This window comes from Pongo pygmaeus, chromosome 4, assembly GCF_028885625.2.
Source record: "Pongo pygmaeus isolate AG05252 chromosome 4, NHGRI_mPonPyg2-v2.0_pri, whole genome shotgun sequence".
Taxonomy (NCBI): Eukaryota; Metazoa; Chordata; class Mammalia; order Primates; family Hominidae; genus Pongo; species Pongo pygmaeus.
The window spans coordinates 177051076-177336837 of NC_072377.2; the positions used below are offsets into that span (position 1 = coordinate 177051076).

General features: G+C 45.8%; 3 protein-coding genes, 1 non-coding gene and 1 pseudogene across 8 annotated transcripts; 1 reads left to right on the forward strand and 4 right to left on the reverse strand.

Moving 5' to 3' along the window:
• Positions 1-241: 241 nt before the first annotated feature.
• Positions 242-143584, reverse strand: STK10 (serine/threonine kinase 10). The gene is made up of 19 exons (XM_054488687.2): positions 143123-143584; positions 111895-112059; positions 82980-83028; positions 73054-73203; positions 63918-63990; positions 62734-62928; positions 61766-61847; positions 52338-52472; positions 49320-49868; positions 46159-46289; positions 39221-39344; positions 38587-38766; positions 21346-21438; positions 17692-17821; positions 13896-14020; positions 12173-12361; positions 11178-11303; positions 9543-9656; positions 242-1646 (listed from the first exon to the last, which is right to left on the reverse strand). The coding sequence occupies exons 1-19, from the start codon at positions 143276-143278 to the stop codon at positions 1506-1508; spliced, it is 2907 nt and encodes a 968-aa protein (XP_054344662.1). The 5' UTR covers positions 143279-143584; the 3' UTR covers positions 242-1505.
• A 5739-nt stretch (positions 143585-149323) lies between these two features.
• On the forward strand, positions 149324-157131 carry EFCAB9 (EF-hand calcium binding domain 9). Its single transcript, XM_054488688.1, is given in 5 exon segments — positions 149324-149464; positions 153180-153328; positions 154355-154531; positions 156996-157109; positions 157111-157131. Coding segments are annotated over 5 exon segments (597 nt in total). The 5' UTR covers positions 149324-149328.
• Positions 157132-162918: 5787 nt separating this feature from the next.
• On the reverse strand, positions 162919-237423 carry UBTD2 (ubiquitin domain containing 2). 5 transcript variants are annotated; one of them, XM_063665373.1, is made up of 5 exons: positions 196291-196693; positions 195903-196038; positions 195748-195816; positions 187242-187478; positions 162919-165479 (listed from the first exon to the last, which is right to left on the reverse strand). In XM_063665373.1, exons 4-5 carry the CDS (start codon positions 187414-187416, stop codon positions 165082-165084), a joined length of 573 nt encoding a protein of 190 aa, XP_063521443.1. In that variant the 5' UTR covers positions 187417-187478; positions 195748-195816; positions 195903-196038; positions 196291-196693; the 3' UTR covers positions 162919-165081. The 5 variants fall into 5 exon arrangements, with proteins under 5 accessions (XP_063521443.1, XP_063521444.1, XP_054344664.1 ...); XM_063665374.1 differs by lacking the exons at positions 195903-196038; positions 196291-196693 and adding an exon at positions 236938-237042; XM_054488689.2 differs by lacking the exons at positions 195748-195816; positions 195903-196038; positions 196291-196693 and adding an exon at positions 236938-237423.
• On the reverse strand, positions 205332-205476 carry LOC129037706 (small nucleolar RNA SNORA57). The gene has a single exon (XR_008502933.1). It is a non-coding gene; the product is annotated as a small nucleolar RNA SNORA57 (small nucleolar RNA).
• On the reverse strand, positions 207177-208862 carry LOC129036953 (Krueppel-like factor 3; annotated as a pseudogene).
• Positions 237424-285762: the final 48339 nt, after the last annotated feature.

Genomic DNA, 285762 nt, shown 5'->3' on the forward strand with positions numbered 1-285762 from the left:
ATCTATAGGAGTGAAGGCGGAAAAAGTCCTCCCAGGGAGTCTCAACCACTCTACCACCAGTGAAACACTACCCAGACTCAATACGCCTGTATTACTCCAAATCATTACCAGTGTTGTGGTGGTGGTGTTTTTTTTAAAAAAGCAGATATCTTCCTGGAGAAACCATACACTTTAAGTTGTTTCAATGAAACAATTAGAAATCAGGGTGAAAAAAGGTTTTCTTCGTAAGTAAACCCGCATACTGGTTCAAACATTTGCTTTTATTGCGTTATATACACTCTGCAGCCGTAGAATCAGAATCTGGGGGAAGCCAACTGAGACCCTGAAGGCCCAGCAGGAGTCCATCTGAGGTACAGAACCTGTGCTTCCGCCATGTTCCCGGGGCAGGGGCATTCCATTTCCCCCTGATGCTTTTTCTTCCTGAAGAGAAGTCCAAGAGACTGCTAGCCCAGGTCTGAAATGCAAGGTGGAACTCCTGAACACAGTCGGGGGGACAGGGCAGAGGGAAACAGCCCTCCTGTTTCACCTGCAGACAGGGTGGGCCAGAGTGCTATGGAGCAGACTGGGTTGTGGAAGCTTTGTGTGCTGAGGAATCAGTTCCTGAACACAGGAGCCTGTGCGGGGGCCAGCATGGATCGCAGCCTGGCAGTACAGCCTGTGCTTCTCCATGCCTTTGATGCCAACACCCTGCACGCGCCACACCAACTGCTCCACCTAACGTGCTCAGTGGCACAGGCTCAGGCAGCAAACGTGTTCCAACCCACCTGGGCAGAAGAGGCCAGGCCAGCAGACCGAGTCCTGTGTGTATGCGTATGTGTGTGCATTCACACCCACGTGCAGGAAGGGGGACGCGAGATGGCATGAAACACGGGAGAAGCAGAATAAACATTTCAGCCTCCCTCTTTCCCCGGTCCCCGCCCCCCACATAGACATGGCTTTGTCTTAAGTGGTAAGCAAACTGGGAGAACAGGAGGAATGAGGCCATCTCCTGAGCAGCCAGCTGCAGGCCTGGCTCCACTGGGAACAGAAATGGCTGTGAGGGACTTGATGATTCAGTGACTCTGCAGGGAATGGCTGAAAAACCAAGAATTCCAGCCCAAATGAGCCCACGGGGACTTCATCAGCAGTGCTTTGTTCCCACAGAGAGCAAAACTGGTATTTTCGCAAACAGGAGAGGACTCGAGGCCACAGAACACCCATTCCTCCTGGACCCTGACCCCACCAACAGCCCCATCCCTTCCAGCTTGAAGGGATCTGGGGCTCAAGGAGAATATACATTAGGGTCAGGTGACAAATAATTACACCTCACCCTCCACAGGCCAGCGAGAAGTCAGGAATGCTGGGGCAGGTCTATCGGGCACAGTTGGGGTGGCACAGGGCGAGGGGCTGGATTTGAGCTGGCACAGACGCAAGAGGGAAAAGGGGTCCTGAGTTGCATGTTCACAGAGAATGAAGGAGAAGGCCCTGGGGCCCACCAAGCTGCCAGCCACAGCCCCGGGCTGTTGTTAAGAAGCATCCGCAGAACTGTAGGGGAAGAACTTGGCGGCCTTGCTTGGGGTGGAGGGGTGTGGGCACTCCGCCTCCTCGCTCAGCTTGAAGAACATCTCCTGCTCCCGCTTCTTCTGGTTCAGATCCTCTTCCAGAGCCTAGGGAAGAGAGAGGACGGATGGCGCTTGGTGAGATCAGCAGGCCACACACGGGTCTCCCACTCACAGGACCCCCACTGACATGGCCTTCTCTGGAACGTTCCCTTCCAGGCCTCAGTGCTTGAGAAACTACGGCTTCCCTATTTCCTACCCTAGAGCTCCTCCCACAGGAGGTAAGTACCACCTCCTGCCACCGCCACTCAGAAGCTGCCTGTGGACTGAAGGGTACAGTTGGGGGAAATGTCAATCTAGACGGGGCAGGGAGGAAAAAAAGCAGATTCAAATCCCCTGGCAGGAAAACAGCCAAATGACTGGAGAAAAACCCGAGGGAGAAGATGGAGAGAGATTTAGCAGCAAAGGAAGCAGAGATGTCAGAAGTTTTTTTTCAAAATACACATGCCTGAGTTAAGATTGCGCCACTGCACTCCAACTTGGGCGACAATGCGAGACTCCATCTCAAAAAAAAAAAAAAAAAAAAAAAACAAAATACACGTGCTTTTGCCTAAACCCAGAGGTTCTGATTTTGAAGATTTGTGGTGGGACCAAGGCCTTCTGTACTGTACAAACTCTTCAGGTAACTCAGAGGAGAGCTCTAGTTGAAAAGCACTGCGGGAGGTTCCCTTGGGCACAAGCAAGCTTATCTAAGTAAATTGGATCCTACCAGAAATATTTTTCTTTTCTTTTTTTTGACAGAGTTTTGCTCTGTCGCCAGGCTGGAGTGCAGTGGCACTATCTTGGCTCACTGCAAATTCAGCCTCACAGGTTCAAGTGATTCTCCTGCCTCAGCCTCCCCAGTAGCTGGGATTACAGGCACCTGCCACCATAATTGGCTAATTTTTGTATTTTTAGTAGAGAAGGGGTTTCACCATGTTGGACAGACTGGTCTCAAACTCCTGGCTTCATGTGATCCACCCACCTTGGCCTCCCAAAGTGCTTGGATTACAGGCGTGAGCCACCGCACCTGGCCTAGGATTTTCTAAAGAAACTGGAAATCAAGATTTTAATGTAAAACCTCCTTATATACTTAAAAGTGGACATCTTTTAAAAAATTTACAGGCCAGGCGCGGTGGCTCAGCCTTGTAATCCCAGCACTTTGGGAGGCCAAGCCAGGCGGATCACCTGAGGTCAGGAGTTCAAGACCAGCCTGGCCAACATGGCGAAACCCCATCTCTACTAAAAATACAAAAATTAGCCAGGCCTGGTAGTGTGTGCCTATAATCCCAGCTACTTGGGAGGCTGAGGCAGGAGAATCACTTGAGGCGAGGTGGAAGTTGCAGTGAGCCGAGATCGCGCCATTGCACTCTAGCCTGGGTGACAGAGCAAGACTCCGTCCCAAAAAAAAAAAAAAATTTTTTTTTCACATCACTATGTTGGCCAAACATACCATGCCTGTAAGCCAATTCCAGCACATAGGCTATCAGTCTGGGACCTCTGCTCTAGGAATAGCAACAATTTAATAATAATAGCTCCTACTTTTTGAGCACAGAATGGTTTAGTAACTTGCCCAAGGTCTCACAACTAGTAATGGAGGAGTTAGGACTTCATCTCACCTGTGTGACTCCAAAGCCTGGGCTGTTTAAGCATTACTCTCTTCTACCCACCACATACATTTCTCAATACAACCTTCTACGGCCAGAGTCAGTGATCTTTTTTCTGTTATGTGACAGATAGTAAACATTTTTGGCTTTGCAGGACATATTTGGTCTCTATTGTGACTACTCAACTGCCACTGTAGTACAAAATCAGCCACAGACAATCTGTAAATGAACAAGCATGGCTGTGTTCCAATAAAACTTTATTTACAAATATAGGTGGTGGGCCAGATTAGGACATTGGCAGTAGTGTGCTAACACCTACTTTAAGGAAATAAATATTATCTACATTTGACAGCCCGAAAAGCCAGGGTTCCGGAGGGAAGATTTGACTTGTTTGAGGCCACATTCCGTGTGAACACTGGCCGAAGCAACACTTTATTGACTCCACCAGATATTCCGTACTTACTCGAAACACATCTGAATTTTTCTAAAATACTCCACAATGTACAGTCATCTCCCTGCCTCCATACAAGGCAGGGGGTTCACAGGCTGCTGACTGTAATGCAAGAATGTAATCATCACCTCCGGGTCATTGTTCCAGCAGAAACCCAAGTAGCTAATGACAGAAGAATTCTATAAGGAATTCTGCAAAGAGGCAGCCCCCACAGGCAAAGTCCAATGCTGGCTTTCCAACTGCACACTTGTGGTGCCTCTCCTGAGCCCAGGCCCCTCTTTGAAGCAATCTGAGACATAAGGCAATAGCTAGAGGAAACGTGATCATTCATTTTCAAACTCTCTCAGGATATGCCAAGGGTATAGAACCCCCAGGCAAGAGAACCAGGTGAATGTTTATTTCCTGATTGCAGAACCAACGTATGTCAGCAGGAACATTATTGACCTGAGTGTCAAGTATCGAAAGTCCCAGCAGACCATGGTTACAGAAACTGATGAGCGTGGGCCTAACAGGAAGTCTGGGATCTTGGCCAGCTTCCAGCCAGAAAGCTCCATTAGCACACGGAGGGAGGCCTCAATTCAAGGACTCCCAAGGCCATCACACAGCTGAGATGGGCAGTTGCCTCATCTGTCCAGACCACAGTTACACTAAGCAGAACTGATGTATGACGGCAGAACAAACCTCAGCACTTCAGGACCCGTGGGCATGAGATTAAGGGTAACTTGGGCAGTTCTCTCCTCAGAGAGTTTAGGGGAATGAGTATTTCCTTGGCCTGTACTATGTGCTGGCAACTTCTGACATAACACTGCAGTATTAATAGCTTCACTGTACAAATAACCACACTGAGGCCTCATGTTTTTTGTTTTTGTTTTTGTTTTTTTTGAGACGGAGTCTTGCTCTGTCACCCAGGCTGGAGTGCAGTGATGCGATCTTGGCTCACTGCAACCTCTGCCTCCCGGGTTCAAGCAATTCTCCTGCCTCAGCCCCCCATGTAGCTGGGATTACAGGCATGCGCCACTGTGCCCGACTAATTTCTGTGATGGTTAATTTTATGTGTCAACTTGGCAAGGCCATGGTATCCACCTGTTTGGTCAAACACCAGACCAGATGTCACTATGAAGGTATTTTCTAGATGTGATTAGCGTTTCAATCAGTAAACTCTGAGTAAAGCAAATTACCCTTCATCATGTGGGTGGGCCTCAATCAGTTAAAGGCCTTCAGAGAAAAGAAGAGAGAAGGAATTCTGCCTGTAGACAGCAACAACAACTGGGTCTCCAGCCTGCTGACCCGTCCTGCAGATTTCAGACTTACCAGCCTTCACAAGCGTGTGAGCCAATTCCTTAAAATAACGAAATCAATTTCCCTCTCCCTCTCCCTACACACACACACACAAACACACACACACACACACACACACACACACATCCTCTATCTTGGTTCTGTTTCTCTAGAGAATCCAGACTAATACAGGCCCACAGCGGGGAAGATGGCTCGCCCAAGATCTCAAAGCTGGTGACCAGCAAGAACGTCTAGAGTGCCAGCTAGAGAGGAAATAGACGAATTCCCCCAACCTCTGATACCATCCTAGTCCAAGCTGCCATCATTGCTCACCAAGGTTATCACAGTAGTTTTCTCACTGGTCTTTCTGCCTCCACTCTTGACCCCTGAGGGCAGCCAGCGGGATCCTTTTCAAAACATGAGTCAGACCACCTCATCCTCTGCTCAGAACCCTCCAGTGGCTCCTATCTCACACAGAGTAACAGCCAGACTTTACATAGGCCCCCCCATCCCTCTGGCTTTATCTCCTATCACCTCCCACCATCACCACCACGCTCTCCGGCCGCAGGGGTCTCCTTGTTTCACAAGCAAGGTGTCCGGACCTTTGCAGTTGCTCTTCCCTGTGCTGGGAATGTCCCCCTGAAAACCCCCACGGCTGCACGCCTCCCTCCCTCAGGTCCTTCAGCTCTTGGCTCAGATGTCATCTTCTTAGACGACATCTTCCTGCCACACTGTCTGAAGCAGCCTCACTTTGTGATCCCCCCATGCTGTTTCCCTCCCTGCTTCTTGGCCCCTCACTAGAAGGTCGGTTCTTCCAGAGGGCATGGACTTGTCCCTTTTGTTCAATGCAGTGTCTCTAGTGTCTGAAACAGTGTGGGGCACTTAGCAGGTGCTCAAGAAACATGTGTTGCATTAATACACAAACAAATGAACCATCAAGCTAACGAGGACACACAAATGCAATCCCATGTGATAAGCACCATGGCAGGGGCAAGGACGGGGAGCCCAGAAGACACCATACAGTCTCCGTGGGTGAGGTCTGAATAATGAAGACAAACAGAAGTTGGCCAAGCAAAGGCTGGTGGGTAGAGAATTCCTGGCAAGGGGAACAGGCTGGGCAAAAGCCCAGCAGGGAACGAGGGAAGCGCATATGGTATGGAGATCTATTTGGGTACTGAAATCTGTTCAGAGCACAAGTGGGGGATGAGACTCACGGGAGATAAGGCAAGAACAGTAGTTCTCGAAGTGTGGTCCACGAACCCCTAGGGGGCCCAAAACACTTTCTGGGAGTTGGGGAGGGGCAGCAAGCTCTAGTTTCCTACTAAGACACAGTTTGCTTTTTCACTGCTTTGATATTTGTGCTAATGGTACAAAAGCAATGATGGGTAAAACTTCTGGAGCTTCTGGAGGATTAAGACAATGGCCCCTCCAAACTGAATGGGTATTCTTCACCACCGTGCACTCACATGTGTTTATTTTTATTTTTATTTTTTGAAATGGAGTTTCAATCTTTCACCCAGGCTGGAGTGAAGTGGTGAGATCTTGGCTGAGTGCAACCTCTGCCCGCCGGGTTCAAGTGATTCTCCTGCCTCAGCCGGCTGAGTAGCTGAGATTACAGGCATGCACCACCATGTCTGGCTAATTTTTGTATTTTTAGTAGAGACTGGGTTTCGTCATGTTGGCCAGGCTGGTCTCGAACTCCTGACCTCAGGTGATCCACCCGCCTTGGCCTCCCAAAGTGCTGGGATTACAAGGTGTGAGCCACCATGCCAGGCCCACTCATAGTATCTTAGAAAGTTTTTCAATTAAAACAATAAAGCCAATTGCACTTAAGAGCACCTTGATGGTACAACACAAATGGTTCATTTTATTAAATCCTGACCTTCAAGGTCACAGCCCTTTAATGTCCCGTGTGAGGAAATGAGAACTATGCATAAGGCCCGCCCGCTGCCGGTCAAAGCACGATGGCTGTCTAGAGATCCTGTACTTGTGCCTGATATTGTTCTTGTGCAATTGTCTTGAGTTGTGGGCTGAACTAGCCACTTTATTCTGCAGAATATCATTTTTATTAAAAAACAACTCACAACTGGGCATGGTGGCATGTGTCTATAGTTCCAGCTACTTGGGAGGCTGAGAAAGGAGAACTGCTTGAGCCCAGGCGGTCGAAATGAGCCTGGGCAACATAGCAAGACCCCATTTCACAAAAAAAAAAAAAACTGACAAACATGGGTATTCAGCAAACACTCTCTTGAAAATGAACAAACTGAGCTGATCACTTCAAGGGAAACAAACAAAGGATATTTACTGCCAATGACAAAATTTGAGCATTCAAGCAAAAATGAGAACTTTAGAAAACCTGTGTCCACCAGCCTGAACTTGACAGCTTCTCAATTTTTTTTTTTTTCTTTTTCACAGGGTCTCAATCTGTCACCCAGGCTGGAGTGCAGTAGTGCAATCATGGCTCACTGCAGCCTTGACTTCCTGGCCTCAAGTGTCCTCCCACCTCAGGCTCCAGAGCATCTGGGACTACAGGCATGTGCCACTGTGCCCGGCTAATTTTTGTATTTTTTGTAGAGATGAGGTTTCACCATGTTGCCCAGGCTGGTCTCGAACTCCTGGGTTCACACCTGTAATCCCAGCACTTTAGGAGTGGTGGCGGGTGCCTGTAATCCCGGCTGCTCAGGAAGGCTGAGGCAGGAGAATCGCTTGAACCTGGGAGGTGGAGGCTGCAGTGAGCCGAGATAGCGCCACTCCGTCTCAGGAAAAAAAAAAAAAAAAAAAAAAAAAAAAAAATCCGCTGGTCTGTCTCGCACTTGGATGTAACTTTGCTCCAGCCATGATCCTGTAACATCATGCACTGGTCACTTAGAAAATATTAGTTTACTGAGTTATGCAGATCCTCCAAAAGTTGACACATTTCATTATACAATATTTTTAAAAAATTATATCTCCACCAGGCACAGTGGTGCACACCTGTAGTCCCAGCTACTCCAGAAGCTGAGGCAGGAGAATCACTTGAACCCAGGAGGCAGAGGTTGCAGAGAGCCAAGTTCCCGCGCCTGTAATCCCAGCACTTTGGGAGGCCGAGGGGGGCGGATCACTTGAGGTCAGGAGTTCAAGACCAGCCTGGACAACATGGTGAAACCCTGTCTCTACTAAAAATAGAAAAACTAGCCAGGCATAGTGGCACGTGCCTGTAATCCCAGCTACTCAGGAGGTTGAGGCAGGAAAATCATTTGAACCCGGGAGGCAGAGGTTGCAGTGAGCCGAGATTGCGCCACTTCACTCCAGCCTTGGGCGAAAGAGTGAAACTCTGTCTCTAAAATAAAAAATAAAATAAAGAAATCAACAGATGGGTCAGGAGGGACGTTGCAGAAGGGCTAGTGACAGAGAAGAAACCCAACAGAAGGTGGGCCTAGGAGGACAAGGCAGGCGAGGAAGAGAGTGACTGGCAGCACTGGCTGCCACCAGGAGGTCAAGTCCAGCAAGCCGTATCCATGGGAGTCCGCCACCAGGATGTTGTTATTGAGCTTGCCAGGAGCGGCTGCAGTGGGCTGAGAAAGGAATTTCTCAGTGGGTGGAGGAAGAAATTGTGACAGGGCTTCGCAGAGAAGGAGAGAGACAGGGCAGTAAAGAAAGATGCAGGACTGAGCGAGGACATGGGGTTTGAAGGTGAAAGTATGGCAGACACCATTCAAAAATGACCCCCGTGACTCTCTCTCATATAACTCTCCCCGCTCCTCTGCGTGTGGGTGGAACCTCTGAATGTGGTATCATTTCTGCAAGCAGGGAAGCTATCCCGTGACCCTGATTTAATCACGAGAGCAAAAAAGGGTTTTCTCCAGCTGGTGGCAGAAGGGGATATCAGAGACATTCAAAGCACGAGGAGGTCTGAATGCATGCTTGCTATTTGGAGGTGGAGAAGGCCACATGATAAGGAATGCCGGTGGCCTCTAGAAAATAAAGTAACCCCTGTCTGAGGTCAGCAAGGAAACAGGGACCTCAGACCTACAGCCACAAGGAACTGGATTCTGTCGAAAGCTGAATGGGTTTGGAAGCGATTCTTCCCCAGAAACTTCAGCTAAGAGCCCAGCCACACTGACAACGTTGATTGCAGCCTGGTGAGAGCCTGAGCAGAGAACCCAGGTGAGCCCACCCAGACTCTTGAACTCCATCACTAGGAGAGAGTAAACGGGTGTTGGTTTAACCTGCTAAGTGTGTGGCAGTTCATCACACAGCAACAGAAAACTAAATTGGCAAGTAGTTTATCTGGTGCCGGGTTCTGACTTCTCAGAATAACTTCCTCTAAGAGGAAATCCCCACAGGCTGGGCTTCTGGCCCAGCAGCGTGGCTAGTTTGACTCACTGCAGTGTCCTCTGTGGACACATGGCAGGAGTCCTTCGGTCCGTGAGAGGGAGCTAAACAAGAGGCTGCCCTTCCAGAGGTGGAAGCTGCAGGGCGTTCAGCCGTAAAGGGTTAGAAAGTTCCTCTCTCTCTCAGGCTGGAGATCCATGGTGCCACAAAGCAAGAGTCTACCAAAATAAGGAGACCTAACATGTCCTGGCCAGAGGCCTGTGCATGGCACAGAGCAGAGCCCGAGACTGAGCCCACCAGCTCGGACAAGGTTACCTTCTTGCGCGGCCGAAGCTTGTCCCGCCATTCCTTCAGGTTCTGGTTATGGCTCTCATCCAGGGCCTTCAGCTTCTGGGTTTCGTGCTCTACCAGGAGGTGGCACTTTTCATTCTGGAACAAATTCCAGGCAGAACAGGTGAGAAATCAGAAGATGCAGGCCCTGAAGACTGAGACACACCTCACGCTGTGGCTACGAGGGCACCAGCATCGTTCATTTATTATTTCTTCTTCTTGACTATAAATCCCATTTATTCAAACTCTATACGTAAATCACATGCACCAAGAAGTGCCTGGAGGAATAGTCCAGAATATGTTAATAGTTTGTATTAACTCTGTGGTGGGGATGTGTGGTAAATTTTCAACTTTCTGTGAGAATACAGCAAGTAGGCAGCTGTCCGCAAGCCAGGAAGGGAGCCCTCACCAGAACCCCACCCTGCTGGCGCCCTGATCTCAGACTTCCAGCCTCCAGAACTGTGAGAAAGAAGTTTCTGTTAATTAAAGCATCGTGGTATTTTGTTACGGCAGCCTGAGCTAAGATACTCTGTATGTATCACATATAACTTCCTCAGGGAGATCTGTGGCAAGGCATGAGGGTCACTGACATGACTGAGACTCTTCCAACCTCACTGTTCTTTCTCTGAGGTAAGTTATCTGCTTTACAAAATGTAAATCTCCCTCATAGGCAGCAGTGACAAGTCCCTGTTGATTTCTTGCAGGGAATCAGTCTTGTCATGAGGAGCTTATAAAGCAGGGGGAAAGTGCCTTTATCCAGATACCACGACCCTACTGGGTTGGAAAAGTAGAATACTTTGGGAGATTTTCATTTTGGATTTCATGCTAGAGGCTTCTGGGAGTTTAGAACTCGGCTGAGTGAGAAGTAATACTCGCAGCAGCGCTGCGTGCCTGTGGCCTGCCAGGAGCTGTGCTCGGCACTTCATACCGGCTCTCTCAGTGCTCACAGAAACCCGAGGCAGGGATAGGAAAACAGATGCGGAAGGTGAATGGCTTGGCCAAAAGTCACACAGTTGCAATCAGCAGAGCCCTGCCGGGCAGGCCTCAACACCTGGAATGTTTCCTCCACGCCTCCCCACCTCTCCAGAAATTGCCCGATGGGTCCAACAGCCTGAGCAGTTCCTGAGGTTCGAATCGGCCCCGTCCCCACAGCGGGGCTTCAAGTACCAGCTCCTGGGGCCAGGACCCTCAGGTGTGGGGCAAACCCAGGGGCCAGGAAGCTTGAAGAGGTCAGGAATTGCCACAGGAAAAGCAGCCCACAAGGGGCTCGGCCACACCCTCACCACCTTTGCCCAAAACACAGCGATGACTCAGAAACCCTGCAGCAGCCCACTGCCAGCTCCATCACTTTATTCACAAGTCCTTGCCCCAATCCTGCACAGCAGGAATGGTAATCCCCACGCCCATTTTAGGGGTGTGAGAGCTATGGCTTAGGAGGGTGATATGATTTGCCCAACCTCACAGAGCCCCAGAGCAGCATGGCAGGGATGGAAACCATCCATCCCGGGCGTGTCTGACAAAGATCTTTCCCTGCTGTGGAGTTTCTGGCCCCCGAGAGCTGATGGCCTTGGGGAAACTGAGGCAGCCTGGGGGCAAGGGCAGGGTCAGGCAGAGCGGTACCTGCAGCTGCTGCAGCTCGCTCATGTTGCTCTCGCACTGCGCCAGCATGTCCCGCATCTGGTTCTCGTGTTTCTGCTGTTGCTGCAGCCGCTCCGACTTCTGCCTCTTCTCCTCCTGCTGGGAGAACTGCACCAGAGAGAGGGTGGGTGCCTCAGGGGCCCAGGGCCTGGCTGGTTGGGTAGGGAGCCCACTCAGCCCTGGCCCAGGGAGACCCCTCAGGGGGACTGGTCTGTGCACAGCCCCAGTACCCAGCACCACCTCAGGCTGTGCCCGTGTTAAGTCCTCACCCTGAGCTGAGACCCAGCCCCTGCCCTCGAGGAGCCCCCAGGCTGGTGGGGACAAGACACTGTAATGTGACACATGCCAGTTAAGTGTGTGTACCAGGCAGGAATCACAAGGGCAACACAGGATGTGGGGAAGCTGGCCAAATAAAAGCGTGGGAGTGCGGAAGGGAAGGGCGCAGGAGAACTGGCAACATAGCACCAAGCTCCACCTCTGTCCACACACAGAGGTGAATTCACCATGAGGCTGATGAAGCTTCCAGGGCACACCTGGTGACTCGCACACCCCCTCCCAAGACCTTATGGCGGGCGGGTCGGGGTGCATCTTACTTTTTTTTTTTTTTAAGACGGAGTCTCGCTCTGTTGCCCAGGCTGGAGTGCAGCGGTTCAATCTTGGCTCACTGCAACCTCTGCCTCCTGGACTCAAGCGATCCTCCCACCTTGGCCTTCCCAGTAGCCACCACACCTGGCTAATTTTTTTAAACAATTATTTTTTTGTAGAGATGGGGTTTTGCTATGTTGCCCAGGCTGGTCTCAAACTCCTGGGCTCAAGTGACCCACCTGCCTCGGCCTCTCAAAGTGTTGGGATTACAGACGTGAGCCAGCCTGCATCTTGTTTCATATTCTCCAAAACTGTATAAGGCCCAGGCCAGGCCAAACCTGGCCCTGCCTACACCCCAGCACACTTGCAGACCCTGCAGGCCCGGCCCCCACCTGCTTGATCTTCTCACGCTGCTCGGCTGCGCTGCCCCCACCGTTGATGTGGAGGCTCTTCTTGTACATGGCCATGCGCGTCTTGCCCTCACTCCTCTGGATCTTGGGCAGCCGCGCCTTTTCCTGTTGCTGCCGCACCTTCAGCTGCTCTATCATGCGCTGGTTGTAGCGCTGCATCTGCTCCCGCTCCTGGAGAGGAATATCCAGGGGGGCTGAGGTCAGCTGCACTCTGGACTCAGAGCGTGGTCACGGGCTAAAGGTTCCCACACTCCACTCAGGGGCCCAGGACCAACGCAGCCCACAATGTTCAGCAGAGCAAGGTTTGTATTATTTTGCTTCTACACTAATAACATTATTTGTTCTCACTTTAAAAATTCTTGTTAATAATATCTTGGATTCTTACCTTCTAAATGCCTTTTCATCTAATCAATGATGGCATGCCAACATTAGCTAATATCTCAAAGCAAAATGTACACAAAAGGGGATGGTTTACCATTAGTGATGGCAGATATGAATTTATATTTTAAAAAACCCTGATACATTTGAATTTTTTCCTTCCCCTAACACCTATTTGTATTTCAAAGCTCAGCATGGGTATCACCTCCTCCAAGAAGCCTTCCCCGATTTCTTCACTTGGTTGGGTAGCCTTATTCTCAACTCCCATGGCCCTATACTGACTTCCATCACTGCATTTAGATAAGAAACTGGAATTATAAACAGCTGCTGTGCATCCAGACCTTGGTCTGTCTGTCACTGTCCCACTAAAGAGGCTGAACTGAGACAGACAATTCCCGCAGGAGAGGGTGCTTTGGCCACACAGAGTAGGGGCCCTCACCAGCTCTGGGGAGTTCAGGGAAGGCTTCCCAGCAGAGGTGGTGTTTAAGTGGAGACCTAAAAGTATTGAGGGAATGCACAAGAAAGAGAAATAAAGAGAAAATGGAAAGGGAGGACAAAAAGAGGGAAAAGAGAAAAAAGGGCAAAAGAAAGACACACACCGGGCAGGCCCAGTGGCTCATGCCTGTAATCCCGGCACTTTGGGAGGCTGAGGCAGGCAGATCACTTGAGGTCAGGGGTTTGAGACCAGCCTGGCCAACAAGGTGAAAGCCCAACTCTACTAAAAAAAAATACAAAAATTAGCCGGGCATGGTGGCAAGCACCTGTAATCCCAGCTACTCGGGAGGCTGAGGCAGGAGAATCGCTTGAACCCAGGAGGTGGAGGTTGCAGTGAGCCTAGATGGCACCACTGCACTCCAGCCTGAGCGACAGAGCAAGACTCCATCAAAAAAAAAAGAAAAGACAGAAAGAAAGAAAAGGAAACAAAGAAGGAAAGAAGGAAGGAAGGAAGGAGAAAGGAAAAGAAAGAAAGAAAGAAAGAAAGAAAGAAAGAAAGAAAGAAAGAAAGAAAGAAAGAAAGAAAGAAAGAAAGAAAAGAAAGAAAGAAAGAAAGAAAGGAAAGACATACATAGCAAGTAACAGAGTCAGCGAGGAAGCTGCTTGGGCCATCGGCTTCTCTGCATGGTTTCCCCTATTCCTAGTCCCTTGAGCTGGAGCAGGACACCCCTGGAGAAGCTCTTGGGGCCTCACTGCAGCCAGCCCTGGCTCCTCTTGGGGGCGCTTGTCATCCAAAATGTGCACCCAAGAAGTGCCCCATCACATACAGCCTCATGGCTCTCCCAGGTTGGCCCGGCAGCAGATCCGAGCCCCGCGCCGCCGGCAGCCTCACCTTCTCATGCTTGCGCAGCAGCTCGTGCCGCTGGAGGAAGTACTGGTCTTTGAGCTGCTGCTTCACCAGCTGGTGCCTCTCCTGCAGCTGGTGCTCCTCCATCTCCCACAGGGCTGCTTCCCGGTCTGCAGAGGACATGCCACCGAGCTGGTGAGGTGCTGACAACCAGAGGACAGGCCCTCTGCCCCCCACCTCTGCCTGGCCTCCTCATGCTGGAGATGATAACCAACCTACTGGGCTCAGGAATCGCCACATGTGCTACCTCATTAGACCATGTTGGCTTATCTGAGCTGAGGCCTAGAAACTTCCTTTAAGTCTAAGGAATGATAGCTCCCAGGAGCATGGTATAGCAAGAAGCGTTCGAAGTCAGGAGCCACAGAAACTGCAGATATAGGCTGGAACCCAGCTCCATCAGTGGGATTAGGAATGGAGAGGTTCTCTAGGCATCAGCTGCCATATCTGCCAGATGGACACAGCTATACCATGGAGGGAGGGGACGTCCTTGGGAGACACTTTGAAGTGCAATCCACACTGCATCTCTACCTTCCTGATGGGCACCTGGGAAGGGCTCAGATGGAGACCCCACAAAGAAGACAGAATGGCCTCATCACTATTTCCTCCTTTGAAAAATGGGTGAGATCCTCCTTGTCTCCTGCACATCCCATGCATGCGTTATGAAGACAATGAAGATACTGGCGTCTTAACACTGGAGGTCTATTAATCCACCCTTGTGCACAGCACCCGGGTGGGGACCTGGGGTCAAAGGGAGAATCTCACGCCCTTCGAGACAGGAGATTATGCTTGGCTCAGTGCGAATATTGTTTATTTCACTGCATTCCTGTTCCGTGCAAAATGGTAACTGCTTTTGGTATATCAGAATAGTAATTTTGGCTTCCACCCCAAAATCAGAACCACAGTTCCGTAAATAGGGCGGTTCTTACCAACATCATGGGATAGGAAAAGGAAGTGAGGGCTTTTCTCAAAACAACTGTGCTCTATTCAGAATATTGAAAACTCAAGAACCCCGTTTTGCTGATCCACATCAAATAATAACAAGAAGTTTATGTTGCTTAACTGCACTGGTCATCAAAGGCCTGGATGAGGCCTGTTCTATAAATGAGCCAAAAATGGCCCTGGGATATTGGCCTCGTGTTGTTTACTTCCTCACAGCAGGCCTGGACCGTCAAAAGTCCACAGGCACCAAACTCAAATTTGTACCCATCCTCTTGTTATTTTTAAAACATAATATGTACGGCCAGGCACAGTGGCTCACACCGTAGTCCCAGCATTTTGGGAGGCTGAGGTGGGCAGATTGCTTGAGCCCAGGAACTTGAGACCAGCCTGGGCAAAATGGTGAAACCCAGTCTCTACTAAAAACATATAAATTAGCTGGGTATGGTGGCGTGCACCTGTAATCACAGCTGCTCAGGAGCCTAAGGCACGAGAATTGCTTGAACAGGGGAGGCAGAGGCTGCAGTGAGCCAATATAGTGCCACTGCACTCCAGCCTGGGTGACAGAGTGAGATTTGGTCTCAAGAAACAAAAACAAAAACAAAAAAAGTGTATATAGTTACATAAAAAAGCTCAAACAGGGCCAGGCGCGGTGGCTCATGCCTGTAATCTTAGCACTTTGGGAGGCCGAGGCAGGCAGATCACGAGGTCAGGAGATTGAGACCATCCTGGCTAACACGGTGAAAACCCGTCTCTACTAAAAACACACACACAAAAAATTAGCTGGGCGTGGTGGCAGGCGCCTGTAGTCCCAGCTACTCAGGAGGCTGAGGCAGGAGAATGGCGCAGTAGCTCACACCTGTAATCCCAGCACTTTGGGAGGCCAAGGCAGGTGGATTGCTTAAGGTCAGGAGTTCAAGACCAGCCTGGCCAACATGGTGAAACCCCATCTCTCCTAAAAATATAAAAAATTAGCTAGACGTGGTGGCGCAAACCTGTAATCATCCCAGCTATGAAGGAGGCTAAGGCAGAAGAACTGCTTGAACCTGGGAGGTGGAGGTTGCAGTGAGCTAAGATTGTGCCGCTGCACTCCAGCCTGGATGACACAGTGAGACAGTGAGACTCTCCATCTCACAAAAAAAAAAAAAAAAAAAAAAAACTCAAACCAAGCAGATATTTAGCCATTTGGAGCCTGCCTACTTTGCATACCCCATGAAACTGCACCTAACATCTGCCAGCCATAGAGAAGATAGACCCAAGGGCTCCATAAAGACCCCAAGCCACCGCTGCCCTTTGCAGTTCTCTGACCCAGAGACGCCCCGTCCGAGCTCCCCACGCTGGACGACAACATCTAGACATGTGAGCCCCCTCTCAGTCCCCTTCTTGCCCAAGAGTTCCTTTGCCCTCTTCCCCTGCTGGATGGTGGCCTGCACCATCATCTGTAGAAAGCCTCATTCTGTAAGGGACCCCCTCAGCGTGTCAACCTGTCAAAATGCCCCCCAAGCAAAGCCGCTTGTATGCTACTGCCATCTTGTGGTCATTTATTTTTCCTCAATCAGCCCTGAAATCCCTTGAACTCACAACAGCACCAAGGTAGGCCCGGCTTCCTGATATCGTCATCCAAGGCCCAGCTCTATCACACATTAACTGTGCAACCTCAGTGCTATGATCTAAACGTTTGTGTCCCCTCCCCAAATGTGTATGTTGGAATCTTAACCCCTGAGGTGAGGGTATTAGGAGGTGGGGCCTTTTGGGAGGTGATTAGGTCATGAGGGTGGAGCCCTCGTGAATGGAATTACTGCCTTTTTATTAATAAAAGAGACCCCAGACTGGGCACGTTGGCTTATGCCTCTAATCCCAGCACTTTGGGAGGCTGAGACAGGCAGACCACTTGAACCCAGGACTTTGAGACCAGCCTGGACAACAAAGAAGACCCCGCTTATACAAAAAACACAAAAATTAGCCGAGCGTGGTAGCACGTGCCTGTAGTCCCAGCTACTTGGGAGGCTGAAATCGGAGGACTGCTTGAGCCTTAGAGGCAGAGGTCACAGTTAGCCATGACTGTGCCACTGCACTCCAGCCTTGGCTACAGAGCAAGACCCTGTCTCAAAAAATAAATAAATAAATAAACAAAACCCCCCAAAACCCAAAAAACCACAAAACCCCAAAAACCCAGAGACCCCAGAGCTAGTCTCCCTTCCGCTATGTGAGGATACAGTGAGAAGGTGCCATTTATGAAGCAGAGAGTAAGCCCTCTCCAGACCACAAATGTGCTGGCACCTTGACTGTGGATTTCCCAGCCTCCATAAGTGTGAGAAATGAATGTCTGTTGTTGATAAGCCACCCAGTCAGTGGTATTTTGTTATAGCAGCCCAAATGAACTAAGATACTTGGCCAAAGAATAGTAACTCTCTAAGCCTCAGTTTCCTCATCTACAGAAATGGGGATAACCTAGGCCCTGCCTCACAGTGTTAGGTGAGGATTTGATGAGATAAAGGTAGAAAAATGGACTGGCACATGGCCTGCCAGAGTGGTTGCTCCGTCAATGCCAAGCTGTCTCCACCTCCCGTAAACCCAGCTCACTTATTAACCTACTCTATGCCTGTTCCTTTCTTTTCTTCTCTTGACTTCTGGAATAAAGTCAAATAGTCTTGGTGACAACTGGTGTCCTTGCCTCGTTCCTTACTTCAGTGGGGGTTTTCCCCAGGTTTCACCATGAAGAATGATGTTTAGTTTTGGGGATGGAGAAGGCCTGGGAGGTTCTTGTTGCCCACCCCACTTCCCAGGGCTGGGATGTCCACAGCGACTCTGGGCCAAGACAGCGCTGCCACTTGCACACCCCCACCTCGAAGGAGCTCCTGCTTCTTCATGAGGCACTCGCGCTCCTTGTCACAGATCTCCCGCCTGTTGTCGGTGGTGAGCCTCTTCATGGCCAGCTCCAGGTCCTCCTTCTGCTTGGCTACAAAGTCCCGGTCCTGTGGGGAGAGAGGAGGACAGGCCTTTATCCAGAGCTGGCTTGGGCACCTCAATGTCTCTTCCTATTATGGAAGAAAAGCCCGCGTGATCAGAGAAGAAAATTCAGGAACAGAAAAGAAATTGGTGGAGGAGAAATTGAAGAGAGACTTACAGACACATCAACCAATTTCAACATGTGGACTTCACCTGGATCCTGGATCAAAGAACAGTCTTGGTCTGTCACCAGGGCTGGAGTGCAGTGGCATGATCTTGGCTTACTGCAACCTCCGCCTCCCGGGTTCAAGCGATTCTCCTGCCTCAGCCTCCTGAGTAGCTGGGATTATAGGTGAGCGCCACCACTCCTGACTAATCTTTGTATTTTTAGTAGAGACGGGGTTTCACCATGTTGGTCAGGCTGATCTCAAGCTCCTGAGTGCGTGATCTGCCTGCCTCAGCCTCCCAAAGTGCTGGGATTACAGGCGTGAGCCACTGTGCCCGGCCAGTTTTTTTTTTTTTTTTAAAGTATGACATTCATGAGATAATTGGAAACTGGAATACTGACAATATGATGTTGTTCAGCAATTATTGTTGAATTTGCTAGGTGTGTTTATGGTATGGTAGTTATTTCTGTGATGTTTGACAGGTAAAATAATATGATGTCTGGGATTTGATTAAAAACAATACCTCGGGGTCAGGGAGTGAACGAGTGGACATTAGGTGATATTACTGAGATTACGTGATAGGTATATGGTGGTTCATTATACGATTATACCTATTCCTATGTTTCTTTTTTTTTTTTTTTTTTTTGAGAGACAGTCTCGCTCTGTCACCCAGGCTGGAGTACAATGGCGTGATCTCGGCTCACTGCAACCTCGGCCTCCGAGGTTCAAATGATTCTGCCATCTCAGCTTCCTGAGTAGCTGGGACTACAGGTGCGCACCACCATGCCCGGCTAACTTTTGTATTTTTAGTAGAGACGGGGTTTCACCATGTTGGCCAGGCTGGTCTTGAACTCCTGGCCTCAAGTGATCCGCCCACCTCGGCCTCCCTATTCCTATGTTTTTAATTTTCCATAGTAAAGAGTGAAAAAAATTAAAATAAAAAAATTCAGAAACACGGAATTAGTAAAACTCTCCAATCATCCTATCACCCAGAGTTGGCAACTGTGGTATGTCTATACAAGTGTATCTATAGCTATTGTTATTGTTGTATTACAAAAATTATTAAAAAGGGCTCAAAGAGATATATGTGCACCCAAGTTCACAGCAGCATTATTCACAATAGTCAAGGGATGAAAACAGCCCACGTGTCCGTCGATAGATAAATGGATAAACATCATGTGTTATATCCACACAATGGAATATTATTCAGTCTTAAAAAGGAAGGAAATTCTGACACATGCAACAACATGGATGAACCTTGAGGACATTACGCTAAGTGAAATAAGCCAGTCACAAAAGGACAAATATTCTATGATTCCACTTACATAAGGTCCTAGAGTAGTCAAATTCATAGGGAAAGCAGAATAAAGTTACCAAGGGTTGGAGGAGAAGAAATGGAGAATTACGGTTTGATGGGTGCAGAGTTTCAGTTTTACAAGATGAGAGAGTTCTGGAGATAGATGGCGGAGATGGCCGCACAATGTGAATATGCTTAACGCCACTACACTGTACACTTAATAATGGTAAAGATGGTAAATTTTATGACTATCTTACCACAATTTTAAAAAATTATTTTAAAAAATCTTTCCACGTTATAATGGGATCTTCTGGCCAGGCACAGTGGCTCACGCCTGTAATCCTAGCACGTTGGGAGGCTGAGGCAGGCAGATCACCTGAGGTCAGGAGTTCGAGACCAGCCTGGCCAACATGGTGAAACCCTGACTCTACAAAAAATACAAAAATTAGCTAGGTGTGGTGGCAGGCACCTGTAGTCCCAGCTACTTGGGAGGCTGAGGCAGGAGAATTGCTTGAACCCGGGAGGCAGAGGTTGCAGTGAGCTGAGATCACACCACCGCACTCCAGCCTGGGCAACAGAGTGAGACTCCATCTCGAAAAAAACAAAAACAAAACAAAAAAACAAAAAAAAAAAACTGGAATGAAACTCCCAGTTTTGAAACTCTGTCTCAAATAAATAAATAACGTGATCTTCTATCACATGTGTTTGAATAGCTGAAAACATTTCATGCTATGGATGTTATTTATCCAATAAACAACAGGGTGTTTCCAGGTTTTATCTATTTTAAATAGTGCTACTTCATATTCTGGTAGCTAAGTGTTTGTGAACCTCTGTGATAACTCCTTCAGGATTTTCAGATTCCCTCAGGATTTCTAGAACCAGAAAATCCAAGCCAAAGGATGTGTACATCTTCAAAGCTCTCCATGCAACTGCCTCCTCCAGGCCACACAGTCTGCTGTCCCTCTGCGTGGATGAGGGCCTGTGTGCCCCGCCCTTACCACCCTGTGTTCTCTTCCTAATCGTGCTGTAATGGGACAGGTCATAGGGTGTCTCGGAGAGAACACAAGCTTGAGGCCTCGACCCCCTCCCTGAATGTGAACTCAGCAATGTCACCTCTCTCAGCCTTTGTTTCCTCTTCTGTGAATGGGAAAATGAATAGCTCCTACCATAGTAAGCTATGAATGCTGAAGCAGGTAATATACAAAGCATTTCTAAACGTGGACTCAAAAATTTTCTGCTTTGGGGGCTGAGGAAGCAGAACACACAAAGACCCCCTCATGGGGGAAAATGGGAGCATTCCGGCAAAGGATAAAAAGAAGGCTGGGGAGGCCGGCCAGGGCACAGCAAAGAGGCAGTGCTTATCTTAGGGACAATGCGAGAGCAACTGAAGGGTTTTAAGGCACAGGGCTGTGGGGGGAAGGGTGCTATTATCAGACTTGGAATTCACATTGATCACACCTGCAGGCAGGAGAGAAGAAACTGCAGGGGAAAAACAGCAACAGGAAGCCTCGCTGGGAGGCCACTGGACAGTGGCTGGGGGATCATGGAGCTGGTGACGAGTTGATAGATCCAGAGACAGGAGATAAGAAATATACATACCATGCTTCAGGAGGTGACGAAGGACTGGAGGGAAAGGAGGGGTCAGGAATGACAGGCCAGAAAGGAAGGAAAATGGTACCCCTCAGAGCATAACAGGACCAGGTCTGGGACATCACGAGTTTGATGTCCTTTACACTTAAAAGATGCCAAGTGGGCAGGGGAATATACTGGGTTGCTCAAGGAGATGTGACTTACAAATAAATAACCCCAAAACAAGGTAGGAGGTGCTAAGGGTTTGGGAGGGTGGTCAGTGTAAAGTGTTGGGGTATCCAGAGATGGAAGAGCTTACTTCCAGATGGAGGCAGGGCAATCGAGGAAGGCTGCATGGAGGAGGGGATAATGGGGCCACGAAGGATGAGGCCAGATTTAGGTATTCAGAACAGGGTATTTGAGGGGCAGGAATTGGGCAAAGGCAGAGAGGGGGCCTGGTCATCATTCCAGGTCTCGCACCAGCCCCTGCACTCCCCAGCTGAGGCCAGGGACTCACAAGAAGCTGCTTTTTCTGCGTGTGCTCCTCCATCTTCTGCTTCATGCTTTCCTTCCGCTGCTGTCGGGGGAGCTTCTCCACCTCGTTCTTCACCTGCAGCAGAGACAGCAGAGTGGCTGGGTCAGGGTCCTCTCCGTGCTTCCTACAGTATAATCTTCAATGCAGAACTCCCAGGCCACAGAAACCAAAGAAGAGGCTCAGCTTTGCAGCGGCCAGCACCCTACGTGGCTCCCCACCAAGCCCCTCTGAGCAGGTGCCTCACACTGGCCTACTCCTGCCTGCCGCTGGTTTCAGCTTCCAACTCCCCCAGAGTGGGCAGGTGCTGTTTTCAGCTGCTTGGTATCCACCCCCCTCTTCTGGTAACAGCACCTCAGTTTCCTGCAGGGAAGTGTTTCTCAACTTTTTAAAAAATTACAGTCCCTACAGAAGTTCTTTTAGACATTTTTCCCTAATCCCTCTCCCCCCATGAAATATTAATCCAACAGACAATACCATCAATCTGACAAACCATTGTCATATCTCAGTTATTTTGCTTCCTTTAGGGTAATATTAGCCAGGCTGAGAATGCACACTTTTTTTTTTTTTTGAGATGGAATCAAGCAATTCTCCTGCCTTAGCCTCCCAAGTAGCTGGGATTACAAGTGTGCACCACCACACCTGGCTAATTTTTGTATTTTTAGTAGAGATGGGGTTTCACCATGTTGGCCAGGCTGGTCTCAAACTCCTGACCTCAAGTGATCTGCCTGCCTCGGCCTCCCAAAGTTCAGGGATTACAGGCATGTGCCACCGCGCCTGGCCGAGAATGCATACTTTAGTATCCCCCTTGTCAGCCCCTGAGGTCCAGATGAACTGACATTCCTACCCCCGCCGGCCCTGGGCTGAGCATCTGATCCAGGCTGGCCAAGCAGCACATTCCATGCCCTTAGCCTCAGGAACTGATTCAGAGATAAGCACGTGACCCCCACTGGTCCAGTGCGAGCTTTGGGACGTTTGCTGGAACTACTGAAGAAAAGCTACCTGCTGTCCTCTGGGGTTGTTAAACCAGGGGGATGAAGGCCAAGGTGAGTCACCTTGTCAGCCCCTGGAGGGGACTGCCTGAGAAGAACTCAGTGCAGGGAAGCAATGCCCAGAGATGAGAAGAAGAATTCCTGGCAACACTCCTGCCCTGCTGGTCAGACGCCAGCAAGTGTTCTTTCCTTCTTAAGCCAGCTGGGATTGGGTTTCTATCTTTTATAACAGGAGGGAGAAGAGATCCATGACACTTCTCTCTAGAGTTCCTCAGACAGTTCCTTCCCGAGAAACCCACACCTTCACAGGTGCCTAATAACCTAAAACCTGCACTGACAGAGGGCTCTTAAGAGCATCTGATGGGGGGAAAGCCCTGCCCGTGATCAAAAAAAGAGCATTCCGGGGAGTTCTGGCATGGTGAGGTAAGCCAAGACAGGCTGTGTCTCCTAATAATTACAGTGAAAACTCTGCATCAAATATGAAGGCAGCTACTTGAGGACTCTGAAAACCAAACAAAAGCAGGTGACATGAAGGGGAATCAAAACTTACAGACAAGACTGGTACAGGGAATAAGTTTCCTATTTTTTTTTTTTCACCCTTTTGCTCTCCTGGCTTTGCACCAATTCCAGACCTGCCCAGTAGTGCAGCAGAAAAGCTGGCTAAAACTCCGTAAGAAACCTTGTGTTTCTGGCCAGAGAACCAGGAAAAGAGGCCTGTGCAGTCCAGTGAGTATGGGATGAATCCCAAAGAGAAGGGCACAGAAGGCCAGGCGGAGTGGCTCACGCCTGTACTCCCAGCACTTTGGGAGGCCGAGGAAGGTGGATCACTTGCGGTCAGGAGTTCAAGACCAGTTTGGGCAACATGGTGAAACCCTGTCTCTACTAAAAATACAAAAATTAGCCGGGCGTGGTGGCACATGCCGGCAATCCTAGCTCCTCGGCAAGGAGGCACGAGAATCACTTGAACTCAGGAGGCAGAGGTTGCAGTGAGCCGAGATCGCACCACTGAACTCCAGCCTGAGGGACAGAGTAAGATCCTGTCTAAAAAAAAAAAAGAGAAGAGTGCAGGAAAAGAGAAATTCCTAATTGTGTGTGTGAACACAGAGATTCACCCCTGAGCTGAGCATGAGTGAGACAGGTGCCAAGCAGTATAGCAAAAAACAAAAAAAGCAAAGACCCAACTAAACTAAGACTGAAACCACTACCCACAGAAGATCAGACAGAACCTGTGGTCTGCAGAGTTTCCTGTTGAACAAAAAACATCTACATTCTTCAAAAGATTATGATATGGACCCACCATCTACAGAACACTGAAATGTCAAGGATAGCCAGGCACGGTGGCTCACACCTGTAATCCCAGCACTTTGAGAGGCTGGGTGGATCACCTGAGCTCAGGAGTTCGAGACCAACCTGGGCAACACGGCAAAACCCCGTCTCTACAGAAAATATTAATAAAAAAACTAGCTGGGTGTGGTGCCAGTGCACCTATAGCCTCAGCTACTCAGGAGGCTGAAGTGGGAGGATCACTTTAGCCCAGGAGGTTGAGGCTGCAGTGAGCTGTGACTGCACCACTGCACTCCAGCCTGGGCAAGGGAGCAAGACCCTGTCTCTAAATAAATAAATAAATAAATAAATAAATAAATAGAACAAAATGTCAAGGAAACAATAAAAAATTACTCTACATACAAAGAATCAGGAAATAGAACCAATTTTCAAAGAAAAAGGCAATCAATAGATGTCAGCTTCCGGATGACACAGATGTTGGAACTGGAAGAAAGAAACTTTAAAGCAGCTATTATAACTATACTCCATTAGGTAAAGCCCTTTAATATTTCAAGTATGGAAAGACGAAAGTTCACAGCCCAGAAAAACTATTTTTTAAAAAATTAGAAAATTTGAAACTAAACAATACAATGTCTGAAATTAAAATAAAACAATAGCAGAATGGTGATCACAGAGGAGGGTCATTCATTTGAAGACTGATTAATAAAGATTATATAACCTGAATGAGAGAGAGGAAAAAAGATGAAAAAGATGAACGTTTCAGGGACTTATGGGAAAATTATCAAAAGCTCAATGAAACCCAAACAGGTTAAATTAAAAGAAAACCACCCTCATATATATCATAATAAAACTTGAAAACCAAAGACTAAAAAAATTCAGGAGAGTAGTTAAGAGAAATGTGACATATTAACACAGGAAAATAACGACTCCAGTGACCATGGATTTCCCAACAGACACTAGGGAGGCCAAAAGCCACTGGAGTATCATCCTTAAAGTGCTGAAAGAAGGGCTGGGCGCGGTGGCTCACGCCTGTAATCCCAGCACTTTGGGAGGCTAAGGCGGGTGGATCACGAGGTCAGGAATTCAAGACAAGCCTGGCCAAGATGGTGAAACCCCATCTCTACTAAAAATACAAAAGAAATTAGCCAGGTGTGGTGACAGGCGCCTGTAATCCCAGCTACTCAGGAGGCTGAGGCAGAAAACTGCTTGAACCCGGGAGGCACAGGTTGCAGTGAGCCGAGATCACACCACTGCACTCCAGCCTGGGCAACAGAGCGAGACTCCGTCTCAAAAAAAAAAAAGTGCTGAAATAGGTATGTCTAGTGAAACTATCCTTCAGAAATGAAAGTAAAATAAAGACATTTTCAGATGAAGGGAAGTAGGAAAATTCGTGGTTAGGAAGAAAGGCTACATTGGAAGTTCTTCAGGTTGAAAAGAAGTGAGCTGAGGAGAAAACTTGTATCTTCAGTAAAAAAGAAAGAGTGACAGAAATGGTAAATATCTGGATAAACATAATCAACAATTTTTCCCTTAAGATCTTTAAAATCTCAATGACCATTTAAAGCAAAAGTTGTCACATTGCCTGTAATATATGTAGATACAATACACGTGATAGGCCAGGCGTGGTGGCTCATGCCTGTAATGCCAGCACTTTGGGAGGCTGAGGTGGGCAGATTGCTTGAGGCCAGGCAAGACCAGCCTGGCCAACATGGTGAAACCCTGTCTCTAGGCTTGAGAACTGCTTGAACCCAGGAGGCAGAGGCTGCAGTGAGCCAAGATCATACCACTGCACTTCAGCCTGGGCGACAGAGCAAGACTCTGCCTCAAAAAAAAAAAAACCAAAAACGTGACAATTATAACATAATTGAGAAAGTATCAAGAAATTTACATGGTTGTAAAGATACATTTTACTTAAAGAATTACAACATCAACTCTAAATAGATGCTGAGATAGGTATGTATATTATAATGCCCCAGAGCAACCATTAAACACACACACACACACACACACACACACGATAAACTAATTCATGAACTAAAAAATAATACTAAAAATATTCAAATACTTCAAAAGGAGGTAGAAAAACGGGGAAGAGAGGAACAAAAACCAAATGAGACAAAACTGGTAATAATTTAATTAAATATAAATGCCATAAACACCTCTATTAAAAAACAAAGATTTTCAGATGGGATTAAAAAAAAATGAAAGCACAACTATATGCTGTCAACAAGAAACCCATGTTAAATATAAACATTTAGACAGGTTAAATTGAAAGGATGGGAAAAGATACTGTATGCAAACATTGATCAAAAGAAAGTAGGATTGGCTATTTATTAGACAAGGTAGACTTCAGAACAAGGAATATTATCAGGAATAATGATGGGCATTATATAATTATAAAAGGAAGAGTCAGTTCACTAAGAAAATATGACCATTTTAGTCTTAGCTAAAGTCTAGGAGGCTGAGGAGGATCACTTGAGCCCAGGAGTTTGAGGGCAGTCTGGGCAACATAGTTAGACTTCCACTGCAAAGAAAATAAACAAATAAATAAACAAAAGAAAATGTGACTATTTAAAATAACAAAGTAATTTCAAAAATGTGAAACAAAAGCTGACAGAACTGAATGAGAAATAGATAAATCCACAATTACAGTTGGAGATGTTAACATTCCTTTCTCAGGAGCCAGTAGAACAAGTGGTCAGAAAATCAGTAAGAATACAGAAGACCTGAACAATACTATCAATTAACTTGACCTACTTGACATTTATAGAATACTCCACTCAACAACAGCAGAATACACATCCTTTTCAAGTGCACACAGAACACTCAGCAACACAGACCACATTCCGGACCATAAAACAAAGCCATAATACATTTTTAAAAATTGAAATCTTAAAAAATATATGGGCCGGGTGTGGTGGCTCATGCCTGTAATCCCAGCAATTTGGGAGGCTGAGGCACATGGATCACCTGAGGTCAAGAGTTCAAGACCAGCCTGGCCAATATGGTGAAACCCTGTCTCTACTAAAAATACAAAAATTAGCTGGGTGTGGTGGCATGTGCCTGTAATCCCAGCTACTTGGGGGGCTGAGGCAGGAGAATCACTCGAACCCGGGAGGCAGAGGTTGCAGTGAGCCGAGATCATGCCATTGCACTCCAGCCTGGGCGACAAGAGCAAAATTCCACCTCAAAAAAAATTCCACCTCAAAAAAAAAAAAATATATATATATATATGTTATTTGATTTGATCATAATGAAATCAAACTAAAAAACAATAAGAGAAAGATATGAGAGCCCCAACACATTTTAAAATTAAACAACAAGCTTTTAAATAACCTAGGTCAAAGAGGAAGTTGCAAAGGAAATTAAAAACTAATTGGTATTGAATCAAAATGAAAATACAACATATAAAGATTTGTGGAATGAAGCTAAAACAGTGCTCCATTTATAGCATTAAGTGAAATTTATACCATTAAGTGCTTAAAGAATAGTCTCAAATCAATGTTCTAAATGAGCTTCTACATTAAGAAACCATGAAAAGAAGAGCAATTTAAACCCAAGACTAATATAACAGCAGCAATCAATAACGTTGAAAAGAGAAAAATCAATGAAACCAAAAGCTGGTTCTTTGATAAGGTCAATAAAATTAATAATTAGTCAGACTGACAGGGAAGGAGGAGGAGAGGAGGAGAAGGAGGATGAGAAGATGACAATACAAAATACCAGTATGAGGGATGAAAGAAAGAACATCACTACAGATGCTACAGGCATCAAAAGGATAGTCAGGAAATATTTAATGCCAATAAATTTGAGTATTAAAATGAAACCTACAAATTCCTTCAAAGACAGAAGATACTAAAGCTTACTTAAGAAGAAACAGGCCAGGCGCGGTGGCTCATGCCTGTATCCCAGCACTTTGGGAGGCTGAGGAGGGCAGATCACCTGAAATCAGGAGTTTAAGACCAGCCTGGCTAACATGGTGAGAGCCCATGTCTACTAAAAATACAAAAAAATTAGCCGGGTGTGGTGGCATGCACCTGTAATCCCAGCTACTCAGGAGGCTGAGGCAGGAGAATCCCTTGAACCTGGGAGGCAGAGGTTGCAGTGAGCCGAGATTGCACCACTGCTCTCCAGCCTGGGCGACAGAGTGAGACACTCTCTCTCTCTCAAAAAAAAAAAAAAAAAAGAAAGAAATAGGTATTTCATTGGAAGGCCATGTAACAATGAAAAGTTAAAAAAAAAAAAAAAGAAGAAATAGATAACTAAAACTGAGGCAGGATAGGTAGTAAAAAAAAAAAATGACCAGGTTCTCTGGACACAGCAACTATGGTGACCACACAGTCAACACCATAAGCCTCAGCATTCTCATTGTAATTGAGCTCAGCTATCTTCAGTAGGGAATTTTCCCTGTAGAGAGCAAGCATATCTTGATTTTGCCTGTCCTCAGACTGACTCTTCGTTCATTATAATAGTAAAAAACACACCCCTGGGTCGAGATTTAAGATGCTAATGAGACAGTGACGAATGAACAAGCATGTACAGCTACTGCACATGCGCACCCAGAGGACCACCCAGAATATGCCTCCTGGCAACACCTCTTCCCACCTACTTAGGAATCATCATGTAAGGCTCCCTTTAAAAGAGTCTCCCTAGTGCCAGTCTTTGCTGTCTCATCCTTATAAGCAGCCCACTCTGAATTCTCTCTCTCTCAGGGCGTACTGTCTATTCTATACCTAACTTTCAAAATATTATTTTCCTTTTGCAATAAATTACTCTATGCTGCCTCTCCTTTGCTGTGGGTCTCATGTTTAAATTCTTTAAAGACAAGAACCGAGGTGTCACGACAGCTGTCAACAAAACCAGATAGACATCACAAGAAAACCACAGATCGACATCCTTCATGAACACAGACCCCAAAATCCTCACCAAAATATCAGCAAATTGAGTCCAGTAATAAATAAAAAGGAAAATATACAATAACCTAGTGGTTCTTACCCCAAAAAGGCAAAGCTGATGCAATATTTTAAAATCAAGCAATATAATTTATATCAACAGACTAACAGAAGAAAAACCATATGATCATATCAATTGATACATGAAACCCATCTGATAAAATTCAACACCTATTCATAATAAAATCGATTAGCATACTAGGAATAGGAGACTTAAAAAAATTTTTTTCTTTTCTTTTCTTTTTTTTTTTTTTTTGAGACGGAGTCTCGTTCTGTTGCCCAGGCTGGAGTGCAGTGGCGCAATCTCTGCTCACTGCAAGATCCGCCTACCGGGTTCATGCCATTCTCCTGCCTCAGCCTCCCAAGTAGCTGGGACTACAGGCACACACCGCCACACCTGGCTAATTTTTTGTATTTTTAGTAGAGATGGGGTTTCACCCTGTGTTAGCCAGGATGGTCTCCATCTTCTGACCTTGTGATCTGCCCGCCTCGGCCTCCCAAAGTGCTGGGATTACTACAGGTGTGAGCCACTGCACCCGGCCTCTTTTCTTTCTTTTTAACCTCAGCTTCTGCGTCTGTAGAAAGAGACTTTCTTAATCCAATGAGGGCAGCTATAAAAAGCCCTATTGCTAACATCATACTTAATGATGAGATATTGAATGCCTTCCCCTTAAAATGGGGAAGAAGGCAAAGATGTCCTCTCTACTATTCCTATTCAACATCCTACTGGAGGCCTTGGCTAGCACAATAAAGCAATAAAAAAAATAAAAAGCATACAGATTGAAAAGGAAGCAATAAGACAATTTCTACTTGTAGATATGATTGTCTATGTAGAAAATCTCAAGGAATCTGCAAAGAAAGATACTAGTACTAATAAGTGAGTTTAGCAAGGTTGCAGGGTACAAGATTAATATATAAATATCAATGTATTTTTACAATCTAGCAATGAACAATTAGAATTTTTTTCAGAGTTGGGTTTTACTTTGTTCCCAGGCTAAAGCACAGTGGTGCAATTATGGCTTACTTGCAGCCTCAAACTCCTGGGCTCAAGTGATCCTCTCTCACCTCAGCTTCCCAAGCAGTTGGGATTACAAGTGCATGCCACCACACCTGGCTAATTTTTTATTTTATTTATTTATTTTTTTTGAGATGAAGTCTTGCTCTGTCACCCAGGCTGGAGTGCAGTGGTGGTGCGATCTTGGCTCACTGTAGCCTCTGCCTCCCGGGTTCAAGCAATTCTCATGCTTCAGCCTCCCAAGTAGCTGGGATCACAGGCGCACGCCACCACACCTGGCTAATTTTTGTATTTTTAGTAGAGATGAGGTTTCACCATGTTGACCGGGCTGGTCTTGAACTCCCAACCTCAAGTGGTCTGCCTGCCTCAGCCTTCCAAAGTGCTGGGATTAAAGGTATGAGTCACCACACCCAATCTAATTTTTAATTTTTTTTTTTTTTTTTTTAGAGACAGGGTTTCAGTATGTTGCCCAGGCTGGTCTCAAACTCCTGGCCTCAAGTGATCCTCCCATCTCAGTCTCTTTAGTTGCTAGGATTACAGGCATAAGCCACTGCATCTGGCAGAAATTGATTTTTTTAAAAAAGTATGTTGTATAACAGCACCAAAAAACATGAAATAAATATAATTCAAGGCTGGGAGCGGTGGCTCATGCCTATAATCCTAGCACTTTGGGAGGCTGAGTTGGGTGGATAATTTGAGGTCAGAAGTTCCAGACCAGCTTGGCCAACATGGTGAAACCCCATCTCTACTAAAAATACCAAAAAAAAAAAAAAAAAAAAAATTAGCCGGGCATGGTGGCACACACCTGTAATCCCAGCTACCTGAGAGGGTGAGGCAGGAGAAACGCTTGAACCCGGGAGGCAGAGGTTGCAGTGAGCCAAGATCATGCCACTGCACTCCAGTCTAGGTGACAGAGCAAGACTCTGTCTCAAAAAATAATAATAATAATTTGAATATAAATATAAAATATATGGTGAATCTGTATGCTCAAATTAAAAACACTAAGGAAATGTATCAAAGAAGACCTAAGTAAATGGAGAGATACGTTATGCTCAATATTGTTCAGATGTCCTATCTCTCCACACTGATCTATGAATTCAACTCAATCCCAACCAAAATCTCAGCAGGTATTTCATAGAAATCAGTAGGATGATTCTAAGATTTATACGGAAAGGCAAAGAACTAGAATGGCCAAACAACTTTAAAAAACAAAGACAAAGTTGCAAGACTCACACTATCTGATTTCACGACTTTTATAAAGCTACAGTTGTCAAGACACTGTAGTACTGGTGAAGGACAGACAAATAGATCAGTGAAACAGCAGAGAATCCAGAAATACCACATACGAGTATATGTGATCAACTAACTTTTCACAAAGGTACAAAAGCAATTCAGTGGAAAAGGGATAGCCTTTTCAACAAACGGTGCTGGAATAGCCAGACATCCATAGGCAATAATTATTATTATAGCAATAATAATAATAATAATAGTGAACCTAACCCACACCTTATATCTTATATAACAATGAACTCAAAATGGATTATGTATCAAAATATAAAACCTAAAATTGTAAAACTTCTAAAGCATGTGACGTTGGGTTAGGCAAAGATTTCTTGGATATACCGCTAATAGCATAATCCCTAAAAGAAAAAAATGATAAAACAGACTTCATCAAAAACGAAGTACTAATTAAAAAACTAGCAGCCAGGTGCATTGGCTCACAACAGTAATCATGGCACTTTCGGAGACCGAGGCAGGCGGATCACTTGAGGTCAGGAGTTTGAGGCCAGCCTGGCCAACATGGTGAAACCCTGTCTCTAATAAAAATACAAAAATGAGCCAAGTGTGGTGGCGCATGTCTGTAATCCCAGTTACTTGGGAGGCTGAGGCAGGAGGATCGCTGGAACCCAGGAGGTGGAGGGTGCAAGTGAGCTGAGATTGCACCACTGCACTCCAGCCTGGGGGACAGAGTGAGACTCCATTAAAAAAAAAAAAAATTAGCTGAGTGTGGTGGTGTGTGCCTGTTGTCCCAGCTACTCAGGAGGCTGAGGTGGGAGCCCAGGAATTCAAGGCTATATTGAGCCATGATTGTGCCACTGCATTCCATCCTGGAAGGCAGACCAAGACCCTGTCAAAAAAAAAAAAAAAAAAAAAAAAGGTACTTCTGCTCTATACAAGACACTGTTAGGAGAATTAAAAGACAAGCCACAGGCTGGAAGTAAATGTGGGCAAAATACAACATATTTGAGAAAATACTTGCATACAGAATATAAAAGGAACTGTTGATATTCAGTAGTAAGAAAAATCACCCAGTTCAATAAATGCGCAAAAGATCTGACCCAATACTTCACTAAAAAATACATATGGGTGCCAGGCGTGGTGGCTCACGCCTGTAATCCCAGCACTTTGGGAGGCCGAGGTGGGCGGATCATCTGAGGTCAGGAGTTCAAGACCATCCTGGCCAACATGGTGAAACCCTATCCCTACTAAAAATACAAAAATTAGCTGGGCGTGGTGACAGGTGCCTGTAGTCCCAGCTACTTGGGAGGCTGAGGCAGGAGAATCGCTTGAACCTGGAAGGTGGTGGAGGTTGCAGTGAGCCGAGATAGTGCCATTGCACTCCAGCCTGGGCGACAAGAGCAAAACTCCATCTCAAAATAAATAAATAAATAAAAGAAAAGAAATACATATGGCTAGCAAGTGAGCACACGAAAAGATACTCAAATCATTAGTTGTTAGTGAAATGTGAATTAGAAACCACAATGAAACACCACTTTACACCTATCAGAATGGCTAAAAAACCTGACAATTGCAAGTGCTGATGAGGACATGGAGCAACTGGAACTCTTGCACCTCGTTGTGATGTAAAATAATCCAGCCCTTTTTGGAACAGTCTGGCAGTCTCTCATAAAGTCAAACATGCACTTACCATCTGACCCCAAAATCCCAGCAGCTATTCTTCATTGTCTCTTCTTTCAATTCTTGGATTTTTTTTTTTTTCATGGTCTTAGATTTGTAATCTGAATCCTTCTCCTATGTTCTTTGGCCTTAATGGTCTTAGATCAGGGTTTTGCAACTTCAGCACTACTGACCTTGAGGGTGGAGAGTTCTTTGTTGTGGGGGCTGTCCTGTGCATTTGTTGTGGGGGCTGTCCTGTGCATTCATTGTGGGGGCGTCCTGTGCATTATAGGAAGTCAGCAGCATCCCTGGCTTCTACCTGCTCAATGCCAGTAGCACCACTCCCTTATTTCCCCAGTGGTGACACCAAAATGTTTCCAGATATTGCCAATTGGCCCCCACGGAACAAAATAGTCCCTGGTTGAGGATCACTGTCTTAGAAGTCCTAGTAAAACATCTAAAATCTTATTTGTGCCACTTCTGCTTCCATATCAAAGAGTCGCCTTGGAGATGCTATATAACCCTAGTTCAGCATCTGGCTGTGGTGTCTGCCAAAATGCCTTTCGACAGCACCGTCTCAAGCATCATACAATTTTTAGGCCTCATGAGCTTAAAACTGTGCTGTTTCAAGCATAATTTCTTGATTTTCCAGGACAGACAATTAGAAGCAGCAATTTAGTAAAGGATTTCTGCCAAAGGCACCAAAAACACGAAGAAACGTCGCACCACTGACCATGGAGGGTGAAGGCAAAGGAACAGTAAAAGTAGAGTCACATGGGGCCACTTGACAAAGAGGCACAGGACTTCCATCCATCAGTATCCCCGACGACATTCACGTACCAGCACTGCTCTCCCGCTGAGATCTACTGAGAGCGAGGGGCAGGGGAACTGCATTCTGCTGGATGTCAGAAAACCTGCATTCTAGTCCAGCTACGTGTCTTCAGAAAAGTTACTGAACTCGTTCGAGTTCCTCATTTTCTCATCAGGAAAAACAATCTGGCTTTCAACTAAAATTTCTTTAGGGATCCTTTGAGGGTTACAATTCTGTGGTGTTACAGAGATCCAAACTATTTAATAGCTAAATTCTGTTTATTGAACTTTGTCTGGGAAGGCAGGAAAACAGAATTCTGGAAAGATTTCCTTCAAGATTGGTTAGGTTTGTTTTCAGATTTCAGTGATCTAAGAAGTTACAACTGTCAAGCCAGTTTTTCATGAATGCTAAAGATTACTCAGTATATAGGAACTGAGTAGCAGACCATCAAGTCCCTTCTTACAGAGTTGTGAGAATGTATCCACATTAATTGCATATATACACATATACAGGAAGATGTAGTAAATTACTTGAAATTGACATGAAGACTAAATAGGTCCCTGTTCAACTACCTTGCTAATAATTATTTTTCCTATATGCATATTTCCTTATTGAAAAGTGATTAGCATGATAAATATCCCACACCAACTGCTGTAATACTGAAGAGGGTCCCAGGAGGCTTCTCAAATCTTATTGGTTTCTTTTTTGGTGTGTGTTTCCCACGCCTGAATTTAAATTATGACATGCTCTCTCACACTGAATGGATCGTAGGGAAATGGACAGGGTACACACTTCCTTGCTCTGGGCTGGTTAAAGGAAAGTGCCTGTTGCATTTGTGTATGGTCTCCCTCTCCAGCATCCACATGTGAATTACTCTGTTGCAGCACTGGAATGGCTGATGCAACTGTAGGTAGTTCAGAGGATGCTCACCTGGGGGGGTCTCATCGCTTCTAATTCTGTCCTTCACCCCTGCTGCTGCATCCTGACCACTATGTCAAGGGCAACAGGCCAGACCTCCCATTCCTACTTGGAATTCCTACTTCCTCACCCAGCACCTTGCAGCCTTCACAGAGGTGACCTTTGGAATCAGAGAAGGAGTTCTTAGTAGTGTGGAGTAGGCAATGGCAAGACAGTGCCATCTGGGATATCTGGGGTTGCCATGGAGCAAAGCCTCTCACTGGCCTTCTGCCATCGCTGTGTTACATAAGTAAGCTGCAGAATCAAAGCAAGCAAGTTTGCCTACATAAAAGACCCGTAACTGGGACACCATCTTACTAAATGGTGTGAGCCCTGTCCTCCTCAAAAAGCCAAGAGTCTGGGTGCAATGGCTCACGCCTATAATCCCAACACTTTGGAAGGCCAAGGCAGGAGGATCACTTGAGGCCAGGAATTCAAGACCAGCCTGGGCAAATAAGTGAGACCCCCATTCCTACAAAAATTTTTTAAAAAAATTAGCAGGGTCCCAAATACTCAGAAGGCTGGGGCAGGAGGATCACTTGAGCCCAGGAGTTCAAGGCTGCAGTGACCCGTGATTGCGCCACTGCACTCCAGCCTCATCATTAAAAAAAAAAAAAAAAAAAGCCAAAAGAGCAAAGAAGTTAAGCTCTTTCTTTCCATGAAAACTTCTTGAAGAAAAACACCCATAGAAAAAGATATTCGAAAAAACTGAATGTGAGCAGAACCCCAGGTGCCAGATCCCACGCTCTGCCTCAGCGTTCAGCGGCAGGCTCGAGAGCCTTCCTGGAACCCTGCTGGTGAGGAAGTCCAACTTTGTTAAGAGCAAGTTCTGGGAAAGGGTGAGGAGATCTGCGGCTTCCCCCATCCCCTCCTAAACTGGGCAACTTCCTCTGTCGCCTCCTCTCTCTTCCACTCTTGTAAGTCCACACACACACACACACACACACACACACACACACACACACAGGGTGTGCACATGTGACAGGGCGCAGAGCCAAGGAGGGAATAGGCATCTACCCAGCTCTTATTCCAAGCAGATACTGGGTCTAACCCTGAATGTACTTCTCATTTAATGCTAAAACATCTATGTAAGGACAGGATGTTAACAGGATTATTAAAATAGCACACTCCTGCCTGTAGCCCACTGCCCTACGTGAGCTGGTCTCTGCTTACCTGTCTGATTCCATCTTGTGCCAATCTCCCCTTTGCTTCCTAAGCTCCTGCTACATGGATGGTTTTCCAGCTCTTTGAACATTCCAAGCTCTTTCCCATACCTCAGGACCTCTGCAGGTGCTGTCCCACCCTCCTGGAAGGTTCGTAAGCCTGCCAGCATCCTTCTGTACTCAGCTTACATGTCATACACTGAGAGGCTTTCCCAGACCCATCTAAAGCAGATCTCTCCAGATCTCTAGTCAGCCAGTCTATATGCTTCCCTAGCATGTTGTCAACTGTTTTATTTATTCAATATTGGACTTTTTGTTTGTTTGTCTAGCTTCTCTGGAAATTAACAGATCTGGAAATTAACAGTATATATATATATATATATATATATGGTTTTTTTTTTTTGAGATGGAGTTTTGCTCTTGTTGCCCAGGCTGGATTGCAATGGTGTGATCTCGGCTCACTGCAACCTCCACCTCCTGGGTTCGAGCAATTCTCCTGCTCAGACTCCCGAGTAGCTGGGATTAACCTGTGACCATGCCCGACTAATTTTTTTGTATTTTTAGTAGATATGGGGTTTCACCATGTTGGCCAGGCTGGTTTCGAACTCCTGACCTCAAGTGATCCGCCCGCCTGGGCCTCCCAAAGTGCTGGGATTACAAGTGTGAGCCACGGCACCCGGCTGCATTAAAATTTTTTTTATCTTGATGACTGAGTTTTTGGGTCCTCTGAAATGTGCAGATATACCTCATTTTTTCATGCTTCACTTTATTACACTTTGCAGATACTGTCATTTTTACAAATTGAAGGTTTGTGGCAACTCTGTGTCAAGCAAGTCTATCAGCGTCATTTTTCCAAAAGCATGTGCTCACTTCCTGTCTGTTCACATTTTGGTAATTCTCCCAATATTTCACATTTTTTCATTATTATTATCTCTATTATGATGATCTGTGATGAGTGAGCTCTGATGTTACTCCTGTAATTGTTATAGGGTGCCACGAGCCCATATAAGACAGCAAACTTAATCAATAAGTGTTAAATGTGATCTGACTGCTCCACAGACTGGCCTTTCCCCTGTCTCTTCCCCTCTCCTCAGGCCTCCCTATTCTCTGAGACACAACGATATTGATATTAGGCCAATTAATATCCCTACAATGGCCTCTAAGTGTTCATGTGAAAGCAGGAGTTGCATGTCTCTCACTTTAAATCAAAAACTAGAAATGATGAAGCTTAGTGAGGAAGGCATGGAGAAAACCTACTGGGTCAAAAGCTAGGCCTGCTACACCAGACGGTTAGCCAAGTTGTGAATGCAAAGAAAAAGTTCTTGAAAGATAAAAGTGCTACTCCAATGAACACAAATGATGAGAAAGCAAAACAGCCTATGCTGAGATAAACTTTGAGTGGTCTGGGTAGAAGATCAAACCAGCTACAACATTCCCTTATGTCAAAGCCCAATCCAGGGCAAGGCCCTAACTCTCTTCAATTCTGTGAAGGCTGAGAGAGGTGAGGAAGCTGAAGAAGAAAGGCTGGAAGCTAGCAGAGGTTGGTTCATGATGTTCAAGAAAAGATGCCATCTCCATAACGTGAAAGTGCAAGGTGAAGCAGCAAGTGCTGATGGAGAAGCTGCAGTGAGTGATCCTGAAGACCTAGCTAAGATCATTAATGAAAGTGGCTGCACTAAACAATGGATTTTCAATGTAGAAGAAACAGCTTTCTGTTGGTAGAAAATGCCATCTAGGACTCTCATAGCTACAGAGGAGAAGTCAATGCCTGGCTTCAAAGCTTCAAAGGACAGGCTGACTCTCTTGTTAGGGGTTCATGCTGATGGTGACTTGAAGTTGAAGCCAATGCTCATTTGCCATTTTGAAAATCCTAGGGCCCTTAAGAATCATGCTAAGCTGGGCACGGTGGCTCATGCCTGTAATCTCAGTACTTTGAGAGGCCGAGGCGGGCAGATCATGAGGTCAGGAGTTTGAGACCAGCCTGGCCAATATGGTGAAACCCCATCTCTACCAAAAATACAAAAATTAGCCAAGTGTGGTGGTGCACACCTGTAGTCCCAGCTACTCAGGAGGCTGAGGCAGAAGAATCGCTTGAACTCAGGAGGCAGAGGTTGCAGTGAGCCGAGATTGCGCCACTGCACTCCAGCCTGGGTGACAGAGTGAGACTCCATCTCCAAAAACAAAACAAAAAAGAAAAAATCAGGCTAAATATACTCTGCTTGTGCTCTAAAAATGAAGCCACAAAGCCCAGGTGACAGCACATCTGTGTACAGCATGGTTTACTGAATATTGACTGGCTTTATTGCAGTATTCGCTTTATTGCGGTGGTATGGAACCAAACCCACAGTATCTCCGAGGTATATCTGTGCCTAAGTTGACTGCCTCAACTGCTCAGCTGGCCAGGAGCCCTGGCTCCCAGAGGCAGCTGCCCAAGGCCTCTGGGATGCCCCCGAATGTCATGCCCACCATGGTAAAGTCTGGAATCTGGGCTCTGAGGTCCTCTGAGGACCACCCTCAGAGGCTGCTCATCCACTGCTCCCAGTTGGGAGACTGGGAACAGCCTGGACTGGCGTTCCTGCCCTGGGGGCTTCCAGCCTGCTTGTCTCCTTCCTCCACAGAGGGAGGCATGGGCTGTTCTTTGACACTCAGATGCCTCTCTCCAGAGCAGCCCAAGAGATCTGCCTCAGGACCACCCACCTCCTTCCATCCTCCCCTTCCCCTTCCAACATGGGGAGGAGGAGGCAGAGAGGGTGGAGCGTAGAGGGCATGTTGTATGTGCCTATCCACCCAGCACCCACTCGCCCTTCTGGGAACAGCATCTCAAATTCCCCTGGGCCACCAGCCCTTCCTTCTTCCCTGCTCTTTCTTGGCAGGGGTTGCTAAGCTGGGAGGATATAAAGGAAGCTGCCTGAGGCCACAGGGTGAGGGCCTGCTCTGAGCCATAGCAACACAGAGGAAAGCAGAGTTCAGAAGATGGAGAAGTGGCTCCTCGTGGCGCAGCTTAGGCACACAGATCCAGGCTCACCTGCTCCCGAGCTCTTCAGCCGTACCCCTCTGTTGCCAAGGTGAGGTTGAGTTGAGGCCACGATCACTTGCAACCCAGAAGGCCCCTAATACTCCGAGATGCCCCTGCCCCCACTGAGCACATACTCACCTCTTTCTTCATCAGTTTGAGCTGCTCTTGGAACCTGGTGTAGTCCCGATCCTGCTCCAGGCGGATTCGCTTGGCCTCCTCCCGGCGGCGCACGGCATGGTCTTGCTCCATCTTCTCCACTTGCTGCTTTTGCTGACGCTCCAGGTTCTCTAATTCCGTGTCAAAGAACTTCTTCTTGGCCTGAAAGGAGCAGAAATTCTGAGAAACTCAGCGAAGTCACTTTATACCTAGGAGGGACATAGGAAGTGGAATGGGGAGAACTCAGAGCTTGTGATTAGATGTAAGCTTGAATCCCAGCTCTACCACCCCATTGCTGTGTGACCTGGGGCAAGTTACTTAGCCTGAGTCTCCATTTCCTCATCTGAAAAGGGAGACCAGACCATGTGTTGTTGCATGGTGCTCAATAAAGGTTATTTCCCCTCTGGAGATCCTCCTGTGGGACTCAGGATCACTGTGACCTTCACGGGATTCTCTGTTAACATGTCACTGCCTAACAAGATCGGGAAGCCCCCAGGAATTGGGCAATTGTTGTGAATTACTCTCCACTACCCAATCATTCCCACTATGTAGCGTCCACTGAGAGAACACCTGGAGGCAAGAAGCCCTCCAGGGTCCCATCTTCTCTCGCACTCACGTTGATTTCCTGTTCAAAACGTTTATGCATTTGCTCCAGCTGCAGCTCATGCTTGTTACTCAGCTGGGTCTGGTTCCGATGCTCTTCTTTCTGGAGCAGCCGAAGCTCTCGGAGTTCCTGGCGCCTGAAAGGTTAAAGGATACAGGTATTTCACAGTAAGAAACTGGCCTCAGAGGTCACAATATTTGCAACTTGGAACACTGAGGGTTGGATCATGGAGAAAATCACACAAGTCTTGGGCACAGGCATGACTAGAACTCAGGCTTCATTTCATATTTATTGACAGACAAAACCTTAATAATCTTAATAAATAAAGAGTGCTTACAAATCAATAAAAAGGAAGATTATCCTAACCAAAAAAAGTGGCAAAGAACTGAACAGACATGAAGCAAAAGATAAAAAGAAATTTTAGAATCACCTATATAGATATAAAATACAAATGAAAAAGAAACTACAATTTCTTGATGTAGAAAACATGATGCAGAAAATTTGATGTAGAAACTACATTTTCATGATGTAGAAAATTTGATGGTAGAAACTGGTGCATTTCTGGAGGACAATTTGGTAATAAGTTTATGTTTTTTGACATAGTAGTTTCCACTTCTGGATGCTGATTTTAAAGAAATATTTACAGATGCACAAAACCACTGAATAAGAATATTCGGCTGGGTGTGGTGGCTCACACCTGTAATCCCAGCACTTTGGGAGGCCAAAGCAGAAGAATCACCTGAGGTCAGGAGTTTGAGACCAGCCTGGCCAACATGGCAAAACCCCATCTCTACTAAAAATACAAAAATTAGCTGGACATGGTGGCACACGCCTGTACTCCCAGCTACTCAGGAGGCTGAGGCAGGAGAATCGCTTGAACCCGGGAGGTGGAGGTTCCAGTGGGCCAAGATCACGCCATTGCACTCCAGCCTGGGCTACAAGAGCGAAACTCCGTCTCAACAACAACACACACACACACACACACAAAAGAATATTCAGTTATTTAAAATCAATGTTGTTTAGTAAAAAATTGGAAGCAAATGTCCATCAATATAGGTCTATGTAAATAAAGTATATTGATATGATGGAATTCTATACAACCTTAAAAAAATCAAGTTTTAGAAAATGTTTAATTACATAAGGAAACACATATTAAAAATAATAATTCGGCTGGGCACAGTGGCTCATACCTGTAATCCCAGCACTTTGGGAGGCCGAGGAGGGCGGATCACCTGAGGTCGGGAGTTCAAGACCAGCCTGACCAACATGGAGAACCCCGTCTCTACTAAAAATACAAAATTAGCTGGGTGTGGTGGTGCATGCCTGTAATCCCAGCTACTTAGGAGGCTGAGGCAAGAGAATCGCTTGAACCCGGGAGGCAGAGGTTGCAGTGAGCTGAGATAGTGCCACTGCACTCCACCCTGGGCAACAAGGGCAAAACTCTCTCAAAATAATAATAATAATAATATTTATGAACAGATATGGAATAATCTCTAGGTAAAAAAAAAGCAAGACATTAAAGAATAGGTCTGTTATGCCACCTTATCTGGGAGAAAAAAGGATAACAATATGTCTCTGTACACACATATATGTATTGTTTACTTTTCTAGTATCTCTGAAGAATTAAACCATAAAACACTAACACAGGAAAGGGAACTGGATTTCTGATAGGAAAATGAAGAGGGAAATTTTTCACTGTTTATCTTCTTTCTTTTTTTTTTTAATTTCGAACCATGACCTTATACAGGTCGAGTATCCTTTACTGAAAAAGCTTGGGACCAGAAGTGTTTTGGGTTTCAGATTTTTTTAGATTGTAGAATATTATACTTACTGAACGAGCATCCCTAATCTGAAAATCTGAAGTCCGAAATGTTCCAGTGAGAATTTGATGTCAGTGCTCAAAAAGTTGGAGATTTTGGAGCATTTTGGATTTTGGATTTTTTGATTTGGGATGTTCAACCTTTATTACCTGCTAAAAATATATATAATAAAAATTTGACCTAGGCCATGTGTGGTGGCCCACGCCTATAATCCCAGTACTTTGGGAGGCCGAGTTGGGAGGATCACTTGAGCTCAGGAGTTCAAGACCAGCCTGGGCCACATAGCAAGACCTCATCTCTGCCAAAAATACAAAAATTAGCTGGGCATGGTGGTGCATGTGTGTGGTCCCAGCTACTTAAAAGGCTGAGGCCGGAAGATTGCTTGAGCCCAGGAGGTCCAGGCTGCAGTGAGCCATGACTATGCCGCTTGCACTCCAGCCTGGGCAACAGAGCAAGATCCTGTGTTAAAAAAAGAAAAAAAAATTGACCTAAGCCACATGCCCTAATTTTATATATATATATATATATATAGTCAGTGTATGTGTGTACTCACAGAAAAAATATCGGAGGGATAAGCCCCAAGTGTTAACCATGTTTCTTAATGAGCAAATCCATTAAAAATTGCTATGTAGGCCGGGCGCAGTGGCTCACACCTGTAATCCCAGCACTTCGGAGGGCTGAGGCTGGCGGATCACTTGAGGTCAGGAGTTCAAAACCAGCCTGGCCAACATGGTGAAACCCCATCTCTACTAAAAATACAAAAATTAGCCAGGTATGGTGGTGCACGCCTGTAATCCCAGCTACTTGGAAGGCTGAGGCAGGAGAATGGCGTGAACCTGGGAGGCGGAGGTTGCAGTGAGCTGAGATCACGCCACTGCACTCCAGCCTGGGCGACAGAGTGAGACTCCATTTCAAAAAAAAAAAAAAGAGAAAAAATTGCTACATATCATTTATATAATCAGAAAAGAAGAAAAAAATCAAACTACTACAGAAAGAACCTGGGCCTCCTGACTGAACTGGGGGCTCCTGGCGGCCTCTCGGGGTCGGGGTCCGTGAGGCCTGTGTCCTAGTCCAGTGCGGCACCATGCTGATTCCCATGAGGCCACGCTCTGACCCCAGTGGCCTTCCTCATGGCTGGGAGGGGCCATAACTGCTCACAGAACTGCCCCCCAAGAGCAGCACAAGGAGGGGTTGGGCAGTGCAGCGAGGCCAAGCGCATTCTCTGGGGTCACAGCGCCCCTGTGTGAATCTAGGCTCAGTCAGCTTTCCAGCTGGGTGCCCTCTCAGGCAGTCACTCATCCTTGTGGGACTCACTCCCTCCTCTGCAAAATGAGGCTAACAATCTTTACCTCTTGGGTCCTTTGAGGGATAAATGAGATGACACCGGTAAAGTGCCCACGTGGCACATGACCAGCACTCTGTAAGTGGCAACTGCTCGAATTCTACCAAGGAAGAAGAGGCAATGGCTGCCCTGCCTCTGGGAAAAGCCAGAGGCGCTTTCTACAGCCACAGAGGGAAGACTGTCTGAGCCTCTGCTTTTCTGGAAAGCGAGAAGAGAGGAGGCAGTTTTTGAGTTTTTGAGAGTGTTAACGAGGAAATGGAAATCCTGACTCAAGAGAAACTAAGGTTTAGAGAAGAACTGACAAAAAGCATAAAAAGGAGTACAGAAAGAAGGCAGGCAGCCAGCTCTAGCACTCCCTGGCCCACCTGTGCTCTCAGAAGGAAAGGCAAGCAAAGAGAAGGCCGAGGCTCAAGAGCGAGGGAACGGCAGAAGCAGTTTTAGGGAAGGACAGGAGGAACTCTGCCCAGAAGCCTCATCTGTCTGAGAATGTGATAAATGCTCAGCCACATGGTTCAAAAGCCTAGGTGTGACCCAATTCTCCAAAAATGCCAGGGGTCAGGTATGACCAGGGGCCTGGGCCAGCAGGGGATGATCAGGGCCTTCCACACCCCTGTGGTCTGGTGGCCTGGCCTAGTTTACAGGCGCTCAGACCTCCAGACTATGGCAGGCAAACGAGAAAATCCTGGTTCCTGACCAGCACTTCTTCACCTCCTCGAGGTCTCACCTTTTGACCCTGAGTAGCACACAGCTGCTCTGCTCAGCAGGAGGGTGGGGACCCACAGCCAGGGCCAGAGAGCACTGCTTCTCCATGGGGTGTGGCCAATCTAGAATTTATCCCTGAGAACTTCAATTGCCCAGAGGGGAGGTGATGGAAACTCAGTTCTTGAGGTTGAAGCTCAGAGTCCAGGGTGCCTCTCTCAGGTGATCATTAGAACAGAAGGTGGTGTCATCTGTCAAAGCAACCTGTGCCCTAGCCTCCCGACCCACACAGATGACACCAGTGAGTGCGTGTGTGTGTGTGTGTGTATGTGTGGTGTATGCAGATGCACTAGTGAAAAATCTGTTTTTCCTCCCCCTGTCTCCTAGAGGGAGGAGTGATCCAGAACATCTAAAACTTATTTGGTTTTGGCTTACTTATTTATTTATTTATTTTTATTTTTTTTGGAGACAGAATCTCACTCTGTCGCCCAGGCTGGAGTGTAGTGGCACAATCTCGGCTCACTGCAACCTTTGCCTCCTGGGTTCAAGTGATTCTCCTGTCTCAGCCTCCCGAGTAGCTGGGATTACAGACGCCCGCCACCACGGCTGGCTAATTTTTGTAGTTTTAGCAGAGACCAGGTTTTGCCATGTTGGCCAGGCTTGTCTCGAACTCCTGACCTCAGGTGTTCCACTTGCCTTGGCCTCCCAAAGTGCTGGGATTACAGGTGTGAGCCACTGCACCCGGCCTATGCTTTTATTTTTACAATTTGTTTTTTAAATTTATTTTTGAGAGACAGGGTCTTGCTCTGTTGCCCAGGCTGGAGTGTGGTGGCATGAACGCAGCTCACTGTAGCCTTGATCTCCTAGGCTCAAGTGATCCTCCCACTTCAGCCTCCCGAGTAGCTGGGACTACAGGTATGTGCCCAGCTAATTTTAAAATTTTTTGTAGAGACACTATGTTGCCCAGATGGTCTTGAACTCCTGGGCTCAAGTGATCCTCTCACTTCAGCCTCCCAAAGTGCTGAAATTACAGGTGTGTGCTGCTGTGCCCGGCTGCATGCTTATGCTTTTAAAAAAATACGAATATTAGGCCAGGCGCGGTGGCTCACACCTGTAATTCCAGCACTTTGGGAGGCCAAGGCAGGTGGATCACAAGGTCAGGAGTTTGAGACCAGCTTGGCCAATATGGTGAAACCCTGTCTCTACTAAAAATACAAAAATTAGCCGGGCACGGTGGCGGGCACCTGCAGTCCCAGCTACTCAGGAGGCTGAGGCAGGAGAATTGCTTGAACCCAGGAGGCAGAGGTTGCACTGAACTGAGATTACACCACTGCACTCTAGCCTGAGCGACGGAGCGAGACTCCATCTCAAAAAATAAAAATAAATAAATAAATAAATAAAGTTAAAAAAATTTAATTCACCTGTGTAAAAATATGTGATTAATGTTCTAGAAATTTTCTCTACACTAATCATGAATTTACCCTGCAAAGGCCTGGCCCCCAGGGGACTCCGTGGCTCCATGGCCTCCCTAAGTGTTAAGCTCCCCCAACCCCTGCCAGCTACATGGTCCAGTGAAACCTGAAGGAATTCTCACACACACAGACCCAGTTAGAATCTCAGCTTTACCCCTGCCTAACTGGAAGACCCAGGGAAAGTGACTTACTTGCCCAGAAACAGTGTTTCCTCATTTGTTTACAAAATGTGGAAATAGGGTCTCCCGAAGGAGCACTGTAAGTGGGGGATGAACAACTGAAAAGTATAAAGCTGATCCTAGCAAACAGCTTTGCCTCACACCTTCCTCCCTGTTCCAATCCTTCACCAGCTCACTGGTTTTGCCTCCAAAATGTAGGTCAAATCTGACCATGTTTTTCCCTCTTCCCAGCCACTGCCCAGCCTGAGCCCAGAGCCTGCCCATCCTAGTCAAGATCTCCCTGTCTCCCTCCACCAGTCCCTTAAACAAACTGAGTAGTTATTCCTCAGGGCCTCAGCAACTGCAATTTCCCCTGGGCTCCCCCAGCTCTCCTCCCCTTATCCTTTAGGCCTGGCTCAGGGGCTTCCCTTGGAGCAGCCTCCCCGACTCCAAGCACTCACCATCATGTCACCTGTTACTTCTTTCACGGTGTGTACCACAATCAGGGATTATCTTGTGTACCGTATGTTGGCCCATTAGGTGTAAGTTCTACAAGGGCAATGGCCTTATCTATTTGGGTCACCACCTTGTCTCCAACCTGGTGGGTTAGTGGATACATGGATGGATGGATGGATGGATGGATGGATGGATGGATGGTTAGGTAGATAGGTGGAGGGCTGAATGGGTAGATGGGTGGGTGGGTGGATGGATGACTGGGTGGATAATTGGGTGGACAGATGGAAAGGTAGATAGGGAGTAGGTAAATAGATGGGTAGATAAATGGATGGAAGGATAAAATGGACGGATGGGTGATTGGGTGGATGGATAGATAAACAGATGGATAATTGGGCAGATGGAGGGAAGGATGGAATGGTGAGTGAGTAGAAGGATGGGTGGATTGTTAGGTGGAAAGATGGAAGGTGAGTGAGTGGGTAGATGAATGAGTGGATGAGTGGATGGATGGATGGATGGATGAATGGAGTCAGAGATGCAGAACGGATGGGTGAATGACTGGGTGGATAGATGGATAGGCAGACAGGTGAGTAGGTGGATTGATGGGTGGATAAATGAATGGAAGGATGGATGATTAAGTGGATGGGTAGATGAATGGGTGGACAGTTGGATGGATGGATGGATAGGTGAGTGGGTAGATAGGTGGATGGGTGGAAGGGTGAGTGGGTGGAAGGGTGGGTAGACGGATGGGTGGATAGATGAATAGGTAGATAGGTGAGTAGGTGGATAGATGGGTGAATAAATGAATGGATGAGTGGATAGATAGATGAATGGTTGGGTAGATGGGGAAGTGCAGGATCTCAGGCAAAATGAGTTTCCTTTTGTCTCCTTGATTCCCCCACTTCATGCTGTAGACAGACAGTCCTCTCACCGAAAAGACAAATGCCCACTCCTCTTACCATAGCCCCACCCTGTTACCACCATTGGTGGCCCTTCCCAGGCTTGCCTGAGAAATCTCATCTCCTCATCCTTCTTCTCATCTTCGCTGATGATCTTGGAGGTGGTGATGCTCACCTCCACACCATCCACCACAAATTTGCGTGTCCGCTTGAGGGTTTTTTTGTACAGTTTCGGGTCCTGGCCAGGGAAAACCATTAGACAAGTCTCAGCATTTCAGCTAAGGACCTGTGGCTGTTGCAGCAGGTGAGGCCACAGCTCTGCTGGGCCCACAGCTTCAGCACCACCCCCAGAGAGATGTGGCCATCCATCTTCCCTCTTGCCTCAACTTAACCTAGGAGCCGGGGGTTCTGAGCTTATCCCCTTGCCTTTCCCTGATCTCAGTCTTCAGAAACTGTGCTGAGGCCTCCCCTACCTTGCTGCCAGCACCTCTCATGCATCCAGGACATGGTGTCAGAAAGAGCTGCGTTCTTGCTGGGCACGGTGGCTTACGCTTGTAATCCCAGCACTTTGGGAGGCCGAGGCAGGCGGATCACGAGGTCAGGAGTTCGAGACCAGCCTGGCCAACACAGTGAAACCCCGTCTCTACTAAAAATACAAAAAGTAGCCAGGCGTGGTTGCGGGTGCCTGTAATCCCAGCTACTTGGGAGGCTGAGGCAGGAGAATCACTTGAACCCAGGAAGCAGAGTTTGCAGTGAGCTGAGATCACACCACTGCACTCCAGCCTGGGCCATACAGCTAGACTCCGTCTCAAAAAAAAAAAAAAAAAAAAAAAAAAAAGAGCTGCTTTCTAACCCTCACTGCACCACTTACTTGCTCTGTGTCTCTGGGCCAGCCTCTTGTCCTGCCTGAGCCTCAGCTTCCTCACCTGTTCAGGGAGGATAGTCACACTACTTGCCTCCCAGGGTGGTTGTGAAGATTCAATGAGAGAACACATGGCAGGCACACAGAGCAGTGCCCGCTCCCAGTGCGTGTTCCATGCTTGGCATTTCTTTCTGACAGTTATTACTGCAGACCACACACAACCCTTGCGCATGGTGCCAAAATCCAAAGGAGCCCGAAAACCAAAGGCTGTTTTCATAACTGGTTTGGTAGCCAAAGCTGACCTAGCCTGAACTCCCCACCTGCTGGGAGTCACCGTGAGATTATGCATAATCGTCATCTTTTCCTGTGAGTAATCGCACACACACCACAAGTGATTGTGCAGGTGCCACCTGGGATCCTGGAGGTGTTAGTGTGTCATAATACGTGGTACCCTCTGCAAGTTCTCAGCTCTGATTCTGAAGGTGTAACCCTCCTGCTCTGCCCACTGCCTCTGGCCTCTTGGCTGGTTTCAAAGGCTCTTTTTTTTTTGAGATGGAGTCTCGCTCTGTCACCCAGGCTGGAGTGCAGTGGCACAATCTCAGCTCACTGCAACCTCCACCTCCCAGGTTCAAGTGATTCTCCTGCCTTAGCCTCCTGAGTGGCTGGGATTACAGGCACGTGCCACCACGCCCGGCTAATTTTTTAATTTTTTTTTAGTAGAGACAGGGTTTCACCATGTTGGTAAGGCTGGTCTCAAATTCCTGACCTCGTGATCCACCCGCCTCAGCCTCCCAAAGTGCTGGGATTACAGGCATGAGCCACGGCGCCCAGCCCGAAGACACTTTTTGGTATAGCCCAGCCCTGCCTTCCTAACGCAGGGCCTCCCAGCCCTTGAAAGAGGAGTGAGGAGCCAGCGTGGCAGGTCTTTTGACCCCTTTGAGCTCCACTCCTGCTGAGTCAAGAGGGGCAGACTGTTTTTGCTCCCTGAGGTCTGAGCCCCCGTCTCCTGCCCATGGCACCTTGCCCAGGGGCTCTGGACAGCATCAGCATGGACCCAGCATGCCCGACTCTCATCTCTCTACGGTGACCAGCTCACATGTGCCAGGACCCAGTCAGGATGGGTCAGACCAGCAGTGAGAAGTAGAGGCTGGCAGGAGCGAGAGTGGAGGGGAAGAAATGGCACCCACAGCCACAGCCCTCTGCTGAGAACCGCTCCTGGCCAGGGGGGCCTCCATCCCGGAAGGAACAGGCTCCTAGTCACGCCAGGGGGTGCTGGCGCAGCAGGGGACTCTCATCACAACAGCCTGAGGTCCCTGACACAATGCAGTCAACCAGGAACATTCTCCACAGCCTTGAGAAGAACAGGAGAGCCCCTGCTCTAGGTGGGCCTGTCTCATTAAAAAAACAAATAAAAACACCTTTTTTTCACTTAGTGTCTTCAGGAAGAGAAGTGGCAGGATGCCTGTCCTGAGAAAGACGCTGCTCACAGGTAACAGCTGCTGTGCATGCTTGTCACGGTGGCCTGTTGGAACTGTGCTTCCCTTCCCTGCCTAAAGCTGATGGGCCGTTGCGGCTCCTGTCACTCCCCTTTGCTTAGCAAATATGTTCGAGTCTCTACTGCATGTTTTTCACCAAGTACATTTGGGAAGGAAAAACAAAATCATAACAGTATTTCCTCTAAAATGAGCTTTGGGTAGAGGGTCAGGTGACCCATGGTGAGTTTAGTAATACCCTGGGATTTATCGGGAAGGCCAGGAAAGGAGTCAGCCCCCTCCAGCTGCCTAAGAAGAGGGAGGCCATGGCTCCCACTGGGAAGGTTTAGAGTTTGGAGCCTGGGGTCTGTCCATCTTCCCACTCCGACCTGGCCCTGGGCTGGCTCCTCACTTCTCTGAGCCTCAATCTGATTACCTGTACAGTGAGAGGATGAAGGAGCCTGTCTGTTCTTTTTAAAGCACTTGCACAGGCTTCGCCTCCAGCCCAGGCCTCTAGTGCGGTGGCAATTGTCATTCACAACACTGCCCACCTCCAGAAAGGCCCCGGAGGCAGGCAAGATGGCTTTGAGCTGTTTCCTTTAGTTGGATTTACCAGTTATCAGCTGGGTCTCGTGGCTGACCTCCGGATGACAGAAGTTCATTTGTAGCTAAGGCCTAAGAGTTCTCTCTCCCAAATTTTACCAGGGCCTTTCACCAAGCTTTGAAATTTAAACCCAAACCAACTGCTTTACGTTCCTAAATCCCATACTGAACCCAGATGTTCTGGAGATTAAACTATGAGTCAAACCCAAAACTCCCTAATGAACCGCTTAAAATACAAGGAAGCCCCTAAATGCTTTTGAAACCAAAATGGAGCCGCAGAACATCCTGCAATGGTCTTGCTGCAAGCCCATGGTGGGAGAGGCGGTGTTACCTTGATGGACAGAGAGCCCATCTCTTTGTTCAGCGACAGGTCAGCGGAGAGATTGGTACCGTAGTCCATGCTCTCAGAGGTGCAGAGGCTGCTGCAGTCCGAGTCCCTCTTGGAAGGGCCTGGAGCTGCCTGGGCAGGTGGCTCCAGGCTGCCATTGGCCAGCTTCTCCCCACCCAAGGTCTCCAGGGCGCTGCTGTTGGGCCGGCTCTGGCTGGCCTTTTGAGATCTGTTGGCTGCTGGGCTGAGGTCCCCACCCTGCTCAGCGACTTGCTTCTCCTGGGCTACCTGAATTCTGGCATCCATTGACACGGGTCGGGACTTCCGCAGGGGCACAGGCACTGCCAGGCCGTTCTCATTTCCAGGGGCCACGACTGGGGGACTGGTGGTTTGGAGGGATCCGTCCCCAGAGGACTGGCTGCAGGGCTCATTCACACTGTCCTGAGACTGGCTGGGTGCCAGGGGTGTGGAAGGTGACTCCTTGAGAGGCTTGTCAGCGTTGAGGCTCGGCGGACTCACCTCAGAGGAGTTCTGAGTATGGTTTTCCAGGGTCTAGAAAAAAAAAAAAAAAAAAGATATTCAAGGCCATGCTGCTGTATGTTCAAGGCAAGAGTCAGAGATGCAGTGGAGAAAGTCAGACACCCTCGAGATGAAGTGGGCCAGGGCCAAGAAAGGAGAGCAGGTATCTCCCTAGCCAGTCTTCACCACTCCCTATTGCCTAACTGTAATAAAATTACTACTTATTTTGAGGCATAGCAATCTCCTCACTATCTCTAATCTTAGCTGAATGTAATAGCTGTTATTACTCCTAGGAGGCAGCTGTGGCCAGCTGGCCAGCTCATGGCCCATAAGGAGGGGTCAGTGGCTGCTCCATTCCAACCAATTGTGACAATGTGGGAAAATGGCTCCCCTGTGGCCAAACCTTCCCAGTTTTTTAATTTTAATTTTTTATTTTATTTATTTATCTATTTTTTTGAGACAGGGTCTTGCTCTGTCACCCAGGCTGGAGTGTAGTGGTGCCATCTTGGCTCAATGCAACCTTTACCTCCTGGGCTCCCACCTGGGAGTGGTCCTCCCACCTCAGCCTCCCGAGGAGCCTCCCGAGTAGCTGGGACTACAGGTGCATGCCACCACACCCAGCTAATTTTTTGCACTTTTTAGTAGGGACAGGGTTTCGGTATGTCACCCAGGCTGGTCTCAAACTCCTGGACTCAAGTGATCTGCCCGCCTCGGCCTCCCAAAGTGCTGGGATTAGAGGTGTGTGCCACCACACCCAGCCAAACCTTCCAATTTTTTAAGACAAGTTTGAAATCTAGGTTTTTAATGGACATCTCTTAATTTTTAGGTGGCAACTAACTCATATTTAAAAAAAAAATCATATAAAGGCCAAGCCAAGCCTGTCTGGGGACTGGATTCAGCCCTTGTGGCCACTAAGTTTTCAGCTTCATTTTTGTTTTTTAGAGTCTTTGTTGGGTGGAAAGTACTGGAAATGTTGCTATGCCAAGGTGAAACAGAACATCCTTCCTGTGTATAAAACATAAACGTCCAACTTGGTGAATACAGTGGGTATCCATGTAGCCAATTTCCAGGTCAGGAGGGGACATTGCTTTGCCCCAGAGGGCCATCCCCTGCCGCCCCATCTTTCTCAGTGGCAATGCTCTCCCACCTCTTAGTCACTGTCCTATGGTCTCTTAAGTGCTACAGGTGAGCTGTGCCTGCTTATAAACGTAGTATGAATGGATTTATACTGTAAGTATTCCTTTGGGTCTTGCCAGCCACTGGTTTTTAACCTCAGCTATGGCAGCTGGTGGAAGCAACTCCAATCTACCTTCTAGTCAACACCCAGAGTGACGGCTCAAAAACACGGATCTGATTCTGTCACCTCCACCCCAATACCCAGTCCCTGCCTGAAACCCTTCGGGGCTCCCAATACCCACAGGACAAAGATCAGCCTCCTGCCTGTAGACAATGAGGCCGGGTGTGAGCGCTTTCTACCTCCTCCTGGAGCCAGGCCCCACTGAGGTTCTCCTACTCCACATCCACCCCTGGCTCTGCCATCTATCGGCTCAGCCAGCCACTTCACTGTATCGATCTCAGTTTTCCTGTCTGTAAACTGGAGCTTGGTTACCCTGTGTCAGAGCTGTAGAGGGCCCGGCAGCCACCAGGGGCTCCATGCATGGCTGGGGTGGTTGTGATGATTCCGCTTGCCCTGCCCTTCAGGGCTTTCCTTCTTCACCCTGGTGAGGGTCTGCGCCAGCCTCAGGCTCCACCCAGGACTGAATTTAATTTGAGAAAGCCGCAGTGCCGTCCACAGCACAAGGATGTGGGCCAGCTCCATCCCCGATGGGTAAGTCCAGCCCCTGCTTCTCTAGGCACAGGGAGCCATCTGGATGGCCACCCTATCCCTGAGAAGAGGCCTCCCCCAGCAGCAAGGCCAGGGATTACAGAGCAACAGCTCGGGCCAGAATCCAGCCCACAGACATGTTTTCCTTGGCTCAGAGGGTTTTTACAAATTTAAATTAGCTTTAATTTCAATCTAAATCCAGCAAGCACTGAAGCTGCAAAAGGGTTCCAAATGTGCCCAGACATAGGTCCCCTTGGCACTGAGGGCAGCTAGAGGGGTGCCAGGGTGTTGCCTGTGGCCATATGCAGCCTCACGTATTTATCCCAAAATGAACTAAAAATAGTCTCATTTGGTATGTGAGCCGTGACAGGAACAAAGGATGGGAAGCCATGAATCAGTTACCAACTTTTAAAAATTGGAAGATTTCATGTGAAAATCTAGATCCTTGGTATCTCCTGAAAACTCACAGGATCAGAATCCGGCCAACACCCCCTGCTGCCTCACCCCAGCCCACGTGCCATCTTACGTTACCTGCAGCGTGGGCGTCTGCAACCTCTGAGCTGGGAAGAAATTGCCTGAGCCAGAGCCCGGGCCTTCCCCGCCCCTCCCACACCAGCAGGGCCAGCTGAGATCCCGTCCTCCCAGCCCCCGCTAAGCCCCACTCTCCCTGGCCTTACGGAGGCAGCATCCACGGCGTCCTCCTCTTCCCCCTCATCCCGGCCGTCTTCGATCTCTTCCATCACCTCGGCCTTGGCCTCAGCCACCAGCTCCCGCAGAGCCTTGTTACTGGTGATGCCGCTGACAAAGGGATGCTGAGGGGGCAAGAGGCACCTAGATTAGAACCACTCTGGGGTCACGGTGGGGTGGAAGAGGCTGGGGGAGCTCACCCCCCAGGGCAGAAAAGGCCAGCCTCATTCCTGAGCAAAACGTACACATGAACTTGGAGACCCAGAGACAGCCTGGAAAGTCCCAAGTGTGTTGGAAAGAGGGCAGATCCCAGCTGTGTCTCTCAGAGGCTGTGTGACCTTGAGCATGTCACTTAACCTCTCTGAGCCACAGGCTCCTCATCTCTCAAGTGCACACATTAACAATGAACCCACAGGGAGGTCATGCGGATTAAATGAGATCATGCACTTGAAAATGCTTAGCCCAAAGTAGGAGCTCAAGCCATGTTTGCAAGGGAGGGTGTCTATTTTCTTTTTAAAAGGTTTTAATATATAGTTTTACAAAATATGCTACATATATTTTGTTGAGGAATAACATTCCTACAGCAAAGTTCACAGGTTGTAAAGCTCAATGACTTTGAGACAGAGTTTCACTCTTGTTGCCCAGGCTGGAAGGCAGTGGTGCAATCTTGGCTCACCGCAACCTCCACCTACCAGGTTCAAGGGATTCTCCTGCCTCAGCCTCCCAAGTAGCTGGGATTACAGGCATGCACCACCACACCAGGCTAATTTTTGTATTTTTAGTAGAGATAGGGTTTTACCACGTTGGCCAGGCTGGTCTCAAACTCCTGACCTTAAGTGATCCACCTGCCTCAGCCTCCCAAAGTGCTGGGATTACAGGCGTGAGCCACTGTGCCCAGCCTCAATGACTTTTTACATATATATACACCCAGCGTAACTGCCACCCAGCTCAAGATACAGAACATTTCCATCACCGGGGAAGGCTCCCGTCTCCCTTGGCAGGCAACCCCACTCCCACGCCGCCAGCCTCGGGAGCCTGCTCCTCAGCTTCCTAGAAACAGAGCATCGTGTGTGCAGTCTTTCGCGTTGGCTTCCTTTACTCGGCGTCATGACTGTGAGATTCACCTACATTGTCGCCTATTTCGGTAAACTGTTCCTGTTTTATTTCTGTGCAGGGTCTCGGTGTAAGACTATGGCACAGTTTGTTTATTCATTCTGCTGCTGCCGGACATCTGGGCTGTTTCCCTTTTTTGGCAACTATGAATAAAGCTGCTAGAGACATTCTCGTATATGTCTTGGGTGGACATATGTGTTTGGTTTTAAGAAAGGAAATACAAGATCTTGAGGCAGAGTGGTGTATGTTCTATTCTAGATTTTTATACAAATGTCAGAGTCTTATTTAAAAGTGAATGTTCTTTTACGGACCTTGCAAAACGCCGAAGCAAAAGGTCTTAGCGATATTAAGTCAGTGTGAGGTATCCTGGGTGAAGGCACCCGGGTGCAGCCAGGGATGTGGGATTCCTCAACCCACCACGCTCACCGAGGACCACTGGGAAAGGAATGATGGGGTGGGGTGGGGGAATCATGAAGCTAGAATTTGCTCATTTATAATTTACAGGAAGGCTCTGATGAAATTCACTGTTTTTATTCTCAGACAATTTATCTGGGGAGGAAGTGTCAACAGGATGGCTGGGGAAGTATTTAAATGACTAAAAAACAAATTTCTAGCACCTGGAAAACACATTCAGAACGTATATGTTCATCACAAATCATTCTTATCTGTTTGTTCATTTAAAACAGTTCATTTGGCCGGGCGCGGTGGCTCAAATGATAAACTAGAGAATTCCAGATCTTGTATAGCTGAGGGTGGTGGAGACTAAAGTCTGCAGGCAGAGGGGCCTCATTCAAGGTCAAATTCAAGCTGAGACCCAAGGGAAAGATCTGGGCACAGAGAATTCCAGGCAGAGGGAGCAGCTGGTACAAAGAAGGCCCTGAGACTGGACTGAGCTTGTTGGGCGGCAGGAGCCATGAGACGGGCGGGATGGTGGGACACGGGATGCAGAGGAAGGACGGGCCGTGTGTGCAGGCGAGCCACAGAGACTGTCCTCACAAGCCACCAACAGGCTGCAGCGCAGCAGTGATATCCACTACTACCCTTTAAAGATGTCATTCTGGCTGCTCTGTACTTTTAAGAGGTCTTGAGTGGGGCGTTAAGGGTTTACTAATCATGGGAGGCAAAGTAGCATAGCAGTTAAGAGTGCTGGCTGTAGACTCTAGAACCAAGGCACCTGGTAAAATCCAGCTTCCACCAACTTGGGCAAGTCACTTAACCTTGAGTCTCAGTTTGCTCATCTATATACTAGAAGCAGCTGTTATAAGCATTATGGTAAATGCTCAGATATGGCAGCCATCATCATCATCATCACCACCACCACCACCATCATCACCTTCACCACCATCACCACCATCATTACCATTACCATCATCATCATCATCACCACGACCATTACCATCACCATCATTACCACCATCATCCCCATCACCATTACCCCCATCACCACCATCACCATCATCCCCATCACCATTACCCCCATCACCACCATCATTATCACCATCATCCCCATCACCATTACCCCCATCACCCCCATCACCATCACCCTTACCCCCATCACCACTATCATCACCATCACCACGACCATTACCATCACCACCATCACTATCACCATCATCCCCATCACCATTACCCCCATCACCACCATCACCATCACCATCATCCCCATCACCATTACCCCCATCACCACCATCACTATCACCATCATCCCCATCACCATTACCCCCATCACCCCCATCACCATCACTCTTACCCCCATCACCACTATCATCACCATCACCACGACCATTACCATCACCACCATCACTATCACCATCATCCCCATCACCATTACCTCCATCACCACCATCACATCACCCTTACCCCCATCACCACTATCATCACCATCACCACGACCATTACCATCACCACCATCACCCCCGTCAGCAGCAGAAGCAGCAGCACAATCAGAAAAGCCTGTTATGGCCGGGCACAGTGGCTCACATCTATAATCCCAGCACTTTGGGAGGCCAAGGCGGTGGATCACCTGAGGTCAGGAGTTCAAGATCAGCCTGGCCAACATGGTGAAACCCCGTCTCTACTAAAAATAACAAAAATTAGCTGGGCATGGTGGCACATGCCTGTAATCCCAGCTACTCGGGAGGCTGAGGCAGGAGAATCACTTGAACCCGGGAGGCAGAGGTTACAGTAAACCAAGATCATGCCAATGCACTTCAGCCTGGGTGACAAAGGGAGACTCTGTCTCAAAAACAATAACAAAAAAAGAAAAGCCTGTTTTGCATTCCTAGCCACTCCTATTCCCTCCCACATGCCCCCAGAGCACAGCTTTTTGGAACCAAAGATGAGAACCAAGATCCCAAAGGTTCCTAAGCTCCACATTGCACAATCTAACACAAGTGAACTTGAGCAAAACCTCACAGGACGCTTCACTGCAGTGGCTGAAGCAGACGCGGCAGAAATAAACAAACACAGGCAGGGGCTTCTGGAAACACCAGGTTTTCATCGGGGCACCCCATGTATTGATCAAATCAGTGGCTTTTCAGCATGGCCAGGAACTCTGCTTTCTTGAGGCAGAACCATCTGCTCCACCGCCTCCCCGACCACCCCAGCATCCTTAGGAGGAGGAAGGTGGGAAAAGGGGAAGAAAGCCTGTGATGGGTGGGTGAGCAGGACAGCTCTGCCGGGCACCAGAGCAAGCAAGGCTGGCACACAGGGCCACCCGTCCTGTGGCTGATTAGGCCCAAACACTGTTTTACAGACTGCTCTAGGACACAAAACACATACCACCTCTGCCACGGCATCAGCTCCGCTGCCGCCAGAGATGTGTTGAGGCCCATTAGAGAGAGAGAACGCCCTGGCTGTGATGCAAGGGAGACTCCTAGCCTGCACCAGGTAGGCTGGTCTGGGCACACGTGTCCCCAGTGGAAGGCTAGATTACAGAGGAACTTGACCGCCCAGTCCTCCCCTCCAGTAAGAGGCACCGGCTCGCTGTTCAGTGCCATCTTTGCTGAAAAAGGCAACCGGCACCTGCCCTCTAGCCAGGGCCTCCCCTGCCATCTAAACAGATGTCCTTTCCAAGAACTCAAGCCTACTTTTCCTCTATGTGCTTAGAAACCGTCAGCCAGAGGGGTCCTATACTCCAAGATGGGCTTTAAAAAACGCCAAAAAGGCCGGGCATGGTGGCTCACACCTGTAATCCCAGCACTTTGGGAGCCCGAGGCAGGTGGATCACTTGAGGTCAGGAGTTCGAGACCACCCTGGCCAACATGGTGACATCCCATGTCTACTGAAAATACAAGAATTAGCCGGGTGTGGTGGCGGGCATCTGTAATCCCAGCTACTCGGAAGGCTGAAGCAGGAGAATCACTTGAACCCAGGAGGCGGAGATTGCAGTGAACCGAGATCAGGCCACTGTACTCCAGCCTAGGCAACACAACGAGACTCCATTTCAAAAAATAAAAAATAAATATAAAAACAAAGACACCTAATAATTCTCGCAGTTTTCAGGCGCTGGCATCTCTCTTTCAATCCTCTCTCCCTCCCTTCTGGTCTCCTTCCCTCCCTCTCTCTTTCATTCATTCGGAGAGGCAGCTTACCAGAGAGGTCAAGAACACAGACTCTTGAACCTGAGGACCAGGATCAGAACCCAGCTCTGTGGCTTACAGGCTGTGTGACCTTGTGCCGGCTACTTCACTGCTGTGTGCCTCCGTTTTACCATCTGCTCAAGGGAGAGCTGAACAGCACCTACTTCAGAGCGTTGGTATGAGGATTAAATTAGGTGACATTTGCTAAGTATTTATAATAGTACCTGGCATGAAGAAAGGGTTATGTAACAGTTTCTTAGCTAAAAATAAGTCAATTTTGGCCAGGCATGGTGGCTCAAGCCTGTAATCCCAGCACTTTGGGAGGCTGAGGCAGGCAGATCTCCCCAGGTCAGGAGTTCAAGACCAGCCTGGCCAACATGGCGAAGCCCCATCTCTACTAAAAACACAAAAATTACCCAGGCGTGGTGGCACGTGCCTGTAATCCCAACTACTTGGGAGGCTGAGACAGGAGAATCACTTGAACCCAGGGGGTGGAGGCTGCAGTGAGCCGAGATAGCTCCACTGCACTTCAGCCTGGCAACAGAGGGAGACTTCGTCTCCAAAAAAAAAAAAAGAAAAAGTCAATTTATTTAGCAAATATTTGCTGAGGGCTCTCTATATACCAGGCACTGTTCCTGGGGCCTATCAGTGAACAAAACAAAGATGCTGTCCTCAGGGCACTGACATGCCGGGCGGGGAGCTTGACAACAAACCTAATAAGCAGGCGAGTTAGATCCTGAGTGCCATGCGTCACGGAAGAAGGAAGAAGCAGGGCAGGGAAAGGGGACTGGGCATGTGGGGAGTGTAGTGGGTTTGCAATTTCATGTGGGTGGTTGGGGGAGGCCTCATCACAAGGCTGACATTAGAGCAATGACTTGAAGAGGGACAGTCAGTCAGAGGGATCCGGAGGAAGGCCATTCCGGGCAGCATGGACAGCCAGTGCCAAGGCCCTGAGGCAGGAACATGCCATGTTCAGAGCACAGCAAGGCGACTGGGCAGGCTGGAGCAGTGAGGCTGGAGTGTGGGAGCGAGAGGGGCGAGGGGGTCAGAAGGGTTGGGGGGGCGGATCACACAGCACTCTAAGGGGCCCTGAGACTCTGGGTTTTCCCTAGAGTGAAATGGGAGCCACTGGGGAGCTTTGGCCGGGGGAGGACATGAGCTGGCCCCTGTTGAGAAGGTTCACTCTGGCTGCTGTGCTCAGCCCAGACCCAATGGAGAGAGCAGAGGACCAGCGAGGAGGCAGCAGCCCGAGTGAGAGGTGGTGGCGGCCCAGGTGGTGGCTGCAACGGAGAGGCGGGAAATGGCTGAAGTCTAGGCATCTGCTGAGGGCAGGGACAACGGGATTTCCTGATAGGTGGGCTAGGGAGTGTGGAAGAAAGAAGAGCAAGAGTGCCTGCATGGTCTGGGGCCTGAGCCACTGGAAGGGTGCAGCTGCCATGAGCTGAGATGGGAAAGCCAGTGGTGGAGCACGTCGGCGAAAAGATCCAAGTGCTCAGAGTTCAGTGAGATGCCCACTGGACCTCCAGAGAGGAAACAGCTGGACGCAGGCTGAGACAGTGAGCTGAGAGTGCTGCACGCTGGGTGCGTGGAGATGGAGGGAGGGCCCTGTGCACTCTCACACTAACGAGCTGGGCCAAAGTGGGGCCAGCAAAGGCAACAGAGAAGGAGAGGCTGATGACGAAGGGTGTGTGGAGGCCTGAGGTCGAGCGCCGACAGGAGGAGGAGGAGATTGACTGGGCTGGTGCTGTTGATGTGTTCAGTGAGACAAACACCGAGGCTGACCCATGGCACCGAAATCGCTGATGACCTTGACAAGAGCAGCTGTGGTAGAGTGGACGGGTTTAAGAGCAAATTCAGCCAGTATCTACTCAGCACCTCAAATGTGACAGCTGTAGTGTTAAAAATGTTACATACAAAATCTCATTCATTCACACAATTTTGTGCAGCCAGCACTCTCTACATCTTACAGATGAGGAAACTGAGGCACAGAGTGAGAACCATGCAGATTCTGGGTTGGGGGGAGGGGGGCATGGCGTGTCTGATTTCAGAGCCTGGTTACTAACCACAACTTGGTCCAGGCCCAGAGAATGTCTGCAGGAGTCAATGAATGAATCACAAACCAATGGGGGCGTGAATCACTCCGCCCAGGGCAGGACACAGGGAGACGTGAGAGCCAGGCACTTCTTGGAAGCAGGTAGACACCCTGAAGGCTGACAGCACTGGAGTGGAGGGCTGGGAAGCCAAGATCTGGGCCCACCTCTGTCACTCAAAGCCAAGCAGCCTTGGGCCGGTCACCTCCCTGCTCTGATCCTGGTGTCCTCCCCTGAGGGGGTGATGCCATGCCCACTCTCTCTCGCTGGAGAAGAAAAGGCGCGTGGGCAAAGCCAGCAGCAGCACAGGCGTGAAAGGTGCTTTATTCATCTCCAGAGATCGCTCCTTTGTTCTGCAACCCTTTCTGTTGGACGGTAAGAATCCTCTGGCAGGACATTTTTTCCAAGTACGGAGCGGAAATTCCTGGCTGAGGCTGCAGCTCCGGAGCTGCCATGTGGAGATGGGGGACAGCTGGTCTCTCCGTGGAATGTCCTGGAGGCCGGATGTATCAGGGCAGGAGGTGCCTCTTACAGGAAACAATTGGCCCCAAGCGGCTTGGACAGTGACAGCAGCCCCACTCAACCCCACCCACTTCAGGGGGCCCCAGCCCCCTCCCCACAATACCCAGAAAATGAGGCCTTTGGGCACTCCAGAAATTTGCTTTCAAATACATTATAGAAATGTAAAAGGAACAACTGTGACCCCCCCACCTCTGGCAGTAGATAGACCCCATTTTGCATTCTCGTCCTTTTCATTTTAAACATCAGTCCTATGCATCAAGCATTCCTGGAACACTGTGCTTAAGAGTTAAGCTAAGTGCTTCATAGTACCTCCTCATTTAATCCTCACAACCACACAGTAAGGGAACTGCTGCTATTCACTCTCATTTCAGAGTGACAAGCAAGTCACAGAGAGGTTAAGCCATTTGCCCAGGGGCAGTAAATGGCAGAGCTGTCGATCCCTGGACCTTCCCACCCCAGCTCACACTCATAATAACTAAGCTGCTACCCCAGAAGGACGCACAGTGGCTCAGAATGCCGACCACAGGCCCAGTGCATGGCACACAGTAGGAAGCTGGGAAAAGCTGGGTGAATACAAAGACTCAAGTGCCTGGTGTGGCGCCTTCCTCCTCTTCCTGCCACCGCACCTCTAAGGCTGTCACGCCGAGGGCAGGACCGGAGCCGACACAGCAGTGAAAGGGCAGCCCGGCTGCATCACCCAGGCCCATTCCTCCCCCTCTTCCATCAGTGGCAGTGACATGGGGACGCTGGTCAGCAGATTTGCAAATGACTGGGCAAGTGCTGTGCACAGCCCTCAGAACACTGCTGTGAACACACCAACCTCACCCAGCCTCCAGCCATGACACCCTAACTCGAGGCATGGGCCCAGGCAAAGGATGGCTCACAGCTCCCTCCAACAGTTCAAAAAGCTTCAAGGAAACCATTATCCACCTGCCCATTCTAAGGCAGTACAGCCAGCTAATGAGATGCTCAGAGTCTCCTGATCCCGCACACAGCAGCCAGAAGGCAGAAGGACCCTTGTAAATGGATGTCGGATGCTGTGTCTCCCCTAATGCACAGATAAAGCCCAGGACGTGGCTCTGGCTTGCAAGGCCCTGCAGGACCCTGTGTGCAGAAAATAGCACAGCAAGCTTCAGAAAGGGCCACTAACAGGTCGGATCCTCAGCTGGTCTCTGCAAACTAGGAGAGGGCTCCCACCATTAACTAATAAGAGTGGCCCGCTCTGCCTAAACTGTTCTGCAAACAATATGGCTTAGGTGGAATACCTCCTTTCCTTCTAGAGTCTGGAACTTTGGTCTGTGCCAGGCAGGGGGTGCTTATGTGACCACTACCCGCTAAAAACCCTAAGGGGCTTCCCTGGTGGACAGCACAGAGAATTAAGCTGTCCTGGTGACTGTACTGGGAGACGGCCCTGGAAGCTTGCACCTGGCTCCCAAGATCTTTTCCCACACGCCTCCTCCTTGGGCTGAGTTCTCTGTGCTTTTGCTGTCCTAAGTCTCCTGTGGGGAGAGAATATGCTGAGGCCAGGTGTTCTCCTAGGGAACCATCGAGCCTTGGGAGGCCGCCCTAGTGCCTCTCCGCTCTCGTCTCCCCTTCCCTGGCCCCTGTTCTCCTGCTCCCCCACCTCCCACCCCCACCCCCGGCTCTTCCCAGCATGTGTGGAACATGCTGCTGTCCCAGACCTTTGCCTCCTCTCTCTCTGGGCCACTGGCCTGGCTCCTTCCCTTCCTGTGGACATCTGCTCACCCAGAGAGCCCTTCCTTATCCTCCTTTACAAGACAACAGCTGATCCCAGGTGCCCCACCCCTGCACTGTGGATCTCCTTCTGTGGTACTGGCCACCCCCTGCCATGCGCACACACTTGCTTATTTGTCACCTGTATCCCCACTGGAACATACGCTCCATGAGGACAAGGTCTGGGTGGCTTCGTTCCCCAAGGCACTCCCAACACAGAGCTGGCATTCAGGAGGTGCCTGGGGAATACCGGCTGATGGATGAACAGCTGTCCATGCTGTTCCCTGGGCAGGGTGAGAACTCGCCCAGCGTCCGGGTCACTGGTGAGTTCATTAGGCTCCACCCTTCAGGGAGCAGAGTGGGAGGGAATCCACTCACCTCCAGCAGCTGCGCGGCGCTGGGTCGGGTTTCTGGGTTCTTATCCAGGGCTATCTTCAGGAAGTCACGGAACTCTACAGACCTGGGAGGACAGGCGTCAGAGGTAAGCATGGAGGAGGCAAGAGCAGAGAGAAGCCCCCCACGTCACAGACTCCACTGTCCCAATCATGCCCCTCAAAGGACAGAGGGAACTTTCACAAGCTAAAACAGTGACAGGGCCTACACGACGCCCTTTTCATCATGGACATCACTGTCCAGATGGGGACCCAGACATCGGAGAGGAGCAGGGATGTGCCCAGGCCACACAGTGAGGAGACTCAGCAGTGTCAGGATTTGAACCCAGGCCCCCGATGTCCCGCCCAGGGTGTGCCATGTGGCTCCTGCGGCTCAGCTGGGGCTCCTGTTCCCCAGTGGGAGCCAGCTTATTTGGGTGACTTGGTTTGCTCTGGTGAAGATCTCATGTCAAGTGCACAGAGGGGCACGGTGGCTCACGCCTGTAATTCCAGCACTTTGGGAGGCCGAGGCAGACGGATCCCTTGAGGCCAGGAGTTCAAGACCAGCCTGGGCAACATAGGAGACCTTGTCTCTACAGAAAATTAGCCAGGCATGGTGGTGGGTGTCTGTACTCTCGGCTACAAGGGAGGCTGCGGCGTGAGGATCTCTTGAGCCTAGGAGGTCGAGGTTGCAGTGAGCTATGACTGCACCACTGTACTCCAGCCTGGGCAAAACAGTGAGACCCTATCTCAAAAAAAAAAAAAAAAAAAAAGGAACACAAAGGGAAAAAGAGGCACAAAGGGCCCGGGGGGGCTCAGAAACGCCTGAAGACCCCCAGGCCCCAACCTCTCTTCTTGGGGCTAGCAGCACCGGGAGAACCCTACCACTGCACCTCCCCAGCCCCGTCCACCACATATCCCAGCCCTAACCCCGGCGCAGGCACCCGGGCAGGTGGCCCTGCCCCTGCCCCTCACCACTTAGAGGGCGTGAGCAGCGTGGGAGGGTCCGACTTGGCGATCTTTAGCAGGACCCGCATGGGGTTGAGCTCGTGGTGTGGCGGCTCGATCTGGGCCATCTCAATCAGCGTGATGCCCAGGGACCAGATGTCGGCTTTGTAGTCGTAGGGCGTGTCCTTCATGGTCTCACACAGGACCACCTCGGGGGCCATCCTGAACCAACCAAGGGACAACATAGGGCTAAGAATCTGGCCTTTACAGGTGCTTCTTGGACATTCAGGGTCAAGGGCCACTACGAGTCACTGTCGGGGTTGGCAGCACTCCCGAATCATGATCTGCGTGACTTTGCATCCCACTGTCTTCCTTAGGACGCTCTTCCACAGAAAAACGCTTCCACGCGGCTCCCCGCCACGTCCTGCTGCAGTTCCGATGCCTACCGCGAGATGGCAGCAGCAACCCGGAACACAGAGTCCTGGGGAGGGGGCGGGTGGGAGCGGAGGGGAAGGTGCGGAGCAAAAAAAAAAAGGGGCGCGGAGGTGGGTGGGCGAGAAGACAACAGCACAGAAAGGAGGAGAAACAGGTATAAAAGGGGGGAGAGAGAGAGCAAGGGTGAGTAACAAGCAAGCAAGAAAGGAGCCCAAACTCCACAATGGCAAGTAATGCACATGAAAAAATTGGAAACAAGGCAAACAGAGAGTAGTCAGGCGTGAAATTGAGTGACAGTGTTTTGCTTTTAAAGTAATAGTTCTGGAAAAGAAGGAAACACGACAGACTAGAGAAGTCCAGGGAGACTTCACATGACGGTAGGAATTGAACTTGTACTGTTCACCTTCACGGCCCCCATCCCCGGCCCTCAATACATACGTGGCGAATAAATCACGAACTGAATCCTGTTTCAGGGATTCTAGTTCAGTTATTAATGGAGTGCCTTCCATGTGCACCATTTCATTTCATTCTCACAGCAGCCTTATTAAGTAGGGGCCATTATATCCCTAATTTTATGGATGAAGAAACTGAGGCACGGGAAAGCTAAGCAGCTTGTCCAAGGTCACACAACTAGTAAGCCACGAGGCTGGGCGTGCGCCCACAGGCTGACCCGGCAGCCTTTGTCTTCCGGCCGCTCTCTGTCTAAAGCGCCTGGTGGTCACCTTGGAGAGTTTTAACATCCAGTCCATTCCATTTCCACAAGCTACACGACTCACCAGTAAGGCGTGCCGATGAAGGAATCTCGTTTCTGTAGAGTCTTCAGATTCTTGGCAGACACACCAAAGTCAGCTGCAAGACAAAATCTCAGATAGCGTTTCCCATGGACATTCCTCCACCCATAGCCCTGGGATAAAAGCCGGGGACGTGGACTCAGGGGTACACATTCCAAGTCAACTAACAGATGCCATTTTCTATCTAGCAAATTAGAAAGCATTAAAAATATAAGAATATCTGCTGCTGTGAGGAAGTACTGAGATGAACACTTTCCTCTCTACTAACGAGAGCCTGCACTGGCAAGAGCCTTCAGGAAAGCAATTTGGCAATAAATAGCAAGAACCTTTAAAATATCCATGCCATTTTAATCCAATAATTCCAAATCTAGGACTCTGCCCTAATGAAACAGTCTTAAATTTAAAAAAATGCATAATGATGTTAATCAAAATCCCATTATAATAACAGTGCCATTATAAAATTATAATAATAGTGACACACTAAAAACCACCATAATTGCTTGGCTATCAGGGAGTGATTTTAAAACTTTTTATATAGATTAAGAAAAATGGAGGCCAGGCAGGGTGGCTCACGCCTGTAATCCCAGCACTTTGGGAGGCTGAAACAGGCAGATCTCTTGAGGCTAGGAGTTTCAGATCAACCTAGCCAACGTGGCAAAACCCAGTCTCTACTAAAAATACAAAAATTAGCCAGGCGTGGTGGTGGACGCCTGTAATCCCAGATACTTGGGAGGCTGAGGCACAAGAATCGCTTGAACCCGGGAGGTGAAGGCTGCAGGGAGCTGCAATCACACCACTGCGCTCCAGCCCAGGCAATAGAGTGAGACTGTCTCAAAAAAAAAAAAAAAAAATTAGCCAGGTGTGGTGGCATGTCCCTATAGTCCCAATTACTTGGGAGGCTGAGGTGGGAGAATCGCTTGAACCCAGGAGGCAGAGGCTGCAGTGAGCCAGGATTGTGCCACTGCACTCCAACCTGGGCGGTATTTATTACTATTAATTTATTATTATTTTTTGAGATGGAGTCTTGCTCTGTCACCCAGGCTGGAGTGCAAGGGCGCAATCTTGGCTCACTGCAACCTCCACCTCCTGGGTTCAAGCAATTCTTATGCCTCAGCCTCCCAAGTAGCTGAGATTACAGGCATGTGCTACCATGCCCAGCTAATTTTTGTATTTTTAGTAGAGATGGGGTTTCATCACGTTGCCCAGGCTGGTCTTGAACTCCTAACCTCAGGTGGTCCACCAGCCTTGGCCTTCCAAAGTGCTGGGATTATAGGCGTGAGCCACCGCACCCGGCCTGATTGATTACTATTTATATTACTGTAAAAGGTTAAGTGGGGAGAAGGGTGATACACAGTTGAATATATTGTCTGGTCAGAATTATGCCCCTCACCCCAAAAAGGGGAAAAATACACACTGAACTGACTTGGAGGAAATATACCACACTACTTAAATGGCTGTGTGTGGGCAGTGAGGCTTCCACAACTTTGCTATGATAAACGTGTATTATTTGCAGGACTAGCAAAAATAAATGAACACTTTTTTTTTTTTTTCATGACAGAGTCCACTCTGTCACCCAAGCTGGAGTACAGTGGCGCAATCATGGCTCACTGCAGCCTCAACCTCCCAGGCTCAAGCAATCCTCCCAAGTAGCTGGGACTACAGGTGCATGCCACCACACCCAGCTAATTTTTGTATTTTTTGTAGAGATGGAGTCTCTATGTTGCCCAGGCTGGTCTCGAACCCTGGGCTCAAGCAATCCTCCTGCCTTGGCCTCCCAAAGTGCTAGGATTACAGGCGTGAGGCACCAGGACCGGCCAATAAGATGTATCTTTACATGCATTCCAACACTATCAGTCTTTCCTCACATACCCACTGCTAAGAGAAGAATTCAGGGCTACCGAGAGAAATTTTCTCCAGGGCTCCTGCCTTCTGTGGTGAAGTTTCATCTTGACTGAGGAACAGATTCAGGATGAAACAACACTTTGAGAGAACCCGGGATGCTCCATTTGAAACTCCCTGAATGGAATTTATGAGGGGTGTCCCCTGCTAGCTGATGGCTGCCTTTGGACGATTCATCCCAAGAAGCTGCAGCATTATGACAACTTCTGGCCACCCCGGGCACCTGTGCCTGGTCTTGAAATGAGCTGTATCCAGGAGCTCCTTTCAGACTCGCAATTTGAAACAAGGCAGCACAATGCCAAGAGGCTGCGCCTGAATACGGGAGAACTTGGTTCCAGCCTCTGCTCTTCTGCTTCACTGTCCACTCACCCATTCATTCCCGTGCTCACCAAGCTCCATCAGGAGTGAGACACTAGCTGGGATCAGAGAATACAATGAGGATCCTCAGGGAATCCACAGTTTAGTTGGGGGAGCAGAGAGTAAGCAAATAAACAAACATCTACTAACATTGGAAGGTGTTGGGAAGACAGGACCGGGGCTACTCAAGAGTGCACAGTAGGGGGTGTGACCTCGGGGGAACAGTCATGGAGGGAGGGCTGGGGACTTTGGAGGAAAGGACAGTTTTATTCAGCATACACTAACTGCACATCTATTATGTGCCCGACACTGTTCTAGGCACAGAGATGAAAGCGACTAAGTCCTGCCTGACATGCCACATGTTATTCTCGTGGTGGTGACAGGCACCTGGCAAAACCCCCGGAATGCCTGGCAGCGAGAAGGGCCCAGAGCTGAGAAGGCAGGGCGAAGAACACAGTGCTGGGGTGCGGGGTGGGGAGCTACTTTAGACACAAACTCAGGATCTGGGGGAGGTATTTCCAGGCAGAGAAAACTGCAAACAGACTGAGAGGCAGGAAACAGCAGGCTGGAGGGACCAGCGGGGACAGGACACAGCCTGGCCGGAAGGAGGGGGCTGGGGGTGGAAGCAGATAAGGCAGGAGACGGGCAGGGCAGTCACAAAGCCTCTGACCCTCAGTTTCCCCATCTGTGACACGGGGGTGATAGCACAGAACCATTGCGTAGGTTTTCCTGAGGATTAAATGACAAACGCAAGGCACCGCGCTGCAAGGCCCACTTGTGGCAAAAGTGAGAAGACGGTGATTATTTCACCGGCCCATGAGCCAGTCCAGCCTTTTTCAGGCTGGGGCAAGGCTGAGGCTAAACTAAGACCCCCCGCCACCTCCTGGGAGTAGTCAGAAAAGCTGGCTTCTGAGCCCCGGTTAGTGCTAACTGGACAGCAGTTGCTAAATCAGGGGACAGCCTGGCCAGCAAGAGGGGACAGGGGGCCCTCAGCCTCCTGAAGTGGGACCAACAGGTGCTGCAAGTGAGGTGGAGAAGCAGAAAACCCAGGTAGAACCTGGCTCTGCTGATGACTCTGGCAGGCGGCTCCCCTGGGCCTCCAGGGTAAGAATGCAAAGCTGGCCCCACCTTCCTGCTGGGTCAGCCAGGCCCCACTGTGGGCCTGGCTCCCTCGCAAACACCACTAAGGGCTGGCACATCATCCCATCCCACGAAACCTTTTGGGAACAGTGACTGCCTCTCAGGCCCAGGGTGAGGATCCCAGAAGGTGGCCACTCCCCCACCATAGGCCCTGCTGATCCCTTCCTGAGAAGAGAGTCGAAAAACAGAAAAACAGAAACCACCAACATGCAATGACACATCTTAGGTCCCCAGGGCCTCCCTCAGGCACGCACCAGCCAGCTCCTTGGGTAGCTGCTACTTCCCCTTCTGCCCCACATGATGGGGCTCTGATGGAAGAGTGGGGCAGCCCCGAGAACTGAGCCTGTTTGCTCCCTGCACAGAGTTTATGGGGGAGTGTCCCTTGATAGCTGATGGCTGCCCTTGAGCAATTCCAAAGGGATTTTCACCATGCAGTCTCTTCTGATGAAAACACTCCCTCTTCTCCTCCCATTTTAAAATGTATTAGAGACAAGGGTAGCGGAGATAAGGGAAATCTCCCTTTCTCGGCTGTAATTTCCATAAAGAAAGAGATCATTTCTGCTGTGGCCACAGTTGTATCCCTGGCACGTTATCTAGAGCAGGAAGCACTCAACAGGTTTATCGAATGAGCATGCTCATGAATAAATAAAGAGAATTTGCTAAAATGCCTTTACTCATATAGGTAAAAAATAAAACTGGGTTTTAAAAACTGGTTTGCCAGCAATTCTATTTGTAGAAATCCATCTCCAAAACCAGATCTATAATATATATGGATGCTTATAAAAGCAACAGCCAAAAAGAATGAAAAATTGGAAATCATCCAAAGTGTTGCTGGAGCTTCGTTGCTGAATGGTTAGATAAATTGTGGTTCACCCCAGCTATGAAATAACATGTAGCGCTTAAAAAGAATGAGGCTGTATTTGTATGGACTAACTTGGAAGTTTATCTCTAATACATTAATACATGTCCCAAACATGTTGCTGACTGACTGATGAGTCTTATAAAATGTGTAGCATGATTCCAGAAATGATCCAAGTACAGGTACTCCAGTAGAAGATTATCTTTAAAAGAATGACATATGCATATTGTGTGTACATGTCTGCATGCATGTGTATACACACACACACACACACACACCACACACACACACACACACACACACCGGTCTGGAAGTCTGCACATCAAACTTAGTGTTCATCTCCCTGGAAGTGGGATTTTGGTGGGGGCAGTGCACAGAAGGGACCTCACTTTTTTTTTTTTTTTTTTTTTGAGACAGAGTCTCGCATGTCACCCAGGCTGGAGTGCAGTGGTGCGATCTCCGCTCACTGCAAGCTCCACCTGCCAGGTTCACGCCATTCTCCTGCCTCAGCCTCCCAAGTAGCTGGGACTACAGGCACCCGCCACCACGCTCGGCTAATTTTTTTTTTTTTTTTTTTTTTTTTTTGTATTTTTAGTAGAGACGGGGTTTCACCATGTTAGCCAGGATGGTCTCAATCTCCTGACCTCATGATCCGCCCGCCTTGGCCTCCCAAAGTGCTGGGATTACAGGTGTGAGCCAATGCACCCGGCCAGGACCTTACATTTTTCACTTTACACACTTTTATTCTTTTTTTTTGAGATGGAGTTTCATTCTTGTTGCCCAGGCTGGAGTGCAATGGCACGATCTTGGCTCACTGCAACCTCCGCCCTCTGGGTTCAAACAATTCTCCTGCCTCAGCCTCCCGAGCAGCTGGGATTACAGGCATGCGCAACCATGCCCGGCTAATTTTGTATTTTTAGTAGAGACGGGGTTTCATCATGTTGGTCAGGCTGGTCTCAAAATCCTGACCTCAGGTGATCCACCTGCCTCGGCCTCCCAAAGTGCTAGGATTACAGGCATGAGCCAACGCGCCCGGCCCACTTTTATTCTTTAAAATGTTTTTGATAGAGTGTATTGTTTCTATGGTTTAAAAAACTGAAATGCATATGTAGCAAAGTTTTTTGGTTTTGTGGGTTTTTTGTTTTTTCTCTATTAAGTAAAACCCAGTAGGGGCCAGGATGTGGTGAAAAGAGAATTGCACACTGCACTGCGGGGTGTGTCAACTGGTACGACCAGCACGGAGGGCATGCCGGCTGCAGGATGAACAAAACCCCGACTCACTGCACACACCCAGCACTCTGCTTCTGAGAATTCCTCTTCAAGGTATATTACAGAAAGAGACTCAAAGATCCATGAACAAGCACAATCATCACTGCATGATTTTGTGAAGAAGACGATAAACCTCATGAGAAACCCAAGTATCCAATTCAGGGCTTTCCTCAGGGCTCTGACAGGTAAATTACATTTTGTGCCTGTGATGGGTACAAGAAAAACACGAAAATAATCATGTTTCTGAAGAATCTTTAAGAATATGGAGGAATACGCTGATATTCAATGTTAAAAACCAGACTAGGAAACTGTATATATATATATATAATGATCCCAGTTTATCTTATAAAAACTAATATTGTCACTGGACACGGTGGCTCACACCTGTAATCCCAGCACTTTGGGAGGCTGAGGCAGGCGGATCACCTGAGGTCAGGAGTTCGAGACAAAAACCAACATGGAAAAACACCCTCTCTACTAAAAATACAAAATTAGCCAGGCGTGGTGGCACATGCCTGTAATCCCAGCTGCTCAGGAGGCTGATGCAAGAGAATCACTTAAACCCAGGAGGAGGAGGTTGCGAAGAGCTGAGATCGTGCCATTGCACTCCAGCCTGGGCAACAAGAGCGAAACTCCATGTCAAAAAAAAAAAAAGAAAAACTAATATTTACTGAGAACTTACCACATGCATAGCACTGTGCAAAGAAACTTATGCATATCATCTGCATATCTATTCCTACACACATCATTTATATCTATGACCCTTTAAGGCAGGGAAAATTATGACTCCCATTTTACAGATAAGGAAGCTTAACTTAAGAGAGACTAAGTAATGCACAGAAGGTCACCCATCTGTGCTCTTTCCCACTATCTGATCCGACTTTTCTGCAGACAAAAAAAGACTTGGAGGGAAGCCCACAGAGAGTGGTGGTTTATTCCGGCAGGATTAGGAGGGACTTTAATTCTCCTTTTTATGGGTCTTATTCCAAATTGTGTACAGGACTCTAGCTACTCTCGTGTGTGTGTGTGTGTGTGTGTGTGTGTGTGTGTGTGTTTTCTGATTACCAAAGTCATGTTGCTTATTAGAAACTCATTATTTTTCAGATTAAAAACTACAATACTGACAGCTAAACATTTAGGGGTTTGCTGTGTATAGCTCCAGATTTATTTATTTATATTAAAATTATATATATATATATATTTTTTTTTTTTTTTTTTTTTTTGAGACGGAGTCTCGCTCTGTCGCCCAGGCTGGAGTGCAGTGGCGCCATCTCGGCTCACTGCAAGCTCCGCTTCCTGGGTTCACGCCATTCTTCTGCCTCAGCTTCCCGAGTAGCTGGGACTACAGGTGCCCGCCACCATGCCTGGCTAATTTTTTTGTATTTTTAGTAGAGATGGGATTTCACCGTGTTAGCCAGGATGGTCTAGATCTCCTGACTTCGTGATCCGCCCGCCTCGGCTTCCCAAAGTGCTGGGATTACAGGCGTGAGCCACCGCACCCAGCCGGTTATTTTTATTTTCTTTCGTTTTTTAGGAACCTAGAGATGCGTGCCCATTCGATAAGGGCTTCGTCTTCCGGTTTGACCCCCCACCTTCGGCCTTCACTGACTCGCCTCCTCGCCAACACACTGCACCGTCTTCCTGACACCCTCCCCGCACTCACGGCCAACCCAGCCCTTTGTTCTTGCTTCCCCATCCCTCAAGCTTCTGCCTCACTTACTTGCCCTCTGCTGGGCCTGTGTGATTCTCATACGCTGGGCAGAGTAGGTGGACAGCAAATTTTTTCTGGCCAGTCCAAATCCTCCCTTCCTCTGAAAAACCATCACCCCACCCACCACACTGCCTCATTGCGGGGGCGAGGGCTTCTTCCGTGTTATCACGTGACCCCACCCTCCGTGCCAGAGACTGAAGACAAGCCGGGCCTGTGGGAGACCCCCTCCTGCCTGGGCCTCACTGATTGGTCCAAGGATTACTATCTGGGCGAAGTGGGGCCAGTCAGAGCCCTCCCCTGGGATTATTGATGCCAAAGCCTCCAATGGTGAGTTCGGGTTCAGGCAGCAGCAGATGATGCTGGGAAAGGTGAAACTAGATGGTATTCTGAGCTTGGTGGAGAGAGTTGGTCTGGGAGCCTAACCTACATGCACAGAAAGCCAAGGGCCAGGGATACGATCCTGGCAGCGTTTATGTTCCAGGTTTCTACTAACTTTAAGGCCCACCCAGCTGTATTTCTTCTCCAATTTGGCTCCATGATGTACACATTTTCCTGTCTGCCTTAACTCTTAGGAAGTGGGTTTTTATCATTTGCCACTAAGAGAGGCGACAAGAGGGTAGTGGTTAAGCACGTAGGCTCTGGAGCCAGCTGCCTTGGTTTGAACCCCAGTTGTTCCTCTTATCAGCAATGTGACCTTGGATAAGTCAGTCTTGCTAGGTCCCAAATCCGTCCTGCAAGATGTTATCAGTGGCTTTTGAGAATGGAATGAGTTAACACATATCAGATGCTGGCTCAGTGCATGGTAGCTCTAGTGAAAGAACCAGGCCCCCAGCCTGCCGGTAGCAGGAAATAGCAATGCTGGGCTGGGTGAAGGCAGGAGTGAGAGATGGGCAGTTGGCTTCCTGACTGGTCCACCTGCCAGGTCTCCAGCACATCGGGCGGGGCGTTGGGGTTGGGAGTTGGGGATGCTGAAGTAACTAACCATAGGCTAAAGTGGTGGTAATGCTGGAAGTGACTGTTTATTGAGCACCAACTATGTGTTTTTTTGTTTGTTTTTGTTTTTGTTTTTCGTGAAACAGAGTCTTACTCTGTTGTCCAGGCCAGAGTGCAGTGGTGCAATCTCGGCTCACTGCAAACTCTGCCTCCTGGGTTCAAGCGATTCTCCTGTCTCAGCCTCCCGAGTAGCTGGGAATAGAGGCATGTACCATCACCCGGCTAGTTTTTGTATTTTTAGTAGAGATTGGGGTTTCGCCATGTTGGCCAGGCTGGTCTTGAACTCCTGACCTCAGGTGATCCACCCACCTCGGCCTCCCAAAGTACTGGGATTACAGGCGTGAGCCACCATGCCAGGCCGAAAATCATTGCTTTAAAAAATGCATTGTAGCCATATCATTTGGCAATGCAGAAGTACCCATGAGAAGAGCTCAAAGCGCTTGTCTCTGCAGGTGGATGGCAAAAGGAGACACGTGAGGAGATGACACACATATGTGTTATTTTGGTTAAAAAAATAAAAACATTAAAAATGCAAAGAGGAGACATAACACATACGTGAAGGCATGGCGGCAGGCGCCTGTGATCCCAGCTACTTGGGAGGCTGAAACACAAGAATCACTTGAACCTCGGAGGTGGAGGTTGCAGTGAGCCAAGAACGCACCACTGCACTCCAGCCTGGGTGACACAGCAAGACTGTCTCAAAAAAAAAAATAATTAAAAAAAAAGAAAGAATCAAGAGTAGGAAGGGGAGAACTGCTGACATGCCAAGAGGGTGTAGGCGTGAGGACCCCACACCCCCATGAGGTCCACACTCCCACTGGCCTGCAGAGGCCAGGCCGACACCCCCAGGCAGGCACCCTGTGGCTCCACCTTTCCCACCCTGAGCCCCTTACCCAGCCTGATGTCTCCCTCGAGGGTCATCAGCACGTTGCCAGCTTTCAGATCTCGGTGGATGATCCTCTTGCTGTGCAGGAAGTTGAGGGCTTCTAGCATCTGGCGGCAAACTACCTGTATCTGGGGCTCCGTGAGGCCTCTGTCCAGCTCTGGAAATGGAGGAGAACGGCTGTCAATTCAGTAAGCACTCACCACAGGAAACTGAAATGTCAGGCCCACGCCAGGGAGAAATATAAAAGCCACCAATATTAGGCCAGGCGTGGTGGCTCACGCCTGTAATCCCAGCACTTTGAGAGGCCGAGGCAGGTGGATTACGAGGTCAGGAGTTCAAGGCCAGCCTGGCCAAGATGTTGAAATCCCGCCTCTACTAAAAATACAAAAATTAGCTGGGCATGGTGGCAGGCACCTGTAATCCCAGCTACTCAGGAGGTTGAGGCAGGAGAATTGCTTGAACCTGGGCAGCAGAGGTTGCAGTGAGCTGAGATTGTACCACTGCACTCCAGCCTGTGCGACAGAGTGATACTCCATCTCAAAAAAAAAGCCACCAATATTAAGGAGTGCTCACCGTGTACTGGATTCATTTCTAAGCACGTCATGTGCACGGACCCATTTTGTCTTCAGAACAGTCCTATGAAGCAGGCACAATTATTGTCCCCAGTTTACAGATGAGGAAATTGAGGCTTGGAAAGGTTAAGCCACTCACTCAAGGTCATGCAGGTGGGAAGTCACAGATCTGAGATTCAAACCAGGCTCCGGCTTTAGAGTTCAGGTTTGTAAACATAAGCCCGACTGAGACATAGAGATCTGTTGTGTCTGCAGACACTGAGAGTGCACTTACTACGTGTCTGGCTCTGTGCTTGGAGCAGGAAGGCAGACGGGACATGGAAACGGTAAGTGATACTTGGAACAGAGTGAGATGCAGGCATGTGGGATGTTAGAATGGGCAGGAACCCCTTATAGCTGGAGGAACTGGAAGGCTGCCCAGAGGAAATGACATTTGGGCTATGTCTCAAAGGAAGAGAATAGGTGGGGCGAGGGAACTCTAGGTCAAGGAGCCAGCAGAGGCAATAGCTGACATGAGCTGGTGTCTACAAAATGTCCACTGGGGCCGGACGCAGTGGCTCATGCCTGTAATCCCAGCACTTTGGGAAGCAGAGGTGGGGGGATCACAAGGTCAGGAGTTCAAGACCATCCCGGCCAACATGATGAAACCTCGTCTCTACTAAAAATACAAAAACTAGCTGAGCGTGGTGGTACGCGCATGTGATCACAGCTACTCAGGAGGCTGAGGCAGGAGAATCGCTTGACCCCAGGAGGCAGAGGTTGCAGTGAGCCAAGATCGCGCCACTGCTCTCCAGCCTGGGTGACAGAGCGAGACTCAGTCTCAAAAAAAAAAAAAAGTGTCCACTGGGAAGACCCTCTCTTGGGTGACCCATTTTCTCAGCATGAGGAAGCTTTTTCTCTCTTTCTTCTTTTTTGCCTATTAAACTTTCCACTGGCTGTTGGTGGTGGCACCAGGGGATGCGGATGGGGAAGGGCCAGAGACGCCAGAGGGTTGGTTGCCAAGAGCCTTTTGTTCTTTGTGGGGAGATACAAGCGCCCACATGCACACGCTGCAGACCGCTCAATGTCTGCCTAGAGACAGCCAGGCCCTTCTTCCCTGAGGTTCGCAGGTTGAGTAGGTCTGAGCAGGCAGGGAGCGGGAAGGTGGGGAGCAGGAAGAATATTCCTGGAAAGGGGAACAGACTCGTGTGGTGGGAGGGGGCAGATGAAGGGAAAGTGACTCGAGGTCAGAGGTCAGCAGGCCTTGACTCTGCAGGACCTTTGGGCCACTACATTTTATTTGAAATGCAGTGGGCAGTCCATAAAAAGTTCTGAGTGGGCCAGACACAGTCTGATTTTTGCGTTTAAAAAAATACCCATGGCTGAGAGCAGTGGCTCAATGCCTGTAGTGCCAGCTACTCAGGATGCAAAGGTTGGAGAATCACTTGAGGCCCGGAGTTCAAGGCCAGCCTGGGCAACATAGCGAGACCCAGCTATGCTTGTAACATTTATTATATTATAAACAAAATAGGCCAGGCGCGGTGGCTCACGCCTGTAATCCCAGCACTTTGGGAGGCCAAGGCGGGCGGATCATGAGGTCAGGAGATTGAGACCATCCTGGCTAACAGGGTGAAACCCCATCTCTACTAAAAATACAAAAAATTAGCCGGGCGTGGTGGCGGGCGCCTGTAGTCCCAGCTACTTGGGAGGCTGAGGCAGGAGAATGGCGTGAACCCAGGAGGCAGAGCTTGCAGTGAGCCGAGATCGCACCACTGCACTCCAGCCTGGGGGACAGAGCGAGACTCCATCTCAAAAATAAATAAATAAATAAATAAATAAATAAACAAAATAAAATAAACAAACAATTCCCTCTAGCGCAGCACAGAGCTTGCTGGGCAGCAGGGGCAGGGGCTCAGCTGGAGGTCATCACAGTGGTCCAGATACGCACCAAAGCAGAGAGGACGAAAGCTGCTCAATGGACGGATTAGGGAGGTGGAGCTGGTAGAATGTGGAGGCGGTGGGAGGAAGGGAGTGAGAAGATTCCAGGGTGACAGCCTTGTGCTCCGCATCCCACAGGACTGTCCTGATTGAGTCAATGTTGCTACCCAAGACCCCTGTGACCAGGGGAGCCACCTCCCTAGGCCTGCCAGGTTCCCAAGCTGTCGGCTTCTAAGCCTGGTCACCAAAGGGCACTGCTCCGAGTCCTCCCTCTGCCTACAACAGCACTGCTGTGTCCGGCTTGCCCAGTGGTGCCTGGACAGGAATCCACAGGGCTCAGCTCTCCCAGCCAGGCCCTCAGGGGTGGTATAATAGACATGCCCGCCAGGAATGCAGGTACCAACTGCCCTGCTCTGGGAAGCCAGGCCCCAGACCAGGGCTCCTGGACCAGGGACCCTTCTCTCTGGAGTCCGCAAGCTGCCTGCCCCCTGTCCCTGTGGCCTCATCCTGAACCTCTGTGTCTCCAGCCAGGGGCCAGGATCACAGCCTGCATAGGCTTCAGGACCACACAGACCGAGGCTGTACCCAGGTGCTGCCTCTTACTAGCTGTGTGGTTACTGGCAAGTTGCCCAAGCTCTCTGGCCCTTCATTTCCTGGTCTATGAAATGGGATGATTATAATCGACATAGGCAGGGCTCCAGCCATCAGCCATGTTCAGTTCTCAGTGTGGAAAATAGGCAATAAAGGGGGATTATTGCTATGTTGGTTTTAAGATGAGTCCGGGGCTAGAATATGTGCCGCAATTTTTTTAATGGCAAAAATGTGTCTTGCTCATGTCTAATTTACTGATATAAATGAAATAGGAATGACGAAAATACTAATGATGATGATGAAGATGATTATGATCTAATCACCACCATTTTTGGAGCCCTTATAATAATGTGCCAGGAATAAGGATAAGGACACGGTGCATACTGTCATTTAATCCTCACAGTAACCCAGTCAGGTGGGTAGGATACACTCTTTAATTTTGTTTTTTGTTGTTGTTGTTGTGTTTCTTTCTTTTTTTTTTTGAGATGGAGTCTTGCTCTCTTGCCCAGGCTGAAGTGCAGTGGCATGATCTTGGCTCACTGCAACCTCCACCTCCTGGGTTCAAGCAATTCTCCTGCCTTAGCCTCCCGAATAGCTGGGATGACAGGCACGTGCCACGACGCCCGGCTAATTTTTTTGTACTATTATAGTAGAGACAGGGTTTCACCACGTTGGCCAGGCTGATCTTGAACTCCTGACCTCAGGTGATCCACCTGCCTCGGCCTCCCAAAGTGCCGGGATTACATGCATGAGCCACTGTGCCCAGCCTAATTTTGTTTTGTTTGTTTGTTGTTTGTTTGAGACAGGGTCCCACTCTGTTGCCCAGGCTGGAGTGTAGTGTGTCATGGCCCACTGCAGCCTCGACCTCCTGGGCTCACGCAATCTTCCCACCTCAGCCTCCTGAGTAGCTGGAACCACAGGTGTGTGCTACCACACTCATCTAGTTCATAAAAAAATTTTTTTGGCCGGGTGCGGTGGCTCACACCTGTAATCCCAGCACTTTGGGAGGCGGAGGTGGGCGGAGCACCTGAGGTTGGGAGTTCAAGACCAGCCTGATCAACATGGAGAAACCCCGTCTCTACTAAAAATACAAAATTAGCCGGGCGTGGTTGCGCGTGGTTGCACTCCAGCCTGGGCAACAAGAGCAAAACTCTGTCTCAAAATAAATAAATAAATAAATAAATAAATAATTTTTTGTTTTGTGGAGACAGAGTCTTACCACGTTGTCCAAGCTGGTAGTCTTGGACTGCTAGCCGCAAGCAATCTCTTACCTTGGTTTCCTAAAGTGTTGGGATTACAGGCATGGGCCACTATGCCTAGCTAATATACTTTTTTTTTTTTTTTTGAGATGGAGTCTCTGTCGCCCAGGCTGGAATGCAGTGGCGTGATCTTGGCTCACTGCAACCTCTGCCACCTGGGTTCAAGCGATTCTCCTGCCTCAGCCTCCCGAGTAGCTGGGATTACAGGCACCTGCCACTGTACCCGGCTAATTTTTGTATTTTAATAGAGATGGGCTTTCACCATCTTGGCCCAGCTGGTCTTCAACTCCTGACCTCGTGATCCACCCGCCGCAGCCTTCCTAAGTGCTGGGATTACAGGCGTGACCCACCATGCCCGGCCTGATACACTTTTTAAAGTCAGGATTATTGAGGTATAATTTACATATAGAAAAAATTCACTTTTTTAAGGTATACAGTTTTATAAATTTTGACAAACATATTCAGTCATGGAACCCCCATCACAATTCAGATACAAAATCCATCCACCATCCTCCAAGATTCCCCTGTGACCTTTGCAGTAAACTCTTCCCATTTCCAGTCCCTGTGTAATCACTAATTTGTTTTCTGTGCCTATAGTCTTGCCTTTTTCTAAAGTGTCATATAATTGGAATCATACAATATGCAGCCTTTTGAGTCCAATACATTTTTAGAAATAGTTTTCAATTACACAGCAATGCATGAATAACTTCTCCTTATTAAAAAAACTACAACATTGCAAAGTCCCCTTTGACACCACATCTAATCCTAGCCTCTCATCCTTTCCACGATAAGAGGGTGGAGACCCAAGATGTTTGTTTGTTTGTTTTATTTTGTTTTGTTTTGTTTTGAGATGGAGTCTCGCTCTGTCGCCCAGGCTGGAGTGCAATGGCACGATCTAGGCTCACTGCAAGCTCCGCCTCCTGGGTTCACGCCATTCTCCTGCCTCAGCCTCCCAAGTAGCTGGGACTACAGGCGCCCGCCACCATGCTCGGCTAATTTTTTGTATTTTTAGTAGAGATGAGGTTTCACCATGTTAGCCAGGATGGTCTTGATCTCCTGACCTCATGATCCACCCTCCTTGGCCTCCCAAAGTGCTGGGATTACAGGCTTGAGCCACCATGCCCGGCCAAGACCCAAGATGTTTAATAGCCAGCAAGGCATAGCCAACCATATCTATTCCAATCAGAACAGGCCCTGGGTGTTACATAGAATGGCCCCACAGTGACATACCACATGGGTATTCTCTCCATCTCACAAAAGAGCCAGTCCTGTGCCCCAAAGCCTCCAAAAAGAGAAACCTGGAATGGACCTCAGGGAATGGACCCCTGGGCCCCAAGCTCAGGCCAGTAATGCTTCCCAGTCACGTGAGGCAAAGGGGAGATGGATGGAGGGGCAGAAAGCCCCTCTAAGCAGGGCAGGCATCTTCAGGAAAGTCAACCCTAAACAGAGAGCTGCAACGAGGACCTGGCTCTGAACTTGTCAGCTGTTCCCATTTCAGCTTCTCTTCGCACATCATCATTCCCAAAATGTTCCTTTAACTGCTGCCACCAACAGGGGGAAAGCTGCCTAGGGCTGGAGCAGTCAGGACCAAGAGAAGAATTGGGACGGGAGCCAGAGTAGGGTTTGTCTGCTGGCTGAGCTGTAGTCTAGGTCACGCCCCAGCTGTGAATGAGGTCGAGGACACAGTACACTTCAATGCCTTTTCCATCTCTGATACTCCCCTCCAGCTAAGCTCATTCAGTTAAGCTGCATACCAGGGGACACAGAGGGTGCTAGCTGGCTTCCATTTTCCCCTTCTTTTTTTAGTATCAGAACATATGGCTACCCAGCTAGAAAACCACATTCCCCAGCCTCCATTCCAGCTGTGTGTGATATGCTACAGCCAATGAGACATAAATCAAGGTGCCATGTGGAGCTTTTCTGAAGTCTCTTTAAAAGAGTCTTCAGTGTGGGGTAGGGATGGGTCTACCCTCTCGTCCACCCTGCTGCTTGGAATTCAGATGTGATGGCTGGAGCTCCCACACCATCTTGTCGTCAAGGGCAGAAAACCAGCATGAGAATGGGGCTAACACAGAGGACAGTGGGGCCAAGAGTTAGATAAAGAAATCAAGTCCATATCATAACTCTTTATTATTTTATTTTTTTCATACAGGGTCTCACTCTGTCACCTGGGCTGGGCATGATCTTAGCTCAATGCAACCTCTGCTTCCTGGGCTCAAGCGATCCTCCAGCCTCAGCCTCCCAAGTAGCTGGGATTACAGGTGCAAACCACTAACGCCCAGCTAACTTTTGTACTTTTTGTAGAGACGGGGTTTTGCCCTGTTGCCCAGGCGAGTCTCAAACTCCTGAGCTCAAAGTGATCCACCTGCCTCAGCCTCCCAAAGTGCTGGGATTACAGGCGTGAGCCACTGCGCTCCATCTCTTATCATAACTCTTTAAAACTCCTGGAACAAGCTGTGCCAGAAGCTAGCTATCCTTGAAGTCTTCAGTTATTTGTGCAAATAATTCCACCTCCCACATCCCCCCCCTTTCCCCCACCTAAAAAAGTTTGAGTATTTTGGCTCCTTATAACCGAAAGTCTCAATTCATACCAGACTACACTTTTATAATATTAGATTCTATCCCCCCAAATGATAATCTTCAAAGGCAGTGCCTGCTGAGAGAAGGCACACCCAAGAGCCACATAACATGTGCCATGTATCCTCCCCCCTACTGTCATCCACCTGGGAACTCGGTGGGGCAGTAAGTGGCTCTGTAACGAAGGCTTGTGGGTCCTACATTTCTACAGCCCAGGATGGGGATGGACTACTGTAAATTTCACACATTCCTGAGATGGGTTTGGAACATAATCCTAAAAGACACAATCTCAAATACCATACTCACAAATATTGAAATCCCCAAAGATCAAAATCCCTAAAGTCTAAAATGCTAAAAATCTCAATCACAGGATAGTTGTATCCTGTAAGGCCAACTCTTATGAATGGTCTCTGTGCAACTGCCCATAATCTCTCTCTGTAATACACTTGGTCATATGCTAAATTTGAAAAAACTAAATGGTCTTTAGTGTATATATATATATATACACACATATATATATATGTACATATTTTTTCCCCACTATTTTAAATAGCATTACTTTTTGTAATTCACTATGCTATGTATTTCATCTTCACATCATTTTCAACACTGGAGGTATAAATGGTGTAGAGACTTTGAGAGAGTTCTAATTGCTTTTACGCGTTTGTTGCAAATTTGACTCCCTGAAAGTGTATTATCTCAGCATTGCTGGTGTGTAAGCATTGTGCATGTATGTAAAAATGCTGAAAGTTCCTCAGTAAACATAGGGATGTCCTTTTGGTACATCCACATTTGTGAAAGATAAACTTTCTCCAGATCCTGGCCCTTTCGGCATCTGCATATGCCCTAGTGACCCATTGAGGGTTTTGATCAATCTCGTCAACAGGCTTTGGTTGTTCATTACAGTATTTCAGACAACAGCTATAAAGCTGTGTGTACACAATCACCAATCCTGGTGATATGCACTTATACATCTCCCTTTTTGACCTATCTCTTTATGGGTACAAGTCATCTGCTCATAATTTTTTTTCTTTTTTTTTTTTTTTGAGATGGAGTCTCACTCTGTTGCCCAGGCTGGAGTGCAGTGGCATCACCTTGGCTCACTGCAACCTCTACCTCCTGGGTTCAAGTGATTCTCCTACCTCAGCCTCCCAAGTAGCTGGGATTACAGGCTCCTGCCATCACACCCAGCTAATTTTCATATATTTAGTAGAGATTGGGTTTTGCCATGTTGGCCAGGCTGGTTTCAAACTCGTGGCCTCAGGTGATCAGCCCACCTCGGCCTCCCAAAGTTCTGGGACTACAGGCACGAGCCACCACGCCCAGCCAATCTGCTCATAATTGTTACACCTGTGCAAACATCCTTGTTATAGCTGTTTATGCTTGCAACATATGTATGTTATTATTGCCTATTTGATGGTGTAAAGTGGCCTATGAAGTGCCTTCTTATTTTTATATTTCTCAAGTTCCCCTTTAAAATATAAATAAATACCAAGAATTTAAAAAAAAATTTAGAATTATATTTTTGGGATTTTGATCTTTCAGGATTTTATTTGACAGGATTTGAGACTTTAGGCATTTTGCTCTTTTGGGATTTCAACATTCAGGTTTATGGCATTGAAGACTATGTCAGGACTACGATTGGCTCCCTCCTGAGGTAAAATCAGGGAAAATACCTTGAATGGTGTGACATTATCCTAAGTGCCTCTCCTTTTCTGGGCCATCCCAGAATCCTGGACATGTCACTCAACCTTCCAGGCCTCTCCTCGGCCTCTCTGCACTCACTGCCCTGAAGGGTGGCATGAGCCGGGGATGCTGCAGGACGGGTCATGGTCCATGGTTAGGAGCGGGTCACCCAGACCTGGGTTCACAGCTCTCCTGTGTGATCCGGGTGAGTCCCTTAACCTTTCAAGTGTCAGCCCAATAAAAAATAAAAGTGATACTTGCCTGTAATCCCAGCACTTTGGGAGGCTGAGGCAGGTGGATCACCCAAGATCAGGAGTTCGAGACCAGCCTGGCCAACATGGTGAAACCCCATCACTACTAACATACAAAAATTAGCTGGGCGTGGTGGTGGGCACCTGTAGTCCCAGCTACTCGGGAGGCTGGGGCAGAAGAATCACCTGAACCCGGGAGGTGGAGGTTACAGTAAGCTGAGATTGCACCACTGCACTCCAGCCTGGGCAACAGAGTGAGACTCCATCTCAAAAAAATAAATAAATAAAATACTCTTCCTGATTTTATACCTGAGGATTAGAGGAGGACCACATATGGGAACGTGGCTACCACACTCTCTGGCATATAGTGACAATTCACAAAGGAATGGCCACTACTAACATTTCACTGTGATCATCGTCGTCATTATTGCTCAAGCTTGCCCAGGACATTGAGACCTGACACCGTCCCCATGGAGCATTTACTGAATGTGTGGGTATCCCCACTTTTCAAAGACCTTCCTCGGGTATCTCGGTTTCACCTCCTGAGAGTGTGTGGGGTCCCACAAAGAAGGCATAACACCCATCTTAGGTCAAGAGGCCTCGAGAGGGAGAGTGGCCAGTTCAAGGACACACGGCTTCTGGAACAAGGAGTGACGGTCTTCCAGCGAATGTCCTGCATTCTCTTCAAGAACCCAACCCCCCCGTCTCTACTAAAAATACAAAAACAAGCCGTGCGTGGTGGCATGGACCTGTAATCCCAGGCTACTCGGGAAGCTGAGGCAGGAGAGTCATTTGAACCCGGGAGGCGGAGGCTGCAGTGAGTGAGCTGAGATCGCACCACTGCATTCCAGCCTGGGCAACAGAGCAAGACTCTGTCTCAAAAAGAGAAAGAAAGAAAAAAAGAACCCAAACCCTGCTCCCAAAAGCAGACAAAGTAGAGAAGTGCTCAAAGAGGCCATGGGAACTGATGGAATGGGAGAGTGGAGGTCCCAGTCCTAGACAGAGCCGTCCAGCAGTCAGGCTTAGGACTCCAAACGAGTGGTCTGGTCCCGGCAATGCACCGAATCAAGTAAGACTCACCCAGCATGATGGCGTCCACGGCTCCCCCTGGACAGAACTCAATCATGATCTGCAGAAAACACAGGGCAAAGTGACAATGAGTGGGGCTGCCCAGCCGTCAAGACGGGAACCCCACAGGCCCATTGGGCAGGGTCCACCCGTGCCCAATGCCTGGGTGCCCCTGCTCCCCAGCCCTTGCTCCTCCTGCCTTGGGAGCCCGTCCCCCTCCCCCAGTGGGCCTCAAACCTCACTGGAGGCTCTGACACCCAGAGGAGCCGCTTGGGTGCTTCATTTTCTGAAGAAGGAAAACTAAGTTGCTACGAAGACCTGAAGCTTCAGCAAACAGCCTCTTCAGCCAAGCCCACACCCTCCCTCCTCACTCCCGCCTATGCGCCTGGTGCCCACCTGCCGGCTGCCCTGTTTCCGATGCTCCACAGCCAAGAACCTCAGGACCCTTTCCCCCCCGCCAAGCTGGCCAAGTCTTCTCAGAATCCCAGCACCTGTCTCAGGCTCCCTCCGTCTTCCAGAGCCCTGGACCTTGCTGGCTGAGAACATCAGGGCCTCGAAGATCAGCTCAGATGCAGAAACGGAGGCCAAAAAAGGGGATGAACTGACCAAGGCCAGAGAGATTGTTCCTGGACTGGAAGCAGAGCTCCAAACCCTCAGGTCATTCATTCATTCATCATACACCTACTTCACACTGACAGGCTGCAGGCCCCGGGAGAACAACCAGGTCTAGGCCCTCAAGGGGCTCCCAGCCTAGTGGAGGGGCAGAAAGGACAATTACAGTAGAAAGGTTCTTCCTGACCTCGTGATCCACCCGCTGCACTCCAGCCTGGGCAACAGAGCAATAGAGGGAGACTCCATCTCAAAAAAAAAAAGAAAGGCTCTTCCAGCCCTGGTTCACTCCCATTCTCACTCTTTCTGGCCCACTCTGGGCTCTTTGCATAGATGCTTTTTCTTTTCTTGTTTCTTTCTTTTCTTTTTTTTTTTTTTTTAAGACAGAATCTCGCTCTTGTCGCCCAGGCTAGCGTGCAATGGCGCAATCTTGGCTCCACCTCTGGGGTTCAAGTGATTCTCCTGCCTCAGCCTCCTGAGTAGCTGGGATTAAAGGCAGCTGCTACCACGCCTGGCTAATGTTTGTGTTTTTAGTAGAGATGGGGTTTCACCACGTTGGCCAGGCTGGTCTCGAACATCTGACCTCAGGTGATCCACCCGCCCTGGTCTCCCAAAGTGCTGGGATTACAGGCGTGAGCCACCCTGCCTGACCTCTTTTTTCTTAAAGCAGGGCTACAGGTGGTTGAGGAAGAGGGATGGCGTCACAAACTTCAGGACAGGAAGAATCACCTCTTAGCTTCCAGTTCCTGGCCCCCGCTTGTTGTGAAGTTCCTTCAACGCAGCTCAGCAGAGGCCCTGGAGAGTGGGGCACGCTTTCTCTAAACAGGAAAGAAACCCTCAGCCATGGTCTAGCTGGACCAGAGACAGCTCTCCAGCCAGAGGAGGGTGGAGCAGCCTCAGGAATTTGATGATGGCCTCCAGTTTGTGGCTTACCTTCCAGGGGCCTCCTGGCAATGTAAATATGACCCTGAGGTCATGTGGGTCCTATGAGGATGTGGTGATACGTGGCTTTGGAGCCAGTCACAGCTGGGCCCATGGCCCAGGTCCACTGCTCACTAGTGTGTCCTTGGACAGGTCACTTCAATCCTCTGAGACTGTGTCCTCAGCTGTAAAATGGGGCTGCTGATGCCGTTGCTCTGAACTGGGACCCCACCGCTGGCCTACACTAGGGGTATAAGCCAGGCTGGGATGCAAGAAACCACAGCAGATAAAACAGGGGACTTTAACGTGGGCCAGGGATACTGGAGATACTAGGTTCCAGGGGTAGCAACCATTCCAGGCCCTGCCAGGCTTGCCACGTGCTGTGGAGGGCTGCGTGCCATGGCAGAGAGCTGTGGAAGGCAGCACGGCCCACTTCCACACCACTCCCTGCTGAGGAGGAAGGAGGCCTCTGGGTCACTCTGGTCCTGCCTGGTCATCAACAACGGGCCTGACCTGAGCTTCCCCAAGACTTCTCTCTAACACTACAGTGACCTGTCACCCTTGAATAAAAGTCATCAGAAATGGATCCATGCATGCTGATCCCAAATGCCAAGGAAGAGGTACTTCCTCCATCCACTTGTTCATCATTCAATCATCCATTCATTTGTTCCCTCTTACCCAACCACCACCCAACCATCTTGTTCCCAGCGGCAAGGGAACAGACCGAGGTGACTTAGAAACAGGCAATGACCTTTTGAAGCACAGCATATCGTTCTGCCTTGTAGTAATTTTCAGCTCCACGAAAGAGGAAGAAAAATTCTACTAACTGCTAGAAAAAAACAAGCCACAAGAGGTGATGATGGAAAAGAAGCAAAGCTCAGTGACCACACAAGGCCACTTACTAGCTGGGCGACCTGTAAGATGGGGATGATATACCTTAACCCTCATGGGAATGATAAGCTCATCCAGGCCTTCACACGTGCCTGGCCCCAGGTTGGGACTCAGTTATGTGAGCTGTCACTATGATTCTTTCCTTGAGTTCATGGGTCTGTTTTTCTCATTTATTTTTGTTTGGGTTTTTTGAGGCTCTGTGAAAGCTATCCTCTCCCCTCTCACCCAGAAATGTTCCTGTGCCATTCTATTGAATCCTTGCACATCCTGAAGTTCCATCACCAAACCCTGGTTGGGAACCCCTGGTTAGCCTCCCTAACGCCTGCTATCTGTATGGCCTTGGACAACCGCCAATCCTCTCTGTAAAATGGGCTAATATTACGTGGCTCTAGGATTTACTGTTAGGAACAGACGAGGTGGTACTTATAAAGACCTAGTCCTAGGCTGGGGGCAGTGGCTCACTCCTGTAATCCCAGCATATTGGGAAGCCGAGGCAGGCAGATCACCTGAGGTCAGGAGTTCGACACTAGCCTGGCCAAAATGGCAAAACCCCGTCTCCACTAAAAATACAAAAAGTAGCCAGGCGTGGTGGCGGGCACCTGTAATCCCAGCTACTCGGGAGACTGAGGCAGGAGAATCACTTGAACCCAGGAGGCGGAGGCTGCAGTGAGCCAAGAGCGTACCACTGCACTCCAGTCTGGGTGACAGAGCAAGACTCTGTCTCAAAGAAAAAAAAAGACCCAGTCCTAATACACCGTGGATATGTAACAAGGTCAGACACTTCCCTCCTTCTCCAACAAGGTGCCAACACAAAGGAAAAGGTTGTAAACTTGGGGTCCAGTCCTGGTGTGTCACTTAACTGACTATGTGACCCTGGATAAGTCAGTCTCCCTGAGCCTCCATTTCCCCATCTGTAAAATGGCTTAATAATCCCTTGCCTCCAACTTCATTGAGAACGTTAAACGAGATTCCTTACATGAAAGAACAGCATGAAAGCCACACAGTTAATATGTGTTTGTTAAATCTCTACCAAATGAATCACCAGAAAGTTTCATGCTTAGATCACGTCACTTAGGATTCCTACAAAAATATGCCTTCCTCTCAGTCTGATTCCTAGGGAAAACAAAACAAAACAAAGAAATGCCTTCCCAGAACTACAATTTCTTTATGTATTTATTTATTTTTGAGAACTATTTGAGAACAATTTATGGACATGTCATCAGCTATTTTTTGAGACGGAGTCTCGCTCTTTCGCCCAGGCCGGACTGCAGTGGCGCGATCTCGGCTCACTGCAAGCTCCGCCTCCTGGGTTCATGCCATTCTCCTGCCTCAGCCTCCCGAATGGCTGGGACTACAAGCGCCCGCCACCGCGCCCAGCTAATTTTTTGTATTTTTAGTAGAGATGGGGTTTCACCATGTTAGCCAGGATGGTCTCGATCTCCTGACCTCGTGATCCACCTGCCTTGGCCTCCCAAAGTGCTGGGATTACAGGTGTGAGCCACCACGCCCAGCCTGTCATCAGCTATTCTTAAGAGTCAGTATGAGAAGTGACCAAACCCAGGCAGTTCCTGCATCTTTCAGTGAAACTGTCCCTTACACAACACTCTTACACAAGGTCCCTGTGCCCTCTCCAGAGGTCAGCACTAGGAAAGCTCGTGCATTCTGACAACCTGGCTTGCTTCCTCTTCTGCAGTTCAAGAGCTCCACAACCCCTTGAGCTTCCCTTTTATTTATTTATTTATTTATTTATTTATTTTTGCCTTGGCTGCTGGGAAGCTCTGGGTTAAGTTCCTTGGCTTTGGTTTGACTCCCAGGCCTTACTTGCTTTTTTTAGTATCTGGGTCTTAACATTTTTACCTTCAGCTTATCAGTGGCAGGAGGGCTACAGGGGACTGGTATTATAAACTTGTCAGGGTTTTTTGCAGAAATACATGGGGTTTAATTAATAAAACAATAGTCTCAACAGTAACAGATAAAATAATAGTTGAATGTATCTCCCAAAAGGCATGTGTTGGAAACTTAATCCCCAATGTAACAGTGTTGGGAGGTGGGGCCAACAGTAATGGGAGGTGTTTAGACCATGAGGGCTCCACCCTTATGATGAATTAGTGCTGATTATAAAAGGGCTAGAGGCTGTGAGTTCAGCTGCTGGCTCTCTCCTGCATGCCCTCTTGCCCTTTCCACCTTCCGCAACGGCCAAGAAGGCCCTCGCCAGATGCAGGGCCCTCAACCTTGGACTTCCCGGCCTCCAGAGCCATGAGCTAGATAAATTTCTATTGTTTACAAATTACCCAGTCTCAGGTATTCTGTTATAGCAGTATAAAATGCACTAGGACAATGGTAATAAATGTGAATAAAATAATAATCTCAATGCTTTAGGAAATTACTAAATATGCATGCTTAGAAAAAAGACTGGAAGCACAAAACCCATAGGAGGATTACAGGTAGTTTGCATTTTTATGTATTATATTCAATAAATATGTATTATCAAATTGTATATTAGAAATAAACATGATTTTTAAATTTTTAATTTTTTTAATTCAACCCAGAGGATTTAGTTTTTTTTTAATGGAAAGAACTGGCCTAGAATAACCTATTGCTACAGATACAGCTATTCTTCTGATTGGGATGGGGAATCCATGCCCACCCATGATGAAGGTCCCAGTGGTCCAGTCCCCTGCTTCCTGGATAAAGGCAGGCTCCTCAGGATCGAAAACTAAAGGCCTCTAAGCCCTCATCAAGTCCAAAGTGAAACTGCTCCAGTGCTAAAAGGACGGATTCCCTGAACCTGTCAAGGGCATAAGTAGCCTATATTTGCAGGTGGCTCACGGTTTTCCCAGGACCTGAAGAATTGAGATTTGTGGTCAGTTTAATGCATTGATAATTATCAACTGAGTGTCTACCAGGGGCCCTACTTTGCTAGGCAACAGTAGGGGCCACAAAAGTAGTATGTGATCAACAAACACTATCTGAGCTCCTAGTGCGTGCCAAGCCTGGGGACTGAGGACCCAGGGAGAATCAAACAGGTCCCTGCCCCAAGATCACCAGCTGAGGGAGATGTAGAGATGAGTGGTGCAGGCACACGGTGACTGTGTAACCCAGAAGCCTGTGGACACAGTCATTAACCTGCCTTAGAGCTATCCCAGAGGAAGCAGATATCCAGGCTGAGTTTTGAAGGATGAATTTACCACATGGGGAAGGGTAAAGGCATTCCTGGCAGAACACAGAAGCAGAGGTGGGGCAGCAGGGAAAAGCGTGGAAGCGGGCAATGGTGGAACATTCCATGGGGTCCCAAAGATGGGAATCCAGCAGGCTAGAGGTCAATTAGAACTAGAACTTGAACATCTCAAAGTATGAACCTAATCTGGAGAGCTGTGTGTGTGTGTGTGTGTGTGTGTGTGTCTGGGGAGATACACCAAAGGGTTTAAGCAAGGGGTGTTGTAGACAGGCTTTTGCTTTGGAAAGATCCCTCTAGATGCATTATTAAAGAAGGAAAAAACAGTGGGTTTGGGACAAACAGCAAAGAGGCCATTTCATAAGTCCTGGTGTCCTGGGCACCATGGCTACCTCGCCCTCCACATACAGCAGTTCTTCCTTCCCCTTCGTGACTTACCCATCCCCTGCAAGGGAGGGGTAGAAGCAGGGTGCTAAGCCAATCAGGAAAATTTTCTGCCTCTTGCCCTGACTCAGGGCTGGTGTCATCAGAGCTAAGCTGGTGAGCTGTGCTTGATGGTGTGGAATGCCATGTCGTCTCACTCTGGAGCTAATTAGGAAGCACACAGCTCTGATGGTTGCAGGAAACCATGTTGCAACTACGAGAGAAGTGGGTGTGAAGACAAAGCTAATACACAGAGGAAGACAGAATCACAGGAAAACGGAGAACAAGCCTGCTCCCTGCTGACTTTTTAGGCAGAATATGCAAACGAATTAATTTCTGCAGCTGTTTAGTAGGTTAGTTTAAGGTTTGCTGTCACTTGTTACCAAAAGTACCTGATCCCACACTTGGCAGGAGATGATGAGTAATCACATTCTCCAGGTGGCAGGCTCCAGGTTGTACCAGCTGAAAATGCTACACCAATGGCTCTCCAACTTGAACGTTCAGCAGAGTGCTTGTTAAAACAGAACACTGGGTCCCACTCCAGAGCTTCTGATTCAGTGGGTCTGAAGCAAGGTCCAAGAATCTGGTTTCCAACAAGTGCTCAGAGGCTGCTGCTGTTGCTGGACCCCTGGTCACACTTTGAGAACTACTGCTCAATGGGAATTTATAAGAGCAAGAGGCCTGGACCCTGGGACCACATCTCTCCTCCCCTTAACAAAAGGCACTGTAAGATGTTGATAGAGAAACTTGGGGGCAAATTGGCAGAAGTACTGCCTCTTTTATGCTCCTTGTTATCCTAAATTTCATCACCAGTGTTCCTTTTTCTCTTGCCTCAAACCAAAGAGTGAGGGGCTTTGGTAGGATGTATGATCATCCTCATCAGCCTTTACCAAGAGATGGTTTGAGAAGCCCTGAGTATTCACACAGAAGCTTTGGGGATCTTCATTATTAAAGACAGTACTGCAGTCTGTTTCAATGAGTGTTTTTTAAAAAAATATTTCCATATCCTCCCATCTTTAAATAAAAATTTTGAGAACCTCTAAATATGTGTCAAAGGGTATATGGGGGTTAGTAAAAGACCAGATGGATAAAAATGACACCAAAAGCACAAGCAACCAAAGAAAAAATAGATACACTGGACTTCATAAACATGAAACATATTTGTGCATCAAAGGACAGTATCAAGAAAGTAAAGGCTAGGTGCAATGGCTCATGCCTGTAATCTCAGCATTCTGGGAGGCTGAGGTGGGAGGATCACTTGAGTCCAGGAGTTTGAGACCAGCCTGGGCAACATAGGGAGACCTCATCTTTACAAAAAAAAAAAAAAAAGGAAAAAAATTTTAATTAGTGGGGCATGGTGGCACACACCTGTGGTCCCAGATACTTGGGGGGCTGAGGTGGAAGGATCATTTGAGCTTGGGAGGTCGAGAATGCAGTGTGCAATGATTGTGACACTGCACGCCAGCCTGGGAGAAAGAACAAGACTCTATCTCAAATAAAAAGAAAAAGAAAAAGTAACCCACAAATGGAAAATATTTGCAAATCATATATCTGATAAAGGACTAGTATCCAGAATACATAAAGAACTCATAGCACTCAACAATAAAAGAGCAAATAACCCAATCTGAAAATAGGCAAAAGATTTGAATAGATGTTTTTCCAAAGAAGATGTACAAATGGCCACTAGGCATATGAAAAGATGCTCAACATTACTAGTCATTAGGGAAACACTAATCAAAACCAAAATGAGATACCACTTCACACATGCTAGAATGCTCAGAATTAAAAACATGAACAAGGCCGGGCACAGTGGCTCACGTCTGTAATCCCAGCACTTTGGGAGGCTGAGGTGGGTGGATCACCTGAGGTCAGGAGTTCAAGACAGCCTGGCCAACATAGTGAAACCCTGTCTCTAATAAAAATACAAAAATTAGCCAGGTGTGGTGGCGCACGCCTGTAGTCCCAGTTACTTAGGAGGCTGAGACAAAAGAATCATTTGAACCCGGGAGGCGGAGGTTGCAGTGAGCCAAGATCACGTCACTGCACTCCAGCCTGGGAGACAGAGTGAGACTCCATCTCAAAAAACAAAAGATAAACAACAGTAAGTGTTGGCAGGAATATGGAGAAATCAGAACCTTCATACACTGATGGTGGTAATGTAAAATGTGCAGTCCAGGCACTTTGGGAAGGAGTCCGGCAGTTCCTCAATATGTTAAACGTAGCATTACCATTGATCCAAATGGCAATTCCCTCCTACATATAGATCCAAAAGAATTTTTAAAATATGTTCATTAGATAAACAGACTAAAATAAAAACTCAAATTATGGCCAGGCACAGTGGCTCACGCCTGTAATCCCAGTGCTTTGGGAGGCCGAGGAGAGTGGATCACCTGAGGTCAGGCATTCAAGACCAGCCTGGCCAACACAGAGAAACCCTGTCTCTACTAAAAATACAAAAATTTGCCAGTATTGGTGGCGCATGCCTGTAATCCCAGCTACTTGGGTGGCTGAGGTATGAGAATCGCTTGAACCCAGGAGGCGGAGGTTGCAGTGAGCCGAGATCACACCACTGCACTCCAGCCTAGGCAACAGAGTGAGACTCTGTCTCAAAATAAATAAATAAATAAACAAAAGAAAGAAAAAGAAAAGAAAAAAAGAAAAAAAAACCTCAAATTACTACAATCAGAAATGAAAGGGGACACATTACTACTGATTTGACAGAAAGGACTATCAGAGAGTACTATGAACAACCGTATGACAACAAACTGGATAAACTAGATGAAACAGAAAAATTCCTAGCAACACAGCCTGGCAAGCCTGAATCATGAAGAAATAGAAGACCTGAATAGATGTAACTTCTAAGGAGACTGAACAGTAATTTAAAACCTCCAAACAGGCTGGGCGCGGTGGCTCATCCCTGTCATCCCAGCACTTTGGAAGGCTGAGGCGGTGGATCACGTGAGGTCAGGAGTTCGAGACCAGCCCGGCCAACATGGTGAAACCCCATCTCTATTAAAAATACAAAAACTTAGCTGGGCGTGGTGGCAGGCACCTGTACTCCCAGCTAGTCGGGAGGCTGAGGCAGGAGAATGGCATGAACCCAGGAGGCGGAGCTTGCAGCAAGCCGAGATCACGCCACTGCACTCCAGCCTGGGTGACAAAGTGAGACTCTGTCTCAAAAATAAATAAATAAATAAATAAAGTAAAGAAGTGAAATAGCTATTCCATATGCAGAGCATGGCATTCCAAAAAATAACAGGAGGAATGTGCCCACCTAGGTACAATGCTTGCCTATATATAACAAAAATCATGAAGGGGAGATGTGCTCTACTACAAGGGTTTGTGATAAAGGATTGCTAATCTTTGTGTAACTACTGTCTTTCACAAGAGCCTTTATTATTATCTTTTTTTATTATTATTATACTTTAAGTTCTGGGATACACGTGCAGAACATGTAGGTTTGTTACATAGGTATACACGTGCCATGATGGTTTGCTGCACCCATCAACCCATCATCTACATTAGATATTTCTCCTAATGCTATCCCTCCCCTAGCCCGCAACAGGCCCCGGTGTGTGATGTTCCCCTCCCAGTGTCCATGTGTTCTCACTGTTCATATATTATTATCTTTAAAGTGAGGCTTATTTTAAAACTAGGAATGTTTTTGTTCTTAAGATATCAGGACATCAGGACACTTCCTGGGTCTGTTATATCCTGGGTCTGTTTCTGTTCCCTTAACTATAATCGTCTTAGGGCTAAGAATACCTAACCTCCTGAGAATGTGGCCCAGCAGGTCTTAGCCTCATTTTACCCAGCCCCTATTCAAGACGAAGTCACTCTGGTTTGAATGCCTCTGACATACTGATGCAAAGATACTCAATAAAATACTTGCAAATCATATTCAAATATTAAAAGAGAGATTACACCATGACCAAGTGGGATTTATTCCTGGAATGTAAGGATGGTTCAACATACAAAAATCTATCAATGTAATATACCACATTAACACGATGAAAGGAGATAAAAAACCACATGATCATCTCAATTAAAGCACAAAAAGCATTTGGCACAGTTAAACACCACTTCATGAGAAATACTCAACAAACAAAACAGAAGAAAACAACCTCAACATATATAAAGGTCATATATTAAAAGGCCATATATTGGGCCAGGCACAGTGGCTCACGTCTGTAATCTCAGCACTTTGGGAGGCTGAGGTGGGCGGATCACAAGGTCAGCAGATCGAGACCATCCTGGCTAACACGGTGAAACCCCATCTCTACTAAAAATACAAAAAAAAAAAAAAAAAAAATTAGCCAGGCGTGGTGGCGGGCACCTGTAGTCCTAGCTACTCGGGAGGCTGAGGCAGGAGAATGGCATGAACCTGGAGGCAGAGCTTGCAGTGAGCCGAGATCGTGCCACTGCACTCCAGCCTGGGTGACACAGCGAGACTCTGTCTCAAAAAAAAAAAAAAAAAAAAGCCATATATTAAAGGCCATATATTAAAAATGCACAGTTAACATCACACTTAATGGTGAAAGACTGAAAGCTTTTCCTCCAAGATCACGAACAAGGTAAAAATGCCCATGCTCACCACGCCTATACAACATAGCACTGGGAGTCCTAACCAGTGCACTTAGGCAACAAAATGGAATAAAAGACATCTAAATTGGAAAGCAGAAATAAAATTATTATTTTTTTTTTATTGAGATGGAGTCTCACTCTGTCACCCAGGCTGGATGCAGTGGCACAATCTTGGCTCACTGCAACTTCCGCCTCCCGGGTTCAAGCAATTCTCCTGCTTCAGCCTCCCAAGTAGCTGGAATTACAGGTATGTGCCACCACGCCTGGCTAATTTTTTTGTATTTTTAGTAGAGAGGCGGTTTCACCATATTGGCCAGGCTGGTCTCGAATTCCTGACTTTGTGATCCGCCCACCTTGGCCTCCCAAAGTGCTGGGATTACAGGCGTGAGCCACCGCGCCCAGCCAATAAAATTATTTCTGTTGGTATACAACATAATCTTATATGTAGAAAATGCTAAAGATTATGCAAGAAAGTTAGAATTAATAAACACATTTAGTTGCAGGTATAAGATAAGCACACAAAAATCAACTGTGTTTCTACATACTAACAATGAATAAACAAAAAATTCAATTTACAACAGCATCAAAAAAATGAATATACTTAGGAATGTTTATATAGTATTCCTAGAAACTTAAGAAGAAATAAACTTTGAAAAGGAGGCAAAAGTCCTGTGCACTGAAAATTATAAATTGTTGCAAAAAAAAATTAAAGATTGGCCGGGCGCAGTGGCTCACACCTGTAATCCCAGCACTTTGGGAGGCCGAGGCGGGCGGATCACGAGGTCAGGAGATCGAGACCATCCTGGCTAACACAGTGAAACCCTGTCTTTACTAAAAAAATACAAAAAATCAGCCGGACGTGGTGGCGGGTGCCTGTAGTCCCAGCTACTTGGGAGGCTGAGGCAGGAGAATGGCGTGAACCCAGGAGGCAGAGCTTGCAGTGAGCTGAGATCACGCCACCGCACTCCAGCCTGGGCGACAGAGCGAGACTCCGTCTCAAAATAAAATAAAAAATAAAAATTAAAGATGACACATATAAATGGAAGACATCCCAGGTTTATGGATCGGAAGACTTAATATTGTTAAGGTGTCAATACTACCCAACATGATCTACAGATTCAGTGTAATCCCTGTCAAATCCTGATGGCATCTTTTACAGAAATAGAAAAATCTATCCTAAAATATTATGGACTCTCAAGGGACCCTAAATAGCCAAAACAATTTTGAAAAAGAAAAACAAAGGTGAAGGTCGCACACTTCCAGATTTCAAAATGTACTACAATGCTACAGTAACCAATACAGTGTGGTACTGGCATAAAGACAGACATATGGATCAAGAGAACAGAATAGAGAGTCCAGAAATAAGGCTGGGCATGATGGCTCACACTTGTAATCTCAGCACCTTGGGAGGTGAGAGGACTGCTTGAGCCCAGGAATTCAAGACCAGCCTGGGCAATATAGTGAGACCCCATCTCTGGAAAAAAAAAAAAAAACAGAGAGAGGGAGTCCAGAAATAAACCTTGACATATATAGTCAAGATTGACTTGCCTTGACTATGTATGTCAAGTCAATTATATGGCAAGGATGCCAACAAGACCAATCAGTAAGGAAGGAACAGTCTTTTTGATAAATGGAGCTGGGAAAACTAGATATACATGAAAGAGAGAGAAGCTGGAGCCCTACCTTATACCATATACAAAAATCAACTCAAAATGAATTAAAAAGTGAAGTGTTAAACTTAAAAACTTAAACTTAAGTTAAACTTAAAAAAGGAGGCAAAAGACCTGTGCACTGAAAACTACAAATTGTTGCCAAAAGAAATTAAAGATGACACATATAAATGTGTCATAAAACTCCTAGAAGAAATCATAGGGGAAAGGCTTCCTAACATCGATCTTGGCAATGATTTCAGGGACATTACACCAAAAGCACAGGCCAAAAAAAAAAAAAAAAAAAAAAACCCAAAAATAAACAAGTGGGATACATCAAACTCAAAAGTTCTGCACAGCAAAGGAGACAATCAGTAGAATGAAAAGGCAGCCTACAAAATGGGGAGAAATATTTGCAAACCATACATTTAACATGGGATTAATCTCCAAAATATATAAGGAACTCCTACAACTCGATTGCAAAAAAACCCTAATATCCCAATTAAAAAAATGAATGAAGGACTTGAATGGACACTTCTTCAAAGACAACATATAAATGTCCAACAGGTAAATAAAAAGATGCTCAACATCACTAATCATCACGGAAAGGTAAATCAAAACCACAGTGAGATATGTATCATCTTACACCTGTAAAAATGGCTATCATCAAGAAGACAAAAGATGACACGTGTTGATGAGGATGTGGAGAAAAGGGAGCACTTGCACACTGTTGGTGGGTATACAAAACAGTGCAGCTGCTATAGAAAACAGTATGGAAGTTCCTCAAAAATTAAAAACAGAACTACTTGGCCAGGTGTGGTGGTGCATGCCTGTAATCCCGTCACTTTGGGAGGCCAAGGCAGGTGGATCACCTGGGGTTAGGAGTTCCAGACCAGCCTGGCCAACATGGCAAAACCTTGTCTGTACTAAAAATACAAAAATTAGCCTGGCATGGTGGCACATGCCTGTAATCCCAGCTACTCAGGAAGCTGAGGCAGGAGAATCGCTTGAATCCGGGAGGCGGAGGTTGCAGTGAGCCAAGATTGTGCCACTGCACTCCAGCCTGGGCAACTGAGCAAGACTCTGTCTCAAAAATAAATAAATAAATAAATAATAAAAACAAAAATAGAACTACTATATGATCCAGCAATCCCACTTCTGGGTATTTATCCCAAAGCATTAAAAGCAGGATCCCGAAGAGATACCTGTACCCCCATGTTCATCGCGGCACTATTCATAAAAGCCAAGATGTAGAAACAACCTAAATGTCCACCGACAGATGAATGGATAAAGAAAATGTGGTATGTACACATAATGGATCCCTATTCTGCCTTAAGAAGGAAATTCCGCAAAGTGAGACAATATGGATGAACCCTGAGGACATCATGCTACATGGAATAAGCCAGTCACGGAAAGACAAGTACTGCAGATTCCACTTAAATGAGGAATCTGGTAAAACAGTCAAACTCCTAGAATCAAGAGTGGAATGGTGGCTGCCAGGGGCTGATGGTGGAGGAAATGGGGAGTTACTCATTACTGGGCATAAAGTTTCAGTTAAGCCAGATGAATAAGCTCCGGAGATCTGTTGGACAACGCTATACCTCTGGTCTGTAACAATGTGCTGTACATGTTAAAATGTGATTAAAGAGTAGTCTCACATTAAGTGTTCTTATCACAAGAAAATACAATTTAGGGCCAGGAGCAGTGGCTCATGCCTGTAATCCCAGCACTTTGGGAGGCCGAGGCGGGAAGATTGCTTAAGCTCAGGAGTTCGAGACCAGCCTGGGCAACAAAGTGAGACCCCGTATCTACAAAAAATACAAAAAAAAATTAGCCAGGCATAGTGGTGCGTGCCTATGGTCCCAGCTACTCAGGAGGCTGAGGTGGGAGGATGGCTTGCGCCCAGGAATCAGAGGTTGCAGTGAGCCGATTGTGCCACTACATACACTCCAGCCTATGTGTCAGAGCCAGACCCTGTCTCAAAAAAAAAAAAACAAAAAATTTAAAAGAGAGAAAAATAAGGTGGTCCTGCATGGGCTTAGATACAGGTAATACACTCTGGTAAGGGAGGTGCCTGCTCTATCTGGGCCCTCTTGTCAGAGGTATGGTCTCTGCACCCAGGAACTCCTTGTTTCCCTGGCGACCTCAGCCTATATGCGCTCTCAGAGGGTGTCTGATGGGGGATGTCACAGCAGCCTGTAATCGCTGCTTTCTTCTCTGGCTGAGGGCCAAAGGAAACTGGACACCTGTGTTCCATGACCCCCATCAGTTTAGATTGAGCAGCTGTCGTGGTGCCGTGTAAGGGTTGGGGCCTTGCTACGTGATCCTGGCAGGCCGCAACACCTCTAAGGTAACTCGTCCATTCATTCATAAATTTATCAGGCACCTGCCCTGTACCAGGCATTGTTTTAGCCACTGGGAATACAGCAGTGAAAAAACAGTTTCCATCTCCTGGGAGTTCACATTCAGGAGGCCAATCTATGGTTCTGGGTGGTTATCTCCACCTGCCAGGCGGGGATAAATGAGACAGCACACGTCACGCACCCAGCATTAGACCTGCACACCTCAATTTAAGTAATTATTTGCCTTCTTGGCCCAGTGTCCACTTAGAGTTGCTGTGGGACTGATTACTACACAAACGTCTTTAGAGCTGTGCAAATTAGGAATCAGCTCAATATTGCTTAGGACTGACAGAGCTAGGATTTTAAAATCTCTCTTCTCCACCAAACCAACCCTCTAGGAATAAATATTGACACCAAAGTGCTGTGCCAAGTTGATTTCCACCCTTCTAAGTAATGCGCACAAAGAAAATCTGACGTGTGCAGGTGTTCTATGGTTTTACATCATGTCCCCAAAATCCCCACAAGGCAGGCAGTTAGCAGTTTAACCTGGGCCAGCCTCGGTATCCCCATCTACGACACCTAATGCAATTTGAGAGCTTACTCTGTGCCAGGCCGTATGCTAAGTGCTTTCCATGAATTATCTCACACTCACTATTTGAGGTAGGTATCCTAAAAAATGCCTGGGCCTCATAAGATTTATTGTGAGGATTAAGTAGGATAATGTATGTCAGAACAAAAGACATTGCCTGGTACACAGTAAGTCAATGCCTGATAAATGTTATCGAGTACTAGGTATTATTTTATTCCCATTTTACATATGGGCAAACTGAGGCTCAGGAAGATTAAGGTCACAGATAAGTGGCAGAGATCTAAGCACCCCATCCCTCCTCATGCCTCAAGGAGGAAGCCACAAACAGGCTGGGTCACAGCCCCTGGGTGGGTGGGGGAAAAGGCCCCTCTGTTTCTTTGCTCCAGCCCTCTCTGGGCCCTACTGGTCAGCACACACACATACCAAGTGAGCTTGCTCACCAGAGATAAGGAAGCCAGGATGTCCCAGCCCAGATAAGGGTGAGCCTGGACCACCCACAGGGTTTAGACATTAACTTTTACAGCGCATAGGCAGTAGGGCCAGCAGGAATTGGGTTAGCACTGTCACAGCCCCAGCTGTCCTTAAGAAAAAACCGAGTGCTAGGCACAGTGGTTCACGAGCTCAGGAATTCGAGACCAGCCTGGGCAACAAGGCCAAACCCTGTCTCTAGTAAAAATACAAGTCAGCCAGGTGTGGTGGCACATGTCTATAATCCCAGCTACTCGGGAGGCTGAGGCAGGAGAATAGCTTGAACCGGGAGGCAGAGGCTGCAGTGAGCCAAGATCGTGCCACTGCACTCCAGGCTAAGCAACACAGCCAGATACTGTCTCAAAAAAAAAAAAAGAAAAAGAAAAGAAAAGAAAAAAGAAAGAAAGAAAATTGAGGCACTTTGACTCCAGAGGTGAGGCATCAACACGCAGTGACCACACGGTGCTTTGGGCCTGGGTCCCCTCACCTCCCTGGGCTTTCCTGAGGCCAAGAGCATGTCCTGGGTTGCTCAATAAATAAATGTTAGCAAAACTCCTAGAACTCAAATTAAATAAGCCACAGCCAGGAGATGTGGACATGGTCCTGGGTCTGCCACCGTCCTTCTGTGGGGCTGTCCTGACCTCTTTCCTGCTCTGAGCCTCTGCTGTTTTCCCATCTGGAAAATGAAGCTCTCAACAGCGATAAGGTCATTTGCAACATGGACTGTGTAGGTTCAAAGTGACCGAAGTCACTTTATCCTTGAAGAAGCAGTTTACATCTGAAAAAATTCCCTTCATACGATCCAATATCAAAGCCCGGGACCTAGTACATCATCATAAGTGTTTGTTGAATAAATGAATGAATAAACATGAATGAAAAAATTCAGTAGCCTTAAGATGCCCAGAAATCAGGGGCAGAACAGCCAAAAGATGGCTAACAGAGACGACAGCCAGATTGTGCAAATGAAGTAGGACAAAGGCAAGCCAGTCCCTCCCTCTACTGCCAACCAAGGGAGAAGAGATGATGGCTGCCATTACTGAGCCACTAGTGCATACGTGGCATGGGGCTCAGTGTTTGATAAGCATTCCTTCACTTAATCTCATGAGCAATACACATATTCCTGTTTTACAGATGGGGAAACTGAGGTTTGGTGGGGAAGGGGCTTCCCCGAAGCCACTCAGCTAATAAGTGACAGAACCAGAGTATAAACCAAGGTCAGTCTGACTCCAAGACACATGGATAGCCTAGCTGTGTAGCCACGGGCAAGCCGCTTTCCCTCTCTGGGCTTGTTTCTTCCTGCGCAAGCAGAGGTAGGCATGACCATCAGCCCCCCAGGCCTCCCTGCACTGAGAGATGCTGTCAGTGGGGCGGTGCTGGGAACCTCCTTAGCCTCTCCAATACAGCACAGAAGACAAAAGTTATCCAACCAAGGCCTGCGCCTGAGAAGCAAGTCCCTGGAGGCAGACACCAAAAAACACAACAGTCAACAGAGAAATGTCCTCAGCATATCAGCAGCCAGCTGCTGTGGGTGGAGTCCCAGAATCTCCCCATCTCTGAGCTCCAGGCCAAACAATGCTGCCATTGACAAGGCAGCCTACACCCCCAGGCCTCCCAGGAACGCTGGGCCGGCCGTGTTCCTCCACCCCCGGCCTCACCCACCACATTCGAAGGAAGCCTGGGGAAGGAATTAGGACTGCCCTTGAGCGGGGTGAACTGAGTTCACCCATGGGCAAGGGCATCTGGAACAGAGGGAGTGACCTTGAGGTTCCTAAACGTGTACATGCCACGGGGCTGGGTGAAGGGAGTCCTGCCGAGGCAAAGGGGAGGGAACATCTAAGGGATGACTTAGATACCCCCCACCCCCTTTTACAGATGAGGAGACTCAGGTGGCTGCACACCTAACTACACGTGCCCAAGTCCCAAGGCACCTCAGGATGAAACCGAGGCGACTCAATTTCAGGGGCCCTAACTCCCTCAGGTACTATCAGGCCCACAGGTCGCAAGCACTGGCTCTGGGGTCAAAGTCCCCTGAGCTTGAGTCCATCTCATCTTCCAGAAATGCCAAGATCGGCGCTAAGATCAGACTCTGTGCAGATGCTAACCGGACTTCAGCCCTAGCAGAGAGACAAAGGCAGTTCTGTGTCTGCAGGGACATTTTTCATCCATTTGACCGTCTGCCTCTCTGGCCACTGTTCTCTAAAGCCAGCTCTGCTAAGGACAGTGCTGGACACAAAGGGGAAGGAGCCAGGCCCACGCCCCTGCCCTGAGGGAAGTGACCCCCAGGGAGGAGGTCAGGAGATGGACTCACAAATCCCAGGACAAGCGTAAGAAGGGACAGGGAAAAGCACACCAGCTGCTGGAAGGCAGCACATTCAACTCAAATTGCTAAAGGTTTTGTGACCTTCAAGTTGGTCCTTGAGGGACAGATAGGACTCAAACCAAGAGAGGGGGTGGCAGTGCGGGGCGGTGGCCCCTGCAGGCAGAGCATGCGCTGGCCCGCTCAGAGCCCGCTCAGAAAGCCAGGGAAGAACCACTTCCCTAAGGGCAACCCCCAGCCTTCCCGGATTCATTATTCAAGGGACATATGTCTCCAAAGAACCAAAGCTCCCACGTGAACCAAGGTGAGCAATGGGTTTCCACTCTGGAGCCAGACACACCTGGGTCCCAATTATGGCCGGACACTAACAGAATGACCTTGGGACAAGTAACTTCGGAGATCCAAGCCTCAGTATGCTCATCTGTAAAGTGGGGGTGATGGTAGAGGCTGCCTCCCTGGTTTGATCACATGGGATCATACAGGGAAAGCCTGTAGCTCAGAACCTGGCGTCCAGTGAGTACAGCACAGCCATGAGTAGCATGTCCATGCTGTGTCCATGCCGTGTCCGTGCTGGAAACCGAAATCACCACGCATAGAGACAACCCTGCACCAGCGCCTGCCCCGTGAAAGGCTGGAGAAACAACAGGTGTCCTGGGCAAGCTCACACCTCCCACAGGACAGTAAAACACTGCGCGCACACACACACTGTGTGGCGCCCATCTGTCGTCCACAGCACACGTCACCAACTCACGTCACCAACTCACATACTATACGCCTTACTTTTATTGTCTGTTGTCTGCCTCCCCCTCCTCCCTGCCCCCTTTAGAATGTAAATTTCCAGAGGGCAGGCCTTTGTGTCTGTGCCCCAGCACCTAAACTGCCTGGCCCACAGCCGGTGCTCCCCGGGGAAACATGTGATGGTGAATGAATGAATGACTGAGTGAATCACTGCTACCCTGTCTACCCGAGGGAGGTGGGAGGCCAACCACATGAGATCATGCATGTGGAATGCCAGACACAGGTAGGTGTTATCACGACGGGGACAGAGGCCACGACAGCTGCAACTGCTAAAGGTTCCACCAGAGACAACGCACTCCCAAGGCCAGGAAGAAGAAAGCAGCTCAAGAAACACAAGGAAAACAGAACACAGCCCCACAGCCCCCCGCACGTCCCTTGTCTCCACACTCCTTCCCACAGCACTGGAATCATCTGCTCCTGTCTCATACCAGGAAGGAGCATGAATCCAGAGTGGTCACCTGGCCGGGGCAGGACAAACCAGGGAGCGTGTACCTATGTAGAGGGGCAGCCACACCCAACCTGGCGCACAGAGCCTGTGAGGGAATAGGACCCGTGGGGCCGGAGCCGCTGATCCTTCAGGCCAAGTCAGATGTCTGGACTCTTATATGAAAGGTGTGGATATATAAAGGGCCACACCAATTCAAATAGTACAAAAAGCTTGCTGTTGAGGAATAACTTTCAAACCTTGTTTTTCCTCTGTTCTCATACCACAATCATCAACACAGAAGACATCTGTGTCCAAATGTGGGGCTTTTCCCCACACACATGCAGTGGACACCAGCTGCGTGTTCTCCGATTCAATTCCAACACTATCTACCGGCAGACAGCGTCAGATCTCACAGGCTGAGGGTTCAGGCTCCAAGACTGCGCCCCTCCACCCCACATACCAGTTGCACGTCGAGGCCTCTGGACCTTCTGAGATACTGGCTTCCAGTTGGGGCTCCCACAACCCCTGCTTTGGGTTTGGTTCATTTGCTGGAACTGGCTCATGGAACTCATGGAAACATTTACTTATGTTTACTGATTCATTATAGAAGATATTACAAAGGATACAGATGAAGGGATGTGTATGGTGAGGCTGGGGGAAGGGGCACAGGGCTTCCATGCCCTTCCCGGGTACACCACCCTCCAGGAAGCTCCACCTGGTCAGCTGTCCAGAGGTTCCCTGAACCCTATCCTCTTGGGATTTTATGGAGACTTCATTACACAGGCGTGACTGACAACCGTGTACAGAGACGTGATTGGAAAAAAAAAGTGCACGATTCAAACCCAGCAAGGCCTGCTGCTCAGACTTTTCTTTCTTTCTTCTTTTTTTTTTTTTTTTGAGACAGAGTCTTGCTCTGTCGTCCAGGCTGGAGGGCAGTGGCACAACCTCCACCTCCCAGGTTCACGCCATTCTCCTGCCTCAGCCTCCTGAATAGCTGGGACCACAGGCACATGTCACCATGCCCAGCTAATTTTTTTGTATTTTTAGTAGAGATGGGGTTTCACCATATTGGCCAGGGTGGTCTCAAACTTCTGACCTCGTGATCTGCCCGCCTCGGCCCCCCAAAGTGCTGGGATTACAGGCGTGAGCCACTGTGCCCAGCCTCAGACTTTTCTTGGCCTCTCTGTGTGGCATTCCTTCCTATAAGACCCCTCTGGAATCAGTCTCTTGAACCACAATAAGATTAGAGTCCTGCCTTAGGCAGGTGACAGCAGGACAGGAGAAGGTCAGAGAGAGAGACTCTGTTTCCTGAGGCCTGCTCCTGAGGCCTAACTCACCCAACATGATAACAAAACATTGTAATAAGGGCTATGGGAGTTATGAGCCAGGAATTGTGGATGAAAACCAATATACATGTGATCATATCACACCTGCCATCCGTAGCCTGTGGGCGTGGTTCACACATCTGTTGGCTGATGTGGACTGTGAGCAACACGCCTGTCCTGCTAGTTAAGATGCCTGGCTTGGAGTCCCACCATGAAAGCCACAAGCAGGTCTGGGACCCTCCTACACTGCTACTGTCTGCCAGCTGGGTTTCCAACCCTGGACACACTGTGGTGGTCAGCACTACCATCCCCGACGTCCAGATGAAGAGCCTGGAGCTCAGAGGCACGAAGAGGCATGTCCAGGGTCACACAGCAGGACAGGGTGCAGGCAGATTCCAATCCCACTCTGTGCATGATCAACTGAAGGAATGAGGGTGTGAGTGACAGGGTGGGGGGCGGAGGGAAGCAGGGCTGGGAGGTGCCCGGAGAGTACTAATGCAGGGGAAGGACAAGGTCAGTTGGTGCACTGACCTGACAGGAAGGGCTACATGGAGATGCTTGGTGACATGGTGGGCGAATCCTGGAATGACAATCACCCTTGCTCCTGTGCACGTGAGACAGACAGCCCAGGCCGGCTATTCCAACAGCGGATCCCAGCAAAGCCCTCAGTTATGCACCTGCTGCTTCACAACTCCATCTGCTCTGGGCCACCAACCGCACCCGGAAGGTCATTGCCTGAGGGAGCAGCTGGACAGGTCCTCCGGCACAGGCCTCCTTACCACCAAGCCCTGCCAAAAAACATTCTGCTGGACGATGGCTCCTCAAGTGGAAGGGTGGGGGTCACAGATTGCATCCTTTGAACTGTTCCCAGTGATGCCCAGAGCCTGGCACCTAGAGAGGGGCATTCCAGGGGGCAGGAGAGAAGGCTTTGGAGCTAGGCAGACCTGGGCTGGAGCCTGGCTCTGACATGTGGGACGAGCCTCTCCACTCCACCTTTCTAACCCTTGGTCTTCACATCTGTAAAATGGGGGTGACAACATCTCAATCTCGGGCCAGGCGCGGTGGCTCACGCCTATAATCCCAGCACTTTGGGAGGCAGAGGCAGGCAAATCGCTTGAGTCCAGTAGTTGGAGACCAGCCCTGTCTCTACAAAAAATACAAAAATTGTCTGGGTGTGGTGGCACATGCTTGTAATCCCAGCTACTTGGGAGGCTAAGGAGGGAGGATTGCTTGAGCCTGGGAGGCAGAGGTTGCAGTGAGCCGAGATCATGCCACTCCACTCCTGCCTGGATGACAGAGCAATACAAAAGCAAACAAACAAAACTCAATCCCACAGAACTGTGAGGATTTGGTGAGATAGTCAGGAAACAGCCCACCCGGCACAGGCCTAGCACAGAAAACATTCCTGACGAGGCCAACTATCCACATCATCATGTTGCTGCCTCCTTCCTTTTGTCACCACCCCCTGCCTCCTGATTCACCCTCTAGGCCAAGGAGCTGCCAGCCTCCTCCCCCACTTTCCCTCCCTGAGCCTTAGGGTGTCCCCTCTGTAAAATGGGCATGTCAATACAGTAATAATACACCCATCTCCAGGGCTGCAGAGCCTGTGCAGACTTTAAAGTGCTTTACAAAGTGCTCGTGTGTGTGTGTGTGTGTGTGTGTGTGTGTGTGTCCCAACAACCGGGTGCCCCAAAGGCCCAATCCAGAGAGAGGGCAGGGTTGGTGAGTGCCAGGGAGCCCGAGGAAGAGCAGGTCCCACAGCCCATGGAAAGGGTCCTGGCACCCAAAACTGCCAAAAACGGTTGCCCCGGGCCAGGTGATCACAGTTCCAGACTTCAGAACTGCAGATACAAGGGCCAGGACAAAATGGGCAGACTCCATTGAAAGACCTCCTTGGGATCCTCCCTTCCAAGCCCCTAGAGTTATGGATTAGGAAACAGAGGCCCAGGAAAGGACGCTTATCTCAGGTCACACAGCTAGTTGGTCCCAGGCAGAACTCAGGTCTCCTGGGCTGGGCATGGTGGCTCACGCCTGTAATGCCAGCACTTTGGGAGGCTGAGGAGGGTGGATCACCTGAGGTCAGGAGTTCAAGAACAGCCTGGCCAACATGGCAAAACCCATCTCTACTAAAAATACAAAAATTAGCCGGGTGTGGTGGTGCATGCCTGTAATCCAGCTAGCCAGGAGGCTGAGGCAGGATAATCGCTTGAACCCGGGAGGCAGAGGTTGCAGTGAGCCGAGATCACACCACTGCACTCCAGCCTGGGCAACAAGAGCGAAACGACACCTCAAAAAAAAAAAAGAAAGAAAGAAAGAAAGAAGAACTCAGGTCTCCTGACTCCAGCCCCAGATCCCTTCTACCACACTGAGCAACTTTCTAAAGTACACAGCACTGTCAGCTACTTCCGGGTGTCACATTCTCTTTACAGTTTTGGCTGTTTTGAGGTCAGATATGCAATCTCTGTCAATGACCAAGGGCTGGCCTCTGAGCCCAGGACGACAAGCCACAGAAACCCTGGCCAGCAACGTGTGGTCATATGGGGACACATGTGGACAGCAGGCTCATCCCATCCATGCCCTGCTCTTGATCCTGGGACCAGTACTTCCTCTTTACAGAATGCTCAGTTTGAGGCAAGAAGCCACACTGAGAAAGGCCCACAGTCACTCCTTCAGGGAGGGTAACCACGGCGCCAGCCAACTTCCTCATCAGGAAGTCTTAGGGAGCGTTCTTGGGCTGGGCCACCCCAAAGGGACTTTGGCTGCTCTCGACAGACCCCTGCCCCACGAAGGGCAGGCACATCCTGTCTCCTTTCATCTCCCCAATGCACATCTACTGTGGACAGATTTCACACCAGGCCCCATGCCGGGGACCAAAGAGAAGGAGAGGCACGATGAAGGTAACAGCTGATACTTACCGAAGTTTCTGTGTGCCCAGCCCTGTTATAGACCTTTTCTATTTGTAAACAACTATTAGCTCAATTATTCCTACAGGCACTACTGTGAAGACCCCCATTTTACAGTTGAGAAAACTGAGGCACAAGGACAGAAGGAATTGGCTCTGGTCTCACAGTAAGTGGCAGGCAGGAGAGGGATCGCGAACTTGCAGGCTCCAGAGGTCGACCTTTGCGTTTTTCTTTATCATTTTCTTTTTTTTTTTTAATTGAGTCAGAGTCTCACTCTTGTCACCCAGGCTGGAGTGCAATGGCACAATCTTTGGCTCATTGCAACCTCCACCTCCCGGCTTCAAGTAATTCTCCTGCCTCACCCTCCTGAGTAGCTGGGATTACAGGCACACGCCACCATGCCCGGCTAACTTTTGTATTTTTAGTAGAGACGGGGTTTCACCATATTGGCCAGGCTGGTCTCAAACGCCTGATTCGTGATCCACCCACCTCAGCCTCCCAAAGTGCTGAGATTACAGGTGTGAGCCACCGCGCCAGGCCCACTTCCCAATTTTATATCCATCCTGATCACTGCTGGAGTTATGTGTTCATGCGCTGTTAGTTGTCTCCCACATGTAGACTGGAGGCTCCATGAGGATGAGGACCGTTTCCCTCTTGCTCACTGATGAATCCCCAGCCCCTACAATGGGGCCTTCCACTTAGTAGCTGCTCAGCAGCATGTGCCGCGGACAGTCTAGCCTCGGTTCATGTTACTCTGCTGCTCTCCCTCCACCACGCGCCAGCCGCAACACCTTCTATAGGGTCCTCTGCAGACTCCTGCCTCAGGGCCTGTGCACTTCTGATTCCCTCTACCTGGCACTTTCTGCCCCCACACATTTGGAGGTCTGCCTCCATCTGGTCTTTTGACTCTCAGCTAAAATGTCACCTCATGAGAGAGGCTTTCTCTGTCCATCGTGTTTACAGCACCTGCTACTGACCCTACCCAGGAATACCTACTGCATTTCCCCACTGGTTTTTCTTCCACTCACTTGTCACTTGCCCAAGTCCTCTCATCTACTTCTTCACTGGCTTTCATACTGTCTGTTTCTGCCACTAGACTTTGAGCTCCGTGAGGCCAGAGGCCTTCCCAACTCTGTTAGCGACATCGAGTTGGTAGCTTGAAACTGATCATAGTGGAGATATGTGCATTCAGAAATGGGCCAAATGCCAGACACCAGAGCTTTTCTTCCCAAAGAATTCACTCTTGCTCCTGTAATACATATTGGAAAAGAGACCCCCCCGGCCCTTGAAAGATTTGCCCAGAGACCAAAATCTGGCTCAGGGCTGGGGGTGGAGGATGGGGGTAGCTATGAGCAGAGGACATTCACGAGGTCAGCCCAGGCCTTCTTGCAGTCACTCATTTTGGGCCCTGGGAGTCATCTAGAGCTTCACTGTCTACGCCGTCCAATACAGGAGACACTAACACACGTGCTACTGAGTGTTCGAAATGTGGCGAGGGTAGAGACCTAAATGTATTATTCCATTCTCTTCTAATTCCTTTAAATTTGAAAACTGAGACTTGGTTCAGTTACTAGGAAATGTTTAAGAATGTTGGAAAAACTTGGGTGTGTGAATCTACCTTTCTCAACTGTAAATTTTATGATATCTAAACACAGATCAAGGATTTCTGATGAAAATTTAGTTCCCAAATTGAGATGTGCTAAAAGTATAAAATACACACTGGACTTGAAGACTTAGAATGAAAAAAAGTGAAATAGCTCAATAACTCTTTAAATGGATCACATGTCAAAATGGTCATACTTTTATATACTGGGTTAAATAAATTGTATTATTGAAACTAATTTCATCTGTTTCTTTTTGCTCTTTTGGATGTGGCTGTTAGAAATGTAAAATTATACATACAGGCCAGGTGCAGTGACTCACTCCTGTAATCCCAGCACTTTGGGAGGCCGAGGCAGGCAGATCACCTGAGGTCGGGAGTTCAAGACCAGCCCCACCAACATGGAGAAACCCCATCTCTACTAAAAATACAAAATTAGCCAGGCGTAGTGGTGCATGCCTGTAACCCCAGCTACTCAGGAGGCTGAGGCAAGAGAATCTCTTGAACACAGGAGATGGAGGTTGTGGTGAACTGAGATCGCGCCATTGCACTCCAGCCTGGGCAACAGGAGCAAAACTCCATCTCAAAAAAAAAAAAAAAGAAATGTAAACTGATGCATGTAGCTCACATTACAGTTCTACTGGTCTAGAGCATTTTGGCTTGTTTTTCTCCAACTTGCACCATTTGATATTCAAAAGCAGAAGTAGTGATAAGGAAGCACAGACGGATTTTGCCATGATTACAAATTCTGAACAAAAATGAGCTAATCTTGTCAAATTGCACATGGGGTGGTGTGACGAATGACCTCCACCCCACTCGGGGGGAAAATCTGTCCCTGCCTGCCATGGCTACAGAAGGGACCTCAGACACTTGGGGAACAGCCAGTTTCTCATCCCAAAGTCCCTGAGAGCAGACCCCAGGTCCAGAACTGGTTTTGTCAAAGATATCCACATGGAAAAGTTGGCTCCTAAAGCCACAGAAGCCCAGGCCTGGTCACAAGATGGGCCTGGGAACCATCACACAGAAGGAAATATCAAAGGGTTGGTGCATCCTTCAACTTGTATCTCTGGACTTCTCCCTTCTACACTTTTGCCCATTTGCTGGTCCCTCTACTTTGACTGCTCTTTCTTCTCTTATCTCCCCGGAGGACTCCTATGCATCCTGCAAGACCCCGTTCAAATGTCCCTTCCTCTGAAGCCTCCCCTGACCAGATGATGTTCCACATCACATCCTTGGGCTCCTGGCCTAGTCTATTCTTACCACTTCTCAAACTGCCTCAATGTTTTTCTCTTGTCCTCTCAAACCTGACTTCTTTCTGTAACACAGAATATGCCTCTCCCCTGCAAAAAAGTACCACTGGGTCTCCATTACCTAAAACAGTGATTCTCAAGCTTAAACGAGCATCAGAGTCACTTAGATTGCTGGGCCCTACCTTAAAACGCCAATTGCTGGGCCTCACCTCAAAGTTACTGACTCAATGGGCCTCAGGAGGGGCCGGATAACCTGCATGTCTAACAAAGATCCAGGGTGTGCTGATCCCAGGGTTGTACTTTGAGAACCCCTGCAGTAAAAGATTGAGGGAAAAGTCTTCATCTTGGCATGCAGGGCCTTCTACAACATGGCCCCCATTACTTTACCCCCCTCATCTTGCACCACATGCTGCCCTGGCCCTAGACCAGCCATCTCCCAAACAGGCTGTACCTTTCATGCCTCCACACCGCTGCCCATGCTGTCTCTCCTGCCTGCCATCCTTTCCCCCTCTTTATCTACCCAGCTCCAGGGCCACCTTCCTTGATCTCATAGTGTCTAAAAGGCAAATCGGAGGAGCTGGTGCCTTCTACAAAGTCACAAATGTAGGCTGTCAGGGCAGCTACAATAGAGGAGGGAAAGAAATGGTCTTGGCCACAGCAGTGGGCCTGGAAGAGAAGGCACCAGCCTCAAGTGACAACTTAGGGACAGCAAAGTCTAGTGTATTTATTTAAACAACAGCATGACAGTCGCAATCTAGTTACAAACTGTATTTGGCTCTATCTGGTTTTCCAGCTCTGCCACTTGCTAGCTATGTGGCCTGGGAAGCAGCTCACATAGCTTTTTTGTTTCTCATTTTCTTTTGTAAGATGGGATAAAGCAACAACCTCACAGAATGAAGATTAAACGACATAATGCAAGTGAAACTCATAGCAAAAGGCCGAGCACACAGTAAACTCTCAATAAATGCTAGCTACTATGAGTAGTATCTTTGGACCTGGGAAAGTTAAGAACTTGGTGCCCAGCCACAATCAATAACGGGAATAGAAACATAATAGCTATTTTTCTTAATGGGTATAGTCAGCAGGCCAACAAATGCTGTATGCACAGAGAGGAAGATGAATGGACAGGAAAGTGGGTGGCTGGGTGGGTGGCTGGGTCAATGGGAGATCTCCTTTGGTTAATATCAAAAGTGGCTCTGTGAGGCCAGTTTGGCAATAGACATTTAAGAATCTTAAAAATTCTTGCTGGGCACAGTGCCTCACGCCTGTAATCCCAGCATTTGGGGCAGCCGAGGCAGGTGGATCTCCTGAGGTCAGGAGTTCAAGAAGAGCCTGACCAAGACGGTGAAACCCCGTCTCTACTAAAAATATAAAAATCAGCCAGGCGTGGTGGTATGCACCTGTAATCCCAGCTGCTTAGGAGGCTGAGGCAGGAGAACTGCTTGAACCCAGGAGGCGGAGGTTGCAGTCAGCCGAGATCGCGCCACTGCACTCCAGCCTGGAAAACAGAGTGAGACTTCATCTCAAAAAAAAAAAAAAAATTCTCATAAAAAAGCTCTCAAACAAGCACACATAAAAAATCCAAAGATGCCCATCACAGAGTTGTTTATAACAGCAAAATAAAAATAAAAATAAAAAAAGAAAGAAAGAAAAGGAAATAGCCTAAATGCCCAACAGTAGACAAGGGCACAGTCAGAAGATGGATTTCTTTGGAAGAATAAAAAAAAAAAAATGAAGAGGACTGGGCGTGGTGGCTAACACCAGTAATCCCAGCACTTTGGGAGGCCGAGGCTGGCGGATCACCTGAGGTCAGGAGTTCGAGACCAGCCTGGCCAACGTGGCAAAACCCCTTCTCTACTAAAAATACAAAAATTAGCTAGGCATGGTGGCACATGCCTATAATCCCAGCTACTCAGGAGGCTGAGGCAGGAGAATTGCTTGAAGCCGGGAGGCGGAGGGTGCAGTGAGCCAAGATCACACCACTGCATTCCAGCCTGGGCAACAGAGCGAGGCTCCATCTCAAAAAAAAAAAAAAAAAAAAGAAGTTGACGGGTGTTGCTGAGTTTGGAAGATGGGGCTTGAAGCTACAACTACACTGTGAGGATGCTGATGGAGAATAGCGGGCTGGCGAAGAGCCCCCTTCTTTAGTGCAGCCATCGAGAAGGATCTCCATGTAACAGCTGTAGCAGTGGCAGAAGAGGTGCTACTATGACAAATAATAAAACAGCCAACACTTACCGGGCTCTTACATGTGCCCAGCACTCTTCTAAGCACCTATCATGAATTAATTCACTTAATCCCAGTAATCACTCTATGAGCTAGATACTATTATTAGCCCCACCTTACAGATGGAGAAACTAAGGCATGGAGAGGTTAGGAACTTGGTTAGGATTATTCAGCTTGTAAACAGCAGGGCTGGGACTCCAGGCCAGGCAGTAGAGCTTTCTGTTCCAAATCGCTAGTTCTACTCCCAAGGGGGAGGCATCACAGGAAAGGGTGGGTAAGTGGCCAGGAGCTCCCTACTTCACCATCTCCTTGCCCTAGCCCTCGTCCTCAAAGCAGATGCTGAGAAAGAGCTGAAGACTTCAGGACAAGGCTAGCTCCAGAGCACCAGGCCATGGGGGCTGAGCTGGGGCAGGCAGGGTGGCAGCCTTACCCACAGCTTCCCGTCGTGATAGTAGGCTCCCAGGAGCTTCACAATGTAGGGGTGGTCGCAGGTGGCCAGGATCTCAATTTCCACGATGTAGTCCTCCAGCTCCTCCTCACTCTTGGTTTCAATGACTTTGGCTGCAGCCAAAGTACCCGTCTCCTTATTCTTGGCCTGCAAAGAGGAGATACAGGAGGTCAACAAGGCATGCTCTGCAGGAAACTGACCTCTGGATGTGAGCCCGCAGTCCTGCATGAGTGTGAAAACAGAGGCCGGATGTCCAGATGCTGAACCGGGACGTACATTGTTCTTAACAATAGCCACACATCATGTCTGTACTTAAGAGTAAGTACCATACACCCCTACAACACTAAGGAATAAACAAAAATACAAGAATGACACAGCTCTACAAATACCAACATGGAAAGACTGTTGATTTGTTCAGTAAAACACAAAAACAAAAAAACCCCAAGTCATTGAACAATAAAAATGGCACAGTACTTTTTGCATAAAAAATGGAAAACTACACCTTCATACATGCTCACAAGCGTCTGTGAATGTGTGGAAAACTCAGGAAAGATACTGCCTGACAGTAGGCTGGGGAGGGGCCAGAAACAGGGAGGCATTCAAAGGGTACTTTCACTCTGTTTAAAATTTAAAATCTAGGCCGGGTGCGGTGGCTCACACCTGTAATCCCAGCACTTTGGGAGGCCAAGGCAGGGAGATCACAAGGTCAGGAGTTCGAGACAAGCCTGGCCAACATAGTGAAACCCCATCTCTACCAAAAATACAAAAATTAGCGAGTGTGGTGGCATGCGCCTGTAGTCCCAGCTACTGGGGAGGCTGAAGCAGGAGAATCGCTTGAACCCGGGAGGCAGAGGTTGCAGTGAGCAGAGACCACGCCATTGCACTCCAGCCTGGGTGACAGAGTGAGACTCCATCCCAAAAGAAAAAAAAACATTTTTTTAAATATTTAAAAAAATTTTTTGTTGTTTTTTGAGATGGAGTCTCGCTCTGTCGCCCAGGCTGAAGTGCAGTGGTGTGATCACTGTTTACTGCAGCCTCCGCCTTCCAAGTTCAAGCTAATTCTCCTGCCTCAGCCTCCCGAGAACAGGGACTACAGCTGTGCACCACCATGGCTGGCTAAATTTTGTGTTTTTAGTAGAGACGGGGTTTCACCATATTGGCTGGGCTGGTCTCAAACTCCTGGCCTCAAGTGATCCATCCACCTCGGCCTTCCAAAGTGTTGGGATTACAGGTGTGAGCCACTGTGTCTGGCCTAAAATTTGTTTACAATTTTTGATAGGAATGTTTGATGCGTTTATTTGCAACATTTCACATGCACTAACAGTAGAATGAAAAGGCAGCCTGCGTAAGTGCCCACCAGTTATAGCGGAACTGTTTCGTAGATGCATGTCACCTAGGCAAAACAAGTCTTCCTTACTTGAGGAATAAAAGGGTAAGAAAACTCCACACACACTAAGATGGCTATAATTTTAAAAAATGGAAAATAACAAGTGCTGGTGAGGACTGGAGAAGTTAGAACCCTTGTGCATTGTTGGTAGGAATGTAAAATGGTGCAGCCAGTGTGGAAAACAGTTTGCCAGTTTCTTGAAAGGTTAAACATAGACCTATCCTAGGACCTAGCAATTCTGCTCATAGGTATATACCCAAAAAAAAGCTCAAAGCAAGGACTCAAGGAGATATTTATATACTCATAGCAGCCAAAGTGTGGAAACAATCCAAGTGTCCATCAGTAGATGAAGAATATTTGGGAGGCCGAGGCAGGCAGATCACTGGAGGTCAGGAGTTCGAGACCAGCCTGGCCAACATGGTGAAACCCCATCTCACTAAAAACACAAAAATTAGCCGGGCGTGGTGGTGGGCGCCTGTAATCCCAGCTACTCAGGAGGCTGAGGCAGGAGAATCATTTGAACCCAGGAGGCAGGGGTTGCAGTGAGCCAAGATCATGCCACTGCACTCCAGCCTGGATGACAGCGTAAGACTCCATATCAAAAAAAAAAAAAAGAATGAATAAACAAAATGTGGTATATCCACACACTAAACAATTCTGCCATAAAAAGGAACAAAAAGGAAGGCAATTCTGACACAAACTACATGGATGAATCCTGAAAACATTATGTAAAGTGAAATAAGCCAGACACAGGATACATATTGTATAATTCCATCTACCTGAAGTACCCAGAGTAGCTGAAATCATAGAAGTGGAAAGTAGAATAGAGGTTTCCAGGGGTTAGAAAGGGGAAATGGGGAGTTATTGTTTAGCGGGTACAGAGTTTTTGTAGAGGATGATGAAAATTTTGAGGTGTACACAGCGATGACGGCTACATACTTGTGAACTGATTTAATGCCACTAAATTTACACTTACAATTGGCCAAAATGATAAATATGATGTTCTGTATATTTTACCACAATTCAAAAGAGACAGAAATAATCATGTAAATGGAGCAAGCAATCCCACCCCATTGCACACAAGGAGCTGGTGTCTGGGAAACGGGAGGTGAGGACCCACAGCTCCCCAAGGATCCTGCAAGGACGTCAGTGGGGAATGCTGCAGCAAGCATCTCACCCACCCTGCTGCATGGGGTTCCAGTGTTGAAAAAGTACACATGGCCGGGCGCGGTGGCTCATGACTACAATCCCAGCATTTGGAAATCCGAGGCGGGTGGCTTGCTTGAGTCCATGAGTTTAAGAATAGCCCAGGCAACAGAGCAAAATCCCGCCTCTACAAAAAAAAAAATGCCAAAACTAGCCAGGCATGATGGCATGCACCTGTAGTCCCAGCTGCTTGAGAGGCTGAGGCGGGAAGATCGCTTGAGCCCAGGAGACGGAGGCTGCAGTGAGCTAAGATCTTACCACTGCACTCCAGCCTGGGTGACAGGAAAAAAAAAAAACCAGCCGGGCACAGTGGCTCATGCCTGTAATCCTAGCACTTTGGGAGGCCGAGACAGGCGGACTGCCTGAGCTCAGAAGTTCGAGACCAGCCTAGGCAAGATGGTGAAACCTCATTTCTACTAAAATACAAAAAAATCAGCTGGGCGTGGTGGTGAGCGTCTGTAATCCCAGCTACTGAGGAGGCTGAGGCACAAGAATTGCTTGAACCCAGGAGGCAGAGGTTGCAGTGAGCCAAGATGGCACCACTGCACCCCAGACTGGACAACAAAGCAAAACTCTGTCTCAAAAAAAAAATAAATAAATAAAAAAGAAAGAAAAAGGCCCGGCGCAGTGGCTCATGACTGTAATCCCAGCACTTTGGGAGGCCAAGGCAGGCGGATCACAAGGTCAGGAGTTTGAGACCATCCTGACCAACATGGTGAAACCCCATCTCTACTAAAAATACAAAAATTAGCTGGGCGTGGTGGCGGATGCCTGTAATCCCAGCTACTTAGGAGGCTGAGGCAGGAGAACTGCTTGAACTCGGGAGACAGAGATTGCAGTGAGCCGAGATTGCACCATAGCACTCCAGCCTGGTCGACACAGCGAGAATCTGTCTCAAAAAAAAAGAAAGAAAAAAAAAAAAACACAAACACATTTCCCTACAAAATGGCCCCTAGCCAGATGCGGTGGTTCATGCCTGTAATCCCAGCATTTTGGGAGGTCAAGGTAGGTGGATCACCTGAAGTCAGGAGTTTGAGACCAGCCTGGCCAACATGGTGAAACCCTGTCTCTACTAAAAAGTACAAAAATTAGCCAAGTGTGGTGGCGCATGCCTGTAATTTCAGCTACTCAGGAGGCTGAGGCAGGAGAACTGCTTGAACTTGGGAGGTGGAGGTTGCAGTGAGGCAAGATCACACCACTGCACTCCAGCCTGGATGACAGAGTGAGATGCCATCTCAAAAAAAAAAAAAAAAAAAAAAAGGCCCCTAAAAGCACACTGCTCATCTGGAGACCTTAAACAGCAATCTATTGCAAAGCACAGGGAAAACGAGCTCCTCTGGACTGAATGAACATATTATAGCTTAGCCTCCACCGTGGCACCTTCCTAAGGATAATATTGATCACGCTCCACCCTTGCCTTCCATAACAACTCTGGAACCTGACTGCACCGGAAATTCTGGCTGGCCAAGTTATTCCTGCACATCTAGTGCCCCATGGATGACAGTGAGCATTCATTCCTATCATCACGGGGACCTGAGGCTTGGAGTTTCCCCCATTCCACAGACAGACGTGAAAGTCCAGGTTTAGAGGGGAAATGTGATTGGAACTAGGGGAGTGGCACCAGAATTTGCATCAGGATCCTCTAACGTCAAAATTTTCTGCACTTTCCACCACTGTACAAGGTCTCCCTATAATCTCCACCACTTAGAAGTCTCTAAGACCAGATGCCAACAGACACTTAACAGAGTACTACTAGGCCAGCCCTGCACAGGGCGCCCACAATACAGACACAGAGCGACCCTCTCCCTGGCCAGCTCAAAGTCTAGCTAGAGAGACACAGCCCTCTACTGAAAGTGACAAGACAGCATGCTTATGATGGGGTGTGGGAGAGGGCACCTAACCCACCAAGGAGCCTTCTGGAAGGAAGCAGTACTGAGGGGTGGGCCAGGCGCGGTGGCTCACGCCTGTAATCCTAGCACTTTGGGAAGCCGAGGTGGGTGGATTGCTTGAGGTCAGGAGTTTGAAACCAGCCTGGCCAACATGGTGAAACCTCGTCTCTACCAAAAATACAAAAAATTAGCCGGGCATGGTGGTGTAGTCCTAACTACTCGGGAGGCTGAGGCAGGAGAATCGCTTGAACCCAGGAGGCGGAGATTGCAGTTAGCCGAGATCATGCCACTGCACTCCAGCCTGGGTGACAGAGTGAGACTCCATCTCAAAAAATAATAATGAAAAACATACTGAGGAGTGGTGCAACCAGGCAATTTCTCTGCACATTTGCTTTCTGTACACTCATTCTCAGTTTAGATAAATATTTCTTTCATTAACTGAGCTGCAAAGTCCTCAGGATCCCATGCAGTGATAATAATATGCCATTTGTCATATTACGTCATTGATAATAATATGTCAGAGTGGACCCTTGGTCTACTCTGCATGCAGCACTAGTCTGTGCTGCTTCTATGTGTTAGTGCATTTATCTCCTGGATCACCCTACAATGTGGTGCTGTCAATATCTCATAGACAGATGAAGAGACCGATCCGAGGCAGAGTACCCTAGGAATGAGGCGGCAGAGTGGGCTTGGAACTAAGGCAGTCCCATGCCCAGGTCTGCACACTCTTGGTGGCCACATTCTTCCTCCATCCAAGTCCCTTGCAGGCCAGAGCGTGGGATGCCTCCACACGGGGCCCAGGAGCCCAGTTCAGGGAAGGACATTTCATGATAGGCCATTTTCCAGAGCCAGTCCTTGTCCTAGAATTTACCAGCTCACGTGGCTCTTACTCTGTGGGGACTTCTCCCCTAAACTCAATTTTGAAAGCTTGTTTGGGCTGGGTGCAGTGGCTCACGATTGTAATCCCAGCACTTTGGGAGGTCAGGGCAGGTGGCTCACCTGAAGTCAAGAGTTGGGGACCAGCCTGACCAACATGGTAAAACCCCATCTCTACTAAAAATACAAAAATTAGCCAGGCAGGGTGGTGGGTGCCTGGAATCCCAGCTATTCGGGAGGCTGGGGCAGGAGAATTGCTTGAACCCGGAAGGTGGAGGTGCAGTGAGCCGACTGCGCCACTCCACTCCAGCCTGGACAACAGAGCGAGACTCCGTCTCAAAAAATAAATAAATAAAAATAAAAATAAAAAAGCTTGTTTAGAATGCCTTAGCAACCCATTAATTAAGTTATCCGGTGCGCTCTCTCTCTCTCTCTCTCACACACACACACACACACACACACACACACAGTCTTAACTGATCGTGTCCCTGCCTTTTCGTTCCTTGTAAAGCTGATTTTTGTACATCCCCACCAGAGGGCTGGCAAAGAATCCTTTCCTTCTGCACACATTCCTCTTTCTCTTCCTACTCCTCCCCTTTCTCCTCTCCAAACCCAGAAGAGAGGTTACGCCAGCTCTGCTCCTTTCCTGAGAGGAAGGTCGAGGGCTTAGTGGAGTGGCTAGAGCCAGGGCCAGTGACCAAGGCAACCACCTTGACTATGCTGAGCTGGCCAAGGGCCCCCCTTCAATCACTCATCTTTCAGTCCTGAAAGCTGGCAAAGAAGGCCACATGTCACCTTTACCTGGGTCTCCTGATGGTGGAGGAGGCCCAGGTGGGGACCATTTTCCAGGAGTGCACAGACCTTGCCTTACCCACCATCCTGAAAGGCAGCATTGACCAGAGAGCCAGGCCCCAGCCAGTGCCAGTGTCAACACAAGGCACACCCGCTACCCAGCACCTCACTCAGATTCCATGGAGACCACAGAACCTGCCAGACAGAGGTTAGTAGGAACCACGGACCAAAAAGTGACTTGGCCAAAATTAAATTCTTTCAAAGCCTCGTTGAGGCAGCAATCCATCACCTTGAGACCACAGGGGATTTAATACGGCTGATGATAAAAACAGCTAACACTGACTGAGCACTCTCTGTGTTCCAGGACAGGACTTAAACAGAATTTCTCACTTCATCCTCCATCCAGCCCTTAAAGACAAATATTATTGCCAGTTTACAGATGAGGAAAAAGATTCAGAGAGGTGGGGTGATGTGCCTCAGGTCACACAGCGAGTGGGGGTGTAGGGTGAAGGCTGGATCCAATTCAAGCCTTCCTTACCTCCAAAACATTTCTCCCAAAGACCTTTCCTGATGACCGTCCAGAGCTCCCTGTTGTATCTCCCTTTGCTAAAGATTAATGACAATCACAGCCAATAGCAACCACTCACAGCAAGGGAGTGCCTGGCAGCTGAGGAGTGCTCAGGCAGCCAGAATGTCATCTGTCAACAAACCGTTAAGGCCAGCGTTAGCCTTGGTGCCCATTTCCCAAGCGAGCAGACTGAGGCTTGGGAATCCAGCAGGACTGTGAGCTGTCACAGTGGCCTCCTGACTCCCGGCCTAGTGTTCACTACACCACACTGCCAGGAAGCAGCTTATTCCCTAGTCATTCATTCAACCGTTATTTACTTGGCAAATTCTAGTGAAAAAGACAAGCAATTTTCTGCCTAGGAAAATTTGCATGAGGGAATCACTGCCCTCCCATATCATAATTCACCCTTCCCTGATTTTTCTTCAGCAGAGGCCAACCTGCCCTCATTTCCAGTCCCTAAAATACAGTATCTAGAAGTGGGCAGGGACTCATCTTGGCCAATCAGAATACTGCGCTCCCTCTGGCCACAGTGATTGGCTCAAGAATAGGCACGTGGCCAGGTGCGGTGGCTCACACCTGTGATCCCAGCACTCTGGGAAGCCGAGGCAGGTGGATCACCTGAGGTCAGGAGTTTGAGACCAGCCTGGCCAACATGGTGAAACCCCACCTCTACTAAAAATACAAAAATTAGCTGGGCGTGATGGTGCATGCCTGTAATCCCAGCTACTCGGGAGGCTGAGGCAGGAGAATCACTTGAACCTGGGAGGCGGAGATTGCAGTGAGCCAAGATAGCGCCATTGCACTCCAGCCTGGGCAACAAGAGCAGAACTCCATCTAAAAAAAAAAAAAAAAAAAAAAAATTGGCATGTGATCAAGTCAGCCAATGAAATGCATTCTCAGAACAACTGCTGAGCCAGCTGAGACTGCTGCAAGCTCTCCTTGACTCCTAGCCTTCAGCCTAAAGCCATCCTGCCCCTAAGGGGGCCTGAAAATCAAACTAGGTCTGAGGCATTAAAGCTGAGAGAGGGCATGAGAAGACCGTTTGATCCCTTCAATGAACTTTTACAACTCTCTATTAAGGGCTTTATTTTATATATAAGAAAACCGATGCTTAGAGAGATGAAGTCACCGGCCCAAGGTCACACAGCAAGTTCAAAGGATTAGGAATTGAATTCTGGCCAATGTGGGTTCAAATTCCATGTATCTGACAGCTTTGCCAGAGATGCCTGTATATTCTGCAAAAGTCCCATCTGGGCCTCAGTCTCCCCCCATACGGGGGAGGATGGATGGTGAAATGATGTCCAACTCTCTCCACGCTCTGATGAGAGCCGTCTTAGGGAGTGGGTGAGTCTTGGAAAGCTAAGGGTGGTCCAAGTAGATGAGGCTCACATGGGAGTTGGCAGGCAAGGAATAGCATAAAGAACAAGTGGCTGTCTGTGGCCTCCGACGTCCGTCTCTCCCACCGGCTGAAGCAAGGCCGGATTCCAGCACAGGATGAGGGGAGCCTCGGCCCAGCTTTCCACTGCTGGCCGGCAGTGACTAACGCCTCAGCCCACACCCTTGAGAGCAGATACACAGTGGCCACTTGTGTTTTCTGGCCCAAGCACCTCTGTGGGAACAATCCTCCTCCTTGTGCCCGCAAGGGGCCCAGCCTGGAGGAGGTGGGGACAACCCTCCCAGCCGGGGGCACTGCTTCACCCAAGGGGCCCAGCCAGCCCAGTCAGGGGCTGGGGGCTTCCTGAGAGTCAGCTGCACAAAGGCCAGCAGGGGACCCACCCCCAGGCCCTCCCCTTCCCTCCCGGCTGCCCACTGATCAGTGTGTTGCTCCCGCCACCTCCCGGGAAATAGCTGATATCACAGACCTCAGGAAGGTGAGAAAACATTAGCCACCCCTCCTTAACTCCAGCTCCCCAACCCCGCTCTGCAGATGAGGAAACTGAGTCCACCAAGGCGAATGCAGAGACCAGGGTCCCATCTGTGACACTTGTCTCATCTGTGACACAGGTGTGCCTCAAGAAGAGTAAATGAGAACACAAGAGCAAAGAGCCTAGGGGGCCTGTTCCTGGGGGCACCCCTAACCTCAGGCCTGGGAGCCACCGGAGCTGCTGGGAAATTGACCCTGGAGCTGGGGAGCAGTGGGGGACTTGGCCAGCATCCATTCCCCCTTGTGGATTCAAAACTCTAGTTGCCTTTGGATGCTGCCTCTCCCTCGCTCTGAGTCCAAGGGATTCATAGTGGGTTGACCTCACCCTGGGCCAGGGGCATACCCCAGGCCCAGCTAAAAAGAGGACTGAACCAAGGGCACCTGAAAATGAAACTTGTCACAGTCATTGGTTCAGAGATGCCTGGGCATGGTCCCAAGGCAGGCCAACAGGGTCGTGCCTGGGTGGCTCTTTAAATTTGTTTTTGGTTGTTTGCTTTTTTTTTTTTTTTTTTTGAGATGGAGTTTCGCTCTTTGTTGCCCAGGCTGGAGTGCAATGGTGCGATCTCGGCTCACTGCAACCTCCACCTCCTGGATTCAAGTGATTCTCCTGCCTCAGCCTCCCGAGTAGCTGGGATTACAGGCATGCGCCACCACGCCCAGCTGTTTTTATATTTTTAGTGGCGACGGGGTTTCTCCATGTTGGTCAGGCTGGTCTCAAACTCCCGACCTCAAGTGATCCGCCCGCCTCGGCCTCCCAAAGCACTGGGATTACAGGCGTGAGCCATCGCGCTTGGCCAGTTGTTTGCATTTTTGCTGAAGTTATCAGGAAAGCAGCTTTTTCTTTCTCTGGCACTGCTAAATCGGTAGAATGAAAGGCTGAAAGGCTGGAGGGTCTTGTAGCCCATCTTGCCACTCCTTCAGAGTGGCTGCTGGAGGGTGAGGCCAAGATGGCAGAAGCAGGGCTCACAAATGGAGTGCTACTGGCTCTGTGGAACACCTGGAGACAGCTGTACCTGAAGGTGGACTCTACCCATAGACTTCTCAGTTACATGAGCCAATAAACTCCCTTTTGGATTCCTGCCATTTGCCACCAAGAAGGAGATGAGTTCCCTCTCTCTGGGGGTGTTCCAGCAAGGAACAGATATCTAGAGGAGTGCCTCACCACACGACATGTGTGTATCAAGGGCCACCTTCATTCCCAAGCCCATCATAATCTATAAGGTGACATTCACTGAGACCTCGCCAACGGGCTGACTGATAATCTAGGATTTGGAGACCTACATGGAAAACGTGTAAGACACAGGCCAACAGAAACTATGGAATTCTTCTGCCAAAAGAATCTTCCTCCAAAAAAGTGGAAAGGATCATTTTACACTTAATAAATTAACAAAAACATGCAATTGTGACAACCCAGGCTGGAGACAATGTAGTAAAATGGGTGAACCCATTACTGACAAGAATAGAAACTGATTCAATCTTTCAAAGACAACAATTGACAATAGGTTTTAAAAGCCATGAAAATACCTTTTCAGCCTATTATCCCTCATTCCTGAGAATTTAAGGCCAGAAAATACTTTTAAAAAGACAACAGGCCAGGCACGGTGGCTCATGCCTGTAATCCCAGCACTTTGAGGGGCTGAGGCGGGTGGATCACAAGGTCAGAAGTTTGAGGCCAGGCTGACCAATATAGTGAAACCCCATCTCTACTAAAAATACAAAAATTGGCTGGGCATGATGGCGTGCACCTGTAGTCCCAGCTACTCGGGAGGCTGGCAGGGGAATCGCTTGAACCTGGGCGGCAGAGGTTGTGGTGAGCTGAGATCGTGCCACTGCACTCCAGCCTGGGCACAGAGCGAGACTCTATCTCAAAAAAAAAAAAAAAGGCAACAAAAGAAATGTACTAGGATCATGGTCAGTTTATATTAGTCCATAATAATGGAAAAAAGGTGAAATCACCTAAAGACAATGGTTAAATTAACTTAATGGGATACTAAGCAACCCTTAAATGATAAACAAGAAGATAATACAGTAATGAGAAAAAATCCTTAAGCCATAATAGTAAATAACAAAATAGGATAATGAAATTATAACTAGGCTACAATTTTCCTTTGGGAAAACTGCATGTGCCTACGGACAGGGACAAGCTAAAACACAGCATAATGAAGTCAAGCGCTTTATAAAGACAATTTTCACCCAGTGACATGTGGCAATTATCCACAGGGGTCCCAGCAAGGGCAGACTGGGGCTGGTGCAAAGAAGCCTCCCACATAGAAAGAGACCACTTCATCTGACCTTGCCTTAAACGTTCCAGAGACAGACACCCTCGTCCTTTCGGAACCCACATGAGCTGCATTGTTTGATACAGTAGCTACTAGCCACACGTGGCTATTTAAATTAATAGATATGAAACAAAAATTTAGTTCCTCAGTTGCATTAGCCACATTTCACGTGCTACCACACTGTGGCTACTGTACTGAACAGAGCAGGTACATACAGAACACTTCCTTCACTGTAGAAAGTTCAGCCCCAGCCCTCTCTGGCAGAAAATGCCTCTTTGGAGGTAAAGGAGCATCTAAAACTCACTCCACTGTCCCAGACCCAGCCTCAGAAACATGGGTTTCTTTTTCTAGGAAGCAAAAGGGGACATGTGCAAGGAATCAGCAGAGGAACCCCACCCAATGATCATTTGCTACGGAAGTCTCCTAGCAACCTGGCTGAGTGGCAGGTGTGAGGGAAGGCTCCCAGCTGACCTGTCAGATGAAAAGCCTGGGTGTGGGTCAGAGCCAAAGAACGGGGCAGTCAGGGCTCAGGGTTCCTATTTCCCTGTCTTTATTCTGGACGGCCATGCCAGGCATGTATCAAATATGGTTCAGGCCACCGGAACCAAAGCAGGGCTTGGTCCGGGTGTCACACAATGTACAGCTGTGCTGTGCCTGCCTGAACACAGTTAATCTTTGCATGGTGATGAAGGCGGTCAATCGCAGGAAGGGCTGCGACTCTATTAAGGAGAGAGAAAATCTGGCCCCAGAGAAAACCACGGTCACAGCAGAACTGACTATGTGCAGGAAAAGGGCCCAACATAAAGCCAAAGGGGGTGATCTGAGGACAGCAGACACAGAGCCGGGGTGGCCAGCTGATGTGGGCTTGAGTTTAGAGCCCACTAAGGCCCCTGGCTGGCAGGCGTGAGTCAGCAGAGGACGTGAGCCTTATGCACCACGGGCCTGGGCCTTGGGAGGCCCAGGTTCTTGCGGGCTCAGGATGAAAAGGGCCTGCCAAACCCTCTTATGGTCTCTTGCTGCAGGGCAATGAGCAGCCCGCCTTCCTCCAGCACAGGCCCATGAAGTACACAGAGGTACCACCATCTCCTCTTATTGAAGAGAAAAGGGAGGCCCAGGCAGTGAAACTGACTTGTCCCAGGTCACATAGCTAGGAGGCACTGGCAGGCCTGGAGCTCAGCTCTGGCTCTCCGCCCAGTGCTCTGTGCCTTCAGCAGCCCACCAAAGTTGTCATGCCAGGGGTCTCCCGCCCAGCTGCTCAGTGTGCCAGCCCTCCTTCCCATCTTTCCCTCCGTGGCCTTCAACCAGAAACACTCAGGGTGAACCCTCAAGGGCTCCTTGCTGCTGACAAGCTAATGCTGGAGCTCCCTAGTCCAGCACTCACACCCGCATGACCTGCCCCTGCCCACTTCCCCAGGGTCCCGCCACTCCCTCTCATTCAGCCCCGTGCCTGCTCCCTACCTCCCGGCCCTCTTCATGCTCCCTCCTCCACAGAGAACACCTCCTCCCTACCTGCGTTTAATCAGCCAGCAAAATCTAACTCAACCCCAGCCTAGCCCATGGCATCTTCCCCAGAACCCCAGCCTACCTCCCCGCCTAGAATCTCTTTGCACCTTATTAAGGCTTTCATCGCAGACTGCCCTGTCCCCTGGGCATTCGCATCACAGATTCTCTGACCTGGCTGTGATCTCTGAAAGGCTCAGCCCACGTGACTCCTCTCAGTCTACCCTAGAGAGCCTGGCACAGAAGAGCCAGTGGGTAGATGGAACAGTAGGAGTGGGAGTGAACGGGAAGATGGGTGGGCAGACAAGCAGATGGAGGACTGAATGGATGGGAGGTAGGGGCTGGAGGAACGGATGGGAAAGTGAGTTAAGTGGGATGGCGAATGGATGAGAGGCTGGGTGAATGGATGGATGGGCAGAAGAATGGGAGGGTGGGTGGATGGACAGATGGATGGGAGAGTGAGTTGACAGGGGCATGAATGGGTGTGCATGAGACTAGGTGGGTATGAGAGGGATAAAGGAATGACAAGTATGTCCAGGGAGTAGACAATTATCATCTTCCCTTCTTTCCAAAAGGCACTTGAGCCCACCCTTGCTGGGTTCTATGAACATCAGCCTCTCTCCTTCCTTCAATCCTGTAGCCAATAAAGTTATTGTTACAGGAATCGACCCCGCTCCCTCCGATGTCCCCATCTTGGCAAACTTAGAAATGAGCAAATTTCTATCGAGCAATTTGTGGAAACAGCACAGGACCTAGGCTCAAGTCCCAACTCTACTACTTACTAGCTAAGTGTGCTTGCGGAAGCCAGGACACCAGGCCTTTGTTTCCTGATGAAGACATAGACAATTTCAGTGACGCATGGGAAAATTAATAAATCCCTATGAGTTAGCCAGCTGACTATTGGTTGTTACTGTTCTCTCTTGGAACTGTGTATTTTTTGTTTTTGAAAGCCTAAAAACATCTTTAGTTTGTTCACCAATGTATCTATTAGTCTATCTGGTTATGGCAGACACTCAGTATGTATTCTTAAATGACTAATGAATGAATGAACAGAATCGGTGTTTGTGCCTCCCTGCAAACAGGGAGAAATGAGGTCCTCCACATAAGAGATGAAAGGAAAGTGATAAGAAGTCGACTTTCTCCATAACGTATTTCTATTCCTGAATCTCTGGCTGTTCTCCAGTTTTGAAAGATGGCACCTCTTTACCTTGCAGGAGCCAAAGCCTTCGACTGGGCCAGGATGTACACAGCTGAGTCCTGCCAAGCAGAGAGAAACCACTTCCCAATCAATCATCACCATGCCAAGTTTCAGCTCAACGACAAATGAGATGGCCAAGTTTCAGAACAAGTAACACTTAAGGATGGCAAAGATCATGACACCCAAAAGCAGAGTGACACGGCTTCCAAAGACGTGCCTTGAACACTGTCTCCCTCAGGGAGGAGAAGCCTGGCCAGCCACCCTGGCACAGCTCAGGGAAATGTTGAGCTGCAAAAGTTCTTGTGAACCAGCAAATAAAAAACGGAAACCCAAACGGGATTGGCCCAAAGATACCAAGTCTTGGCCTTGGCTGAAAACTGGAGCAACCTGTCCAACTTGGCTGGGGATGTGGGAGCCCTCAGATCTCAGCTCTCCAAAAACAAAGGGGAATCCAACCCACATATCACTGATAAAGGAGGCGTGAAAGGTGCCCATGGGCTCTGCCTCCTTGCAGGGGACCGCTCCCACCTTTCCCAGGCTCCTCTCTACCCAGAGGAGGACAGTGAGACTCAATGTGGAGTTGCAGAGGGGAGAGGACTCCAGGGTCCACAGAAGAGGAGGAGGTGAGGAAGGAAGCACTTTATGGAGGGCCACCTATGCCCCCTGCCTGCATGTGTTTAAGACACTCATTTAATCTTCACCAACACCTTGGGGGTGGTGTCCATTCATGAACTCTGTTTTAGAGACAGTATCAAACCTCAGAGAGGTTAAGGTCGGCCTGTTTATTCCATCAACAGTCCTTGTGGTGCTAAAGTAACATCTGTGCATTAAAGACAATCTTAAAAATATAATGGTACAAAGAAGAAAATCAAAACCTTTCATAATCCAAGGGACTCGCCTTTGGTATTCTGCGGTGGGATGTTCTTGAACTGTTTCCCAATCCCAGCTCTAACACTTCCCAGCTGTGTGCCCCTGAGGGGACTTCTTTGTCCTCACTTCCCAGCCTTTTATACCTTTACATAATGAAGATGTAACAGCTCCTCCTCCAGAAGCTGTCGTGAGCATTTAATGAGTTCATATGTGAAAGGCGCTTAGAAGAGGCTGGGTCCTTGGCTGGGCGTAGTGGCTCAAACGTGTAATCCTAGCACTTTGGGAGGCCGAGACAGGTGGATCACCTGAGGTCAGAAATTCAAAACCAGTCTGGCCAACAGAGTGAAACTCCGTCTCTACTAAAAATATAAAAATTAGCCTGGCGTGGTGGTGCACCCCTGTAGTCCCAGCTACCTGAGGAAGCTGAGGCAGGAGAATCACTTGGATCCGTGAGGCAGAGGTTGCAGTAAGCCAAGATCGCATCACTGCACTCCAACCTGAGCGACAGACTGAGACTCTTGTCTTAAAATAAAATGAATAGAATAGAATAGAATAGAATAGAATAGAACAGAATAGAACAGAACAGAACAGAATAGGCTAGGCCGGGTCCAGAGTGAAAGTCTATAAATACTCACACATGACAGTCTCTCTGGCCACAAATAGATTCTTCCATACTTTACAAAATTGGGATTCAACTGTATACACTGGTCCTTCTTACTTTCACTTAACAGTATGGCATGGCTGGGCACAGTGGCTCACACCTGTAATCCCCCTGTAATCCCAGCACTTTGGGAGGAGGGGCGGGTGGATCACCTGAGGTCAGGAGTTTGAGACCAGCCTGACCAACATGGTGAAACCCTGTCTCTACAAAAATACAAAATTAGCCGGGCGTGGTGGCACGCACCTATAGTCCCAGCTACTCAGGAGGCTGAGGCAGGAGAATCGCTTGAACCCGGGCGGTGGAGGTTGCAGTGAGCTGAGATGGCACCACTGCACTCTAGCCTGGGCGACAAGAGTGAAACTCCAACTCAAAAAAAAAAAACAAATGGTATGGCAAGCACAGCCCTTCAGAGCACAAAACATTCTTCCCCAACGTCATCTCCAAGGGTGGCAGAATGTTCCACTGAGTGACGGGACCCTCGTCTATTTGAGCAGCTCCCTATCATGGAGCCACGCCACAGTGGTCACGTGGTGCTGCATCCAAAAGTGTAGGCCTTGATTTACATGTTCTCAAATGCTCTCCAAATGGCAGGACCAAGCTATACCCCTGTATTCCACCAACACTAGATATAATTCAGATGTGACGCTGGGCTTGGGTCAGTTCTGCCACATCTGGCTGTGTGTCCTTGGCACTGGCCTCATGACGGTGCAGGTGTAAAGATGTCTATGTCCCACTGTGAGAGGCACTATTGTCCCTATTTTGCAGAAAAGAAAACCAAGGTTCAGAGGGGTGACATCACCTGCCCAGGGTTACACAGCAAGGCCAACTGCTGAGCTGCGACTTGTAAGATGAACGGCATCCCCAGGTCAAAAGCCTCTGAGGCGGCCGGATGCAGTGGCTCATGCCTGTAATCCTAGCACTTTGGGAGGCTGAGGCGGGTGGATCATTTGAGGTCAGGAGTTCAAGACCAGCCTGGGCAATATGGTGAAACCCCATCTCTACTAAAAATATAAAAATTAGCTGGGTGTGGTAGCACCTGCCTGTAATTCCAGCTACTCGGGAGCCTGAGGCAGGAGAATCGCTTGAACCCAGGAAGCAGAGGTTGCAGTGAGTCAAGATCGCATCACTGCACCTCAGCCTGGGCGACAGAGCAAGACTCTGCCACAAAAAAAAAAAAAAAAAGAAGCCTCTGCGGCGAGGAGACCCGCGTGGGGGTGGGCTAGGGTCTTCAGGGGTCCTCTACTAGCCACCGTAGATGGTCCTGCAGCCAGACCACAGGCCGGCACCAGTGTCTGGAGCTCCAGTTTCCTCATTAACAGAGGCGCCCCAGTCACCTCTCCCCCGCTCAAAGATGGGTTTCCGTCACCTCAAAGTGGCGGTTGTGGGGAGGGCAGTGAGGGCCCCCAAAAAGAAGGGGTCTTGAGAGGGAGCTCAGGCATCCCCAATCCAGTATCAGGGCCCTCTAAGACACAAAGCAAGGGTAGAAAGAATCTCAGGGCTGACCAGGGAGGCTCGCCAGCTCTGACAAGGGTCATTGCCTCAGGATGAGAATGCTGGCTCTGACAGTGGCAACCGCCTCACAGGGCCAAGCATTGGGCCTGGGTTCCCAGACAAGACTGTGTGGAGCTTTCCAGGAAGGAGAGTGAAGGGAAGCCAGGCATCAGCATTAGCTTCTTTCTCCAGGGCACGAATGCTCCACTTCTGGTGCCCTCAGCTACAACTCACCCTGGGGCAGGCACAGAGCTGAGACCTTACACTCATCCCACCAGACCCCCCAGTGGCCCTGTGCTGTCTCCAGGCTGGGATGCAGGCTTATTTTATCTTCATAACAGAGAGAGCAACAAACTTAGGCTGATCCCAGAACTCTTCACATCCCTCCAGCCAGAAGCACATTGCAGTTTAACAGGCAAGGGAGGAGTTCAGGGCCTCAAGGCAATCTGCCTCTGTCAAGCCCCAGGAAGGGGCAGATCAGCTTAAGTCACCCCACAGAAATGATAACAATCACAGTAACAACAGCCACATTTACATCTTCTGTGTGAGGCAGGACAGTAAGGGCTGGCCACAAGCATCAATCTTCACAAACTCGGGCAGGGCAAAGTGCTATTTTGATTTAGATGTCACAGCTCAAGATGCTGAGGATCAGAGGGGTGAGGTGACTTGCCCAAAGTCACACAGCAAACAGGCAGGGAAGCTAGGAGGAAGCTCAGAACTGATTCAAGCGCCACATCATAACCACAATGCGGCCTCCTGAGTATAGCCACATCATAACCACAACGAGGGGCCTGTCCAGGGAGAGGGAATAAGCGAGGCCCGGCATTCACTCACTCATCCTTTCAATGCTCAGCAGGTATTTTTTGTAGTTGTTGTTTAATTTTTTTTGAGACGGAGTTTCACTCTTGTTGACCAGGCTGGAGTGCAGTGGCGCAATCTCAGCTCACTGCAACCCCCGCCTTTCGAGTTCAAGCTATTCTCCTGCCTCAGCCTCCTGAGTAGCTGGGATTACAGGCGTGCACCATCGCGCCCAGCCAATTTTTGTATTTTTAGTACAGATGGGGTTTCACCATGTTGGCCAGGCTGGTCTCGAACTCTTGACCTCAGGTGATCCACCCGCCTTGGCCTCCCAAAGTGCTGGGATTACAGGTATGAGCGAGCCACCGCACGCCTGCGGCTCAGCAGGTACGAACTGAACATCTACCCTCCGCGGGCCCTGTTCCAAATGCTGGAGACACAAAGATCACTCCTTGTCCTCAGGGACTTCACATCTGCTGGAGGGGACAGAAAATAAAGAAGGAGGAACACAAGAGAATCCCAACTTGTAACAACAGCCCTGAAGGAAATCTACAGGCAGCTGTCACCACGGTCACGGAGGGGTGGTTGGGACAGGCCTCTCTGAGGCGGGAATCTGAGTTGAGACCCGGAGAATGAGGAGGAGCCAGCTGTAGAGAGTCACAGGTAGAGTGGCAGGCAGGGGACCCGCCAGCACAATGGTCCGGAAGCAGAAAGGAGCTGCGCTTCCCTCAGCTCCTCCCAGAGGCCCACTGGCCTCCACCACCCTGCACCACCTAACCCAGGCTGGCTGGAGTTAACTCTTCAGTCACCAGTGCATCGGTGAAGTCCCTCCTCGTCCCCATCCCTCTCCCCAAGTCTTAGGTGTCTAATTCGGGCTCTGGTATAGCCTGTTTTTCCTTGTTATTGTTGTTTTCAGACAACCTGTTTTTCAGTCAGGGTCTTGCTCTGTCACCCAGACTGGAGTGCAGTGGTGTGATCACAGCTCGCTGCAGCCTTGAACTCCCGGCCTCAAGTGATCCTCCTGCCTCAGCCTCTAGAGCAGCTAGGACTACAGTTGGTGCCACCACGCCTGGCTAATTTTTTAAATTTTTTGGAAGAGATGGAGTCTTCCTATGTTTCCTAGGCTGGTCGTGAACTCCTAGCCACCCAAAGTGCTAGGATTACAGATGTGACCCACTGTGCCAGCCCTGGTATAGTCTGTTAGTATGAAAACGTCGGTAAGCTATGGGAGAAGGGAAAAAATGCATCACAGGGGAAGCAGAGAGAAAGGGGAAGAGAAAGAGTGAAGTGGAAGGTGAGTGTGGTGGAGAGAGGGAGAAGGGACAAGGAAGCCTTTCAGCACCCGCCCTCCCTGCTCTGCTGACAAGACCCAGTGACACCCTGCACTGCAGGCTGCTGCGGTCCCAGCAGCCCCACCCACCACGGTGCCAGGAGGGGCCCCAGGAGCACTCAGCTTCCCCGCCCTGACACCCGCCCTTTTCCCCGGCCACTTCCTGTGCTAGTCCTGCCTGCACCCCTCACCACTTCCTCTGCATGAGAAGCCACCATCCATCGCCATCCAGCTGAGGCAGGCTTGCAAAGAAGGGTGACGTTCCTGGGCACAGAAACCACAAGGCCAAGAGTAGACACCGCACTGAAGCGACCGTGGACTGCCCAACAAGCCCGTTTGTCTTTCTCTCTGTGCTATGGAAGAGAAAAGAGACAGGCTCCTGGCCAGAAAGATCTGGATGCAAGTCCCAGCCCTGCCATAAAAAAGCTATGTGACCCTGAGTAAGTCACTGTACCTCTCTGGGCCTCTGCTTCATCAGGTGTGGAGTGAGGATATCCCCCTACCTTTCATGGGGATAAGAGAAGAATAAATGATGGACATGTAGGAACCGAGCAAAAGTCAACTCCCTACTCATCTATCTTGTTCACTTTGGAACCCACAGGGCCTGGCACCAGTAGGTGCTCAATAAACAATCTAGAGCTAACACGTGACTTCCTCCAGTGTCCTCGACTAAGTGGTTTCTGTGGGTTGTCGCATTTCATCTTCCAACAGCCCTATGTGATTGTACCATTACCATCACCATTCACAGCTTAAGAAACTGAGGCAGAGATAAGTAAATTCCTCAGCATCACACAACCTGCAAGAGGTAGAGCCAGGCTTGAACTGCAGGAATTCCTCCAGGTTCCCAGATAACCTCTGATCCCCAGCAGACACAAGCTTGCCTTCCTGTCTCATCCTCTCTGCTCTCTTTCCATCTCCTAAGATGCCCTGACTCTTCCATGCCTCCCGTCTCACAAGCATCTCCTTCTCAGGCTGGTCACCTCTCACCTGTCACCTCACTCCCTCAGCTCTGATTTGGGTTCCAACTACAGCTCTGGCCTTCCCTCCCACACCCACCTGGTTTGGTCACCAGGGTCGGCCACTCTGGCTCAGCCTCCATGCAGCATGGACCACCTTAGTCTTGGGCAGCCAGGAATCCTGGCTCTGGCACCCTGCAATTGTGTCGCCTCTCTGGTCATGGCAAAAGAGAGTCCCTCTCTAATGTTACATGGGCTGACCCGGTCAGGCCCTGGGGGACTTAAGGCAGCCAGGACATTTTTTGAGATCAAAACTGCCAAGTCTAAATTCATCGGCTTAGCATTCAAAGCTCTCTTGACTTGGTCCCTGCTATAGTCCGAGTATCTGTGTCCCTACAAAATTCTTATGTTGAAATCCCAACCTCCAAGGTGATAGCATGAGAAGGAGGGAAATGAGCCTTTTGGGAAATGACTAGGTCTTAATGAGATTAGTGTTCTTGTAAAACAGACCCCAGAGGCCGGTGCAGTGGCTCACGCCTGTAATCCCAGCACTTTGGGAGGCCGAGGCTGGTGGATCACTTGAAGCCAGGAGTTTGAGACCAGACTGGCCAACATGGTAAAACATCATCTCTACTAAAAATATAAAAATTAGCCAGATGTGGTGGTGCACGCCTGTGATCCCAGCTACTCTGGAGGCTGAGGCACAAGAATCACTTGAACCCAGGAGGCGGAGGTTGCAGTGAGCCGAGATCATGCCACTGCACTCCAGCCTGGATGAAGGAGTAAGACTCTGTCTTAAAAAAAAAAAAGACCCTAGAAGGCTAGCTGTCCTTCTGTCCCTCCCACTATGTGAGGTCACAGCGAGAAGGCACCATCTATGAAGCAGAGCAGGCCCGCGTTAGACACCAACTCTGTGGGGGCCTTGATCTTGGACTTCCCAGCCTCCAAACTATGAGAAATACAATGTTTATTGTTTGCAAGCCACCCAGCCTATGGTATTTTGTTATGGCAGCCCGAATGAGCCACGCCCCCAAATGCTATTGCAGATCTGGCCCGGCCCTGGCCCATGCCCGCTTCCCAAATCCAATGACCATTGGGTTTGAGGAGGCAACAGTAGAGGCCAGATCTGTCGTGCCCAACATGGCAGTCACTAGCCACATGTCACTATCGAGCACCTGACATGTGGCCGGTGCAGATGGAGATGTGCCATAAGTGCAACACCCACCGATTTCAAAGACTTCGCATGAAAAAGAATATAACACATTGCTTTAATTCTGCATGTATTATATGCTGAAGTGATAAATATACCATTAAAATTCATTTCCCTATTTTTCCTCTGGTTTGAACGAGGTGACTAGGAAACCTGCCATTGCCCATATAGCCTGTGTAACACTCCCTTGGACAGCATCATTAGCCCAGACGCAGAAGGGACCAACTTATCTGTTTTTGTTTTGTTTTGTTTTGTTGAGACAGAGTCTTGCTCTGTTGCCCAGGCTGGAGTGCAATGCCACTTTCTCGGCTCACTGCAACCCCTGCCTCCCAGGTTTCAGGTGATTCTCCTGCCTCAGCCTCCCAAGTAGCTGGGACTACAGGCATGAGCCACCACACCCAGCTAATTTTTGTATTTTTAGTAGAGACGAAGTTTCATCACGTTGGCCAGGCTGGTCTCGAACTCCTGACCTCAGGTGATTCACCCGCCTTGGCCTCCCAAAGTGCTAGGATTACAGGTGTGAGCCACCGCGCCCAGCCCAGGATCAAATTATCTGATACTTACAGAGAAGACAGAAATCTGGGATTTTCTGTGAAATCTCTTCATTTAAAAATACTGGCAATCAAGTCAAATTTGGTTCAAGCCCCGTGGGGGCCACACCGTGTGGCCCCATCCTCAGGCCACATCAGGCCCCCACATCAAGCCCAACGGCCAGCAGTCAGCCACCTCGGGCCTCTCATGGGCCGGCCTCTCTCTGGCCTGGACTTCCTTCCCTCCACCTTATCACCATCCTGCCTGCCGTACCAGGTGGAAGCTTCCCCGCTCTCGGCTGGCTGCCTGTTTGTCCCTGTACAACTCTCATCTCAGGCAGCACCTGCCAGTCTCCTCCCCCACGACACACTGGAAGCAGCAGGGGAGGCGGCCTTCTTATCCTGAGCACCTACTGTGGCTAACTGGATACCCGCTGTGTGAGCTACTCAGGCAATTCTCACAATAGCTCCCGCAGGTATAGTCAGCCCCACTGTACTCATGGGGAAGCTGAGGGAGGCTGAGACAAGCCACTTGCCTGAAAGGACACAGTGGCTAAATGGCACAGCCAGGATGCAAACCCTGGCTTCTCTGACTGAAAGGCCCAACTCTTTCATTGCACACCCAGAGACCTGACAGAGGAGGTCAACAAATACAGTCTGCTGGGCTGAATAAAGGAACGCTCATCTGCACAAGACAGTGGTTCTCAGCTGGAGCCATTATGCCTCCCTCCCCCATGGAGCATGTGGCAACGTCTGGGGACACTTTTGGTTGCCACAACTGCAAGGAGGCGTTCTGGCATCCAGTGGGTTGAAGCCAGGGATCCTGTGGAACACCCTATAATGCACAGGACAGCTCCATAACAAAGAACGACCCCGCCCGAAATGCCAGTAGTGCCAGGTGAGGAAGCGCTGGTATGAGGGCTATGCTATAAACACTGAGGTGTTCCTGCCTTGTATCTAAAGTCATAGTGATGGGTCAGGAGCTTCTCCATCTGACACCAAGAGCATCAATCATAACACCTCATCGTCATTTTCTGAGCCCTTCCTGGGTGAGAATCAGATGCTAAACACATCACTTCCTCAACTCCTCTCAGCCCTGTGGCCAACTCCATTTTGCAGACACAAGACTCAGGTTCAGAGGAGGAGGTGGTCACCTATTTGGGGTTCAGATAGGGCCAGGACTAGGACCGAGATCCTACTGAGCCCCAAATCTCTTCCCTTCACCACCACCCTGTTCCACTACCCTCAGCAGCAGAGGGCCTGAGAGTGACCACCCAAGGCTGTTCTGGGGGCTATGGGGTAACAGCCTCTGGAGAATCCCCCCTAATCTAGGTAACCTCGGGAGGCCAGGCCACGGGAGAGTCCTAGGTGGAGGGCGGGTCCATCTGTTTGTTTCGATCCCTTCCCCCGCAGCTTGCTTTCGCATCAGCCAAAAAAAATTCCCAGAACGGCCAGTGCGCAATCAGACCCACAGGGCTGTGGGCAGGGCCCCACGCAGAAGCCGGGCCCCCTTGAAGGGCGTCATCCACGGGAAGTTCAGACCCCCTTGGATGAGGGCTGAGTCACGAGTCAGAAACCCACTCACAATAGCATGGACTTGGGTTTAAAAATACTTGGCTGAGCGGAAACAAGGTTACTGCCTGGGGCCAGATCTCTTTCCGGAGGAGGAGGGGAGGACTGAGACCTTCCCCATCCCCAGAGGAAGTGGAAACCCAAGCTTTCAAACTAGTAGGCAGGAGAGGAGGTGAAAGAAGACTCTGGCTCAGGGACAGGCAAGACGGCCTGGGAGGGCTCCTACTTCACTTAATCTGAGCTTCCTCTCAACCAGGCAGGGAGGGCAGAATGTCACATCACTCCTAAAGCCAGCACACAGCAGAGGCACCTAAGCTGTGAGCAGCAGCTGCCAAGGCCCCCTGTGCACTTGAGGGGTCTAAGAGGACTTGGGAATTGGCTCTCAGCAATAGCAAGAGACAAAGGGGACCTGTATTAATTTATCTCATTTTATGCCCTCAAATAGGCATATGCTTTGACCTAGTAATTCCCTTTGAAAGTCCAGCCTAGGCCGGGCTTGGTGGCTCACGCCTGTAATCCCAGCAGTTTGGGAGGCCGAGGCGGGCAGATCACCAGAAGTCAGGAGTTCAAGACCAGCCTGGCCAACATGGCAAAATCTCGTCTCTACTAAAAAATACAAAAATTAGCTGGGCGTGGTGGCGGGCGCCTGTAATCCCAGCTACTTGGGAGGCCAAGGCAGGAGAATCACTTGAACCTGGGAGGCGGAGGTTGCAGTGAGCCGAGTTCATGCCACTGCACTCCAGCCTGGGCGACAGAGCAAGACTTCGTCTCAAAAAAGAAAGTCTAGCCTAAAAAGTAAATTAAAATACAGCAATGGCCGGGTACAGTGGCTCACGCCTGTAATCCCAGCACTTTGGGAGGCCGAGGCAGGCGGATCACTTGAGATCAGGAGTTCAAGACCAGCCTGGCCAACATGGTGAAACCCCGTCTCTACTAAAAATACAACAACAACAACAAAAAACATTAGCCTGGCGTGGTGGCGCACACCTGTAATCCCAGCTACTCGGGAGGCTGAGGCAGGAGAATCACTTGAACCCAGGAAGCAGAGGTTTCAGTGAGCTGAGATTGCACCACTGCACTCCAGCCTGGGCGACAGAGTGAGACTCTGCCTAAAATAAAATAAAATAAAATAAAATATAGCAAGAACTCTACAAAGCTGTTCATCAAGATACAGTCGGCTCTGTGAGAACCGTTATTTTGAACCTGCCAACTTTGCTCCAACACCATCAACATACCAGAGAGTGATTCTGCTATCATGCTAAGGTCGTGTTTGGTTACATATAGAAACAGCAAGTGAACACCGCAGATGAATACAGAAAACTGCACTCAGCTGACTCAGGTGTTGAAGGAATGCACAAAACACACAGGCACACACCTCTGACATCCATCAACCACCTCTGAGCCACACCCATGTGCATCTGCCATCAGATTGCACACACACCTCCTTCCACAGCGCCCTACGCTGCTGCCTTCACAGCACCCACATCCACCCATGTGGTGCATCTTTTTTCAGGTAAAATGCCTACTTACCGCAGCATGTGTGTATTTCTTCTCCATGTAATTTGCGTAAAACTGTACCACTGGTTTCTAGATTCTGAACTTTTTTTAAAAGATGCCACTGATGAAGTTTTTAAGTGCTGTGCCCTCAACCCCATTCCTCCCATAAGGCCTCTAGTTTTTACTGCATGATTTTGCATAGCTCTGTGATTTTTACGAAGGCATAATTGTCTTCTATTACGTATTAAGTAAAGCGTCTAGCATGGTGCCTGGCATAAGATTACTTAATCTATTTTAAATTTTTTTTTTTTTTTTGAGACAGAGTCTCGCTCTGTCACTCAGGCTGGAGAACAGTGATACAATCTCGGCTCACTGCAACCTCCACCTCCCAGGTTCAAGCGATTCTCCTGCCTCACCCTCCCTGAGTAGCTGGGATTACAGGCGCCCACCACCATGCCAGGCTAATTTTTATATTTTTAGTAGAGAGGAGGTTTTGCCATGTTGGCCAGGCTGGTCTCGAACTCCTGACCTCAGGTGATCCTCCCACCTCGGGAGGTGGAGGTTGCAGTGAGCCAAGATCGCGCCATTGCACTCCAGCCTGGGTGACAGAACAAGACTCTGTCTAAAAGAAAAAAAAGAAATAAAACACTACAGATACATATGATTGGAACCAAGCAGGAAAAAAAAATTCACCACAACATCAAAAGTCTAGAAGGAAATACATCAAAATGTCAACAGACATTGATGGAACCTAGGGTAATTTTATTCTTTTTAATTGTTGCTATTTGTTTGGTAAACTCCCAATTTTGCAAAATAATAAATCTTTTAAAAGTTTAAAAAGGCCGGGCTCGGTGGCTCACGCCTGTAATCCCAGCACTTTGGGAGGCTGAGGCGGGTGGATCACAAGGTCAGGAGTTCGAGACTAGCCTGGCCAGCATGGTAAAACCCCGCCTCTACTAAAAATACAAAAATTCGTCGGGTGTGGTGGTGCGCACCTGTAATCCCAGCTACTTGAGAGGCTGAGGCAGGAGAATTGCTTGAACCTGGAAAGCGGAGGTTGCAGTGAGCTGAGATCGTACCACTGCACTCCAGCCTGGGTGACAGAGCTAGACTCTGTCTCGAAAAAAAAAAAAAAAAAAAGCTTAAAAACAACAAAAAATCAAAACCAAAGCAATTTTCTACTTTTTGTTTTGTTTTGTTTTGAGACAGGGTCTCAGGGTCTCATTCTGTTGCCCAAGCTGGAGTGCAGAGGCGAGTGCAGTGGCTTACCACAACCTTTGCCTCCCAGGCTCAAGCGATCCTCCCACCTCAGCCTCCTGAGTAGCTGGGACCACAGGCGCATGTCACCACGCCCAGCTAATTTTTTTTTTTTTTTTGGGACGGAGTTTCCCTCTTTCACCCAGGCTGGTTTGCAGTGGCATGACCTCGGCTCATTGCAACCTCCACCTTCCAATTTCAAGCAATTCTCCTGCCTCAGCCTCCGAGTAGCTGGGATTACAGGCGCCCACCACCATGCCTGGCTAATTTTTGTATTTTCAGTAGAGATTTGGTTTCACCATGTTGTCCAGGCTGGTCTTGAACTCCTGACCTCAGGTGATCCACCCAACTCAGCCTCCCAAAGTGCTGAGATTACAGGTGTGAGCCACTGCGCCCGGCCAATTTTTTGTATTTTTGGTGGAGATGGGGTTTTGTCATGTTGCTCAGGCTGGCGAAGCAATGTTTAAGAAGGATACCAGGCTCAGTGGCTCATACCTATAATCCCAGCACTTTGGATGGCTGAGGCAGGAGGATCACTTGAGTCTAGGAGTTCCAAATCAACCTGGACAATATAGCGAGACCCCATGTCTACAAAAAACTTAAAAATTAGCCAGGTGTGGTGGTGTGTGCCTGTAGTCCCAGCTACTCTGGAGGCTGAGACAGTAGGATCCCTTGAGCCCAGGAGTTCGAGGCTGAAGTGAGCAATGATGGTGCCACTGCATTCCAGTCCTTGCGACAGAGTAAGACACTATCTCTAAAAACAAACAAAAAGAAGCAGAAAAATCATCTCAGCCTGCAACCCAACTCCTTTCATTTCTCCATGTTCCCTGTCCACATTGTGTGCATGAGTACCTGTGTTGCCTGCTGCTATGACAGCAAGCACACCCAGCTAAAGTCAGCTTTTCCCACTCAGCCTATCACCTTTTCCCCTTTCTCCCTCCTCTTCAAAATTAAGATTATTTTCAGTGATAAGAATTTTGAAAGCATATAGCTTATAAACTTTACTTTTTTTTTTTTTTTTTTTTGAGACAGAGTGTTACTCTGTTGTCCAGGCTGGAGTGCACAATCTCTGCTCTCTGCAACCTCTGCCTCCCAGGTTCAAGCAATTCTCCTGCCTGGGCCTCCTGAGTAGCTGGGATTACAGGCTTACAGGCATGCGCCACCATGCCCAGCTAATTTTTTGTATTTTTAGTGGAAATGGGGTTTTACCATGTTGGCCAGGCTGGTCTTGAACTCCTGACGTCAAGTGATCCACCAGCCTCGGCCTCCCAAAGTGCTGGGATTACAGTCTACTTTGTATTCTAGTAATTAACTAGGACTGGTTTTCTTTTGAAACCAATTTGCATTCACACAGGCACTCAGTGAGAATGAGCTTGACTTTGCACAAAATCAATCCTATCCTCCTCTTTTTCCCCTGAGGCAGACAGATTAAGGCTTATCAGGGAGAGGAGGAAAAAAAGAGGTTTGATATCTCGGAGACTGCTAATGTGAAGACTCATCAGGAAATCTGGAGTCAGAGTCCTCTCCTGACACTGTTGACAAATTCAGACTTCCAAGGCCCAGAAAGACCTCAGGAAGCCTTCAACACTTAGGCTGTCAGAAGAAAAACAGTGCTACTGGCAGTCCCTCCTCAGCTCCCTGCCAATTGCTTTCTCAGGTGCCGTGTCAAAATGGAATCTCTGGTTCCAGCCATAACATCAAGATGGAATTTTTGGTTTGGGTTACTTCAGTGACCAGGCCAGGGAACAATCAAGTGGGCAGGAGTTGTGGTCCTTGATTAGAGGGGTCTTTAGTAAAAGCAATACCTGCTTTGACTTCAAGCAGGAGGGGTGAGTAAACAGCACCTCTCAAGTAGGCAGCCTGGGTGATCGGGATCTCTGATCCAGGATGGGTCTTCCTTAGCTGGTGACTAAGGAAAAAGGGTTCAACTGAAGCCCAGAGCCCTGGGTTCTATTCCCTTCTCTTCTCTGGGCACCGGGGCATATGGGGTTGGCTTAGGTCAGAGAGGTAGATGCTAAGGCCAAATAAATAATAGAATAGATTGTTCAGGTCTATCAGCAATCACACAGCTCTCTTGGTCTGGCTCACCCTTAATTAAGAGAAAATGGTGGATTCAGAGGTAGGCGGAGAGGGCTGTGGTGGAGCCAGCTCACAACTCTGAGAATTAAAGTCACTTTTTGTTTTTGCTGTTGTTGTTGTTTTTGAGACACAGTCTCCTTCTGTCCCCCAGGCTCGAGTGCAGTGGCACGATCTCAGCTCACTGCAACCTCCGCCTCACGGGTTCAAGCAATTCTCCTGCCTCAGCCTCCCGAGTAGCTGGGATTATAGGGCATGTGCCACCACACCCGGCTAATGTTTTATTTTTTTATTTTTAGCAGAGGTGGGGTTTCACCATGTTGCCCCAGCTGGTCTCAAACTCCTAACCTCAAGTGATCCGCCCACCTCGGCCTCCTGAAGTGCTAGGATTACAGGCGTGAGCCACAGCGCCTGACCCTGGAGTCACTTTTTTAAAAACTGACTTTCTACATGCTTGGAGAACCAAGAGGACACAGTATAGAGTGTGAATCGGATGAGCTCCTTTGTATGAAACTTTCAGAGCAGCAGGGGAGTCTTAAGGGACTAAAGCAGGAGGAAACACAACTGAAAATGACAAGGGGAAATCTTACCAGCATAAAAGCAAAGTTCTGCATTTAAGTTTAAAGGAAGATGAACCCTATGAAGCCAGGATACATTGCGGGGAAGGGGACAAGAATGCAACTGAAAGCCCCTAACGGAGAAAAAAAACCCCCATACATTTGTTTTGTTTTGTTTTTGAGACGGAGTCTCGCTCTATCGCCAGGCAGTGCAGTGGCGCTATCTCAGCTCACTGCACCCTCTGCCTCCCTGGTTCAAACGTTTCTCTTCCCTCAACCTCCTGAGAAGCTGGGATTACAGGCACGCATCACCATGCCCGGCTAATTTCTGTATTTTTAGTAGAGACGGGGTTTCACCATGTTGGCCAGTATGCTCACAATTTCCTGACCTCATGATCTGCCTGCTTCAGCCTCCCAAAGTGTTAGGATTACAGGCGTGAGCGACCATGCCCAGCCCAAAAAACCCATATGTTTAGCATACGCTAAAAACACCAACTGAACCTTCTGGAGAAAGTGGGTCCTGTGGTGAGCTGACCACAGGGGTCCAGCTGCCCTCACAGTAGTCAGAGCACAGCTGCAGGAGCAGGCTGTGTCTAAGGCAGTCAAGGACACTGGCAGTGTCCAGAGAGAGCTGCAAGGCTGAGGATCATTCTCTGGTGCCACTAGGAAGAAGATGCAGCTCTGAGGAGAGTAAAGAAAAGATGTACTGAGGAGAGGGTGAGCTAGCTGCCCTCAAATATGGGCAAGGCCCTCAGGCAAAGGAGGACAGCAAGTCGGGGCAGTCCAAAAGCACTGCCTCTCGGATCACAAGACCTCTCCCCACCCCATAACAGGAAGTGTGGGCTCAGAGGGGAGGTGGCAAGGAAACAAAAGAGGCACCAGGCCAGGCACAGTGGCTCACGCCTATAATCCCAACACTTTGGGAGGCTGAGGTGGGTGGATCAACTGAGGTCAGGAGTTCGAGACCAGCTTAGACAACATGGTGAAACCCCGTCTCTACTAAAAATACAAAAATTAGCCAGGCGTGGTGGTGGGTGCCTGCAATCCCAGCTACTTGGGAGGCTGAGGTAGGGAATTGCTTGAACCCAGGAAGTGGAGGTTGCAGTGAGGGCCGAGATCAAACCACCGCACTCCAGCTTGGGCAACAGAGTGAGACTCCGTCTCCCAAAAAATAAAAATAAAAAAAGGCACTGAGTGGGCCTGGTTGGTCTCAAAATTGCCACCGCTCCAGGTCAGGCAGGGTGGCTCACCCCTGTAATCTCAACACTTTGGGAGGCTGAAACGAGCTGACTTCATGAGCTCAGGAGTTCATGACAAGCCTGGGCAACATGGTGAAACCCCAACTCTACAAAAAATACAAAAATTAGCCGGGCTGTGGTGTGCACCTGTAGACCTAGCTACTCCGAAGGCTGAGGCAGGAGAATTGCTTGAGCCCAGGAGGCAGAGGTTGCAGTGAGCCGAGATCGCGCCACTGCACTCCAAACTGAGCAACAGAGGGAAACCCTGTCTCAAAAAAAAAGAAAAGAAAAAAGAAAAACTGCCACCACTCCAAGCCTCTAGGGCAGTACTTCTCAAACCTATTTGCTTAGGAATCACCTGGGATCTTATTAAAACGTAGACTCTAATTCAGCAGGTCGGGGCTGGGCCTGAGATTGTTCACTTCTAACAAGCTCCCAAATGATGCTATTATAACACCGGTCATCTAGGAACTACTTCGGTAACTAAGGCGATAGACCACTTTCAAGTCAGAGAAGGCTGGAGAAGGCTTCTCTGTGGTCCAGCCTCATAGAACGGCAATCCTAGGGTCAGAGTGGCCTACAGGCTACAGGAGCCCCAAGGAGGAGGATAGTGGCTTAGAAGAGAGGTGCTCTCCTGGAGATATACACCAATTTAACAAGTGGGAGTCTCCCAGTAAAAATTTTCTTAGGGGAAAGGCGGGAGTCAAGCTGTAGGTGCTGGCTCCCTAAAACAACTAGTTCACCACCTCAGAATTAGCTCCCAAGAGCAGAAACCAACGCCCTGCTGCCACACTTCTCTAGACTCAATCGGCTCTGCCCCACCCACTCCACAAAAGCTCTCTGCCGCGTCTTCCTCTAGGGGAGAGGTGACTGCAGGCTGGGAGACTCCCCAGCTGTGACTCAGACTGACGGAATCAAATCTGTTCCCCCAGGCTCAGCATTCACCAGATCCTGACCTCCCCCTCTGCCCAGCCCCAACCCACCTTTCCAAGCCCCACCTCTCAGTCCATGGGCCACCCCTCCCTCGCTCACCCCACTTCCCTATCTCTGGCTCATCTTCAGATGTGTCCCTAGCTCCCAACCCGTCCAAGCGCAGCCGAGTTTCTCGGTCCACATCGCCTCGATATTCCCACAGCATCTGTGTGGTCTCTTTAAAAAAAAAAAAAAGTGTGCCCGTATCGCCGTTTTACGGAACGTCCCTGGAGGGTCCCTCGAGTGGCCCTCTCGGATGCTGAGGTCCTGTCAACGCCCCTTTGTCTCCCCGTGCGGCGCCGAGCGCAGTGCGGGACACACAGGAAGTGCTCTGAAACAGGGCTAGGGTAGGGGCGGTAACCGTGCCCGGAGGGGGCGCCCAGAGCGCAGGGACTCGGCCGGGCCGAGTGATGTTCCCCCCAAAAAACAAGAGTCATCGGGATGAGGGCCAGGGACCCCGAATTCAGGGCCGGGCAGCCCTCGGAGCCGGAGCCAGGCTGGCCGGGTCAGGGGCAGGCATCCCTTCCTTCCGGAGCCCCTCGACGCGCGTCCGGCCACCCACCTCAGCGCCCTCACCTTGTAAACCTTGCCGAAGGCGCCGTCGCCCAGCTCGCCCACGATCTCCCACACCTCGTTGGGGTCCAGGTCGCGGCGGACATGCTCATATTCGCGGGACTTTCTCTTCTCGAAGGTAGACAGGCGCAGGATGCGGCGGAAATTGGCAAAAGCCATGGCCGGGGGCGCGGTGGCGCCGGCTCGGGCTCGGGCTCGGGATGTGGCTTCGGCGGCAGCGAGGAGAAGGAGGAGGAGTTGGAGGACGCCGCGTCTCTCGGGGTTCTCCCCAGACCCGCCCTTCCCCGCAGCCCGACCTCGGTCAAGTGTGCCCTGGGCAGCGCCGCGCCGGGAGCACCCGGAACCGCGCAGGCGGCGGCGTCCCCGCCCCCGCCCTGTCCGGTCCCCGGGGCCGCCTCCCTTGTGCCGGCCTCGCAGCCCCTGCCTGGCCCAGCCCTGCCTGCGAGAGCCTCGGACCCGTTCCGGGGGACTGTCCCCGCTCCCGCCCACCGGCCCGGCTCCACCTGCGGCTCCCCGGCAGAGCCCCGGGACCCCCTAATTGGCTGCGGGCGCTCCCCGGCTCCGCCCGTCGCCGCAGGGCACTCTGGAAACTGTAGTCCCCGCACACCACGCTCCACGAGCCGCGGGCTGGGCTTTGGGGAAGCTTCGGGGACCGCTCGGTGGGACCGCTCATGGACTCAGGAGCCCGCCTGCCTCGCCGCGTGGCTCCCAAAACTTTTGTGGGAGCAAGCGGGACGGCGACTTGGCATTTCGCGAGAGCCCACAGATCGTTGTCAGCGCCCAGAAGGTGAACCTGCACTCGTTCATTTAATCCTCCCGCAGCTATCGCGCTAGGCTGCCCTCGCCCCCACTTTTCCGACGGGGACGCCGACAGGCGAGGGCACTCGCCCGGGGCACACACGCTGGCTGCCCGTCTGCTGCGGGTTCCTCGGCGCGGTGCTGCCTCCTAGTGTGCGACGGGCAACGCCGGTGCAGCCGCGGCCAGTCCCTGCAGGGCCCGGCTTCCTGGCGCGGTCCTTTCCAGGGGCTCCCCGTCCGCGATCCACAAACCTGCCAGGATTAGAGGGCTGGGAGAAAGAGCTCCTTTGGCACTGATTTATCTTATGTTTCATGATGGGTTTGCAGATGTATTTGCATATTAAATAAAAACTTTATTCTAATTTTTAATTTCCTAGTTTCAAAAAAGATAAGCGCACTACATACAGATCAAACTAAAGTCTTCTTTGAGCACCTTCATTCTCGATCCCGGCTGCTTGAGTCACTTCACTGCTACTGTTGCCTGTTTGTCCTATAGACGGTTATAACATGCTTTTACCTGAATCTAAGGAGAGTGCTGGGGGGCGGGCAGTCTGCAAGGCTTATTATTTGGACCCTGTGTCATAAACAAGTTGAGTCTTCGCGAATGTCACACTTCAATAGCTCCAACCCCAGAGAACGGCTGTGTTGAGGTGTTTTCGCCCCTTCCTCGGTGCTTTGTTCGAAAATATCCCTTGAACAGTGTGCAAACACCAAGCATGGTTTTCCACTGGGAAAGCCAGCTAAAGAAGCCTGCGATGCTGGTAGTGGTCGGCGCAGAGGGTGTCCTAACTAAAGGTTGCTAAGCTGTTCAGAATGTTTCCACAGCTGCAAGAGTGCCTGGAATTGTAGAGGGTCTTTAAAAGAAGGAAATGCCGCTCATCGCTGACCGTTCTCATTGAGTTAGGCGCTGTCTGAACCTCCCAAAACATGCTGAAAGGCAGGTCTTTCATTTGTTTCAGACCATTTGGCCAAATGTACAAAGCGGGTGGGGAGACCAAGAGGGTTGCTTCCATACTAGGAGATGAAGGCTCTGACTCCCCGAAAGCTGTAGGCCTGAAGGGCTCTGACCAGCTCTGAGAGCTCCAGAAAAGCAAGCAAGCGAGAGAAAGAGAGAGAGAGAAAGAAAGAAGAAAGAAAGAGAGAAAGAGAAAGGGAAAGGAAAGGAAGAAAGAAAGGAAAGGAAAGGAAGAGAAGGAGAGAGAGGGAGGGAGGGAGGGAAGGAAAAAAGGAAGGGAGGGAGGGAGGAAGGGAAAGAAAAATGGAGAGGTTCATTCATTCAATAACACTAAGTGAAAGAAGCCAGACACAAAAGGCCCTGTGTTCTATAAACTTCCATTTATATGAAATGTCTAGAAAAGGCAAATCCATACAGTCAGAAAGTAGATTAATGGTTGCCTGGAGCTGGGTGTGAAATGGGAATTAACTGTACATGAACAATAAACAGTCCAACTGGGGTGATGAAAATGTCCTAAAACTGCACAATGGTGACAGTTTCATAATTTGGTAAATTTGCCAAAAATAACTGAATTTTAAACTTTCATTTTTGTAAATGGATGAATTTTATGTGTAAATTATACCTCAATAGCATTGTAAGAAATACATTGAGGTTCAGTAGCATCAAAGCTACTTCTTTGAAATAACTAATAGACAAGACTAGTCAAAGAAAAAGAAAAAAAGGGTCGGGCACGGTGGCTCACACCTGTAATCCCAGCACTTTGGGAGGCCAAGCTGGGTGGATCACCTGAGGTTAGGAGTTCAAGACCAGCCTGGCCAACATGGCAAAACCCCAGCTCTACGAAAAATACAAAACTTAGCCAGGCGGGATGGTGCACGCCTGTAATCCAAGCTACTTGGGAGGCTGAGGCAGAAGAATCACTTGAACCCAGAAGATGGAGGTTGCAGTGAGCCAAGATGGTACCACTGCACTCCAGCCTGAGCAACAGAGCAAGACTCTGTCTCAAAAAAAAAAAGAAAAGAAAAAAAAATAATTGGTGAAAGAAAGAAATATTCACTGGAAGAAATAAAAATGAAAAGAGAACATAATATTAGATACTGTAGATATTTTGATAGTAATAAAGTGATATTTTAGACAAATTTATGTGAATAAATGTTTTAATTTACATAAAATGGGTAATTATTGAGAAGAAAATATAAATTATAGGTAAAAGATAAATAATTTCAATAAGAAATAAAAACCTAAATAAACTAGTAACCAATAAAGAAATCAAATCAAGAATCAGGCCGGGCACAGTGGCTCATGCCTGTAATCCCAGCGCTTTGGGAGGCTGAGGCGGGTGAATCACCTGAGGTCAGGAGTTCGAGACCAGCCTGGGCAATATGGTGAAACCCCGTCTCTACTAAAAATACAAAAATTAGTCGGGTGTGGTGGTGCATGCCTGTGGTCCCAGCTACTCATGAGGCTCAGGCACAAGAGTCCCTTCAACCTAGGAGATGGAGGTTGCAGTGAGCCGAGATCACACCACTACACTCGAGCCTGGGCAACAGAGTGAGACTCTGTCTCAAAACAAAAACAAACAAACAAAAACCCAAAAAACAACAACAACAAAAATCAAGAATCAAAAGCTTGTTCTTGCTGAAAGACATTAGTCTGTGTGGTTTTACAAATAATTTCTGTCTTTATATAAATTATTTTAAAAGATAGAAAATGAAGGAAATCTGCCAATTTATTTTATAAGATGAGTTTTACTATTACTAGATAAGGACAGTAAAAGAAAATTGTAAGCCAGGCACAGTGGCTTACACCTGTAATTCCAGCACTTTGGGAGGCTGAGGTGGGAGGATCACTTGAGCCCAGGAGTTCGATACCAGCCAGGGCTATAAAGTGAGACCCTGTTTCTACAAAAAGTCAAAAAATTAGCCAGGCATGGTGGTGCACACCGGTGGTCCCAGCTACTCAGCAGGTTGAGGCAGGAGGATTCCTTGAGCCCAGGAGGCTGAGGCTGCAGTGAACAGTGATCTCACCACTGCACTCCAGCCTGGTCTCCAGTGAGACCCTGTCTTAAAAAGGAAGGGAAGGAGAGGAAAGAGAGAGAGAGAAAGAAAATTGTAGACTAATTTCTTTTTTTTTTTTTTTGACAGAGAGAGTCTTGCTGTGTCACCGGGCTGGAGGGCAATGGTGTGATCTCACCTCACTGCAACCTCTGCCTTCCAGATTCAAGCGATTCTCCCGCTTCAGCCTCCCAAGTAGCTGGGACTACAGGAACGCGCCACCACGCCCAGCTATTTTTTGTATTTTTAGTGGAGATGAGGTTTCACCATGTTGGCCAGGATGGTCTCAATCTCTTGACCTCGTGATCCGCCCGCCTCAGCCTCCCAAAGTACTGGGATTACACGTGTGCATCGCGCCCGGCCTAATTTCAGTTCTTAAAAAGACAGGGAAAATATAAATGCTAGCAAGATCAAACCAGAGGTGAATAAAAATATAACCACGAAAGGTTTGTCCAGGAATAAAAGAATGGTTCTACATAAGAGAGTCTACTGTAATAGCACTGCATTGGCAGAGTAAAGGAGAAAAATCACATAGTCTTAATAGTCACAGAAAAAGCATTTTATAGTATTCTTAGGTTTATGGATTCCCTTAGAGACTGACCCTGAGGCAAGGATTTGAGTGTAAGTGGTTTATTTGCGAGTGAGTACGGAGTAGAAAATTAAGACAGAGGAGGCGCTGGGCACCATGGCTCACACCTGTAATCCCAACACTTTGGAAGGCTGTGGTGGGAGGATAGCTTGAGGCCAGGAGTTCATGACCAGCCTTGGCAATGTAGCAAGATCCTATCTCTACAAAAAATACAAAAGTTAGCGAGGGGCGTGGTGGCACATGGGCATAGTCCCAGCTATCAGGAGGTGGAGGTGGGAGGATCGCTTGAGCCTGGGATTCAAGGCTGCAGTGAGGTATGATCATACCACTGCACTCCAGCCTAGGAGACAGAGTGAGCTCCTGTCTCAGAAAAAAAAAAAAAAAGAAAAAAAATTAATGGCGGGGCACAGTGGGTCATACCCATACTCCCAGCACTTTGTGTGGCCAAGGTGGGTGGATCACTTGAGGGCAGGCGTCAAGACCAGCCTGACCAACATGGTTAAACCTCATCTCTACTAAAAATACAAAAATTGGGCTGGGTGCGGTGGCTCACGCCTGTAATCTCAGCACTTTGGGAGGCCAAGGCGGGCGGATCACAAGGTCAGGAGATGGAGACCATCCTGGCTAACACAGTGAAACCCCGTGTCTACTAAAAATACAAAAATTAGCCGGGAGTGGCGGAGTGTGCCTGTAGTCCCAGCTGCTGGGGAGGCTGAGGCAGGAGAATGGCATGAACCCGGGAGGCGGAGCTTGCAGTGAGCCGAGATCGCGCCACTGCACTCCAGCCTGGGAGACAGAGCGAGACTCCGTCTCAAAAAAAAAAATAATAAAAATAAAATAAAATAAAAAATAAAAAAATAAAAATAAAAATTTAGCTGGGCATGGTGGCGCATGCCTGTAATCCCAGCTACTCGGGAGGCTGAGGCAGGAGATTCGCCTGAACCCAGAAGACAGAGGTTGCGGTGAGTCAAGACTGTGCCATTATAGTCCAGCCTGGGTGATAAGAGTGAAACTCTGTTTCAAAAACAGAAAAAAAAGAGGCAGGGCTCAATGGCTCACACTTGTAATCCCAGCACTTTGGGAGGCCAAAACGGGCGGATCACAAGGTCATGAGATCGAGACCATCCTGGCTAACATGGTGAAACCCCATCGCTACTAAAAATACACAAAATTAGCCAGGCGTGTTGGCGGGCGCCTGTCGCTTGTAGTCCCAGATACTCGGGAGGCTGCGGCAGGAGGATGGCGTGAACCTGGGAGGCGGAGCTTGCAGTGAGTGGAGATTGCGCCACTGCACTCCAGCCTGGGTGACAGAGCAAGACTGTCTCAAAAAAAAAAAAAAAGAAAGAAAAGAAAAAGAAAAGGAAAAAGAAAAACTTCCTCTCTTTGGCATGATTATACTGTAGTTATTCTAGATTCTTTTAGTACTTTTCCATGTGCTTTTCAATTTTTCTTGTTTCTAATAAATGATTTAGGCTATAAATGCTCTGAAAACCACTTGGGCTGTGTAGCAGTTTTCCTATGTAGCACATTCTCTCATTCATTTCTGAACAGCCTGTGGATCTCCTTTAGAACTGATTGTATTTTAGTGACATAAGGATAATCACGTTACCAAGAGGTTTCGGACAACAGATATCTATCTATAGCATAGCTGGAAAAATTAAGAAGCAGCAATTTTAATTTTTGACTGTTTCCTCTGATGTGTTTACCTTCACTGCTGCCAGATCTCAGACACTATATCCAACATTCTACTTCTGAGGCAGGATTCTGTATTCTATTTCTGGTTGCCAGAGCCTTCAGTTTACACAGTACTAAGATGAGACTGAAGCAAGGATCGTTTCTGTGGTACCTGTATCTGGACAAAATATACTGCTTATTATCCGTGAGAAACGTGAAGGCTTTGGCCGAATATTTTCATATTCTGGATGTGCACCGCAAGAACACCTTGAATGGTCAGTACTTTCAGACATGTCTCCTCTGGGTCCTTACCTGGGTTTTAGCTAATGTGTAAGAAAACTTGCAGAGCCAGAAACTATTTTGTTAGTACATTTTTTTTTTTTTTTTTTGAGACGGAGTCTCACTCTGTTGCCAGGCTGGAGTGCAGTGGCGCGATCTCGGCTCACTGTAATCTCCACCTCCAGGGTTCAAGCAATTCTCCTGCCTCAGCCTCCTGAGTAGCTGGGACTACAGCTGTGCACCACCACACCAGCTACTTTCTGTATTTTTAGTAAAGACGGGCGGGGTTTCACTATGTTGGCCAAGCTAGTCTCGAACTCCTGACCTCAAGTGATCCGCCCACCTCAGCCTCCCAAAGTGCTGGGATTACAGGCCTGAGCTATCATACCTGGCCTCAAAACAGTCTTTGTTAAGTAGCTACTAAGTTGCACATGGAAACATTTCTCAAGGAGCAACTACACAAACATCACTGTGCATGTATATGGTGTGTTGTTTCCAGGTGCTCATATCCAGGGAGGCGTGGAGAAGGAACATCAAGAGGCGGTCAGCAGCCCCCAAATCATGACATTGTGACTACTGATTTGCTGTGATTTTAGCTGGCTTCAGCTGGGACTCCACATTACACAGATATGTTTTATGTATTCAGTGGAGACATTTCTTTTTTTTTTTTTTGAGACAGAGTTTCACTCTTGTTGCTCAGGCTGGAGTGCAATGGCGCCATCTTGGCTCACTGCAACCTCCGCCTCCTGGGTTCAAGCGATTCTCCTCCCGAGTAGCTGGGATTACAGGCATGTGCCACCACGTCCGGCTAATTTTGTATTTTTAGTAGAGATGGGCTTTCTCCATGTTGGTCAGGCTGGTCTCGAACTCCTGACCTCAGGTCATCCTCCTGCCTCGGCCTCCCAAAGTGTTGGGATTACAGGTGTGACCCACCGCACCTGCCCAGTGGAGCCATTTCTTATGCAGGAGATAGTTTCTGTCATCAGTGAGTAAGGGGAAACACATAGATAAACATAAAAATCCCTTGTTAATGTGATTTGTACATACAACTGTAGACAGCCAAACACCACTGTGTAAGTGTATTGCCATGTTTGTTTTCTTCATATTTTATTCATGATTAATGAGTGGAATGGCAGGCAAATATCTTCTCTGTACTTGGTTTGCAACAAGATCATGAAAATGAAAACAACAAGAAAGAAAACAACAAAAAACTTCCCAGTTCTTTAAAGAGTTTTTCAGTATTTTTTCTTCTGAATGTATATGATTAAATATGCATTAACTAATGCACAAAAGATAGAGTTTCACCATGGAAAAAAACACCACGGTGAGGCAAATCCACACTCGAACCCCAGCTCTGCCACTTGCTATGTGAGGCACAACTTTTTTTTTTTTTTTTTAAACAGAGTTTCACTTTTGTTGCCCAGGCTGGAGTGCAATGGCACAATCTTGGCTCACCACAACCTCCGCCTCCCGGGTTCAAACAATTCTCCTGCCTCAGCCTCCGGAGTAGCTGGGATTACAGGCATGCACCACCATGCCCAGCTAATTTTGTATTTTTAGTAGAGATGGGTTTTCTCCATGTTGGTCAGGCTGATCTCGAACTCCTGACCTCAGGTAATCCGCCTGCCTCAGCCTCCCAAAGTGCTAGGATTACAGGCCTGAGCCACCGTGCCCAACGTGAGGCACACTTTTGCTGCTCAATGTGTGGTCCTCAGATTAGCTGCAGCCACATCACCTAGGAGCTTGGAGAAATGGGCAGTCTCAAGTTCCATGCCAGATTTCTTGAATCAGAATCTGTAGTTTTACAATATCCCCCAAGTGACTGGCATCCCCGTTACAGTTTGAGAAATGCTAATATAGACTAACTGATATCTGAGACTTACTATAAAGGGTATTGTGTCTGGTGTTGGTTCCTTCTGGTGCGTTCGTGGTCTCCCTGACTTCAAGATGAAGCCGCAGACCCTCGCGGTGAGTGTTACAGCTCTTAAAGATGGCACAGACCCAAAGAGTAAGCAGCAGCAAGATTCATTGTGAAGAGTAAAAGAACAAAGCTTCTACAGCATGAAAGGGGACCCAAGCGGGTTGCCGCTGCCGCCTGGGGTGGCCAGCTTTTATTCCCTTATTTGTCCCTGCCCACGTCCTGCTGACTGGTCCATTTTACAGAGCGCCGATTGCTCCACTTTACAGAGTGCTGATTGGTCCATTTTACAGAGTGCTGATTGCTGCATTTACAATCCTTTAGTTAGACACAGAGTGCTGATTGGTGCATTTTTACAGAGTGCTGATTGGTGCATTTACAATCCTTTAGCTAGACATAGAGCGCTCATTGGTGTGTTTTTACAGAGTGCTGATTGGTGCATTTCCAATTCTTTAGCTAGACGCAGAGTGCTGACTGGTGTGTTTTTAGAATCCTCTTGTAAGACAGAAAAGTTCTCCAAGTCCCCACTCGACCCAGGAAGTCCAGCTGACTTCACCTCTCAGCATGATGCCACTTTCTCTGTAGGGTTGTCAGGATTTAGCGAAATGTGGCATTTAAAGTGCCTAACATGGCTGGGTGCACTGGCTCACACCTATAATCTCAGCAGTTTGGGAGGCAGAGGCAGGTGGATTGCTTGAGCCCAGGAGTTCGAGACCAGTCTAGGCAACATAAGGAGACCCCATCTCTACAAAAAATTTAAAAATTACCTGGACATGGTGGCATGCACCTGTGGTCCCAGCTACTTGGGAGGCTGGGGTGGGAGGATCATTTGAACCTGGGAGGTTGAGGCTGCAGTGAGTTGTGAATGTGCCATTGCACTCCAGCCAAAAAATAAATAAAAAATAAAGTGCCTAACACATAAGGTGGTAAATAAGGTTTGTTCCCTTCCCCCTACAGCCAAATGCATTTGCTTTATACAAGCATGAGGCACATCAAGGCGTTTATAGACGGGGAATTACTTTTGTTGTTGTTGTTGTTGTTTTTGAGACGGAATCTTGGTCTGTCACCCAGGCTGGAGTGCAGTAGCACGATCTTGGCTCACTGCAACCTCCGCCTCCCGGGTTCAAGCAATTCTCTGCCTCAGCCTTCCAAGTAGCTGGGACTACAGGTGCGTGCCACCACGCCTGGCTAATTTTTGTGTTTTTAGTAGAGACAGGGTTTCACCGTATTGGCTAGGCTGGTCTCGAACTCCTGACCTCGTGATCTGCCCACCTTGGCCTCCCAAACTGCTGGGATTACAGGCATGAGCTACCGCGCCTGGCCGAGGGGGAATGATTTTTTATTCGTCATTTTAATTATCTCAAAGGAAAGGCACAGGAAAAATGTCAGCATCTCCAAGAAAGTGTTCTCAGTCCCCAGTGAGAATTAAGCTCTCCTTTCATACATGAGGAGCACTTTGTGCCTGTTTCATATGTTAGCACCTTGCCTTTTATCAGTGCTGTGTGCATATCTGTCTGCTCCATGGAGTGTGTGAGCTGGGGGGCAGGAGCCAAGCCCTGTCCACGATCTCATTCTCCACAACTCCAGGTCCAGTGCTTTTCCACAAGCTCAAGGGCGATGAAGGTTTCAGGAACTGTAGAAAGTACAGTGGCAAAGCCAGAAACAAAATATTATCATCATTGTTCCTAGATCAACAAGCTTCCAACATCACTACCGTTTACAAGGCTTCTAGCTGTTTAGCATTTTGGAACTATATCCAAATAACACGTCTCCTCACCTGCCCACCTTGACAGATGTGCTGTTCTATCACTTCCTTCATCATGTGACTGACTTGAAAAAGGCACAGATCAGCGTTGTGTTTGACATGCTGGACTGGAACGCCGTGGGCGAGATTGGCTTTGAGGAGTTCTACATGCTGGTGTGCATGCTGCTGGCCCGCCAGGCAAGTAGCCGCGCGGCTGCTGCCATCCTCTTGCTAATGGGAGCCCTGAATTAGGAATGCATCAGAAGTTTTTTTCCTTTCACTAAAAAGAGGAAGAAAAGATGAGTGGTGGGGAAAATGAGTTTTGGTTCCCGAATGGTTCAGGCTTTTCAACAGCTTCTCCCTGCGGCAGCCCCAGCCTCTTGGCCGCCCTCCTACTCTGCCCCGCCTCGTAAAGGACAGATGTGACCTATCGCGTCCCTTCTTGGCCTTCCTTTCCTCACTCGCTCTAGCTGGTGATTTTCAGAGAATCACCAGTTAGCTCAAGTGCCTCACTCCTTCCAATGATCGTTTTTCTCAGAGAACCTTCTGAGGTATTTTCTTACCATATATACATTTCCAGTATGTATTTACCCAGTTCCCTTTTTTTTTTTTTGAGACTGAGTCTCAACGTGTGGCCCAGGCTGGAGTGCAATGGCGCGATCTCAGCTCACTGCAACCTCCACCATCTGGGTTCAATAGATCAAGTAGCTGGGACTACAGGTGCACACCCCCACACCTGGCTAATTTTTGTATTTTTAGTAGAGATGGGGTTTCACCACGTTGGCCAGGCTGGTCTCAAACTCCTGACCTCAAGTGATCCACCTGCCTCAAGCCTCCCAAAGTGCTGGGATTACAGGTGTGAGCCACCACACCCGGCCTCAGTTCCCATTTTTTTGAGGGAAGGAGGTCATCATTTTATCACCCATGCCATGATGTTTCACAAGACTTTCACTGAATGTAAGGAAATGCATTATAGTAACTAGGGTTCCGTCTAGCAGAATTGATTATTACAAGTGGCAGAATTCAAGTTCTTTTTGAATGCAGATGCTGAAGTGGGACTTGCTGCATTTCATGATAGAACCCTTTCAGCCCTGAGCTTCTGGTTTTTTCTTTTGCTTTTAGCTCTCTAGGGAAGGGGCTGGTGAAGATATGTCTTGAGGAAATAAGTTTAGAAAGCAGCATCGACAACACTGTTGCTCATCTCACCTATTTCTCTCGCGATAGAACCATTTGGAAGGACAGTTTATGTATCGTCATTCCCGGCCTGTCTTTGACCTGCTTGACCTGAAAGGGGATCTGAGAATTGGTGCCAAAAACTTCGAAATGTACAGATTTCTCTTCAATATTAAAAAACAGGAACTCAAAGATCTCTTCCATGACTTTGACATTACAGGTGACAATGTAAGTACAGATCCAAAATGTGGCATCTGTGTGGCAGTCTCTTCCCATAAGCAGAGAAAAATGTCCTACTACATATAGGAGAGATGGGAGAGGAGGAGGGAGGGAAAAACCTACTCAAATAAGCATATTGCATGGCACTAGGATCAGAAAAAAACTTAAGAGACTTATGGGCTCTTGAAGAGAAAGGGTGGACTAACTGTTATATCACGGCCCGGGGGCTCATGCCTGTAATCCCAGGACTTTGGGAGGTCAAGATGGGAAGATCACCTGAGGACAGGAGTTTGAGACTAGCCTGGCTAACACTGTGAAACCCTGTCTCTACTAAAAATACAAAAATACAAAAATTGGCCAGGCGTGGTGGCTCACGCCTATAATCCCAGAACTTTGGGAGGCCAAGGTGGGCGGATCACCTGAGGCCGGGAGTTTGAGACCAGCCTGACCAATATGGAGAAACCCTGTCCCTACTAAAAATACAAAATCAGCTGGGCGCAGTGGCACATGCCTGTAATCCCAGATACTTGGGAGGCTGAGGCAGGAGAATCGCTTGAACCTGGGGGGTGGAGGTTGCAGTGAGCTAAATCATGCTATTGTACTCCAGCCTGGGCAACAAGAGGGAAACTCCGACTTAAAAACAACAACAATTAGCCAGGCATGGTGGCAGGTGCCTGTAATCCCAGCTAATCGGGAGCCTGAGGCAGAAGAATCACTTGAATCCAGGAGGTGGAGGTTGCAGTGAGTCGTGATCACACCATTGCACTCCAGCCTGGGTGACACAAGGAGACTCCATCTTAAAAAACAAACAAACAAACAAACAAAACATGCTACTTCATATAATATGGATACAAAATTATACTTTGGAGGAAATATAATAATATGACAGTAGTTTGGTGTTGGGGGAAGAGTTTGTAGATTTGAATTAAACAGGAAGAGATTATATGATGAATGGGAGCATGTGAGCATAATCCTAAGGGCTGGGCACTGTGGTACGCACCTGTAGTCCCAGCTCCCTGGGAGGCTGAGAAGGGAGGACCGCTTGAGCCCAGGAGTTCCAGGCCAGCCCGGGCAACATAGTGAGATCCTGTCTCAAAAAAAAATTCCTAAGAGAAAGCTATGGTGAAGACAGTGAATTCTGCCTATTTAAAGAGGAAATCCACATTGGGGAAACAAGTGGCAGCTAAGGTTGAAAACAATGATCACACTGTGAACAACCTTAGATGCCAGCCTGAAGCCTCTGGACTTCACATGGTAATGGTCGGTGAAAAAAGTAATTGCGGTTTTTGCCATTGAAAGTTGGCAGGCTGGGGTTGGGCGCAGTGGCTCATACTTGGAATCCCAGCACTTTAGAAGGCCAAGGTGGGCGGATCACGAGGACAGGAGATCCAGACCATCCTGGCTAACACCGTGAAACCCCGTCTCTACTAAAAATACAAAAAAACTAGCCGGGCACGATGGCGGGTGCCTGTGGTCCCAGCTACTCGGGAGGCTGACACAGGAGAATGGCGTGAACCTGGGATGCGGAGCTTGCAGTGAGCCGAGATCGCACCACTGCACTCCAGTCTGGGCAACAGAGTGAGACTTCATCTCAAAAAAAAAAAAAAGAAAGAAAGTAAGTAATGGCAAAAGCCGCAATTACTTTTGCCTTTTGTACCAACCTAATGGAAGAAAGTGACCTTTGTGCTGGGCACCATGGCTCATGACTGTAATCCCAACACTTTGGGAGGCTGGGGTGGGTGGATAACTTGAGGCCAGGAGTTCAAGATCAGCCTGGCCAACATGGTGAAACCCTGTCTCTACTAAAAATCAAGAATTAGCCGGGCGTGGTGGCACACGCTTGTAAGCCCCGTTACTCGGGAGGCTGAGATGGGAGAATCCCTTGAACCCGGGAGGCGGAAGTTGCAGTGAGCTGAGATCACGCCACTGCACTCCAGCCTGGGTGACCAAGTGAGACCCTGTCTCAAAAAAACAGGCCGGGCACAGTGGCTCACACCTGTAATCCCGGCACTTTGGGAGGCCGAGGCAGGCGGGTCACGAGGTCAGAGTTTGAGACCAGCCTGACCAACATGGTGAAACCCCATCTCTACTAAAAATACAAAAATTAGCTGGGCGTAGTGGTGTGCATCTGTAATCCCAGCTACTCAGGAGGCTGAGGCAGGGGAATCACTTGAACCCGGGAGGTGGAGTTGCAGTGAGCCGAGATAGCGCCACTGCACTCTGGCCTGGGCGACAGAGAGAGACTCTGTCTCAAAAAAAAAAAAAAAAAAAAAAGTGACCCTTGTTCCTTTAGCATCTACAATAGACTCTATTCCTGGGTGCTCGACTACAATCGGACTATAATGTCTCAATTACTGAGTGTCTTTAATTTTCCAAGTTTTTAAAATAGAAATGAATATAATCCTGCTGTCATCTGAAACAAAGTATGAAGTTTTTCCTGAAATAATTTTTCTTTTTTCCCCCCCAACCAAAGCGTCTTAATTATCAGGAATTTAAGCTGTATACAATCATCTACATTGACAAATTACAGAAGAGGCAGAAAACAGAGGAAAAAGAAAAAGGAGAGAGAAAGAGAAGTCTCTACTCAAAGAAAATGTCACATCAAGTAGATACAAGCCGAGAGTCTCTTGGAAAAAAATGGGATCTGAAAGTACAGAACATGAACATTGATGAAGACTGTTAACATGTCTAAAAATAAATTCAGAGCATCCAAGTAGATATCTTTATAATGACTTCTTTTTTTTTTTTTTGAGACTGACTCTTGCTCTATCGCCCAGGCTATAGTGCAGTGGCATGATCTGGGCTCACTGCAACCTCTGCCTCCTGGGTTCAAGTGATTCTCATGTCTCAGCCTCCCGCGTAGCTGGGATTACCACCATGCCCAGCTAATTTTTCGTATTTTTAGTAGAGATGGGGTTTCACTATGTTGCTCAGGCTGGTCTCGGACTCCTGACCTCAAGTTATCCACCCACCTTAGCCTCCCAAAGTGCTGGGATTACAGGTGTGAGTACTGTGCTCAGCCAGGTTTTGAATTTTAATAACCTCTTGACCTCACACAGAACTCACGACAATAATGTGGAATAACCACTTTCGTTTTGTTGACATGTCCCAATTATGCTGCTGCTTTTCAGATCAACCCTGATCAATAGCTTCCTCTGTATCCAACTAATTGCTAACACAACATACTGGAGCCAGGTAGGTGAAAGAAGGTGCAGCTTTCCTGATATTGGTCATAGTGGTCCAACAGCCTCCTGCTTCTTAGGGTAAGGCCACCTAGGTGCCAGAGATTTCAAATTAGCCAATGGTGACGTGCTCCAACCACACAGTAGCTGACATTTAAGAATATGGAGGCTATGTTCTTCCTAGAATCTTAATTACTCTGAGTTAGGTACTTAAACTTAAGTGTACCAAATTTACTAGGGTAAAATAATAATTATCATTTTTTGAGACCGAGTCTTGCTCTGTCACCCAGGCTGGATTGCAGTGGCGCAATCTCGGCTCACTGCAACCTCTGCCTCCCCAGTTCAAGCGATTCTCCCTGCCTCAGCCTCCCGAGTAGCTGGGACTACAGGCGTACCCCACCAGGCTCGGCTAATTTTTGTATTTTTAGTAGAGACAGGGTTTTGCCATATTGGCCAGGCTGGTCTCAAACTCCTGACCTCGTGACTCACCTGCCTCGGCCTCCCAAAGTGCTGGGATTACAGGCATGAGCCATCGTGCCTGGCTCGGTAAAATAATTATTACATGCCATTGCATAATTTTAATTTTTTTATGCCTTGAATAATTTAAAAATTTTTTTGGGATGGAACTTATGAATCCTCTCTACCCAATTGTACTGTAATGTTACTGATTACAGTAACATGATTACAGCTGCCATATTATCATGTGTTTGCTATGGGTTAGGTAGTTCTTTAGATGCATGATTTATCCTTATAGCCCTATGAATTAGGTGTTATCCTCGATGTGCAGATGAGAAAATTGAGACCTAGAAAGATTAAGAACCTTACTCAAGAACATATAGCTTGCAAGAGGGAGGACCAGCATTCAAATTCAAGGTCAATTAGATGCCTGTGCTTAGAGCCAGTATCTGAGCAGCTCATTTTAGTTTCAGCAGATCCAAGTTTTAAGCTGAGATTTCATTGGCTTGGAAATCTATTTTGCATAATGTTATTAATCACATCTCCTGCTACCATAAATTTCTCAGGAAAGAAGTTAAATGCAGCTCAAAAAAAAAAAAAAAAAAGAAATACAGCTCATTTACTATAAACCAAGGATTTCTTAAGGATACATTACATAATATAACTGGCCTTAAGGAATTCCATGAGTTCCAGAGTACTTAATATCAAAAATAAAATTTAATTACTTTGTCAATGTGCAACAGACAAGAGTACTGCTTAAGATTGTCATTCATAAGTTAAACTTGTAAATAACAGCAAATAATTACTATCTCTCTATATTTAATAGACATAAGATTTTGATTTCATGCTTTCAAGTGTGACAAATGTAATTAGCAGCCAAAACTTCTCTTCCCCACAATGGTACCAGAAAAAACAAACCAAACTCAAGATACTTGACCTCTGATCTAGGGATAATGGTATCTACCTCATGGAATTGTGAAAAACAAAAAGATGCAACGCATCTCACAACAGCGCTCTTCCCTTCCTTTGATTTGGTGAAGAGTTTGCAATTATTCTCCAAGGAGACTCTCTGGCAAGCAAGTATGGACACTACTACACCTACCCACTGTACTGAAAGATGAGCACTATCTGGTCAGAAAATGGCAGCTAGAGATTAGCCATAGTTCCAAAGTGCCCCACTAAGCTCATCTTGGCATAAACCGTTTCTGCCTCTTGTGGCAGCCTTGATGGCTTTTGCCACCAGACAGCCTTGGGATCTAGGCATGGTTTTGGAAGAAGAAATTAGTGAGGTCTCAGGAAGGCTTCTCTGTCCTACCTTCCAGAGGGGTCCTGAGATATATAAAAGGGTAACTATGGCCAGGCATAGTGGCTCAAGCCTGTAACCCCACCACTTTGGGAGGCCGAGGTGGGTGGATCATTTGCACTCAGGAGTTCGAGACTAGCCTGGGCAACATGGTGAGGCCCTGTTTCTATTAAAACCAAACCAAAACAAAAGGGTAACCATGGATATGTATTTTTTCAGACATGGTCTCTAAAGCAATGAAAATACTATACTCTTTATTGTTTCAGAATGGGGGCAGGGAGAAAAGATGGCCAAAGATAATAGGTACATATAGGTACTGATTTAGGCTAATTTAAAACCACATCAAATGACTGAAGTTTCAGGAATGAGCAATTTTATAAGTTTTCCCCTCCACTCTGGAAACCATTAGGGTGGCTATAAAAGGTATAATTAACCAACTATCAAAAAAAATTTTTTTTTTTTTGAGATGGAGTTTTGTTCTTGCTGGAGCACAATGACGCAATCCCGGCTCACTGCAACCTTCACCTCCCAGTTCGTGATTCTCCTGCCTCAGCCTCCTGAGTAGCTGGGATTACATACACCCGCCACCATGCCCGGCTAATGTTTGTATTTTTAGTACAGATGGGGTTTCGCCATGTTGGCCAGGCTAGTCTTGAACTCCTGACCTAAGGTGATCTGCCTGCCTTAGCCTCCCAAAGTGCTGGGATTACAGGCGTGAGCCACTGTGCCCGGCCCAACTATCAGATTTTTAAAATGTTCTTCCTTTTAAGAGCATTTTCCTAAACTGGATGCTTCTAGAGTGGTATCAGGAAACTGAGCATCTCTCTGAATAGCTCACACTGAAACTTAGTGTCAAAACGAAAATTCAAATGCACCACTTCAGTGATATTCTTTTGGGACTTAATAGTACAATTTATAAAATAATCTACTAATGTACACTTTAGGACTTTTTCACAATTACATTTTATGACAAAAAATTTTAAATGTGTTTGTAGGTATGTGTGTAGATGCTTCAACTTAAGTTTCACTATTTCCACAGTGAATTCACCCATCAGATTGTGCTTTTAAGGATAGAGTTTATTAGACAATGTACATTTAGGTATGTTTTTGGATGGTACCAACCCTCTGTATTACTGTCATAGTTGCATTAAAATGTTTTGGTCAACCAAGTGTGTTCAGGTGGCCTGAGGCTGGGAAGAGAGCAGCACCTGCAGACGTAGGGGAATGCAGGCCTGATGGGAGAGAGGGCTTACCCAGCTACAGTTTCAGCCCAGGCCCAGACTGGTTCCTCCATAATCTATATTCGCTACAAAGAGGGAAGACATGTGGAGGAAGCTAACTATAAATCAAGTGAGAGCATTTATTAGGTTGGTGCAAAGGGAACTGCAGTTTTTGCCACTGGCATTAAAAGCATTAAACGCAATGGCAAAACTGCAATCCCCTTTGCACCAACTCAACATCTTCCACCAGTTCTTAGAGTTCATGTCTTATCATCTTAAGCCTCATACCAAAGACAATGATTAGAAAGAGCCAGATGAACTGTGCTGACATCTGCTGAGTGGGACAGTTATCCGATAAGAGACTGACAGATCTGACCATGAAAAACTTAAAATTTGCACATGGTTAATTCCACAGAAACAAAAGAAATGACAACACATGATAGAAAAGAACTAATTTCCTGAATATAGAACAGGTACTCACAAGTCTTGAGAGTAAAGACCAAAATGCAATAGGAATATGGGCAAATAGAACATTCACAGAAAAAAAAAATGGCCTTAAAATATAGTAAAATGTTAAACTTTGCTCATAAGGAAAATACAAAGCAAAACCACAGGACAAAGTTTTTACTTTTCAGATTGTCAAAGATCAGAAAGGTGGTCAGGGTGCAGGAAAATTAGAGCAGTCATATTGCTGTAGTATAAGGATTAATTGGTAAAATCGCTTTGGAGGACAAGTCACATAAATCTATAGAATGCAATTCCTACATCTATGTATACAAAGATCTTACCTATATAAAAGGAAACTCATTGCAGCATGGTTCGCAGTAGCAAAAAACTAGGAACAGCAAAGCCGACCAGAATAGAGACTGATGTAACTGTGGTATGCCCAGACCATGGAGTACCACTGCACCCATGAAGAGGAAGGATGCAGATCTAGATCTATGTATGCGGAATGATCTCTGAGGTTTACCATTTTAGAAAAAAACAAAGGCGCAGAATAGTATATGTATTTATGGAAAAAAATGAGGTGGAGTGAATAAGCCATATACACTAAAAGAGTGGCTCTTGAGTGTGTCTCCCAGATCAGCAGAAGCAGCACAACCAGGGACCTTTTAAGCATGCAAGTTATAGGGCAACACTCAGATCTACTGACTCAGAACGTCTGAGGAAAGGGTCAATCTGTTTTAATAACCTTCCAGGTGATTCTGATGCATGCTCAAGTTTAAAGATATCCAGAAAATGGTCAAAGTTGTTGCCTCTGGGGAGGAGAAACAGAAGAGCGACAGGAGTGAAAGACTCTTTTCGCTTTGATATATCTGGATTCTTTTACCATGGGTGTGTATTGCCTACTTCATAAAGTTATGAAGTATCACCTGCTTTACATGAAATTTACCCAGGCTGGAGTAAAACAGCATGATCACGGGTCATTGCAGCCTTGACATCCCAGCTCAAGCGATTCTCCCAACTCAGCCTCCCATGTAGCTGGGACTACAGGCATGCTCTATCACGCCTGGCCAATTTTTAAATTTTTAGTAGAGATGCGGTCTCCTCTACGTTGCCCAGGCTGGGTCTTGAACTCCTGAGCCCAAGCAGTCCTCCCGCCTTGGCCACCCAAAATGCTGGGATTACAGGCATGAGCCACGGCACCTGGCCAACATGATTCTTAAAAAACAAAAAGAAAAACAAAAACACAGCCGGGCGCGGTGGCTCACGCCTGTAATCCCAGCACTTTGGGAGGCCGAGGTGGGCGGATCACGAGATCAGGAGATTGAGACCATCCTGGTTAACACAGTGAAACCCCGTCTCTACTAAAAATACAAAAAAATTAGCCGGGCATGGTGGCGGGCGCCTGTAGTCCCAGCTACTCGGGAGGCTGAGGCAGGAGAATGGTGTGAACCCGGGAGGCGGAGCTTGCAGTGAGCTGAGATCAGGCCACAGCACTCCAGCCTGGGCGACAGAGCGAGACTCCGTCTCAAAACAACAACAACAACAAAAAAACCCACAACAACCTATTTTAGACCAAGATTTCAGTGCAGAAGATGAAGCACATTTATAAATGACCATGTATGACTTGGCATAGCAGAGCCAAAGTTTGGTGATAATGAACCTGTTATTTATTGAGCAGAGGTTTTAAAAAGGAGGAAAACCTTCACAATTCTCACTTAGAATGAGGCAATTACCCTTATAGAGAGTAAAAACAATTAGAAACCAATAATAAAGGCAAAGACAAAGAGAAAAATTGAATCTTTTTTTTTTTTTTTAAAAAAAGCACATAAACCCTACATACTAAAATTATACACATCAAGTACTGGTCCAATCTTATATCAATCTATTTACAATTAAACAGCACCATGGTTTTCCCACCTAGGTTAGTTAAACATGCCCAGAGAATTGTTATTCAAAGTATGTGTTCCTTTAAAATAAAATAAACTCTTAAAAAGAGAGCTCAAATCCTCAACAAAGAAAGACCTTTTACCAATCGATATCATAGATATGGATGACATCACCAAATTTGCTTAAGAAAAAACAGTTTTAAACACTTTTTCTTTTCCAGTTGACAAACTTTGAGAAGTGCTGCTATTCGATGTGGCACACAAATGAACAAAAACTTTGATGACAGGAGCAATATACTGAATTACCCTAATATCTCCACCTCTAAACATAAAAAAATTCTCCTTTGGGATTAATGCTGTGGTCTTCACTTGAATTTAGATTCAATCATCAGCAAATTTAAATTAGATATAACCACAATCTTTAAAATGATTGCATAAAAATAAGGAAGTCGTTAAAGCTCTCAGAAACATGATGTTACAATTACAGATATATTTAATCAGGCAATAGGAAATTCAATACCATTTAAACATTATATTTAAACTAATTAGCAGTTTCATTTTGTCATTAAAATTAATAATGCACCTCACATCCAAACAGGTGTGGAGGGCTGACATTTTCCAACTGAGAACAGCGTTAAGTGCCTTCTTGCCTGTACTTTTCCATCTCATGGATTCTCAGGGGCACAGTGGTCACATGTTAGCCCCTCCTTCTCACTTATGGAACCAACTTTTAAAGGGCTCCAAATTCAACCTAACTCTTTACTCCAGTCATAGTATAGAAGAATCAGGTTATCTCCCTGGATTTTTCAGTCCCCTAATCTAACTTGCAAAAGGCTCTTAATTTGCTTCTTTGCTACAGAAGATGAGGGAGGAAAATTGTCATCTACCATGACTAGAGGTAACAGTGAACTGGAAAGCACTAAGGTATAAAGCAATGTTTCATTATTTGGTCTCACTGCTAATGTTTATGTGACACCAGTAAACCTTCCACACTTATAAATTTTGAGTTGAAATTTCCTCTAAAAGACTGAAAATAGGCACAGTTCTCCCAGGCACAGATAGAATAGGCTTTCCTTACACCCCTCCATGCAAAGTGGAGGAGATCATTTACTTATTAACTTGAGTGGGAACAGCTATACTTGATTTTGGTGTCTCCTGACCCAGGAACCATGCATTTGGGGGGTTATACTTAGCTATGAAAAGTTCCAAGCAGAATAGATAGATCAATGAAGGTACTATATAGTAGTGACCTTCTAAGCCTGGATATAAAAACGGCTTCGTTATACAGACCTTTCAAAATACTTATGCAGCAAGATGACAGCGACTTTTCAAATGAGTATCTGTTGAAACTCAGAGACCTGACTGTATTGATGAAATTATTGCCTAGTGTTCCAGAAGGGTGCCTGCCACTAATGTGCTGGAAGGCACCAAAATTTAGTGTGAATGTAAATAAGGAGCTCAAGATGTGGGGATGAGGAAAGCAACACTACAGCACAACTTGCCAGTCTCTACTCATTTATGGCTAAATATTAATTGAGCTAAGAATAAAAAACCAGAATAGAAGCAACCTCAAATACTGCTCTTTTCAATTTCCATTAACCAAAAAAACAAAAACAAAAACAAAAAAAAGCTTAAGTTTTATATCCATTATTTATGGTTTCTGGAAATTATATAATTTGATACATTTTTCTAAAAAAATTCTGTATTCAAAAAGGTGCTTGGTGCTGTCCTTCATGGATGCAATGTTTCATTTACAGTCCAAGTCACTGAAATACAGCCATTACATAGTTGTTGAGTGTTCTAAAATAAATGGTTATCTATTTCTTAACTGCCTTTCAAATTAGAAATTGTAATTACATGAGTCTCAAAGCCTGGCTCTTTGTGTTTTATTATTTTTGTTGGTCTCCATCACAGATGGAATTTTTCACTGGTAATTCCTCAGAACTAAATCCATTCATAGGGAATTTAGAGCAGTGAAACAGATTTCACGCCATAGATTAGGAAATGACAATAACAACCATAAAAAGGAGCAGAGGGATGTGGTTGCTGGCCAGCAGGACTCAGTTCAGTTCTCCACTGGTGTTGGGTTCTGCACAGGTTGGCTCACTATAACCTGTACAACATAGTCCTTTGGGATCTTCAGCTCTTCGAACTTCATTTTGTCAGTGAGAGGTCTGCCAGAAAAAAACCACCGCTGACTACCTGGTTCCACTCCCTCTGCTGCATGCAACCGTCTCTTCATGTGGAATACTGTGTCTGTGCTGCGAACCACAAGCTTGAGGTCTTTGCCTGTGGAAAGGCGCAAACGAAGCTGACATTCATATCCAGAATTGGGTGGTGGCTCAGGAATATCCAGAGTCTCTATGTCGCTCTTTTCCTCTATCATGTTGATTGGCGGTGCCAAGCAATACACTGGAAGCTGATATCTGTTCCCCAGTTCATCGTAGCACTCTGTAAGTGCACCTTCAGAAAGAGAAGATATGAATAAGAACTTAATCCTTAATGAATGCATTTTTGTTTATACCTCACAAAATGCTTAAGCTTCTCTTGCTAGCATGGCACTGTAGAGAAAAAAATATCACTGTCAGCTGATCATCAATGATTATCAAATCCCATGCCCAATTATTTGAGTATTTAATTTTATATTAACCAGAATGCTAGATCCTTACGCTTATGCTAAGTTATTTCATATCCATTTCACAATTTCATTAAAACGGCATACAACTCAAATGTACTACTAATATTATTAATGCTTACACAAGACTTAGAGAACATTTAAATTACATTAGGATATCTTTTACAGAAATGAATCCGCTACCTTAAACAAGCAAGCAAACAAAAAAAAAATTGATTTCTAAGCTCAATTCACCACAAGTGTTCCAGAGCAGTTTTCTTTTATTCTTTTTCTTTTTATTGAGACGGAGTCTTGCTGTGTTGCCCAGGCGGGAGTGCAGTGGCGCCATCTCGGCTCACTGCAACCTCCACCTCCTGGGTTCCAGCGATTCTCCTGCCTCAGCCTTCCGAGTAGCTGGGATTACAGGCGCCCGCTACCACACCCGGCTAATTTTTTGTACTTTTAGTATAGACAGAGTTTCACCATGTTGGCCAGGCTGGTCTCAAACTCCTGACCTCAGGTGATCCACCCACCTCAGCCTCCCGAAGAGCTAGGATTACAGGCATGAGCCACCGTGCCCAGCCCTAGAGCAGTTTTCTTAGTACCTGGACTTCTTTCTTTCTTTTTGAGACAGAGTCTCACTCTGTTGCCCAGGCTGGAGTGCAGGGATGTGATCTCGGTTTACTGCAACCTCCATTTCCTGGGTTCAAGCAATTCTCCTGCCTCAGCCTCCTGAGCAGCTGGGATTACAGGTGCACACCACCATGCCTGGGTAATTTTTGTATTTTTGGGAGGGACAGGGTCTCACCATGTTGGCCAGGCTGGTCTCAAACTTGTGACCTCAAATGATCCACCTGCCTCGGCCTTCCAAAGTGCTGAGATTACAGGCGTGAGCCACCATGCCCAGCCCAGTGCCTGGACTTTCTAAATTGAAGCACTTGGCAAGTCCTTAGTCCAGAGATCACAAATTAGAGACGACAGCCTTAGCAGCTGCCACAGATTCATTGCTTATCTATGAATCTCATTAGTAAAATTACGACAGAAATGATTGAGGTGTTTTATTTAACCCCAATTAATCTATCTAGTATAGAGAAGCTAAGGATTAAAAAGGAAAAACAAAAGGGCTATGACATAACGAGCTAGCTCAGGGAAGGGAAAAAGCACTCAAGGTTTTTAAAAAAATGCATTAATGGTTAATTTCCTTACAAATCATATATTATAATTTCAAAATCAAAAACAAAATTTTAGAGACAAGGTCTTCCTATGTTGCCCAGGCTGGACTCAAAACTCCTGGGCTCAAGCAATCCTCCTGCCTCCACCTCCTAAGTAGCTGAGACTAGGTGTGTAAACTACATTACAGTTACCAGGACTTCTTGGGGGAACTTGAAAGCATAACTTTTTTTTTTTCTTTTTCTTTTTTGAGACGGAGTTTCACTCTTGTTGCCTAGGCTGGAGTGCAATGGCGTGATCTCGGCTCACCACAACCTCTGCCTCCCGGGTTCAAGTAATTCTCCTGCCTCAGCCTCAAGAGTAGCAGGGATTACAGGCATGCGCCACCACGCCCAGCTAATTTTGTATTTTTAGTAGAGATGGGGTTTCTCCATGTTGGTCAGGCTGTTCTCGAACTCCCGACCTAGGTGATCTGCTCGCCTTGGCCTCCCAAAGTGTTGGGATTACAGGCGTGAGCCACCGTGCCTGGCTGAAAGCATAACTTAATGAACGTTTTAAGGTTATATGTAACATATCCTTTCCCCAAACTAGAATATGGTATCAGCTTATTATAAATTTGGATAAAAAACCAAAATGTCTACCACATCCAGAACACTGAGAAATGGTTATCAGTGAACAAATGAGTTAATGAACAGGTATTTGTGTTTAATGTCAATAGGATGAAAATATAAAGCATCTGAAATGAGTCTGGAATGGTCACCAACCCACCACAGGTCCAATCTGGTCTGCCTTCTAAGTTACGTAAGATGGGCTGGGGTGATAGCTTAGTTGGAAAGCAGAACACACATGAATCTTCCCTCTTCTCTGTTTAGCCTCTGTGTATCACTAATACTATTGTAGAAATGGATCTACTTCAAGCACAGCTGTGATCACTTAGCAGTCCCTATACCAGTAACTTCACACTGCCCTTTCCCTTCTGCCCTTCATCCCAGTGAGTCAGGGTTTAGTTTTCAAATCTCTAAAAGGTGAGAGAGAAAAACTCCATGAAGAGTTACAGCTGGATGATGTATCTTCTTACTCATGCTCTGCCAGTGCTCAATCCATAATGCTGGAAGTAAGCTATTTAGACGGTTACAGAAGCTCCCGTATTTCAGTATTTTTAGAAACAGTAATTTGTTTTTTATTTAATATGGAATTTTCTAGTTTATTTATTCTTTCCGGCACTTCTTTCTACAAAATTATAATCTGAGTTGTAAATATGCTCTAGTTTTACATTAAACTAAAAATCAGACTTCCTGTTTCTAGTCTGGCATGCAAAAAACTTAAAGTCACCACTCCATCCTAACAAGTAAAAGGCTGAGCAAACTGAAAAATCAACAGATATGCTTAATCTGTGGGAGAAGTAAGGTCACAGGGCAAACCACTGCCCCCGAAATAGGAGAGACAGCCCGGGTAATACAGAGAACCACCATTTACCATAGCAGACACCCAGGAGCTGAAATCTCTGTGGAACCAGTGCAGGGTAGGGAAACCTCAAACGTAACTAAGTGAATTGCTAAAGGCTCAGTGTGGACAAGTCTTACAGAGAAAACTCCATGGGAACTTGGTGAAGGGTGTCTGGGAAGAGTGATACCTTCCTGAGTTTTACCTTCTGGACCTCTACAACTTCCTTGTAGTGACAGTCAGAATAATTCCCTGGGTTGGAGGAGGGTGCAAAAGGAACCATTTTTAAATATGCCAGAGAATTCTGCCCTCAGAAGAAACTAACTAGAGTCTATCCTGCTGGGGTTTTATCAGAGCCTAACTAATTTGGGAGAAGAGAAATACTCAGCTCTAGCCCCTTCTAGCCATCTTGTCCCACCTAAGGCAGGGACTATGACTGAGAAGCACTGGTCCAGTTCATGATCCAGAGGCAGAGGCTCACAAAAAGACTAAAACCTCCATATTACTGAAGGCCCATTTCACATAGCTCCTGTATATTATGTCCATCTTTCCCAAAAAATTACAAGATGTACCAAAAGGCAAAAAAACAGTTTTTTAGAGCAAGCACAAAACTAGACTCAAGATATGGCAGAGGTGTTAGAATGATCAAACTGGGAATTTAAAACATGATTAATACGTTAATGGCTCTAATGGATGAAGCAGACAGCATATAAGAACAAATGGGAATGTAATAAGAGAGATGGAAATTCTAAAAAGAACCAAAAAGAAATGCTAGAGAACAAAATCACTGTAACAGAAATAAAGAACGCCTTTGATGGGCTTACTGGTAACTGAACACGAACGAGGAAGGAATATCTGAGTTTGATGATATCTCAGTAAAAATCTCTAAAACTGAAAAGCAAAGACAAAAAAGACCAAAAAACCTTGGGAGGTTGAGGTGGGGGGGGGGTGGGTATCACCTCAGGTCAGGAGTTCGGGACCAGCCTGGACAACATGGCGAAACCCCGTCTCTACTAAGAGCACAAAAATTAGCCGAGCGTGGTGGCAGGCGCCTGTAATAATCCCAGCTACTCAGGAGGCTGAGTCAGGAGAATCGCTTGAACCCGGGAGGCAGAGGTCGCAGTGAGCTGAGATTGCGCCACTGCACTCCAGCCTGGCAACAAGAGCGAGACTGTCTCAAAAAAAATAAAAATAAAAAAAATAAACAACAACAATGACAACAAAAAAACCCAAAAAACCCCACGAAATCTAAAAACAAAAAACCCCACCACAAAACAGAGTATCCAGAAACTGTGGGACAAACCAAACTGTAACATACACATGATGGGAACAGCAGAGAAGAACAAGAGAAAGAAACAGGAAAAATATTTGAAACAATTATGACTGAGAATTTTCCAAAGTTAATGTCAGAAAAACTACACACATCTAAGCATATCACTTTCAAACTTCAGGAAATCAAAGATTAAAAAAAAAAAAAACAAAACTCCTGGCCAGACACAGTGATTCACGCCTATAACTCCAGCACTTTGTGAGGCCAAGATAGGAGGATTGCTTGAGCCCAGGAGTTTGAGGCCAGCTTGGGCAACATAGGGAAACCCCATCTCTACCCCCCAAAAAAAAAAAAAAAAAGCCAGAGGGGAAAAAACCAGCTTACCCACAGAAGAGCAAAGAAAAGAATTAAACGGCTGGGCGCAGTGGCTCATGCCTGTAATCCAGCACTTTGGGAGGCTTTGATGGGCAGATAGCTTGAGATAGCCTGAGCTCAGGAGTTCAAAATCACCCTGAGCAACATAGTGAAACCTGTCTCTACAAAAAATACAAAAATTAGTTGGGTGTGGTGGTGTGTGCCTGTACTTCCAGCTACTCAGGAGGCTGAGGTGAGGGGATCACTTGAGCCCGGGAGGTCAAGGGTGCAGCGAGCCAAGATTGTGTCACTGTACTCCAGCCTGGGCAACAGAGACAGACCTTGCCTAAAAAAAAAACCACACACACACAAAACAAAAATGGAATTACATATCCAACTCCAACTTCTCAGAAATCATGCAAGTATACAGTGAAGTGAAATATCTAAAGCATAGAAAAAACCACCAACCTATAATTCTGTATGCTGTGAAATTATCCTTCAAAACTGAAGGACAGGCAGGGAGTGGTGGCTTATGCCTATAATCCCAGCACTTTGGGAGGCCAAGGTGGGTTGATCACCTGAGGTCAGGAGTTCAAGATCAGCCTGGCTAACACAGTGAAACCCCGTCTGTAGTAAAAATACAAAAAAAAATTAGCCAGGTGTGGTGGCGGGTGCTTATCCCAGCTACTCCGGAGGCTGAGGCAGGAGAATGGCGTGAACCCTGGAGGCGGAGCTTGCAGTGAGTCGAGATCGCGCCATTGCACTCCAGCCTGGGCGAGAGTACGAGACTCCGTCTCATAAAAAAAAAAAAGAAAGAAATAAGTGAAGGTGAAATAAGAACCTTTAAAAAATTTTTTTTAATTTACTTTTAGAGACAGGGTCTTGCTGTCACCTAGACTATAATACACTGGTGTGATCATAGCTCACTGCAGCCTTGAACTCCTTGGCTCAAGGCTATCCCTCCTGCCTTAGTCTCATGAGTAGCTGGAACTACAGGTATACCCCACCATGCCCAGGTAATTTTTGTATTTTTTTGTAGAGGCAGGGTTTTGCCATGTTCATGTTGTCCAGGCTGGTCTCAAACTCCTGGGGGCAAACGATCCGCCTACCTCGCTTGCTGTGATTACAGGCAGGAACCACCATGCCTGGACCAAGAAGAAATAATAATGTTTAATGTGTATGCACCTAACTGCACAGCAAAGTATGTGAGGCAGAAACTGACAGAACTACAGGGAGAAAGAGATGAATCCACTATTATAGTTGAAGCCTTCAACACCCCTCGATCAGAAATGGACAGATCTAACAAGCACAAAATCAGAAATGACATACTTGAATGCAACAATACCATCTATTGATTTAATGTAATGAACATGTTTAAACTACTTCATCCAACAATAGCAAACTACACATTTTTCTCTCAAGTTCACACAGAACATTTACCAAGAGAGACCACATTCTGAAACATAAAACGCACCATAACAAAATGAAATCATACAATGTCTGCTTATACCATAATGGAAATAACTGGAAATGAATATCAGAAAGGTAGCTGGAAAATCCATAATACATGGATATTAAACAATACATTTCTAAATAACACATGGGGTCAAAGAAGAAATCAAGAGAAATCATATTTTAATTAAAGGAAAACAACTTATAATTTCAGGATGCAGCAAAAGCAGTGATCACTGGGAAATTTATAATGCCTATATTAGAGAAGAAGAAATATCTAAAATCAATCAGTAAGCTTCCACCTTGGGAAACTAAAAAAAGAAAACCAATTTAAATCCGAAGTAGGCAGAAAAAAAATTAAAATAGAAATCAATGAAATGGAAAAAAATCAATGAAAAAATAAAATCAACAAGGCTGGGCATTGTGGCTCATGCCTATAATCCCAGCACTTTGGAAGGCCAAGACAGATAGATCGCTTGAGTCCAGGAGTTTGCGAACAGCCTGGGTAACAGTGCACAAAAAAATTTTTGCACAAAAAAATGCAAAAATTAACAGGGTGTGGTGGTACATGCCTGTAGTCCCAGCTACCCAGGAGGCTGAGGTGGGAGGATGCCTGTTCCTGTGAGTTGGAGGCTGCAGTGAGCTGTGATCTCACTCCAGCCTGGGCAACAGAGTGAGACTCTGTCACAAAAAAAAAAAAAAAAAAAAAATTCAACAAAACCAAAAGCTGATTACAAGGTTTTACTGACCAAAAGGTCAATAAAATTGGTAAGCCTCTACCCAGGCTAATCAAGAAAAAAAGAGGACACAAATGACTGAAATGAAAGAGAAGACATCACTACAGATCCCACAGATGTTGAAAGGATAATAAAAGAATATTATGAACAACTCTATGCCTACACATTTGATAAACCCAGATAAAATGGACCCATTCCTTGAACGACACAATCTGCCAAAACTCACACAAAACAATCTGAATAGGCCTACATCTGTTAAAGAAATTGAATCAATAATTAATAACTTTCCAAAACAGAAAAGAACCAATTCCAGATGGATTCACTGGTAAATTCTATCAAACATTTAAGAAACAAATTATAACAATTCTCTACAATCTTTTTCATTAGACAGAAAAGGGAATACAGCATTCCTCCCTTTACTCACAGTTTTGCTTTCTGCAGTTTCAACTTCTCTTGGTCAACTGCGGTCCAAAAATATTAAATGGAAAAATCCAGAATCACACAACTCACAAGTTTTAAATTATTTAACTTTCTGAGTAGCATGATAAAATCTCTTGCCATCCTGCTCCATCTGGCCTGGGACATCAATCAACCTTTTGTCTGGAGTATCCATGCTGTATACACCACTTGCCCATTAATCACTTAGTAGCCATCTTGGTTATCAGATCAACAGTTGCATTATCGCAGTGCTTCATTAGCCCTAAAACACAAGAGTAGTGGTGCTGGCAATTTAGATATGCCAAAAGAAGCCATAAAGTACTTTTTAAAAATGAAAATGTGGAGGTTCTCAAATAAATAAAGAAAAACATCTGTATGTTGATGTTGCTAAGATCTAAGATAAGAACAAATTTATTTGTGAAGTTGTAAAGAAGGAAAAAAAATTCATGCTAGTTTTGCTGTGGCACTTCAAACCACAATAGTTAAAACACTGCGTGACAAGCGATTAGTTCAGACGAAAAAGGCATTACATTTGTGGGTGGAAGACAAGAAAAGAATTGTGTTCCAATTGACAGCATTTAGGTTCAGTACTATCCACAGTTTCAAGCATCCACTGGGGGTTCTGGAACATTCCAAGACCATATTCCCCCATGGATAAGGGGGTACCACTGTACTTCCTAACTCATTCTATGAGGCCAACATTACCCTAATACCAAAACCAAACATTACAAGCAAAGAAAACTACAGACCAATATCTCTCATGAACATAGATTGAAAAATCCTCAACAAAATATTAATGAATCAAATTCAACACTGTATAAATAATTATACACCATGACCAAGTAGGCTTTAGTCTCAAGTATTCAAGACTGGTTCAACATTTGAAAATCAATTAATATAATCCATAATATCAATAGGCTAAAGAAGAAAAATCACATGATCATATCAATAGATGCTGAAAAAGCATATAACAAAACCCAACACTCATTATCAGTACTAGGAATAGAAGGGAACTTCCTCAACTTGATAAAGAATATCTACAAAAAAGCTATAGCTGGCCGGGCATGGTAGCTCACGCCTGTAATCCCAGCACTTTGGGAGGCTGAGGCGGGTGGATCACCTGAGGTCGGGAGTTCAAGACCAGACTGACCAACATGGAGAAACCCCATCTCTACTAAAAATACAAAATTAGCTGAGCGTGGTAGCACATGCCTATAATCCCAGCTATTCGGGAGGCTGAGGCAGGAGAATCACTTGAACCCGGGAGGTGGAGGTTGTGGTGAGCCAAGATTGGAGTGAGCCTGGGCAACAAGAGCAAAATTCCATTAAAAAAAAAAAAACAAAAAAAAAACCTTATAGCTAAGACATACTTAATGAGAAACTCAAAGCTTTCCTACTAAGTTGGGAACAAGACAAGGATGTCCCCTCTCATCACCACTTTTAAACACTGTACTGGAAGTCCTAGCTAATGCAATAAAACAAGGCAAGACAAGAAAAGGTATACAGATTGGAAAGGAGAAAATAAAACTGCCTTTGTTTGCAGATGACATACTGTCTATGTAAAAAATATGAAGAATCAACATAAAAGCTACTAGACCTAATAAGCAATTATAGCAAGGTTGCAGGATACAAAGTTAATATACAAAAGTCAACTGCTCTCCTATATATCAGCAATGAGCAAGTAGAATATGAAATTGAAAACATAATTTACATTAGCACCTCAAAAAGAAAATAGTTAGGTATAAGTCTAACGAAGTATGTATAAGATATGAAACAACAACAACAAAAAACCTTGATAAAATAATTACTAAATAGAGAATCCATGTTCATGGATAGGAAAACTTAATACTGTCAAGATGTCAGTTCTTCCCAGCTTAGTCTATAGATTTGATGCAAATCCCAATCAAAATCCCAGAAGGAGGCTGGGCACAGTGGTTCATGCCTCCAATCCCAGTGCTTGGGGAGGCTATGGCGGGAGGATGGCTTGAGGTTAAGAGTTCAAAACCAGCCTGGGTAACATAGCAAGGCCCCATCTCTACCAAAGAAATAAAAAATTAGCCAGGCATGGTGGTGCCTGCCCATAGTCCCAGCTACTTGGAAGACTGAGGAAGGATTGCTTGAGCCCAGCAGTTTGAGGCTGCAGTGAGATACGTCTGGGCCACCATACTCCAGCCTGGGTGACAGAGTAAGACCCTATCTATAAATACATAATAAAATAAATAAGTGAGCCAGTAAGTCATGAAAACACATGGCAAAAACTTAAATGCATATTAGTTAAGTGAAAGAAGCCAGTATGATAAAGCTATATATAATATGATTTCAACTATTTCACACTTTGGAAAAGGCAAAACTATGAAGACAATAAAAAAGGTCAATGGTTGCCATGGGGTTAGGAGGGAGGGAGGGATGAATAGGTAGAACACAGAGGATATTTTAGGATAGTGAAACTACTCTGTATGATACTATTAATGATGGATACATGTCAATATAAAGTTGTCCAAACCCACAGAATGTACAACACCAAGAGTGAACCCTGAACTATGGACTTCTGAGTGATAACGATGTTTCAATGTAGGTTCATTTATTTTTAACAAATGAACTACTCTAACGGTGAATGTTGATACTGGGGGAGGCTATGCATGTGTGGGAGTAGGGGGTATATGGGAAATCTCTGTTTCTTCCACTTAATTTTGCTGTGAACTTAAAACCACTCTAAAATAAATAAGGGAAAAATCCATATCATTTACTCAAATATTATTTGATTTCATTTTAAGTCTATAGGTTTATGGGTTACCCTGTTCCCGAATTAAATATCTGGGATCACAAAATATCAATAAAAGTAATATTTTACATTGTAGTCCATAACTATTACCGCAGAATTACCTATTCAGAGCAGACTGGCTCCTTTGTGGCCTAGACTCTTGAACAACATAATCCCAATCCTCCACTATTTAATGGCCCCAAATCTCTACTAAAGACAAAGCTGCACTGATAGTAGTGGTTTCTACCACACAACCTCTTTAGGACCTAACAAGGATCAATAGGAAACAATTCTTACATTCTAGAGTCACTGCATAGACATTTACTGATCATCTTGAAGTGTGTAGGGCATGTCACTGGAACTGAGGAAAGAAGGTTATAAGAGAACCAAGACTGTCCCTGATCTCCAGGAGCATATACTCATGAGCAGATACAGCATACCCATCACAGATTTTAGTACAAACGGATACAATGAAAATCAAACACACGTGCTGAGACATCGCAGAACAGAAAAGTGACTAGAGTTGGTAGAGCCAACATGGAGGAATTCTGTAGAACTGGTGTGCTCTGGGCATGACTTTAAAGACACAGAATAGCAGTGAAGGGCATCCCAAGAAATAGAAATGATACGGAAATAAGAATAATTACAAGGTAAATAGAGAATACCATGGGACCTTGCTGAAGTAGAATACAGATTAAATGATGTAAAATTAATAAATAGGCAATAATAATGAAACCTGATAGTAAGATTCAGGAGTTTAGGCTTAATACTACAAGAAATTACCAGAGGTGGCTAAAACAGGTAAATCAGACATTCAACTTTCACTGCCTTTTATATGCTACTGGATATTCTAGGTGCTAAGGTTGTGTTGGTGAACAAGACAAAGCCTGCTGCTGACTGTTTTATCATCTACGTGAAGAGAGAAAGACTGGAATGATGACTGCCTGACTACAGAAATGGAAAAAAATCGAACTGAGAAATTCAAAGATAACTGGCAGAACCAAATGATGGGCTAGATTTGATGGAAAATCAAAGGGAAAGAATCATGTAACTGGAAACCAGAATGACAGAAAAAAATAGATAATTTAGGGTTACAAGATTCTTTGCTTAGCTTTTAATTGTTCCAGGTTCCATGAGATGCTTCAGCTGAATTATCTACAAGTAACTAAAGCAGATTGGGAAAAGTCAGGGTAAAAGAAGTTTGGAGAGCAATCATTTCCAACATATAAGATTTAACATAAAAAAGCAAACGTTTGGCTGGGCACGGTGGCTCATGCCTGTAATCCCAGCACTTTGGGAGGCTGAGGTGGGCCGATCACGAGGTCAGGAGTTCGAGACCAGCCTAACTAACATGGTGAAATCCTGTCTCTACTAAAAATACAAAAATTAGCCAGGTGTGGTGGCACGCTCCTGTAATCCCAGCTACTCAGGAGGCTGAGGGAGGAGAATTGCTTAAACCCGGGAGGCAGAGGTTGCAGTGAGCCAAGATCACGCCACTGCACTCCAGCCTGGGCAACGGAGTCAAAAAAAAAAAAAAAAAAAAAAAGCAAACACTTAGGAGTGTTTAACACTGCTAACCCTGTCTAAGCACTTTACATACATCAACATTTAATCCTTACAAAAGCACTATAAGCTAAGTCTATTATACCCATTTTACAGATGGAAACATTGAAGTAGAATAAAGTAACTTTTGTCCAGGGTCACAGAACTAGTAAGTGACCAAGTGTATAATGTATAAGAGGTACAGGGATTGGTTCTCAGATTAGTTAATGAGAAGGAGAAAATGTACTTGGAAGAGAACAAAAGACAGAGAACAAATACAAGGGATAAAAAGTTGAGAAATGAATCACAAGGAGCAAGAAATCAACAGTGCCCAGTGGAGCCCAACAACGTATTTGCTAATGATGCCTACGACAGCTTAAAGAAGGAAATGGTGGTGACTGAGAGAAGTTTCAGTGGTATGAGGCTGTCTCATCTACAGTATTTGAGAGGAGTGTGTGAAAAAAATGAGGCAGCAGAAGATAGTGATATGGTTTGGCTGTTCCCACCCAAATCTCGTCTTGAATTGTAATCCCCATAAACCCCACGTGCCTAGGGAGAGGCCTGATGGGAGGTGAATGGATCATGGGGGCGGCTTCCCCCAAGCTGTTCTCATAATAATGAGTGAGTTCTCATGAGATCTGATGTTTTTCTTTTTTTTTTTGAGACAGAATCTCACTCTGTCGCCCAGGCTGGAGTGAGGTGGCACAATCTCAGCTCACTGAAACCTCCACCTCCCATGTTCAAGCAATTCTCAGCCTCAGCCTCCTGAGATTACAGGTATGCATGACCATGCCTGGCTAATTTTTGTACTTTTAGTAGAGATGGGATTTCCCCATGTTGGCCAGGCTAGTCTCAAACTCCTGACTTCAAGTGATCTGCCTGTCTCTGCCTCTCAAAGTGCTGGGATTACAGGCATGAGCCACTGTGCCCGGCCAAGATCTGATGGTTTTATAAGGGACTCTTCCCCCTCTGCTCCTCACTCTTCTCTCTCCTGCTGCCATGTGGAGGCCTTGCCTCCCCTTTGCCTTCCATCATGATTTAAGTTTCCTAAGGCCTCCCCAGCCCTGTGGAACTGTGAGTCAATTAAACCTCTTTTCTTTGTAAATTACCTAGTCTCTGGCAGTTCTTTACAGCACTGTGAAAACAGACTAATACAGAGAGGTTTGCTTAAAGAAACCCAGTATGTTTAAACACAAAAGGGAAGGAACACTCTAAAAGTTGATAACACAGGGATTTTTCTATTTTTCCAAAATCACTTTTAGCTACATTTACAAAATTTACAAAAAATTTTACAAAACGTTTTAATTATCACCCACTGGCCACCAAGGGTGCAGTTCATTTAGCAATTACTAGTTTTAACATAGTTCTAGCCAGGATTGCTCAGATTGCTCACCTAACATCCTCTGTGGAAGGACAGGTGTTTTTTTTTTTTTCTTTTCACAAACCTATTGTAGGCTTCATGTCCTAGCAGAGACAGATGGCCACCAGGCTAAATAAGTGCCAGGGCATCATTTCCCCAGGCCAGGAAGCCCTGAAAGCTCCCCATGGTAGGAAGAAAGCTGCCAAGTCTCCACCTTCTGTTCTGATTTCATACATAATTTTCTGAAGTTGTTTCTATTTATCTTTTATCTAGACGATTGGCTCAGATGTTTCTGTTTTCCTTGGTCAACTGTTTTCTTCTATGATTATTTTAAATTATGCCTCAAAATATTCCACTAGAAAATTAGAAAGATAAAACTAAATTAGATGACAAATAATACCTTTACTAAATGTCATTAGGACTAATGCTTTATACTGTTTCTCAAGCAATCTTTCAGGTTAGAAAGAAAGATGTATTTTTCAGCATTTAAAGGCCTCACTGTTTATCCCTCTGTGCTCTCACTCCCTTATGACTGCAGCTCAGTGTTAAAAATTTTTACCACGTGAGACTTGCATCACTACGTGAATAGGTTTGTAAAAGTTAAAAATGAATGTTGGCAAGGGTGTGGAAACGTTTGTTATCTTGACTGTGGGGAGTTTTACATACATGTCAAAGCTGATCAAATTGTCCACTTTAAACATGCTGTTTAGCGTACTTCAATGTACCTTAATAAAGTTGACAAATTTAATATTTAGATCACATTGGCAATCTGGTATAGAAAACCATCCTCCCAAAATGAAAGAAGGGGACAATGTTCTAGAACTCCAAGGTTTTTGTAGCACTATGGGTCTCTTCCAAAGCCTGTAGGAATAAATGTCTTTGCTCCTGACTTCTCTTTTCTGATTCAGAAGGCTTAAACTCTCTTTTTTTTTTTTGAGATGGAATCTTGCTCTGTCGCCCATGCTGGAGGACAGTGGCACAATCTCGGCTCACTGCAACCTCTGCCTCCTGGGCTCAAGCAATTTTCCTGCCTTAGCCTCCCAAAGTAGCTGGGTCCACAGGCGCCTGCCACCAACCCTGGCTAATTTTTGTATTATGAACTCTTCTACTTCTTGACAACCATGCCCTGCTATGGCAAAGGAAAGCCTTAACATTTGAGTTGGAAATTGCTAGAAAGAATGAGAACACTTAAATGACAGAATGAATGTAAAGGAATGAAACAGTGGGGGGAACGTTCAGGCAGTATACTCAAGCCTGATAGAGGGACATAAGATTCCAGGAGAAACAGTGAGATGTGACAGAAGGAAACATGGCTTTGGAGTCAGTCATATCCCATTTGAATTTAGACCCTGATTTTGGATATGGTGAGTCTATTTCCTCAAGAATTATAGTACCTCCCTTATGAGGCTGTTGTAAAGATTAAATAATAAGCACGTGAAAAACTGCCTAGTACATATAACAAATCCATAGAAAACACACAATAATGTTGGTTGTCTTCTCTCAAGTTTTAAATCTCACAATCAGACTTACAGGGCAGCACTCACCAACAGCAATGTCACAAAGGATCAAGGTTTCATAAAATTTGAGTCCATGGCTTCATATTTCATGGTGATTTCCACAAACCTGAATCACACTAATGTCCAAAGGGCCATCAAAATTATCTTCCATCCAGACATTAGGTGCAGTTTTTCAGGATTGTAGAGATGCTAACAAATTACAGGTTCTCTCATGCAAACACTTTGCTAGGAATTATATATATCAAGTTTATATTTGGCAATCAGGCTTTAGAAGCAGAAGGTCTAGCTATCTCAAACTACCAAATCAGCCATCAAGACTGTGGCATTCAGAAAAACTAAGTCTATCATCTCTTGTAGTAAACATAAGTGAAAAGTGGCTTAACCTGTAAACGTATTGTTGATGTCATATGATAGTCAAATCATGATTAAGAGCTTGTGTAACACTTCACCGAAGTTTTAAGGGAGACACTGATCTTTAATTTTCAGTGCTCTAAAAGGGACAACGGAGCAGACTAGAAGCACCTGAACACAGTGGTCTGTGTAAAGCTGATCTGGCTTTACAGAAGTAGAAGTTGGTATAACATACTCCCTGGGACCATGTTAGAAACCCTGTGTTCCTCTACCTCCACTACTCAGAATGGCATAAAAAGGAGGTCTTTTTTAGAGACAAGCCTACTGACTCAGGGACAACCTCCCATCTCAGCTGTTTGCAGGCCTTTATTGCTCTAATTGAAGGAAAAGGTTGACAACAGCAGAGGAATAGATAAACTGGAATAAATTTACAATTTATAATCCTGAACTATTTTTGTTTGAGGATAGAGAGAAAAATGATATAACATTTATTTTATGGTTAATCAGTCATCAGATCCTTCATTAAGGCCCTGTTTCATTTCTAAACCCTACAACAGTCCAGCAAAATCCCATCTCCTGTGTAAATATATCTTCATGCCTTCATTCCTAAGCTTTATGTTTATGAATTAACTTATCAACTAACTTTGTTAAATGACACATTTTTTTTTTTTGTATTTTTATTAGAGATGGGGTTTTACCACGTTAGCCAGGATGGTCTCTATCTCCTGACCTCATGATCTGCCTGCCTTGGCCTCCCAAAGTGCTGGGATTATAGGTGTGAGCCACCATGCCTGGCCAAATGAAAAATTTTTTTTTTTTTTTTTTTTGAGACAGTCTTGCTCTTGTCGTCCAGGATGGAGTACAACCTATGCCTCCTGGGTTCAAGCAATTCTCCTGCCTCAGCCTCCCGAGTAGCTGGGATTACAGGCGCCCGCCACCACGCCCGGCTAATTTTTGTATTTTTAGTAGAGACGGGGTTTCGCCATGTTGGCTAGGCTGGTCTCTAACTCCTGACCTCGTGATCCACCCACCTCGGCCTCCCAAAGTGCTGTGATTACAGGCATGAGCCAGTGTGCCCGCATGAAAAATTCTTATAGGAACCTTTAAAGTCCACACCAAAATTCATGGCCTGTTTCTTAGTGGGCCTCTGAAACACCTAAGGAAAACAGAAACAAGACTTACACACATGCATTTCCTGTCTATGTCTTAAGAGAATCTGCTTTTGTCTCTTTAATATTAACAGTTTACCATTTTAAAGTATTCTATATAGTGTGCAAGGGAACTAAAACATTAGACATAAACACTGAAGATTACTTGTGCAATCACTTTACACAACAGGGAGATGAAATGACTTGTCCAGGGCATTGAGTTGCATTAGTTACTGTTAGATCCAAGACTTGAGTTCAAATCCCAATTTCATGACTTATACTTTGGAAGAATGATGCAACCTCTCTGTGCTTCAGTTTTCTGAACTGTGCAAAGTGGGGATTGTTGCAGGTGATTATTACAGGCATAAGAATTAAATGTTAATTCAAAACATGAGGCTGGGCACAGTGGCTCATGCTTGTAATCCCAGCACTTTGGGAGGCCGAGGCGGGTGGATCACTTGAGGTCAGGAGATTGAGACCACCCTGGCCAACATGGTGAAACCTGGTCTCTACTAAAAATACAAAAATTAGATGGGCGTGGTGCTGCACGCCTGTAATCTCAGCTACTCGGGAGGCTGAGGCACAAGAATTGCTTGAACCCAGGAGGTGGAGGTTGCAGTGAGCTAAGATCGCGCCACTGCACTCCAGCCTGGGTGACAGAGCTAGACTCCGTCTCCAAAAAAATAAAAATAAAATAAAATAAAATAAATAAATAAATAAAAACAACATGAGTTTTGAGTATTTTATTGCTGATTCTCAGTCCAGTGTTCTTTTCATACGTTGTTTCCTTACACATAACATGCTCTTTATACTATTTGTAAGTGCCTTTGTTTTTTAAAAAATTAAATTTTATTATACATAATGCACATTTAATATATTTTGAGATAAAGAAAAAAACATTCTGGGGAACTCCTTTCCCACCCATATAACAAACTCTGTGAAAAGAGAAATAAAAAAAGTTAAGCCTTTTAAGAATTAACTTTTTCTACCTCCCATACCCCTTAAGGGTTAAGGACAAAAGAAACAGGTCATCAAAAGCTGAATTGAAGAACTGGCAACATTTAGCTACAAGAAGTATGAATAAAATCGGGGTTAAATTTCTGTTTCCCAGTAGAAAAGCATGTTTGAGTAACAGGGAGTAGCTACCTACTCCATCTAGTCAAGGAGGTTAAGAAGAGAGCTTTTGGCTGGGCGCGGTGGCTCATGCCTGTAATCCCAGCACTTTGGGAGGCCGAGGCGGGTGGATCACAAGGTCAGGAGATCGAGACCATCCTGGCTAACAAGGTGAAACCCTGTCTCTACTAAAGAATACAAAAAATTAGCCAGGCGTGGTGGCGGGCGCCTGTAGTCCCAGCTACTTGGGAGGCTGAGGCAGGAGAATGGCGTGAACTCGGGAGGCGGAGCTTGCAGTGAGCCGAGATCGTGCCACTGCACTCCAGCCTGGGCGACAGAGCGAGACTCCGTCTCAAAAAAAAAAAAAAAAAAAAAAGAGGAGAGCTTTTACATTTGAATTGCCGGGATATGGAAAACATGTTAGAAAAAAATATTCTCACTAAGAATTATGAGATAATTGTAGATGCTAAACAAATCAACAATTACCTTTCTAGAAAATCAGGAGGTAGAGGAAGGGACTAGGCAATTCCTAAAATCCTTTTAAATCTTCTATATCATAATTACAAAAAGCATTAAGTGTTCATCTTTACAAGATACAGTTTCTGAATAAGCTTTCACTGAAAAGTACTGAATAGTATACTATTCACTACGCAGAAACTGTGTGAAAAGTGTAAATACTACTTGTTTTTTCTTACCCTGTTTATGCTAATTTGGCAAATCGCTAATCTATAACCTGGTTTCACTGGTAAACTACTATATAAAGAATATTTTTAGGATTTGTAGGTAATGGCAAAATAGTAATCAATGAGAAAAAGGAAATAAGCTCTTTAAGAAATGTAAGACAATGAGTAATAACATGCTGTGCAAATCATGAAAAATAAAGCTCATATAGGGCAGGAAAACTGTGAAAGGGGACCAGGTATCAAAATCACATGGGGAGCTTTTTCCACAATATATGTTCATACCATTCTCAATATGAGTCAATTTCCAGAATGAAAATATACCATATGTGTATATATAAAATTAACAGGTAGTTATGACAAGTTCCCTCTTACTCTCCCCATTGCCACTTGAGAATAAACTGAAGACTTATTGTTGTTATTAACAGACGAAGATAATTAAAAAGTGTAATGTTATTTTGTTCTCCAGCCTGGGTGACAAAAGTGAAACTCCGTCTCAAAGAAAAAAAAAGATAATTTAGAAAATGATCAAAATCTATAATTCAGAATTTTGGTGCAGGGAACAGGGAATTTACTTGTTAATTTCAGAGTTCAGGAAAAAAGATCATCAGCACTACTATTTATTAAGTGCTTTTTGGATATCGAGCACTCTGATCAGCAACTTACATGTATTATTATTACACTTAATCAACATAACCATCCAAAGAGGTAGATAGTTATTATCCATATTTTACAGATGACAGAATTGAAGCTTACAGAAGATGTGATTTGCCCAAAGTCACGTAGCTGCAAGTAATACAGCAGGGACAGAAGTAAGACCAGAACTGATATCAAAGGCTGAACTAAATAATAGTCAAGTCTATGTAATAATTTAAACTTAAAATATATTTGGGATATTTAAGGGGTAGCACAACACAATGTGCCCAACGTAAAATTTATTTTTTTCCTTTTTTTTTTTTTTTTTTTTGAGACGGAGTCTTGCTCTGTCGCCCAGGCTAGAGTGCAGTGACGCGATCTTGGCTCACTGCAAGCTCCACCTCCCAGGTTCATGCCATTCTCCTGCCTCAGCCTCCCGAGTAGCTGGGACTATAGGCGCCTGCCACAAGGCCTGGCTAATCCTTTGTATTTTTAGTAGAGACGGGGTTTCACCGTGTTAGCCGGGATGATCTCGATCTCCTGACCTTGTGATCCACCCGCCTCGGCCTCCCAAAGTGCTGGGATTACAGGCGTGAGCCACCGCGCCCGTCCCAAAGTAAAATTTCAAACATGTAATTACACAAAAAAGATGGAAAGAATTTCAGCAATACCACTAAGCCAGTCTAGGTAAAAGCATACAATAGCCTAGTTATAAACTGATGGTGAGTTAGAGTACATGACAAAACAAAATTATAAGGTCCAAGAAATACTGACAAGATTCAGATATGAACAAAAGTCAATCAAGGGTACCAATGACAATATTAACACCCAGAAAGTTATCACAGAGTTTTGAAAGAGAAAAGCTCAAATATTGGCTTGATTATTCCATGCTTAAGCAGAAAATATTCCTTAAACATAGAAGGCGAATAGAGGGTCATCTAATAATTCTTGAATTTCTGAGAGTAATTCTCCCTGATCTGTTAGTAGGTAGGGCTGCTGGGAACATTTTCCACAGAGAAGCAGAAATGAGGGACTTCAGTCTTTAGTGATCCGAGCCCACATCCAATAGGATATGCATGAGCCCCAGCCTTACATGCAACAGAGTTATTTTGCCTCCATGAAGTTTTAAACAAGGCTACAATATACAGAATGCAACCAGGTATTCCAGTAGGTAATTATAAGTACAAAATAAGAAATTCAAAGTTCCAACATTCTGGATCTCACACAATCACACAAACATGACTCTTCTTCCACCCACGTGCAGGTCTATACAACATATATTCTCCTTGAAAAATAGAGGATATAGACATCAAAAAGAGAAGGATGATAAAACTATTTGTAAAGGAAGACCCCTTCACTTTATATTATATAAAGGTGGTATGTGAAGATGATAATTACAAAACTGAAAAAGGTAAATGGACTAATATGATGCCCACCACCTCCCAACCCACAATCACATAAAGGTAAAGAATTTAGAGACTATTCATGAAAACTGAGACTAAAGACTCATACTGAGGCCAGGTGCAGTGGTTCACGCCTGTAATCCCAGCACTTTGGAAGGCCAAGGCAGGCAGATAGCTTGAGGCCAGGAGTTTGAGACCAGCTTGGCCAACATGGCGAAACCCTGTCTCTACCAAAAAAATACAAAAATTAGCTGGGCATGGTGGTGCATGCCTGTAACCCCAGCTACTTGGGAGGCTGAGGCATGAAAATTGCTTGAACCTGGGAGGTGGAGGTTACAGTAAGCCAAGATCATGCCACTGAACTCCAGCCTGGGCAACAGAGTGAGACCCTGTCTCAAAAAAATAAAACAACTTACCAAAAAAAAAAAGACTCTGTCATTAAAAAAAAAAAAAAAAAAAAAGAGTCACACTGAAAATGGCATTCTATTATAAATTCTTCAAATGTAGGAGGGATCACTTTTATACATGTATAGAAAAAGTGATCAGTGGGTGCTCATAACATTAGTAACACAAGACTATGCTAATAAACTTTCATAATAAACAACAGGCAGCTATAAAAGAAAGAATGTTTCTTGGAAGCACAATTAATCAGAAAACTAATGGTGATCTGGAATCTGGCAAGGATACAGTAAGTTAAGTATCTTTTGGCCAGGCACAGCAGCTCATGCTTATAACCTCAGCACTTTGGGGGGCTAAGGGAGGAGGATTGCTTGAACCCAGGAGTTCAAGACCATCTGGGCAACATAGTGAGACCATGCCTCTCCAAAAACAAAACAAAACAAAACAAAAAAAACGTAGCCAGGCATGGTGATGCGTGCCTGTAGTCCCAGGTACTTGGGAGGCTGAGGTGGGAGGATCTCTTGAGCCTGGGAGGTCAAGGCTGCAATAAGCTGTGAACATGCCACCACATTCTGGTCTGGATGACAGAGTGAGACCTGTCTCTTAAAAAAGGGGACTTTGGGAGGCGGAGGCGGGCAGATCACCTGAGGTCAGGAGCTGAGACCAGCCTAGCCAACATGGTGAAACCCTGTCTCTACTAAAAATACAAAAATTAGCCAGGCATGGTGGGGAAGCTGAGGCACGAGAATCACTTGAACCTAGGAGGCGGAGGTTGCAGTGAGCTGAGTGCACCACTGCACTCCAGCCTGCTGGGCGACAGAGCAAGACTCTGTCTCAAAAAAGAGAGAGAGAAAGAATAGAATAAAATAAAAACCTTTCATTTGACATAGAGTGAAAGGACATAAAGCAGATGGTTAAACAATGAAAGTCCCTGTTCCTCTAAGAATGTAGATAAAGGGAGATACTAGGGATTAAAACAATGAAGGTATAATAATGAATAGAAATCAATGCAAGGTGGTTATTACATAAATCTGAAGACAACCTTGAAAAATATTAACTTGAAAAACTAAAGAGAATAGTGAGAATATTAATACAGAAATAAAAAATGTAAATACAAAATTAACACCTAAATCTCAATGTAGCATGAAAAATTTTCCTATGTTTCTCATCAAGGAGACCAAACAAGAGTATGTACATGAACCAGCATATGTGCATCCCCAGAAACATTCAAAGCTTACGGTTATCCTTAAAAGAGTCACATTGCTACGCAAAAGAGAGAAGTTCCTAAGAATGCTCAGGGCTACAATCATGGAAAACTGTCCTTAAAAACATGCGGGACTCTCTTCTAAGTTTGGGTTTGCTTATTATGCCAAAAATAGGCTTGATGAGAAAGTATAATGACTAAAAGGAGCATCCTCTGAGTCTCTACAGCTTACAAAATCTAAACTGAGACTCTATCTCTAGCGCTGCTAGGAGGAAATCAGTGAAGTGGAAGCTCCAATAGATTGGCAGGGTGATGAGGCTGGTGAGGTGGGGGTGGGAGGGTGGAGGGAAGAGGTCTTCATGGAGAACTAGGTTACATGGAAACTTTTTAGATGATCAAGAGCTCTTTTCTGAAATTAAGATATATTAAAAATATATATATATATAAACACGAAGTAAAACCTGTCTCCAGCTGAAAGATGTACAAGAAAAAAAGAGGAATGCTATTCCTTGCTACATTAAAAAAAAAGTTAGAATAATTCATAGCAAGGAAAAAAACTCTCCCATTTGGTTTCTTGCTATCAGAAACAAAGCTGATTATGTTTCCTCTGTCCTTGAGGAACACCAAACCTACCATGTGGTAATGTTATGTTTGCACCATCAATGATTGCTTGTGCCAGTTCATGATCATTGCTCTCAAAAGCATGTGCAGCAGCCTTCAAGGCATCCCAAATCTCTTTCCGGCCTTCAAAAGCTGGTGCGGTATCCCAAAATTCATCCCTCTTGCTGCGTAGTTGTCCGTCTGTCATAGGATAATCGCTTTTCCATTTTGGTTTCTCCTTTTTCAAAGGCTGGTTACGACCTAGAGCAACTGAAAAGAAAAATAAAAGACTGAGATCAAAACCAAAATTTATAAAATATGTATCCAAAGTTATCTGGTCATTCCTCTCTTGGATTATTTCATCAAAATTACAGCCAGAAATTTACCTGCTAGCTAATTTGTGCATTCTGAAATTCCTCTAACACATTTTGGAACTACAAAAGTGAATAGAGACATTAGATTGCTCTATGCAAAACAGATTGGTAGCTCTTTTCCACTCAGTACACCCTCTCCACAGGATCATTAAAAAGAATTACAGGCTGAGTGCAGTAGCTCACACCTGTAATCCCAGCACTTTGGGAGGCTGAGGTGGAAGGAATGCTTGAATCCAGGAGTTCGAGACTAGCCTGGGCAACATGGTAAGACCCCATCTCTACAAAATACACAAAAATTAGCCTGGCATGTTGGCATGTGCCTGTGGTCCCAGCTACTCGGGAGGCTGAGGTGGGAGGATCACTTGAGCCTGGGAGGTTGTGTTTGCAGTGAGCCATGATCACGCCACTGCACTTCAGCCTGGGCGAGAGTGAAACCTCATCTCAAACAAAACAAAACAAAACAAAAAAAACCCCAGAGAATTATAGTTGTAATGAATGTACCACTCTGGTGGAGAATGTTGATAATCAGGGAAAGGAGGCTATGTATGTGTAGGCACTGGGAGTACATAGGAAATCTCTGTACCTTCCTCTCAATTCTGTTATCAATCTAAAACTGCTCTAAAAAAAATTTTTTTTAATACAATGAAAGTTTTGTTTTGTTCATTTTAAAAGAACTGCCTAGAAGATAAGTGTTTCATCAGACTGTAAGAGCAGGATATGAGAGTCAAGAGACACCATAAAAGAGAGGCAAGATACTTGGGGAAGCCAAACGGCAATAGTAGCTTGGACACATGAAACCAGGAAGTAGGAACTAAGAAAATCCAAAGAGGTAAAAGACTGCTTTTCAGTGTCCAGAGAAAGAAGAGCCAAACCACCAGAATCATGAACAAACTGATTAGAGGAATGCTTCCTCTAGCATTGTACTCTCTGGACTTTAGTCAAGGAACTGTAAATACCTTTCTCTGGAACTCAAACAGGAACTAATTTACAAAGGGTAGAATCAGTACTTTAGTTTTTTTGAGGAACTGGGAATAAAAGAGATAATCTTTGATGCTAGGCCAAGGGATTAGCTCTGAACCACAAGGAGCAGAAGAACTACAATACCCTACCCTAGTTTCAACCCAAGAGAGAAGAAGAAAACAGAGGGCAAGTGGCAGCATCTCCCCTTAGAGAATGTTATGTAGTAGTAGCATTGGAACAAGTCTGATGCAGCATCCTTGCACCCAGATAACTATCTGGTGTATTATCTGTGATCTATTTCCATGGGTCATACTGACCTACAGAGCCATTCTTATTTATGGCTATCTAAGATTATACAGTGCTATAGATAGGAAATAGTTTGATAGATGGAATAGAAGATAGAAAGAAAATTGAAGCTGGATGAAAAGATAAGAAGAGTGTTGGAAAAGAGTGGGTGGGAAATAAATGACACAGCGGGTGGGAAGGAGAGAGGGTGTGTGTCAAAATTCAATGTTCTATATTTAATTGCAGAAAGAATACCAATTTTAAAGAAATTACTCTCAAACTGGTTCTAAAGCATCCATGAAATTGACTACTCCCTCATTGGCCCAGGGCCAGATGAAATTTGGACTACGCAAAACAGAAAATAAAATGACTCCAGACCCTGGGCTATCTCTACTCTCCAGGCTATATTCTCAACAAAGACTGCCAGGTCAGGTCTCTTCTGTCCTCTCCCCTCAGGGTAGCACACCAAAGGACTAGCTGTTTTCCACTTAAAACACTCAGCATTAACTCAAATACTTTTTGCCCTCTAACTTGTCCTAGTGAAATGCAGAACAGGTGAGTTCTGAAAGGGTGAGGAAGCAGAATAGGAAATCCATCCATTTAAGTAGCAGAGCTGGAAACAGAATCCAAGTCTCTTTATTTAATCAACAAATATGTACTGAGTGTCTACTGGGAGTAACACTACAGATGTGCCTATTATATTTAATTCAAATGTGAGAAACACAGTCTATACTAATGATTTTTCCCTACCTCTTCCAAATAATACAGACAATGCAGCTAGAGCATAATTCTCTAGAAGATGTTCAGAATCTGGTCTGATAACCACAACCCACTGATTGCACCAACACGATGGAATGCAAGGTAGATTTTATTTTCTGCTACATTATCATTTAGATGAGTTAGAGACAGTTTACAGACAACACTCAGCTTACTGACCAGGAAGTGCAAGATGGCACAGTAAGTAGGTAGACTCAGTAAGATATTTATCTGAATAAAGTTTTGGGTCTGAGTATTTCTACAGGATTATCTGGCCTCATATGTATTAAATGCATGAGAGATAACTCAGTATAATTTTTCCTGTCATTCTGAGAGAATTACAAAGAATGGACAAAAACAACAAAACCTCTACAGAAGAATCTCAGGACCTAAAACTAAAGCAAATGAAAGGAAGAGGACTTTGAAAAGAGGAAGCCAACAGAAAAACAATCATAATAAGGGTACAAAGTACCTTAGAAAAATTGTAAAACACCTTCCTTACAAATGTGAGGTAGGTTCATTTCACCTCTCTCCATTTGTACTAAGCATAGATGAACAAAGTCCCACAAAAAGAACAAATGATGCATTTATGTTGCTTAAGGAAAATCATTCCAAATGCATTTTCTTTAATTTTTAAATTTTATTCATTTATTTGAGACAGAGTCTTGCTCTGTCGCCAAGGCTGGAGTGCACTGGTGCAACCCGACTGACTGCAACCTCCGCCTCCTGGGTTCAAGCGATTCTCCTGCCTCAGCCTCTTGAGTAGCTGGGACTACAGGCCCGTGCCACCACGCCCAGCTAATTTTTGTATTTTTAGTAGAGACGGGGTTTCACCATATTGGCCAGGATAGTTTCAATTTCTTGACTTCATGATCCGCCCGCCTCAGCCTCCCAAAGTGCTGGAATTACAGGCATGAGCCACTGCGCCAGGCCCCAAATGCATTTTCAAATCTACATGCTGTCCAAAGTTTCATAGTAATTATCCTGCAAAAGACAAAATAAATGCTTGTGACATGAAGGAAGATTACTTTTATTTGCCTACTTCTGCCTGTATTATAAACATAATATAGAATATCTGTCTATAGAATGTCCACTGTTAAAAAATGATTAAATCTTTGTAACATAATTACTTTAGTGAAACCACAGAGCAGTGCAGAATTTTCACTACAAAATCTGAGGTTTCAAGCTTCATGTTAAACTAAATGACTAACCTTTGTTAAATAAACAACTGGGAAAAAAATTAGCATTTAGCAAAAGCATTTGAATTATCCTCTCGTGAAAACATGAAAATATTTAGGGTTGTTTAGAGGACTTAAGTTCATATTCATAAACCACTCATAATAATGCATGATATACAATAAAACTGCAAATAAATGTTTGCTAAATAAATAAAAATGAACTTAGAGATACTATATGAAATAACATCTTTAAGTCCTTTGGCAAAAATATACAGGCTGTCTTTCCTCTTTTTATAACTTCCCAATCCCTTCCTTAAATTTTAAAGAAATGTCCTCTAATTGCCATGCACTTCCTGTGCCTTATCAGAGTACACTTGCTAGGCATTTGTTCACCAGATCTTATCCTTTGAGTTCAGGTGGTGCCACAAACCTGTATTTCTGAAAATGCAGTACTTGGATATAGATTATCAGCCTGGCAGCTACGTATCTCATGTTTGTACCAAGCCAAACATTTTTGTAAAATGTGGAATATATACATACTCAACTAGATTTCATTTTATGCTCTTAAACTTTCAGTTTTCTCTGCTTCACATATCTTCTGACTGCTGATACCAAAAGAGAGATACTTGGTATCATACATAGCATATAGGACTAGGTACCATGCTCTAACAGTGAATAATTTAAAGACAGAAAACATCTTTTATTCCCCAAATTTCTGCTTCTCTATCCTTAAACTCCAGGTAAAGCAATCTAATGTTAAAAAATCAATCTATTTCAGAAAATATCCTTTCCCCCATCAATCCACATTTACCACTTCTTTCAAAACGTGTCCAAAAGTCATCTTTTTCTCAGAAGCCTCTTAATCATATTCACCCACTCTTTATCTTTCCTTGTAATCTTTAAACACTTCTTCCCACTCTGTAACAAATAAATAGATCTAACACACAGAAAACCCAAGTAAGGCTTGTTTCTCAGATCTAAATAACACATAATTTTAAATATTTTTACTACATAATTTAAAGCATTCTACCAAAAACTCATTTTGACATTGGCAAAAAACAATCAGTTTTGAAGTTAAGTATGATTATAATTGTTTTCCTGTTTTGGGTTCCTCTTTGAAAACCCTGATTTAATGCTGGAACGCTTCAGATGAAGAAAGAAGAGGCCATAATGCATGGATAAGGTGAAAATATCAAGATATGACTCAAGCAACAGCTTTAACAGGTTGAAAACTGGAAGCATCAGTTTCCATAAGACAATAGCGTGAGGGAAAAAATGAAGTATTAGAACTCTTCCGTAACAGACGGTGCTAAACTAAAAGGACACTTGCAAATATTTTCACGTAAATTTAGAATGCACTATATATACACATATATACATACATGCATAATACATATATTCCCTTTACCTAAAGCAACTAACTGCCAAAAAAAATAGGGATATGGGAATTAAAATGCCTAAAATGCCAACAATCAATACAATATGCAAATTTTCTCTACTGTTTGAGAATTTAAAGGTAGAAGAGACCTTAGATTGTACAATCCAACCTTACTGACAGATAGGAAACTAAGATGTAACAAGGATGGCTTAAAATAATGAGCCTGTACTAGAATGCACATGCCCAAATTCAAAGTCCAGATCTCACTGGGCGCGGTAGCTCACATCTGTAATCCCAGCACTTTGGGAGGCCAAGGCAGGGGGATCACTTGAAGCCAGGAGTTTGAGACCAGCCTGGCCAACATGGTGAAACCCCGTCTCTCTTTTTTTCTTTAAGATGGAGTTTCACTCTTGTTGCCCAGGCTGGAGTGCAATGGCATGATCTCGGCTCACTGCCACCTCTGCCTCCTGGGTTCATGTGATTCTCTTGCCTCAGCCTGCCGAGTTGCTGGGATTACAGGCGCCTGCTACCACGCCTGTGGTATTTTTAGTAGAGACAAGGTTTTGCCATGTTGGTCAGGCTGGTCTCGAACTCCTGACTTCAGGTGATCCACCAGCCTTGGCCTCCCAAAGTGCTGGGATTACAGGCATGAGCCACCGTGCCCAGCCTGGTGAAACCCCATCTCTACCCAAAATACAAAAATTAGCCAGGCGTGGTGGCAGGCACCTGGAATCCCAGCTACTCGGCAGGCTGAGGCAGGAGAATCACTTGAACCTGGGAGGCAGAGGCTGCAGTGAGCCGAGATCACACCATTGCACTCCAGCCTGGGCGACAGAGTGAGACTCCGTCTCAAAACAAAACAAAACAGAACACAGCAACAACAAAGCCCAGATCTCTCTTTCCATTATAGCACTCCATGTCTTACTGGGCTGCTTGTTTTTACATAGCAAACCAATAACAAAGATTCACTCTAAATAAAGCATATGCTGAATTGTTTTTCTACAGAAATGATCCATCCATAGGCTTCACTATGGCCAATGGAATGGTTATGACCAGACAAAGGAAAAGCTAACAAAGGAGAAGCAGCAGCTCCCTAGCCCTATCTCATCTACTACTCAATCTATGTTGTGGAGATACCAACCATGATCACTGAAGAGGAATCCTGCAGTAAAGAAGGGGTGACGTGGCTTTACGCTCTATCACTTTCACCTTATAAGTACTTAGCATCTATAACAAATTAGAGACTAAGGATCATATGTAGCAATATCTGCCTAGACAAGTTAGATACATCATTTTCCGTACTATAATTTTATTAAAAATGAAATAAAAATGAACTTCTGCCATGCTTATATCCTAAAGCTTACCAATTGAAGCCTAATAATTTTAAAGGCATTTATATAATTTCAATGTTTTTGAGGTAGCTTTATAGGGGAAAAAAAAAAAAAATCAACATAACTTCATAATGACTTCCTAGCCCTGATTCTCAGAGTGTAAGTCCCCTTACCAATGATCTGAGCATACAAACAGGCAACATTTTGTAACACCTACTGCAACATAGTATGTTCAAAGACTTTTCCCCCCACTTTTTTTTTAACTATAGCTCTCAGATCCTACAAAACTTTTCTTAATGGGTGAGTCTTATTAAAAGTATTATGAAATCACACAATTAAGTCCTCCCCACTCCACAAAACAACTTTATTGAGAAAGATAATATTATATGAAACTGGGACTAAGAATATGGTCACCTAGGCAGTTGGGTGTGGTAGCTCACACCTGTAATCCCAGCACGTTGGAAGGCCAAGGCAGACAGATCACTGTAGCCAAGGAGTTCAAGATCAGCCTGGGCAGCATATTGAGACCCTGTCTCTATCATAAATACATATATATAAATAAAAGAATATGATCACCTAACATGAGACCACTGCAACTTTTAAGTAGTATATAAACTCTAAGATGGTTTATTTTACTGGTTGAGAGCAATGGCTTTACCATGAGTTAACACTTTTTTTTTTTTGATTGTAGAGACCTTTTCTTCTCTCATTTCATGAGAAAGAAGGCACACACATAAATCAAGGATGCTGGCCAGGCACGGTGGCTCACACCTGTGATCTCAGCACTTTGGGAGGCCGACGTGAGTGGATCACCTGAGGTCAGGAGTTTGAGACAAGTCTGGCCAACGTGGCAAAACCCTGTCTCTACTAAAAATACAAAATTAGCCAGGCATGGTGGTGCCTGTAATCCCAGCTACTCAGGAGGCTGAGGCAGGAAAATTGCTTGAACCCTGGAGGTGGAGGTTGCAGTAAGCTGAGATCACGCCATTGCACTCCAGCTTGGGTGACAAGAACGAAACTCTGTCTCAAAAAAAAAAAAAAAAAGATGCCCACTATCTCCACTTTTAACACTATTTAGAAACAGTGTTAGATGCAAAATGAGACAGAATAAAACAACTAGAAATTTAAGGACCAGAAATAAAACTAGTTCTAGTTGCAGATAATATATCAAACCTGTAATTAGATATAATTAGATTATATATATATATAATTGCAGATGATATAATATAGTTTGATATCTGGTAGGGCCAGGTATTACAAAACCTCTATAATTGAAAGTATAAGGCTTTTCTGACACTTGTTCTCACTATGGAAAATAAGTTTTTTTAAAAAGAAGTATAAGGCTGGTTGGGTGTGCTGGCTCATACCTCTAATCCCAGCACTTTAGGAGGCCAAGATGCAAGATCACCTGAGCCCAGGAGTTTGAAACCAGCCAGCCTGGCCAACACGGCGAAACCTCGTCTCTACAAAAAATACAAAAATTAGCTGGGTGTAGTTGTGTATACCTGTAGTCCCAGCTACTTGGGGACTGAGGTGGGAGGATCACTAGAGCCTGGGAGGTGTAGGCTGCAGTGAGCTGTGATCGTGCAACTGCACTCTAGCCTGGGCAACAGAGGAAGCAGAGGAACACCCTCATGAATGGCTTGGTGCCCTTCCCCATGAGATCTGGTTGTTTAAAACTTTTTTCTTTATAAATTACCCAGTCTCTATATACCCAAAGGACTATAAATCATGCTGCTATAAAGACACATGCACGCGTATGTTTATTGCAGCACTATTCACAATAGCAAAGACTTGGAACCAACCCAAATGTCCAACAATGATAGACTAGATTAAGAAAATGTGGCACATATACACCATGGAATACTATGCAGCCATAAAAAATGATGAGTTCATGTCCTTTGTAGGGACATGGATGAAACTGGAAATCATCATTCTCAGTAAACTATCGCAAGAACAAAAAACCAAACACCGCATATTCTCACTCATAGGTGGGAATTGAACAATGAGAACACATGGACACAGGAAGGGGAACATCATCACACTCTGGGGACTGTTGTGAGGTGGGGGGAGGGGGGAGGGATAGCATTAGGAGATATATCTAATGCTAAATGACGAGTTAATGGGTGCAGCACACCAGCATGGCACATGTATACATATGTAACTAACCTGCACATTGTGCACATGTACCCTAAAACTTAAAGTATAATAATAATAAATAAAATAAAATAAAATAAAACCTGAAAAAATAAAAAATAAAAAAATAAAATAAATTACCCAGTCTCAGGTGTTCCTTTATGGCAAGGCAAACAGTCAGATTAACACACTATAATATCGTTGTCTTACCTAAGAAAAATTTAAAAAAAAATTTATATCATCTATTATGAAGTCTTATTTAGATTTATCCAACTGTCCCAAAATGTTTTTCATACCAAGTTCCAATCAAGGCTTATGTGTTGTCATTTGATGTAGGCCAGTGTTTCTCAGCTAGAGACAGTTTTGTCCTCCAGGGGATATTTGGCAATGTGTGAAGACATTTTAACTTGTTCCTTTACCCTTTGTATTAACCTATAAATAGGAAGTTAGGTTTAGAAGCTTTATTAAAGTAAAACATTTTGTGTAAGAATTCCTCATATATGTCTTATATTCTTTATATTGTGACACATGAGAAGGCTAAGTTTGGCTACTTGGTTAAGGCAACTGAATGTCACGTCTATGGTATAATTTGTCCTTGGTAATTACCAGTACAGGGGGTGATCTCTGACATCTTGAATATCCTGTTACCCATGATGCTTTAGTGTATGTACTGATGATCCTTACCTGAATCAGCTATAGGGTTGTAAAAGGGTGATTCTTCTAAGTATGTCATTCTTCTCATCCTTTAATACTGGCATTCTTTGGTAAGAAAAAGGTCTTCCCTCATTCCCTTTTTAGTAGTAGTAAGGATTCATGAACTTTTATTTAGTTGATATATTAAAATAAATTTCAGTCACTATGTATGCTCCAAAATTGACCCACATTGTCTCCTTCAAATTGCTTTTTTGTAGAGACAGGGTCTCACTATGTTACCGAATCTGGTCTCAAACTCCCGGGCTCAAGTGAGCCTCCTGCCTCAGCCTCCCAAAGTGCTGGGATTACAGGTGTCAGCCACCATGACTGGCCTTTTTTTTTTTTAAATATTTGAATACTTTGCCAATAAAACTTTTTTTGGGGAAAAATCCTCAAACCCTGTAAAGAATAAGACATAAAATACAATAAGGTACTCCAGTTCTGACCCTGATATCACTTACCAATAGTTTATACAATTGAAGTTCCACAGCATGGCTATAGACTGCATGTGTGTCCTCACAAAATTTGTGTGGTGAAGATCTAATACCCAGTGTGATAGTATTTGGAGGTGGGGCACTGAATGGGACTAGTGACCTTGTAAGACTAGAGAAGAGAGATGATTTTTCCTTGCCACATGAGGACACAGCAAGAAGATAACTGTATGTAAAACAGGAAGATGGACGCCCTCACCAGTACCAAATCAGCTGGCACCTTGACTCAAACTTTCCAGCCTCCAGAATTGTGAGAAACCATTTTTTTTTTTAAGAGAGGGAGTTTTTCTCGTCGCCTAGGCTGGAGTACAATGGCGCGATCTCAGCTCACTGCAACCTCCGCCTCCAGGGTTCAAGTGATTCTCCTGCCTCAGCCTCCTGAGTAGCTGGTATTACAGATGCCTGCCACCACGCCCGGCTAATTTTTGTATTTTTAGTAGAGACAGGGTTTCACCATGTTGGCCAGGCTGGTCTCGAACTCCAGATCTCAGGTGATCCACCTGCCTCGGCCTCCCAAAGAACTTTTTTTGGCATTGTTTAAGCCACCCAGATAATGGAATTCTTTTTTTACAGGATACGACCACAGAGTTATATGGCTGAGACCGTGCACTATTTTTCAAGACATGGGAAGAATGACTCTGAAGGCAAGTCAGAGATCAACAGGGTTGCCTCCTTGGTTTCAAAAAGGGAGACCATCATCTTGGGTTTCAGCATGAAGGAAACATTGATCTAGTTGCAACGTTCTATTTGGGCCCATGCCTAATCTTCCTAATTCTTGTGCTCCTTGAACATTAAAGCTGATTGGGGGCATTCTACAGTCAGAATCCAACAACTGAATGGATATATGGAAAAAATATCCTCATCTATGGGGTAGTGCTTATTTGGAACAAAAACCTATTAAGTCAGCAACAGTATTTTAAAAGAATGCTAAATTTTATTTGATGAATCAATTTATCGCAAGACTGTTTCCCCTTTCCTCCCAGTTTTGTTTTTGTTTTTTGTTTTTTTTTTGAGACAGAGTTTTGCTCTTTTTGCCCAGGCTGGAGTGCAGTGGCACAATCTTGTCTCACTACAACCTCTGCCTCCCGGGTTCAAGCAATTCTCCTTCCTCAGCCTCCGGGGTAGCTGGGATTACAGGCATGCGCCACCACGCCCGGCTAATTTTTTGTATTTTTAGTAGCGACGGGGTTTCTCCATGCTGGTCAGGTTGGTCTCGAACTCCCAACCTTCGATGATCCGCCCACCTTAGCCTCCCAAAGTGCAGGGATTACAGATGTGAGCCACCGTGCCCGGCCCCTCCCAGTTTTTGGTGTTAAAATGTCCTGGACATTTGGTGCAGGTCAAGATGTTATAAGCCCACTAGAGCCTATCTCCCTACTGATTATGCCCAAAAACCTGGGAAGTGAGGGAAGAAAATCTGTTTTGTATTCTTTTTTTTTCTTTTTTGAGATGAAGTCTTGCTCTAGTCCCCCAGGATGGAGTGCAATGGTGCGATCTCGGCTCATTGCAACCTCCAACTCCCGGGTTCAAGCGATTCTCATGCCTCAGCCTCCCGCGTAGCTGGGATTACAGGCACCTGCCACCACGCCCGGCTAATTTTCGTATTTTTAGTAGAGACGGGGTTTCACCATGTTGGCCAGGCTGGTCTATGAACTCCTGACCTCAGGTGATCCGCCTGCCTCGGCCTCCCAAAGTGTTGGGATTACAGGCATGAGCCACCGGGCCCAGCCTGTTTTGCAGTCTTTTAAAAGTTCCTAGCAACAGTGGTGGTAGAGTGGACACATAAAACTCAATAAGAAAATCTATTCTAGACAAACCAAGAAAAAGGGTACTGTGGAATATGAGGAAAATATTTTTTTCTCCCTTTGCATTTTACCACTTTATTATTGCCTCTTTACCCCAAAGGCAGTTCCAGTTACATGGAACCACCCGGCAGTGCTGGCAGTAACAACTCTGAGAGAAGCTTGTCTTTCTAGCCATAAGGCAGATAAAAGATCTCCTTGGTAATGGAGATCATGGGGGAAACTGCAGAGCAGAAACAGCTAAAGAAGAGAATACCCTAAAATTCTGTGTTTGAACTGACCCAAGTTCCACGTTCACCTCTAACCTGTGCATGCACGGAACAGTCCCAGAACAATACAGCCATGGCTCTCTGAGAAATAAATTCTGTTTGGGAGGCCAAGACAGGCGACTGCTTGAGCTCAGGAGTTCGAGACCAGCCTGGGCAACATGGTGAAACCTCACCTCTACTAAAAATACAAAAATTAGCCCCACGTGGTGGTGCATGCCTGTAATCCCAGCTACTTGGGTAGCTGAGGCAGGAGAATCGTTTGAACCCTGGAGACAGAGGCGGCAGTGAGCAGAGATCACACCATTGCACTCTAGCCTGGGTGACACAGTAAGACACTGACTTAAAAAAAAAAGACAGAAATGAATTCTGATATAAACCACCACTTTAGCCCCACAGTAACCTAAGTGGTGCATGTGCTGTGCACAAAGCAAAGGCTTTGAAAAGTGAACTGACATCAGAACCATTAGCAACAAAAGGAGAGGCAGAACATGCAGGCTGAACCTAGCAGGGTTGATTGCCTGCTAAAACAAAACAAAATCAAAGTTCTCCAGATTTTTATGAGGAAACAGATTCTCACATAATATTCAAAATGTCCAGGATGTAATCCAAAATTACTCAACACATAAAGAGCCAGAAATATGTGACCAATTTTCAAAGGAAAAGACAATCAGCAAATGGAAAATCTGAGATGATCCAGATGTTGAAATTACCAGACAAAGACTTCAAAGCAGTTATTATAACCATGTTCCATGGTGGGGTGGGAGAAGAAAGGGAACTCTCTTGAAACAAATGAAGGTTTTTAGCAGAGAAACTGAAATGCTAATCAAGAGCCAAATTCAAATTTTATAAATGAAAAATAGAAAATCTATTTTCTATTTCTCAATAAATAAAATAAAAAATAGAAACATTTAAACAATCCAAATGAAGGCAGAAAACAGAAAGCAAAGGAAAAGAAACCAGAGGGAACAAACAGAAAACACATAATACAATGTCAGACCTAAATCCAATCATATCAGTCACTATATGGTCTAAACAAACCAATTTAAAAAAGAAACACATTGTGAGATTGCTTTTTTTTTTTTTTTTTTTTTGAGATGGAGTTCACTCCGTCGCCCAGGCTGCAGTGCAGTGGTGCAATCTTGGCTCACTGCAACCTCCGCCTCCCAGGTCCAAGCAGTTCTCCTGCCTCAGCCTCCCAAAAGCAGGGACTACAGGCGAGTGCCACCACGCCTGGCTAATTTTTGTATTTTTGGTAGAGACAGGGTTTCCCCATGTTGGCCAGGCTGGTCTCGAACTCCTGTCCTTAAGTGATTCGCCCGCCTTGGCCTCCTAAAGTGCTGGGATTACAGGTGTGAGCCATCACGCCCGGCCGAGATTGGTTTTTTGTTTTTTTTTTTTTTGAGACAGAGTCGTGCTCTGTCGCCCAGGCTGGAGTGTAATGGCTTGATCTTGGCTCACTGCAACCTCTGCCTTCCAGATTCAAGCCATTCTCCTGTCTCAGCCTCCCAAGTAGCTGGGATTGCAAGTAGCTGCTAATTTTTGTATTTTCAGTAGAGACGGGGTTTCACCATGTTGGTCAGGCTGGTCTCAAACTCCTGACCCCATGATCCGCCTGCCTCGGCCTCCCAGAGTGCTGGGATTACAAGCATGAGCCACAGCATCCGGCCCAAGATTGCAGTTCTAAAGATTCGACTACAAGCTATCTACAAGAAATCCCTGTAAGTATGTTAACATAGAGAAGGTAGAAGTAAAAGGATGATAACTAGCATTACAGGATGATAAACAGAATCATGCAAATACTAATCAAAAGAAAGTTTAAGTGGCTATAGTAGCATCAGACAAAGTAGACTTCAGAACCTAGGAACAGCTCCAGAGATAAATGATAACAGTAAAAAAGTCAATTCACCAAGAAGACATGGCAATATTAAGTATGTACCTAATAACAGACATCGAGCAAAAACTGAGAGAATTACAGAAGAAACAGGCCGGGTGCAGTGGCTCACACCTGTAATCCCAGCACTCTGGGAGGCCGAGGTGGGAAGATCTCTTGAGCTTGGGGGGTCAAAGTAAAACTATGATCACACCACTGCACTCCAACCTGAGCAACACTTTCTCAAATAAACAAACAAAAAACCACCACCACCACCAAAAACAAGAGGACTACAGTGGCTGTATTTGTAAACAATAAAATAGACTTTAAGACAAACATTTTTACTAAAGATAAAAAGAGATGTTTTATAATTAAAGTGTCAATTCATCAGAAAGACATAATGAGTATATACAACAGAACCCCAGAATATATGAAGCAAGCACAGAATTGAAGGGAGATACAGTTCTACAAACAATACTTGGAAACCTCAATATCCTATTTTCAATAATGTATGAAACATACAGACAGAATAGTGATAAGGAAACAGGAGACTTGAACACTATAAACCAACTAGACTTAACTGACATAAAGAACATTCTACCCAAAAGCAGCAGAATACACATTCTTCTTAAAAACACATAGAAATTCTCTAGGATAGACTATATGTTAGACCACAAAACAAGTCTCAATAAACTTTAAAAGACTGAAATCATACAAAGTTATCTCCTATGATTACATGGAATAAAGCTAGAAATAAGGAAAACTGGAAAATTCACAAATATAAAAAAACTAATACACTCATACAATGAATGGATCAAATAAGAAATTACAAGGAAAATGAGAAAATACAATGAGATGAATAGAAGTGAACACAAAACATACAAAAATTTATGAGATGCAGTGAAAGCAATGCTCAGAGGAAAATTTACAAATGTAAACAGTCACATTAAAAGGGAAGAAAGATCTCAATGAATAACCTAACTTCATGCCTCAAGGAACCAAAAAAGAACAGACAAAACCCAAAGGTAAAAGAACATAAAGACTACAGCAGAGGCTGGATGGGGTGGCTCATGCCTATAATCTTAGCACTTTGGGAGGCCAACGCGGGCAGATCACGGGGTCAGGAATTCGAGACCAGCCTGGGCAATACAGTGAAACCCCATCTCTACTAAAAATACAAAAATTAGCTGGGTGTGGTGGCACACCCCCGTAGTCCCAGCTACTCGGGAGGCTGAGGCAGAAGAATTGCTTGAACCCAGGAGGCGAAGGTTGCAGTTAGCCAAGATCGCACCACTGCATTCCAGCCTGGGCGACAGAGCAAGACTCCGTCTAAAAAAAAAAAAACCCACAAAAATTAGCCAGGCCTGATGACGCTTGCCTGTAATCCCAGACACTCAGATGGCCGAGGCATGAGAATCACTTAAATCTGGGAGGTGGAGGCTGCAGTGAGCTGAGAATGCAACACTGTATTCCAGCCTAGGTGACAGAGCAAGATCCTGGTGAAACCCCATCTCTATTAAAAATACAAAAAATTAGCTGAGCATGGTGGCGTGCGCCTATAATCCCAGCTACTCGGGAGGCTGAGGCAGGATAATCGCTTGAACCCAGGAGGAGGAGGTTGCAGTGAGCCAAGATTGCACCACTGCACCCCAGCCTAGGTGACAGAGCGAGACTCCGTCTCAGGAAAAAAAAAAAAAAAAGAATAGCAATCCTTCTCAATCTCTTCCAAAAAATAGAAAGAATACTTCCTAACTCATTCTATGAGGCCAAAATTACCCTAATACTAAAGCCAGACAAAGACACCGCAAGAAAACTACAGAGCAATATCCCTTAAGATACATGCAAAACCCATGCACAGTGGTGCACACCCACATAGCTCCAGATACTTGGGAGGCTGAGATGGGAAGATCACTAGTTTCAGCCCAGCCTGGTCAAAATAGCATATGCAAAAATCCTCAGCAAATTATTAATACCAGCAAATTAAATCTAAATGCATAAAGATTATATATCACAATTGAGATTTTTCTCAAAACTGCAAGGCCATATGAAGATATGTAATATGTCACATTAATAGAATTAAGGGGGAACCCACGTGATCATCTCAATTAATGCAGAAAAACATCAGACAAAATGCTTTTTCATAAAACTGGAATAGAAGAAAACTTCCTCAACATAATAAATAGTCTTTATTGAAAACCTACATGTAATGTCATACTCAATGAAGAGACACTGAAAGGTTTCCCTTCTAAGATTAGGAGGCCAAGGTGGGTTGATCACTTGAGGTCAGGAGTTCGAGACCAGCCTGGCGAACGTGGTGAAACCTCGTCTCTACTAAAAATACAAACATTAGCCGGGCGTGGTGGTGGGTGCCTGTAATCCCAGCTACTTGGGAGGCTGAGGCAGGAGAATCGCTTGAACCTGGTAGGCGTAGGTCGCAGTGAGCCGAGATTGCGCCACTGCACTCCATGCACTCCAGCCTGGGCAATAAGAGCGAAACTCCATCTCAAAAAAAAAAAAAAAACCAAAAAAAACTACATAGGCTCAAATCTTCCCATAAAATACTTATCATTTGCATTAGGAAAAATAGTTAACTTTACAGTGAAGAAAGTTGGCAGTCACCCTATGTGATCAAAGTTAACATTACCAATAATGGGAAAACAGACATTTTGTGACTCCTGATATGCTGCACTGAGGACACAATTTACTTCTGTAATATTCCTGTGTAATGAGGAATCTAAGCATTCAAATTTATAGACATGTATAAAATAACTGGCCTGTCCTCAAAATGCCAACATCATGAGAAGACAAAAAAGTGTTAGGAACTGTTTCAGAGCAAAGCAAACTAAGGGGATATAACTAAACAATGCATGATCCTGGATAACTTCGACTATTAATGGAGATAATAGTGAATTGTGAATAAGGCCTATACAGTAGATATTAGCATTATGTCAATATCCACCTTCCTGATTTTGATAATTATATTGTGCTCATGAAAGACAACGTCCTTCCAGCCTGGACAACATGGTAAAACCCTGTCTCTACAAAAAATAAAAAATTAGCCAGGCATGGTGGCATGCACCTGTAGTACCAGCTACTCAGGAGGCTGAGGTGGGTGGATCACCTGAGCTCAGGGAGGTCGAGGCTGCAGTGAGCTGTGATCGTACCACTGCACTCCAGCCTGGGTGACAGAGCGACACCCTGTCTCGAAAAAAAAAAAAAAAAAAAAGAAAGTAAAAGGAAGAAAAAAGAAGAAAAGAAAGATAAAGTCCTTGTTCTTAGAAAATAGCCACTAAAAGCCGGGCAAGGTGGCTCACGCCTGTAACCCCAGCACTTTGGGAGGCCGAGGCGGATGGATCACGAGGTCAGGAAATCGAGCTCATCCTGGCTAACACGGTGAAACCCCATCTCTACTAAAAATACAAAAAAAAAATTGGCCGGGCGTGGTTGCAGGTGCCTGTAGTCCCAGCTACTCGGGAGGCTGAGGCAGGAGAATGGCCTGAACCTGGGAGGCGGAGCTTGCAGTGAGCCGAGATCGTGCCACTGCACTGCAGCCTGGGCGACAGAGTGAGCCTGTCTCAAAAAAAAAAAAAGAAAAAAAAAAGAAAATAGCCACTATAGTATTTAGAGATAAGATGGGTTCCTGCCAGAAATATAATCAAACAGTTCCACATACAGAAAAATCTACAGTGTCCAATCATATTCAATCCAAACAACACTGCCCCAAGACATTATAATCAAACTGTCCAAAAAAAAAAAAATTCAGAGACAAAGAGAAGATCCTGAAAGCAGCATGAGAAAAGCAGCAAATAACATATAAGGGACTTCCAATACGGCTAGCAGCAGATTTCTCAGCAGAAACCTTCATGCCCAGAGACAGTGGGTATGTTCAAAATGCAATGAAAAAAAAAAATGGCAACCAAGAATACCATAACCAGAAAAGCTGTTCTTCAGAATGAAGATAAAAGGGTTTCCTATACAAAAGCTGAGTGAGTTCTTCATTACCAGACGTGTCTTACAAGAAATGCTAAAGTAATTCTTGAAGCTGAAAGAAAGGATGTCAATGAGAAACACAAAACATCTCAAAGTATAAAACTGGTGAAAGTAAAATTCAGAATACAGATGGTTCCTGAAGTATAGGGTATAACTGACTTTGCAAATAACGATGTCGATTACCTGGGGTAAAGCTGGGATGGAAAGGAAGATGAGGGAGATGACAATAATATCTGTTTCACAGGATGTTATAAAGATTTAATGAGGTAATATTTCTCAAACAATTAGAACAGTGCCTGTCACAAAGAAAACACACAAATGTACACTGAATTAGAAGAAGTAACTATTTCTCAAAGATCACAGAACTAAATAGTGTAACAGGGATTCAAACCAACACTGACTCCAAAGTTCATGTTCTTAACCAGGACTATCCTGCCTCCTGGCTTTAGGAGTTACTTGAATAAATGTTTAACATGGATCTAGATTTTCACCTACCCTCCCAAAGTGAAACTGTATCATCAACCCATTTGAGAGGTTTTAAGGCTCCATAAGATTTCAAAGATGTGAACCCATACTTAGGATGGCACAGAAGTTGGCTTTTTTTTTCCCCCTGTGTCCCAGTGCGTGAGGATAGAATTGGCAGACAGGAAGCCACCAGCACCAAAGTCATGATGCCCAGGGGACTGAAGCCCTTTCCCTCTGCCTCCAGACATAATAGGGAACATACATACCTGCTGCTTGCAAAGAAAGAGAGGGTGGCATTGACCTTTAGTGACCAAACAACAAAATAATTCCTAGGCAGCATATATCAATTATCAAAAGCATATTGCTGCCTGTCCTGAGACCACGATCAAGGGAAGGGCTAATTGTTTCCTAAGAAATACACTAGGAGTACAAAGGACTCTTTCTTCAAGGTGGTCTCCCTCTTCTATCTGAAGTTTCCTCCGCTTAAGAAATTCTAATGTTAACAGCCTGGCAAAAATGTGTATAAACATACTTTACTTGAAGTTGTACTCATTTGTCAAGTCCTTCTCCTTTAATGGGTTTTTGCAGTCAAAGCCCTCTTGCTTTCAAGAACGGACAAGAATCAAAAAGTAGGTTCAACAGAACCATAAAACATATTGGTATTTGGGCTTGTGCAAGATTTTGCTACGAAATCAATAAAGCAGAACTGGGACTAACATGTTAAATTCTATCCAGTTATAAAGAAAAAGATATTTTGACGCAAACAGAAAAAAACTACTAGAAACTGTATTCTCTTGGGGTTGGATTCATGGGTAAAGACAGAAATATCTTAGATGTCACTTAATCCTTTTTTGTTTTGTTTTTTGAGATAAGGTCTCATTCTATCACCCAGGCTGGAGTGCAGTGACATCACCATAGCTCAGTGCAGACTCAAACTCCTGGACTCAAGTGACCCTCTTGCCTCAGGATCCCAAAGTGCTGGGATTACAGGTGTGAGCCACTGTGCCTGGCCATTTACTATTTTTAAATTTTATCTATGACTACCATCATTACAAAATTCTAAGCTTTATTTTTAGCTTACTTAGGTGCAATGTTCAGAAAGAGTAAGAAAGAAATACTATATTGTTGCAAACTATGCTCATAAAAGCTTTGAGAAACTTGCCCATTATTAGCTGGGTATTCCTTTTGCTCTATACTGTATTTCCTCAAATTAAGTCCTGAGATATAAATCTCACAAATCAACTGACAAAACTGATATTGTCAATATCAACCCTATGAATTTTTTTTTCTTTTTTTTGAGACGGAGTCTCACTCTGTTGCCAGGCTATAGTGCAGTGGCGCGATCTCCACTCACTGCAACCTCCACCTCCTGGGTTCAAGCAATTCTCTTGCCTCAGCCTCCCAAGTAGCTGGGATTACCAGCACGTGCCACCACGCCCAGCTAATTTTTGTATTTTTAATACAGATGGGGTTTCACCTTTTTGGCCAGGATGGTCTCGATCTCTTGACTTCATGATCCTCCTGCCCTGGCCTCCCAAACTGCTGGGATTACAGGCATAAGCCACTGCGCACGGCCCCAACCCAATGAATTCTTAACTTTTTTTTTTTATTTCTAATAAATTTACTCTGACATTCTTTTGAGGAATACATGGACAACTGACAATTGGTTATGTTAGTTTACATGTTCCCTTGTTCTTATTACATGAAATGTTATCTATGAGAAGGGTTTGCTTAGCAACCCCAGGGAAAAAAAAAGTGTTCTCACTCTTTAGGTCTTACCCGTGGTAAGGAGACGGAGGATTAGACAACATCTACTGACCATATGGAAGTTTTGGATAATATAAGTTCAGAGATTCAGACCGGCTGAATCAAAATTAAAATGTTTTAGATAATGGGAGGCAGGACACAGAGGCATTCAAACTAGCATTCCTTTTTTCTTTTGAGACAGAGTCTCGCTCTGTCGCCCAGGCTGGAGTGCAGTGGTGCAATCTCGGCTCACTACAACCTCTGCCTCCCGGGTTCAAGGGATTCTCCTGCCTCAGCCTCTCAAATAGCTGGGATTATGGGGGAGCGCCACCACACCCGGTTAATTTTTGTATTTTTAGTAGAGATGGGGTTTCACCATGTTGGTCAGGCTGGTCTCGAACTCCTGACCTCTGATCCGCCAGCCTCGGCCTCCCAAAGTGTTGGGATTACAGGCGTGAGCCACTGCACCCGGCCTCCATGTGGCTTTTGCTATGGAAGGCAAAAATGGTTGGGACGGGAAAAGCTACGGTTACAGTCCGGACACTGTAACGGTTTGATTCCAGTATGTTTTCCTAAATGTCTTTTTAGTTCATCAGACCGAGCAAATGTCCATGTGCATCCTTCCCATGCACATTTGTACGGTTTTTCTGTGTGTCATCTTCTGTGTGCTTTCAAGTGGGAGCTTTTAGTGTACACTTTGTTGCATCCATCGTAATCACATCTGTGTATCCTCCACTTCGAGTAACCGGGGATTCCACAGGTAAAGGTCTCTTCCCAGGCTGCAAGATGACCAAAGGGTGATTCTCTTGCAACAACGCTTGTGGGGGGGAACACTGAGTTCATTAAGGGGGGGTGACATTTCTTCAGGATAATCCGTCCTCTGTGGTTCAATCCCAGGTTCTATTTTAATTTTTTTCTCTGGTGTAGGATTTTCTTATGATTCAATTACAGGTACTTGCATGCCACTACTGGAATTTTTCATCTCCTCCATGGAAGACCTCTTCCTCCTCCTCCTCAAGGAGACCATGAGAGGCTCCTGGAGGTGACTCGTGTACATAAAAGGGATGGGCTGCACCACCACCGGCTGGATGACCAGCAAGATCCCCAGGCTCCGTATTCTGTGCCAGGAGAGGGCAGCTGCCATCACCTGCGGCATGGACAAGTGGCACGTCAAAGCGCTGCCAGCCTGGAGAAGGGGATGAGTATTTTCATTGGTGGGCTGGAAGAAGGCATGCTCAACCCAGGCAAGGCTCTCTGGTGTGAGGATAGGAACTTCAGAGAGGAGTGCAAATTTCCAGCAGAAGGAGGTGAACTCCGCTTGCTCACCATGAAGTCCACTGGCTCCATCTGTATTCCATGCCACATGCCTTCTAGGGTCTAAAAGAACTTATCAGGCAATTGTGTGGAGTAAATGACCCCATACTTGTTGGGCTTCATGGATTCCATGTAATTAGATGAGTATGACACTGAGACAGGGTCCATGGGCCTCTTGCTTAACAGGAACTGGGTCAAACATGAGCATTCTTTTAAACCTTCTAGGGTGCTCTGGTGTTTGGCTTTGAGAGGTGCAGTCAGGGACGCCTCCGAAGAGAAATAAAGGCCCAGATCCGGGCTGCCTGGAGGCCCCCAAGCGCAGCTATGTCACGGTTCCAGGCGGCGTTGACGGCAGGGGACAAGGACGAGCGTGCGTGCAGCAGGCGCTCTCCCTGAGCTCCGGCTGGGGCCCGGCTACACGAGGCTCCCCTCTGGCTCCTGGCACCAACTCCAGGCAGTCACATGATGCCAGCGCCGCTCGCTCAGCAAGCCCCCAGGGGCTGGCGGGGCAAGAAGAGGCTGGGACCCAGGGTGGGAGGGTCAGGGCTGAATTCTTAACTTTTAAGATAGATGGCAAGGGGCTGGGCACAGTGGCTCACGCCTGCATTCCCACCACTTTGGGAGGCAGAGGCAGATGGATCACCTGAGGTCAGGAGTTCAAGACCAGCCTGGCCAACATGGTGAAACCCCATCTCTACTGAAAATACAAAAATTAGCCGGGCATGGTGGCAGGTACCTGTAATTCCAGCTACTTGGGAAGCTGAGGCAGGAGAATCGCTTGAACCCAGGGGCAAAGGTTGCAGTGAGCCGAGATCACACCACTGTACTCCAGCCTGGGCAATAAAAGCCAAACTCTGTCTCAAAAGAGAAAAGAGAGAGAAAAAAAAAAAAGATGGATAGCAAGGTCAAAAAAATACTGAGAATCCATCCTATAATGAAAAGCTAACAATGACATTCCTGTTACATTCCCAAACCAGAACGCCAGTAAAGCCACTCTATTAAAATGTCATAGCTGTGATAACCTCATTAAGCACTTTAAATTTCTCTGAACATGTACTCCCAACACCTGCCCCCAACACACACACACCTTGAGTTTGAAAAGGTATGCATAAAAATGTTTATGTTAGGTGGTAGGATAAATGTGGTTTATTTTTTCTTATACTTTTTTTTTTGGAGACAGGGTCTTGCTCTGTTGCCTAAGCTGGAATTCAGTGGCACCATCGGGGCTCACTGCAGTCCCAAGTGATACTCCTTTCTTAGTCTCCCAAGTAGCTGGGACTACAGGTGCATGCCACCATGCCCAGCTAATTTTTTTTTTTTTTTTTTTTTTTTTTTTAGTAGAGATGTGGTTTTGCTATGTTGTCCAGGCTGGTAAATATACTTTTTGATATTTTTCTGATTTCTTTTCACAAAAAGTTTCTAAAAGTGGCCGGGCGAGGTGGTTCACGCCTGTAATCCCAGCACTTTGGGAGGCCGAGGTGGGCAGATCACCTGAAGTCAGGAATTCAAGACCAGCCTGGACAACATGGTGAAACCCCATCTCTACTAAAAATACAAAAATTAGCCAGGCGTGGTGGCAGACACCTATAATCCCAGCTACTTGGGAGGCTGAGGCAGGAGAATTGCTTGAACCCGGTAGGTAGTTGCAGTGAGCTGAGATCGCACCACCACACTCCGGTCTGGGCGATAAGAGTGAGACTCCGTCTCAAAAAAAAAGTTTCTAAAAGTTCTAAAAATGATTATAACTTTTTTCCTTCTTGATGAATTCTTTTTTTTTTCCTTCTTCCAACTTTTAGGTTCGGAGGTGTATGTGCAGGTTTGTTACGTGGGTAAACTGAATGTCACCGGGTTTGGAGTACAAGTTATTATGTCACCCAGGTAGCAAGCACAGTACCCAGTAAGTAGTTTTATGATCCTCACCCTCCTCCCATCCTCTGCCCTCAAGGAGGTCCCAGTGACTACTGTTTCCTTGCGTCTACGTGTACTCAATGTTTAACTCCCACTTATTAGTGAGAACATGTAGTATTTGCTTTTCTGTTTCTGTGTTAATTCACTTAGGATAATGGCCTCCAGCTGCATCCATGTTGCTGCAAAGGACATGACCTCCTTCTTTTTATAGCTGTGTAAGTATTCCATGGTATATACATACCACATTTTCTTTATCCAGTCCACTGATGATGGACATCTACGTCGATTCCATGTCTTTGCTATTGGGAATGGTATTATGATAAACATCCACACGTACGAGTCTTTATGGCAGAACAATTTATATTCCTTTGGGTATATACCCAGTAATGGGATTCCTGGGTCGAATGGTAGTTCTGTTTTAAGTTATTTGAGAAACCTCCAAACTGCTTCCCATAGAGGCTGAACTAATATACCATTCCCATCAGCACTCCCTTTTCTCCACAACCTCATCACATCTGTTATTTTTTGACTTTTTAACACTAGTCATCCTGACTGGTGTGATAGTATCTCATTGTGGTTCTGATTTACATTTTTTTAAAACACAAGAAAACCAAAAAAGTCATGATTTACATTTCTCTAATGATTAGTGATGTTGAGCATTTTTTCATATACTTGTTAGCCACAGGAACATCGTCTTCTTTTGAGAAGTGTCTGTTCATGTCCTTTGCCCATTTTTTAATGGGGTTGTTTGCTTTTTGTCTGTTAAGTTTCTTATCAATTCAGGGTTTTAGACCTTTGTTGGACATAGAGTTTACAAATATTTTCTCCCATTGTGTAGGCTGTCTGTTTACTTTATTGATAGTTTCTTTTGCTGTGCAGAAGCTCTTAGTTTACCTAGGTCCCGCCTCTCAATTTTTGTTTCTGTTGCAATTGCTTTTGCAATCTTCATCATAAAAACTTTGCCAGGGCCTATGTCCAGAATGGTATTTCCTAGGTTTTCTTCTAGGGTTTTTCAAGTTTTACATTTAAGTCTTCAATCCATCTTGAGTTGACTTTTGTAGATGGCAAAAAGAAGGGGTCCAGTTTCAATCTTCTGCATATGGCTAGCCAGTTATCCCAGGACCATTTATTGAATAGGGAGTCCTTTCCCCACTGCTTACTTTGTTGAAGATCAGATGATTGTAGGTGTGTGACTTTATTTCTGGGTTATCTAACTCATTCCATTGTTCTATGTGTCTGTTTTTGTACCAGCACCATGCTGTTTTGGTTACTGTAGCCTTGAAGTATAGTTGAGGTCAGGTAGTATGATGCTTTCTTGTTTTTGCTTAGGATTGTTTTGGCTTTTTGGCCTTTTTGGTTCCATATGAATTTTAGAATAGTGTTTTCAAATTCTGTGAAAAATGTTATTGGTAGTTTGACAGTAGTGCATCCAATCTGTAAATTGCTTTGGGCTGTATGCCCATTTTAACAATATTGATTCTTCCTCTCCATGAGCATTTATGTCCCTGATTTCCTTCAGCAGTGTTTTGTAATTCTTGTTGTAGAGATCTTTCACTTCCTGGGTTGGCTGTTTTCCTAGGTATTCTATTCTTTTTGCAGCTACTGTGAATAGAATTGTATTCTTGATTTAGCTCTCAGCTTGGATGTTATTGTGTACAGAAATGCTACTGATTTTGTACAGTGATTTTGTATCCAGAAACTTTGCTAAAGTTTCCAATCTAGGAGCTTTTGGGCAGACTAGGGGGTTTTCTAGGTATAGAATCATATAATCCACAAAGAAAGAGTTTGACTTCCTCTCTTCCTCTTAGGATACCTTTTATTTCTTTCTCTTACCTGATTGCTCTGGCTAGGACTTCCAGAACTATGCTGAATAGGAGTGCTAAGAGTGGGCATCCTTGTTTTGTTCTGGTTCTCAAGGGGAATGTTTCCAGCTTTTACCCATTCAGTATGATGTTGGCTGTGGGTTTGTCATAGATGGCTCTTATGATTTTGAGGTATGTTGCTTTAATGGCTACTTTGTTGAGGGTTTTTGTTTTGTTTTTTTGAGACAGAGCCTCGTTATGTCGCCCAGGCTGGAGTGCAGTGGTGCCATCTCGGCTCACTGCAACCTCTGCCTCCTGGGTTCAAGCGATTCTCCTGCCTCAGCCTCCCCAGTAGCTGGGACTACAGGTACCCGCCACCACGCCCGGCTAATTTTTGTATTTTTAGTAGAGATGGGGTTTCACTATTTTGGCCAGGCTGGTCTTGAACTCCTGACCTCGTGATCTGCCCGCCTCAGCCTCCCAAAGTGCTGGGATTACAGGAGCGAGCCATCGTGCCCAGCCCCGTTGAGAGTTTTAAAAACGACTATAATTATACTAAGAAAGGAGTAGTCTTCAACACATTCTCATAGAAGAGAGAAAAGACTATATATTAATATAATAAAAAACATACATACTCTATGTATATATGTTGTATGTGTATATGTAGTGTATACACCATATAAATGTATGTGTGTGGAGGCAGTGTGGGGGTGGGGAGGAAATTAAAGCTTTAATTTTTCTGTTACCTAGAAGGCAAAAGTGATCTTTTAAGTGTTCCAATCTGAACTTCACAAGGTATTGATTTAGTTTAGCAAGGTCAGAATAAGCTTTTGGACTGTATCAACAGTAAATGGGCCAGGCATGGTGGCTCACGCCTATAATCTCAGCACTTTGGGAGGCTGAGGTGGGTGGATCGCTTGGGGTCAGGAGTTCGATACCAGCCTGGCCAACATAGCGAAACCAGTCTCTACTGAAAATACAAAAATTAGCTGAGCATGATGGCAAGCACCTGTAATCCCAGCTACTCGGGAGGCTGAGGCAGGAGAATCGCTTGAACCCAGGAGGCAGAGGTTGCAGTGAGCCAAGATCGTGCCACTGCACTCCAGCCCGGGCGACAGAGTAAAACTCTGTCCGGCCCCACCCGCTCCCCGCTGCACCGCCCCCCACCCCCCCCCCCCCCGCCAAAAAGAAGAGCAAATGCAAAGACATCATTAATCAGTATTTTCCTATTCATTAAAATTTGATAATATTTCCCTGAGATTCTGCTGCAAAAATAACCTGCCAATATTTTATACTTTCTACTTATTATTAAATCAGAAGTATTTCTTGGTGGAAACTGAATTTTATTCTATTAATACATCTTAATTTTCTTTACTCTCTCTTAATGTTTTATCTGAAAACTTCTTTCCTCCCTCTTCGAGCAATTGTGAAACTTCCTATAGATAAGACTTTTAGTATCCATCCTTGTCCCCAGCTGAAAAACCTATCTTTACCTCTGAAGTATAAGTTCTGTTCCTATTGATTACTCCCTTCTTAAAATGCTTAAGGATTGCTTGTTATAGAAAAAAGGTTATTTTTTCACTTACATGCTTGCCTTATGCAGGGTATATCATTAAGTTTTAGTCAGCAAATTTAGTATTAACATATAAAAAACAAAAATACAAACACCCACAATAACCTATTCCTACCCTACAACTGATACAATGCAGAAAGATAGTCTCCTTGCTTCCAAGACTATTACATGTCATTTCATTCAATAACAGATAAGCAATTCTTCCCATTCTCAGAGCTCTTGTTACAGACTGTCTCACTCGATGTCCATTCCAGAAGTACTGGGTATCATTTCATTGTTTCTAAAGTTCCTTTTCACTATGTCCTACTTGTTATATGTTGTGGCACATCTCAACTCTTAACTTCAAAATTATGAGAATTTAAAGAGACTATGAACTACTCTGATTCATTCAGGAGGAGCATGTCTGTGACATGATGCAGCCATCACAAACTCAGAGCAGTGAAAGCCAGGGTTTGTTAAACAGGCGCTATGTGTTAATGTTTAGCAATACAACAATGATCAAAGCCTTAAAAGCTCTTGAATCACCATCAAGTTAAAATTATTATCCAGGTAACTGCCCAAGACAGAAATGGGTGACTATCAGAAAACGCACAAGCTATGATAACTCTGTATTACAGGACCACTGTGGGTTCCCCCTCCTCCACTTCTAAGTGAGACACTTTAGGAAGTAAGAATGTCTCTGTTCCCTTTATCAACTATAAAACCAGAAGGTGACCCCAAATGACCACATGCTGATATTCTAAGTGCAGAGAGAACACTTTCATGTAATCTCCATCAACTTACCCCTTGGGACAAGCACCACTTTATAACTGAGATAGATTTTCCAAAACTCCACTACGTGACTGAAGAGCACAGGCCTAGAAAAACTTTATTAATCTTTCTACAGATTAAACAATGCCTTCTTTTCTTGTATCTCAATGAAACTTCTTTCCCCACACAGTTCAACTGCTAAATTCAAGTCAAGTTTGAATGGAGTTTTAAGCTGGAAACATTCAGTTTTCTGGGATAGAAGGCAAAGGTAATGAGAAAGAACATAACCAAGTAAAGGGGCACAAGGAAAGATGAGCAGGATTATGCCGTTTTTCTACTTGATCCAGTTAGATAATAACTGTGTTTACTGTCATGAAGGAAACCACTCACATACACCTTTTTTTTTTTTTTGACACGGAGTCTCACTCTGTTGCCCAGGCTGGAGTGCAGTGGCACGATCTCGGCTCACTGCAACCTCTGCCTTCCAGATTCAAGTGATTCTCGTGCCTTAGCCTCCTTAGTAGCTAGGATTACAGGCATGCGCCTCCACATCCAGCTAATTTTTGTATTTTTAACAGAGATGGGTTTCACCATGTTGGCCAGGCTGGTCTCGAACTCCTGGCCTCAAGTGATCTGCCTGCCTCTGCCTCCCAGAGTGCTGGGATTACAAGCATGACCCACCACACCCAGCCTCACTCACATACACTTCTACTGCAAGGAAAGAAAAGCCAACCAAAAACCTCCACCATCTGTGGAGAGAATACTGAACTAGACAACAGAAGACAAAGCTTACAGTTTTGGCTACTCTTTTTATTTCTCTTTCAGATCAAAATCAGAACTGAGACCCTGTGCCTCAGTTTCCTCCACTATAAGATGGCAATATTAACATCAGTCTTCATTAAAGTCAAAGGGTCTTTTTAAGAATCAAGAAAATGTGGCCAGGAGCGGTGGCTCACACCTATAATCCCAGCACTTTAGGAGGCTGAGGCAGGTGGATCACTTGAGGTGAGGAGTTTGAGACCAGCCTGGCCAACATGGTGAAACCCCATCTCTACTAAAAATACAAAAATTAGCTGGGCATGATGGCACATGCCTGTAATCCCAGCTACTTGGGAGGTTAAGAGAGAAGAATCACTTGAACCTGCAGCAAGCCAAGATCGTGCCACTGCATTCCAGCCTGGGTGACAGAGAGAGATCCACCTAAAAAAAAAAAAAAAAAAAAAAAAAAATCAAGAAAATGTGTATGAAGATTCTTCAAAAATAAAAATGTACAATAAAATCTATCATTAACAGCCGGGCATGGTGGCTCACATCTGTAATTCCAGCACTTTGGGAGGCTGAGGTAGACGGATCACTTGACGTCAGGAGTTCGAGACCAGCCTCACCAACAAGGCAAAACCCCATCTCTACTAAGAATACAAAAAAAATTAGCCAGGTGTGGTGGCACGAGCCTGTAGTCCCAGCTACTTGGGAGGCTGAGGTAGGAGAATCGCTTGAACCTGGGAGGCGGAGGTTGCAGTAGGCCAAGATCACGCCACTGCCCTCCAGCCCAGGTGACAGAGCAAGACTCATCTCAAAAAAAAGTATCATTAACAATCACAGTTCTTTTCACGTCTATGAATTGTATTTGTGAAGCTTAAACAACTGAAAAGCTATTAGTAACTTCAATAAGATACACTCATACGCATTCAACTAGTTTTCTGTTGTTGTTTTTTTTTGAGACAGGGTCTCGCTCTGTCACCTAGAGTGGAGCGCAGTGGTATGATCTTGGTGGCTCACTGCAGCCATGACCTCCGGGCGAGCGATCCTCCCACCTCAGCCCCCCAAGTAGCTGGGACTACAGGTGCGCACCACCACACCTAGCTAATTTTTTTGTACAGACAGGGTTTCGCCATGTTGCCCAGGCTGGTCTTGAACTCCTGAGCTCAAGCAATCTGCTTACCTCAGCCTCCCAAAGTGCTAGGATTACAGGTGCGAGCCACAGTAACCTGGCCTCAACTACTATTTTACTATGGACCCACTGCTTATAAATCACTGTTGAGATAGTTACATACAAGTTCAAGTATGTCACTAGGTGTATTCAGGGTACGTTTGTTGTGAAAATAACAAGAGTTGGGAAGGGAGACTTTCATAAGTTAAAATAGGACAGTAGTGAAATATATCTGTATTACTAAACAATCTCATAATACAAAGCATGTAATATAAAGGCATAAACATATGTTATAAAGTTTAAATTGTATGCTATATAAAGTTATATTTAAAAACTTGAGTAGGGGCCGGGCGTGGTGGCTCATGCCTGTAATCCCAGCACTTTGGGAGGTTGAGGCGGGCGGATCACAAGGTCAGGAGATCGAGACCATCCCAGTTAACACAGTGAAACCCCGTCTCTACTAAAAATACAAAAAATTAGCCAGGCATGGTGGCGGGCACCTGTGGTCCCAGCTACTCCGGAGGCTGAGGCAGGAGAATGGCGTGGACCCAGGAGGCGGAGCTTCAGTGAGCTGAGATCACGCCACTGCACTCCAGCCTGGGTGACAGAGCAAGACTCCGTCTCAAAAAACAAAACAAAACAAAACAAAACCTTGAGTAATAAATTCCCCCCAAGATACAATGCATGCGCGTGTGCGTGTGCGTGTGTGTGTGTGTGTGTATAATTTTTCTGAGATGGAATCTTGCTATGTTGCCCAGGCTGGGCTCAAGCACTCCTCCCGCCTCAGCCTCCAGAGTAGCTCAGACTACAGGTGTGCAACAACACACCTAGGCTCTAATTTTTATATGGTGAAATGTGGTTTCAAATAAAAAGATAAAGGATGAATAGTTCTGACCCCTGAAATAAAATTAGTCTTTAGTATTTTATTTACTTTTGTTTTTTTTGAAACAGGGTCTTGCCATCACCCAGGCTGAAATGCAGTGGCTCAATTACAGCTCACTGCAGCCTCGACAAGTATTCTAAAAATCAGAACCATCAATAACTTGTTCTCAGATTGTTCTCCTCCTCCTCCAGCATCCTCTAAAATGTCTGCTTAAAATAAAACAACCCAGTCAGGCGCAGTGGCTCACACCTGTAATCCCAGCACTTTGGGAGGCTGAGGCGGGTGGATCACTTGAGGTCAGAAGTTCAAGACCAGCCTGGCTAATGGTGAAACCCCGTCTCTACTAAAAATACAAAAAAATAGCCAGGTGTGGTGGCGCCTATAATCCCAGCTACTCGGGAGGCTGAGACAGGAGAATCACTTGAACCCAGGCAGCAGAGGTTGCAGTGAGCCGACATAGTGCCACTGCACTCCAGCCTGGGCAACAGAGCGAGATTCCGTCTCAAAAAAAAAAATTTAAAAATTAAAAAAAATAAAACAACCCAAGGAGCTGGGCACACACCGTGGCTCATGCCTGTAATCCACTTTGGGAGGCCAAGACAAGAGGATCACCTGAGCCCAGGAGTTAAGAGACCAAACTGGGCAACATGGTGAGACTCCCGTTTCTATAAAAAATAAAAAAATTAACCAGGCATAGTGGCATGCGCCTATAGTCCCAGCCACTCAGAAGACTGAGGTGAGAAGATGGCTTGAGCCCAGGAGATCAAGGCTGCAGTGAGCTGTGGTTGTGCCACTGCACTCCAGCCTGGGAGACAGAGGGGGACCCTGTCTCAAAAAAAAAAAAAACACACACAAACAAATGAAAACAAAACAAATAAAAAAAATTCAGAGAATTCTTAAAAGTTGTTGTCATTATTTCCTATTCATACAGTACTCAGTATAGGTTGCACATGAAGCCTGAATTTCTGCTTCATTCAACATAAGCACAGATCAGCCCAAGGGCAACCTAATTCCACTGGGCTGAATAGGCTATACATGCAATTAATCCTCTGTTCACCTCCAAAGCAAGTCAAGTCACCAATAGGTTTGCTAAGGATGACAGAATAAAATACACAAACACAAAATAAGTAGGAAGCTCTTAACAAGCAAATTAGATCACTGCCTCCTTTCACCAGGCAAATAAGAATCTGAGTTAATTACCGTGAAGAGTCTCTCTAAAGATAACAGGCTTCAGTACAACTAAGGAACCAGTCAGTAATAAAATAATTTCACCCAAAACCCAAACGAAATAATTAAAGCCGAGTAGTAAACTTTTTTTTTTTTTGAGACGGAGTCTTGCTCTGTCGCCCAGGCTGGTGGAGTGCAGTGGCACGATCTCGGCTCATTGCAAGCTCCGCCCCCTGGGTTCACGCCATTCTCCTGCCTCAGCCTCCCAAGTAGCTGGGACTACAGGCGCGCACCACCACGCCTGGCTAATTTTTTGTATTTTTAGTAGAGACAGGGTTTCACTGTGTTAGCCAGGATGGTCTCGATCTCCTGACCTGGTGATCTGCCTGCCTCGGCCTCCCAAAATGCTGGGATTACAGGCATGAGCCACCATGCCTGGCCACCGAGTAGTAAACTTTTCATTCTCCAAATGATAAAAGAGCCACAACTGTCTATTCATATTTCACTTATTTACTCGAGCAACAACTATTTATTGCAGATATACTAGGCACTATACCAGATACTAGGGATATAGTAAAGAACAAATCAGACAAAATCCTTGCCTTCACAGTGCTTACAATATTCTGGGGGAAGACGGGAAGCATATAAGTAAACAAATAATTTCTCAAAGCAACTTTTTTAAAGCAAGTGGGAGGGGCACGCCAGTTTTAAGAACTGTAATAAAAAACACCACCCATTTTTTTTCTTTTTTGAGACAGAGTCTTGCTCTGTCACCCAGGCTGGAGTGCAGTGGCATGATCTCGGCTCACTGCAACCTCTGCCTCCCGGGTTCAAGCAATTCTCCTGCCTCAGCCTCCCGAGTAGCTGGGATTACAGGCGTGTGCCACCACGCCCGGCTAATTTTTGTATTTTTAGTAGAGATGGGGTTTCACCATGTTAGCCAGGCTGGTCTTGGAACTCCTGACCTCAGGTGATCCACCCGCCTTGGCCTCCCAAAGTGCTGGGATTACAGGCGTGAGCCACCGCACCCGGCCAGCACCACACATTGTTTAGATTCCAAGTAAAGGGAACAGCACGAAAGCCCTAAAATGGGAAGAAGCTGTGCGTGAGTCACTAGATGTAAAGACTGCATCGGTATCCCACTTGTTTCATCTGAATCTAATCCATTCTTCATAAGCAACAGTCAGATTTTTAAAAACACAGCAGAGCAGGCACCAGACTTTACCTCCCAGGTCCTTCTTGGCATGCCATCTATTCTGGTTCCTACTTCACAAGCCACAGCCAAACTGTCAAACACATCTCATCCACTGGCCCCTTTTCCATGAAGTACTTCCTGTCTGACTTTCCTATGGTTAAACCTAAGTCTGCTCCAATTGGAGGCGAAGAGATGTAATATTTTATGCCCAAGAGAGGAAGGAGAAAAGTAATGTCAGGTGAGAGACAGGGAGAGTAGGCCTAATAGTGCTAAGTTGCATTTCCAGCTTCAAATGGGCTAAGAGGTAAGGTTCAAATCATAAACAAACAACTTCACTTACAGTACATTAAGCAGCCAAAAGTTGGCCGGCTGCAGTAGCTCATGCCTGTGATCCCAACACTTTGGGAGGCCCAGGCAGGGCAGATCACTTTAAGCCAGGATTTCAAGATCAGCCTGGGCGAAAAAGCAAGACACCATCTATACAAAAAAAATTTATAAATCAGCCAGATGCAGTGGTGTGAGCCTATAATCCTAGCTACCCCAGAGGCTGCCTGAGGCAAGAGGATTGCTTGACCCTCCAGGAGTTTGAGACTGCAGTGAACTTTGATCACACCACTACACTCCTCTCTTAAAAAAAAATAGGTTTTTCCTAGGATCTTACCGTATGATTTTAAAACTGGTTCCAAAGAACCCAAGAGAACAAAAGAAACACCTGCTTCAGAGATCCATAAACACAACTGAGATTACTCTGTAAAACATATTTTTGCTATTTTTAAGAACTATAATAAAAAGTTCCACAAATGTTAAGTTTCTAATATGAAGACCATCGTGAGACACGTTAGCTTACGCCACCAGGTCAAAATGATTGTAAAGGCATTGGAATGAAGTTTTTCTTGCCATCTTTACGCATATATGAAATTTAGGAAACTTCCTGCAAATGTGTTACTGACTGGGAAAACCACAGGTCTGCATGGTGTCTTTTGTTAATACAGGCATGTATACATCCAGTCCCGTAAAACTGTACAAGTGAGCACATTAACACAGTACATGGATGTCTAGGTTCCACTAAATGTCACAGCAAGCTCAGATGCATCTGCTCAGTATACGCTCTCATCAACACAAACTAAATAAACAATACTCAGAGAAAATATAACTTAAGTCATAACACTGCTTGACATGATGTGTTTAACTTCTGAGTACAGCTGATGATGTTGGTGATTCAAACTTAAAATCTCCTACAGAACTTTATGAGACTCTAAATCATGTTTAAAAATTTTGTGTACCAGGACTTTACTGATTCCATACCATCAAAATAAAATATAAAGAAATCAAATGCTGAGGCTATGTTAGTGTTCAATGTCAGATTTAAAAAAAAGAAGATTCCATGTTAATGTCTGAATCTACTGATTTCATCTAACATACTTAAAAATGAAAGCTGGGAAGTCAACTGACTTATTTAAGGTCATAGAGAAACGGAAGATGAGTGGAACTAGCACTCAAGGGTTCTTCTGACTCCCAGATCTTTTCATTATACTATATGGTCCTATTTAACAAAGCTCCTGTTCTAGAACTAAGAAAGGCTTCTATTAAAAGCATATTATTTTCTCTCCAATGCCATTATAAAGTCAAAGATGTGTTCCACACAAATGATAATTGAGCCTAAAACATGAGAGAACCAATCTCTGCCCCAGGTCCAATGCAGCTTACATTGTGCAAAGATAAGTAATGTATAAAAATAGCCATGATAGAAGTTTTTTTTTAAGTAGAGTGGAGAGGATAAGTACTATAAGAATAGTACTAAAGAAGTTCAGAAAATGGCAGGATTATTTCTGGGTAGAAAAATGAGAAAAAGGCTCAGAGTTGGTCAATAATGAAAGATTATCCTAGTTGGAACACAGAAAAAGAGAAGTGGAAGAGTGTGGATCTACTGTAGCCTGGAAAATACTTCAACCATCCTGTGTAGAATTAAATCTACCTGATTTTCAGGGAAAACAGAGGATACAGCACACATTAAATGATACAAGGCCACATTCAGACAAATCCAGATTGTGGTACATTCCACAAGACTCTTCAAAAAGTCAATGTTGGCCGGGCGTGGCAGATCACTGGAGGTCAGGAGTTCAAGACCAGCCTGGCCAACATGGTAAAACCCCATCTCCACCAAAAAATAGACAAATTAGCCAGGCATGGTGGCACGCACCTGTATTCCCCAGCTACTCGGGAGGCTGAGGCAGAAGAATTGCTTGAACCCGGGAGGCAGAGGTTGCAGTGAGCAGAGATCATGCCACTGCACTCCAGCCTGGGCAACAAAGTGAGACTCCATCTTAAAAAAAGAGAATGTCATAGGGAAGAAGAGGAGGAGGAGTTCCGGATTTTAAAAGATTGAAGTGACAAATGCAATGTCTAAATGCTGATAAGATCTGATTTGGGGGAAAAAAAACCCAGCTATAAAAGACATTTTGAGGACAATTAAGGGATTTGGACTATGGACTAGATCTCAGAGGACATGAAGACATAATAATCTTTCTTAGCAGTGATAATGGTACCCTGGTTACGTAGGAGAAGAGCTTTACTTTTAAGAGATTCACATTGAAGTGTCATGATGTCTATATTCACTTTCAAATAGTTAAGTGCAAAAAAAAAAGAGATACAAAGGAATATATATCAAAAAAGATATATAAATATGACAAAATATCATTTGTTTAATATAGGTGACAGGCATTCACAAGGGTTTCTGTACTAGAGTCTTCCAACTTTTCAGTATGTTTGAAAATTGTCATTTAAAAAGTTTGGGCAGGGCTGGGTGGCTCATGCCTGTAATCCCAGCACTTTGGGAGGCCAAGGCAGGTGGATCATTTAAGGTTAGGAGTTGGAGACCAGCCTGGCTGACACGGTGAAACCCCACCTCTACTAAAAATATAAAATTAGCCAGGCAGTAGTGGTGTGCGCCTGTAATACTAGCTCCTCGGGAGGCTGAGGCAGGAGAATCACTTGAGCCTGGGAGGCGGAGGTTGCAGTGAGCCGAGACTGCACCACTGCACTCCAGTCTGGGCAACAGAGTGAGGAACTGTCTCAAAAAAATTTAAAAAAAAAATTAAAAGTTTGAAAAAAAAGAATTAGATGTAACCTTGGTAAAGATGGTCTATCTGGCCGGGCGCGGTGGCTCACGCCTGTAATCCCAGCACTTTGGGAGGCCGAGGCGGGCGGATCACAAGGTCAGGAGATCGAGACCATCCTGGCTAATGCGGTGAAACCCCGTCTCTACTAAAAATACAAAAAATTAGCCGGGCGAAGTGGCGGGCGCCTGTAGTCCCAGCTACTCGGGAGGCTGAGGCAGGAGAATGGTGTGAACCCGGGAGGCGGAGCTTGCAGTGAGCCGAGATCACGCCACTGCACTCCAGCCTGGGCGACAGAGCGAGACTCCGTCTCAAAAAAAAAAAAAAAAAAAAAAAAAAGATGGTCTATCCATCCACTCCTTTCAACAATGAAAGAAACTGAGTCGAACACAGCTAATGGAGGCCTCTTCTCATAACAAGATTAAAACCCAAGCGGTCTGAAGAATCTTAGACCAAACTCTTTCCATATGCCAGAAAATTGGGACCTAAGAGACACAGCCTGATTCTGTAACAAACATATACATGTGCATGTAAAAAAAAAAAAAAAAAGTTAAACACATTTTTTTTTTTTTCTTTAAGAGTCAGGGTAGGCCAAGCATGGTGGCTCATGCCTGTAATCCCAGCACTTTGGGAGGCCGAGGCAGGCAGATCACGAGGTCAGGAGTTCGAGACCAGCCTGGCCAACATGGTGAAACTCCGTCTCTACTAAAAATACAAAAAATTAGCTGGGCGTGGTTGCGCACGCCTGTAATCCCAGCTACTCAGGAGGCTGAGGCAGGAGAATTGCTTGAACCCAGGAGGCAGAGGTTGCAGTGAGCCGAGATCGCGCCACTGCACTCCAGCCTGGGCGACAGAGCAAGACTCTGTCTCAATTTAAAAAAAAAAAAAAGAGTCAGAGTCTTGCTCTGTCACCCAGGCTGGAGTGCAGTGGCACAATCACGGCTCATTGCAGCCTTGAACTCATGGGCTCAAACAGATCCTCCCACCTCAGTCTCACCAGTAGCTGGGACTACAGGCACAGCCACCACCTGGCCTGCCTAATTTTTAATTTAAATACGTTTCTTATGCTTAATCTGTGATAATACAGACTGAGTAGCTCTTATTCAAAAGTCCTGAAACTAGAAGTTTTTAGAATTTTAGATTTTTTTTTTTTTTGAGGTGGAGTTTCGCTCTTGTTGCCCAGGCTGGACTGCAATGGTGCGATCTCGGCTCTTCAACCTCTGCCTCCTGGGTTCAAGCAATTCCCCTGCCTCAGCCTCCCGAGTAGCTGGGACTACAGGCGCCCACCACCACGCCAGGCTAATTTTTTTGTATTTTAGTAAAAGACGGGGTTTCACCATGTTGGCCAGGATGGTCTCAATTTCCTGACCTCGTGATCTGCCTACCTCGGCCTCCCAAAGTGCTGGGATTACAGGCATGAGCCAGAGCGCCCAGCCTAGAATTTTAGAGTTTTTCAGATTTGAATACTTGCAGCACACATACTAAGTGAGTATCCCTAATCTGAAAACCTGAAATCCTCTAATTTTGGATTAGGGATGTCCAACCTGTAGCATTAAAATTGTAACAGAATAAAAATCTGTTAGACTATAATAACCTAGTACATTAGAATTTTATATAAAATAACCTTGCAAAATGCAGCATTACATGCGAATTAGTCTGTTAGAAGCACAAAAAACAAAAATTTTAAACCACTTAACTAATAATATCACCTATAATATAGTTTCACAACTTGGTCTACTTATGGCAATCCTGCCTTCCCAAATCTAATAACATATCTCAGTAACTTCACATTTCACCTATCTCCTCTACAAGCTTCTTAGCAATCCCCCTAAATGCTATGTTTTTTCATATCTCTGTACAAGTAATTTCCTCTACATACAGAATGATGCCCTTCTCTGCCTTTTCTTCATCTAATCCTCTTTTAAGACCAACTTCTTGGGCTGGGCGCAGTGGCTCACGCCTGTAATCCCAGCATTTTGGGAGGCCGAGGCAGGTGGATCACGAGGTCAGGAGATCAAGACCATCCTGGCTAACACAGTGAAACCCTGTCTCTACTAAAAATAAAAAAATTAGCCGGGTGTGGTGGCAGGCGCCTGTAGTCCCAGCTACTCAGGAGGCTGAGGCAGGAGAATGGCATGACCCCAGGAGGCAGATCTTGCAGTGAGCCGAGATCGTACCACTGCACTCCAGCCTGGGTGACAGAGCTAGACTCCATCTCCAAAAAAAAAAAAAAAGACCAACTTCTTGTACCACTGTTTCCGTGACGCTTTCTGACCCTGCCCCCCACTCCTCCTTGAACTTACATAATATTCATTGCTCTAGAGACTTTTTAAATTTTACCTAAGTTCTACTTCAATGTATGATTCCTCCAGTAGGCCATAAGGTACTTAATATCATACAGCAGGCCTTATTTATATCTCTAATTACAGCTAGCGTCAAGTGCTGGGAGTTGGAATAATGGAGGCTATTTTTTAAAGTTTCAGGAAGAAGCATCTTAACTCAAGAAATAAAGTGGTTGCCCTAAGTTGAAGGCAGATTCATAATTAAATGAACTGAACTATTTGTTACTCCACTCCTTTGATACTGTCACACAGCCCACAAGCATGGAAACGATCTGAACCAATGCAAAGAAATAGTCTCACCTTGCTTATACCTAAAAGCCCACTACAATAAATGCAAAAAAAACTTAAAGGTTTTACTGTGAGGATAAGAACTCAATGAGAAAAGCCCAAAAGTCACTAATTCATTACTTAGTCAAGCTTTGAGCAAATGTAAATATAATTATGACCTCACACTCAAATAAAATTCATTTAGAATGATTTTCACATGTAAATATTTCATTTTTCTTAGATGTCTAACTTCAACAGAAATTCCACTTCAGAAAACAGAGCAATAATGGAAACTTCTAAGTTTCACTGCAAACATGCAAAAATATGGCATCACAACACCCAATGTACACTCAGCAGTATTTAACCGCTCAGCTCAATATACGGATATATTAAAAACCAAACTTGATTCTTGCTGATAGCATGTCAAAGTAGCTGATGCAAGACAAATACATGCTGATTGTTCTTGGCCAACACATATGCATCTTTAAGTACATATGCATTAGTAAAGTCTCAGCCTATGGTCCTTGAACTACCAGTGACTCAAGAAAAGCTTGCTGGCAGCCTAGTACTGCCAGATAAGCAGAAGCGGAAAGATGCGAGGGATGAGGGGCATGGGGAGAAGCAGGTGCAGTGGCCCCCCAAATGAAGATAACCACTCAGGTGGTCTGCAGTAAGGAAAAAATGAGAGTCATTAAATCAGCAAATTGATCATGTCTGGTTAATTTGATCATGTTGCTTAAACTAAATAAACCTAACATTCCTGCAACAAGACAAGAATGTGTTTTAGTCAAAAGCCACGAGAGATATAATTAATTCATCAATGTAAAGGCAAAATTTTGTTACTAGTGATTTAATACTCAATAATCATTCTCATTAGAGGACTCACCTGGGTAAAGTAGTACTAAGAAGGTACTGCCAAAGCTTTGCATATACAGTAATAAAATCAGCCAGATTTAAAAATAAAACCCATCTATTAAAATCTGTCCAAAGAGGCCAGGCGCGGTGGCTCACGCCTGTAATCCCAGCACTTTGGAAGGCCGAGGCAGGCGGACCACAAGGTCAAGAGATCGAGACCATCCTGACCAACATGGTGAAACCCCGTCTCTACTAAAAATACAAAAATTAGCTGGGCGTAGTCGCACACCTGTAGTCCCAGCTACTTGGGAGGCTGAGGCAGGAGAATCGCTTGAACCCAGGAGACAGAGGTTGCAGTGAGCCAAGATCGTGCCACTGCACTCCAGCCTGGGCAAGACAGCAAGCCTCCATCTCTCCATCTCCAAAAAAAAAAAATTCGGTCCAAAGAAGGGGCATTATAGACTAGGGCTATCAAAAGTCAGAAGAATAAAAATTGCTATCGTGTCTAATGGATTAAAGCTTCTGTCAATAAAATGCAGCACTAATAACTGATTCCTAAATAAATTTAAATTGGAGATGAAAAAATCCTCACACAATGTCCACTGCAAGATTCTTCTTTAAAAATGTCTTCTGGCTGGGCATGGTGGCTCACACCTGTAATCCCAGCACTTTGGGAAGCCAAGGCGGGCAGGTCACCTGAGGTTAGGAGTTCGAAACCAGCCTGGCCAAAGTGGTGAAACCTCATCTTTACTAAAAATACAAAAATTATAGCCAGGCGTGGTGGCACACGCCTGTAATCCCAGCTATTTCAGAGGCTGAGGCAGGAGAATCGCTTGAACCTGGGAGGCAGAGGTTGCAGTGAGCCGAGATTGTGCCACTGCACTCCAGCCTGGGCGACAGAGTGAGACACCGTCTCAAAAAAAAAAAAAAAAAAAAAAGCCTTCCAACATAAATTCCAATCCTTTATTGATAGAAAATTGAAAATGGAGTGGGACTAGCCCAATGGAAGGTAGATGATCGGGAAGCAGCTACAATGGCCCATGTCAATTTTTAATGTAAACTCTAGTGCTAAAACTTTTCCCAAAGAGGAGTCAGCTCTCCCCATGTCCAATATTTTCCGACTGTAGCTTCCTTGACCTATATATTAAGTTCTCATACCTGCCAGACCTGCCTACCCAGAGTACCACTGTATTTTCAACCTATATCTTCTTGCTGCCCATTTTCTTTTTGGTCCCCTCCCTACAACTCCACTCCTCCTAGTAAAATTTGCTGCCTTCTGCTTTGTATCAAGTAAATGCCCTAAAAGTCTCTTGCCAAAGTGGTATGAAATTTTAGGCACCTCTCTCATAAAGCCCCGGAGCTCACCGACCCAGAAAATATGAAGGATTTTTACCTCCACTGTCACACTAGGGATACAAGGAGACTAAATCTTCAGTCCTCCTCATGCTCAATTTTGCTTTACTTTTTTTTTTTTTTTTTTTTTTGAGATGGAGTCTTGCTGTGTCGCCAGGCTTGGAGTGCAGTGGCGCAATCTCGGCTCACTGCAACCTCCACCTCCCGGGTTCAAGCGATTCTCCTGCCTCAGCCTCCCAAGTAGCTAGGACTACAGGCACGTGCCACCATGCCCAGCTTTTTGTATTTTTAGTAGAGACAGGCTTTCACCATGTTGGCCAGGATGGTCTTGATCTCCTGACCTCATGATCCGCCCGCCTCAGCCTCCCAAAGTGCTGGGATTACAGGTGTGAGCCACTGCACCTGGCTGTTTTACTCTTTACTATTGGCACAAACCAAAGAATAGAAGCATAAGAAAATTCAATAAACCAGTTAGATAATGTGTAGAACATAATGGACACTGAAAATACATAAGAAAGAAGTACACTCGACATTCTTGGTGAAGAAAGTCTTATAGAGAATGTGTTTGTCCTGAACCACACCAACCTCAAAACGGCTACTGGTATATTTTGGAACTGTATACCTAAGAAGTCTACCTTGTTTTAGGATATGAGTAACAAACTACAGCTAGAATTTTTGCAAACGCCATGTATTAGTCCGTTCTCATGCTACTATAAAGAACTGCCTGAGGCCGGGCGCGATGGCTCATGTCTGTAATCCCAGCACTTTGGGAGGCCGAGGTGGGCGGATCATGATGTGAGGAGATCGAGACCATCCTAACATGGTGAAACCCCATCTCTACTAAAAATACAAAAAATTAGCCAGGCGTGGTGGCGGGCGCCTGTAGTCCCAGCTACTTGGGAGGCTGAGGGAGGAGAATGGTGTGAACCCAGCAGGTGGAGTTTGCTGTGAGCCAAGATCGTGCCATTGCACTCCAGCCTGGGCAACAGAGCGAGACTCCGTCTCAAAAACAAAGAACTGCCTGAGACTGGGTAGTTTATAAAGGAAAGAAGTTTAATTGACTCATACTTCCGCAGGGCTGGGGAGGCCTCAGGAAACTTACAATCATGGTGGAAGGGGCAACAAACACGTCCTTGTTCACATGGCAGGAGGAAGAAGTGCTGAGCAAAAGCGGGGAAAGCCCCTTATAAAACCAAAAATCTTGTGAGAATTCACTCACTATCACAAGAACAGCACGGAGGTAACCGCCCCCATGATTCAATTACCTCCCACTGGGTCTCTCCCATGACACGTGGAGATTATGAAAACTACAATTCAGGATGAGATTTGGGTGGGAACACAGCCAAACGGTATCACACCACAGCTAGAACCAAGTTACTGAACCAAATTATTTTCTGAAATTACAAGAATGATCCGTTCTAAATACAACCAGATTAGTTTCACAAGCAGAGACCTGCTTCCCTGTTTCCCAATTCAACAAAATTCAGTATACTAAGTACCTACTTACTATGTGTCAGGCCTGATTAGAGGTGATTTTCTTATTGCTTCACCCTTTATGAAACTCTCATGACTCAATTCTTAGCATTTTCTTCTCTTTCACTTACTTATTAGCAGTCACTCACTTTTACACCTTCAGTCAACTCACCCCAGCTGATCCCAAAATCCACAATCATAGCCCTAAGCATCTAGGAGTTCCCTATCTAAATTTCCGTACCACACTACATGGTGACTCCACTTAGACATTCTTCTGTCACCTATACCTTAACATACACTGAATGCTAAACCAGGGCTTTCCCCAGATATCTTTCTTATTCCACAAAACCTGCCAAGCTACCTCAATATTCTTGGTCACTCGGGTTCATAAACATGGTATTATTTTACTTCTCTTTTTCTCTTCTGTATCCCTACATCCAGTAAATCACCAACTCATTCCATTTTTTTCCCTCATGGGTTCCTCATCCTAGTCTCTTCCCACTTTAGGCAATCCTATACCAGTGCTTCTCAAACATTAATGTACATAGGAAATCACTTGAGAATCTTGTGAAAACGCAGATTCTGTAGGTCTGAGGCTGTGAATTTCTAACATGCTCCCAAGGTGATGCCAATATTGCTGGTCCAGAGACAAAACTTTCTGAGCAGCAAAGTACTAGACTGTAAATTCCTTTGAGGGCAGAGATTTTTTTTTCCCTCTGTTGTAATCCCAGTAACTAGTACATAATAGTGGTTCAACTAATATTTAGTGAATGATATTTAGCAGTCAGTACACTCTTTTCATCAGATGATAAGCTCTTCTCTTCAAGAATCCACATTAACATCCCTTTTCTCCATCATTTTCTCTCACACACACTGCTCAAGTCAAAGCAGCCACTTTACCAACGATTACTCCATGCATGTATTGTTTACAACCACTTCCAAGCTTTACTTCATAACCATTCTTCTATCTGGTATGTTAAAAACATCATACAGGCCAAATAAAGCATGTCTGTTGACTGGATGTGACTCATGTACTATCAGTTTACAAACTGAGCTGGAGAATCAACTGGGGCGAAGATCAGTCCCCCACGCCTTCTGACCCCGTACATGTGGGCCAGTTGCATTATGTTCTTTTAGGACAGATGCTTTTATTTGTAAGGTTTGTTATTGGGGTGCAGAGACAAAGAAAGGGAGGGAGGGAAAGAGGGAAGAAAGGGAAAGGGGGAGAGAAGGGAGGGAGGGAAAGAAGAAGACAAAAAAAAGGAAACAAAATGGCCGGGCACAGTGGCTCACAACTGTAATTCCAGCACCTTGGGAGGCTGAGGCAGGGGATCACTTGAGGTCAGGAGTTCGACGCCAGTCTGGCCAACACAGTGAAACACCATCTCTACTAAACATACAAAAATTAGCCGGTGTGGAGGTGTGCACCTGTAATCCCAGCTACTTGGGAGGCTGAGGCAGGAGAATTGCTTCAACCTGGGAGGCAGAGATTGCAGTCAGCCGAGACCATGCCACTGTACTCCAGCCTGGGTGACGGAGCAGACCGTCTCAAAAAAAAAAAAAAAAAAAAAAAAGAAGGGAACAAAAAGAAGACGAAGTACATTTATGAATTACTTTTGTCAACTTTTTTTCTTTTTTAGCTACCCTGTTAACTGAATTGTCAACTTTTATAAACCATTTCACTGCTAATAACCTTTCATCAGATCAGACAGAGGAAATAAAAGTTTTCCACTTCTTGTTAAGAAAGCAAATGTTAGCTGTGAGATTTGCAAATTATTGGCTATAGATCTATTCTGTATACATCAGTGAAAGGTTACTTTATATTTAAAACTGAAACTAGAAGCACAAGCAACAGAAAAAAAAATAGATAAATCGGACATCATTAAAATTACAAACTTCAGGTGATGCACGGTGGCTCACGTCTGTAATCCCAGCATTTTGGGAGGTCAAGGAGGGAGGATCACTTAAGCCCTGGAGTTTGAGACCAGCCTCAACAACACAGAAAGACCCCATCTCTACAAAAATTTAAAAATTAGCTGGCTGTGGTGGTGCACACCTGTGGTCCCAGTTACTCAGGAGGCTGAACCAGGAAGATTGGCTAAGCCCAGGAGGTAGAGGCTGCAGTAGGCCATGATTACGCCACTGCACTCCATCATGGGTAACAGAGCGAGACTCTATTAAAAAACAACAACAACAACAACAAAAAAAAACCTTTGTACATGAAAGGACACCATCAAGAGAATGAAAAGACAACTCACAGAATGGGGGAAAATATCTGCATATCATATATTTGATAAGGGTTCAATATCCAGAATATATAAAACTCTTACAACTCAAAAAAAAAAAAAAAAAAAGCCAAACAACTCAAAAAATGAGCAAAGGGCATAAATAAGTATTTCTCCAGGGAAGATATATAAATGGACATGAAAACAGGTGCTCAACACCACTACTCATCAGGAAAATGCAAACCAAACTAAGAGATACTACTTCAGAATTGCTGTAATTTAAAAAATGGAATATAACAAGTGATGGTGAAAATACAGAGAAACTGGAACCATCATACATTGCTGGTAAGAATAAGTGGTAGAAAATAATCTGGTAGTTCTCAAAAAGGTAAACATAGAATTACCATATGACCCATTAATTCCACTCCTATCCAGCTGAAAGAACTGGAAACGGAGATTGAAAACAGATACTTGTACACCAAAGTTCAGAGCTGCATCATTCACACCAAAATCTGGAAGCAGCCCAAATGTCCAACAGATGAATGGATAAAAAAAAGTGGTATATACATGGGCAGGAGTTCGAGACCAGCCTGGCCAACATGGTGAAACCCCGTCTCTACTAAAAATACAAAAAAACAATTAGCCAGGCGTGGTGGTGTGTACCTATAATCCCAGCTACTCGGAAGGCTGAGACAGGAGAATCGCTTGAATCTGGGAGGTGGAGGCTGCAGTGAGCTGAGATCATGCCATTGCATTCCAGCCTGGGCGACAGAGCGAGACTCTGCCTCAAGGGGGAAAAAAAAAAAAGCGGTATATACATACAATGGAATATTATTTAGCCATAAAAAGGATAGAGTACAAATACACGCTACAACAGGATGAACACGGGAGACATTATGGTAATTAAATAAACCACAAACAAAAGGGCAAATATTTTATGATTCTACATATAGGACCATACAACATTGTGAATATAATCAATGCCACTGAATTACACATTTAAAAATGGTTGAGACGGTAATTCTGTTATATGTTTTGCCACAATTTTATTTTTATTTATTTATTTTGAGACTGAGTCTCACTCTGTCACCCAGGCTGGAGTGCAATGGCGTGATCCTGGCTCACTGCAACTTCTGCCTCCCATGTTCAAGTGATTCTCCTGCCTCAGCCTCCTGAGTAGCTGGGATTACAGGCACTCGCCACCACACCTGGCTAATTTTTGTATTTTCAGTAGAGATGGGGTTTCTCCATGTTGGCCAAGCTGGTCTTGAACTCCTGACCTCAAGTGATCTACCTGCCTTGGCCTCCCAATGTGGTGGGATTACAGATGTAAGCCACTGGGCCTGGCCAATTTTGCCACAATTTAAAAAAAGTAAACTATGGAAAAACAGAAAACTAGCATTCTTTATAGCAGCCCTGGGTTTAAGCTCTGACTGCCAGTTATAAGCTATGTAATAATGAGCAAGTTATTAAAGGTTGGTGCAAAAGTAATTGCGGTTTTTGCCATTAAAAGTAATGGCAAGGAACAAAACTATTTTTGCACTAACCTAATAACTGCTCTGGGCTTCAATCTTTATCTATGAAACAGAGATACTATCCACCTCATACGGTTGTTAGGACCTGTTACATAATAAATACTGGGTAAATGGTAGATGCTATTCAAAAACCATTGTTACTCACTGAGTAGGTGTCTGTAAGGCTGCTATAAATGGGTATCTGAAAGAACTCCATGATGTTCTCAAGACATTCTGGAATAGAGACTAAAGGAATGAATGTCCAGCATTCAGTTATTCTCTGTAAACCTGGAAACTTGTGACCACCACGGTCGGTTCTCTTAGGATATCACTGAAAGCACAAAATAAATGACACACTCAGAAAGTGAGAATTTACTTTGTACATCACTATACTTTCATTAAAGAGGTGAAGAAAAAAAGGTTGGTTGTCTTCAATTAATACAATTTTATTGGATTTTCTGCCCACATATTTATTTCAAAAAATCATAAAGGATTTAATTCCTTAGCAAATGTCATGGCTAAAGGCTTGTCTAGAGGTCCTAAGTGCCAACTCCAGCATCACAATGTCATTATAATACGGCGGAGAACCATACAGAATGTCTGAAAATGTCAAAACAGGCTGGGTGAGGTGGCTCACGCGAGGTCAGGAGTTCAAGACCAGCCAGACCAACATGGTGAAACCCCATCTCCACTAAAAATATGAAATTAGCCAGGCATGGTGGCGCACGCCAGTAATGCCAGCTACTTGGGAGGCTGAGGCAGGAGAACTGCTTGAACCCGGGAGGGTGGAGGTTGCAGTGAGCTGAGATCATGCCATTGCACTCCAGCCTGGGCAACAAGAGTGAAACGACGTCTCAAAAAAAAAAAAGTCAAAACAATGGGAAATTCTAGGAGCATGGAAGCTTAGAACTGTTAAATAATCTTACATAATTTCTATGACATACCTGTCTTGATTAAAAGCAGGCATTAAAAAAAAAAGTAGGCTGGGCACAGTGGCTCACACCTGTAATCCCAACACTTTGGGAAGCATAGGCGGGCGAATTACTTAAAGGTCAGGAGTTCAAGACCAGCCAGGCCAACATGGTGAAACCCCGTCTCTACTAAAAATACCAACAAATTAGCATGGCCTGGTGGTGGGCACCTGTAATCCCAGCTACTCCGGAGGCTAAGGTAGGAGAATCTCTTGAACCTGGGAGGCAGAGGCTGCAGTGAGCAGAGATCGTGCCACTGTACTACAGCCTGGGCGACAGAGCAAGACGCCATCTCAAAAAAAAAAAAAAAAGCAGCCTAACTACTCACGTGGCTGAGGCCAGAGGACTGCCTGAGCCCAAGAGTTCAAGGCTGCAGTAATCTATGATCATGCCACAGTACTTCAGCCTGGGTGACAGAGCAAGACACTATCTCAATAACAAAATATAAAAGTTTTTTTATTTGAAAAAAGCCTAAGTAGCTGAAGCTCAAGAACTAAATTCTAGGCAAGGTATATGCCAGAGAAAAATACAACAATTAATCCCAAAACAATAGATAATGCAAAGCTTATAATGTGAATTAAGTCACTTCCATATTCTACAGTCTCTTATAAAAATCTCCCAAATTCCTTCAAAGAAGTAATACACCTAATGAGGAAGCTTTTATTGATATACATGTAATTACTTGCATACATAAGAGATGGATTCAGAGGGAAAAAGGAAAGTACAGTATTTCAAACGGTCAAAAGATTTTTTAAAAATCTTTTTCTTACTAAGGCGGACTGATATTTAGAAAGGGTCAAGCTATTCTAAAATGGTGATGTTTGCACAACACTGTGAATGTAGTTATTTTGTTTATTTTTTTAAAGACAGAGTCTCACTATGTTGCCTGGGCTGGTCTCCAACTCCTGGGCTCAAGCAATCCTCTCGCCTCATCATCCCAATGTGCTGGGATTACAGGCATGAGCCACCCCGCCTGGTTGGTGAATGTAATTAAATCTGTCACGAAAAGTTTAAATCCATTATAAGAAGCATGTGAAGACTCCATGTTGATAAAATAATTTTGATAACCCAATACATTCAGATTAAAAACACGGCAAAACCCCCCTCTACTAAAAATTTTTTAAAAATTGGCCGGGTGTGGTGGCATGCACCTCGTGGTCCCAGTTACTTGGGAGGCTGAGGTAGAAGGATCACTTGTACCTGGGAGGTCAAGGCTGTAGTGAGCTGTGATCGTGGCACTGCACTCCAGCTTGGGCGATAAAGCAACAACCTGTGTCTCCAGAAACCAAACCAAGCCCTCCACACATCCCCCAAACCTAACTCACTACCACAGTATGTTTGAAAAGCTAGGGATCTGTGCCAATACCCTTAGGAAAAAGTCTTTCCCTTCCCAACAATCTACTTATTAAGCAATAATTTTTTTTATATGTTAACCTGCAATACACCTGAGTTAATTTCACTAAGCCACAATTAACTCTTAATTATCATGACAATAATGGAGAATAAAAGCATCCATAATCAAATTCCAGAAATAATCCTTTTAGTCCAAGAGCCTCTTCCCCGACCCCAGTTACATCAGGGCCCATGCCCTCTCTCCAAAAGAAAATAAAGACGTTTGGTGGTTGATGTTCCTTTTTCTAAACTTCATGTACAGCACAGCTTATGGTCCAGAGAACTCAGTCCTCAAAGAAACTGATACTATAGCTATCTAACCGGATACCACCGGTAATAAATTACCCAAAGCTAAGATTTCACGCTTTTTAAAGCCCATATTAATAATGCCTGTCTGGTCATAAGTCACACTACCAAAAGGCTTAAATAAATTAATCCACATGCATTACGGAGAAGAGCAAAACGCTTATGACAATATTAAAATTAGTGCGAAAAAAATTTAATTAAAACTAAACACTAGCTATAACAAATACTAATATATTTCAGAACCATTCATGATCAACACAATTAGAGAAAGATTCATTCTGATCCCTCAATTTCACCTTAACCCAAGGCTGTTTTAAATCGTGCCCTTTTTATCTTCCTGCTTTGTTGTCACTGAAGATCTCAATATGCCAGTAATAATGCTACGACATAAAATACACTATAAAGTAGCATTTTCATGGACTTTTTCAAGACAACTTTCACTGAGTTCTCAAGTTATTTACCCAGGATTTAGTCATACAGGATACCCACAGATTTTAATAAAGTGGCATGGCTAACCATCATGGAATTCAGGAAATCCATCAGCCAAAAAACTTAGGTGTACATGGTTTGTGAAGAGAGCTTAAGTGACAGGGCAAGCAACTGGTCTAAATGTTAGTATGCTAAGAAAAAGTTGTAAACCCTCCCATACCCAATTTAAAAATTTACAAACATGCACATTTTAAGGCAGCTAACATTAGGTCAAAAATCAAACCAACGCTGTCATCTTTGCTTAAAGGCTGTTTATAACCAAAATATTCTACAGAATGGACGTAACAAAAGGTCACTTAAATATAGAACTAATTTTATTATTATACTGCCATACTACAACTACTACTGATTGAATTAAAATACCTATCCTCAGCACGCTTTTTACTATAAAGTAGGAGTGCGTTCCCGTGTTAGAAAACTTTTAAAAGTACTGATCTTACTGGGGTAAGTCAGAGTCCAACTGCATTTGTACTTTTATCCTACATATTTTCCTTCTACGTAAGACAGATGGGAATTTGATTAGCCCACCCCGACAGCACACCGGCCTAACACCCCCAAGCTCTAGCAAAGAGCCACGTTTTACCCGGGAAGACCGTTTCCCCACCCCTCCTTAATACAATGCCTGCGGCCACTGGAGACTCCTCCAGCCGAGCTCCAGAAACTCGCAGGTTTAAATGGCCAATTTGGAACCAACCGGGGCAGCTGTCATCTGAAACTCAGGAAAGCTGAGACCAGCCAACTCCACTGAACAAGGAAGGGTGCGGAAAGATGTGGCGGGGCCCGTTGGAGGGGACGCATCAAGCTCCCTCCCCCCGCCATCAATTCGCTTTTCTGCAACCCCGGCGCCGCCATCCTGTTTCTCAATAATTAAACGCGCTGGAGAGGGAGTGAGGTGGCCAGAAGGGCAGCTTCGGGTCCGACTTCCCCGAGCCGAGCGGGGCTGTCGGCGAGGCCGAGGGCTACGTCCCCGGCGCTCAGAGGACTTTTCTTCGGGGCTGGGGCGGGAAGAGGCGACCCCCGCGGCTGGCAGGGCAGCCGGAAGCGGAGCGCGGGGAATGACGTGGAAGAGGGGATGACAAAGGGGCGCGGGGGCCCGGCGCGGCCCGCGGGGGTCGGGACAGGTGGCCGGGCCTGGCCAGGAACAATGGGGGGCCGAGGCTGCCCCCTGGCGCTCACCTACCTCCGGTGCCCTCCGAGTTCTCGTTGAGGCTGCCCGAGGAGTCGTGCTGGGCGCCCACACACCCGCCCATGGGGGCCCCCGGCGCCTCGTCCGCCACCTCCGGACGCTCGTCCGGGCCCGCCGCCGCCGTAGCCTCCTCCGGCGCCACCGCCGAGCTCCGGACAGGCGCGCCGCTCCGCTCGCCCGCCGCGGCCCAGCCTCCGCCCCCCTCGCCGCTCCACCCACCGCCTTGGCTCGGCCCCTTCCTCCGCGCCCACTTCTACCTCAACCCCCGGGCCGCCCGCCTGGCAGGCCTGGCCCGCGCGCCGCCCTCGCCTTCGGCTCAGCCCCGCCAGGCCAGGGCTGGCCCATCCCGGGCGGGCCGCAGCGACAGCCTCGCCCCCTCACAGCCCCGCACACCCGCGTCCAGGCGAGCCCCGCGCCGGCGCCTCGCGTCCGCCAGGACCCATCGGCCCCCGCCCCGCGGCGCCGCCCTCAGCACCCACGGCCTGGACTCGGCCCGGCCCGCCCGGAATCGCCGGAGAAGGGCGGGGCCACCGGAGGCCGCGCTTTGATTGGCTGCGGGCGGGGCTGCGAGCGGAGCGGGGCGAGGGTGAGGCGGGGGAGGGGACGCAGGGGGCTAGGTGGGGGGAGGACTGGCGGCGAGGGGAGGAGGAGAGAGGGAGGACGAGAAGAAGAAAGAAGAGGGGAGAAGGGAGGGAAAGCAGGAAAAGCCGAACAAAAGTGAGAAAAGAGGAGTGGGAAGGGGCGAAATCGAGTTCCTGGCTCCTCGGCTGTCGGCTCCTTCTTGCTGGTGGAAGCGGGTCGCACGGGGGATCCGAGAAGTAGTCGTGGAAGACTCGCAGGCGGGGACGGAGCGGTTTCCCAAATAACGGGGGCTCGGGGGAGGGTGTCCTGGCCGAACGTTGAGGTCCCAGCGCCTTTTGAATTTGTATGGCGGTCCGTGGGTTGGTACCCCGAATCTGGGCTTCCTCTTGCCTGCCCACCCCCGTCTTCCCTAAAATCATGGGGCGCCATTATTAGGGGTGGAGGCAGTGGTTGTGTCAAACCAAACTGAGATTAGAGGCGAGGCGCCCTGATGGAACGCCTGGAAAGAAGAGATAAACTCTGACCTTAGCGTTCAGGGGGCTTGGGTTTCTTTCATTTTCACGGGATTAATGATTCAAACAATACTACTTATCAAGATCCTACCTTTGGGTATCTTAAATCGTCCTTAGGCCAAAGTGAAGTGTAAATGAGTGAAACACCCTGCTTTTTCGAATCTAGAATTTGGGACATTGACCACGCCCAACATTCTTGGCGGTTACTTTTCCAATCTCAGCCAAATTGTTAATAGTCCCTTTAGAATTGTGCTTCGTGCTATGATGCCTTAAAATTCTTATCATCCTGCTTGGGCCTTTCTAAAGCTTATTTCTGCCTAAGAAGCTGTTTTAACTATCTGCTCCATTTTTATATCAGACTTTCTTTTTTTAACATCCTGGGTCAGCTTTTGCTTAGCACGAAAAAAAATTTTTTTAAGTTGAAATACCTAAGAAAGCGATGCTCTGCAGCTTGGGATTTGCATTTAAATATATTCTCATACACTGCTGGTGGGAGTGTAAATTGGTTCAATCTTTTTTGCAAAGCAATTTGGCAATGCAGATCAAGAGCCTTAAAAATGTTCATATCCTTTGACTCGGGATTATTCCACATCTGGGAATCTAGCTCACAGAAATAGATCAAGATATTATACAAAGATTTAGATCTCTGTATTCATTTGATAAAAAGACAGTAGACAAACAAGCAAAACCTACACTTAGGTTAAAACACAGAAATGTCGTGAGATATAGAAATCTGCTATATTAAACTCATCCTGAAGAATTAGTATTGTCCTCAGTTGTGGTCCTGAACATTCCGAAAAGAGCTTATGCCATCGATGTTATTATGAGTTTTCAGAGGTTGCTCTGACATCAGGGGCTGTGTCACAAAGCCTTCTATCTGATCATTTTCAACTGAGTATACACGTTGGCAGACACATCACTTCATCACTTCCCTGAAGAAGAGAAGCTGCATGCTGAATATTTGCAGAGATTGCTTTGTCCTGAATTTCACTCTAGAAATTGCAGAAACCAAGACTTCCACGATGTCTATTAAACAGATGGTAGGCACCCAAATGATGAGGGCTCTCCGATGAGCACTGAGGAGTTGGCACTAGGAAGAGAGAGCAATCTCGGGGAGAGATTCTCAGCAATAGATGTTCTCCACCCTGCCTTTATATTAGAGACACATTTCCCGGGAGACAGTGTAGTGTCGCAGTCAGGGCCCCAGCTTGGCTATTAACTTCCTGGATTGAAATCTGGCTTCCATCATGTACTAGCTATATGGTCTGAAGTTTCTGCCAGGCATGGTGGCTCACACCTGTGATCCCAGCACCTTGGGAGGCTGAAGTGGGAAGTTCACTTGAGCCCAGCAGTTTCAGACCAGCCTGAGCAACACAGGGAGACCCTCTCTCTACAAAAAAATTTTAAAAATTAGCGGGGCGTGGTGGTGAGTGCCTGTAGTCCCAGCTACTCAGGGGGCTGAGGTGGGAGAATTACCTGAGCCCAGAGAGGTGGAGGCTGCAGTGAGCTGTGATTGCGCCACTGCACTCCAGTGTGGGTGACAGAGCGAGACTCTGTCTCAAAAAAAGAAAAAAGAAAGTTTGGCCGGGCACGGTGGTTCATGCCTGTAATCCTAGCACTTTGGGAGGCTGAGGCGGGCAGATCATGAGGTCAGGAGTTGGAGACCAGCCTGGCCAATATGGTGAAATCCCATCTGTATTAAAAATACAATAATTGCCGGCAACGGCAACCCCCTTTGGGTCCCCTCCCTTTGTATGGGAGCTCTGTTTTCATGCTATTTCACTCTATTAAATCTTGCAACTGCAAAAAACAAAAACAAAAACAAAAACAAAAATTAGGCCGGGCGTGGTGGGTCACGCCTGTAATCCCAGCACTTTGGGAGGCCGAGGCAGGTGGATCACGAGGTCAGGAGATCGAGACCATCCTGGCTAACATGGTGAAACCCCGTCTCTACTAAAAATACAAAAAATTAGCTGGGCCTAGTGGCGGGCGCCTGTAGTCCCAGCTACTCAGGAGGCTGAGGCAGGAGAATGGCGTGAACCTGGAAGGTGCAGCTTGCAGTGGGCAGAGATCGGGCCACTGCACTCCAGCCTGGGCAACAGAGCGAGACTCCGTCTCAAAAAAAAAAAAACAAAAAAAAAAACTAGCTAGGCGTGGTGGCAGGCACCTGTAGTCCCAGCTGCTTGGGAGTTTGAGGCAGAAGAATAGCTTGAACCCGGAGGGCGGAGGTTGTAGTGAGCTGAGATCTTGCCACCACACTCCAACTTGGGCGACAGAGCAAGACTCCATCTAAAAAAAAAAGGGTTTATGTGGAGTTCAGTTTCCTCACCTGTAAAATTGGGCCAAAAATAATGCTCCAAACTCTGTGGGGCTCTTCATCAACTCTTTATTTCATGTCTAGCATCATCTATCTAAATTTACTGCAGGCGGGCACAGTGGCTTAGGCCTGTAATCCCAACACTTTGGGAGGCTGAGGCGGGCAGACCACTTGTGGTCAGGAGTTCGAGACCAGGTTGACCAACGTGGTGAAACCCCGTCTCTACTAAAAATTCAAAAATTAGCTGGGCGTGGTGGCGTGTGCCTGTAATCCCAGCTACTTGGGAGGCTGAGGCAGGAGAATCACTTGAACCTGGGAGGCAGAGGTTGCAGTGAGCCGAGATAGCACCACTGCACTTTAGCCTGGGCCACAGAGCAAGACTGACTCCAAAAAAAAAAAAAAACAACTGACTGCATAGCACTTTCTATCAAAACAATTCCTTCTTTGTGTGTGTGTGTGTGTACATGTGCTTTTCTACTGTTTTATAGTATCTTTATTAAGATATTCATATACCATGTATTTCACCAATTTATTTTTAATTGACAAATAACTGTATTATGAGGTAACAGTGTGATGTTTAGATACATGTTTACAATGTGGAATGACTAAATTAGGCTAATTAACAAATCCATCACCTCACATATTTATTTGTCTTTTTTTTTTTGAGGCGTAGTCTTGTTCTTGTTGCACAGGCTGGAGTGCAGTGGCACGATCTGAACTCACTGCAACCTCTGCCTCCTGGGTTCAAGCGATTCTCCTGCCTCAGCCTCCCGAGTTACTGGGATTACAGGCGCCCGCCACCACGCCCAGCTAATTTTTATAATTTTAGTAGAGATGGGGTTTCGCCATGTTGTCCAGGCTAGTCTCAAATTCCTGACCTCATGATCTGCCCACCTTGGCCTCCCAAAGTGCTGGGATTACAGGTGTGAGCCACTGCGCCCCATCCACATGCTTCTCTTTTTTGTGGTGAAAATATTTAAGATCTACTCTGTTAACGATTCGGAAGTATACAGTGCATTATTACAGTCACCATTCTGTGCAGTAGGTCACTAATGTCTATTCCACCTAACTGAAACTTTCCACTCTGGAATCAACATCTCCCTTTTCCCCATCCACCCCCACCCCTTCACCAATTTACATTGTACAAGTCAATGGTTTTTAGTATATTTACTAAATATCAATAGTCAATGAATTTTAAAACATTTTTATCACCCTAAAAAGAAACCCTGTACCTATTAGCAGTCACTCCCCATTTCATTCCATCCCCTACCTCACCCCAGTCCTAGGCGACCACAAACTTTTCTCTCTTTTTTTTTTTGAGACAGAGTCTCCCTCTGTCACCCAGGCTAGACTGCAGTGGCACAGTCTCAGCTCTCTGCAACCTTGCGGTTCAAGTGATTCTCCCACCTCAGCCTCTCAAGCAGCTGGGACTACAGGTGTGCGCCACCATGCCCAGCTAATTTTTTGTATTTTTAGTAGAGACGGGGTTTCACCATGTTACTCAACCTTCCAGGCTCAAGCAATCCTCCCACCTCCCCCCGCCCCCCCACCAACACACACAACACCCAGTAGCTGAGACTAACTTCATTCCTCTTTATAGACAATATTCCATTGTTTGGATGTACAACATTTTGTTTATCCTTTCATCAGTTGGTGGTTATTTGGATTGTTTCCACTTTTGGGGTATTGGAATAAAGCTGCTATGAACATTCCTGTGCAAGCTTTTGTGTAGCCATATGCTTTTAATTGTCTTGGATTTATACCTAGGAATGGAATTGCTTGGTCATATGGTAACCCTGTTTAACTTTCTGAAAAATTGGCAAATTGTTTCCAAAGTGGTTTTGACTTGATTTTCCTAATGGCTAATAATGTTGAGCATCTTTTTATGTACTTATAGGCCACTTGTATATCTATTTTGGAAAAATGTCTACTCAAGATACTTGCTCATTTTTTTTTTTTTTTTTTTTGAGATGAAGTCTCGCTCTGTAGCCCAGGCTGGAGTGCAGTGGCATGATCTTGGCTCACTGAAACCTCTGCCTCCCAGGTTCAAGTGATCCTCCCACCTCAGCCTCCTAAGTAGCTGGGATTACAGATGCCCACCAACATGCCTGGCTAATTTTTGTATTTTTAGTAGACACGGAGTTTTGCCATGTTGGCCAGGCTGGTCTCGAACTCCTGACCTCAAGTGATCTGGCCGCCTCGGCCTCCCAAAGTGCTGGGATTACAGGTGTGAACCACTACACCCAGCCTATTGTAGGTTTTTTACTTTTGTGTGTGTGTGTGTGATGGAGTCTTGCTCTGTCACCCAGGGTGGAGTGCAGTGACGTGATTTTGGCTCACTGAAACCTCTGTCTCCTGAGTTCAAGTGATTCTCCTACCTCAGCCTCCCAAGTAGCTGGGACACCAGGCACCTGCCACCACGCCTGGCCAATTATTTTTCTTTTTTTTGAGATGAAGTCTCACTCTGTTGCCCAGCCTAGAGTGCAGTGGTGCAATCATAGCTCACTGCAGCCTTGAACTCCTGGCTCAAGCAATCCTCCCACTTCAGTCTACCGAGTAGCTGGGTCTACAGGTGCACACCACCATGCCCAGCTAACTTAAAAAATTCTTTTTGGGCTGGGCACAGTGGCTCACACCTGTAATCCCAGCACTTTGGGAGGCCGAGGTGGGTGGATCACTTGAGGTCAGGACTTCAAGACCAGCCTGGCCAACATGGTGAAACTCCGTCTCTACTAAAAATACAAAATTAGCTGGACCTGGTGGCACGTGCCTATAATCCCAGCTACTTGAGAGGCTGAGGCAGGAGAATCGCTGGAACCCGGAAGGCGGAGGTTGTGGTGAGCCAACATCTCACCATTGTACTCCAGCCTGGGCAACAAGCGTAAAACTCCATCCCAAAAAAAAAGAATTCTTTTTGTAGAGATGGGGTGTTGTTATGTTGCCCAGGCTGATCTTGAACTACTGAGATCAAGTGATCCTCCTGCCTCAGCCTCCCAAAGTGCCGGGGTTACAGGTGTGAGCCACCACACCTGGCTTAACTTTCTTTTCTTTTTTTTGTTTTAATTTTGGAGACGGGATCTTGCTCTGTTGCCCAGGCTGGAGTGCAATGGCACAATCTCGGCTCACTGCAGCCTTAACCTTCAAGGCTCAAATGATCTTCTCACCTCAGCCTTTCTAGTAGCTGGGACTACATCTGCATGCCACCATTCCTGGCTAATTTTCTTTATATTTTGTAGAGACAAGGTCTCACTATGCTGCCCAGGCTGGTCTTAAACTCTGGCCTCAAGTGATCCTCCCGCCTCAGCCTCCCAAAGTGTTGGGATTACAAGCGTGAACCAATGCTCCTTCCTTAACCCTCTTGATAGTGTCTTTTGAAGCACAAAAGGTAGTTTCCTTTTTTTTTTTTTTTTTTTTTTTTAAGAGATGGGGGTCTCACTATGTTAACCAGGCTAGACTCTGACTCCTGGGCCCAAGCCATACTTCCACCTCAGCCTCCTGAAGAATTGGGACCACAGGCATGCACCACTGCACCAGCTGATTTTAATGAAGTCCATTTAACCTATTTTTTTCTTTGATTGCTTGTGCTTTGGAGCTCATATCTAAGAAACCATTGTTGGCTGGGTGCAGTGGCCCGTGCCTATAACTCCAGCACTTTGGGAGGCAAAATGCCTTGAACCCCAGAGTTCAAGACCAGCCTGGACAACATAATGAGACTCTGTATCTACAAAAAATTTTAAAGAATTAGCTAGGCATGGTGCTGTGTGCCTGTGGTCCCAGCTACTTGGGAGGCTGAGATGGGAGGATCACTTGAGAATGGAAGGTCGAAGCTTCAGTGAGCCATGATCATGCCATTGCACTCCAGCCTGGGTGACAAAGCAATGCACCATGTCCAAAAAAGAAAAAGAAAGAAAAACAAAAAGAAAACCTTGTCTAAGGCCATGGAGATTTACACTCTAAGAGTTTTATACTTTTAGCACTTACATTTAGGTCTTTGATCCATTTTGAATTAATATTTTTATTGTGGTAAAATACATATAACATGAAATAACTTATTTTTATTTTTTATAAATGTATCTGAACTAAAGATGGGATATTGCTATGTTGCTTAAGCTGGTCTTGAACTTCTGGCCTCAAGCAATCCTCTCACCTTGACCTCCCAAAGTTCTGGGATTAGAGGTGTGAGCTACTGCACCCAGCCTGACTTAATATTTATACATGATGTCAAGTAGGGATCCAACTTCATTCTTTTGCATGTGGATTTCCAGTGTCCCAGCATCATTTGTTGAAAAGATTATTCTATCCACCCCCGCCCACCTTTTTTTTTTTTTTGAGACGGAGTTGTGCTCTTGTTGCCCAGGCTGGAGTGCAATGGCACGATCTTGGCTCACTGCAAACTTCGCCTCCCAGGTTTGAGTGATTCTCCTGCCACAGCCTCCCAAGTAGCTGGGATTACAGGAATGCACCACCCACCACCATGGCCAGCTAATTTTGTATTTTTAGTAGAGACAGGGTTTCACCATTGGCCAGGCTGGTCTCGAACTCCTGACCTCATGTGATCCGTCCACCTTGGCCTCCTAAAGTGCTGGGATTACAGGCGTGAGCCACCGCCTCCGGCCATTCTTTCCCCATTGAATTGTCTTGAAGCCCTTGTCAAAAATCAATTGACCATAAATGTTAGAGTTTATTTCTGACCGTCAGTTTTATTTCATTGATCTTTTATATCATGATTATGCGAGTACTACACTGTCTTAATTACTGTAGTTTTACAGTAAGTTTTGAAGCTGGGAAATTCAAGGTTGTATTGTCCTCTTTATGTACTGTTGGATTCCATTTACTAACTTTTTTTCTCAGAATCATAAACAGCTCTTTTATTTCTATATTAAAATGAGTTTTGTGGCATATTTAGCAATTTAAAAAAATTGTTATTTTAGGTTTGGGGGTACATGTGAAGATTTGTTACATAGGTAAACACGTGTCATAGGGGTCTGTTGTACATATTATTACATCACCCAGGTATTAAGCCCAGTACCCACCAGTTATCTTTTCTGCTCCTCTCCCTCCTCCCACTCTCCCTCCTCCAGTAGACCCGTGTCTGTTGTTTCCTTCTTTTTTTTTCTTTCTTTCTTTTTTTGAGACAGCATCTCCCTCTGTCACCCCTGGAGTGCAGTGGCATGATCTCAGCTCGCTGCAAACTCCGCCTCCCAGGTGCAAGTGATTCTCCTGCCTCAGCCTCCTGAGTAGATGGGATTACAAGTGCTCACCATCACGCCTGGCTAATTTTTGTATTTTTAGTAGAGATGGAGTTTCTCCATGTTGGCCAGGCTGGTCTCAAACTCCTGACCTCAGGTGATTCGCCTGCCTCAGCCTCCCAAAGTGTTGGGATTACAGGCTGAGCCACTGCGCCTGGCCTGTTTCCTTCTTTTGTTTCCTTGTGTTCATAAGCTCTTACCATTTAGCCCTTATAACATTTTGTTCTAAATTATTGCATCTCTGGTTATGAATATTTGTCTATAATTTTTTTTTTTGAGACGTAGTTTCGCTCTTGTTGCTTGAACCGCCTCCCAGGTTCAAGCGCTTCTCCTGCCTCAGCCTCCCAAGTAGCTGGGATTACAGGCATGTGCTGCCACACCTGGCTTTTTTTTTTTTTTTTTGAGACAGAGTCTTGCTCTGTCGCCCAGGCTGGAGTACAGTGGCACGATCTCGGCTCACTGCTCAGCTCACTGCAACCTCTGCCTCCCGGGTTCAGGCAATTCTCCTGCCTCAGCCTCCGGAGTAGCTGGGATTTCAGGCATGCGCCACCAAGCCTGGCTAATTTTTGTACTTTTAGTAGAGACAGGGTTTCACCATGTTAGCCAGGATGGTCTCGATCTCCTGACCTCATGATCCGCCCACCTTGGCCTCCGAAAGTGCTGAGATTACAGGTGTGAGCCACCGCACCCGGCCCTCATTTTGTATTTTTAGTAGAGACAGGGTTTCTTCATGTTGGTCAGGCTGGTCTCGAACTCCCGACCTCAGGTGATCCACCACCTTGGCCTCCGAGAGTGCTGGGATTACAAGTGTGAGCCGTCGCACCCAGCGTCTATAGTTCTTTTTTTCCTTAAAGGTCTTTGTCCACTTTTCGTATCAGGTATTATTTTGATTTTATGGAAGAGAAAAGGGAACTCTAAAGAACGGAGGAATGCAGATAAGCAGCAGCAGCAACCCTAGGGCTGAGACAGTGCACTTAAGGAAGAGGCCCCTCTAGGGCTGAGAGCCAGTGCCCCATTGCTGGAGGGGATATGGCCTTGGCTTGGTGAATAGCAGAGAAGTTCCTCTTGTGCCACACCAGTGGAAGTTGCTGGAAATCCCCTCTCTAGGACTTGCTGATAATATGCCCCGTAATGCTGAAAGGCTGTTTATAGGAGGTACCCCACTTAGAGCCATTCTGCTGTGAAACTACCGGGTACTACGAAGTACCTGGAGAAATTGCTGGTTGCTAGGTGGTGTAGGCTTCTGCGTATTGCAGGATCTGGGCCTTGGAGAAGCTGCCCACCACCTCAGGAGCCTGGTGCTGGAGCAACGTATATACTGAAGGAGCTACGCTAGAGAAGCTTGTTTGTGCCACAAAAGCCAGCCACTTAGAAAGGCTGCACACAGCCCAGGAACCTGGCACTGGAGAAGCCACCCAGGCCGTGGAAACCTACTGAGTGAGTGAGCCAGCCTCCTGCAGTGTCCCTCCAGTGCCCTCTACTGTCAAAGCTAAACATTGTGCCAGCTGGCAAAGAAACAATATTTAAAGGGCCCGTATTCACTTTCACAGAGCAGGCAATGAAGATTGAGTTTGCATCTGAGATTCAACAATTTGATAACTGGCATAATGTTCTACCTGAAAACTTTAAAATCTGTGCTTCACAACTCTTGGATATAGGGAATTATAGAAATTAAAGAATTGCTACAAATCCAAATCTATGGGATATATGTAAAGCACATATCCCCAGAAAAACTCATATATCGAAAGAAAATTCATAGCCCTGTTAAAATTTTTAGACAAATTACATTAAAGCAGAATTTATTTAAGCAAAGAATAATTCATGAATCAGGCAACCCTCAAAACCAGAACAGGTTGAAAGATTTGTAGCCTGCAATGTGGGCAGGCAGCACTTATGAATACCTCAGGTGATTACAGCTCAGCATTTGCTTTATTTGAATATGGTCTAATCAGTTGCCCAACTGTGATTGACTGAGGCTTGGCTGGTGTGACCAGCCGAGACTCAGCTACTGTTACAAAAGTATACTAAGTTAGGCTTGTAGTTCGTTTATGTACTAAGGTTACAATTTGTTCCATAAGGACTCAAGTACAGAGGCATCCTCAAGCCAAATTTAGTTTAACAATTCCTCTATTTTGGTCAGCCTCTCAATTTTTGAGAGATTGACCTAAACGTTGAGCATTGATGCCACTCTCTGTCACCATTGCAAATGGACCTATTTGGTTTCAGTATGAAATTCACAAGTCACAAAGTCACAGCAGTTGAATAATTCTTGATGTACTTGATGATCTAATTGAAGTGAGACCACTGAACACTCAATGGATGGCTTCATACAGTCATTTAAGATGACATTTAAGATGGGCATGGTGGCTCACACCTGTAATTCCAGCACTTTGGGAGGCTGAGGCGGGTGGATCACCTGAGGTCAGGAGTTTGAGACCAGCCTGACCAACGTGGTGAAACCCTGTCTCTACTAAAAATACAAAAATTAGCCAGGTGTGGTGGCGCATGCCTGTAATCCCAGCTACTTGGGAGGCTAAGGCAAGAGAATCCCTTGAATCCGGGAGGCGGAGGTTGCAGTGAGCTGAGATCACGCCATTGCACTCCAGCCTGGGTAACAAGAGAAAAACTCTGTCTCAAAAAAAACCACAAAAAACAAAAAACAAAAAAACAAGAGGCTATAGTGTACTAGGGGGATTATTATGATGACTGTCGGGAGGATAATACCAAAAGACTGAAGAGTACTCTTCAATAGGAGTCCCTATGAACCAAACATCCAAATCAAACAAGTCAAAGTTCATACAATATAGGCATCTGAGTTCATTTGGTCATAGTCCTTGCTGAGGCACAGTGGCAGCTGAGGACCATAGTTCACTGTAGAGTGGTCTGATTTAAAGAGGTATCCAGTTTTGTTGTTAGCCTGTTAACACAAGTCATAGTACCCTGAAGACCCACTGGAAGAACATAAAGATTGGAAAACCTTGGAAAAACCAAGCTTACCATCCACCATTTAGGACGTCTGCAAGCCAACTGTTATTTGCTCCTATAAATACATCATGTTTCCTTTTTCTTGAGACATTTCCTTAATGTATTTGGTGGCAATACCTAAAGAAACAGCAATATGAGCTGGGCAAGGTGGCTCATGCCTGTAATCCCAGCACTTTGGAAGGCCGAGGCAGGGGGATCACCTGAGGTCGGGAGTTCGAGACCAGCCTGGCCAACATGGTGAACCTCGTCTCTACTAAAAATACAAAAATTAGCCAGGCATGGTGGCACTTGCCTGTAATCCCCGGGAGGCAGAGGCAGGAGAATTGCTTGATCCTGGGAGGCGGAGGTCACAGTGAGTTGAGATACAGCCACTGCACTCTAGCCTGGGCGACAGAGCAAGACTGTCTCAAAAAACAAAACAAAACAAAAAATCCAGCAAATTTATTTTTAGAGATGTGGTCCTGCTAGGTTGCCTATGCTTGACTTGAACTCCTGGGCTCAAAGCTATCCTTCTGCCTCAGCCTACTGAATAGTTGAGACTACAGATGTGTGCCATCATGCCCAGCTACCATCAACCACTTTTTAAACTAAGCTTTCTGTAGTAGCAAAATCAGGGGAAAGATAGGTACAAGATTCAGTTTTGTTTAGTACCATGCACAAGCCCTGAGCAAAAAGAAGAGCTAAAGCTGTTGATGTTCCATTAAGGGCTTGTTTGTTTGTTTGTTTGTTTGTTTTTAAAGAATCTCGCTCTGTCACCTAGGCTGGAGTGCAGTGGTGCAATCTTGGCTCACTGTAACCTCCGTCTCCTGGGTTCAAGCAATTCTTCTGTCTCAGCCTCCCGAGCAGCTGGGATTACAGGCACGTGCCACCACGCTTGGCTAATTTTTGTATTTTTAGTAGAGATGGGTTTCACCATATTGGCCAGGCTAGTCTTGAACTCCTGACCTCAAGTGATCCACCCACCTCGGCTTCCCAAAGTGCTAGGATTACAGGCGTGAGTCACTGCACCCGGCGCCATTAAGTGCTTTTATTGAAAATGTATGTTGTCATCCACATTTCAGAGGGCGACTTCTACTTATCCGAACCCCTGGGAGGTCTGATTGGCCAAAAAGTCCAAGATTTTTCCCCAAGTTATGAATTAGCTTCAAATTCGATACTAACAATACTCCACTATTATCAAGAGTGAGCCCCCAAGAACCCCACTGGAACTGTTCCTCAATGGAAACTAGCTTGTCTTCATATACCCAACGATTTCTCTGTTTTTTTGCTGGAGCATAAACCTTAGCTAAAGCCATCCACAAATTATGGTCCCATGGATTTTCCTGGAGAGAAAAGGAAAGGATTAGAGCAGCAGGAAAGAGGAGGTCAGGGCAGGATAAGGCTTTCATGATGCAAAGAAGTCTTGACCCATGATCTTGGGAAAGAGTCCACATCTAGAATGCCTTCTGCTTCTGGAGGGAAAAGTTCCCTCATCAGCTTTATCTGAAAGTCTCTCACAGGTATACAGCTTCAGGAGTCTTGAATCCCACAGGTATACAGCTTCAGGAGTCTTGAGGGGCTCCTTTGAGTTGAGAGATGTGGATCCAAGTCTCAGAGCACTGAAGTTTTGTGGCAGAGAAGAACTTGTTATGGTCCCTTCCAATAGAGTTCAAGGACAGTCTTTCTCTGGTGTCATTTCCAAAAGACTCAATCGCTGAGTTTCGGACTCTGAGAAATCTAGTTGTCATCTGCTGGTGGGTCATGAAGGCCCCCCTTTTTTCTTTTTTTTTTTTTGAGACAGAGTCTCACTTGATCACCCAGGCTAGAGTGCAGTGGCATGATCTCGACTCACTGCAACTTCTGCCACCCAGGTTCAAGCGATTCTCCTGCCTCAGCCTCCCAAGTAGCTGGGATTACAGGCATCTGCCACCGCACCTGGCTAATTTTTGTATTTTTAGTAGAGACGGGATTTCGTCATCTTGGCCAGGCTGGTCTTGAACTCCTGACCTCGTGATCCACCTGCCTCAGCCTCCCAAAGTGTTGGGATTACAGGCGTGAGCCACCACACCCGGCCTGCCTTTTTTTTTTTTTTTTTCACCTAGTGAAAGTATGCTTTTGCATAATGCATTAAAGCCTTGCACTATTGAGTCACAGCAGAGTTTATAAGAGTAGAAGATACATGAGGTTCTATTCTTAGGGGTATAGGCCTTCCAGTGACTGTTTCTTTTCTTTCTTTCTTTTTTTTTTTTTTTTTTTTGAGACGGAGTCTCGCTCTGTCGCCAGGACTGGAGTGCAGCGACACGATCCCGGCTCACTGCAACCTCCACCTCCCGGGTTCAAGCAATTCTCCTCCCTCAGCCTCCCGAGTAGCTGGGACTACAGGCGCGTGCCACGACACCCAGCTAATTTTTTATTTTTAATAGAGATGGGGTTGAACCCCCCATGTTGGCCAGGCTGGTCTCAAACTCCTGACCTCAGGTGTTCTGCCCTCCTTGGCCTCCCAAAGTGCTGGGATTACAGGCGAGAGCCACCACGCCCGGCCCAGTGACTGTTTCATAAGGGGCCAAGTTACATTTTCCACTGAGAGGGGAATCTGATTGCCATCAAGGCCAATGGTAATACTGTTAGCCAAGGCAATCCAGTCAATTCACTTAATTTTGCCAGTTTCAGTTCCAAGATGCCATTTGTCCTTTCAACCTTTCCAAAAGACTAAAGGTGATAGCAACAATGGTAATGCCATTGTGTTTGTAACACCTTATTTTATTGCTTTATAACTTTCCCAGTAAAATTGGTATCTCTGTCAGTGGAGCTTTCTTTTCTCCAAGAATGCCCCATAAAGGAAACATTTTTGAATAAACTTTTAGCTACTGTAATAGTATTGGCCTTCCTCCATGGAAAGCTTCTATTCAGCCAAAGAACATAGACTATTACAAGAACATACTTATGTCCCATTGAAGGTGGCAATTGAATAAAATCCCTCTGAAAATGTTCAAATGGCCCATCAAGTAGCAGAAATGAAACAAAACCTGAAGTTTTGTCTTTACAGAATTGTGGGTTTAACAAACCAAACATTGGTTACCACATCAATATTTTTTCTGTAATTTATATCAATTTTTTCTACTCCATGGTGAGCTATGGGAGGCATAACTTTTAATAATGGAAACTTTTGGCCGGGCGCAGTGGCTCACACCTTATAATCGCTCCTTTGGGAGGCCTAGGCAGGTGGATCACCTAAGGTCAGGAGTTCGAGACCAGCCTGACCAACGTGGTGAAACCCCGTTTCTACTAAAAATACAAAAATTACAGGTGGCAGGCACCGTAATCTCAGCTACTCGGGAGGCTGAGGCAGGAGAATCTCTTGAACCCGGGAGGCAGAGGTTGCAGCGAGCCGAGATTGCACCCTTGCACTCCAGCCTGGGCGACAAGAGTGAAACTCCGTCTCAAAAAAAGAAAAAAACAGGAAACTTTTTTTGAGATAGGGTCTCACTCTGTCACTCAGGCTGGAGTACAGTGGCATGATCTCAGCTCACTGCAGCTTCAACCTCCTGGGTTCAAGCGATCCTCCCACCTCAGCACCAAGTAGCTGGGACTACAGGCATGTGCCACCAGATCCAGCTAATTTTTTTTTTTTTTGGCATTTTTTGTAGAGATAGGGTTTTGCCATGTTACCCAGGCTGGTCTTGAGCTCCTGGACTCCAGCAATCTGCCTGTCTCAGCCTCCCAAAGTGCTGGGATTACAGGCGTGAGCCACCATGCCTGGCCTAATGATGGAAGCTTTAAGAACTCAGGAATTACCAGGCAGCCATCCAGCCTCTTCATGGGTCCAGGCTTCACATTGGATTTACACCCTCTTAAACACCAATCTTATTTCTTTAATTCAGGAAAGTAACAGAGTAAACAATCATTTGTGAGTTACAAAAATTAACCATTTGTGAATGGTTAAAGATCTGATTAAAGTTAATTACAATGTTAATACAATTCGCAACAAAATTTGATTATTTCTCTTGCATGCAACATTTTAAAATAATAACTAAAATTATAAATGATAACATTCTACCAGGACTATTCGATTTCTATAAGTTTCATACAATTTCTAAAACACACATTAATAACACATCCATACAAATATAATTCAAAGAAGGTTTACCATTACTTATCATTTGGCAATGCTTCCCATATAATTTAATACATTTAATAGGTTCAATTCATGTGATATCTCTCTTTTTATAAGCAAAGGTATCATTCTGAGATATTCCAAAGGCCCACCTGGAAAAATTCAAAGTTAATTCAAGGTCAAGAAAAAGACTTCATTTAGATTTTGATTTTGGGGGAGTTTGTCAAAAATATCAAAGACTTAAAACATTCGATCAAAATAGGATCACAGGTCACTGTGAAAAATAGTTATTCATTTAACCAAAGTGACAATTAAAAGGCTTCAAAGGCAAATACAGAAAGTTACATAGCTGTAAAAAAAAAAAAAAAAAAAACCTCAGCTCAAGTGTATAAAACATTTATACACTTAGCTTGGAGCTAAGGTTTTTTTTTGACAACCATGTAACTTTCTGTATTTAGTCAACTTTCTGATCACTCAGTTTTCTTAAGTGACCGAAAACCCAATAAAGACAACATGAGGCTGGTTGCAGTGACTCATGCCTGTAATCCCAGCAGCTTGGGAAGCTGAAGTGGGAGGATCAGTTGAGGCCAGGAGTTCAAGACCAGCCTGGCAAGTATAGTGACACCCATCTTTACAAAATAAAAAAGTAGCCAGGTGTGGCAGTGAGCAACTGTAATTCTAACTGCTTGGGAAGCTGAAGCATGGGGATCGCTTGAGCCCAGGAGTTCAAGGCTGCAATGAGCTATGATTATGCCACTGTACTCCACCCTGGGCAACAGAGTGAGACCCTGTTTCTTAAAAAAAAAAAAAAAAATTGAAGCACAGGAAAATTTCTTGGTAAAACACAGAATCTTTTTTCCCCTAGGCCAATTACCTAAAAGGTAAAGAAAAATTGTTGACAATTTTCTGTTAAGATCAGAGGCCAATACTCTAAGAAAACCTTGTTGTTTTAACAGAGAGGGCCAAATTCTAGTTTTGCTATTAATGCTCAATTTTTTAGGAAAAACATTCTAAATAATTCCCTACATCACACATAAAATTTATATCATGAGATTCATCTTCCACACACCTACAACCTTCTTATCCATTCAAGTTTTGCTCCTATACTTTTTCTCTTCTCGTTTGGAACAACTAACCATTACTCTTTTTCCCTTAACAAAACCACATTTTTCATACATCATAGCTTCACTTACCAAAAATGTGTCTTACTTTCCTTGCATGTAGAGTCGTTTTCCTTATTATTTCTAGGGTTTTTTGTTGTTGTTGTTTGTTTGTTTTTTGAGACAGGGTCTTGCTCTGTCACTCAGGCTGAAGTACAGTAGCATGATCATGGTTCACTGCAGCTTTGATATCCCAGGATCCGATGATCCTCCCACCTCAGCCTCCCATGTAGCTGGGACTACAGGCACAAGCCACCATGCCCAGCTAACTTTTTCTTTTCTTTTCTTTCTGAGATGGAGTCTTGCTCTGTCACCCAGGCTGGAGTGCAGTGGTGCTATCTCGGATCACTGCAAGCTCCGCCTCCCAGGTTCAAGCAATTCTTCTGCCTAAACCTCACGAGTAGCTGGGATTACCAGCATCTACCACCACGCCCAGCTAATTTTTTTGTATTTTTACTAGAGATGGGGTTTCACCATGTTGGCCAGGCTGGTTTCGAACTTGTGACCTCAAGTGATCCTCCCGCCTTGGCCTCCCAGAGTGCTAGGATTACAGGTGTGAGCCACTGCACCCAGCAGCTGGCTGTTTATGATAAAGGCAGACACCTCAGAGTACAGGGTTCTTTAGCCTGGCACCCCTCAATCTTGGCTTAAAATATGTATGAGGAGGTCCTCCTGGTCCCTGTAGCTGTTGTGGCTATGAAGACACATGTCTGTTTGCCTTTTATAAGTAGTTTCCCCACTCTGGCCACTGTAACCCTAAGTTACATCTTTGCTAAAGTTTACCCATTTCGCTAGAAAAGCATGGGTTCTGGGCCTATTCCTCTTATACATGAAATTGGCTTGAGTTCCAGATAGAGTAGTTCTAGACTCCTTGGATCCCGATGAACCCAATATTTCCTGTCTTCTAGTAACCTCCCCTACTGAACCCAGTCCGGTTTCTGTCTGACCTAGCCAACACTGAAGGCTTCGCTCTACAGGACCCAGTCCTGTTTCCGTCAAGATTTCCAAACCTGGACCAGATCAAACATGCTCAAATAAACTTGAAGAGCTCAAAATATAAGTTTATGAAGCTCAGAATCTCACAGAGAACTCACTTACAACCTCAGTTGCTGTGAGAGGTCAATGGACCCAGTGGGCACCTTTGTTTGGTCATTCAGTGGTCCTGGGGATTGCTGGAGGTTTACTTTGTGGGGTGTTTTTTGTTTTGTTTTTTGAGACAGAGTTTTGCTCTTGTTGCCCAGGCTGGAGTGCAGTGGCATGATCTTAGCTCACTGCAACCTCCGCCTCCTGGGTTCAAGTATTTCTCCTGCCTCAGCCTCCCGAGTAGCTGAGATTACAGGTGCCCGCCACCATGCCCAGCTAATTTTTGTATGTTTAGTAAAGATGAGGTTTCACCATGTTGACCAGGCTGGTCTCAAATTCCTGACCTCAAGCGATCTTCCCTCCTCAGACTCGCAAAACGCTGGGATTACAGGTGTGAGCCACCGCGCCTGGCCTTTTTTTTTTTTTTTTTTTTTTTTTTTTGAGACATAGTCTCATTCTGTCGCCCAGGCTAGAGTGTAGTGGCGTGATCTCTAGGAACCTCTGCCTCCTGGGTTCAGGTTCAAGTGATTCTCATGCCTCAGCCTCCCAAGTAGCTGGGATTACAGTGCATGCCACCATGCCCTGCTTAATTCTTATATTTTTAGTAGAGATGGGGTTTTGTCATTTTGGCCAGGTTGGTCTCAAACTCCTGTCCTTAAGTGATCCAGCCGCCTTGGCCTCCCAAACTGCTGGGATTACAGGCATGAGCCACAGCACCCGCCCATAATATATTTTATAATACGTTGGTATATGTAAATAAAGTGTATCCCTGAGTTCTGTGAGCTGTTCCAGCAAATTATCAAACCTGAGGAGAGGGGTTGTGGGAACTCCAATTTTATTTTATTTTTTTTGAGACAGAGTCTTACTCTGTGGCCCAGGCTGGAGTGCAGTGGTGCGATCTCGGCTCACTGCAACCTCCGCCTCCTGGGTTCAAGTGATTCCCATGCCTCAGCCTCCCACACAGCTGGGATTACAAGCGTGCACCACTGCACCCGCTAATTTTTGCATTTTTAGTAGAGCTGGGGTTTCGCCATCATTGCCAGGCTGATCTCAAACTTCTGCCCTCAAGAGATCAGCCTGCCTCAGCCTCCCAAAGAGCTGGGATCACAGATGTGAGCCACCACACTCTGCCAATGGAGGTTTACTTTGGATCCCACCTCTGATGCCAATCTGTTAAAAGAAAAACTTCAAAGTAAATTTAGCAGAGTTTATTTGAGCAAAAAACAATTCACAAATGAGGCAATCCTCAAAACCAAAACAGGTTCAGAGAGCTCCAGCCTGCAATATGGTCAGGCAGCATTTATGGACAGAAAACGGAGGTACAGAGACAGCTCTATTGATTACAGCTGGGCATTTGCCTTATTTGAACATGGTCTCATCGGCTGGGGGCTGCGATTGACTGAAGCTGGGCTGCTATGATTGGCTGAGACTCAGATATTAGCTCCAAAAATATACTTCTAAGTTAGGCTTTTAGTTAATTTATGTACTAAGTTAGGTTGCAGTTTGTTCCATAAGGACTCAAGTATGGAGGCATCCTTAGGCCAAATTTAGTTTAATAGATGTATAAAACACCTATATCAATAAAAATTAAACAATGAGTTGGGTTTAAATTAATTATATTTCCAATTCAAGTTATAAAAAACAAAAGAAAACACAAGGAAGAATAAAGACAAAACTAAAAAGCAATAAAGCCAAGAACTGAAAAACAGCAGATCAAAATAAATCAAAATACGGATTCTTTGAATAAAGTCAGAAAATAGTCAAGCCATGATCTAACTTAATTAAAAAATACGTGGGGAGGAGAAAGCACAAATATGCAGAATAAGAAATGGCAAGGGAAAGAGACTATTACTACAGAGGAAGCCAGACAGTCAAAAAAGACTCCTTTGCACACATACCTCTTAGCCCATTTAGGCGGCTGTAACAAAATACCATAAACTGGGTAGCTTACAAACAACAGAAATTTATTTCACACAGTTCTGAAGACTGGGAGCCTAAGATCAAGGCAAGCAGATTTGGTATCTGGTGAAGACCTGTTTTCTGATTCATAGATGGTGCCTTCTAGCTGTGCCCTCACATGGTGGAAGAGGTGACAGAGCTCCTTTGAGCTGACTTTATAAGGGCACTAATCCCTGTGCATATTGTCAGAATCAAAATGGAGTCACTTGTGTTTAAAAAAAAAAAAAAATTCCTGAAATGCAGAGCTGGGAAGGTCATGAAGGCCTGATAACAAAAGCTATCACAAAAGACTGCAAAACCCATGACCGTGCACAAAGCCACAACCTTACACAAAATAATTCTTCTGCGAGGACATCTGCCCAGCAACTGCCTGTCCAAACTTGGACTGATGCCACCCTTGTTATTGATCCTTTTAGCCAAAGATAATTATCTCAAAAGAATTATGTAATCCCTCTCATTTTTTCTTTAAAAACCTTTGTCTTCCTTTACCTCCCTCAATATGCATGTAGTTTACTATTGTGGGTATATTCCCATTGCAACACCCATTTGCAAATACGATTTAGAGAGTCTCCCTCTCTGTTTGTTATTTAGGATGACATAACATTCATGGGGCTCCACCCTCATGACTTAATCATTTCCCAAGCTCCACTTCTTAATACCATCACCTTAGGGGTTAGAATTTCAACATAAGAATTTGGGGAGGGACACAAATATTCAGACCATACCACACCTCTATGCAAAGAAATTTGAAAACCTAATGAAATGGATAATATCTCAGTAAAATATAGTTGAACAAAATCGACCTCACTGAAAAGTTAAATCAATTTCAAGGAAGAAATATGGCATGCTATCAAGGCAGTAACTCACATCAGCATCAAGCTCAGATGGTTTAATAGGAAGATTTCATAAAAATGGTTAACAAATAAATAGGGCTATTACTACATAAATTATTCCAGAGAAGAGAAAATGAAGGTAATTTTTTTTTTGTATCCTTGACCAAATGAAGGGAAATTTCTGAATTCTATGAAGCAGGTTGACATTGATATCCTAAGCTGATAAAGAGAGCAGACACAGTATCATTTTAAAAAATGCTAAATATTGGCTGGGTGCAGTGCCTCATGCCTGTAATCCCAATACGTTGGGAGGCCGAGGTGGGTGGATCACCTGAGGTCAGGGATTTGAGACCAGCCTGACCAACATGGTGAAACTCCACCTCTACTAAAAATACAAAATTAGCCAGACATGGCAGGGCATGCCTGTAATCCCAGCTACTTGGGAGGCTGAGGGAGGAGAATCCCTTGAACCCACAAGGCAGAGTTTGCAGTGAGCTAAGGTTGTACCATTGCATTCCAGCCTGGGCAACAAGAGAAAAACTCTGTCTCAAAAAAAAAAAAAAAAAAGCTAAATATCACCTCCTTTGAGAATAAAAATAAATAATGTTAAATAAAATGTTAGCAAACAGATTCAAATACCACATTAAGAAAACGATAAACCATGACCAAGTGGAGTTAATAATGAAAATGTGAGAAGAGTCCAATATTGCAAAATCTTTTTTTTTTTTTTTTTCCAGACAGAGTTTCACTGTTGTTGCCCAAGCTGGAGTGCAATGGTGCAATCTTGGCTTACCGCAACCTCCGCTTCCTGGGTTCAAGTGATTCTCCTTCCTCAGCCTCCCGAGTAGCTGGGATTACAGGCATGCTCCACCACCCTGGCTAATTTTGTATTTTTAGTAGAGACGGGGTTTCTCCATGTTGGTCATGCTGGTCTTGAACTCCTGACCTCAGGTGATCTGCCCGCCTCGGCCCCCCAAAGTGCTGGGATTACAGGCGTGAGCCACTGTGCCCAGCAGCAAAATCTTTTAATATAATGAAACATATTTATAGATCTAAGAAGAAAAATCATATGATCATTCCCATATGTGCTTAAAAAGCTTTGACAAAACTGGCCAGGTGTGGTGGCTCACACCTGTAATCCCAGCACTTTGGGAGGCTGAAGCTAGCGGATCACTTGAGGCCAGGAGTTCGAGACCAGCGTGGCCAACATGGTGAAATCCCATCTCTACTAAAATTACAAAAATTAGCCAGGCATGGTGGCATGAGCCTGTAATCCTAGCTACTTGGGAGGCTGAGGCAGGAGAATTGCTTGAGCCTGGGAGGCAGAGGTTGCAGTGAGCCAAGATCGAGCCACTGCACTACAGCCTGGGTGACAAGTTCAAAACTCCATCTCAACAACAACAACAAAAAAAGAAAATGTTTTGAGAATCTGTCTCAAAACAAACAAACAAACAAACAAAAAACAAACAAAGCTTTGACAAAACCCAGCACCCATTGTGAAAAAGTAACAAAAACCAAACAACAAAAAACTCTTGAAAAACACAATAAAAACATATAAACCTTAGTCCTAAAGCCAGTATCTTACTTAAGGGAAAACACTAAAGATCAGGAATAAGGCAAGGAAACTCATTAGTTTCACTACTATTAACATTGTCCTGGAGGTATAAGCCAGTGCAATTAGACAAGAAAAGTCAAGTTAGGCATAAGAATTGGAAAAAATATATATGTCTGTTTGCCAAAGGTATGATAGCATACCTGGTAAATCCCAGAGATTCATTGATAATGTTCAAACAGTAATAGCATTCTGCAGGTACAGTATATAAAATTAATATATAAAATTTAATAGCTTTCATACAAACAATAATTAGCGCATAATTTTGCAGGAAAAATCATTTACAATGATGACAAGGAAGATAAAACATTTAGGAATAATGTTAACAAGAAATGCACAACATGTGTATGGGAAAACTTTGAAACATAAGAAGTAGACTTGAAGCTGGTGCATGCCTCTAGTCCCAGCTACTTGGGAGGTTGAGGTGGGAGGATTGCTTGAGCCCAGGGTTTTGAGTCTAGCCTCTTGGAAAAACAAAAAGCAGACTAGAATGAATGGTAAAACATTCTTTGTTCTTTGATAGAGTGATTCAACTTACTCCCCAAATTCATTTATGATATTAAACTGGGCCCCATAAAAATACCAAAAAATTTTGTTTTAATGATATGGACAAGTTGATATTAACTTCAGGTGGAAAATATGGAATTTTTTTTTTTTTTTTGAGGTGGAATTTCGCTCTTGTTGCCCAGGTTGGAGTGCAATGGCACCATCTTGGCTCACTGCAAACTCTGCCTCCCAGGTTCAAGTGATTCTCCTGTCTCAGCCTCCCAAGTAGTTGGAATTACAGGTGCATGCCACCACACCCGGCTAATTTTTGTATTTTTAGTAGAGACAGGGTTTCATCATATTGGTTAGGCTGGTGTTGAACTCCTGACCTCAGGTGATCCACCTGTTTTGGCTTCCCAAAGTGCTGGGATTACAGGCGTGAGCCACCGCTCCTGGCCTGGAATTTTTAATAAGTAGTATTGGGGCAACTGAAAAACCATTTGGAAAAGATAATAAAATTAGATTCATTCCTAATCCTACACACAAGAATAAACTCAAAATAGATCAGAGTTTTAAACATAAAATATGATACTGTATGTCTAGACAAGAACTAGATGAAAATATGGGTAAATTCTATAACTTAGATGCAGGGAAAGGCTTTTAAATTGCATCTCAAAATCCAGATACAATGCAAGAAAAATAGATTCATTTAACTGTATAAAAATACAACGTTTTGCATGACAAAAACACCCAAGCAAAGTCAAAAGATGAATAACCAACAAGGAGAAAATATTTGCAGTTTGCATCACAGTTTTAAAAAGTCAAAATATATGAAGAAAAAAAGATCAAAAAACATCTTATGGGAAATTTGACAAAAGCCATGACTAGACAACTCACACACACAAAAGTTATCCAATGGCCCTTAAACATATATAAATATGTTCAACAACTCATAATAAAAGAAATAAAAATTAAAACTACACTGAGTATTGAATGTCGTAAATAATGCTTTTATTTATCAATTGATTTCCCACAAAGGTGCCAAGGCAATTCAATGGGAAAAAAATAGTCTTTACAACAAATAGTACTAGGACAACTGGATATCCACATGAAAAAGAATGAAATTGGACTCTTGCTTCACATCCTGTAACAAAATTAACTCAAAATGAATCAAAGACCTAAATATAAGAACTAAAACTATAAAATTTTTAGGAGAAAACCTTGAAAACATTATGCTAAGTGATAGAAGTCAGTTGAAAAAGGCCACTTAGTGTCTGATTGCATTTATATGAAATGTCCATAACTGGCAAATCTGTGCAGACAGAAAGTAGGGCTGGGTGCGGTGGCTAACACCTGTTATCCCAGCACTTTGGGAGGCTGAGGCAGGTGGATCCCTTGAGGTCAGGAGTTTTAGACCAGCCTGACCAGCATGGTGAAACCCTGTGTCTACTAAAAATTCAAACATTAGCCAGGTATGGTGGCATATGCCTGTAATCCCAGCTACTTGGGAGTCTGAGTCAGGAGAATCCTTGAGCCTAGGGGGAGGCAGGGGTTGCAGTGAGCTGAGATGGCGCCATTGAACTCTAGCCTGGGCAACAAAGTGAAACTCCATCTCAAACAAACAAACAAACAAAAAACAAGAAAACAAGAAAGTAGATTAGTGCTGTCCAGGGGAGGGGAAAAGTGACTTTAGTGTGTATGAGGTTTCTTTTTGGGGTGACGAAAATATTCTAAAATTAGATTATAGGGATGGAAAACATAACTCTGTGAAGATACTAAAAAACATGGCCAGGTATGGTGGCTCACGCCTGTAATCCTAGCATTTTGGGAGGCTGAGGCAGGTGGATCATCTGGGGTCAGGAGTTCGAGACCAGCCTGGCCAAAATGGAGAAACCCCATCTCTACTAAAATACAAAAATTAGCCAGGCATGGTGGCTCATGCCTGTAATCACAGCCACTTGGGAGACTGAGGCAGAAGAATTGCTTGAACTTGGGAGGCGGAGGTTGCAGTGAGCTGAGATCATGCCACTGCACCCACAGCCTAGGTGACAGAGTGAGACACTGTCTCAAAATAAATAAAAACAACAGCAACCAACAAAACAAACAAAAAAATTACATTGTACACTTTAAATGGGTGGATTTTATGGCATGTAAATTATATATCAAAAAATTGTTTTTAAAAAACTACACCGAGATATCATTTCTCACCTGTCAGCTTGGCAAAAATTCAAAATCCTGACAGTTCACTGTATTGGTGAGTCCATGGGGAAACCAGCACTCTCCTATGGTACAACCACTAGAGAAGGGAATTTGGCAATACCTAACAAAACCACATATGCACTTACCCTTTAACCCAACATTCCCACTAACATTCCCACTTATGGTGATTTACCCAAAAGATAACACTTCCTACAATAGAAAACTACATATGCAGAAGTGGGGCCAGGTGCGCTCATGTCTATAATCCCAGCACACTGGGAGGCTGATGTGGGAGGATTGCTTGAGTCCAGGAGTTCGAGACTAGCCTGAGCAACATAGTGAGACCCCTGTCTCTGCAAATAATTAAAAATTAGCCAGGCATGGTGGTGCAAGCTTGTGGTCCCACCTACTTGGGAGGCTGAGGCAAGAGAATTGCTTGAGCCCAGGAAGTCGAGGCTGCAGTTAGCTGGGATAGTGCCACAGCTCTCAGCTTGAGCAACAGAGTGAGACCCTGTCTAAAAAAAAAAAAAAAAAATGCAGAAAAGTTTTCATTGCTGCATTGTTTATAATTGCAAAACACTGAAAATGACCTAAATATCTAAATATAGGAAATAGGTTGAATAAACTATGATACCTACAAGGGATACTCTGCAGCTGCACAAAGAAAGAGGATAGTCTTATGTCCTCTTGTCATATGGAGTGCTTCCCAAGATATTTTGTTCAGTGAAACAAGCAAAATGTATATTTAGAAAGAGGGAAAATATGAAAACAGACATATATCTGTTTATCTTTACTGAAAGAAACATGGAAAGTATATAACAGAAAATAATAAAGTTGGTTATCTACAATCTATTGGGCATTGGGAGTGGAGAATAAGCAGAAGGAATATGGCAAGGAGTGCCTTTCTCTCTCTCTTTTTTTTTTTTTTTTTTGTGAGACAGTCTCGCTCTGTCACCCAGGCTGGAGTGCAGTGGTGCAATCTTGGCCCACTGCAACCTCCGCCTCCTGAGTTCAAGTGATTCTCCTGCCTCAGCCTCCCGAGTAGCTGGGATTACAGGAATGTGCCACCATGCCTGGCTATTTTTTGTATTTTTAGTAGAGATGAGGTTTCAACATGTTGGCTAGGCTGGTCTCGATCTCGTGACCTCAAGTGATCCAACCACTTCGGCCTCCCAAAGTGCTGGGATTACAGGCGTGAGCTGCTGCACCTGGTCCCTTTCTCTGATTATACTTTTTTTGTATGATTTTTCTTTTAGAAGCATTCTAATATTCTATATATTCAAAAATAAAATTAAGGCTGGGCTCAGTGGCTCATGCCTGTAATCCTAGCATTTTGGGAGGCCAAGGCAGGCAGATCACCTGAGGTCAGGAGTTTAAGACCAGCCTGGCCAATATGGTGAAACCCCGTCTCTACTAAAAATACAAAAAAATTTAGCCGGGCATTGTGGCGGGTGCTTATAATCTCGGCTACTCAGGAGGCTGAGGCAAGAGAATTGCTTGAACCTGGGAGGCGGAGGTTTGTAGTGAGCTGAGATTGCACCATTGCACTCTAGCCTGGGGGACAAGAGTGAAACTCCTTCTCAAAAAGAAAATAATAAATAAATAAATAAAATTAAATCAACAAGAATGCAGATACCCAAAACACCTAAAACTAAAACAAATTGATTTAACAACATTTCTGATGAATAATATAACCACACTGAAGGAAAGAAAAAACTAATCCAAGTAACTTACGAGCACACTATTTGTATACAGGTCCTTGGTTTTTGTCAGGGTTGGGGTTGGGCGGCAAATTGCAAACAAACTCCGAATTCCTTTTTGTTAGATTTGATTTTTGTACTGAAAATCAAATCTTGTACTAACATACAAGAGAACCAATGGAGCCGGGCTGGGTTGCTCACACCTCTAATCCCAGCACTTTGGGACGCCAAGGGCGGGGGGTGGCGGGGGGATCACTTGAGCCAGGAGTTTGAGACAAGCCTGGTTAACATGGTGAAACCCCATTTCTACTGAAAATACACATACACAAAATTAGCTAGGCATGGTCGCGCGCACCTGTAGTCTTAGCTACTAGGGAGGCTGAGGCAGGAGAATCGCTTGAACCTGGGAGGCAGAGGTTGCAGTGAGCCAAGATCTCGCCACTGCACTCTAGCCTGGGTGACAGAGTGAGATTCTGTCTCAAAAAAAATTGAAAAAAAAAAAAAAGAGAGAGCCAACGGGATAAAATGTTAACAATAATTGCAAACAATATGTTGAAATTCAAACAAATTTTTTGAAATTATTTCCAAATAATTTATGCTACTGCGTGTGTCTTCAGGTCAGCTGAGGCTAATTAATCAGTTGGATTTCGCTCCAGCAGAGGGTTGCGTCCAGGCCCACCTCAGGTGTCTCTCATCTTCCTTAGACCACTGGGCTAGGCAGGATATAGTCCTCTCATGATTAAGGCACTAGTACAAGAAAGGAGGCACAGCCAACTGCAGAAACACAGGTGGGGCCCACTGCTGTGTCACATCTGGCAACATCCCACTGACCAAAGCAAGTCACATGGCCAAGCCCAAAGTCAGAGTGGGGAAGTACATTCTGTCTTTAAAAGCAAACTAAAACAAATGGATTTAACAGCATTTCTGATGAATAATATAACCACACTGAAGGATAAGAAAAGAACAAATCCGTATGAGGACACTATATATTTGTCCTTGGTTTTGGTCAGGGTTGGGGTTGGGAAGCAAATTGCAAACAAACCCTGAATTCTGTTTTATTAGATTTGATTTTTGTACTGAAATGGGCAAAACAACACAAAAATTATCTTTGGTATATTATACCAAACCACATTGAAGGAAAGAAAAGAACTAATCCAAGTAACTTACGAGCATACTATTTGTATATATGTCCTTGGTTTTTGTCAGGGTTGGGGTTGGGCGGACTTGATTGAGCAAATGAGTAGATCCATTGATATTACTGGAGGCCAGGTTCTCACTGTGGAGGAAGGGAGATGTAAGGATGCGGGGAGGTCAGGAAGTACTTGGTGGGAGAGAGCGCAAAGTCCCAGGCAAGAGGTGTGGACACATGGAGGGGTGAAAAACTGGGACCGATAATAAATAGTTCAACCTACCACAGGTGGCCAATGTGAATACATGGTAGCTATTTAGAAAAATATTTGTTAAATTACAGCAAGCCAGGAATCTAAGTTAGTAGAGTTGAAAATATTGCTTTTGGCTCTGAACGGGCAATGTCTCAGCTAACAAGTAGCAAAGAGCGAGGCTGATTCCCCCAGCCTGCCTGATTATTGAGGCATCATCTCTACTTACTGAAAAACCATGGCAAGGAGGCTGTCCAAGTTCAAGTGCCTGATTTGATCTTTCCATGGGAGGAGCAAGCTCAGGGAGATGACAAAGAACAGATAGATGCATACGATGGAATTCCACATTGTTCATTTATGCTGGGGAAATTAACCACCCACCCAGTCCTGGTCACTTGTGCCAGGGTCTCCCTTCTGATGTGGCAGGTGGGACCTTTCAAGACACTCAAGTATGGTTTTTTTTTTTTTTTTTTTTTTGAAGTGGAGTCTCGCTCTGTCACCCAGGCTGGAGTGCAATGGTGTGATCTTGGCTCACTGCAACCTCCACCTCCTAGGTTCAAGTGATTCTCCTGCCTCAGCCTCCCAAGTAGCTGGGATTACAGGCACCCACCACCACGCCCAGCTAATTTTTGTATTTTTAGTAGAGACAGGGTTTCGCCATGTTGGCCAGGCTGGTCTCAAACTCCTGACCTCAGGTGATCCGCTCGCCTCGGTCTCCCAAAGTGCTGGGATTACAGGCGTGAGCCACCGCACATGGCCCCAACTATAGTTTAGACGGTTGCTGGTTAAGCAAATAATTTGAGCAGATGGAATTGGATCTTCCTAAGGAATGTTCCTATTACCTTGTGACTTTTCTTTCTCTAGTCTACAAATAAGAAGATAAACTTTTCTCTGGATAACTGGAAGGAATCCTAGAAATTAGAGTATTGTGCCCTTTGAAAAATATTGAAGAGACTCTACAAAGTCTTGCTCTTCAACACAGTTTTTTGGACTCCATACAGAACACTCTGTATTATGACCAGACAATGGACTTATTGCCACGGTGGAATAAAGGTTAGATTTTAATCTGTGTAGTTTGTGCCCGCCCAGTATTCGTTCATTCTTCCTCCAGTAGTGATGCCCAGAATTCCCTTTGAAGAGCCAGTTCCTCCCATCTATGACTCTTAGTCCATCTGATTCTGGTGGAGCCCACTTCATCCCCACTCCAGGGTGGTCCCAAGTCTCAGACTCAAGCCAATCAATGCATTCCAAACCCAGGATTGCTCTAGGATGGTCATGTGATTCAATTAAGCTAAGAAGAGGCAGATCCAGGACTTTAAAAAACAAACAATAAACTCCTGAAACAACTCCCCAGATAACCAATAAATTGTTAATGTGTGTGTTTTTTTTTTTTTGAGACGGAGTCTCACTCTGTTGCCTAGACTGGAGTGCAGTGGCACGATCTTGGTTCACTCCAACCTCTGTTTCTTGGGTCCAAGCAATTCTCCTGCCTCAGCCTCCTGAGTAGTTGGGATTACAGGCACCTGCCACCACACCCAGCTAATTTTTGTATTTTTAGTAGAGACAGGGTTTTGCCATGTTGGCCAGGCTGGCCTTAAACTCCTGACCTTAAGCGATCCACCTGCCTCGTCCTCCAAAGTGCTGGGATTACAGGTATGAGCCACCATGCCCTGCCAACCAATTGTTCAGAAGAGTCTTTTCTTCTGCCCATGAATTTTGGAGGAAGTAAACTTGCAGCTGCTTGGAGTCCCTATAAGGGAAAAAACTGGGGCTGCTCTCCAATTGGCGAGAGCCTACCCAAGCGGGACACTAACATAGAGGAAAATACAGCTGAGAAAGAGGAAGAATCTAAGCCCTGAGAAATAATCTGAGCCAAATCCAGCAATGCTGGAATCTACCCCATGGAATTTTCAGTTTTGTAAGTCAGTAGTTTTAAATTTTATTTCCTGTAAGACTCAGTTGAGTTTCTCTCACTTGAGGGTAGGAAAGGTTTTATTTACCTTTGTCTCCCAAGTACCCAGTGTTAACTCATAAGGAAGCATCCTTGTGTGCTATGTTAAAAGACTTAGGGCTGGGCGAGTTGGCTTACTCCTGTAATCCCAGCACTGAAGGCCGAGGCAGGCGAATCACTTGAGGTCAGGAGTTTGAGACCAGCCTGTCCAACATGGTGAAACCTTGTCTCTACTAAAAATACAAAAATTACCTGGGTGTGGTAGCAGGTGCCTGTAATCCCTTTTACTTGGAAGGCTTAGACGAGAGAATCGCTTGAACCCCAGGAGGCAGAGATTGCGGTGAACCAAGATCGCGCTTCTGCACTCCAGCCTGGGCGACAAAGTGAGACGCTATCTCAAAAAAAAAAAAAAAAAAAAAAAAAGGCTTAGGCTTGATCGCCGGCAAGTGAGGAGTAACTGAAGGGCTGTAAGCAGCAAAGCTATATGAAGCGTTTCATGCATCAGAGCTATAGGTGGGTAGACCTTTCAAAAGCAAGCAGTGGCATGAACCTGGGAGGTGGAGCTTGCAGTGAGCCGAGATCGCGTCACTGTACTCCAGCCTGGGTGATAGAGTGAGACTTTGTCTCCAAAAAAAAAAAAAAAGAAAAAAAAAAGAAAAAAAAAAAGCAAGCAGTGGCAGACATGAAAACTTTACCTCATAGCCCCACCCAGCTGAAATTACACGCCCTCTGACAACAGGAGGCCAGGGCCCAAACTGAGTTGTACACTCCCTGTACAGGTATGTAAGGGATAGGGCTTCTGTTCCCCCCATTCCTCCCTCTCACCATACCTGGACTGCTTTTGGAAGGAAACTTCTAGTGGTCCATGAGGCAGGCCTGCACACATTCCAAGCAGGCAGTAAAGCACACTTCATTCTGCATGGTGTCATCAGGCATTCGTTAAAGGAATATATGACCTGTGGGTGATTAAAATCTAATGAAAACAGGCATTCTCAGAATGACTTCCAGAATCCAGGCAAGAGAGCACTGTTAAATGTCTGCAAATTATTGTACAGTTAAAGCATCCACACTCCCTTCTCTCCCAGACAACCCTGGGTCAGAATTGATCTTCCCTGTCTTTGTTCTTCTCCTGTGCTCATAATCTCTCAAGTGCAACACGGATCGTGATATTGTCAGAGGTGTGTGAACCAGAACAACTCCGTCTTGAATAGGGGCTGAGTAAAGTGAGGCTAAGACCTACTGGGCTTCATTACCAGACTGTTAAGGCATCCTGAGTCAGAGGATGAGACAGGAGGTCAGCACGAAATACGCGTCATAAAGACCTTGCTGATAAAACAGGTTGCAGTGAAGGAGCCGGCAAAAACCCACCAAACCCAAGAGGGCCACGAGAGTGATCTCTGGTCATCCTCACTACTACACTCCCGTCAGCATCATGACAGTTTACAAATGCCATGGCAATGTCAGGGAGTTACCCTATATGGTCTAAAAATGGGAGGCATGACTAATCCACTCCTTGTTTAGCATATCATCAGGGAATAGCCATAAAAATGGGCAAACAGCAGCCCTTGGGGCTGCTCTGTCTATAGAGTGGCCATTCTTTTATTCCTTTACTTTCCTAATAAACTTACCTTCACTCTACTCTATGGACCTGCCCTGAATTCTTTCTTGCGTGAGATCCAAGAACCCTCTCTTGGGGACCGAGACCCCTTTCCGGTAACAGCATGACTGTAAAGTGGAGTTGCTTTGTCTATATTCCCTTCTAGAGGTGAACCTTGAGGGCAGGGACAGTCTTACTCATCTTTATGGTCCCCTGCACACCCTCACAATGCCCTTAATACCCAATTGTTCAATGGACTTGGTGAAATTTGTAATGTCTAAATAGGCCTTGTGAAACCAAACTAAATATGGCCTGAGAAGGATTCTGTACGTCTTTATTTGAGTCCTTGTGGACAAACTGCAAGCTAACTTAGTAGGTAGAGAAGATTGAAAACCTAACTTAGGAGTATGCGCCTGTAACAATAGCTGAGTTCTGGCCAATCCCAGCGGCCATCCTTCAACCCCTCATACACTGCTGAGTGTTCAAACTGTGTTCAAATAAGGCAAACGCCAACCTGTAACCAATCCGGCTATTTCTGTACCTCACTTCTGATTTCTGTATGTCGCTTCCCTTTTTTTGTCTATAAATTTGTTCTGACCATGAGGCATCCCTGGAGTCTCTCTGAATCTACTGTGATTCTGGGGCTGCCCGATTGGTGAATTGTTTTTTGCTCAATCAAACTCTCTTAAATTTAATTCTGCTCAAGTTTTTCCTTTAACAGCCTGACTTTATTTTATATATATATAATATATTTTTGTTTGTTTGTTTGTTTGTTTGTTTGAGATGGGGTTTTGCTTTTGCTGCCCAGGCTGGAGTGCAATGGCGCCATCTCAGCTCACCGCAACCTCCGCCTCCTGGGTTCACGCGATTCTCCAGCCTCAGCCTCCTGAGCAGCTGGGATTACAGGCATGCGCCACCATGCCTGGCTAATTTAGTATTTTTAGTAGAGATGGGGTTTCTCCGTGTTGGTCAGGCTGGTCTCAAACTCCCAACCTCAGGTGATCCGCCCACCTTGGCCTCCCAAAGAGTTGGGATTATAGGCATGAGCCACTGTGCCCGGCAACAGCCTGGTTTAAATAAAAAAAAAAAAAACTGGGCCGGGCACGGTGGCTCACGCCTGTAATCTCAGCTCTTTGGGAGGCTGAGGCGGGTGGACCACGAGGTCGGGAGATCGAGACCATCCCGGATAACATGGTGAAACCCCGTCTATACTAAAAATACAAAAAAAAAGCCGGGCGTGGTGGCAGGCGCCTGTAGTCCCAGCTACTAGGGAGGCTGAGGCAGGAGAATGGCATGAACCCAGGAGGCGGCGTTTGCAGTGAGCCGAGATTGCGCCACTGCACTCCAGCCTGGGTGACAGAGTGAGACTCCGTCTCAAAAAAAAAAAAAAATAAAATAAAATAAAATAAACATGCTCCCTGAATCCATATGTTTATTAGGACTCTCTTGTGGCCAGTGACAGAAACTTAACCCAGTCACTTAAGAGAAGAAAATCGCTGGTTCATTGATTCACCTTCAGGCACAGCTGGATGCAGAGTTTCAAACAGTGTCACCTACACTCTATATTTGTTCTGCTTTCCTTTGTATTAGGCTTTGTTCTCCTGCAAGCTCTGTGCTTGAGATGACCAATGTGGTTACTAGCATCTGTAGGCTAAATTCAGCCAGCTTGGCAGGTACAGTAGAAAAGAGCTCCCCAAGGTCGGGTGCGGTGGCTCACAGCTGTAATCCCAGCACTTTGGGAGGTGGAGGGGGTGTGGATCACCTGAGGTCGGTAGCTCGAGACCAGTCTGGCTAACATGGTGAAACCCCATCTCTACTAAAAATATACAAAGTTAACCGGGCGTGATGTCTTGTGCCTGTAATCCCAGCTACTTGGGAGGCTGAGGCAGAAGAATCAGGTGAACCCAGGAGGCAGAGGTTGCAGTGAGCCGAGATTGCGCATTGCACTCCAGCCTGGGCAACAAGAGCGAAACTCCGTCTCAAAAAACAAAACAAAACACAACAACAACAACAAAAAGAGCTCCTCTTCCTCAGAATCTCCAGCAAACGTCCAAGGATCAAGTCTCATTGGCTTGGCTTGGGTCATCTGTCCATGACTGAGCCACGTGTTGTAGCCAGGAGACTGGGCTGTGCTGGTTGGTTAGGTCCGGTTCACATGCCCATTGTCGGACCAAGGAGTGAGGCTAGCCCCATCTAAATCACATGGATTGAGAGTAGAGGGAAAAGAGGTTCCTCAAAGGAAAATGAGGGCAATACTACCTGAAGAAAGGAAAATAGATTAGGGGTGGCTAAAATCACAAACGTCCACCACATATAAGCATTTGATAATTCATGTGTGTGTCTGTGTATATGTATGCAGACATATGTAATTAATATATGTAAGCAAAAGCTAATTATATACAAACGAATTTTATTAAAATTATATCAATAACAGTGATAATGATAGGCTACTATCAACTGAAGTTTACTGTGTGCTAGCACTTTCTAGCTGCTTTACATCCATTAACTCATGTAATCCTTATACTACCGCATGAGGCAGGTGCTACTATGTCTTCACGTTAAGGGCAAAAATTTAGATCTGCCGAAACTCAAATTGGTTACCATATTACATTGTCTCACATTTAGAAAACATAAATCAGAAGTGTACTAGGGACTGGGCGTGGTGGCTCACACCCGTAATCCCAGCACTTTGTGAGGCCAAGGCGGGCAGATCACCTAAGGTCAGGAGTTTGAGACCAGCCTGGCCAACGTGGTGAAACCCTGTCTCTACTAAAAATACAAAAATTAGCTGGGCATGGTGGCGGGTGCCTGTAGTCCCAGCTGTTAGAGAGACTGAGGCAAGAGAATTGCTTGAACCCAGGAGGCGGAGGTTGCAGTGAGCTGAGATCATGCCACTTCACTCCAGCCTGGGAGATAAGATCAAAATTCCAGCTGTTAAAAAAAAAAAAAAAAAAAAGAAGTGTACTAGGGTATTTGATATTTTTTTCTTCCCCTCCTACTACCCTACTGGGTGGACTCATTCATGCAGCAAATACCAAGCACTATAATGTGTTAAGTCTTCTACCAGGTACTCCAGAGACAGAAAAGTAACATGAGATATCTGCCTGGAGGGTTCCAGCCTGGTGGAGTAGACAGACACATATACACAGGATTACAGGGCAGTGTGTAAGTTTTACAGTAACAGTCTCTTTTTAAAAAAAATTTAAATTAAAACAAATTTTTTTTTGAGACAGAGTCTTGCTCTGTTGCACAGGCTAGAGTGCAGTGGCTCACCGCAACCTCAGCCTCCTGGTTCAAGCGATTCTCCTGCCTCAGCCTCTCGAGTAGCTGGGATTACAGGTGTCCGCCACCACGCCTGGCTAAGTTTTGTATTTTTTTAGTAGAGATGAGGTATCGCCATGTTAGCCAGGCTGCTCTCGAGCTCCTGACCTCGTGATCTGCCCACCCCGGCCTCGCAAAGTGCTAGGATTACAGGCATGAGCCACCATGCCCGGCCTATAGCAACAGTCTCTATGTGGAATTCTCCCTTTTGTTTCCCTTCCACACAAAAGGTTCAAAAACATCTTACTGTAATTCAGTAGTGTTATGAAAAGAAGATAAAAGAATTTCAGTTGAAATAAAAAATTATTTCTGCCATAGACTTCATTGAGCATTATTAAATCCAGAAAAGGGTGATCAAATGGGGTGGTTCTGTTTAGATTTCACTTCGCAATTATGAAAATGTACTTAATTCTCCCTGGCTGCCAGCTTCTAAGTACCACGTCCACTTATTCACATTTCCCATCATGTCTGTGTTCTGGTTAAATTGTCCTGGGTCCTCTAGACCTAACAAAAGTATTAAAATTAATCCAGTGATTTTAAAGTGTGGGAAAGGTGATTTGGGTGATTTTAAATGTGGGAAAGGTGAAATGACACTGGGTTACAGTGTGCAAGTTATTACCATTTACAGTAGTCTTGCCATTATTTTGTTTTATTAAAACAAAAAAGTATAAAGTCTTAATCTAGTGTTAGCTCGTCTTTAACATCTCCTTAAAACATGCTAATGTCTCTAGAGAGAACAGGCCTCAGAGTCAGAACTTTTTAAATAGGCAGCCATACTTAGCTGGAACTCAATGATACCATTTCACTTTCATTTTACTTACTTTTACAGTTACCTTCTAATTATGGAACACTATAAAAGTTTTCCAATTATTTTCACAGATATAAAGCTTGCTTTTAAAGAAACATATTTACCTTTTGAGTTAATCTATTTAACAGGAAATATGAAGTAAATGCTGGTAAAGGTGGGCTGTGGATACAGCAATATTTGCGATGGTGCTGCTCAACCAGCTCCTGTTTGGGAAACAGTGTCCTCATCTACTGGGTCCCATAGTTTTGGCCTTTCAGGCAGCTTTTCACAACCTTCACACCCAGCCAGATTTTCCTTTTTGCTCTGTACTCCTTGGACATTTTGTGCCGATGTTCTCATAACTCTCCCCAGAGTCCCCCGTGGCTATTAGTAGGCGTCTTCCTGGCTAGACTGTGGACTTCTCTTATTCATTTCTTCAACTTGCCAGAAACCAGCCTGGCCCAGAGTGGGTTCCAGAAATAGTTTAGTTGTTCTTGTGCTCTTGTTCATGAAGATGGAGGTTTCAGGGTTGTCCAGACAGGCTCTAGACTCGGTTTCCTCATTCTGTTTGTTTGTTTGTTTGTTTGAGATAGAATTTCACTCTTTTTGCCCAGGCTGGAGTGCAATGGTGTGATCTCGGATCACTGCAACCTCCGCCTCCCAGGTTCAAGTGATTCTCCTGCCTCAGCCTCCCGAGTAGCTGGGATTACAGGTGCGTGCCACCATACCTGGCTAATTTTGTATTTTTAGTAGAGATGGGGTTTCACCATGTTGGCCAGGCTGGTCTCAAACTCCATAGCTCACTGCAGCCTGGAACTCCTGGCCTCAAGTGATCCACCTGCCTCACCCTTCCTAAGTGCTGGGATTACAGGTGTGAGCCACTGTGCCTGGCCTATTTATTTTGAGGCAGAACGTCCCTCTGTTGCCCACACTGGAGTGCAGTGGCACGATCTCAGCTCACTCCAACTTCGGCCTCCTGGGCTCAAATGATCCTCCCCAGCTTCCCAAGTAGCTGGGACTACAAGTATGCACCACCAGGCCCAGCTAATTTTTGTATCTTTTGTAGAGATGGAATTTCACCATGTTGCACAGTGTCAAACTCTTGGGCTCAAGCCAGTATTTGCTTTTACAAACAAACATTTTTATTTTATTTATTTATTTTTTGAGACAGAGTCTTGCTCTGTCGCCCAGGCTGGAGTGCAGTGGCGCGATCTCAGCTCACTGCTAGCTCCGCCTTGGGTTCACGCCATTCTCCTGCCTCAGCCTCCCGAGTAGCTGAGACTACAGGCACCCGCCACCACGCCTGGCTAATTTTGTTTTTGTATTTTTAGTAGAGATGGGGTTTCACCGCGTTAGCCAGCATGTTCTTGATCTCCTGACCTCGTGATCCGCCCACCTCGGCCTCCCAAAGTGCTGGTATTACAGGCATGAGCCACCACGCCCGGCCCAAACCCTTTTATTTTAAGTTCCGGAATACCCGTGCAGGACGTGCAGGTTTGTTACATAGGTTAACATGTGTCATGGTAGTTTGCTGCACCTGTCAACTCATCACCTAGGTATTAAGCCCCGCATGCATTAGCTAGTTATCCTGATGCTCTCCCTCCCCTCGCCCCACTATAGGCCCCAGGGTGTGTTGTTCCCTTCCCTGTGTCCATCCAGGTGTTCTCATTGTTCAGTTCCCACTCATAAGTAATATGTAGTGACAAACAAACCCTTTCTTCCTTTACTTACAGCACTAGCAAAGAGTGGATTTGAGAGTTTCTCTCTTCCTGAGAATCTCTACAGCTGATTCCCCACAGGGCATCTGGTTTAGACTGATAATAAACCCACAGAGTAGAGTACACCTGGAAAGAGAAAGTCTCCTAATTGTGTTTGCCCTACTTGCCAGTGGCAGGACTTAATCACTTAGTTTCTCAAACTTGACTTACTCAAGTTCCCTCAGGGGCCTGGGCCCTGGGGCCTGGCCTGATGCAGCCCGCTGCAGCCAACATTTCTTTCAAGTCTGCAGTTTTATCTTAAAAATTCAGGTGAGGTTTGAATTCTACTGCATAATATACTCTTGTTTGTTTTAATATGAAAATATCGAAAATAACTTACTGGTTAAATTGCTTAAATCTCTATTCCCCAATTTTTTTTTCCTATTGCCAATTTTTGGGTAAAAATGAAGTTTTCCACGAGCAGCTTTAGGTATCTCTTAACACACTGCTGCTGTGTGCTCCTGGGAGCCAGCCCGGTGTGAAAGTGAGTCCCTGGGTGATCCCAGCAGTTTCTGAATGACTTCCAGAATACACACAAAGCTCTGGACACACTCCATGCATGGACAGGCTCCTACAGGAAGTGGGGAGGCTGGTGGCAAACAGATTTTTCAACCAGAGAGCACCTGCCTATTCATCCCAGAATCTGGCACAGTTAAAGGAAAGTTTAGGATTAAATAGGACAACAGAGTTTCTCTCTCTTTTATTTCCCTGCCTCCCTCCCTATCTCTCTCCTTCCTTCCTCCCTCCCTCCCTCCCTCTCTCCCTCTCTCCCTCCTTTCCTTCCTTCCTTCCCCTCCTCCTCCTTCTTCTTTCTTTCTCTTTCTCTGTTTCTCTTTCTCTTCCTTCCTTCCTTTCTTTTCTTTTCTCTTTTCTTTTCTTTCCTTCTTCCTTCCTTCTTTCCCTCCTTCCTTCCTTCCTTTTCTTTCTCTCTTCTTTCCCTCCCTCCTACCCTTCCTTTCTTCCTCTCTCCCTCTCTCTCTCTGTTTTTTAGAGATGGAACTTCGCTCTGTCACCCAGGCTGAAGTGCAGTGACATGATCATAGCTCACTGCAGCCTGGAACTCCCGGGCCCAAGCAATCCTCCCGCCTCAGTGCCCATTGATTACAGGCATGCACCATCACGCCTGGCCCCATAGTGTTTCTTAAGTTGGATATAAAACCTCCCTTTGAGAATAAATTTTTTAAAAAATGGAAAAAATCCTTCTCTATGAGAATGTTTAAATTCTGAGTTTCCATTTCAATGACATTTAAAAAAAGATAGATTGGTAAAAGCCCTGAATTCAACACTATGCAATGTATCCATGTAATAAAATTACACTTGTACCTCATACATTTATAAAAACAAAATAAGTAAAAGATGGATAGGTATATTCTGGAGAATCTGAACGTTGGCCCCAACAACTGAGTGCTGCTGGCAAGTGAATTAGGGTCTCAGGGTAGGACTTCAAATTTCATGAGCTAAGGAGAAAAGAATCAAGTCCAACTTCATACATTAGTGATATATTTGTGCCAAATGAGTGTTGAATGCACCACGATGTGCTGCTTTAACAAAGGTTTTTCCAGTATTTCCATTAGAGAAAAATGAGTCATTACAATACTCAGAATATATAGGCAGATTGATTCCAAAAAACCTACTCCAATGCGGTTGCCTCCATCCTGTCAGTGAGTGGAGATACAATTTCAGCAAAGCTGAAAAAAATCAGTATATGTATGTATATGTATATGTGTGTGTGTGTGTGTATATATATATGAATTAAAAATAAAAAGCGCCATCAAGTCTCCTGTTAATGTTAAGGTAAACTCTGTTGGTTTTGTGTTTAACCTGTAAAAGTATTTTTTTTTTTTTTTTTTAGACAGAGTCTCACTCTGTCTCCCAGGCTGGCATGCAGTGGCACCATCTCGGCTCATTGCAACCTCCGCCTTCCAGATTTAAGGGATTCTCCTGCCTCAGTTTCCAAAGTAGCTGGGGATACAGGCATGCGCCATCACACCTGGCTAATTTTTGTAGTTTTAGTAGAGAAGGGGTTTCATCATTTTGGCCAGGCTGGTTTCGAACTCTGACCTCAGGCGATCCACCCACCTCAGCCTCCCAAAGTGCTGGGACTACAGGCGTGAGCCACTGTGCCTGGCCCAGTATTCATCTTTTACTTGCATAGTAGCTACAAGGCAACATGTTTATGTCTGGCTTATGTATATAATATACATTAATGTTAAAATCATTTAAGTCTAAACACTGGGAGTCTATAAGAATTTTGTTATCTTTAAGATGGGTGGGTACAGACTCAAATTTGAAAAACTGTTGTCTTGGTCCATTTTGTGTTGCTATAACAGAATACCACAGGCTGGGTAATTGATGAAGAATAGGGATTTATTTCTCACACTTGTGGAGGCTCGAAAGTCCAAGGTAAAGGGGCTTGAATCTGGCCAGGGCCTTCTTGCTGTATCATCCTGTGGCAGAAGCAGAAGGGCAAGAGAGACACGTGCAAGAAAGGGAAGGATCCCTCATGTCTTGGTGCTGTCGTTGAGTGAATGAGTTCTCATGAGATCTAGTTGCTTAAAACTGTGCGGCACCTCCCACCCACTCTCTGTCTTGCTCCTGCTTTCGCTATGTGAGACACCTCCTCCCCCTTTGCCCTTCGCCATGATTGCAAGCTTCCTGAGGCCTCCGCAGAAGCTGAGCGGATACCTGGCACTATGTTTCCTGTACAGCCTGCAGAACTGTGAGCCAATTAAACCTCTTTTCTTTATAAATTACCTAGTTTCACATATTCCTTTATGAAGCAATGCAAGAATGGCTTCACACAGTGGTCTGAAGAGACAATGGAATATTACTGAGCCTTAAAATGAAAGGAAATTCTGACTCATGCTACAAAATGGATGGACCTTGAGGACATTATGCTAAGGGAAATAAGCCAGTCACAAAACGACAGACACTTATATGAGGTACCTAGAGTAGTCAAACTTATAGAGCCAGAAAATAAAATGGGCTGGGCATGGTGGCTCACGCCTGTAATCCCAGCATTTTGGGAAGCTGAGGCGGGTGAATCATCTGAAGTCAGGAGTTCGAGACCAGCCTGGTCAACATGGTGAAAACTCATCTCTACTAAAAATACAAAATTACTCGGGTGTGGGGGCGCATGCCTGTAATTCCAGCTACTTGGGAGACTGAGGCAGGAGAATCGCTTGAACCTGGGAGGCAGAGGTTGCAGTGAGCCGAGATCATACCACTGCATTCCAGCCTGAGCAACGAGTGAAACTCCATCTCAAAAAAGAAAAAAGAAAAAAGAAAGAAAGAAAGTAAAATGACGATTGCCAGGGAGCTGGGGGGAGAGGAGAGGAGAATTGTGGGGTTAGTGTTTAATGGGCACAGAGTTTCATTTTGGGAAGATGAAAAAATTCTGAAGATGGATGGTGGTGGTAGTTGTCCAACAATGTGTGTGTAACACTACTGAAGTATATACTAAAAATGACTGAAATGGTAAGTTTTGTATGACGCATATTTTACCACGACAAAAAAATACAGTAAAAGCAGTTTAGCAAATTCATGTTCACAGCAGCAAGGACATGACGTGATTCTCAGATCTCCATGGAAGCCCCCATGTGCTTCCCAAGCGCTGTCCGCATCTTGATTCTTCTAAGAGGGACTTCCACAGGGCTCTCCAAGTGAACATTCTTATGATCCTAGATGAATGCAGGGAGAAAAATCAGCAAATCTTCAGTTCTTGCCAAACGAAAGACTAACGTGGCCTGGGACTTCGTCTGTTTGTCTATAACAGAATACTGCAGACTGAGTAATTTATAAAGAACAGGGATTTACTTCTCACAGTTCTAGGGTCTAGGAAGACCATGATCAAGGCCTTGGCATGTGGTGATGGCCTTCTCGCGGGGTCCTCACGTGGTGAAAGATGGAAGGGCAAGTGGGGGATGATCGCTGTGTCCTGGCAGGGCAGAAGAGCAGCTGGAACACACTTCCTCTGTCAAGCCCCTTTATGAGGGCAACTAATTCCATTCTTGAGGGAGGGGCCCTCCTGGCCTGATCACCGCTTAAAGGCCCTGCCTCTTTTTTCTTTTTTTTTTGAGACGGCGTTTCGCTCTTGTTACCCAGGCTGGAGTACAAGTGCAATGACGCGATCTCCGCTCACCGCAACCTCCGCCTCCCGGGTTCAAGCGATTCTCCTGCCTCAGCCTCCCTAGTAGCTGGGATTACAGGCATGCGCCACCACGCCTGGCTAATTTTGTATTTTTAGTAGAGACAGGGTTTCTCCATGTTGGTCAGGCTGGTCTCGAACTCCCAACCTCAGGTGATCCGCCCACCTCGGCCTCCCGAAGTGTTGAGATTACAGGCGTGAGCCACTGCACCCAGCTGGCGGCCCTGCCTCTTAATACTTAAAGGCCAATGTCACATTGGCAACATCTGAATTTAGGAGGGGACACATTTGAACCATAGCAGCCTGGTTACTCTGCTGAGGATAGTAACTAACATGCACCACCCAACCCAGATTCCTCATATTTATTCACTGTAAGGAATAAACTAAATTTAATATAGTGAAGTTCTGAATAATGCTTAAAATTTAGGATCTACAGCAGCATACATGCCAAAGTATGTTCTGTGGGATGTTCATAAACGTTACATGTAAAAGAGGATTCTGTTGTCAAAGATATTTTGGAAATAATTGGATTGAACTAGGTTAAACAGCTTGTTAATTGAAGGCTTCGGAGTCTTTAAAGTGCTGGTGTGTGGCCCTCCAAGGAGGGAGATTTGGAGGATATTCAGACAAGTGTTTGTCAAGTGGATTCAGCCACAGAACAGCTTTTCATGATCATGTTGAGGGAGGGTGTTCCGTAAACACACTTTGGAAAGATGTCCATTTTGAGAAAAATAATAAAATAGAAGATAAATATATACTAGGCCGGGGTTGTCAAGCTCTACAGTCCTTGGGCCTAACGCATCCAGCCGCATGTTTCTTTTCACACGGTTTGTACATTTTCAGACGGTTGTATTTTGAATAGTTATGTAAATACTTGTGTAACATTCTGGTTTTGCCCCTTGGTTTGCAAAGCCCCAAATATTTACTATCTGACCCTTTAAGAAAAAGTTTGCCAACTCCTGTATTAGGCAATGAAAACGTCTCAAGATTTTTTTTTTTTTTTTTTTTTTTGGGACAGGGTCTCACTCTGTCGCCCAAGCTGGTGTGAAGTGGCACGATCTTGGCTCACTGCAACCTCTGCGTCCTGGGTTCAAGCGATTCTCCTGCCTCAGCCTCCTGAGTAGCTGGGATTACAGGCACCTGCCACCATCAAGCCTGCTAATTTTTGTATTTTTAGTAGAGACAAGGTTTCACCATGTTGGCCACGCTGGTCTCGAACTCCTGACCTCAGGTGATCCGCCCGCCACGGCCTCCCACAGTGTTGGGATTACAGGCATGAACCACTGCGCCTGGCCTGAAGCTTGTTAATCTGAAGATTCCACTCTTCATAGAAACAATAAAAATTATTATGTGCTATTAGAAGGGCCCACTATGTGCTAGGTATACATTATTTCCATTAATCTTCACAACAATCCTGTGAGAAAGGCACTATTGTCCCTATTTTATAAATAAGGACATCGTTTTAGAGAGGTAAAATGCATAACAGAGCCAGAACTCAAACCCAGGTCTAACCCTAAAGCCCAGAATTGTTCGTTTGTCAGTGGTCTACAGAGTGGATTCCATGAATCCCAGCGGGTATATAAGACAAGCCATTGGGGCACACTGAACCATCGCTCTTTTCATTGTGTATTTTTTAGCATATCCTTCAGGCGTGCTCAATTTTGCATATGTATTTTATTACAATACATAACAAATAAACTAAAATTGGCCTAACCAGTAGCCAATAGACAGTTTATTTATTTTAGAGGCAGGGTCTCACTGTCAACCAGATTGGAGTACACTGGTATGATTATAACTCACTGTAGTGTCAATCTCCTGGGCTCAAGGGACCCTCCTGTCTCAGCCTCCTGAGTATCTGGAACTACAGATGCATACCACTGTAATTGGATTTTTTTTTTTTTTTTGAGATGGAGTCTTACTCTGTCACCCAGGCTGGAGTGCAGTGGCATAATCTTGGCTCACTGCAACCTCTGCCTCCCAGGTTCAAGCAATTCTCCTGCCTCAGCCTCCCGAGTAGCTGGGATTACAAGCATGTGGCGCCATGCCCAGCTACTTTTTGTACTTTTAGTAAAGATGGGGTTTCGCCATGTTGGCCAGGCTGGTCTCGAACTCCTGACTTCAAGTGATCCACCCCGCTTCGGTTTCCCAAAGTGCTGAGATTATAGGCGTGAGCCACCACGCCCAGCTGTAACTGGCTAATTTTTGTAATTTTTATAGACATGGGATCTTGCTACGTTGCCTAGTAGGCCGATTTTTTTTTTTTTTGAGATGGAGTCTCACTGTCTCACTCTGTCAGTCAGGCTGGAGTGCAATGGCGTGGTCTCAGCTCACTGCAACCTCTGCCTCACCTCAGCCTCCCGAGTAGCTGGGACTACAGGCGTGTGCCATCATGCCTGGCTAATTTTTGCGTTTTTAGTAGAGACGGGGTTTCACTATATTGGCCAGGCTGGTCTCGAACTCCTGACCTCATGATCCACCTGCCTCGGCCTCCCAAAGTGCTGGGATTACAGGTGTGAGCCACCGCACCCAGCTGCCTAGGCTGATTTTAAACTACTGGCCTCAAATGATCCTCCTGCCTTGGCCTCCCAAAGTGTTGGGATTACAGGTGTTAGCCACCACTTCCATCCTCAGTAGACAGTTTTCAAGAATCCTAATAAATAGCTCCCTGTTCTCCTCCCTGAGTTCAGAATTAACTGAGAGAGTGGGATCCAAGAGATAGAGAACAAAATGTTAGCTTTATTCTTGAGAGGGCCGTAGGAGAATCTGGCTTAGGTGTGGTGCCTGGCAGTCATGGTGTCTCCAGCTTGAATCCAAGAATTAAGACATGCTCCCTGACCCAGGCACAGGCCTCCTCCCACAGCTAGGGGCCCAGTGGAATATGTGGCCATCTGATCCCCAGTAGGAGAGAGGCTGAGCTGTGCACACCTGGTTCTGCTCCCCTAAATATCAGTCATTCTTTCCAGGGAGAGAGAGAGCTGGAGCCCTACTGTGATTGCAGCTCCATTCACATGGAAGGGAACAAACCAAGCATGGGTGTATGTAAGAGTTTCCCACGTAACAATATTGTACATGACATTTATTTATTAATCCATGTATTTTGTACATGTTAACATATATAGATACACACATATATACATATACATATATATACATATACATACACACATATATATATATATATATATATATATATATTTTTTTTTTTTTTTGAGATGGAGTCTCGCTCTGTTGCCCAGGCTGGAGTGCAGTGGTGCTATCTCGGCTCACTGCAACCTCCACCTTCCCAGTTCAAATGATTCTCCTGACTCAGCCTCCTGAGTAGCTGGGACTGCAGGCACGTGCCACCATGCCCAGCTAAGTTTTTTTGTATTTTTAGTAGAGATGAGGTTTTGCCATGTTGGCCAGGCTAGTCACAAACTTCTCACCTCAAGTGATCTGATCACCTCAGCCTCCCAAAGTGATGGGATTACAGGCATGAGACACTGCACCTGGCCACATATTAACATTTTTATTGAGGGGTATGCAATGAAAACTGAAGTTCACTATTCTGTACTATACTGTAGAAGTATTGGAGGCTAAGTTTCACGCAGCTGAAAGGGAATGAGGACATAGTTTATTGTAGGATCTGGGCCTCCTAGATCTTAAGAGGAGATGAACCTGGGCTTTATTAATAAAATATGTATGTTCTGTACACTGCCATTAATTTACACATCTCTAAAGGAAAACGTGTTTAGGAGATAGAAAAATTCCCTGCCTGGTGGCTGTTTTCTGAAGTTTCCTATATGTGGCAATCTCACTGCAGGTTGAGTATCCCTTATCCAAAATGCTTAGGACCAGAAGTGTTCTGGGTATCAATTTTTTTTCAGATTTTGGAATACTTGCAGAATACACACCGGTTGAGTGTGCCTAATAAAAAAATCTGTAATCTGGATGCTTCATTGAGCATTTCCTTTGAACATCATGCCATTGCTTCAGATCTTGGAGTATTTCAATTTTGGGTTTTTATATTTTGGGATGCTCAATTTGTATGGGAAAATCCTTACAGATAACTCCAAGGTAGAGCAATAGCAAGTAGGAAACCTTGAAGTCAGTGAGCAGCTCTCTGTTGCAGTGAGTTACAAACAGAATTTGGGTGAAGAATGTGGCTAAGGTTAGACAGGTGTTATGGTTCAGAGAGAATGCAAGGCAGAGCTGAAATTTAAAGTTGGACATTTTCCAGAGTTTATTACATGAAATGTTGCTCCTGATAGATGCTCTGTGAATGGTCTCACAGTCAAATACATTTGAGAAACCCAATGTAAGTAAACCCCCTCTCAGACATTCACACTGCACACTAGTATGTAATGGGCTGATTGTGTTTACATAAGAAGTCCTGCAATAGACTTTATTTAAACAGCAGTTCTCAAACTAATGTATCTTCAGAACACTTATTTCCAAATTTCTATCGACATTTGTTCTGAAAAACACTTTGGGAAATGCTAAGTGGGAAGATTATAGATTTGGGAACTGTTATGGTAAGGGGCTCAGATGCCCAAGTTCATCCCCTTACTAGCTGTGGCCATGGGTAAATTAATCTCTCAGACTGTTAATTTCCTCACCCATAAAATGGATATAATATTTCCTATCTGTAAGAACTGTAGTGAAGATTAAAAGAGATAACATCTATAAACTTCTCAACTATTAGCATGTACTCAGTAAAAGTTAGATCCTGGCTGGGCGTGGTGGCTCACGCCTGCAATCCCAGCACTTTGAGAGGCCAAGGTGGGTGGATCACTTGAGGACCAGAGTTCGTGACCAGCCTGGCCAACATGGTGAAACCCTGTCTCTACTAAAAATACAAAAATTAGCTGGGCATGGTGGCCCATGCCTGTAATCCCAGCTACTCAGGAGGCTGAGGCAGGAGAATCGCTTGAACCTGGGAGGCAGAGGCTGCAGTAAGCCATGACTGCATCACTGCACTCCAGCCTGGGCGACAGAGCGAGACTCTTGTCTAAAAAAAAAAATAAATAAATAAATAGTAATAATAATAATAGCACAGAATATAATTTTTGAACATGTAGACTCTACCAGGTAAGGTGCAAAACCCGGCCATTTCTCAGGATGGAGCATGCAGATTATTTCCTCAGAATGGATTTTTCAGGATGCTGATTCCTGCTGAGTTTGACTTTTAGGGAGTGAAGCTGAGGAATCTGTCTTTCGACAAGCTGCCTGGTGAATCATTAAGGTCATTAAAATTTGAGAGCCATTGATTAGGAAGCGTGAGTTGCAAGACGCCGAAGAATCCCACGTGGCCCAAATGATACTGAATGAGAAAAGGAATGGACATTGAAGACCAAGGACTTGGAGAAGCGTGTCCCCATGATGGGAATCTTGGACTCAGAAACTCACCTTAGATGAGGGAGTGTTTGCAGGTATGAGAGGGTGAGACAGCTGGATCATGTTTGGCGTGGTTAAAACAGTTTGATGGGGCCAGGCACGGTGGCTCATGCCTGTAATCCCAGCACTTTGGGAGGCCAAGGTGGGCTGATCACCTGAGGTCAGGAGTTCGAGACCAGCCTGGCCAACATGGTGAAACCCTGTCTCCATAAAAAATACAAAAGTTAGCTGGCAGTACACACCTGTAAACCCAGCTACTCGGGAGGCTGAGATACAAGAATCACTTGAGCCTGGGAGGTGGAGGTTGCAGTGAGCCAAGATTGCACCATTGCACTCTAGCCTGGGTGATAAGAGTGAAACTCCGTCTCAAAAAACAAAACAAAACAAAAACAAAAACAAAACAAAACAATACAAAACAGTATGATGGGGAATGGTGAGTGTGACACTTCCAGGTGAGACCTGAAGGAAGGTCATGGGGCAGAAATGTAGTGAGAGGGCATGTAGCCCGCAAAGAGAAAGCCAGGTTTGGTCCCTGATCATGGTCCCATTGCTGTCCCATCCCATGAGGTGGATGCCCCTCCAGCCCCAGCCGGAAAGCCCATACCATTGCCAGTCCTGTTATGATTAAGCACTCTTGGTTTGCAAGAACTTGGGTGAACCTGCTCCTATGGGGGCCCAGAACACCACATGACTTTTTCATTTTTTTTTTTTTGCGACACAGTCTTGCTCTGTCATCCAGGCTGGAGCATAGTGGTGCGATCACAGCTCACTGCAGCCTTGAACTCCTGGGCTCAAGCAATCCTCCCACTTCAGCCTCCCAAGTAGCTGGGACTGTGCACCACCACACCTGGCTACTTTTTTTTTTTTTAATTTGAGTAGAGGAAAGGTCTTGCTATGTTGCCCAGGCTGGTCTCAAACTCTTGGGTTCAACAGATCCTCCTGCCTTGGCCTCCCAAAGTGTTGGGATTACAGGTGTGAGCCACCACACCTTCTGTTTTTTTCCTTCTAATAGGGACACAGATTAATACATTAACGACCATTATTCCTAAGCAAGGTCTGCAAGAAGGTCGTTATATTGTTTCCTCCAAGGAAGGTTGAATATTGCATGTAAATCCCTTCCCTCCAAGTTCTTTTGTTCGGGGACTCTGCTGGTTTTCTTCACTCCTTAGGAAGGCGGGGTGGTGGTGTCCTGTTAGTCACCTGGGAACAAGGGGGCTCCACACTGGGGTTGATTTTGCTTGGGCACTGCCTTTGGGAAAGTAGTAAAACATTAAGCAGTGCACTCCACCTCCCAGGAGCAGATGGCTTGGGCAGTCCCTGCGGCCCAAATGTGGCTGCATTTCCCACCCCAAACCCCCACCGCACATTTTTTTTTGTTTTGAGACCAAGTCTTGCTCTGTCGCCCAGGCTGGAGCGCAGTGACGTGATCTTGACTCACTGCAACCTCCACCTCCTGGGTTCAAACGATTCTCCTGCCTCAGCCTCCCACGTAGCTGGGGTTACAGGCACCCGACACCACGCCTGGCTAATTTTTGCATATATATATATTTTTTTACTAGAGATGGGGTTTCGCCATATTGGCCAGGCTGGTCTCGAACTCCTGACCTCAGGTGATCGGCCCGCCTCGGCCTCCCAAAGTGCTGGGATTAGAGGTGTGAGCCACTGCGCCTGGACCTCCATAGCATACTCTTGACCATCAGGAGGCAATGCCGGCAAGAGGTTCACCATTCTTTG

Excerpts from the sequence above, each read along its gene's own strand:
- STK10 (XM_054488687.2), bottom strand. The coding sequence starts at position 143,278 with ATGGCTTTTGCCAATTTCCGCCGCATCCTGCGCCTGTCTACCTTCGAG. Across the intron at positions 63,991-73,053 it reads CGAGGGAGACATCAGGCTGG|CTGACTTTGGTGTGTCTGCC; the intron begins GTAAGGGGCTCA and ends TTTGTCTTGCAG. Across the intron at positions 14,021-17,691 it reads GAAGCAGGAGCTCCTTCGAG|ACCGGGAAGCAGCCCTGTGG; the intron begins GTGGGGGTGTGC and ends TGTCCTCTGCAG.
- UBTD2 (XM_054488689.2), bottom strand. The coding sequence starts at position 237,007 with ATGGGCGGGTGTGTGGGCGCCCAGCACGACTCCTCGGGCAGCCTCAAC. Across the intron at positions 187,479-236,937 it reads GAACTCGGAGGGCACCGGAG|TTGCTCTAGGTCGTAACCAG; the intron begins GTAGGTGAGCGC and ends TTTTCTTTTCAG. Across the intron at positions 165,480-187,241 it reads AAACATAACATTACCACATG|GTGCACTTACAGAGTGCTAC; the intron begins GTAGGTTTGGTG and ends CTCTTTCTGAAG.